Source organism: Astatotilapia calliptera, chromosome 22 (genome assembly GCF_900246225.1).
Source record: "Astatotilapia calliptera chromosome 22, fAstCal1.2, whole genome shotgun sequence".
In the NCBI taxonomy this organism is placed as follows: domain Eukaryota; kingdom Metazoa; phylum Chordata; class Actinopteri; order Cichliformes; family Cichlidae; genus Astatotilapia; species Astatotilapia calliptera.
The window spans coordinates 33,554,246-33,840,503 of NC_039322.1; the positions used below are offsets into that span (position 1 = coordinate 33,554,246).

The window sequence follows — 286,258 nt, forward strand, 5'->3', positions numbered from 1 at the left end:
CCTTTAAAAATTGTTCATCTCGCCTTGTTTGGTATCACTATTTTCAGCACAACCTCAAATATCTGAAATTGGAGTTATTGTTTCATTTTTACTATATTAGCACAGCTGATCTAAATTTAGACAAAAAAATTAAAATCCGAGTAGAAAAAAGTTATATTTTTGACTGTAAAACCCACAAACATGTTTAACGAATCATTTTCATAACTTGAAATGCAAATAAAAATTATACATTTCTAAAAATTATGCACAAGTTTTGCAAACAACAAAGTTATATGGTACTATTTACCTAAAAATGCAGCCAAGGCCTCAGACTTTTTTTATATAACCATTTAAATCTATTTACAGAACAATCAGGTGTGCTGCATCAAATAAGAAGGCACACAAATTATTTGTGCCAGTCCAAAAAAATAGTTTGTGTTCAGTATAAGACAGAGGAGAACAGCACCGGCTTAAACCCTGCAGGTCTGACAGCAGGAGGTGCATCAGTCCAGCGTTTACACTGGAATCTGCCTTCAGTGGCTTTTTTGGAGCAAGTGTGACATTCAGCAGTATGACTGACACACAATACAAAACAATAACTACACAACACACTAACTATAACCTCCAAACACACTAAATGTCACTAATGTCTCACATGTGAAAACTCGCTCGCTCTCTTTCTCTCGCTTGCCTGCTTTCTCTCGTCGGTGTTGCTCCTAAAACTTCTCCTTCTCCCTAAACAACCAAGTGACACATGTTGCCATATCATTTTTTAATTGGCTGACATGGTAAACTCTAACACCAATAGGGAAGGGAAGGGGTGTTTTTTCTTTCTCTTTTTTCACTCGCAAGCGGAGAGTGTTTGCTAGCGCTGTCCGTAGAAAACGCCGTTTTTACACCACTGTTTTGTTCAGAAAAAAGCGTTGCGTGTATTTTTTATCATAACTGTGGTTTTATGTGGCCCATCGACACAATTCAAAAACTGGTATATAGTTTGAAGTCCGCACTTTAACCCAAGTTGAAATGGAGACTCTGGGTCGCTGCATCTTGTAGCTGTGTCGTCTTAAATTGGTCATGTGATTTTGACACGCCCCAGAGGGTTAATTAAAGAGTGTTGACACAAAACAAATAAGTATTGCATAAGAAGTAATTCTTAGGGCACCTATGTTTGAGATACAGATTAGAAGGAGACAATAAGGGGAGAGGAAAAAGGTGGGAGACAAAGTGGGAACAAATTAGAGATAACAAGAGGAAGAAAGTAGAACTAAATACAAAGTACCAGAGACAAGAGACTATCAAAATAAAACAAAAAAATAACAGAAGAAAAATCAGAGCACTTCCTAGTCCAAACAAAACAGAAAAAAGTCTGGGGGTTGGCCTGGCAAAGAGGCAAGACAGGGAGGGTGAAGCGGTTTAGGAGGTCGGCCCAGCCACTGGGCTAGGTTCAGAGGCAGAGGCTGGTGACAGGGAGGAAGAGATGTTGGGGACCAGCCTGGAGGCCCACAACAGAACCAGAACTATCAGGAGGCTGACGGCAGCAGAGGTGACAGGATACCTCAGGTGGTTCAACTGTAGGCTGGTATCAGGGGGGTGTCATGTTCCTGGGTTTTTCACCCAATGTTTTGTGTTTCTTTGTTAGATTCTTTGAGTTATTCATGGTTCAGTTTCCTAGCCAAATCATTTGCATTTCTTATTCTTAGTTATTTTATTAGTCTTTGGCTTCTTGTTGCTGTGCCTCTCCCGTGTTCTACGTTTCACGTCTAATCACTGTCGTCTTTGTGTTCGTTCTGTGTTTCCTTTCTGTCTCACCTGTCACTTTTGTTTTCACGTCTGTCTCTTCCCGGTCCCAGTGTCAATTCTCTGTTTTGTGTCTCATGTTTCCTGTTTTATTTTGACAGTCCCTTGTCTCGTGTTCATTGTATTCGGTTTTGCTTCCTCCCTGTCTCATTAAATCTGATTGGGTCCTACCCCTGCCTGCCACACAGCACTATGTATGGGGATGATGGAGATGTGGCATGGCTGGGATTTGGCAATGACATCAAAGACCATCGGGTTGCTGCTTATCAGTTTGTTACCCGTTGAAGTTCAGGGTCTGGGTGTTGGGCAGGTATCTGGCATTCACTCAGCTAACATCACTCTGGGTTCTTGGCTAACTTAGCATTAGCAGGTGATTGCAAGAGTCGCTGTTGTGTTAACAGCATAATACAGTTGTTTCTGTACTGGATGCAGTTTGAACTTTATCATCTCGCCCTCATTCTTTTGTGGAATAACAATAAAAATAATATATTTATATTTATACCCACGCCCTAGACTGTGCCACTATTTTCCTCCTTGGATAGATGAACTGAAATCAGTTCACTTCAGCGCAAGTGGAACCAATAAGCAGGATCAATAGGCAAGCAGACTAATAATTCTAAGGATTTGAACTGGGAACCAGTAGTTCGATTCCCATACCTCGTCAAGGTATTCGCCATACACACACAACTATGGGCGCACTAAGGTTTGTCACATGGAGTGTGCATGCAGCTGGTCCATGAGCAAAAAGACGTTTAAAAGGGTTTAACCAACTTAAACGCTACCTACAGGCAACGACTGTTTTTATTAAGTTACAATGAGACTGCACAGGCCTGTCACACGGCTTGAAAAATGAACTTAAAACTGACCTGAGATTTCCTTAATGTTCGTATCTCAGCCTGTTATAATTCTAGACATAAGGGGAGGCGTAACACAGTAACAATTTCTAAGTTACATACTCAAATGTGAGTATGTTAGCATTGTTTCAGCATGATATCAATAATGTTATTTAATTTGATCAGTACAGTGCTGTATGGTGCCAATTCACAGTTTGACTAAGAATCGTTAATGGCTACAATATATATCTCAATTCGAGATAAAGCTATGTATTGTAAGTATATATTGTCCAAATGTTGATGGCCCCTCATTCTTCCACAGATTCTTTAGTACACTCTCTGAACACCTAGATGGCACACTTATTCTTGGGGGCGACTTCAACCTGGGGCTAAATGAAGACATGGATAGGCTCAATACAGCAGGAACTCAGCGCAATTGGCAGGCCACAAATATAATCAAACAGTATATGAGCGACTTTGGTCTTTGCGATGCATGGCGCTCCCTTCACCCCAACAGTAAGGAATATTCTTTCTTCTCACATGTCCATCACTCCTACTCTCGTCTGGATTATTTTCTGGTCAGCAGCTCACTGCTGAGTGACATTTCAGACACTGAGATTCACCCTATAGCGGTCAGCGATCATGCTCCTGTATCTTTAACACTAATGCACAAGAATAATACGACGCCAAGTAAAAACTGGAGATTTAATACATCACTGCTTAAAGATGAAGACTTTATTAAATATTTTAAAAAAAGAGTGGACTTCATATTTGGACTATAATGACACTCCCGGAACATCAGCTTCTGTTCTCTGGGAAGCAGGGAAAGCTGTGATGAGAGGTAAAATAATTTCTTTCTCATCACATAAAAAGAAAAAAGAAAACAAAAATGTTCAGGAATTAGAAAAAAACATCAAATCCTTAGAAAAAGCCTATGTGTCACACCAAGATCAGGAAACATTGACCAAAATACGCAAAACAAAACTAGAATTAAATGAAATTATTAAGAAAAAGACTCAATTCTTAGTCCAAAGACAAAATTTTGAACACACTAACAAATCCAGACAATTTCTAGCTAACCATTTAAAAATCAATAAAGAACAAACAACTATATGTGCTGTTAAAGATTTATCTGGGAATACAATACATGACCTTAAAAAAATAAACACAGTTTTTGGGGATTTCTATGAAACTTTATATACACCACAAATAAACCCATCTAAAAACTAAATTGATCAATTTCTCGACAACATAACTCTTCCAAAATTATTAGACACTCAAGCAATGGCACTGGATTCGCCACTGACGCAAGGATGAACTCCAGGGAGACCTGATAAGCGTGCCCAGGTCCAGAAGGCTTTCCAGCAGAATTTTACAAAGAATTCTGGACGATTCTAGCACCACTTTTTTACAAAACGTTGTTGGAAATCAAAGAAAAGGGCAGACTACCACCAAATGTGAACTCTGCAAGTATTAGTCTCTTACTGAAACCAGGCAAAGACCCTGTATATCTCTCAAGCTATCATCCAATATCCCTTATAAATGTAGACCTTAAAATAAGTTCTCTCAAAGAGACTGGAGAAAATAACCCCCCTCTTAATTCATCCTGACCAAACTGGTTTCATAAAAGGTAGGCACTCATCAACAAATATACGTAGATTACTTAATTTGATAGACTACTCATACAGTAAAAACTGTCATGCGGTGTAGTAGGACTCAGGCGCAGAGCAGAGTTCAGGGGAAAACAACGTTTATTTACACAATCACCAGGTGCAGATATATACAGTGAGGGGAACGAGGGTCCTAGGTCCGAAAGGGAAGTCCGGGATTGGAGTCACACACACGTTAGCTCTTCTTCTTTACAGTGGTTGAAACAGCAGGTTAGTCACGGGTCCGGGGAAAACTGTGCACAGGAGAAAATAAGGTTACACAGAGATCGCAGCAAGTTTAAAAAGCTTAAGGATTTGAGGCAGACGTTCACTGACGTGTCTAGCATAATCATCCAGCAGTGAGGCTGTCTGCGTCCCGGCCTTAAGAGTCCAAACAGGTAATCAGAGCCTGACGAGATGCAGGTGTGTGCCAAGGGCAGGAGCCTGCAGTGAGCTCCGCCCTGGCGGGGAGGAGAGAGGAGAATGTACACCAAACACATGTGGCCTTGTGGAGCTGGCCGGGCAGACACGGGGACCATGACAGTCCCTCCCCCGCTCAACGGGAGCCTCCCTGCGACCCACCAGGCTTACCTGGATGCCTGCGATGGAAATCCTGGAGCATGCCCTTGTCCAGGATAGCTGCCCGAGGCACCCAGGAGCGTTCCTCTAGCCCGTAGCCCTCCCAATCCACCAGGTACAGGAATCCCCTACCACGGCGTCGGGAGTCCATAATGCGGGAGGTGTCATACACCAGCTGGCCATCCACGAGCTGGGGGGGGGGGGGGGGGGGCAGGGGCCTGCAAGGAGGGCACAACGGGCTGGAGAGCACCGGCTTGATCTGCGACACATGAAACACACTGTGGATGAGCATGTTGCTAGGGAGTTTGAGGTGTACAGACACAGAGTTAATGATCGCTGCTATAGCAAAGGGACCGACAAACTGAAGCGACAACTTCTTGGATTCAGTCCGCAAAGGCACAAAGCGAGTGGACAGCCATACCTGTTGGCCACCGCATACTCCGGGGCAGGTGTTCTACGGCGATCCGCACGTATCTTATTCTGAGCTGCGGTGCGGAGCAGGTGGAGGTGTGGCTGTTGTGCGCGTATTCTATCCAGGGTAGTTGTTCGCTCCAGAGGGACTGGTTGTGGGAGACGACATAACGGAGGGCAGCCTCAAGCTCCTGGTTTGCTCGCTCGGTCTGACCATTGCTCTAAGGATGAAACCCGGAAGAGAGACTGACTTTGGCGCCCAGGGCGGAGCAGAATTCCCTCCAAACCCGGGAGGTGAACTGTGGACCCCTATCCGAAACCACATCGTCAGGGATCCCGTGGAGCTGGAAGACGTGAGTGGTGAGGAGTCGAGCTGTCTCCAAGGCAGAAGGCAGCTTCGGAAGGGCGACGAAGTGAGCCGTAGAGAACCTGTTTTTAAGCAGAGTGAAAGCATGCTGGGCGGCAACACCCCAATGAAACGGTACTTTGGGAGAGGTTAGTTTAGTGAGCGGAAGGACGAGTCCCGGATGAATCTCCTGTTGAAATTTGAGAAGCCCAGGAAGGGCTGCAGCTGCCAGCGGTTGGGGGGAACCGGCCATTCCACCACCGCTCTCACCTTCTCCGGGTCGGTCCATAGGTTCCCTTTCTCGATAATGTAAGCCAAGAACGCCACCGAGGTCACATGGAACTCACACTTCTCCTCTTTCCTGAACCCCATGAAGGCTTCACCAGACTCTTCAACCTCTCACTGGATCAGGCAGCCATCCCATCCTTTCTAAAATCAGCCACAATCATCCCAGTGCCGAAGAAGTCTCCCATCTCCAGCCTGAATGATTACCGCCCTGTGGCCCTCACACCAGTAACCATGAAATGCTTTGAGAGACTAGTCCTTCAGCACATCAAGGATTACCTCCCCCCAGAATTCGACCCCCACCAGTTTGCATACCGTGCAAACAGATCCACAGAAGACGCCATCGCCACAGCCCTCCACGCTGTACTGAGTCACCTAGAGCAGCGGCAAAGCTACGTCCGAATGCTCTTTGTGGACTTCAGCTCAGCCTTTAATACAATCATCCCGGACATCCTCATCACCAAACTGGTCACTCTTGGCCTCCCTCCTCTCACATGTGCCTGGATTAAGGATTTCCTCACAAACCGGCCCCAGACTGTAAGACTCGGCCCTCATCTCTCCTCCACTCGCACACTGAGCACCGACTCCCCACAGGGCTGTGTGCTGAGCCCCCTCCTGTATTCTCTCTACACCCACGACTGCAGCTCAACCCACAACAACACTCACCATCAAGTTTGCTGATGACACCACGGTAGTCGGACTCATCTCGAAGGGAGACGAGGCAGAGTACAGAGAGGAAGTCCTGAAGCTGGCAGCCTGGTGTTCAGAAAACAACCTGGCACTGAACACTAAGAAAACCAAAGAGCTCATTGTCGACTTCAGGAGACACAGCACTGACTTGGCCCCCTCTACATCAACGGGGAGTGTGTGGAGAGGGTCCACACTTTCCGGTTCCTTGGTGTCCTCATCTCTGCTGACATCTCCTGGACAGACAACATCTCAGCGGTCATCAAGAAGGCCCAACAGCGGCTGCACTTCCTGAGAGTCCTCAGGAAGTACAAGCTGAACTCCAACCTGCTGCTGACCTTCTACCGCTCGTCCATTGAGAGCCTGCTGACATACTGCATCACGGTATGGTACGGCAGCTGCACCAAAGCAGATAGAGTGAGGCTTCAGAGTGTGGTCAAGACAGCACAAAAGATCATTGGCTGCCCTCTCCCCTCCCTGATGGACATTTATTCCTCCCGCTGCCTCAGCAGAGCAGCAAACATTATCAAGGACAGCTCCCACCCTGGCTTCAACATGTTCAGCCTGCTTCCCTCAGGGAAGCGCTACAGGTGCATCAACACAAAAACCCACAGACTCAAAAACAGTTTCTTCCCCAAAGCGATAACCACCCTGAACTCACACATGCACCGATAACACAGCCCCCCCACTTCCCACTTCCTCTATGGACCACCACTGTGCAATACCAATTCTATGTGCAATAACTCAACTGTATATACATAACACTATTTATTACATATTACTTACGTCTTGTTGGCGTACGTGTTGATGGCCCGGATCTTGTTCTTACCATTCAGCTGACTCCTCAGGACTTGCCTGACCCTCTGCAGGTACTTGGTGGTTGCAGCTTTTCTAGCGGCCTCTTCATGGTTCCCATTTGCCTGCGGGATCCCCAGGTACTTGTAACTAGGGATGGGTATCGAAAACCGGTTCTTGTTGAGAACCGGTTCCCACTGTTTCAATTCCTTGGAATTGTTTGCCGTTTTTGCAAACGATTCCTTTATCGATTCCAGTCGCCCCGAATGACGTCACCACGTTGCGGAGCGTCATTTACCTGGCAGGAAACATGGCGGCTCAAACGCTAAAAAGTTTGGTTATACTTTACAAGAACGGAAGACAACAGGGCAACTTGCAATACTTGCAAAGTAGATATTTCATTTAAGGGAGGAAACACTACGAATATGCAAAAGCATTTGCTCACAAAACACGCGATGACCTTAAATGAATGTCGTGTTTTTAATTCCGCTCCAGACTCGTGAATCTCAGCCCAGCAACAGCGGTAACGTTTGCACATCCTCTCCCATTAATGCGGCAGGTAAATAATCAACTAACAGTGCATATTATGTTAGCGCGATCTGCCTTATTACAAAACCTGCCATTACTGTGCATTTAGTGACCATGATGAGACAGACAGAGTCTGGCTGGCGCTCGCTGGCAGCTCTCGCTGCAGTCTACCGGTAGCGTCTCCTTTCAAGCCAGGATAGACTAATGTTACCGAGCAGTGACTACGTTTTTGGTCAAAGGCTTGCACCCATTTGCCACAGCAGATGCCCCCGATTTTCGGTAAGTGAATGTGTTTAATTGTAGGCAGGGATATTACTGGATATTCTTGTGTAATTGCTACTGAATAATTTATGTTATACTTTGTTATTGCTACAGAAGAATATTTATTTTATTATTTTACATTTACAATTTTTTTCCCCCGGGGTCCCTGTGACACCCCATTGAAGAGCCGTAGGCTGGATTTCTTAAGATCTCACTGCTGGGTTTGTAAGGCCATGTTACTCCTAAATTTCTGTCTTGTTCAAAGAGAAGATATAAAACAAAGTTCTAAGCTAATCGACCTTAGTGTTCTCCTTTTTAAAAAAGAATCGAATCGTTAAACAGAATCGAAAATGGAATCGGAATCGTGAAAATCTTATCAATACCCATCCCTAGTCACGGAGCACATCATCAACCATGGCCTGGAAAACCGCAGGAGCGTTAGTCAGGCCAAAGGGCATCACCAGATATTCAAAGTGGCCCAAAGGGGTGTTAAAGGCAGTCTTCCATTCATCCCCCTCCCTAATTCGCACCAGGTGGTAGGCATTGCGCAAATCCAACTTGCTGAAAACAGTCATGCCTTGAAGCAGCTCAAAAGCAGATGAAAGCAGGGGCAGCGGATACTTGTTTTTAACCGTGATCTGATTCAAGCCCCAATAATCTATGCACGGACGCAGAGACTTATCCTTCTTATCCACGAAAAAAAACCCAGCAGGAACAGGCGAGGATGAGGGGCGAATCAACCCCGCCGCGAGCGACTCCGTAATGTAGCATCCCTTTCAGGCTGAGAGATGCTGTACAGCCGGCTGGAAGGTAACGGGGCCCCAGGGAGGAGATCTATTGCACAATCATACGGGCGGTGGGGGGGAAGCGCGCGTGCCCGATCCTTACAAAAAACCTCACGCAAATCACGATAAATCCGCGGGACCCCCAAGAGGTCCGGGGAGTCGAGTGACGCAGCAGTGGGTTGAGACGAGACGGGAGGGGCGGCGGCCCGAAGGCAATGCATGTGACAGTCAACCTCCATCCCATTACTTTTCCTCTTGTCCAGTCAATATGTGGGTTATGGAGCCAGGGATGGCCCAATACTAACAGCGCGCTTTGAACGCGAAAAACCAAATCTTCTCAGTGTGGTTGCAGTCAAACATACTCCTGAACTTTTCAAGGAAGACAGAAAAATAAATTTCAGGGTTAGACTGAAGCACCGCCTGTGCCCACATCAAGGCACGGTCCTGGAGCAGCTGGAAAATATACGCGATCTTAGACCCATCAGTAGAAAACACTTGAGGTTGTTGTTGAAACTGAAGGAAGCATTGAGTGAGAAATCCAGCACATTTACCAATTTCACCAGTAAAGGGTCTGGGAGTGGGAAGGAATCTGTCAAAATGAACAGGTGTGGGTGCGGAGGTAGACGCACTTACAGGAGGAGCTGATTCAGCTGGTCGGGCAGCGGCGGCAGATGGAGATGTAGGCAGAGGAGTTAACTGGGCCACAGCTTGTCTAAGACTTGTAAGGTCACCTCTGATATGGGCAAACATTTGCTCATGCTGCTCCAAGATTGCAGTCAGGGTGGCGAGAGTAGGAGTGGATGTCGCTGGGTCTGCTGAGTCCATCTTGGCTGGATGATTCTGTCATGTGGTGTAGTAGGACTCAGGCGCAGAGCAGAGTTCAGGGGAAAACAACGTTTATTTACACAATCACCAGGTGGAGATATATACAGTGAGGGGAAAGGGGGTCCTAGGTCCGAAAGGGAAGTCCGGGATTGGAGTCACACACACGTTAGCTCTTCTTCTTTACAGTGGTTGAAACAGCAGGTTAGTCACGGGTCCGGGGAAAACTGTGCACAGGAGAAAATAAGGTTACACAGAGATCGCAGCAAGTTTACAAAGCTTAAGGATTCGAGGCTCGCATAATCATCCAGCAGTGAGGCTGTCTGCGTCCCGGCCTTAAGAGTCCAAACAGGTAATCAGAGTCTGATGAGATGCAGGTGTGTGCCAAGGGCGGGAGCCTGCAGTGAGCTCCGCCCTGGTGGGGAGGAGAGAGGAGAATGTACACCAAACACATGTGGCCTTGTGGAGCTGGCCAGGCAGACACGGGGGCCATGACAAAAACATTGAAACCATAATATTGTCTCTTGATGCAGAAAAGGCATTTGAAAGAGTTAACTGGAAATTTCTATTTGCAACTTTACACAAATTTTGTTTTGGAAACTCTTTCGTAAGCTGGTTAAAAATATTATATAATTCCCCAACAGCTTGTGTTAGAACAAATGACCAGACATCCTCCAGCTTCTGTCTCCTGAGGGGCACCAGGCAGGGATGCCCACTCTCCCCTTCACTGTTTGCAGTTTTTATTGAAACACTAGCAGCAGCAATTAGACAGAATTCAGTAATTAAGGGCATAAAATGCAAGAACGTGGAACATAAAATCAGCCTTTATGCGGCTGATGTGTTACTTTTTCTCCAAAACTCACAAACCAATATCGTCTCAGATTATTCAATTAACTGCTCAAAATCTACAGTTCTTCCGATTAATTGCTCCTTCCATAATTCTTCATCTACCCGACTGCAATCTGGAAATATTGAATATTTAGGTATCAATATCTCTCCTAAGCTTGCAGAATTAACTAAATTAAACCACATCCCACAAGTCAGTAGAAGGCGATCTGGCTAGATGGAAATCTTTACCCATATCACTCATGGGAAAGGTTGCCGCTATAAAAATGATGGTCTTGCCAAAAATAAACTATTTATTTTCAATGATCCCAAGTAAGCCATCACAAGACTGGTTCAGATCTCTAGACTCATATATTTCTAAATTTCTTTGGAAAGACAAACCCCCGCGTATCAGCTTAAAAACACTACAAAGGACCAAGGACAACGGAGGACTAGATCTGCCTAACTTTAATCACTACTTTTTAGCCAACAGGCTTCAATTCATTTCTAGAATACACCCTCTTAGATGAACCCTGGATAGATGTAGAACGGGCACTATGTAATAGTCTAGAAATTTCAGACCTACCATTTATCAGCTCAAACATCAAACGACATGAATGCTTTAAAAGCATCAACAGCAGCTCTTCTCTGACAGCATGGTGGGAGTTTCTAAAAATGACAGAGTCTTCATTAATCCCATGCAAACGTACACCTATCTGGAACAATTCGGACATATTACAAAACAATAATATGATAAAATTTTCAGATTGGAGTGATAAAGGAATCAAATACTTAGAACATATACTAGAAGGAACAGAATTTATTTCGTTTGACAGACTAGTTACACAATATGGGATCAACAAGAAAAGATTTTTGGAATATCAACAAATTAAATCCATAGTAAAAAAGAAATTTAATCCCAGTGAAGCTGAATTACAAACACCACCAAGTGTGGTACATTTTTTTAATCTAAAACCCCCCAAATTATTGTCTAAAATATACAGAACACTTTCTAAAATAGATGAATCAATATCACTTCCTATTGCAAAATGGGAAGCAGATTTATCAATCAACATAGACCCAATCCTTTGGTCTCAGATATGCTTAAAAACCTTTCAATGGATCAGAAATCCCAGTTTGCAATTAATACAATACAAAATATTATATAGAGTGCACTATACTGGTCATAGGATGTTCAAGATGGGCTTTATGTCTTCCAACAACTGCTCACACTGTCAAGCAAATACACCGGACAATTACATTCACGCTCTTTGGTTCTGTCCACCAGTTCAGAAATTTTGGCGTGAGATATGTGAAGACTTATCGAAGTGTCTGAAATGTAACATTCCAGCCTCCCCTTTAGTATGCTTGCTGGGCAACTTGGATGAGGTCACTGCAGAAATAAACACAGCCCACGTTGTTTTTACGGCCCTATGCATTGCCAAGAAAATGGTCCTCATTAACTGGAAAAATAAAAATAATCTTAATTCTAACCAATATAAAAACCATCTAATGGATCACATTAGTCTCGATACAGCCTCTGCCATCACATTTGATCAAGCCCTCTGGGCTCCTTTGATCGGCTTCATCACCTAGTGGGGGTGGGGGGTCATGGTTTGGTCCTGCCTTCGCTATTGTGGTTGATATGGGGGTAGGGACGGCCTTAGGGCGTCTGGAGAGTCCCTAGGGACGTTTTCCCTGGAGGGCCTAACCCAGGGGTTGTGGCCATGACCTGGTTAGGGGCTCTGGTGGCTCGTATATGGTGTTTTCCTTGTGGCTGCGTACAGCGGAGATGGGGGAGGGTCTGTGCTGGCAGACGTTGGTTACTGGCCTGGTAGCCTGGCTGCCCCTGGGTGGGTCCGGGATGGACGTGGATGCTTGGGGATCTGGGGGTGCTCCGCCCTCGAGCTGGGGCTCTGGCTGGGCCTTCGGGGCTTGGGTCCTGGTTGTTGTGTCGCCAGTGTTGTGGGCGGGTGGGTGCATGGGGGCTCAGCCCCGGTGCGGGGGACCTCTGGTGCAACGGCCCAACTGGAGGGCTCTCTAACTGGTGGGGAGGCTGTTACATCTTTGCAGGAGGTCTCCTCTCTACAGGAGCTCATTCTTCAGGTGGGGGAGAGATATAGGAGAGGTGGAGAATGAACTCAACCTGGGTGTCTATTGTCTTGTGTAGTCTGGGAGATGATTGGATGATGGGGTGGGTGCAGTTTTCTCTGCGGTGGGGTGGGGCAGTGCTGCTGCTGTGGGCCCCGGTCCAGATGGGCCTGGGCCCCCTTGCCCTGGTGGGTTCCAGAGTGTGGGGGTCCCTACTTGGGTCAGCGGGGGAGCTGGCCCCAGGGAGGGGCCGCTTGCCCCTCCCCTTCTTCCCTCCCCATCCTCAGCTGCCTCCCTCTTCCGGCTCCACCACATCCACACACACGCAGGGCTTGGGGTGCAGGTGTGTCACTGTTATGGCCCCTGGCCTCAGGTGGCCCCGCCTTCCTCTATGGAAATCAAAGCGTTCCAGGACTCACAGGTGATTGGCTGGCCAGGGACCTATGCCCGCCCAACTTCATGCAGATCAGAGTGTGCCAGACCACTCACACCATTGGCTGCTGAAGGAGCCATGAATATGACGGACCAATGACGCGGCTGCCTGCATTTACCTGGGAGTATAAAAGGCTGAGGAGTCTTCATTTGTGGGGGACTTGTTGATGCAAACAGACTGTGTAGACTGCCTTTGCCTTTGTATTGCTGCCCTTTGCAACCTTTGTGTTGAGTAACTGCCTGAGAGATGTTTAGATGATTAGTGTTCTACTGGTGTTATTAGTGTTATTTGAATGAGTTATTTGTTATGTTCGTTTAAATCACCCCATTGCGTAGTGAGTTGTTTCACTAACGGTTTTCAGTTGTGTTAATAAACCTTATGTTTTTCTTTTTATTTAACCCTCCTGTCTCTGGGCTCATTTATGTTACATCCCCTGTCGCCTAGCAGAGCCGGGTCGTAACATAAGTGGGGGGGAAAAAAAGAAAAAAAGGGGGCATTTGTTTTAGAGTAGCCTTATCACTTTAGGTGCTATGTCGGCTGCGTTTTGTTTACAGCACTTTATAGATGCCCCATCTATTGAGCTTTTAAATAGCTGTCAATAAAATGATTTGCTGCAAATTGTGGATCACTTTCAGCTGCAAGTCTCAAAAACCCTCCGTAAGTGTGATTTGAAAGCTTTAGTGGTGGACAAGTTGGTGGGAGCTGGTGTGATTCAAGCGCCTGTTTTGCCTGTGGTCTCTGGTGTGCCAAGCCAAGCTGCTGTAGTTGAGGAGGGCCATAAGAATGGTTCTAGTGGGGATGGCGAGGGGGATGAGCGGGGAAAAATGCCGCGCACACTTCCTCGCTATGATCCACTCTCCTCTGGGAGTTCAGAAGGCAGAGAAGGAGCTCGGCTGAAGGTGCGGCTGGCACGCCTCCAATTGGAGGCTGAGGAGAAGGCCCAGAACAGGCGGGCTCAGCTAGAGCTTGAAATAAGAAGGCTGGAGATAGAGGCAGACAAAGCCGTTAGGCTGCGAAAGCTTGAGATGGAGCCTCAAGCCTCATCTGTCTCTGCTGAAAATTCCAGCTCCACCTCCTCGTCCGCTTCAACTTTTGATATCAGCAAGTGCATTTCTTTAGTGCCCACCATTAGAGAAATTGAGGTTGATACATACTTTGCAGCATTTGAGCGTATCGCTGGCGCATTGCAGTGGCCTATTGATATTTGGCCTCTTTTGTTGCAGTGCAAACTGTCCTGCAAAGCCCAAGAGGTGGTGGCTGCACTTTCTTTAAAGGACAGTTTAGATTACTCGTGTGTTAAAACAGCTGTTTTGCAGGCATATGAGTTAGTCCCCGGAGCCTATAGGCAGAGGTTTCGCCAGTAAAAGAAATTGCCGACCCAAACTTATGTGGTTTGCTAGAGAAAAGGTGTGTTGCTTCAAAAGTGAGTGACTATGATGCTCTGCGCGAGTTAGTTTTGATGGAGGATTTTAAGAAATGCATTCCTGAGCGTGTTGTGCAATATCTAAATGAACAGAAAGTGACTTCTCTCGCATCTGCTGCTGTTCTTGCTGATGAGTTCGTGCTCACTCATAAAGCCTCGTTTACTGGCAGTGAGAAGCCACGGGTTAGCGCTGTGCAACAGCCCCACACGGCTAAAGTGTCGGGGTCCAGGGAAAACCGTGAATGTTTTTACTGTCATAAAATTGGACATGTGATTGCTGACTGTTTAGCCTTAAAACGCAAACATCAAATGCTCAGCAACCCAAAGGGGTGGGTTTTGTGAAAGCTGAGGCCTGTAATGAGGTCCATAGTTGTGGTGGTAAGGTGCCGGGCCCCTGTTTCGAACCATTCATTTGTGATGGCTCAGTATCGCTAACCGACAATCCCTCTGATTTAAAACCTGTGCGTATTTTAAGGGACACTGGAGGTTCTCAGACAGTCATCCTCTCGAGTGTTTTACTGCTGAAAGTGAATGTGGTTTTAATTCTGTTCTACGGGGTATAGAGATGGGTTACGCTCCCAGACCAGTTCACAGAGTTTTTATCAAATCAAAACTTGTTACAGGATATTCCCCTGTTGCTGTTTGCCCGGCCTTGCCAATAGAGGGTGTGGCCATGTTGTTGGGCAATGACAACAAGGAGGGTTAGTGCTCCCTTGTCTGGAGGTTTTAGACAACCCCCTAAATAAGAAGACTTCTGAATTTTCCGTGCACCCAGGCTGTATCCACCCTGGGCTGTATCCACCCTGGGCTGTATCCACCCTGGGCGATTACTCGAGCACAAGCTCGTAAAGATACTGATGTTGCCCTCTCTAATTCGGTGTTGATGTCCTCATTTTCCGAGGAGAATGATGTACCAACTAAAAGAAACAATGTTCTGTCACTCCCAGACTCAGCGAAACCTGAGGAGCCTGATCCATTTCCAAAGGTCTCTTCGCTGCCCTTGACTAGAGACCAGCTGTCAGCAGCTCAATTAGCTGATGAAACACTGCAGAGCTGTTTCAAACGTACGGTAAGTGCTGAGCAAGTCAATAAAAAGCAACAAGCCTATTTTGTAGAACATGATGTTCTAATGCGTCAGTGGTCTCCACCTGGTGCAGAAGGTGCAGAATGGAGTAAAGTCAAGCAGATTGTCGTGTCCTCTGTGTACCGGCAGAAAATCCTGGCTCTTGCCCATGAAAGCCAGTGGTCAGGACACTTGGGAATCACAAAAACATACCAGCTACTATTAAAGCATTTTATTTGGCCTGGTATGAAGCGTTGCAACCGCAGTTGCCATGTATGTCAGATTGCAGGTAAACCTAATCAGGTCATACCCCCAGCTCCGTTGTGTCCCATTCCTGTAGTGGATCAGCCATTTGACCATGTCATAGTAGACTGTGTGGGTCCACTACCTAGAACAAAATCAGGAAAGCAATACCTTCTCACAATCATGTGTGCAGCTACCCGTTTCCCCGAGGCTGTCCCATTACATAAGGTTACAGCAAAATCAGTTGTTAAAGCGTTAACAACATTCTTTTCCGTGTTTGGTCTGCCAAAGGTCATACAGACTGACCAGGGCTCAAACTTTCAATCTAAGTTATTCAAACAAGTGGCTAGCACTCTAGGTGTCAAACATATCGTGTCCTCTGCTTATCATCCTGAATCGCAATCATCCTGCCATCGCATTAGAGCGGTGGCATCAGACCTTAAAGGCAATGCTACGCAAATACTGCCTAAAGTCTGAAAAGAGCTGGGATGAGGAGTTCCATTTATGTTATTTGCTGCCCGTGACGCTGTGCAGGAGTCACTTGGTTTTAGTCCTTCTGAGCTGGTATTTGGCCATAGGCCACGCAGACCCCTCAAAGCTCTGAAAGAGGAATTTTTGGCCCCACACGGGGCGTCCAAAGTAAATGTAAGCAGGTATGTAAAGCACTTCCGTGAGCGTTTGAACCAAGCCAACGCTCTGGCTAAACAGCACCTTGCTGTTTCACAGGGAAAGATGAAACGCCATTACGATAAGGCTTCTGTTAAAAGAACCTTTCAGGTGGGTGACCAGGTTCTTGTGCTCTTGCCTGTTCCGGGCTCAGCCTTGTCTGCTAGGTATAGCGGCCCCTTTAAAATTAAAAATGCAAAAGACAATAAATGTCCCTAAGGACCTCTGAGGGTTAAAGTCTGTGAAAAGAGAGGGGAGACTGATTATGTAATTTGCACTCCCAACCGCAGACGCAAAACATGCGTCTGCCACATAAACATGTTGAAATTATACCATCCTCAGTCGACACCAGAGCCTGATGGCATCTGTGCACCTGTTGCAGCCTCAAGTCACCTAGAGAAAAGAGGGGTGGACGAGGTTGATGGTTGATGAAGTTATCCCACCTGTTCTAGATCCCATCTGTCTAACTCAGAAATGCTGAAAGTTTGCTTGAGCATCTGTCTTCAGAGCAGCAAGAAGACATAACTCTCTTGATTAATAAATACACCTGTTTATTCGGGGATGTGCCAACTCGCATTACAGTGCTAGAGCATGATATTGATGTCCAGGGAGCTAAGCCTATTAAGCAGCATCCTTATCGAGCCAGCCCCCATAAATGCTTGCTCATGAGACAGGAGGTTGACTATTTGCTGCAACATGGCTTAGCGAAGCCCAGTCAAAGCCCCTGGAGCTCACCTTGTATAATGGAGTCTAAGCCAGATGGCTCGCCCCATTTTATTACAGACTTCCAGAAGGTGAAGGTGACTGTGGCTGACTCACATCCTCTCCCAAGAATTGAGGATTGTGTGGACAGTATTGGGACTGCTCAGTATGTCACTAAATTAGATCTTCTTAAAGGTTACTGGCAGGTCCCTTTAACTGAACGTGCCACTAACATCTCTGCCTTTGTAACACCTGATGACTGCATCCTCTGTGTTACAGAGGATGCAGTCTCCATCGCACTGCACTCTGTCCTCTCACACCTGGACAACAACAACACCTACGCCAGAATGCTGTTTATAGACTTCAGTTCAGCGTTCAATACAATCCACCCCTCACAACTCATCAGGAAACTGACAGACCTGGGCATCAGTTCCCTCATCTGCAAATGGTTACTGGACTTCCTGACCAACCGCCCCCAACATGTCCGGCTGGATAACCACTGCTCATCTACAATCACGATGAACACCGATGTACCACAAGGCTGTGTGATGAGCCCTTTCCTCTACTCCCTCTTCACCCACGACTGCAGACCTGCTGATGGTTCCAACACCATCATTAAGTTTGCAGATGACACCACGGTGATTGGCCTCATCAGTGACAACGATGAGGCCGCCTACAGGGAGGAGGTGGATCGTCTGGCTGAGTGGTGCGACAGAAACAACCTGCTGCTTAACACCAAGAAGACCAAGGAGCTCATCGTGGACTACAGGAGGAATGCTGACCCACATCCACCCATCCACATTAAGGGGACGGCTGTGGAGCGTGTGAGCAGCTTCAAGTTCCTGGAAGTCCACATCTCTGAGGATCTCACCTGGACGACCAACTGCTCCAAGCTGGTCAAGAAGGCTCACCAGCACCTCTTCTTCTTGAGGACTCTGAGGAAGAACCACCTGTCCTCAGACATCCTGGTGACTTCTATCGTTGCACCATCGAGAGCATCCTGACCAACTGTATAACAGTCTGGTACGGGAACTGCTCTGCCTCGGACCGGAAGGCGTTGCAGAGGGTCGTGAAAACTGCCCAGCGCATCGCCGGAGCACCACTTCCTGCCATAAAAGACATCTACAGGAAGCGGTGTCTGAAAAGGGCTGGGAAAATCATCAAAGACCCCAGTCACCCATCACATGGACTCTTCACCCTCCTGCCCTCTGGGAGGCGCCACAGGAGCCTCCGGACTAAGACCACCAGGTACCGGAACAGCTTCTTCCCCACAGCTGTCAGACTCCTGAACTCTGCCTCCTGACATCTGACCCACATTAAAATAATGGCCTGAACATATACACACCCACAATGGACAACTGTACCCTCAAACACACAATAATAACATGGACTGAACCACCACTCACAACCACTAGCACTTTATATAGCCTCTGTAGAAACTATCTACACCCTCACTTATCTTAACTGCACTACTGTATAGCTCTGTGTAAATAATCATTCTGTACATTCGATAATCTTTAATCCTACAACTGTTTACAACTTGCATAGTTCCCATTTCTGTATAGCTGTATATCTCAGATTCTGTAAAGTTATTTATTTCATATTCTGTATAGTTTTTCATATTTATATCCTGTTCATAGCCTGTACATAGCTTGTACTCACTACAGCCTGTACATACTTATAGTTATAGAATATTCACAACATACTTCATACCGTGTACATTATAACTGTCAGGGCTCTGTGTGCGGGCAGGCAGAGATGAGGATCCAAATGCAGGACTCGAACACAGAATTGAAACTCAAAAAACCTCAGCTTTATTGCTGGCAGAAAAACAAACATGGAGTGAGGATGGAACACTGAGACCAAGGACACACAGGCATAATTCTGAGGGTACGACGCGACACTGAGCATGGGAAAACACAGGGCTTATATACACAGGGTAGTAACGGGGGAATCGGCAACAGGAGGGAGACACAGCTGGGAGATATCAGGGCTAACGAGACGGGGGAGCTAAGCTGCACACACTAACATAAGACAAAGACTTTCACAATAAAACAGGAAACATGAATTACTAAACAAGCATGCAGACTTTACACTGAGAGACAGACAGAATGACACATGGAATCTGAACTAAACTAAACGTGAAATATAACTGAGAACAAATCCTTAAGCACGGATAAACAGAAACAAGAAACTAATAATAATCATCATCATCACTACGAGAAGAAAACAATCCATGAAGCAGAAATAAACCAAAACATAATAAACTCAAAATACTGGGTCCAACAGACCCAGAACCGTGACAATAACATACCATAATAGACCCATTTCTGTAATATACTCACATATCTATATTATTGCTAATATATATTGTAATATATCTATATCACTAAAGCACTTCTGGATGGATGCAAACTGCATTTCGTTGCCCTGTACCTGTGCATGTGCAATGACAATAAAGTTGAATTCTATTCTATTCTATTCTAATCTATTCTATTCTATGATTTTCTACAGTACACAGTCATGGCATTCGGCATGTGTAACTCTCCTGCCACCTTCCAGAGGCTGGTAAATAAAGTCCTACGTGGCCTGTCCAACTGCAGTGCCTACCTAGATGACCTAGCAATTTATACTGAAACATGGCAAGATCATTTGGAAACTCTACGTCAGGTATTTCACTGTTTGGCTCAAGCTACTCTAACTCTCAACTTCGCTAAGTGTGAGTTTGCCAAAGCTACAGTGACGTACTTGGGCAGGGAGGTGGGACGTGGACAGGTCCGACCCATTGATGCCAAAGTGGCAGTGATTAAAGAGTTCCCCCCACGCAAAGGTTTCTAGGGATGGTGGGCTACTACAGAAACTTTTGTAAAACTTTCTCTTCTGTGGTCAAGCCACTGACTGACCTACTCAGCCCAAAGGTTGAGTTTCTATGGTGAAGTGAGTGTCAAGATGCTTTGAGAGTGCGAAAGCCCTTCTCTCCCACACTCCCGTGTTAGCAGCACCTGATTTGACGCGACCATTCAAACTTGAGGTTGATGCCAGTGCTGTCAGGGCTGGGGCAATGCTGTTGCAAGAAGACTTGCGGGGTTTGGACCACCCTGTTTGTTACTTTTCCCGCAAGTTTAATAAAAATCAGTTAAACTACTCCACCATTGAAAAGGAGACCCTGGAGACCTTTGTTGTTGGCTCTTCAGCACTTTCACGTATACCTGGGGTCCAGCATGTTACCTCTTGTTGTGTACACTGACCACAACCCACTTGTGTTCCTTGGTAAACAAGACGGCGCGGCCACGTCCAGACGCCTTCCTGACCGCTCCGCTCCGACTATCTACTTTTCTTGTTTTTTACTTATTTTTTGCTCTGGTTTTCATCCCAAAATCCTCTAGTCTTATAGTTTACGACAGCGGATCACTTGTAAACATCGGTGCCAAGGTTGCACATCTAATCTTGGACACTTTTAAACCCGACCCTTCCTGGCCGCCAGAGATTCTACGCGGCGCGAAGAACAACAAAGGACGGGCCGCTCATCCGAGGCGCAGAACAAAGAAGCGCCGGGGGAAACGCGCTGGTATTAGGAACAGACTGAGACAGCAGGCGCATCGCGCACCACTGCCAAGTATCCTAGTGGCCAATGTACAATCCATGGAGAACAAGCTCGATGACCTAAGAGCAAGGGTCACCTTCCAACGTGACATGAGGGACTGCAACATTCTGTGCTTCACGGAGACATAGCTGACCCCCACCGTGCCGGACCAGGCCATAACTCCGTCGGATTCATTCTTTGTGCTCCGCGCGGACAGAACGGCAGAGTCGAACAAAACCAAAGGTGGAGGAGTGTGTTTCATGGTAAACAGAAAGTGGTGTGATGCCAGGAGCATTTCTACTCTCTCCAGCAGTTGCTCGCCACATCTGGAGTTCCTGAGCATTAAGTGCCGCCCTTTCTATCTGCCCCGTGAGTTCACCTCGGTCATCGCCACGGCGGTCTACATCCCACCCCAAGCGGACACAGGTATGGCTTTGTCCGAATTACATAATGTGCTGAGCTCGCTTCAAAACAAGGACCCGGGCGCAGCCCTCATTGTAGCAGGAGACTTTAACAAAGCGAACCTCAGACAAGTCATGCCAAACTTTTACCAGCATGTCTCGTGTCCAACGAGAGGGGATCGAATTTTGGATCACTGCTACACGCCATACAAGCAGGGCTACAAAGCTGTCTCACACCCGGCTTTTGGGAAGTCTGACCACAACGCCATCTTCCTCATTCCCCAGTATAAACAAAACATACGGAGGGAAGACGTGACCACGAAGGAAGTAAAACGGTGGACTGGCCAATCAGAAGCTACGCTACAGGACGCACTCAACGACGTCGACTGGGACATGTTCAGAGCATGCGCAGTCGACATCAACGAGTTTACGGAAGTAGCAGTATGCTTTGTCAATATGCTAGCGGAGGAGATTATCCCCACTGCGAGAGTCACCACATTCCCAAACCAGAAACCGTGGATGGACAGATCGATCCACACTGCAGTAAACGCCAGGACCGCCTCCTACAACGCGGGTCTCGCCACTGGCGATATGAGCGCCTACAAAGCGGCCTCATAGGGCGTGCGGCGCGCAGTGAGAGATGCCAAACGCCGGTACCGGGAACGTGTGGAGTCCCGATTCCACCAGGGCGACACACGGAGTATGTGGCACGGACTACGCACCATTACGGACTACAAAGCCAGGGACACTGCGCCGATCAACGCCGACTCTGCATTCACCAACGAGCTGAATCAGTTCTACGCCCGTTTTGAGGTTAGCCAGGCGGCTAATGCTATCTACCGCCTGACTACAGAGGACAGTGACGTCATCAGCGAGAGACAGGTGACCACCATCGCGGAGCATGACGTCCGAGCGGCATTGAGGAGAGTGAACACAAGGAAAGCGGCGGGGCCAGACGGCATCACCGGCCGTCTGCTGCGCTGCTGTGCTGACCAGCTAGCAGGTGTGTTCACTTCCTTCTTCAACGAGTCCCTGGCGAAGTCTGTGGTCCCCACATGCTTCAAAAGATCCACCATCATCCCTGTGCCCAAGAACAGAAAACCCTCATCCCTGAACGATTACCGGCCAGTTGCACTGACCTCGGTAGTAATGAAGGTGTTTGAGAGGCTGCTGAAGAACATCATCTCCTCCTCCATCCCAGACACCACAGATCCGCTGCAGTTCGCCTACAGATCCAACAGATCCACAGAGGATGCCATCGCCCACGTCCTACACACCACTCTCAGCCACGTGGACAAGAAACAGGGTAACTATGTGCGAATGCTGTTTGTTGATTACAGTTCAGCGTTTAACACAATAGTGCCCTGCAGGCTAGGCAACGCCTGTATCACCTACGACAACTGAGGAAGTTCAGGGTCTCTCCAAAGATCCTCAGGATTTTCTATACAGGCGCTGTGGAGAGCATCCTCACACAGAACATGACATCGTGGTTTGGGAATAGCTGTGTGAAGGACCAAAAAGCTCTCCAGAGAGTGATCCGTACAGCAGAACGCTGCTGCAGGATTGCTCTCCCCCCGCTTCAGGACACCTACACCAGGAGATGCCGGACTAGAGCAGCGCAGATACTGAAGGGCCCGTCCCATCCTGGCAACAAACTGTTCCAACTTCTGCAATCTGGTAGAAGGTTCCGCATCTTCCGGGCAAGGACAGAGAGACTCAAGAGGAGCTTCTATCCCCAGGCCATCCGGGCCCTAAACACACACACCCGCTCTCTCACATCATCTATAATTGACTGAGTCAGGACTCTTCCAGACACTAAACCAAGGCACAATGTACATTTCAAATTCCTTTAATTTTAAATATGTTTATATTGTCTATCCTGTAAAATAGTCAGATGTCTATTCATATTAATGTACAGAATTCACCTGCTTGCGGCTACTGCTGCACATTCACCCAATACATATACATATATATATATATATATATATATATATATATATATATATATATATATATATATATATATATATATATATATATATATATGTTGCACTACGGGCAATACCTACAACCACGATTACCGACACTAACAAGCTCATCTACAATACGGCAACAGTGATCAGTGAGATGCTTGGCTACAAGTTGAACAGCGACAAGGGGCAGTACCCTCCATGGAGAAGGAGGCTAGAGGGCAAGATCAAAGTAGCACGGAGGGAGGTTAGCCAACTAACGGAGTTGCAGAAAGGTGCGACAAATAAGGTGCCTAAGAAATACAGCAAGCTGTCCATACCTGAGGCCTTGGAAACTGCCAAGCAAAGACTCACAGCCTTGGCCAGCCGCTTGACAAGAAGACAAGAACTAACAGACTTAAAAACTCCTTTGTCCCACACGCCATCAGACTGTTTAACTCCTCTCTGGAGGGGAGAGGGAGGGGAAACAGGAGGACAAAGGAGGGAACAACTAAGCTGTAGTGCCTCTTCACCTCACTGTGCAATACCTTTTGTGCAATACTTTTGTAAATAGTCAACGGTGCAATAGACTCAATACTTGAAATGTGCAATTCACTTGTATTTTTATTTTTATTCCTATTTATTCTATTTATCCCCTTCGTATATTTTATTTATATTGTCTCTGTATTTATATATATGTGTGTGTGTATAACTCTGTAACTTCTGTCGGTGCTGTGCTTTTTTGGAAATCGAATTTCCCAGAGGAACCCACCCGAGGGATTAATAAAGTTCTATCTTATCTTATCTTATCTTATCTTGAGGAGGTACACCAGAGAGATAGAAGGCAGGAGAATAAACCAGCTGTTCTCCACAGAACCAGCAAAGGTGTACTCTCAGTGGCAAGGGAACAATAAGAGAACAGCACCACCAAGGCTGGAGACGGAGCAATACTGGAAGAGCATATGGGAGAAGGATGCAACCCATAACGGCAATGCTCAGTGGCTAGAGGATCTGAGGGCAGACCACAGCGACCTCCCTGAACAGGGTCCAGTAACCATCACAGTGGCAGATATCCAAGAAAGGGTCTCCAGTATGAAGAGTTGGACAGCACCAGGGCCCGACATGGTTCACGCCTACTGGCTGAAGAAGCTGACTGCACTCCACGAGCGTCTGGCAGCACAAATGAACCAGCTGCTAGTTAACGAGAGACACCCGGAATGGCTAACTGAAGGCCGGACGGTCCTGATCCCCAAGGACCCCAAGAAGGGACCGGTCCCCTCCAACTACCGACCAATAACCTGCCTCAGTACTACATGGAAGCTCCTGTCAGGCATCATATCGGCTAAGATGAACAGGCACATGGGTCAATACATGAGCGGGACACAGAAAGGAATTGGCAAGAATACCAGAGGCGCAAAACACCAGCTACTGGTAGACAGAACAATCAGCCGAGACTGCAAGACCAGACTGACCAACCTGTGTACTGCCTGGATTGATTACAAGAAGGCCTATGACTCAATGCCCCACAGCTGGATACTGGAATGCCTAGAATTGTACAAGATCAATGGGACCCTAAGAGCCTTCATCAGGAACTCAATGGGGATGTGGCGTACAACACTAGAGGCCAACTCCAAGCCCATAGCACAAGTCACCATCAAGTGCGGGATCTACCAAGGAGATGCTCTGTCCCCACTGCTGTTCTGCATAGGCCTGAACCCCCTCAGTGAGATCATTAACAAGACTGGCTACGGATACCGACTACGGAACGGAGCAGTTGTCAGCCACCTCCTGTACATGGATGACATCAAGCTGTATGCCAAGAGTGAACGAGACATCGATTCACTGATCCACACTACCAGGCTATACAGCAATGACATTGGAATGTCGTTCGGACTGGAGAAGTGTAGTCGGATGGTAACAAAGAGAGGGAAGGTAGTCAGAACTGAGGGGATTGAACTACCAGAAGGCAACATTGCAGACATAGAGGACAGTTACAAGTACTTGGGGATCCCACAGGCGAATGGGAACCATGAAGAGGCCGCTAGAAAAGCTGCAACCACCAAGTACCTGCAGAGGGTCAGGCAAGTCCTGAGGAGTCAGCTGAATGGTAAGAACAAGATCCGGGCCATCAACACGTACGCCCTGCCCGTGATCAGGTACCCTGCTGGGGTAATAGGCTGGCCAAAGGAGGAGATAGAAGCCACTGACATAAAGACAAGAAAGCTCCTTACCATGCATGGAGGGTTTCACCCCAAATCCAGCACCCTGAGGCTGTACGCTAAGCGGAAGGAAGGGGGCCGGGGACTGGTGAGTGTCAGCACCACAGTCCAGGATGAGACAATGAACATCCAAGAATACATTGGGAAGATGGCCCCAACTGACCGAGTGCTCAGTGAATACCTCAGGCAGCAGAAACCCAAGAAAGAGGAGGGAGACGAGGAACCATCATGGAAGGACAGGCCCCTGCACGGTATGTACCACCGGCAGATAGAGGAGGTGGCTGATATCCAGAAATCCTACCAGTGGCTGGACAAAGCTGGACTGAAAGACAGCACAGAAGCACTAATCATGGCAGCACAAGAACAAGCTCTGAGCACAAGATCCATAGAGGCTGGGGTCTATCACACCAGGCAAGACCCCAGGTGCAGGCTGTGTAAAGATGCCCCAGAGACAATCCAGCACATAACAGCAGGGTGCAAGATGCTAGCAGGCAAGGCATACATGGAACGCCATAACCAAGTGGCCGGCATAGTGTACAGGAACATCTGTGCCGAGTATAACCTGGAAGTCCCGAGGTCAAAATGGGAGATGCCCCCAAGGGTGGTGGAGAATGACCGAGCTAAGATCCTGTGGGACTTCCAGATACAGACGGACAAAATGGTGGTGGCTAACCAACCGGACATAGTGGTGGTAGACAAACAGAAGAAGACGGCCGTAGTGATCGATGTAGCGGTTCCGAATGACAGCAATATCAGGAAGAAGGAACACGAGAAGCTGGAGAAATACCAAGGGCTCAGAGAAGAGCTCGAGAGGATGTGGAGGGTGAAGGTAACGGTGGTCCCCGTGGTAATTGGAGCACTAGGTGCGGTGACTCCCAAGCTAGGCGAGTGGCTCCAGCAGATCCCGGGAACAACATCGGAGATCTCTGTCCAGAAGAGCGCAGTCCTGGGAACAGCTAAGATACTGCAGGACCCTCAAGCTCCCAGGCCTCTGGTAGACGACCCGAGCTCGAAGGATAAACCGCCCGCAGGGGCGTGCTGGGTGTTTTTTATATATATATATATATATATATATATATATATATATATGCATATATGCAGTCTCTCTCTCTCTCTCTCTCTCTCTCTCTCTATATATATATATATATATAGACTATATGCAGTCTATATAAATATCTATATAGACTGCATATAGATATATATATATAGACTGTAATACAAACCGTTCAGCACATGTCGAGGAGCGTGTCAGGCTACATTTCACTGTGTGTTATACTTGTATAACTATGCATGTGACAAATAAAGAACCTTGAACCTTGAACCTTGCTCGCATGTTTAATCATAACCAGCGGCTTGTGCGCTGGGCTCTGTTGTTGCAGCAATACAACTTAAGTATTTACCACAAAAAGTGGTCTGAAAATGTTATGTTCATTTTCCTAGTGAGTTGTTTCACTAACGGTTTTCAGTTTTGTTAATAAACCTTATGTTTTGCCCAGGTCTGGGTACGGCTTGCTCCTCTGGGGGCAGGGGTACCTGGACCTGGGATATAGAGTATGTTTGGGGAGTGTGATTGTCTATTTGTGTCTGTCTCCATGTCGGGTGAGTGCCGAGTATTTGGTTGTGTATATGGTAGGGGTGGGGGAAAAAATCGATACTGTGTAGTATCGTGATATTTTGTTTGCTAATAATGTATCGATACAGGGACAGCACAAATCGATATTTTGTTACAAAAAAAGTTTTTGTGGACTCTGACTTCAGAGCATGTTGATCCTTTTTCTGAGCAAGAATCCTGACATTCCTTCACTGTCCAAATGTGTTTAACAGCAATAAACATGACAGTTTACTTATTTTAATTTAAGACATGTTTTATTTTAATTAAGTTTAAAACTTTTTTATTTAATGTAAAATTATATTTTGTTTTAATTTACTTTCAAATTCTTCAGTTGCTGAAGGGGCTGCATAGTTTTCATATTGCATAGTTCAGAATAGCTATAATTGTACCAGATGGTTGCATTCAGTTAAGTTGGACTAGACTGTAATACAAACCGTTCAGTTTGTCAACAATAAAACTGACTGAAATGAGAGAAAGACTGAGTGTGAGACTTTGTTATTAGATAAAATTAATATTGATAAAGTTTACCTTTATGTACAGAATCTGAATATCGCAAAATATTTTTAAAAACTTGCAATAATGTCATATCGTGCATTAAGTATTGTGATAATATCGTATCGTGGGATGTATGGGGATTCCCACCTCTAGTATATGGGGGTGGGAATGCACGTTTGTGTCTGCGTGCACCTGTTCGTCTGTGTCTATATGTCAGCTTGGGTCTTAGACTCCACCTCTCTGGGTGCATCTCAGGCTCTCCGAGGTATGGAGGCCCATCTCACCACACTCCCTGCCGGTGGCTGATGCCCTCAGACGTTGGTGTGTTGGTGGTTCTTGGTGTCTGGGGCTGAGCGCTCATGTATGTACCGGCTCACTCCTGGTGGCCGATTGGCGGGGCCTGGTGCCTGTGGCCCAGCTGAGCCCCTTCCGGGAGCTGAGGTGCCCTCAGGCGTCTGCCCTCAGCCACGGAGCAGAGTGCTGGGTGACCTCTTGTTTGGGCTCTCAAGCTCTTCCCAGGAGGGTGGTACGGTTGCCCCCCTTGTGGTCCTCCTTGGGTCCTCGTATTCTGGATGTCTGGGGCCTGGATCTCCTCCATACCTGCTTCATGCCCTGGGGGACAGAGCTATGGCTCCCCACACTCCCTAGCAGATCGTTACATGGAGAAACCTTTGGAATACAAGCGTGCCGATCCACACAGGTGTGCACACAGGTGTACACACAGGTGTTCACAGACTAAAACTACACCTTTCTTGGCTGTTACCTCAAAGCACATTGTGCGCTGTCGATCTTGCGTGCTGCACAATATCGTTTAATATTTAGTATCTACTGTTATCTACTGCTAGCTAGTTTATTGTGATGGTGTTGTATTTATTATTTTGCTCTTTCTTGTTTGTTTTCTCTTCTGTTTTTTTTTATCTGCATACAGGTGATCAAGATGTTTTTGTTTGTTTTTCTTTTTTTTTTCTTCCCCCCTTTCTCACCGTCTCTTCTCTCCTCCTCTATTTTTCTTTCTCTCCCTCTCCTTCTTTTATTCTTTCTCCCTGTCCTATCCGCCAGTCATGTCTGTCCCGTCTGTAACAACCGAAAATCAAATCAAATAAATACATAATTATAAGAAAGGTCAATCAAATGGGCCAATATGGCAAGGCCATGATTCAGACAACAATTCTGATGGCTAAAGATCCAAACAGGACAGGCAAAAAAAAAAAAAAAGAAGGAAAGAAAACTAGGCAAACAACTGCGCCAGTGTAAAGCAGCAGAGCTCCACCTCTCATGAAGAAGATGAACAGCATCTCCATTCCCCAGTAGTGCGGTTCATACCCTGGGGTGAGCCAGGACATTTATTTGAGAGTCCTTTCTAAAACAGTGAGCCAACTGCTGCCACACATCCAAATCCATGCTTGCTGGATCCAATCTAGTTACATTCATTTGTCGTATGTCACTGTGTGGCACAATGTGAACCCAAATGCAGGACAGAAACTTCAAAACAAATTTGCTACGTGTGACTCTTCTGATCTTCTACAACTCGGACAATAAATACTCACCAGATAATGAGGGGAGAAAAAACAGCTAGGAGACATAGTGGGAACAAATCGGGGATAACAAGACAAGAAAAGTAAAAGCACAAGAGAAGACTGGTTAGATAAATTAAAAGCCAAGTGGTAAAAAGTGGTCTCTCCTCCTGCTTTCTATGATTGGCCATATCAACCTTATAAAAATGGTTGTGTAAAAATGTTTTAGATCTCTCTGAGAACGTGTGCATTTATCTACCAGTGTCTTTTCTTAAAAAATGTGCTTCTCTTATTCTTTCCTTTGTGTGGAGGAATAAACCTCGTATCTCCAAAGCTAAAGCCTGAATCCTCATTAGTTATGGATTATTCCCCTCCAGCGCTGCTGTTTTTGGACAACTGCCTTCCTATGCCGCCTTTGGTGATAACTTCATTCTTAGAAACTCTGATGATTTGGAACCATCTGCATTTCCCTTTTTTACTCTTCTATGACCAACAGCCATCGGCCAGCGCTGATGAATACAGTCTTCCTCGATTGAAAAAGAGGGGGATTGTGCTGTTTCAGTCAGAATCACCAAGACAAAACTCGACAAAACTGTTGGTACTGTCTCCCTCTTATGTGATAAATGTGGTGTCACAGAAGAGTCACTCTCACAACTGTTTTGGTGTGGTCCTAGACAATTTCTGGAGGGCCATTTTTGAAGTTTTCTAAACAGTTTGTTAGGGACATCCAACTAGACTGGAACCTGGCCATCACTTGCTGCTCTGAGAGGACTTGGCCACTTCCATCTCACCAAAGGAAACTCCTCAGGGAAGGCATGATAAAGAGAATAATCTTACTAGATAATCTTACTAGAATGGAAATCCTATCATCACCTCCCTGTTTCAAAAGGTTGCTCAATGAAATACTACTTCTCACTAGACTTGAGCAGATTCATTGCTGTAAAGGCAAGTCTCTCACCAGTTTTCAGGCCATCTGGAAACCATCCCTGGACTTTCCTGGACCAATTCTGGAATTGCTTCATGCTGCTGTATGCTTGATGTCCACTTATCACTATATTTGTAATCCTGTGACTTTGTATAACATCTCTCCACCCATTGTTTTTGTTTCATTGCGTTTTTTGTTTGTTTCTCTTTTGTATAAAATGTTCTTAAAAGTTCCATTTAAAAAAAGACCCAAAACCATGATACCCATAGTATGCCAGCAAAATAACTCCCACACAATTAAACCATCACCACCAGCCAGAAAACTTGACACAAGGCAGGATGGATCCATTCATTCAGGTTGTTTATGCCAAACTCTAATCCTACCATCCAAATATCACAGAAGAAATCAAGATTCATCAGACCAGGCAACGTTTTCAGTCGTCTATTGTCCAATTTTGTTGAACATTGCAAACTGTGGCTTTAGTTTCCTGTTCTTAGCTAACTGGACTTTATTAATTATATATTTGCATTAAAAATCCTTTGAATGTGTCTACAAAATGAAGTGCCTGGTGAGTATATATATAAAGCACACTGTCTGCTGCTGTGTGTTGCATGTAAGAAAGAACAACTTCAGACAATGTCGTAGCCTGATTCCCCCACCAGTTTCCAGAGATCATGCATGAAAAGGGAAGAGCAGTTCGATTACCAGCTAATAATCACTATTCTTCACAATGTTTAGGCTAAATACTGCACATTATAGACTGTATGGCTTCAGTCACAAAAAAAACATGCCCTAAAATGAGAAACCCCACTAATCCAGAGGTTAAAAGCAAACAACCACTGTTATTATTTAAGAGCTTTTGGCTTAGGTAGCAGGGAGTGACAAAGAATACAGGTGGATTATCAAAGCAGCAAGCCTACAACGCACATGATAGAGCATTAGGTAACAAAGAGGATTATTCAAATAAGAATCAAGTTATTAGCATTGCAAATTAGAACAGTATTTAAAGCACAGCAACATGCCCTTCAAATATCTCCTGCTGCAGAGAAGTCCCAGCTCTCCTCAGTGTTAAAAAAGTTATAAGGCAGGAAGAGTTAGCACTTCCATGTTAAACTTTACCGCCACACTGAATTATCATTGGATCCTCCATTTCTCATAGAAACTCCTCCACCTCCTCATAATCTCTTCATTGCTATAATGGAATTGTGTCGTGTGCCACAAATTTTTTAAACCACCACTGAATGTAATGTAATGTATTGTAATGGTTATCAGAATCATTTTAATCCACCAGCATGCATAAGCTCTTTAATCAAAATCACATTTTTAATGCAAAATGATTATTATTAACCACATGAATATTTTTGATTAAGATACCAAGTTACAGTTTGTTACTTGCATTCCTGAAAAGAAAAATTAGTTTTAGTAGTTAAACATTATACTTGATTATTTCTGACTTCTCAGAGAAGTCAATGTAAAGTTTAGTTATATAGCACAGGGTTGACCTAAGTGCTGAACATTAAAATTATATAGTTACAAGTAATATTACACTAAAAATCCAGAAGATTTTAACACAATACTCAACATTTAAATAAATTAAAATGAAATAAATAAAACCAATTAATAATATCAAAATGGACAATACAATGCAATCAACTAAGGCCCATAGCCTCAAACTTGAGAGTAGTGTAATTTTATACTTGATAACTTTGGGTTGCTGAATTTCACTGTGATTCCACATTTTCTGGGTGCCAGTTTCTTCTTATTTCTACAAATAATTATTAGAATGTAGATAAAAAATTTTAGAAAAAAGTAAAATATCATAGCATCCTATTCACAGTTTGGTATAATGTCTGAATTATTTATAATGCCTGAGAAATCATATATATATATATATACATACATATATATCTATAGATAGATAGATAGATATCAAACGACACAATTCCATTATAGAAATGAAGAGATTATGACAGTATTACCAAGACTACATGAAGTACCCTCAGAAGGTCTGCTAGATGATGTTAATGCAGCACTACGAACGATACCTACAAACACCATTACTGCACCTGCTCGCCTGACTACAGTGGGACTCAGAGCCTTTAGTTGTTCTGCCCCGAGACTTTGGATGCACTTCCTCTTGCTCTACAGACCACACACTGTCTCACCACTTTTAAATCACTACTCAAAACTCATCTGTTTAGAATTGCATACACCTGATCTGTCTTAGACCATTTTTACCTTGCTCAGTTTTTATATTTGCTTTTATACTTTTATGACTGTTTATGTCTAAATTTTATCTACCATGTTTGCTATATATACATTTTTCTTATGTTTTTTTATGGTATTGTTTACGTGTTACTGTAAGGTGACCTTGAGGGTCTGAAAGGCGCCTATAAATAAAATGCATCATCATTATTATTATTATTATTATTATTATTATTATTATTATTATTATTATTATTATTACTGAGACTAATAAGCTGATCAGCGGCGTGTCGAATAGTATAAATGGCTGGTACAATAGTACACTTCCCCATATGGACACCACCATTATTATGTATTATACAAATGAGGTGAACACCTCAACAGCTAAGAAACCAGTCAAAACAATGGAATGATGCAGAAAGTCGTCTTTTTTCTTGATTCCTGTTTCAACATCCCATCTGCATTCACAGTCATCAGTGACAGCTCCTTATCTAGCTAATGAAGCATAACAAACACACTGATGCAATTTTTACATAAGGTTCATAGTAGCAAATCAGTATGCCAGTTAAGTTCAGTCTTCCACTGAACAAGATATCTTTCATTCATTATTGATGTTGTGTGAGAGGCTCTTTCCCGGAAGGCACCCTAAGATTCCCATAGCCAGACACAGCATCAAAGGCTTCCATATAATCTTGTCTACTTTTTTTCTGACCTATCCACATCCCGACTCTCTACATTACATGGTTTGTAATTACTGCTTTCCCTTGCCATGCATGTTTAATTACGTCATAACTTACAACCTAACAGTGAGAGCGATATTTGTGATATCTTTATTAAGAATGATTTTTACAGTTAAAGGTAAATATTTTGCATAGAAACAGTCTTACTAGGACTAGGATTCTTTAGCTGGATGGCGATATACGATATATATCTCGATTTTTTTTTTTAAAGCCGTAAGGTAAGAACAAAAAGAGAGTTCTTAGTCAAAGCTGTGTCCCAGATGTCACACAGGCACTTTTATTAACATACAGCGCAGATGTACAAGAAAAAAATACTCAGAAATAAATTATCAGCATTCATTAAATGATACATTTCCATAAATAAAATAAAACAATGTTGTTTTTGTGCATAACAAAAACCTCACAATTGTGCAGTCAAAATGTAAACTAACAGATGCTGAGCGTAATAACAAGCAGCTGCTCTGTTCCCAACTTCTACTGCGTGACTGACAGCCTGGAGTTTGAAATCCTCCTTGTAACCATGTCTCTGAACAGGTGCCATTTGTGGCCCTTATACACACACAATACGGTAATATTACGTTGAAGCACAGTACGTATCACTCCGCGAGGCTCCCGACTACGGTAGCCGTAGGGCTGCTCAATTAATCGAATTTTAATCACGATTACGATCTGGGCTTTCAACGATCATTAAAAATGACTGAGCCGATTATTAGCCCCTCCCTCATTTATCCGCAACACCTTAAAGGCCGGTCCGTGAAAATATTGTCGGGCATAAACCGTCCGTGGCGCAAAAAAGGTTGGAGACCGCTGATTAAGAGGACCCGAGGGAAGCTCGGAAAGCTAAGCAGAAGTTATTTGGAGAGTGACTGCCGTTGGTTGAAAAGAGAGTTTAAAAAAAAAAAAACTTCAGTGGTGTTGCACACTATGTTATATTATTTTTTTAAAGTCATTGTTAACCCTTTAAAGCCGGTCAGAGCAGCACGCTCCGTTTTGCGTAACTATTGTTAAATCCCTGTAGAACCTGAACCGTGTAAGCTAGCGCAATAATTTGTTTTGCATATGAAACCGGAGGAGTTGTACTTACATCTGATGCCATCAGCTTGTCCTCGGTCACGGTTTCCTTCCACATATAGCTTTGCAAAAATTGCATAAAAAGCTCTTGCAGGAACAAAAACATAATACTCCAGAAACACGCTTTGCCGATCCGATCAGCTGTTCGTAACACTTCCCACAGTGAAATGATGCACCTGCTGTTTTCTTTGCAAATTTGCATCATAGGATTGTTTTTTGTTTTTCCTGCAGTATATAAAAATTGCTGTATCTCCAAAATAAAACTATGAAGACACTCAAAATAAATTTCCTGTGGTGGGAAACTATTTTTTGCAACTTTATTATATTTAAAGTTTTGAGGGATAAACCTCTTAAACTTCTCCAAGTAGAAATATATGTAAACAAAACAAAAGCGATTTTCAATTTTTTTTGTAGTTTATTGCACTTTTTTGCAATTTATGTAATTACTATGGACTTAATGCATACATATTATTAAAATATGGGCTATAACAGTTGTATTGATGTATAGCAACTTGAAATGCTCCCACAAATGGCACTACAGCATGTAAAAAAATAATATAAGCTCTGGTGGACTTGGTTCTATAGTAGGTCTTAAAGGGTTAAATAAATATCGTCAAATAATCGTGATTATCATTTTTGCCATAATCGAGCAGCCCTAGGTAGCCGTAATGCTCCAATCAAGGAGCATTATCAAGCGGTGCGGCTTCATAGTTTACCAAAGTCGTACTAAAATATTTTTTGACAGATTGCCACATAAAATCGGTTCGCGGTCAGTAAACACGACCAGAATTCATACATAAGGTGTTGATTTTTGAGAAAATGAAAGGATTTTAGGCCGTCAACGGGTTAGCGCAGTGAGTGCAGTCAGCTCGTTAATGAGTTGATGCCGTGCAGCCCGCATGGGGCGATCCGTGGTAACTTGTTAAGGGAGATTTGCTGTGTTAATGCAGTTATGCGTCATTTTAACAAGATTAACGCTGATAGCACTAAAATAATAATCTCCAAATGTTTTCTTTTTACCGAGCAGCTCCTCTTTGATAGCTGCCATGTCCGTTTTGTGCTGCCTGCAGGTGAAGCGATGGGGGAGTTGTGTTCAGTGAAGGAGAGGCAGAGTAACGCTGCGTAGAGACAAAAGTGGACGAAAGAGAGGCAAACTTGCAGCTTCACAAGTATTTATTATAACATAACATAGACTATATTGATATAAACTATATTGTCAGATCTTATATCTCATATAAAAATATATTGATATATTTAATCCTTTAAGACCTACCAGACTCACCTGTTCTCAGCTGCATTTGAATAAAGCACCAAATCCACACTTTAAGCTTAAATTTCAAAACTTACATTTAACTACTGATTTTATCTACTGTTCTGATTTTATCTGTTTTGATTTTATATACTGTTGTTTGTTTGTTTGTTAATTAGTTAGTTAGTTTATTTGCTTGTTTTAATCAATTTTAAATCATGCTTTTTATTTGTTCTTGTTTCTAATGTCTCTGTAAAGCACTTTGAATCACCTTGTTGTTGAATTGTGCTATACAAATAAACTTGCCTTGCCTTGCCTTGCCTTGCCTTACCATAGAACCAAGTCCGCCAGAGCTTACATTATATTTTTACATGCTGTAGCGCCATTTGTGGGAGCATTACAGGTTGCTATACATCAATACAACCATTATAGCCCAAATTTTAATATTATGTATGCATTAAGTCCAAAGAACAACATAAATCCAAAAGTGCACTAAACTACAAAAAAATAGTAAATCGTGCAAAAAGTTGCACAAAAAAGTTTTAAACCGCAGGAAATTTATTTTGAGTGTCATCGTAGTTTTATTTTTGAGATACACCAATTTTTATATCCTGCAGGAAAAACGAAAATAAATATCATAATGCAAACTTGCAAAAAAAAACAGCATGTGCTTCAAAATAAACTATTTCCAGCAGTGCCTTTTGGGTTCTAAGCATCCCAGAAACTATTCAGAAAAGCATAAAGCCAAATATGACTTTTAAAAACACCAGTATAGGCTTATAAGGCCTTGAAGGTAAAAACTACATTTTCCGCAAGAATGACATCACTTCCAGTTTTGGCCCGGTAATGGCGGACATACGATAGTTCGCGCTGACGTCTATTCCAACCTAGTTAAAAGCGTGTTTCTGGAATATTGTGTTTTTGTTGCTGTAAGTGCTTTTTATGCAATTTTTGCAAAGCTATATGTGGAAGGAAACCGTGACCTAGGACAAGCTGATGGCATCAGATGTAAGTACAACTCCTCCGGTTTCATATGCAAAAAAATTAATGCGCTACCTTACGTGGTTCCAGTTCTACAGAGATTTAAAAATAGTTACGCAAAACGGAGCGTGCCCGCTCTGACCGGTTTTAAAGGGTTAAAAACTCAATATGTCGCCCAGTCTTAAGTCTTACTATACTGCACATTATGCATCTTAAATAGTTACGTGGACTGATGCTGGTAAAGCAGCAACGCTGATCATTTTATTAAAGATGAAAGAATTTAGACAGTTTTTCATTCTCAGTGATGCCACAGTGTTTCTTTTGACTTTGGGACCTGAAGCTGATGGAGTTTTGGACCCAGATTACTCCGAGAGGCTCCTGACTACGGTAGCTGTAATGCTCCGACAATCCATCAAGTGGTGCGGCTTCGTAGCTTACCAAAGTCGCACTAAAATATTTTTTGACAGATTTTTGAGCGCTGTGTAGAACATAAAATCGGTTTGAGGTCAGTAAGCACAACCAGAATTCATACATAAGGCGCGCTGTTGATTTTTGAGAAAATTAAAGGATTTTAATGTGCCTTAGAGTGTGAAAAGTACGGTATATACAGTAAATGTAGCTTATGGACAAGTTCAGTAAGGAAAATCTGTAATCACTGCTGCTTTCTTGGGTGCTCAGCTGCTCGTCTGTTCGTTACACCATTACCACTTTCCCACCTTATTTCAGCCAGTCAGCGTCCACTCAGATTGGTTTACAAATGTTTCGTCTTTCTCCCCATCAGACTTTCCCTTAGAGCTCCATCCAAGCCTCATCGTCACCACCACCATCAAGACCCCAGGAGGTCCTGTCCTAAATCCTATCACTGCTGTGATTCTGTTCTGCTAACATGGTTATTGACGTTTAATGTGTTCATTTCTCTATCTCAATAAAACATGTTAGTCTCAAGTCTTCTTATTGAAATGAATCTATGATATATATATTTTTAAATATCTTTCTTTTAGGATTCTTTGTTGGTTTGGGGTTTTCTCTGTGTTTCTCTCATATTTTTTTCTCAAGTCTTCTTAGTTTTGTTATCTAGATTTTAGTTTCCTTACATTTCATCTCTTGCTTCTGTTATCATGGCTCCCCTGTGTTCCTCACACCTTCTAAGTCAGTCTTCTCTCTGTGATTGTTTGCCTTTCTGTCTTTGTGTGAAGTCGAGCCTTAGACCTCTAAATTTCATCATAGAATCACTTAAGATAAAAATAGCAGTTTCAGTGGTATTTTCTGACATTGTCTTTTACAGTAATGTTAATATTTCCCTATATTGTCTATTGAAGACCATATAGGTTAGAATGAAAAACGGTTCGACTGTGCGTTACTGCAGTTAAAAGGAGATAAAGAGTTAATTTCATGGTAAAACACATTTTACCTTTACCTGTGTCTGCTTTTCATCTGTACTCTGAATCACATTAAAAACATTTGCTAATGTAAACTAGATCACTATAGATTTTGAGCTTATTGTAGCTTTAAGACTGACTAGTCTGCTTCTATATCATTTGTTGCCAGCCAGGGAGTAGGGATGGGTACCGGTATCGGTTCTGACATAAACGGTAGTAACCACACCGAAAAGCAGCGCACATTTCGGGGCTTTATTTCGGTGCTTTTTTTTCCTGAGATGTCATACACTTTAGATTCTAGCCAATCATTTTAAGTTTCCGAGGATAGTAGGCGGGGCCAGGTACGTACGTTCTTTTAGAGCAGAGCTACAGATTAAAAATGCCCAAGGTGAAGCGGTCAAAGTCTGGCTGTACTTCACAGCAAAAGATGCAAACTCAGCAGCAACAAGTGCTTTAAGCTGATACTGTGATACTGTCAAAGGAGGTAACACCTCAAATCCGATGAAACACCTGGAGACGTATAGCATTTTGTTAAAGCCGAGAAATGCGCTGTATTTGATAGCTTGCTGCGAGACCTCACACTGTGCACATCTACTGTGGGTGTGGTGCCTGTTATCGAGTTAGCAACATCCCCCAAAATCCCGAAGAGGAGAGTCCTGGCCCCTAGCCCTGCCAGTGTAGCAGAAATGATGAGGATGATGATGCAGCAGCAGCCGTTCTTCTCTGCGTGAGTAGCTTCATGTTGTTCGTGTGTAATTTACGTTGAGTAGGCTAACCACGTTATTACATTAATGCATGTAAGGTGAACTAGCAAACATCATCATAGCTACATGCGGCTGTCTTCTTGTTTGATGGCAGATACTCCCTTCACCCTGGCCAAGAAGGCTAAAATGACCAAAGAAAAAGTGGAAAACAGTTAAACATGAGAGGTTTTTGGACAAAGTTCGTGTTTTTCCCATTGTTTAAGCACTGCTTCCAGCCAAGAGTGATACCATATATGCCCCATAGCTGCAGAAAAGGCTAACATTGTTATCTTTTTACAAAAACCAGCTGAACATGAGAGGTTTTTGGACAAAGTTTGTGTTCTCCATTCTTTAAGCACCGGCACCGTTTCAAAAGTACCGGTTTGGCACCGGTATCGGATAAAACCTAAACGATACCCATCCCTACCAGGGAGGTGATGGCTACTTTATTATTTTAATTTGTTAAGGATTTTAATTGTTTATTTTTTTTTTTAGAATAGCTCCAGATCCAGCTGAAAGTAATTTAAAAGGATACCTCACCTTACTCAACAGCACTGTGTCTGCTGTGGAAACCTTCTACAGTCACCCAGGATCTGATGTTTTCAACCAACATAGACACAATAACCAAAAAGGCCCAGCAGAGCATACACTTCCTGTGTCAGGGCAGGAAGTTCAGTGTTAGTGTTTCTTCACTAGGAGTCTGTCACAGCAGCGGAGCCACTGTACAGATTGGAAGTTGCTGTTCCACGATTCATGCCATGGACACGAGCCCTGTGCGGGATCTGGCAGAAAACGGCACAGAGTGCTGGGATTTGCACATCCTTGTTCACTGTTTGCCGCTGTAAAGTCCTGCGTTTGGGTCCTCTCATTACCTCAGACCTGACATAAACTGAGTAAAATTATATTCTTCTAAGCTAGCAAAGCTGCTTACTTCAAGCCTGACGTTGTCTTACAGGTGAAAGAATGATTCCAAATCACTGCCCCACAGCAAGGATAACAGCTTATTTAAACCTGATACTGATCAGGTGTCAGCAGAAACTGGTACTGGATCAGAGCAGAAAAAACTGAACTGGTTCACCTCCAGCAGAGTCCCTCAGTGTAAACATGCCGTAACACATCTGCCCATCTTAACCCAGACAATAGAAACAAGTACATTTCTACAAATGTCTCTTTAAAAAAAAACACACAAATGCAAATTTAGTAGGAAAAACTGTGTAAATGTTGAATAACAGGGAATTCTATACTGTAATAAATTATGACCAACAGGCAAACAAATACCATGACCGCATGTCATGGTTGCGTGTTTGGAGTTTATTTTTTGTACACCATAACATTTCAGTTTTAACTTGACATCATTGCCTTTAAACACCAAACCAATGTGAGCCTAAACAGAGGGAACCTTAACAAAGTAAAGGCATTCACAGCTTATCTCATACAAAGAGCTGAAAGAGGCTAAATCAAAAAAACTGATGCAACATTTATAGAGCTGTACTGAGGCTGCAGGGAACCAAAACAGCATGTTTGGTGCAGATATGAAACTTAATCCTGTGTACCCGGTGTCTGAGTAATTCTGTACTTAGATGTTTCTGTTTTGGTGAACTTTGTTAGGATATTCTGTTTTAAAAGTAAAGTTCTGCCATTTTCTTTAAAGTAGTTTTCTCCTGTTTTGTGGCTGGACAGGGAGTTTAGACATTGTACTTTTGTGTTTTTAGATAAGAATTGTTTTTATTTTTTAGCCAGGATGGGGAATTTTGGTTTTGGCCTTGGAGACCCTGAAGTCTACAGCTTCCTTTCTGTTTAAGTCAAGTGTGAAGCTCTGAACTTGTGAAAGTAAACCATTTAAATGCTGATCTGGCAACACGGTGGTTTGCGCTGTTTCCTCACAGCAAGATGGGCCTGAGTTTAATTCCACCACCTGGCTGGGGTCTTTCTGTGTGGAGTTTTCATGTTCTCCGCATGTCTCTGTGGGGTTTTTCCAGGTACTCCGGCTTCCCCCCGCAGTCCAAAGACATGCGGTGGGGATATGTTAATTAGTAACACTAAATTGGCCATAGGTGGCCATGGTTGTGACAGACTGGCAACCTGTCCAGAGTGTACCCTGCCTATTGCCCTAAGACAGCTTGGATAGGCTCCAGCCCCCCCCCCCCCCCCCCCCCCCCCCCCCCCTACCCTGGTGACCCTGACAGGGATAAGCTGGGTTTTATTCAGTAGTTTTAAGTAGTGGAATGCTACATTTCTGTGATACATTTATGAAATGTAGACTGTGCCTCCTAGACTTCCATACTAAGTGTTGTGTGTCACAATAGTGTGTCTGCCAGCTAAAGGCACAGCTGGAATATTTTCCAGCAAAAGAAAAGATTGTGAGATAACTTCATTCAGAGACTGAAGATAAGAAGAGAAGAAGAGCGGTTATATTTAAAAAGATAGGACTGCCATGTGAATATTTAAAGCTTCATTTAATGTCCTCATTTTTTCAATCACACACTGGATTTGTATATGATGTGAAGGCATGTTTTGCATTTATGAAACTTCCCATAAAAATGAGGTACACAAAGTTTCTGTTATTCAAATGTTGCATGACGTGGAAGCTTAGTGCAGGATGAACAAGTTAGCGTGACTTCCTTTGATGACTTTACAGTAAAGGTCTATGATGGACTAGAGATGGACCGATCCGATATTACGTATCGGTATCGGTCCGATACTGACCTAAATTACTGGATCGGATATCGGAGAAAAAAAAAATGTAATCGATCCATTAAATATCACGAAAGCACCTCACAAAACCTTGCAACACGCCGTAAATCACCTCAGAAACGTCGGCAGCAGTATGCATCACGTGCATTAGAGCGGCCTGTGGCATGCGGGAACCTGTCGGTGGTTCTGGATGCATTTGGAGCTTCCTAGCAACCTGGCATTTTCCACTCTCCGACAAGTATCCACCAGAGAAGTAAAGCAAGTGTGTAAGTCCATCTCTGAATGTTTGTAAAGCATTCCCACGTTAAGCTTAACGAGCGACTGCCTCTCGCTCTCCGGCTGCTACTTCAATCGTGAAACTGCTTAAATGATCAGCTGATCGGCTTTTCTGTAGCGAGTCCGTCTTTCTTGTTTGTTTTTGGCCCACTTTGCACCAGAAAGAGGAAACCAGCGGCTGAACAACAGCAGCATGTTTAAGCTTGATAAGCTGTTGTTAGAATTTATTTAATATTACTTTCTACTCGAGGATCTTTTTCTACGTAGCTGACGCTGGTAACTGTGCAGGGGCGGATCTAGCAAAGTTTAGCCAGGGGGGCCGATAGGGCATGAACAGGGAAAAGGGGGCACAAAGACATACTTTTCTTTCTTATTCTCATTTAAAATGTCTAGCTTTTAATAAATAATTATCTGACACCCAAAGTTTTAATTTGATGTAAAATGAATAGAAGTCAATTACTGTATATAGTGACTATTAAGTCTAATATATATACCCTAGTAAGCTATAGTACTTTTTCCTTTGGGAAAGTACCATCTGTGCAGTCTGCAATTTTGTTGAAGAAAGATGTTGAATCTATTTAATATTTCTGTGCATTTTTTTTCACACTGCATCAAATTAAGGTTGATTACGTCGATTAAGCATCATGAGGTGGCGCGTGAGGGGTGGTTCCCTATTTTTTATTTATTTATTTTTGTTGTTGCTGGGAGTTGGAACCCTATTAGTTAGGTTGCTTAATATTTACGCTAAGTACTCTTTAAAATACCAGAATAGGGAGAATGGTGTAGGTCTAAGTTTATTAGATTGATCAGTATTGCTGAACTATGAAATATTTTTTTTGTATACAGGTATAACAGAATAGCTTTAGTGTAGTTGTTGTTTTAAACTTGAGTATGAACTTGCAGACTTGCAAAATGCAGCAAGATATTTTAAAAAACAGTTTTGTTGATTAAAAAACACTATATCGGATTCATATCGGTATCGGCAGATATCCAAATTTATGATATCGGTATCGGTATCGGACATAAAAAAGTGGTATCGTGCCATCTCTATGATGGACTGGTACTCAGTGGCTGTGGTGTTCATGGTCAGTTTGGTTGCATCGAGTGTAACAGATTCATTTGAATTTAAGCAGCTTAGATTCAACCGTTATAGTAATTGTAATATCAGCCAAGATAGCTTAGCTGGGAAACATCTGTTTACATCTGGTTTAAGTCATTGTGTAAATCCACGAGGAGCAGTAAACCTCAGAGCAGCAGCACAGGTCAGGTGATCAAAGCCTGTACACAAAGAAAACCTGCTGGATCGCTGGATAGAAATTATTGCAAGCTGTGATTATGTTTCACACGCAGAGCTACTACAGCCAATTTCAGGGTTCCCCTACCTGCCAAGTCCCACTTGTATGTTAAATTAATATAGCAAAGAGAATGACTTTGTAATTTCTTACTTTTTTCCTTTTCTTTGAATAAAAAAGTCGAATCAGTAGTTTTATTTTTATCAGAGTATTACTTAACACAAGTATCGTTACTTGTAATTATTAAGAACAAAATTTTGCAACCTCTGAATTCTTCAGAGTTTAACTACTGAACTAACCAAGAACCTCTCATGTAATGAGGCTGAATGCTTTTCACTGAAGACTCCTGAGTTTAGAGTTACAACTGAACTAAGAAAGAGAAGCGAGGCGAAGCAGCAGCTACTTCTCTGACACTCGGCCAGCATTCTGTGGAGTGGAGCAAGTCACACTTCAGAATGTCACACAGCAGCCTAACAGGCCATCTCCTATCCCTGAGAGCATTTTGCCATCTGCTGACTGTTACTGGTAATCACATGACCAATCGCATTTTATATGCAGCTTTAACATCATTTCCTTAGGGATCATTAAAGTATTCAGATTCATATATAGTTCAGGCACACGGTGCGTAACGATATGACTCGTGTCATCCATGAAGAAAAAGTCACATTTGAAAAATCCATGATCCATGTGATGGAGCTATAGAAGGAGAAGTTCAACGAGGAATAGGAGATGCACATTAGAGTCAAATTAAAATGTATGGAATAATTAAAGATCTTTCATTTTGGCACAGGGCTCAACATAAAGGCGCTGAAGAAACATTGCTGATGGAATTAAGCACATTATTAATGCAGGCTTACTCCAGGCTATTGCGCCACTGATGTTATCCTTTGATATCTTCCAAAGTCATTAATATTGCATCATGTAGCTGAAGTCTTAATCACCAGCTTCACTGCTGTACTGTATAAAGGAGTATTTTTTTCTGGTGGTAATAAGTCGGAGGCACTATCAAACCAACCATCATTTACAGCTAAAATTGCCATTGACTTTGAAATTCCCACTGACAGCATGCCATTCTGTCATGGCTCCCCACCCCCTCGATGGCATTTCACAGAGGACAATGCTGCTGTGCGCATACAAGTGGGTTAATTAAAAGATTCATAAGTCAGTCTGAGAACATTGACATACTGGAGAGCGATTCCAGCATTAGAAAACATCAAAGGGTTTAAACTCCAGGCATGAAAAGCATGGGAAATGAGCTTTCACATTGAGAAGCGCCTCCAAACCCTGCAGGAAGAGAGGAGCCTCTCTTTGACTCTCAGGTAGCGAGAGCTTGCGACTATGTCCTCATACCACCACCTGCTCCCACGAGGAGGGGATGGGGGATGAGAGCAGAAACACTCAGTGTTAAGAAATGAAGTTATGATATTGTTGTGACTGTTTTCAAGACAAATGTATGAATAAATACATTTATCCAGGGCTTTCCTTTTCCTTTTTGTTGAAATCAGAATTAAATTCTTGGCTTGAAAGCACTCTGAATGAATGAAGGGGCATGCTGGGTGGGAGTGTTGCTGCACATCATATCACGAGGTGATGCAAACCTGCACTTCCCCTGATGGACCGTTTCACAGTCAGGAGTGGGCTGCAACAGGTAAATGCCATCATGGTCATCCCCATGAACATCAACATCATCATTACTGTACAAACCATCTCCTCTCCAGTGCACCACGTTCACCGCTGATGACCACCAGACCACCTCAAATATTACATTTTTTTTTTTTTAAATCTAAAACTAAAATTTCAGGGATGCCGCGACGCACAATGTGACCAAGTGTCCGGATCCATCACTTCCCGGCGGCGCCAAAACAAACCGGTCAGGTGCCCGGACACAAGAAATCACGGTCCCTCTGTGACCCACTTAACAGAATAATTAACAGCAGCGTATTGCTCACAACTTTTCAATAGCTCTTTGCACCAATCTTTAGAATTTCTCATGGAGAAACTTACCCCCGTCGCGCAGCTGCTCTCGGTATGTTTAGTACAAATGGGCATCCTATTTTTTTCTTTTCTTTTTCCCCCGCCCTCAGCCACGCCACCTTTGCCTGAGCGCAGCCGAGCAGGGAAGAGTGGAGGAGGTGAAGTCCTTCTGCCAAAGGCTGCTGCACCCGACCTGATGGCGCGCAGCTGCGCCGCGCTGCCGCAACATGGCAGTACCGGGTCTAACCCCGCGTGACGGAGTGACTGACACCGTTCACCACATGACGAGAGCCTTTAGGTGGTGCTTTAACCCAAACAGTTCATCTTTAACTTTCAGATCTGAAGGTCACGTTTATTTAGAAATTCTGAATTTAAGAAATCATTTTGTACGAAGGAAAGGCGGATGGTGTTAGTCTGGGCTGTCATGCTGGGTTGTAGAGTGGTTACCATAGATTCTTTATAGCACCTAGTATGTACCACTTGTTTGTATAAATGAGGACATGTAAAATTCCACACAGGCATTCAGCACTGACGTTGTTCTGTTACTGCTGTTCTGAGTCCTTCAGCTAAAATCACAAATAAATAAAAGGGAAACCTTTTCCCCTTCTTAATTTTCTCTCAAACCTTATGCGAGTGGAACTACGCTAGCTACAGGTGGGCAGATCGATCGATAGTATTGATACTGGTGTCAGTATCAGATTGATACTAACACAATTGGACTGATACTTTGGTTTTATCCTCAAAGTCCAGTGTGTTTCCCACTGTTCATCCATCTATCCATTCTCTTCTGCAATTCAGGGTCACATGTGGCCGGAGGAGTCGATCGGAGCTCAGGGCGAGAGGCGGGGTACAGCCTGGACTGGTCACCAGTCTCTGGCAGGGTTAGCAGACAGAGACGTTCACATTCAAACCTAAGGGCAATTTAGAATCACCAGTTAACCTCACCCACTGTATCCCACTGAACTGTGTTAAATACGTGTTATTATCTTCTTCTTTTTTTAATGAGAAAATATCCTCACAGAGCACATTTAAACAACAGAAGCTGACTCAAAGTATCTAAAGACAGGAACGTTTACATTCCAGGTCTCTACAAACACACAGTATGAATATATAAGAAGATGGTGTTAACTAATTATTTTTGGGTGGTTAAATTTACAACACTGTTGTGTTGGTGTTCAAGTAGTCAAGTCAAGTCAAGTATTTATTTATTGTCATTGTCAAAGAACAATGAAATTGCGTTTGGGGCTTCCGTACAACCCGTAAAAAAAATAAAATAAAATAAAATAAAATAAAAACACCCCTTAAAACCCAAGTGTAAATATTTAACCCAGTGTGACTTCAGTGCAATGAGACAATCCTTAGCAACAACATGAGAACAAGACAGGTAATGTTCATAGGACATTCAGACGAAGACCTGAGAAACATGACAAAATGCAACAATGCAACCCGTTCAATATTATTGTACTGTGAGATATGATGGTTGTCTATTTAAGAAAGGGGGGGGGGGGGGGGGGGAGAGAATAAAGATATGATGCACCAATGCAAACCAGTTCAGTGCTATTAAGAAGTTGGATATGGTTATTGTCCGTGAGAGGGGGGCAGAGAGTTCAGGAGCCTCACAGCCTGTGGATACAGGCTGTTGGCCAGTCTGGATGTTCTGGCCTGTATAGACCTGTACCTTCTCCCTGAGGGCAGCAGATGGAAAAGGTGGCGCGCAGGGTGATGTTGGTCCCGCAGGATAATGTGCACCCTCCTCAGACAGCGAGTGGGGAAGATATTACTGATCTCTGGCAGACTTGTTCCAATAATTCTGCCAGCTTCTTTCACCACCCGCTGGAGTGCTTGCTGATCGGCCTTGGTGCAGCTGGGGAACCACACTAGAAATCCATACGTCAGAACGCTGCTGATGGCACAGTTGTAGAAGTTCAACATCAGAGATCTGGGAATGTGTGCGCTCCGCAGTCTCCTCAGGTAGTAGAGGCGCTGTTGGGCCTTCCGTACAACTGAGGTGATATGGTTGCCCCAGGACAGGTCCTCGGTCACAGTTACCCCCAAGAATTTAAAACTGCTCACCCTCTCCACCGCCTCACTGCCAATGAAGAGAGGCAGATGGTTGTTATGACCCTTCCTCCGGAAATCTACAATGATCTCCTTGGTCTTTTTGGTGTTTAAGACCAAGTTATTGTCGTGGCACCATGACTCTTCACCATGACTCTTCATTAAAATATGTTCAGAATTTGGCCAGTTCACAATGATTCACAATGATTCAGCTCAAAAATCACAGTACACTGCTCTCCCCTAAATAAGCTCCCTTTACAGGTTACAAGTACCCATACTGGTGTCAATGTCAGCAATACTGCTCTTAATTTACTTGGTATTGGATCGATATCAAAGTTTGCAGTATCACACCGCACAAACACTAACTAGAGATTCTGCATATAGCAGGGGTGTCAAACGCATGGTCCACCTCTTTACCTCGTGTGTGTATTTGTACAGGTATATAATGACTTTAATATATTCCTTTTGGGTTTTTTCTTTTCTTTTCTTTCTTTCGTTCTTTTTTGTCTGCTTTGTTATGTTTTATGCTTTTCTTGATAATGAATAAAAACAGTTTAAATAAATGTCATACAAACCACAAGTAAAAAAAATAATAATAATAATAATAATTCATGTTAGTATAAGAAGTACCGTAGGGAATCATCTCATGTTACTGCATTCACTGTGATACGAAGGTCACTTAACACATGCTTGAAGACACCCTCCAGTTTGTTGGCTTTGTACCATCTCACAGTTGGTTTTCATGAATTATTATTCACCGAATAAAGAAGTAAGAAGTATAAAATAAAAAAAAACGCGTGGTCCACGATATCCGGCCCATTCGAAAATTTCACATGTCAGTTAATAATGGCCTGTGTGGGAACTGAATCTTCAGCCCTGCTGAGAATCCATGCAGGCAGGTGTGGCAGACCATGCAGCAGAGACTGGGATCAAACCATTATGTGAAAGAAAGGAGGGCAGATGTTCCAAAGACAACAAGTGTAGTGGTACAGCCCAGGAGAGCCCAAGCATGTCAGGAAAAGGTGAAGAAATGAGTCAAAATGTAAAATGAGCAGCATCTGGCTGCATTTCAGTTATTTGGGTGTCTGAGTCCATAAATGAGCCTCACAGGCCTGAATGTGCGCTTGAAGCCATTTATAATTCTTAGCTTGTTTGATCTGCTGCTCACCGCAAACAAGCACAAGCAGAAATTGTGGACTTTCAACTGAATTTTTGTAAGTTTACAGTTGTTCCTCCTGATAAAAAACCTCTCTTATGGCCGTTCATACTATAAAGATGAGCCAGTTGAACCCCAACGCCCCGGCACCAGGGGCGAGAGGAAGAACGTGGTTTGACAGGATGTACAGCCAGATCTGTTATTCAAGTATACCCATGTTTGGGCGTTGTCTCGTTGTTACCCCTCTGGTGAACCTGTTTTTATTAACGATTTATTATCAGTTTTATTAACACCAAAATAGCTAAAACTGTTTAACAACCCCCTTAACTACTTAACTTCGGGTTTAACTGACTTGTTATCCCAGACGTGGGGGATTCCAAACTTTGTGATTCATTTTGCAATTAATGGAGTTTTCAATTATTAACATAAGTTCAAGCAGAGTAGATTTGTTTGTTTTCACTCTTTTATTTTAAGTAAACATAAACCCAAAACTCGTGTAGAAACTCCAGAGAGCCCAGAGTCTACAGAGAAACTGGAAGATGATAACCTATGACAAAAACCTGATCTTAAAAGCTCTTCCTCTGTACTAACAAGCATTGTTAAGTGCCTGCAGAATGGGCTGCCTTGCACATCAATCTTTAGACTGGTGAGTCACAAACACTGTCTCATGCATCCTCCAGGTCTTCACTTGAAGAGCTGCCATGGTGCCATGGTCGTCCAGTCCTCCTGTGTGTGTGTGTGTGTGTGTGTGTGTGTGTGTGTGTGTGTGTGTGTGTGTGTGTGTGTGTGTGTGTGTGTGTGTGTGTGTGTGTGTGTGTGTGTGTGTGTGGGTGTGTCTACTTACAGATCTGAAACTCAGGGCTCACTGATGGACTTGTGGATTTTGTAAATAAATTCTGAATCGAGACCTGCTTGAGGACTTTTTTTATGGCTCAACTTTTACTTGCACTGTAAATAAAATCACTGAACTTGCACTCCTGAGTCTTGTGTTTGAGTCCCTCCAGACTGATCGGTCAGAGCAGCCAGCATCAGTTCACCTGCCTCTACACCCCTTTCTTATATGATGCTGAGTTAAAGCTGAGCACAATGTGTGTATAAGAAAACTGGAAAAGGTCTAAATGTAATGAGAGACATGAAAATGGAAATTCTTGACAAGCTGGCACAAGAGATATTTTCCTAAAAGGCTAAACTGACAGACATGAAATAGAAACAGTCTGCCTTTGAACTTGTCACTAAACATCCCTGCCTTAGGGAGCCTACAGGATATGATCACTGGACAACCAGCATAAATACAAACTGGGAAACTACCAATCAAAGCTGCTCCAAGCTGGCTATAATGAGGTCTGTGTAAAACAGAAAAAGGCTTAGGGATGAAGATGCAGATAAAGGAAAATTTCCAACCTGAAATAAATGATCGTGAAGTATTGAAAGGCCAACGATGCATCTTGATTGGTGCAATGAAAGAAAGAGGCAAAGGCATTTCATCAGATAAAAGATGGCTCTCACGTTCCCCCTCAGGAGGAAGGAGATTGTCGAGATGGAGAGAGCAGTCTCTGAAATCCAGGAGACATGTCCTGCTCTGTCCCCTGAAGAGCAGGCGAGACAGATTTTTGCATTTCATGCTCATCATTTCATTAATGTTGATTAAGTTGTTTATTATCATTGGAGAGAATATTCCAATTAGTCATTAAATATTTTTATGCTTTTTGTTTTACGGATTTGTATTCCTCCTGTGTCAGGACCTGCTGGGACATGTGTAACGTCTCTCCACTAGTACCAACTCGACTTGACTCTGCTCAGTTTCCTTCATTTTCCATGATAACTGAGTACCACCACGATAGGCGTGGTGTCATTATAGCAGCTAAAAGCCCCACGACACAAACATAACACAACAATGGAGGGCGTAGAGTCGATGGTACAGCTGCTGCTCCGTCTATGGTTTTTTGTCAGTCACAGGGACTTTGTTGTTGGTTTATGTGTAGTTATTTGACTATGTGGTGGTTTTGACTTTTGTGAAGGAGTCCCTCTCATGACTCATGACTATTTTCCTCCACTGCTGAAACGGTAATGTGCCAGACAGAGGGCCTGTGGTCAACACATGAAGGACCTCTTGGATAGTCTCGATTAAGACCAAATGACGTTGGTAAACGATCTGTGTCCACTACAAAGACCTCAGCAGGTCTGAGCTCATGTATAAACTCATATTTAGTTAATCGTGCTATAGTTAGCGTTAGTTCTGTTGTACTTTGAGCATAAAGCAACAATGTCATTCATCTGAAACTGTGTCTCTGACTATCTGATGATAGTCTGTCTTCTGTTCCCTGATTTAAACCAACTCTCTTTAAATACTAAAAGCTGGGGGTGGCTGTAGCTCAGGCGGTAGAGCAGGTCATCCACTGATTGGAAGGTTGGTGGTTCGATTCCTGGCTTCCTCTAGTCTACATGCCAAATATCCTCGGGCAAGATATTAACCCCAAATTGCTCTCCGATGCATCCATCGGAGTATGTATGTGAATGTTAGCTATGAAGCACTTAGAAAGATGTGCTTGTGCGAATGGGTGAATGCACAAGTTGTGTAAAGCGCTTTAAGTGCTCAGATGAGTAGAAAGAAGCGCTATATAAGAACCAGTCCATTTACCAGTTAAACAGTTTAGTGGCGGTTCGAGTATTTAACTGTTGTTAGACAATTAACTGAAAAAGAAAAACAATAGCAAAAAATGAATTCAGTCTTCTACTTGTCCAGGATTATTTGAGTAAAGATTACATTAATAATATACCGCAGTAATTAACATGGACACTCAGCTACAGTTACAGTAAGGTGCTTTAGCATAATAACAGAAGGAAAATAATCAAAGCATTAAGACGTCTGTGTAAACGTACATATTCAGAGATACGGTCGATCTCTTCAGGTACTGCAGATGCACAGGGCGCCTCACATATTGCACTGCTTGCCACTGCCTTCCTAATGTACCCCCCCCGCCCCACCATCCCACTGCCCATTCAGTGGCAAACGATGATGCTGTTATCAACATTAAGGGCTGAGAGTGCATTCCTCTTCCTAGGAACATTATCTGAGCCTCTACTGCAGACAGCCAGAGAAAGGAAAGACTGATTGCAGCAAAGAGGGAGAAAACTCCTCTTTTTGATGCCATATCAACTTGGCACTACTTATCACTCCCATTTGCTGCTGGGCCAGACTATTACCAGAGTGGCTTTATTCACATAGTTCCGACACTCAATTAGTCTCCCACACCCACTTGCTCTGTAGAGCTCAGCACCAGAGACCCACAACAACAGACACAGAGCAGGAAAATGCAGACGAGTTGGCCCACATCAACAGATCAAAGCTCACACCTCGCTCGTGTCTGAGGTAGCGATTGTTTGTGTGGTACATCAGATACACACTATTCATGTTTTTATTTCTGTCACAGTGTGAATACTGAACTGACACAGACCTGACTCCTCATTTATTTTGTACAGAGCAATGAGCAGCTGTATAACTGCTTCACCACACAGGTATCCAGTCATTCAGTGATAGGACATCCAGTCCTGAAACAACAGATTCAGATGTAGCCCAGAAACGTTAAAGCTGAGTTTTACAAACCAGGTAACATCCGTTTTTCTTTTTTACATGACTATATATGTATGTTTGATCGATTTCAGTGGGTTTGTTAGCACCCTTCTCCTTCCATACAGCTGGGTAAGGCTCCAACACCTCCACTGCCCAGAACTGGAGTGAATGAATGAATTATTAGGATTTTATTGAATTGTTGTGATCTTGTCGATTATCTATTAACCCTTTCACGCACCGTGGTCACTACAGTTACAGCTGTTCAAACGCTGTTTCCTTGTGTTTGTGTCAGTGTTGATGGTGTACTTGCACATTAACCACTACATTGGACACTGATGGTTCACTCCACACCCTGCCACCCGCTGCTCGTTTAATGTAACTATAGGTGTGTGAGGTGTTTCATTGTAATTATTGTTATTTAACCCTGTCATGCATGAATTATGACAACCTCAATCAGGATTTTTTTCTTAAGTACTTTATTCCTCTTTATTCATCTTTTAATGCCTAAAGATGAATAAAAATACTTAAGAAAAAAATCCTGACGTCATAATTCATGCATGAAAGGGTTCAGCTACACTGCTCAGAAATTAAAGTAACGCTTCATAAATACAAGGATCTCAGTGGGGAAAAATCATTATGGACATGTTTACTGGGTAATGTATGCCACAGTATTTGATGGAAAATGATCAACCTACAGAGGGCTGAATTCACAGACCAAAAATCAACATGTGGGCCAAAATGTCATCACAGCAACTCAAAATGGTCTCAGCAGTTTATGATGGTATGCAAAATCAAATTCTTCATCCTTTGGGAACTGCCCATATACTCCACACAAGGCCACACATTATTGTGCACCAGGAGGAACCAGCGTAGGTCTGTGCATCCCTCCTTGGAGATGCCTCACTGACCCATCACCAAACTGGTCATGCTAAATGATGTTACAGGCAGCATAACGTTATCCACGGGGTCTTCAGTCCCCTTCACGTCTGTGGCTTGTGCTCAGAGTGAACCTGCTGTCATCTGTGAAACACAGGGCCCCAGTGGAGGACCAAACAATTCTGGTCTTCTATGTCAAATGCAATCAGGTTCCACAGTACAGGCTCACTAGTAGATGTCGGGCCCTCCGGTCACCTTCATTGTTTGATCAGAGATATTCACACCAGTGGCCTGCTGGAGGTTATTTTGTAGAACACTGTTCCTCCTCACCCAGAGGAGCAGATACCAGTCCTGCTGATAGAGCTTCTGCTGGCCTGTCCAGCTCTCCTAGAGTATCTGCATATTTCCTGGAACCCTCTGTAGGGTCCAAGTACTGTCTCACAGTACCTGTGGTGACACTGACCCCATCCAAATACAAAAAACAAAAAGATGTCAGTGGCCTCCACCTGTGACACCATCTGTAAAACCCATTCCTGATTTGGGGGCTGTCTCACTGTGTCCCCTCTAGTGGGCCTGTTATTAATGTAATTTTCATGAATTGATTGTTCTTGTGTACATTATTTTAATGCCATCAACCCTTTGCTTTACAGGTCTCCCAAGTCTTGGCAGTTAGCAGACAAAAAAATAATCATTTCAGCTGACACGCACCAAAACCTTTTTGCATTTCTTGGGTGTTGTGGGGTCGGGGATGTCACCGAGAATGGCTCAGACCTCACAGAACTGCTTATATGGCTGTTAGTTACAGGATGTGTGTGAACTCTTCTTTTGTTGTTTCTCTGCATTTTGTAAAAATCGTTAGTAGATATACTTTAACCTTAACTCCGTGGGCCATGATTACAAAGGCTTCACATCAGTTAAAACAGAGGAAATCATGTGAAATCTGTGGTTATGATGGACTTTGTGCCTTGGTTTTATCAAACTCTGGCTGATGTAATTGGGTCCTCCTTTGGGTCTGGGTTGTGGTGGACAGGTGAGTCTCGATACAGCCTTTCACGACTCAGAGACTGGACCATGAATGCATCATCACAGAAACAGAAGAATTTATCACCATCAGATGAAAACACTGACAGTGGAGGCTCATCAAACCCCCAGCATACATGAGTTTCTCACTTCATCTCTAATTCAGAAACCACACGTGTATCCATCTCCTTCCTTCGCCCTTTCTGGATTTTCCCGACCTTTTCACTGTGTTGCAGCAGTTAAATGACATTGTTCCAGGCTTTTTGTCGAGAACAACACCCCTCATTTCAGATGGATGATGGTCCATATTCATCCTGTGGTGTATGATTTCTTATCTTTGTCGGCAGGCAGTGGTATAAACTCACCAGGCACCAGAGGACCATCTATTTGCACTACAGCTCAGGGGAAGAGGTCAGTGTGAGGGCATCCCAGGAAACAATAACACAGAGCAAATGATGACACAATACAATAGAGTCCTCTGAAAATGGCTGAATTGTCATCAGGGCTATCATATGTTGGGAAATATTGTGACAGAGATACGGAAAACAAGTACTCCCCCTAGTGTTGAGACACGGGTGGTCTTTACAAACCTCATGTTCCACCTTCAGCAGCATGATGATGCAGTGGACTAACACTGTTACCTCACAGGGTTCTGAGTGTCCAACCACCTTTCTGTGTGGAGTTTGCATTTTTATGCTGTTTCATTAAAACTAGATTCTTAAAGAGTCTGAAGAATCTATTTTAGGATAACCGCTGATTGTAAACTGGCCCTGTGTGGTGTTCTCTCTCTCTCCCCAGTACCCCTGTGTTAGACTCTTTCTGCTACATATCTATAATGGACAATTACAAATAGGGAACTAAATCATTTTGTTCACCACACACTAACAGAACAGCTTCACTGAACCATTGACTCTTCCTGGAACCAAGTCTCTGGAAGTCTACTACAAAATGTATTCCTTTGTTTGCTGTTGTGATGATGAAGCTGAGTGTTGTCTAATATGTCGGTGCAAAAGCTCACATATGCATATTTACACTACCAGTCTAAGGTTTGGACACAGCTTCTCATTTAATGGTTTTTGAGGTCGTCACCTGAAAAGGTTTCCAACAGTTTTGAAGGAGTTCAGAGATGCTGAGCTCTTGTTGGTCCTCCATCTCATCCCAAACCATCTCCACTGGGTTTAGGTCAGGTGACCGGAGGCCAGACCATCAGGTGCAGCACTCCATCTCTCCTTCTTGGTCACAGAGCCCTCACACAGCCTGGAGGTGTGTTCGGGGCCATTGTCCTGCTGAAGAATAAATGATGGGATGTGGCTGCAGGATGCTGTGGGAGCCATGCTGCTTCAGTCTGCCTTCCATTTTGAATAAATCCCCAACAGTGTCAGCAGCAAAGCCCCCCCACACCATCACACCTCCTGCTCCAGGCTTCACAGTGCATGTAGAGACCATCGTTCACCATCGCACAAAGACACAACAGGTGGAACCAAAGATCTCAGCTGTGGACTCATCAGACCAAAGCACAGATGGTCTAATTCCTCGTGTTTCTTGGCCCAAACAAATCTCTTCTTGTTGCTTTTCCTCAGTCGTGTTTCTCAGCAGCTATTTGACCATAAAGGCCTGATTCACACAGTCTCCTCTGAACATGTACAGATGTGTCTGCTACTGGAGCTGTGTGGCATCTATCTGGGCTCTGATCTGAGGCTGGTGACTCAGATGAATGTATCCTCAGCAGCAGACGGACTCTTGGTCTTCCTTTCCTGGGGCGTCCTCATGTCAGACAGTTTCATCGTAGTCTTGATGTTTTTGCGACTGCACTTGGGGCCAAAGCTTTAGCAGTGTTGCAGACTGACTGACCTTCAGTCCTTACAGTAATGATGGGCTGTTGTTTCTCTTTACTTAGCTGATTGGTTCTCGCCATAATATGAACTCTATCAGTTGTCATACAGAGCTGTGAGCTGTGCACCAACCTGACCGCTGCACAACACAACTGATGGTCCCAACCCCATTAAGAAGGCAAGAAACTCCACAACTGCACCCTGACAGGCTCACCTGTGAGATTTCAGGTGGCCACATCATGAAGCTCAATGACAGAAGGCCGAGGGTTTGCAGCGCTGTCAACAAGGCAAAGGGCGGCTACTGTCAGGAATCTAAACTATAAAACATATTTAGAGTTATTTGTCAATTTTCTCTTTGCTACATAATTCCAAATATTTGATGTCTTCAGTTTGTATCTATAACGTGGAATAAAAACAGAAGCACCGAACATTACAACCTCTGAGATGGGGACTTTGGTTTGGGTGAAAAAGAAATGGTTGGACACAAAACTGGATGCAAAACAAGAATAGCTTGAAAAAAAACCTAGAAAAAAATGTGGAGGACAATGGCCGTCAGCCCAAGATGAGAGACTTGTAGAAATTACTGGGCAATCATCCATAACTGGAATATAACCCAGACATGAGGGTTAAAGTGATGACATCCTGCTAGGACTTTTAATTTGTAGTTGGAACGTTTTATATACCCTTCCTGTCTGTTAGATCAATGTGAATTAACAGTAAGGGCTTAATTGCAAGTTTACTAGACCTGGAGAGGCGTGGCTGCAGTAAACGCATGCGGATGGTGAGTTTGGAGAGTCACCACTTTCAGATTTTATGTTCTTTAGGGTACCAGCTGCTCTAGCTCAGCTTATTAAGTAAAAGCCTGGTGGTAGTGCTGTTGTTGCTTTTGACCTGGCTCTTTGAGTCTGAGAGTTTGTTTTGCTGGAATTTCCTTATATTCTTTTTTTAAATTGCCATTACAATCATAAAATACGATGTGTTTCTTTGTTGTTTGCTGTTGTTAACTGAAATATAAAATTTTAGGTTTCTGCAAATAAATACAGACACACTATTTATTCTGACCATATAGATATGAGCTTAGAAATATGAGGTTTTATTCAAGTAATTTTGTGCCAAATAAAGAAACGTTTCACGACCCTTCTAATTCCACATTTTTCAGTATCTGAGTGGAGAACAGTTCCTGTGTATGAACACTTGATGGTAGCAGCTGACCATGGATTTCATGTTATACAGTTTCACACGGTATCACCAGATAAAACCGTTTACCATAAAGCTGCCACACAAGCAAATAACATATATGACTAACACTGTTTGAGCCAGTATTTTGAGTTGTTATGGTTTGGTTTATTTTTGAATGATGGATTGTTCTTTGTGTGGAGTTTGCATGTTCTCCCCGCGTTTGCGTGGGTTCTCTCCGGGTACTCCGGCTTCCTCCCACCGTCCAAAGACATGCAGCTTGTGGGGATAGGTTAATTGGATAATCCAAATTGCCACTAGGTGTGAATGTGCGAGTGAATGTGAGTGTGAATGGTTGTCTGTCCCTGTGTGTTGGCCCTGCGACAGACTGGCGACCTGTCCAGGGTGGACCCCGCCTCTCGCCCTATGACAGCTGGGATAGGCTCCAGCGCCCCCCGCGACCCTGAAAAGGATAAGTGGAAGTGAATGGATGGATGGATGGATGGATGGATTGTTCTTTATGTTTCTCTGGTGCTTTGTTGGGTTTTATGATGAATCTGTGTTTCAGTTATTTTGGTGTGTTTTTGCATTATGGATTGTTTTCTTATTCTCTTGTAGTGCTTGTGGTGGTGGTGATGATGATGATAATGATAGATTATTATCAGTTTCTTGTTTCTGTTTATCAGTGTTTAAGGATTTGTTGTTTCATGTATTGTTTCAGTTGCTTGTGTTATATTCTGTCTGTCTGCGTCTTTGTTTAGTGGGTTCTTGTTTCCTGTTTTATTGTGAAGGTCTGTGTCTCATGTGAATGTGTTTGGTTCGACTGTGCCCCTGTCTCCTTAGTCCAATTTCTCCCAGCTGTGTCTCCCTCCTGTTTCTCATTCCCCGATTACCTCCCTGTGTATATAAGCCGTGTGTTCGTGTGCTCCCTGTTGCGTTGTACCTTTGGATTATGCCTGTGTGTTTTTGTGTTCAGTACCATTGCTCAGTTTTTGTTTTGTTTTCTGCCAGCAAATAAAGCTGAGGTTTTTTGGAGTTACAATTCAGTGTTCGAGTCCTGCGTTTGGATCCTCCTCTCCGCCTGCCCGCACACAGAGCGCTGACAAACTCCTGTTTTATATGTGCTTATACCCTACAGTGAGGAAAGACACTGTCATAGACACTGAAGTAAGAGAGTGTGTGTGTGTGTGTGTGTGTGTGTGTGTGTGTGTGTGTGTGTGTGTGTGTGAGACAATAAACAGCAAGATTCATAGATATCTCAATAGGTCAGAAGTCCTGCTTGTGTCTTTAATAGATTTGTGGCCTTAATCAAACCCAGCAGATAATAAATGAGACCAATCAATAACCACGTGCTTTGAACGCCGTTCCAGAACATAGTTGGGACATGTGCCATGTTTCCAAGACCGTGCATAACAGGGCATTGTGTGTCCTCATGTCCACACTTGACATGTTTATTACCTGAGTCAAATACTTTGAAAGATGAAACCATGTCTTACTCTCTCTTTTCATTTTGTTAATATTGAAGATTTTAAAAATACCTTAATCAAATTACAGCATGGTCTTCATGCAGTCAAACATGAAGATTTTCTGTAAGTCGTACAGTTTGTAAGTTTTTTGACTTGGTAAATTTATTCATCTAAATGTGTTTAGAAATTAAATATGAGAGCAAACCTGAGTTTAACACAAGCATGATGTCTGTTACATTCACAAGAACGTCAGGACTGAAGTCAGCAGAAAACCATTCAGCCAACATTAGATTCTTCTTCCTTTAGACATGTGTGCTTGTATTTTTCTCATAATTTGCTGGGTCTGAAATGCACCAGGATGTCATTTTTCTGATACGCCGGCTACATAGGGGATGACAATGTTGTTGCGTCTGTCCTTCTTATCCTCCCTCGCTGGTGTCTGATCTTCTTTTCTGTGCATCTTTGCTGACTTCAAGAACGCCCATTTAGGATAACCACATGTTTTGAGTGCTTCCTTTACATGTGTGTGTTCCTTCTTTTTTCCTTCAGGCTTAGAGGGAACATGTTCTGCCCGGTGGTGTAGGGTCCTGATTACTCCAAGTTTGTGTTCCAGAGGGTGATGGGAGTCAAAGAGGAGGTACTGGTCCGTGTGTGTGGGCTTCCGGTAAACTTCGATGTTGAGGTTGCCGTTCTCTTCAATGTGCACAGCGCAGTCCAGGAAAGGCAAACAGTCGTCCTTTGTGTCTTCCTGGTGAACTTGATGTTTTTATCCACAGCGTTAATGTGCGCAGTGAAGGATTCCACTTCTTGTGTCTTGATTTTGACCCAGGTGTCGTCCACATATCTGTACCAGTGGCTGGGTACTCTTCCTTTGAAAGAACCAAGAGCCTTCCTTTCCCCTTCCTCCATGTAAAGGTTGCTACAATAGGTGACACGGGGAGTCCATGGCACAGCCATGTTTTTGTCTGTAGAAGCCCTTGTTGTATTTGAAGTATGTAGTGGTGAGGCAGAGGTCTAACAGTGTGCAGATCTGATCGGGTGTGAAGTTGGTCCTGTCCTCCAAGGAGCTGTCTTCTTGTAGTCGTTTTCTGACCGTCTCCACGGCCTCCGTGGTGGGTATGCAAGTGAAGAGAGAGACTACATCAAAGGACACCATGGTTTCATCTGGATCCAGGGGAAGTTTCTGGACCTTGTCGGTGAAGTCGGTGGAGTTCTTGATGTGGTGTTCCCCACGAGAGGAGCACGGATGGTAGCAAAGTGTTTTGCAATGTTGACTGGCTGAGTTTATGCTACTGACTATGGGTCTGAGTGGGACAGCTTCCTTGTGGATTTTAGGAAGTCCGTAAATGCAGGGTATGGCATCCCCTGGGTAAAGGCGGTGATATGTAAGGCGGTCAATGATCATATTGCCGTACATTTTGGGAGGAACACCCTTCAACTGGTGCGGGAGTATGAAAGGGAATCAAGGAAACTAGCGGATTATAGGAACCATCTCCGTTTCAACCTAAGATGCAGACAAAGCAGAGTTGTTCCTAAGAGCCTGCGCCTTGGATCCACTGTCAGGGGATACAGAGCAGACTTGATTCTACAGAGAGCACAAAATCACCTTTTAAGTGAAAGGCTAAGACAGGTCCATTTCACTATAGATGCCCTCCAGATCAAGATCAGCCAGACCCTGCAGGAACTGGAAATCCTTCTACCCTCTCCAATCTTAGAAGAGGTTTACAAGTTTGTGGACAAGGCTCAGCGGGCCCAACACTCTAAAGGAAAAGAAAGACAACGCAGGAAATTCCACACCGTGCTTTCAAAAACACACACACTCCTCATTCTGAACCAACACAACCCAGAGAAGAAAACACACCTGATGCCAGTCAGGAGAAATGGGTGAAGAACTTTTCAGACCGGAATCTCACTGAACCTGAAAAGAGAGTATTAGCCAAAGGACTCAATTTTGCCATTTCTCCACAACAGTTGCCCATAGTGGACCTCATCACAGCCACAGAATCTGCCATACGGATTAATAAATTATCACAGACAGAAGCAGAGCAAATCAGGATGAAAGTCTCAGCCACCCTCTCCAGTGCCAAAGTCCCTCCGTCCAACCTCACAATACAAGAAAAGAAGGCTGTCGCTTCCCTGAGCAAAGACCACAACATCACTGTTTTACCAGCTGATAAGGGAAGATGCACCGTGGTCCTAAACACTACAGATTACCATACAAAGATCACTACTCTCCTCAGTGACAACAATACCTACGAAGCCCTAAAGCAAGACCCCACAAGCAGCTACAAAAAGAAAGTTATAGCTTGCCTTCAAGACTTTGAAAAGGACAAAGTCAGTGACCGCCTTACATATCACCGCCTTTACCATTAGTAATTAGGACCCTACACCACCGGGCAGAACATGTTCCCTCTAAGCCTGAAGGAAAAAAGAAGGAACACACACATGTAAAGGAAGCACTCAAAACGTGCGGCTATCCTAAATGGGCGTTCTTAAAGTCAGCAAAGAGGCACAGAAAAGAAGACCAGACACCAGCGAGGGAGGATAAGAAGGACAGACGCAACAACATTGTCATCCCCTATGTAGCCGGTGTATCAGAAAAACTCAGGAGGGTTTTCTCCAAGCATGACATCCCGGTACATTTCAGACCCAGCAACACGCTCAGACACAAACTGGTTCACCCGAAAGACAAAACTCCAAAACACAGACTTAACAATGTGGTGTATGCTGTACAGTGCAGCGAGGAATGCCCAGACCTCTACATTTGAGAGACCAAACAGCCACTTCACAAGCGCACAACACAGAAGAGCCACCTCCACAGGACAAGACTCAGCAGTCCATCTGCATCTTAAGGTCAAAGGTCACTCTTTCGAGGATGCCAATGTTCACATTTTGGACAGAGAGGACAGATGGTTTGAAAGAGGAGTGAAAGAAGCATCTATGTCCACTGTGAGCGACCATCTTTGAATAGAGGCGGGGTTTACGACACCAACTCTCTGCCATCTATAATCCAGTTTTGAGTTCCTTCCCAGACGCCTTAACGCCCACTCACATCCTGGGCCATCTGACCTCAGGAATTCGCATGATAAGGTGGGGCCAGGTTTCACAATGAACACACCCGAAACTCTGGCTGATTGGGACCCACGCCCAGTTTCACACCTTGGCTCAGGCGATTAGAGGATCATCAGGGGGTCCTTTTGTCCCTCTGTGGGGGGTCACTCCCACTAGGTTTATATCTGGGACTCTCCACCATTTGACCTTAGAACTGAAGAAGCTTCTCGGATGAGAGGTGAAACGTCTTCAAGTAACTTAAAGAAGTCCAGACGCTTTTCTTTGCAAGCTCTTTTGACTACGATGACCTGGATGACTGAGAACCTTCACAGACTTTCTGGTTTGTCATTTAAGATTGTTGAGTTTAGACATTTAAAATACACAATTCCACTATTCCAGTGATTTAAAGAATATGAGCTTTTAATATTCATTCAAATGTTTTCTGCCTATAGAAAAACTGACTAATGACAAAAGAACCTTTTAGAATAGAATAGAATAGAATTCAACTTTATTGTCATTGCACATGCACAGGTACAGGGCAACGAAATGCAGTTTGCATCCATCCAGAAGTGCTTTAGTGATATAGATATATTACAATATATATTAGCAATAATATAGATATGTGAGTATATTACAGAAATGGGTCTATTATGGTATGTTATAATGTACACGGTATGAAGTATGTTGTGAATATTCTATAACTATAAGTATGTACAGGCTGTAGTGAGTACAAGCTATGAACAGGATATGAATATAAATATGAAAAACTATACAGAATATGAAATAAATAACTTTACAGAATCTGAGATATACAGCTATACAGAAATGGGAACTATGCAAGTTGTAAACAGTTGTAGGATTAAAAATTATCGAATGTACAGAATGATTATTTACACAGAGCTATACAGTAGTGCAGTTAAGATAAGTGAGGGTGTAGATAGTTTCTACAGAGGTATATAAAGTGCTAGTGGTTGTGAGTGGTGGTTCAGTCCATGATATTTTTGTGTTTGAGGGTACAGTTGTCCATTGTGGGTGTGTGTATGTTTTTATGTACATTTTAAAGAAAGTACATAAAATGAAAGAGGTTGTTCAACTGGTGGAAGTTTGCACCGGTGCTGCTGTTGTTGAGTAGAATTTGTTGTGGATATTTCTCTCTGATTTCATCTCTGATGGAGCAGGTGAAGATGGCCTGGCTTTCCATAGCTGTAACATTTTTGGAGGCTCTATCCAAAGTGGCCTTGGAGAGTATGCTCACACTCTGGGAGGCCATGTTCAAGAGAGGGCGAGGGGGAAGCTCCCAGAAGCCCTGCTGGGAACTACCTCTATCACCACTTCCTGTGCAGTTTGGAGGTTTGTGCTTCCTGCTGCTTCTCTTTAAGGATCTGGGTCTTACCTAAGCCCTGTAACCCGGTGGACCCCAGCATGTCGTCACAGTCGTGTTGTAAATGGGTGTGTTGAACAACACCTGTCAAAGAAATAAGAAGCTACTCATTGTTACTTGAGTCGATTCTGACTTTGTCAGCTTTTAAAATACACTCAACAAAAATATAAACGCAACACCTTTGTTACTGCTCCCATTCCCCATGGGATGGTTGTAGAGACCTAAAATTCATTTCAGATACACAATATAACCATCCCTCCCAAACAGTGGTCACAAATCAGTCCAAATGTGTGGTAGTGGGCACATCTGCCATATTGAGATAATCCATCCCACCTCACAGGTGTGCCACATCAGGATGCTGATCTGACATCATGACACAGGTGTACCTCAGACTGCCCACAACAAAAGGCCACCCTGGAATGTGCAGTTTTGTCTCACAGTTTTGTCTCACAGCAAAATGCCACAGATGAGGGAGCGTGCAATTGGCATGCTGACAGCAGGAATGTCAACCAGATCTGTCGCCCGTGCATTGAATGTTCATTTCTCAACCATAAGCCGTCTCCACAGGCGTTTCAGAGAATATGGCAGCACATCCAACCGGCCTCACAACCGCAGACCTCGTGTAACCACACCAGCCCAGGACCTCCACATCCAGCAGGTTCACCTCCAAGATCGTCTGAGACCAGCCACCCAGACAGCTGCTGGAACAATTGGTTTGCACAACCAAACAATTTCTGCACAAACTGTCAGAAACCGTCTCAGGGACGCTCAACTGCATGCCCGTCGTCCTCATCGGGGTCTTGACCTGACTCCAGCTCGTCGCCGTAACAGACTTGTGTGGGCAAATGCTCACATTCGATGGCGTCTGGCACGTTGGAGAGGTGTGCGCTTCACGGATGAATCATGGTTCACATTGTTCATGGCAGATGGCAGCTGAGAATGTCCCAGTTCTTGCATGGCCAGCATACTCACCGGACATGTCACCCATTGAGCATGTTCGGGATGTGCTTGACCGGCGTATACGACAGCGTGTACCAGTTCCCACGAATATCCAACAACCTCGCACAGCCATTGAAGTGGAGTGGACCAACATTCCACAGGCCACAATTGACAATCTGATAGACTCCATGCGACGATGTGTTGCACTGCATGAGGCAAATGGTGGTCACACCAGATACTGACCGGTTCTGGGTCCCCAGACCCCCAATAGCGCAAAAAAACTGCACATTCCAGGGTGGCCTTTTGTTGTGGGCAGTCTGAGGTACACCTGTGCACTACTCATGATGTCAGATCAGCATCCTGATGTGGCACACCTGTGAGGTGGGATGGATTATCTCAATATAGCAGATGTGCCCACTACCACACATTTGGACTGATTTGTGACCACTGTTTGGGAGGGATGGTTATATTGTGTATCTGGAATGAATTTTAGGTCTCTACGTCCATCCCATGGAGAATGGGAGCAGTAACAAAGGTGTTGCGTTTATATTTTTGTTGAGTGTACATCAAATTCTTTAAACTGTTCAAATGCAGTAAAAACAAAAACTGTCACATACCCTGATGCGTTTGTAGATTCCTCTACTGGCTTCCATTGAAATGTTGTTGTTGTATCACAGCTGGGAAAGAAAAGAGTCAAATACTCTCCATAGCGTAAGGTAAAATGTAGATATGAAAATACTCTGAACTCGATGGTTTCTCTTAAATTAAGAAGGTTTATACTAGAAATATTAAGACCGAAATGGCAACAATACATTTTAAATGGCCTAATGGCTAAAATACACTCACTGGCCACTGTTTCAGGTACACTTGCTCACGTACTCCTTAACACAAATATCTAATCAGGTGGTCACAAGTGCATTTAGGCAGACGTGGGAAGCATCAAATATTTTGTTACTGTACTTAAGTACAAAATTCGGGTATCTGTACCTTACTGAAGTTTTTTTTTCTGACTACTTTTTACTTTTACTGCCTAAGTTTGTGAACAAGTACCTTTACTTTGTACACTTTACATTTTCAAAACAGGCTCGTTACTTCTGCGCATCTATCTATCTCTCTCTAATGCTTTTTGCATTTGTTATTGAACCTTTAGCTCTTCTACTGCGCTCAACAGACGAATACACAGGGATCAGAAGGGGAAAAGCAGAACATAAAGTCTCGCTTTATGCAGATGATTTACTACTGTATATTTCTAATCCTGCAAAATCAGCCCCAGTCATCATGGAAATTTTGCAGAACTTTGGAGAAGTGTCAGGATACAAATTGAATTGATCTAAAAGTGTGTTCCCAGTCAACTCTAAAGCAATAGGTAACCCAAGTTGTTTCAATACTTTACCATTTCGGGTTTCTAATCAGTTCCAATGTCTTGGGATAAATATCACTCAGGATTATTATGGTTTATTCAAACATAATCTTTCTATTTTATATGATGAAACCAAAAATAACAGACAAATGGATTAATCTACCGATTCCACTAGCAGGGAGGATAAACATTGTTAGAATGAATATTCTTCCCAAATTCTGATTTTTATTTCAGTGTATCCCTATTGTGATTAATAAAGCCTTAAATTAGACGAGAAATATCCTGTTTCATATGGAACAGAAAGAATCCCAGAATCAAGAAAGGCTACCTGCAGAGACCGACAGGTCAGGGAGGGATGGGGTTACCATGCTTCCGTCTGTATTATTGGTCATGTAATGTTCGTTCCATGTCGTTTTGGTTGCGCACTAAGGGGGCCGACTGGACAACGATGGAGAATGAAAGCTGTTACCCTCCTCATTAGAGGCTATGATCTATTCAGCTCTCCCTATCCCCAAACATGACTTTAAAAATCCTGTAGTCTCTCATACAATTAAAATCTGGACACAGATAAGGAAACATTACGGGTGGAAGGAAGCCTCCATACTAACTCCACTCATGAATAACGCAACATTCACACCATCACTTTCAAACATCTCATTTCTCCAATGGAACCACACAGGGCTGCACTCAAAGGATTTATTCATCAACAAGGTTTTTCCCACATTCCGGCAACTGCAAGAAAAATTTGACTTGCACAGTAATGACTTTTTCAAATACTTACAGATCAGAAGCTTTGTAAGGAGGCTTTTTCTATCTTTTCCAGATCGGCCCCCAGACTCTGCCTTAGATAACTTATTCCAGTTTGATCCACTCAAGAAAGGACTCCGCAGCTGCTGAGTGAGCCCTCATCTGGGACTCTCCTCAGCTCTTTCTGGGACAGTGGCGCGGCTGCCCCTCTGTTGGTCTTCCTTGGTCTCTTGTGTTCTGGGGGCCTCTGGATGTCTGGAGTTTTGATCTCCTCCATACCTGCTTCATGCCCTGGAGGACGGGGCAGTGGCCCCCCACACCCTCTAGCAGATCATTACATGAAGGAACCTTTTAAAAACAAGCGCGTCCATGCTCACAGGTGTACACACGGGTGCTCACACCCACAAACTACACCCTTTTTGGCTCCTACCTCAAAGCACACTGTGTTCTGTTGATCTTATGTGCTGCACAATAATGTTTAATGTTTAGTATTTACTGTCATATTCCCATATATCATTGTGATGTTGTTTATTCTATTACTCTTGTTCTCTTCTGCTTGTTTTCTTTTTTCTTTCTCAGCAGGTGATCCAGGTGATTGATATATGCATTTTTTTCTTTTTTTTTCTTTTTTCTTTTTCCTGCTTGTTCCCCCGTCCCTCTTCTCAGCTGTTTCTCTTTCCCTCTTTCTTTCTCCCCTTCTTTCCCCCAGTCAAGTCTGTCCCGTATTCAGCAAGTGAAAATAAAATAAACAATAAAAGGTGAATCAAATGGACCATTACGGCAAGGCTGGGATGGTCAGTTTGGTAAAGTAAATCCGTTGGGCATCTTTCTTTGCCTTTAGACAACAATTCTGATGCAAAAGAGCCAAACGGGACAGGCAAAAAAAAAAAAAAAAAAAAAAGGACTAATAACAGAAGTTCACAATGCATTGTCACAACTGGATGGAACTACCACACTTGACTATCTGAGAGAGGCCTGGCAGTGTGACCTGGGTACGAGAATCACAGACAGTCAATGGACAAAAGCCCAGGAAAATGTAAACTCTTCCTCTGTTTGCATTCGTCATGGACTCTTACAGTTTAAAGTGCTACATAGACTCCATTTATCAAAGTTGAAACTGTCAAAAATGTTCCCCAATGTAAACTCGTCCTGCGAAAGATGTAAACAGCAACCTGCTTCACTGGCGCATGTGTTTTGGAATTGTCCCTGTATAGCAGCATACTGGAATAATGTCTTTCATATCTTGTCTAAAATTCTAAAAAACCACTTAAGCCAGACCCAATCTGTGCTTTATTTGGAGTGAAGCCGGTTGTTGTAAACCTGTCAGCCACCCAAAATAATGTGATACATTTTGTGACGCTGCTGGCACGCCGTTTAATTCTACTAAATTGGAAACAAAAGGTGCCTCCTACCACATCAGCCTTACAAGATGTATTGAGACATTTGCAGCTGGAAAGAATTAAACTCCTATTAAGGGGGAGGTTGGAGGAATTCCATTCAACCTGGCAACCTTTTATAGATCTCTTCAACACAGTGCAGATATAAATGATCACTGGATCACCCCAGGGTTGTTGCCTCTCTCCCCTTCTGTTCATTCTGTACACAAATGAGTGTGGCAGCAATTTCACGAACAGACACATCCTGAAGTTTGCTGACGACACAGTGATCGTCAGTCTTCTAGTGGGGGACGAGTCAGGCCATGGACAGGTTGTAGATGATTTTGTGAATTGGTGTGATGAGTCCTTCCTCTCACTTAATGTGTCAAAAACTAAAGACATGATTATTGATTTTAGGAAGTCCTCTTATAGCTCATCACTCACTATCATTAAAACTGCCGATATTGGAATCGTTGAGAGTTATAAATATCTAGGTGTGGTACTTGACCATAAACTGTGTTTTGAATCTCATGCTGATGCCACTACTAAAAAAGTTCAACAAAGACTGTTCTTTTTAAGGAAAATGAGATCTTTGAATGTCTCATTGAGATGTCCTTGTTTTATAGAAGTTTTATTGAATCTGTGATGTCTTTTTGTGTCGCTGCCTGGTTTGGTAACCTGACGGTGAAGAACAAGAATCGGTTGGGACTTCTGGTAAAAACTGCTAGCAAAATTTCAGGGTGCTGGCAAGATGGACTTTTGGCCATTTACAATAGAAATGTGCTTAGAAAGGCTCATTCTATTGTTAATTGTGTGAACCATCCACTTCACAGTGAGTTTGAGTTGTTGCCTTCCGGCTGCCGTTTTAGAGTACCTCCGAGGAGGAGGACTAAAAGACTCCAGGTCTCTTTTATCCCTACTTGTCTCCTTAATGGCAAATAATTGTCCTTGAACTTTCTATCATTATTATTGTTATTATTATTTTATAGTATTGTTCTGTTTATTTTTATCCTGCTGCTGAACTAATTTCCCCTTGTGGGACAATAAAGAAATTGAATTGAATTGAGCCTCATTGGTAGTTCGATAAATAACATCCTCTGTCCAACTTTTTTTCGTTGTTTTGTTTTGTTTTTTCTTTGCTTAATTTTTACTGTATCTATGTAATCATTTATATTTGAATCTTTGTCGCCTTTATGATAAAGAAAACTTGAAAACCAAATAAAGAGATTTGGAAGAAAAAAAAATTGGGTTTATTAGAACAGGATGGACGAACGACCACAGCACTCTCAGCACAGGGCTGACAGGACTTTTCCCCATATAATAAATATAAAGACAGATTACTATACCAAACTTACAGATAACAGTGCATTTACTGGATTAGTTCTGTTAACTCTTGCTTTTCAAAAAACAGTGAGGAACAAAGTATAATCGAAGTGCTTGCTCTGATGAAGGCGTTTAAACTGGAAACAGCAGCGTAGTGAATAAGGATCCGTGTCCACACATCTCCTGTATCCACTAATCCTCAGCAGTGACAATGCTTAGTTCAAAATCCTCAATGCAGCTTTTTCTGTGCTCAAGATGCTCTCAGCTGTTTAACTTCAGGTAGGGGAGAAAAGTTTGACATATTTCACAACCAATAAATGTTAGAGAAGCCTCTGAAAACAAGGTCACAGTTACTTCCCAAGCAAAAACCTCTGCTTGTGCTCACAGACACTAAATCGCAACAAATAATAGGACAAAAGTGACACAAGAGAGTAAGGGAGGAGCACGCATGAAGTGAGACATGTGTGCACATATGTACACACGTGTTCTTAGTACTGCTCTCTAAACACAAATGTGAATCTCAAAGGAGAATAAGAGAGAGCACAGATTTAAACCATGCAGAACGGAGGCTGTGACTCAAAGAAGAAGGCAGGAAGATGATTGGACTAGAGTAACGATGACAGTATTGAGATGGACAGCGTGGGAAAATGGTAGCGGTGTAATGAATAGACTAGCAGCCGAACACAGATCTCGAGAGACCAAAGCAATATCTGCCTGGAAGTCAAGAATGTGCTCCGATCGCCCCAATCAGTCCTGGAATGTGGAAGGCTAGAGCGCTGTTTATAAACCCTCAACAGAAATGCAGCTGTGCAAAGAACAGAGGTGTTCTGGGCACTAAATACAGGATGAACTGTGCCTTATACTAATTTGGCTAAGGGAAGCCACCAGTCCACTTTTTTATTATTGCTTCCAGTATCTCGAGTATCTCTCTATTTAGAAAGTTTTACAGTCTCTGAAATTGTTACATTATGTCTGCACTGTGCTCCCTGAACACTTCATTTGATGGGTTTTCTACTCAAACTGTGATGAACACAAATAACTAAATGCTGTAACACAAGTTACGCATGTAGCTGTGGCCTGTGGGACCACCAGCTGATGGACTCAGTACCGTACTTTAATGTCCAGCTTACTTAATGTTACCCTCTCATGGCTGCTGGTCTGACCACATCTATAAAAGCCAATATTAAGATCTTGTTGAGCCCTTGGTACAGTCATGCAGTGGTTAGCACTGCCAGCTCACAACTACACAGTGCTGGGTTCAAATCTGCCATCTGGCCGGGTCTGTGTTTTTAGCTGCTAAATGCGTCACGTCTGCTTCTTTATTATAAAAATAAGACTGACATTAAAATACCAGAGTCTTAAAAAATCTTGAGTCATGTGGTAAACTGTGGGGTGAACAAGGTGATGAGCATGGTCACCTCTTAATTCTGTCAAGTTTCTTAGAGCTCACCTTACAATGAAATGCCAGTTGGACAACGTGATACATGACCTCAGAAATCAGAATCAGAAAGGGTTTTATTGCCAAATGTTGAGCAGCTTTACAACATTAGGAAATTGCTGCGGTGCTTCAGTGCAAACATGCTGTCATATAACGCTTAAATAGACATAAAAATAAGAATTAAAAGTGCTAAGTAGATAGATATATACATGATATATACATGAGTGCAGGTGGTGATCAGTGCCAAACATAGAATGATGCAGTGACACAGTGTAGGGTCATGTGTTAGTGGTGGGAACAGTCATACGGTTATTGTTCATGTGTCCAACAGCAGAGGGGAAGAAACTGTTCTTATGGCGAGAGGTTCTGGTGCGAATGGACCGGAGCCTCCTGCCTGAGGGGAGCAGGTCAAACAGACTGTGTCCAGGGTGAGAAGGGTCAGCTGAGATCCGGGCTGCACGCCGCAGTGTCCTGGAGGTGTACAGGTCCTGCAGAGATGGGAGTCTGCAGCCAATCACCTTCTCAGCAGAGCGCACAACACACTGCAGTCTCTGTTTGTCCCTGATAGAGGCTCCAGCGTACCACACGGTGATGGAGGAGGTGAGGATGGACTCGATGATTGCAGTGTAGAATTGCATCATCGTCCGTGTTGGCAGGTTGAATTTCTTCAGCTGCCTCAGGAAGTACATCCTCTGCTGGGCTTTCTTGATGACAGAGGTGATGGGGGTGTCAGTCAGGATGATGGGGGGGAGTGGGGCTGTGTGCTTCCTGAAGTCCACAATAATCTCCACTGTCTTCTGGGCATTCAGCACCAGGTTGTTGTGGCTGCACCAGGACGCCAGGACCTGATACATGATGCAGCATTTTGTCAAGCATTCAAAAGATATCGCAGGAATAATCAGGTTGACCAAGCAAACTATCAGGATCTATTATACATTTATGGTTAATGTCAGTTGACCTGCATCATCATCTGTGAAACAACTGGGCAAGGTGTGTGTGTGTGTGTGTGTGTGTGTGTGTGTGTGTGTGTGTGTGTGTGTGTGTGTGTGTGTGTGTGTGTGTGTGTGTGTGTGTGTGTGTGTGTACTGGTCTAGAGGGATGTGTTGATGTTGACTGTAACAGCATTTGACAGCTCCCAGAACAAAATGCCCTAGTTGCCAAAAGGAATGGGCACTCAACTGCACACAGATCCTTTATAGGTGAAGAAGATCAGAGGGAAGATGGGTTCATGAGGTCAGCTGCTAACAGCATTAAAAGGCTTGTTAACTTAACAAACTAAGTTAACTTTACAAGGGTTAAGGGTTATGATTTCAGAAACCCTGAAAACTCTGTCCATATATAACAATAATAAATCTAAACTTAGAGTAAAATTTAAGTTAAGTTATAACAATGGCCAGACAACTGTCATCGAGTTTAGGACTAGAACTGAACTAGATAGAAATAAACCCAGAATTTGCATACTTTTACTCTCAAGAGACACAGCAGAACCCGCAAGAAATGTGGAAACAGAAGTCTTCCTAGAGCGGGCTTTTCTTAGTGGAGTTTTATCAGCCCAAGCAGCTCGATAGCTAAGGAGGCTTCGTGGTCATCACACCAGCAAATAGGTACTATATTGACAAATTAACCAGATTTTCTCAAGAGATCACAAAAGTCTCCACGCCAACATTATCATGTGTTTAAAGCTTTGGGTTTTCTCCTCCACAGTTGTTGTTGATGAGGCCATCTGCCTGAACTTTAAGTCTTGACCTGAATCCAAAATGGATATTTTTTTTAATGATTATTGCTTAATTGGACAGCTGAACTATGTGAGGTGGTGAAAAGATTGCAGTTTACCATTATATCCTAATTATATCACTATATAATAGTGAAGTCACCTATGCTGTTGGATGTGCACAAATACGGGCAACACTGTGTCATGGTGCTGGGTTTGGTGACCTAGTGTTCATGTTTGAGTTTTGTTAATATTCTTTGGCTTTGTGTCAGCCATGGTTTTGGTTCTCTTTACACGTTTGTGCTCATGTTATAGTTTTTAGTCTTTTTCTGTCTCTGTGCCGTCCCAGTGTTTCTTGTTTTTAGTGCCTCCGTGTTCCAGGGGCTCTCTCTGTCTCTTCAAATCAGTCACAGACATGAATGTATGGACTGGGAATCTAAAAACTGTTTCGCAAGAGACTTTGCTTTTATCTGAAGTCCCGCTTGAACTTTCTCCCTGTCCGTCTGTATCCCTGATCCCTGGGCAGCTCGGACGCAGCTCCTCCCCGCACCTGTACCAGTTCCTCAGGTAGGAACAGCTGGTGTTCAGTCATTTCCGGCTCCCCAGGTGAGGACAATTGTAAGCCAGTCCTCCTCAGTACCCGTGCCTGTTTCTCAGGTGAAAGCAGCTGGTGTCTGGTGGGTCCCTGCAACTGTGTCCAGGGTGAGGGCAGCTGTGACCCAGTCCTCTCCCACACCAATATTTCTTCCTTGGTTGGAGGTGGCTGGCACCCAGCGAGCTCCTGCGTCGGCTCCTAGGGGGAGGGCGGTCAGGACCCAGCTAGGCCAAAACCCTGGGATGTTTCTTTGTGGCGAGTGGTATTTCCTTACAGGTTCAAGTGACCACCGTCACTGAGTATGCTTGGGTGATGTGCATGGTCTTCAGCAATATACAACATAACATTGTGACAAGATAATCAAGATTATTCACTTCACCTGTGATTTTGACATTGTGACTAAATGTGGTACTTATGCTAATGACAGGTAGATGCAGTGCAGTCTATAGTCTACAACCTGACTTGAGTTTGCAACTACTCGAACCAAATGTATCAGCAAAATTAGAATGTAATGCAATTATCTATGGGCTGAATCCCTGCAAAATTAATTTTTTGGAAAGTACCAATTTCCAAGGCCACTCAATACTTGAATTTAAAAATGTCCATCTGCACCCCAGGGTAGACTCAGGAGCAATGTTCCCTCTAAGCTGCGCGTGTGCACAATTGCGCACTGCTGGTACGGTCTCTGCGCACAGAAAATCTGCGTTGCGCACACACAAAAAATCTAACTTGAATTGAAATTAAAATTAAAACTTTAACAATTATGGGATCAGAACGATGCCACCTTATCCCAAAGTCCAGCCAATGATGCGATTCACATTCGTATATACGCAGCTAATCAACGTGGCTGACAGGCTATGACAGCGTCCTTATGTGCCGGTGTTTTAGCAAAGCGGCTGATGTGGAGTGAAGCCACGTTAATGACAACGTGCACAACCATTGGAGATGTGAGCAGGACAGACGGAACAACTGACGGACAAAGTGTGGACTTTATACCAGTTTTTAAATTGTGTTGATCGGCCACGTAAAACCAGAGTTATGATAAAATATCTGCAATGTTTGTTTTTCTTCCTGAATACTGTCGTTGTTTATATTTACTGCAGGAAGAAACGGTAAAAACTGCGTTTTATAAGGAAAACGCTCGAAAGCCTGTGAGCAAAAACACCAAAACTCCCAGCCTTTCCTATTGGTGGAAAAATGTACCATGTGGACCAATCAAAGAATGATATGGCAACATGGCCTTTAGTTGTTTAGGACGGGGGAAGTTTTAGGAGTGACGGCGTGTTTGAGATGTGAGAGATTTGAGACGTTTAGCACAAATCTTGTGTAGTTAGTGTGTAGTCAGTGTGTAGTCAGTGTGTAGTCAGTGTGTAGTCAGTGTGTAGTTAGTGTGTAGTCAGTGTGTAGTTAGTGTGTAGTTAGTGTGTAGTTAGTGTGTAGTCAGTGTGTAGTTAGTGTGTAGTCAGTGTGTAGTCAGTGTATAGTCAGTGTGTAGTCAGTGTGTAGTCAGTGTGTAGTCAGTGTGTAGTCAGTGTGTAGTCAGTGTGTAGTCAGTGTGTAGTTAGTGTATAGTTAGTGTGTAGTTAGTGTATAGTTAGTGTGTAGTTAGTGTGTAGTCAGTGTATAGTTAGTGTGTAGTCAGTGTATAGTTAGTGTATAGTTAGTGTATAGTTAGTGTATAGTTAGTGTGTAGTTAGTGTGTAGTTAGTGTATAGTTAGTGTGTAGTTAGTGTGTAGTTAGTGTATAGTTAGTGTGTAGTTAGTGTGTAGTTAGTGTATAGTTAGTGTGTAGTTAGTGTATAGTTAGTGTGTAGTTAGTGTATAGTTAGTGTGTAGTTAGTGTGTAGTTAGTGTATAGTCAGTGTGTAGTTAGTGTGTAGTCAGTGTGTAGTCAGTGTATAGTTAGTGTGTAGTTAGTGTATAGTTAGTGTGTAGTTAGTGTGTAGTCAGTGTATAGTTAGTGTATAGTTAGTGTATAGTTAGTGTGTAGTTAGTGTGTAGTCAGTGTATAGTCAGTGTGTAGTTAGTGTGTAGTCAGTGTGTAGTCAGTGTATAGTTAGTGTGTAGTCAGTGTATAGTTAGTGTATAGTTAGTGTGTAGTCAGTGTGTAGTCAGTGTGTAGTCAGTGTGTAGTCAGTGTGTAGTTAGTGTGTAGTTAGTGTGTAGTCAGTGTGTAGTCAGTGTGTAGTTAGTGTGTAGTCAGTGTGTAGTCAGTGTGTAGTTAGTGTGTAGTCAGTGTGTAGTCAGTGTGTAGTCAGTGTGTAGTCAGTGTGTAGTTAGTGTAGTTAGTGTGTAGTCAGTGTGTAGTCAGTGTGTAGTTAGTGTGTAGTTAGTGTGTAGTCAGTGTGTAGTTAGTGTGTAGTCAGTGTGTAGTTAGTGTGTAGTCAGTGTGTAGTCAGTGTGTAGTCAGTGTGTAGTCAGTGTGTAGTCAGTGTGTAGTTAGTGTGTAGTCAGTGTGTAGTCAGTGTGTAGTCAGTGTGTAGTCAGTGTGTAGTTAGTGTGTAGTCAGTGTGTAGTCAGTGTGTAGTCAGTGTGTAGTCAGTGTGTAGTTAGTGTGTAGTTAGTGTGTAGTCAGTGTGTAGTTAGTGTGTAGTTAGTGTGTAGTCAGTGTGTAGTCAGTGTGTAGTTAGTGTGTAGTCAGTGTGTAGTCAGTGTGTAGTCAGTGTGTAGTTAGTGTGTAGTCAGTGTGTAGTCAGTGTGTAGTTAGTGTGTAGTCAGTGTGTAGTCAGTGTGTAGTCAGTGTGTAGTTAGTGTGTAGTCAGTGTGTAGTTAGTGTGTAGTTAGTGTGTAGTTAGTGTGTAGTCAGTGTGTAGTCAGTGTGTAGTCAGTGTGTAGTTAGTGTGTAGTTAGTGTGTAGTCAGTGTGTAGTCAGTGTGTAGTCAGTGTGTAGTCAGTGTGTAGTCAGTGTGTAGTTAGTGTGTAGTCAGTGTGTAGTCAGTGTGTAGTCAGTGTGTAGTTAGTGTGTAGTCAGTAGTGTTGTTGTGTGTCAGAACAATGAGGCGCCTGCTGAGTGTTACAGGTGTTACAGCAGTGACACATCTGCTGCTGTCAGGCCTGCAGGTATCAGGCTGTTGTTCTCCTTCATCTCATAGTGGACAGAAATTATTTTTGGAGCGGCACAAATAATTTGTGTGGCATCAGATTTGATGCAGAACAGCTGATTGTTCTGTGAATAGTTTGAAATGTTTATTAAAAAACACCTTGGCTGCATTTTTAGGTAAACAGCTGCAAAACACTTTGTTGTTTGCAAAACTCAGTAACTTTTTTGCAGAAGTAACTATATAATTAGTTAGAGTTACAGACTCTCTCCCAGACCACAGACTCAGAATACAGTCAGAGCTTTATTTAATAAAAAAAAAAGAAAGTTGTGTTTTCAAAATTGGAGTTGAAATTATTTTTCCTTCCAATAGTGTTAACATGCTGCACAGGACAGGAACAAGATTTTTAAATTTTCATTGTAAGTGGGCTAAAGCAGTTAATTAAAAGTAGTCTAACATAAATGCTGTAATTTGATTACTTTAATAAACATGTAACTTGGATGGATTGGATGCTGGCGTGACCACAGTGCTCACGTCTGCTGTTGCTCACAGTGGTCCAAGGGGACGCTCAGGGAGTTTGTGTGTTCGCTCAGGCACGTGAAACATTACAGGGGACATTGCTCCTGAGCTGCTGGAAGCATTATATTTACTGCTGGCAAATAGAAGAAGTGGCTGATCTGAGGAAGTCCTACCAGTGGCTGGACAAAGCTGAAAGACAACACAGAGGCACTAATCATAGCAGCACAAGAACAAGCTCAAAGAACAAGATCTATAGAGCCTGAGGTCTACCACACCAGGCAAAGATGCCCCCGAGACAATCCAGCACATAATGGCAAGACACAAGATGCTAGCAGGCAGGTTATAGAATGAACACCATAACCAAGTGGCCGGCATAATATACAGGGACATCTGTGCCGAGTATGGCCTGCAAGTCCAAGCGCAAAATGTCCCCCTAGGGTGGTGGAGAATGACCAAGCTAAGATCCTGTGGTACTTCCAGATACAGGCGGACAAACTGGTGATGGCTAACCAACATCATAGTGATAGAAATACCAAGTGACAGAAACTCTAGTGATTCATTTGACATTGATATTGGAATCCTTCCTAAGCATCGACTTTAATTGACATTTGTTACTTTTAAAGCAACTGTATTTCCCAGCTCTATCTCTCTACCAAACCTGACTCTACTCTTCCTCCACCCTCCCTCATCCTCTGTCTAGCTGAACTTAATTCTTGGTTCTCCTCCAACTTTCTTAAACTCAACAGCAATAAATCGGAACTTCTTCTGGTTGGCACTAAACGACTGCTATCCAGAATTAACAATTTCTCTCTCACCATCAATAACTCGCTGGTCCCTATCTCTCCCTCTGTGAAAAGCTTGGGTGTCATTCTCGATAGCACATTATCCTTTAACTCACATATCAATAATGTCACACGTGCAGCATATTTCCAACTCCGTAACATTAATCGCCTCCGCCCCTTCCTCACACCTCACGCCACTGCCATTCTCATCCATAATCTTGTTATCTCTAGAATTGACTACTGCAACTCATTATTATTTGGCCTCACACAAAAATCTATCAACAAGCTCCAACGTGTCCAGAACTCTGCTGCCCGTATTATTACTAGGACTTCTTCTACCCACCACATCTCCCCAATCCTGAAGCAACTTCACTGGCTCCCGGTCAAATTTCGCATCCATTTTAAAATAATTCTGTATACATTCAAGGCTATTCATTCTCTCTCTCCACCGTACCTCTCTGACTTATTACAGATGAAGGTCCCATCCCGCTGCCTCAGATCTTCATCTTCTCTTTCTCTCTCTGTTCCCTCTGCTCGTCTGATCACAATGGGAGGGAGGGCCTTTAGTTGCTCTGCCCCTCGACTTTGGAATTCCCTACCCCCGGACCTCAGAAATATTAGCTCATTCTCTCTTTTTAAGTCCACCCTTAAAACTCATCTGTTTAAAATTGCTTATTCTTAAATTTCTGTATGTTTTAACTTTTATCTTCTATTTTTATCATTGTGTATATTTCCAGTTTTTATCTGTTGTACAGTGTCCTTGGGTGCTTTGAAAGGCGCTATTTAAATAAAATGTATTATTATTATTATTATTATTATTAAAAAAGTTGTCTGATAGTTGTGCTAACATTGCTATCATGGCCTTCAATGCAGAGATTCAGCGTGTTGAGAACTCACATAAAATTGCATAAACAGGGCAGTCGTCAGCCTCCTAAAATGCTTGTGACGAAGTGGTAGGCTTGAACTTATCTACCACTTGTCCCTTAAACATATTGATAATTTATCCCATGTTATTTTACAGTTGGCCATAATGCTTTAGTTTAGGCACTGCTGGTGTAACTTTGCTCTACATACCATCCTGGGTTTGTTTGTGGCAGCACAGTTTACATCCATGCATATGCTCTTAGAGCTAATACTACTCAACCTTCAGGTGATTTAAATGTTCTTGTGTTGACAGGTAAATGTCTGGTAAATTATGTTAGCTTATGTTGCTTTGTTTATACTTACCTTTGGTTGTCCCTTTGTTCTGGTCATATACTCAAAACAGGTGTGTGGGAGGGGCTGACCCATCACTTCCTGTTTATATAGGGTCACCATATCATTGACCGCCTCACTGGGTGCAACCAAACGAAGGGTTTTTCCTTTTGTATAGTATTGTTTGTTTTTTAAGTAGCCTTTGAGTTTATGCAGTGTTGTACCTTTCAGACCATTTAGCTGTGTGAATGGGTTTGTCAATGGGGTGAATAATCTTATTCCTGTTTCTTTGTTTAGGTTGCATTGTTTGGGGTAACCTATTTCTTAATGGTAGAGACTAATGAGGTTCAGGTGTGTGTAAAACTGTATAAAACCAGTAAGATTTTGACAACTGGGGTTGTTGTAAGATGCCAGGAAATAAAGTACCAGTCTGCTGATGCCATCTACTTATCGCTTTCCTTACTTGCTCTAAAGTGCCTCGCAATGTTCAAAATATACTTCATTTTACTCAAATCATTCATGAAACTCCACATCAGAGTAAAAATAAATACAGACCATGAAGAATGAATCTCCAGGCAGATTGTCAGCTGAGCTGATCTTCTTAGCTTGGACCAGATATTCAAACTTTATATTTTGTACTTTGGAAGGTGGACAAATGTCCTGAATATGCCATTCACTTGTTAAAACCATCCTGTAGTCTTTAGGCTTTGTATTGTTTAAACTATTTTAAGTTTGTATGTTTAGATTATATTTGAACTCAAACAGAGTTGAAAATGTTTTATTAATCAGTGCATTTTTCTTCGTAGCCGAGCAACATTTGATGATGATTTCTCTACTGCATCCAGTTATCAAATGTAGCTTTGTCTTGTATAAAAATGTGAGTCAAGAGTCAAATGGCTTTATTGTGATTTCAACCACATACAGTGGTACAGTACACAGCGAGAAAAGACGGCGTAAATCAACACAGGACGACAGAAAGTGCACGTGTGCAACCCCAGAAAGAACAGAACGATGTAAGCACACAACAGTGCAACAGGAAAGTGCAATAATGACAGTGGGTTGTGCAAAAAGACTGAGCATTGTGCAAAAGGTACTTGAGGTAATGAAATGTATGAAGGTACGTGTGTGTGTGTGTGTTCCTGTCTAGCTATCTTTGTGAGGACTGAAATCTGCATTCTACTATACTTGTGAGAACCAGCAGTCGCTTGTGAGGACACACAACCCGGTCCTCACATTTTTGAAGGCATTTGAAGGCATTTGAAGGCATTTTTGAGGCTCAAAATGGGGTTTTAGTGTCAGGGTTACAATTAGGTTATGGTTAGGTTTAGGGTCAGGGGCTAGGGAAACCATTATGTCAATGAGGGTCCTCACTAAGATAGCTGAACGGGGTTGTGTGTGTGTGTGTGTGTGTGTGTCTCAGACCAGTGTCTGAGTGTTCAGGAGACTGATGGCCTGTTTCGTAGTCTGGCCCGAATGCTCTGGTACCTCTTGCCAGAAGGCAGCAGGCTGAAGCCTTAAATGGTTTAAGTCAAGTCAACTAATTGAGGTTAAGAGTCTGAAGAGAGTGTGAAAGTAAAAATGAAAAAAACCTGGTTTAATATAATTACAAGAACTACAAACTGGAGCTCTGGAGTGACGCTGACTCTTCTCGCTGTGCTGTAAGGCCATCTGACTATATGCTTGAAGTGATCTACAGGAATTAAGGACAAACACTACTTCACTAGAAGCAAAAGCCTTGTGAAAGCTGTGATAAGTGTCAAACCAAGTCTTTTATACAAACCACAGTTACACTGATCACTAACCAAAACCCACATGTCACTGACTCTTAGTCTTAAAATGGTTAACAGATCATTTACAGTTGTATGAATCGTCCCTGTCAAGTTGTGATCAGACAGAATTCTGTCCAAGGTTTGAATATTCAGTCCTGCAAAAAGTTCATTTAAAACTATTAAGAACGTGGTAGAAGCACCTGTGGTATAAATGTGAAACCCCTCAGTAATTTTCATTACTTGACATCAAAGTACCTGAGATGAACCTGGTAATAATTTCACATTTCTGCATTGTCTCGTTCTCAAATGTTCACATTCAGCAGATTTTCAGAAAACTTGACCTCTGATCTTTACCTTGAGGCTGCGCTAACTGAGATTCGAACTCATCCAAGGCTTTAGTAGATCCACCTGTGGTGTCGATTTCAAAATCCGATGTCACCTTGTTCTCCAGTCATTACACTCACAACTTGGAGGGTTGCCCACCCTGCACGGTGAGGAGGATCCCCGCCAAAAGGAAAGCAGTGAGGAAAAACCCAAGATGTTATATTTCTGGTAGACAGAGTAACTTTTGAAGTCACAAATTTATTACATCACAGTATATTGACATTCAAGTTCAGATGACCTAATTCTCTATGATACAGCCAGATTAACATCCTTCTTTTCATCAGTGGTTTACTTTAATAGTTTTCACTGTTGTTGCTGCAGTCTGTGAAAACAAGAGCATTGCTGTGGAAATCCAACCTTACTTAATGTTCTGCACACACGTGAAACAATGAATCGAGTAAATGATGGCTTATGTGAAACAAAGACACGATTAGAAAACAGTATTCAGGTTTCTGCATAAAGCATTTGTTACATACTTGTGTGCACATGCATAACTTGCATTCTAATGTAGCTATAGAAAGTGACGCAAAAATGACTAAAGTCCAATATATGTGCTGTATTTAGGCCAGTGTTGCGTATATATGCAGTAGTAGTGTGTTAGCCCACCTCACACGAGTGCAGAATAAAGCCGGAGCAGCGTTTCCTGCCCTGTCGGCATGTACCAGGCGGGCCTACTGTACCAGCAGCCAACCGCCATCGAAAAGGAGCGAGGAGAAAAAAACTTGGAGTTTGTAATAAGGGCGAGGCTTATTTCGCGCAGTTCCTGCTCTGCTCTCTAATTCCCCACAGCGTTCAGTCGGAGAGCTGCAATTGTGTCGTCTGTAATGTGTCTGAGCTGCTTCTTTTCAGCGTTTGTTTTCGCTTCCACGTTGAAGTTTTCAGCGTCCAGAGCAAACACTGACACAGTCGCTCACACCGTTAGCTCACCCTGCACTCAGTCCGCTCCGCGCGCATAGACCTCGCCTGATTTGCACTGGCGCGGGTCATTTCAGGTTAAACCCTGGCGCTGTGTCCCGTTCACTTTAACCGACGGAGATCAACGCTGGTTCCAGTTGAGGCGGAATGCACACCCACTGGGACTCCGAGTGATATTTGGACACGGGCTTCGTCTTGCATATGCGGTATGTTTGTTTTAGAGGGTGGGGTTGGGGGTATTTTTGACAGCAGTCTTGCTATTAACAGCAGCCTCTCCAGAAACTAGCTGTGCGCCACTGTGGTAGCTAAATCGCGGTGCGTCGCGCTTCCTAAGCTAATGTTCATATTAATTTTTAACATAGCCGCAAATGTGTTTATGTCCTATGAAGGGACGGCGTATAACGAACTTCATTCACAATTCGTGCAATTCAAGTGCCGTGCTAATCGTGGGATTGTTGGTTCGTGGACAAACGTGACTTGGACCTCAGCAGAAGTGTCGGGTTCTGTGTAGCAGTTCGGTGCGCAGTTCTTTTTGAAACAGCAACGTTTCATAACACATATTTAAACATAACAGCGATCTGACCCTGCTCTCCGCGTCCACGGCGGCGTGTGTTGTCGGAGTGAGGCAGCAGGAATAAAAGAAGAATTTCGCTAAAAGTTAAAGTTTTTTTCCGTTCCCGGCGTGTTTTACCGTCGCCGAATTGCACACTTGCTTGTAATAATGCAGAAACTTTCATCCGCGTTTTTTCATAGTTGGCTAATGTCAACAGAAAGCGAGAGGCCGTGCAGTTGTCAGATATTCGGCTCGAGGTTCTGTCAGGAAAACAGAACAGCGCGTACCCCGGAATGGCTTTGATAAAGACTTGAGGGAGTTGCTTTCGGGCCCAAGTTATCGTTTCCCTCATAGCTCAGAGTATCCCACGAGCAGTGAGCACGGCTCGGTTTACTTCTGTCACTTGACTTAAATACATGTATGTCACCTACATTTCCGCCTTAACCTTTGCTTTCGGTTTAACAACAGGAACTTTCACTCAAGTGTCCAGCTAACATCTGGCGTGTAAAACAAGCAGACCCTTCCACAGTGCATTAGCGACTTTAGTGTTTGGGATTACATAGAGTCGGCGGCGCTGGATGATTGGCTCTAGTGGACAGAGTCGATCCCAAGTGTTAAGCTATTTACAAACAAGCGTCACCTGTCCTACGTGCCTCGCCGTAGTGCGATATTCGTTTAACAAGCTGTAGTGATACTTTCACGCACTGTTGGGGGGGCTAACGCGTGCGAGGCTGAGCGAGACAGCTGATTGTGGGAATTTGTGTTCTTTTGTTTTTGTTTCGTTTTTGCCTTGATGCTGTGATGAGAGGCTTTATGTGTTGCACAGCACTTACTATATGACTGCAGCTGCTGTTCCAAGTGAACAGTAACAGCATTAATCCAAGTGAAAACGTTGCCCTCTGTGCCCAAAACATCGAAAGATCATTTCAATTATAGAATTCAGAATTAACAGACATTTTCAAGCACCGTACGTTTTATTTCAAAAAGGGAGAAATTAAAGGAAGCAGTGGTTTTGAATGAATGGTATTTAAGGTCATTCTGTCTTTGCAACTTTTTGCAAGAGCGTGTGAGGACAGTATTCACTTGTGACATCAGTATATCTAATCTGCACTGTTTGCAGCAGAACCAGCTGCAGCAAATAGATGTAATGTGTTGGTTGGCTGTTGTTAAGCATTTGTGTGCGTTGAAACCTGTTTGAATGTATTTAAGGTGGAGCCTTGACAGTCGTCAGTTTTGTCCCCTAATAAAGAAAAGCTGAGGCGCCGCAAAGTAGGTTTCTGACAAGTCCGTTAATAAAATTCTGAGAGATCAAAGGTATTGTGCAGATTTCATTTCTAAGAAGCTTCTATCAGCTGTTCCATTATTCACAAGGGGTCGTGGCAGCAAATAGCTCTGCATATTTGATTTGGCAGATCATTATACCCGATGCCCTTCCTGATGCGATGCCAGGGACCTTTTGCATGTTAGACAACTGTGTAAACCATTACACTATTTTGCTGCTGTGCTCAGTGACTGTGTACATTCCTGTTTGTAGAGTCTACATGTTTCTGGGTCACACTCGTGTTTATCAACCAGGGTAAGAATCCAGATGAATTCAGAAGGTGCAATTTCAGAGTTCCTAGTCTGAATAGGGTTTCTTACTTGGAAAGTCAGAGCAACACTACCAACAATCCGAGATGGTGGCAGTGAACATAAACAGTAATAAAACGGAAACTTTGAAACTGTCCTGCCACTTTTTCTATTTGTGACTCACTAAATAAGCACTGACCAGGCTCTATCATGAATGTACTTCAGCAGTACGAGTCTTGTGCTGTGATGCTTGACGGCTCTACCTTACTAAGAAGCTTTCTTTTGAATGCACAAACTCGGGACTGAAAACACTTCCAATTTCCGAGGTACCTGACCTCTTGTTTGTCCATTATTAACAATGAGCAATAACATTACAGACCAGCCAACGATGCCCCTGTGATGAGTTCACACAGCAAGACTGCGTGAACTCATCTGTGTATGCAGTTAATGGGCATGCTAATGCAAACAAGGCACATTTGAACCACAAATACTATTTGAATTTAATGGGAACGATTTGACTTTTTTACTACCGAAGACCTCAAACTGCTCCCCGATGACTGCGCGTAGCTGTGGCAGACTGGCTAGCTTTACCTGACAGTTTGCACTCGACCTCCTTTACTAATTATCACGTAAAGAAGTTCCACACAGGGCTTATTGAAGCTGTAGTCGCCTCTGGTTTTATCCTTTTACTCTTTTAATGTTTGCACAGTGCCAATAAATCGAATCAGTGTCACACTATCTCACAGTATATTTGCTTGAAGTTGGTAGTGCATTCTTTTATTTGTGTTTGCAAACAGCTTTGCTAGGTGCCACTTTCCATTGCCACCAGATCATCGTATCTCACCAGGCACCGGTAAGAATGAGAGGGAAATGGACGTTTTAGAGCAGCGGTCCCCAACCCCCGGGCCACGGCCCGGTACCGGTCTGTGAGTCGTTTGGTCCCGGGCTGTGAGAGTTGAGGCTCGGGTGTGAAATTTATGGTTTTCAGGGTTTTTATTGTTAACTCAGCTTCCCTGGGTCTTTCCCGTGTTGTAGTTGTGCGTCTTATTTTGAAAGAAATGTTTACACGTTACCATAGCGACCAGAGAGCATTAAGGAGCAGAGAGGAGGACGTTACGCTCAATGTTGTTGGTGCACTTCAGGAGGACGCTGCTAACAAAATTCAAATTCAAATTTTATTTGTCACGTACACAGTCATACACAGTACGATATGTAGTGAAATGCTTGGACAACTGCTCGTGACCTAAAGAGAACAAAAAAGGAAAAGGCTATGAATAAGATAGGAAATAAATATGAAAAATTAAAAAGGGTAAATTTAACTAGGAAGGAATAAAATATAAATTAAGGTTAAAAATGAAATAACTGTACAACACAAATTAGAATGAAGGGTAAATTTAACTGGGAAGAATAAGATAAAATATATAAATTAAAGTTGAAAATAAAATAACTGTACAACAAAATACACAATATAGAACTATATAAGAATGTATGAAGAAATATAATTAAATAAATATATACACAATAACAGCAGCTGTACAAGTATTAACCGGAATGAAGAATATAGTGACCAGTGTTGTGCAAAAAAAGTCCAGAATGTCCAGTGTGTGTGTAAGAACCATATGTGTGGGTCAGTACTGTGTGGTGGTGTGATTGAGAGACCGTATCGCCTGCGGGAAGAAGCTCCTCCTCAGTCTCTCTGTGTTGGTCTTCAGGGAGCGGAATCGCTTTCCTGACCTCAGCAGAGAGAACAGTCTGTTGTTGGGATGGCTGAGGTCCTTCACGATCTTCCTGGCCTTGGTCCAGCACCGCCTGCTGTAGATTGAGTGCAGGTCAGGGAGCTCGGAGCGGATGGTGCGCTCAGCTGACCGCACAACCCTCTGTAGAGCTCGTCTGTCCTGCATGGTGCTGTTCCCGAACCAGGTTAAGATGTTTCCCGCCAGGATGCTCTCTATGGTGCACGAGTAAAAGTTCCTGAGCACCTTGGAGGGCAGTTGGAAGTCTCTCAAGCGTCTGAGGTGGTAGAGACGCTGTCGGGCCTTTTTCACCACGGTGTTGATGTGACAGGACCATGACAGGTCCTGCGTGATGTGAACTCCGAGGTATTTGAAGCTGTCCACTCTCTCCACTGGGCACTCGTTGATGACGGGGGTCTGGTAGTTCCTCTCCTGCTTAGTGCTGAAGTCCACTATCAGCTCCTTTGTCTTACTGACGTTTAGAAGGAGGTTGTTCCTCTGGCACCAGTTCTCCAGATTCCTAATCTCCTTCAGGTAGGCCGTCTCGTTGTTATCAGAGATCAGGCCCACCACGACGGTGTCGTCAGCAAACTTGATGATGGTGGTGGAGCTGGTAGTGGCCACACAGTCATATGTGTACAAAGAGTACAGCAGGGGGCTCAGAACACACCCCTGGGGGGCTCCAGTGCTGAGAGTGGTGGAGGCTGAGACATGTCCGCCCATCCTTACTGCCTGTGGTCTGCCAGTTAGGAAGTTGGAGATCCACAGACACATAGATGAGCTGAGTCCCAGATGCTCCAGCTTGGTGGTGAGTGTGGAGGGAATTATGGTGTTAAATGCAGAGCTGTAGTCTATGAAGAGCATTTTAACATAATTCCCCCTTCTAGTGTCCAAGTGAGTGAGTGATGTGTGGAGGAGATGAGAGATGGCATCGTCTGTGGAACGATTTGGACGGTAAGCGAACTGTAGTGGGTCCAGTGTGTCTGGTAGTGAAGAAATGATGAAGTCTCTGACCAGGCGTTCAAAGCACTTCATCACTACTGAGGTGAGGGCTACAGGGCGATAGTCATTGAGAGAAGCAGGGTGGGGTTTCTTCGGGACAGGAACAATGATGGACTCTTTGAAGCATGTGGGGATCACCGACTGAGATAAAGAGATGTTGAATATCTCAGTGAACACAGGAGCTAGCTGGTATGCGCAGTCTCTTAGGATACGACCTGGGATGCCGTCTGGTCCTGCTGCTTTCCTGGTGTTCACTCTTTTGAAGGCTCTCCTTACTTCATGCTCGGAGATGACGAGCACGTTTCCGGTGCTGGCAGTATCTTCCTGTCTGCAGCCGTTAGCGCCGCTAACACTAGCATTGTTGGAGTCCTTAGCTGCAGCCTCGAAGCGAGCATAGAAAGTGTTCAGCTCGTCTGCCAGAGTCACGGCCGCGTTCGTCATACCGGTTGTTGGTGCTTTATAGTCCGTTATTGTCCTTAGTCCCCGCCACAGGCTCCTAGAGTCACTCTGTTGGAGTTGTGACTCTAGTTTCCTCCCATAGCGCTGCTTCGCCTCTTTCACCGCCCTCCGCACGTTATATGACGCGGCTTTGTACGGGTCCATGTCCTCCGTCGTGAGTCCCGTGTTGTAGGCAGCGGTGCGGGATCTCAGAGCGTTGCGGATGGTTTTATCCACCCACGGCTTCTGGTTGGGAAACGTTGTGATAGTCTTTGTCTCCACGGTATCATCCGCTAGTTTCCCGATGAATCCCACAACCGCTTCCGTAAACACGTTGACGTCATCGTCGGAGCTGTTTCTGAACATGCCCCAGTCTGCGTCATCGAGTGCGTCCTGTAACGCGGCCACCGATTGATCCGTCCAGCGCGCGACCTTCCTCTGAACCGGAACTTCCTGTTTCAGCCTTTGTTTGTATTTTGGCATGAGGAAGATGGCGGCGTGATCAGATTTGCCAAACGGGGGTGGGATTGTGCCTTGTAGCCGTCCTTGACCGTAGTGTAGCAGTGGTCCAGTGTCCTTTCACCCCTGGTGGGGCAGGTGATGTGTTGATAAAAGTTCGGCGCTGCGCGTTTGAGGTTGGCGCTATTAAAGTCCCCCGTCACAATAAGCGCAGCGTCCCGGTGTTGTGTCTGGTGCTGTGTGAGTGCCTCATGCAGCTCGCATAAGGCGGTGACCGTGTCCGTTGTGGTGGAATATAAACGGCACTTACAATGACCGATGTAAATTCCCGAGGTAGATAAAAAGGACGACACATGATGGACAGTAGTTCCAGATTTGGTGTGCAGGAGCGTGTGAGAGGAACAACGTTCGCACTGTTGCACCAGTTGTTGTTCACCATTAAACACACGCCGCCTCCCCTTGACTTCCCCGAGTCCCGTGTCCTGTCCATGCGGTGAACCGAGAAGAACTCGGCCCGCTGGATGGCGTGGTCCGGCACCGCTGGGTTCAGCCATGTCTCGGTGAAGCAGAGGAGATTGCAGTCCCGAATGTCTCTCTGGAACTTTATGCTGGCCCTGAGGTCGTCAAGCTTGTTCTCCAGTGACTGGACATTGGCGAGCAGGATGCTAGGCACAGGTGTGCGGTGTGCACGAGCTCTCAGCCTGTTCCTGACGCCGGCTCGCTTCCCTCTAGGCCGCCGCCGCTTCCCTTTGTTCTCCCTCGAGATCTCACTCGGCCAGCTCGGATCCGGAGTTAAAAACTTCGAATTGTGAGTACATTGTATACCAATAGAAACAAGAGTGTCACTGTCATACCTAATGTACCCAATGGTGGTGATTTTGCCGATTTAGAAACGCTGAAAACTAACTTAAAAAACAAAGACAAAGAAAAAGTGGTCGGAGCAGTCGTGACGGCAGCCGACCTCACCGGCGCCATCTTCCCAAAGTTACACAATTACACACTGAATTCACGTTTATTGTTATATTTACTAAATACCAGTTTGTGTCGTATCTTTTATTTTGTTGTATTTATCCGCCACACCTTAAACGCCGGTCTGTGAAAATATTGTCTGACATGAAACCGTCTGTGGAGCAACGAAGGTTAGGGGCCGCTGCTGTAGACAAAAAAGGACTGTTTGGTTAATTGAAACCCATTCTCATCCTAGTGTGCAGCTAAAACGCACACTTCTCTTGTTTCCTCTGCTGTGGCTTATGCTAGATTTATTGAGTGTGGTGTGTGCGAAGTCTTTGGATACTTTCAGTATCTTAGCTAACTCTTTTATTTCTTTTGTCTGGAAGCCTTATTATAATTTGTGTGCACATTCTTTTAATAACCATGCTGTGGTAGTCGTAATCATCATTTTTGCTCACAGAATGAGAAGTTTGGTTTGCCTGAACAAAGTCGTCTGGGTTGGAGTGAAATTCAGAGTCCATGGAAATGCACTAATTGTAAATTTGTTTGACTGATTTGAAGTGTATAAAGTGTATAAATTCCAGTTGTCTTTCTAAGAAATATACCTGACAGCATATACCAAGAAATTCTATTTTCTTTAATGCAAAATCTCATTTTCATTGTAAAATAAATTATTAAATGTATCCCAGATTGCTCTAATTGAAAGCATCTTCTCTCTTTGAAACAGCAGATAATAAAGTTCTGGCAGGAGGGTTACATTAGTAACTGAAAATGAGTCGCTGTCCAGGCAACTTCAGCATTTTACTTCACCAAACAAGTACTTTGGGTTATTTTGTGTCTTTGCTCACAATGAGGAAATCCCATGCTAAGGACATGTTAGCGTGTAGGCGTGTGTGTGTGTGTGTGTGTGTGTGTGTGTGTGTGGCTACTTGCTTGTGCCACTGTGCATGTGTTGTGCATGGATGAAACACACTGGCTTATAATTAGCCATATGGGAGGCTGAGCGCCGATCACCGGTCCAGGAACGGTGAAATCAGCTGATTCTGGTCCCTGGCCGTCTGATTGGTGCATCTCCAGAGTCTCCAGTGTCCCTGCATTAAACACTTAGGATGACCTTCACCAGGTTGCCCTTAGTCAGATGATGTAATGGAGGCCTTCACTGTCTCATTCAAAGTTTCAGTTGGCCCTTCAAATGAGAAGCATGCAGACCTTGTAACTACGCTGAGATACCCGCGGTGTGCACCTGCTCCTCTCCTGTTCTGAGTGCTGTTGTCTTTGCAAGTCAGAGTGTGTGTTTACATGCACGTGTATGCAGACTTGGTTGAAGCTGTGCAGTCCTCATTATGGTTCTTATGTGATAACCTTGTTTCATTCCAACGGATATGAATTGATCATTTTTTTAAAGAGAAAATGTGATTCTGTGGTAGCAGAAACGTTTGGATCAGCCTGTATTTATTGACAGCTGAAAAGATATTAAGTGCAATTGTTGGCCTGATATCTTAAGCCAAGAGTTTAAGATATTAGTTTGTTTTTGTGGTGAGCTAGGTGTTGGAAGATGTAATGGCAGAGAGAGCCGGATGTCAGGGCTTCATCACTGCCTAAAATCAATACTCCAGTCCCTGAAGTAGTCCAGGAATCAATCATAGAGTATTGTACTGAGAAGAACTGAACTGCACCTAGTCATGGCCTATTACAATAACTGACTTACAAGATCACTACAAAAGAGATCCTGTCAGAGCACAGTTACACTCATGTTTTAGATGAGTATGAACACAGTCTGGAAGCTCAAAGCTGACAGAAGGCAAAGTTAAAAACAATAATAGTGGTGCAGTGGTGCCTTCATCTACGCTGGATGGGGCTGAGTGATGTGGAAAATTATTCTCGAATCTTTTTTTCCCATATCAGTTGATATTGAGATAAAACAAATCACTGTTTCTGTTAAGTTTATCTTTCGATTTTCACTTGGGAGTAAAAACCTTTAATTGTTGTTAAGGGGACATTTTGACCTGTTGGCATTTTAAAAATGGTAAAACTGTTCAAATGAAACCCATCTTTTGCTAAAATGGGCTAAAGCTTTAAATTCATATTTTGTTTTTGGTGTGTGGGCTGAAAAAACAAACAAACAATTTGTACGTAGAACAGCTAACCACGTCATTTTGATCCAATACAAATAAATGTCAACCTGCTGCTACCACTGCGTTACTTACCAACATGATTATTTGCACACATTTTGATTTTAAGCTAGCTAGATGTGATTGATAAATATACTGGACGTCTTCAGCTAGCTGACTGAAGGCTCACCACAGGGTTTAATTTCCTCTTCAGGAAGTCGTGATTTAAACTCTCGTAGTACAATAAAATGAATGATTGTGTCATCATGAGGCCTAATGTGCCCTCTTCCATCCTAAAATAATTTATTGCAGTTACCTTCATTTGTCTTGCATTTTTCAATATTCAGTAATGTGCATGAGTTCATCCTGTCCGTCCCGTCCAGCACTGGGACATGTAAGGAGAGATTGGCTGGTTATTCGATCTAATAGACAAAGCTTTGTCTGGCTGTAATCAACTTCTCATGCATTTTGCAGGTGTTAGATTAGTGACACATCAACTGGGAGCTCAGGGATCCAAATGTCCACACTGAGGCGGGTTTGATGGCACTTCCCTTGGTCAGTGAGGGAGGATTACAGCTGATGAAATCCTGAATTTGTGCAACATGTCAAATGATCGATGGCTCTAATCGCTGCATTATGGCTTTCATAGTTGCATAGCCACACCATGTGTGCAGTGACAGGGAGAATCTGTCAGTCTCTGCTACATCAGTTTTCACTGTTGTTATTTGATCCTGTGATGTTTGGGTATCACAGGATTTTAGACAGGCTACTGGTAGCCACTTTTAAAATGAGCTAGCTGCCTGCTGTCTGTTTATTACTGAACACAGTGATGTTCACAGAGGCAGCTGTTGTTATGGAGCTTCCTGTTTGGCTCTGGTAAGAGCTCGACCGTAGTCCAACAGAACCTTGCTTAGGCCCAAGCAGCTGGACCGTGGTATGCTGTGAGGGGAAACATAAAGTGTCCGTCCCGCCTATCAGGTCTTGCACTCGTGCTACAATCAGCTGATTTCAGTTGGCGTGTCAGAGGGAAATTGCGATACAGGCTAAAGCATGGATTATTTTTATTGCACAAAAGGACACGATAAACGGTAAATGTCCTGCATCCAGGACAGAAACAACTGCACTGTGCTGCTAACACAACTTTGGTTCTCTGCAAGCATCTGCACAGACAGCATGCTAACGCTAAGCTAGCCAAGGACCCAGTGTGAAACCTGAGTGAATGCTGAACACGAGCAGCAGAGCCTGAACGTCAACAGGTAACAAACAGCCTCCTCTTCTACCTGTTCAGGTTCCTAAAGCAGAAGCACTGTGTCGATCACCTTTTTGTGCTGCTGTTCAGTTTCACGTTGTGCGATCAGCTTCGTATTCACTAAGATCTTAGAGACGTGTGTGTCCTCATTCGGGATTTGTGTTGGTGTGTGAGGGTGTAGCCTCTGGTTTATATTGTTAAATTATGAGTGTGTTTCACAGAGTAACATGAAAGTAACGTTACAAGTAGTGTAATGAATTACTTTTCCCTGGGAGTGATTACTGCATTACTTTTAAGTAAGTGTTGTGTGTAATATGTGTAATCGTGACAAATAGAAAGCAGCGTACCTCCACAAACACGCAGAGCATCAGATTCATGTGGATGAGTGGAATTTCCTCGTTGCTGCTTAGTGATGAGGGAGACTCTCAAAACGGAGCCAATGAGAATCAATAATTCATATAAATCAAATGATTGGAAAGCTTGAAAGTTCATTTTCACTCCAAAGTAAAGGTATAACTCATTTGATTTAAATATGATTTATTTTCTGTCAAAAGTGAAACAATGTACAGATAAATGTGCTGTGGAACATCACACCACAGAATTCTAAATATAAAAAATAGAAGTTGAATAAAATAAATAAATTCTGAGCAAAAACAAACAAAATGGAAAACTAAATTCTTTGGTCACTTCCAAATAAGTAATGTAGATATTAGCACATAATACTGCGGTCGGCAGGAAACCAGTCTATTTCTATCTGGTCGTTTAGTCTGACGTCACTAGCCGTGTCTGGGCCTAAACTCCGCTGCAGGTCCATATATCAAACGATCACTATGGCATTATTGAGAGTTGAAAAACTGTCTAAAGTCTTTCATCTTTAATAAAATGATCAGCGTTCTGCTCTACCAGGTGTAACAATTGAGTTTAACATCCAGGCATCCATGAAAACAGAATTTATGACATTTAACGGAGTTAGAAGTTAGCAGGGAGTTAGCTCGCTAGCTTCTATCTAAATACAATATAGCATGTCCTGACTGCGGGGTTTTGGAAACAAATTAAAACGTACAGCTCTGTTATCACTTCCAACATAAATGAAGACAGAAAACTAAACAGCAGTGACGTTTGTAGGGTTACTGAAGTTGGGCTAGCTGGTATATAATGATGTGCTACGTGACCGCTAGCGACACAGCTATGTTAGCATAATATAAACAAGCTAACTTTTTTCCCACTCGATAAAAGTTACCGTGAGTGTTCTCGGTGGTCAGGAACAAATGTAATCGCATGGCAGGATGCTGTAAAAGGACCAAACTTCAGCCAGGAGAACAACTGAGATAATCCATCCACAATACGAGGTTAGTCATTCATATACTGCTGCATGGGCTGGGCTGTAGTTACATCCTAAGGTTTTAAAAACTGAGCTTAAATAAATGATTAGCGGTAATAAAAGCCGAGGGAGGTCAACAGTGATCACTGACTGTTTTAGGAGCTTTTTGAGATCAAATAGAAGGAAATACATAACATTAAACATGTTAACAACACAAAAGCCACATTAAACGCAGACTACTTTAGACCCGGAAGTAGGATTCGTCACGTCATCAGTTAACGACCGGACAGAGGGAAAGTTATTTTGAAATGATTGCCATTTCATTGCCCTGTCCTACTAACTGGCCTTGAGGAGTCAGATGAGCTTGAGCATAGTAGAGATGATCCTGTGTGGTAAATCAGTCCTACCTAATCTCCCTGTGGTCCCACGTTGTTGCTGACACAGCCCTTAACCTGCTGTGTTGTGTTTTTTAAAAAAGGCTTTGGATCTCAGTTCCATCCACATGAATGCAGCTTTCCTACAGTTGTACTCGTCAGTGAGCTGATGCCTTAAATGTTCTTCAGGATAAACACGTTCACTAAGTTTTCGTGTGTCTGAGAGAAGCTGGTAAAATATGAACGCCTCAGTTCAGCAATGAACTTAGTGAGCAGCAGTAAGTGGCACAGTGACGTCTGAGCCCTTAGGTTTGTTGTCTCACTATTGGCTGCCCTTACTTATTGCCCTAAGTAGATGTGGGGTCTTGTTGAAGCTGAAGGCAAAACCTGCAACTGTACTCAAACATGCAGTGTTTTGTAGGTTGTAAACCCTTTAAACTAGTGGCAGCTCGTTAAAACACTTGAAAGTATGTGTCAGGATGCAAAGTGAAACAAACCTGATGAACTGTTTTATGTTTCTGTAGAGTTTCACACAGTTTCACTGGATGACTGAGTGAGTGCTTAATTGAGTGGCTGTACAAACCAGACAAAGCTCAGTAACAGCCTTTCTACAAGTTTGAACATTCTGCTCTTTTTATTGTACCTGATACTTCATATATCCCACAGACCACATCTGTCTGTGCTCTGATCAAAGCATTCATCCAGCTGATGGCTCAGATATGTTGTGTTTCATCACACTGGCTCTTTCTTTCAAATGCAACCTCTGCTGTTCTTGACCGTAGTTAAAGCTCAGCTTTACGCCTCAGGGACGTGCGATTGGGAAATCTTATCTTGAAAAGACAGCCGAAGTCTCGTCGCTGTGAACCCAACACGGGGTTCTATGAACGTGTTGTGGATTTCATTATTTCATGGCAGAACTGTTGTATTTTGCATTTTGCTATGGTCGGGATTGTTGTTCCTAACGTTTCCTCCCTGCTGCAACATCTTTGGCAGTTACTAAAAGTCTGACTAATGCAACAGTTTGTGTCCAAAATGCTATGATTATGTGTTCTTTTATGGAATTCAAATAGTGGTGTTGCCACTCTGCTCAGGAATGCTTGGACACAGCTGGAGCGTGCTGCAGCAGCTGTTTAGAAGATCAAATCTGTCAGTGTTTGCAGAGATGTAGAATAGAATAGAATTCAACTTTATTGTCATTGCACATGTCACAGGTACAAGGCAACGAAATGCAGTTTGCATCCATCCAGAAAGTGCGTTAGCAATAATATAGATATGTGAGTATATTACAGAAATGGGTCTATTATGGTATGTTATAATGTACACGGTATGAAGTATGTTGTGAATATTCTATAACTATAAGTATGTACAGGCTGTAGTGAGTACAAGCTATGTACAGGCTATAAATATGAAACTATACAGAAATATGAACTATGCAAGTTGTAAACAGTTGTAGGATTAAAAATTATCGTATGTACAGAATGATTATTTACACAGAGCTATACAGTAGTGCAGTTAAGAGGTATATAAAGTGCTGGTGGTTGTGAGTGGTGGTTCAGTCCATGTTATTATTGTGTGTTTGAGGGTACAGTTGTCCATTGTGTGTGTGTGTGTGTAGGTGGTTGTGTGTGTGTGTATGTTCAGTCCATGTGTTTAACGTGGGTCAGATGTCAGGAGTCTGACAGCTGTGGGGAAGAAGCTGTTCCGGTACCTGGTGGTCTTAGTCCGGAGGCTCCTGTAGCGCCTCCCAGAGGGCAGGAGGGTGAAGAGTCCATGTGAAGGGTGACTGGGGTCTTTGATGATTCTGCTTCCTGTAGATGTCCTTTATGGCAGGAACTCGTCATAAACACAAACCTTTGTGTTGCATTGGTCATTATCAGGGCATCAAGTAAACAAAATGTTTACCTTTGGAATATGGAATCTCACATAACATAGCAAAGGTTAAATGTAGTGTGTGAGTACGCAGCGTGACTTCAGGCACAGCTAGTGTCTGTTTGGATGCATGACATCAGTCCAGCAAACCTATCAGAGTGTTGCCACATCTGTAACGAGCTCTTTGTGTCACCTGCAGGTTTTCCAACAGTTAACTAAAGCTAACTCTTATGCTAAGCAATATTTAGCTGCTTTTCTTTCAGTACTTACTGCAAACCATGCTCAGCTGGATCCAAGCCTGAACTCTGATTGCTAAGTTAAAATGCTCCAACTAAACTTCTTTTCATAACAAGGATCACTGCAAAGGTCTGCTTGCTATAAAATGTCGAGGGGTAGAAATCCTGCCTGTGCTTTTATTGCCAATGGCGTGCAAAGCTGTCAGCTGATCAGCAAAGATCTCGTCTGTTCATTTGGGTGCTGCAGCTTCACTGGGACAAGTTCTGTTTTGTTTCTGTGATTTTCTTTTCTTGCTTGATAATTGCAAGAAACAGTACATTTAGTTTTTTTACACTCTTTTTATTACTACATAGGTCCATGTGTTATTTGAGCCTGACATATACTTCCCCTTCAGGGCTTCCCGTGGAAGCATTTCTACACTTTGGGGGGTAATTGGACAGTTTCTGTCTGCTGTGTTAACAAATAATGGGGGACTTCATTGAAATTAACCCAGAGGTTGTTGGTTTGAGTCCCTGTTCAGTTTAACATCAAAGGCTGAGTGATTTGATTAATGAACGGCTATTATTATTAGTAGTGGTAGTATAACACACACAAGGACTTTCTTATGTAAAATAGGGCTGCCACAAACGATTATTTTGATAGTCGACTAGTCACCGATTATTTTTGCGATTAGTCGACTAATCAGATCATCATCCATTGGACGTAAAACTACAGCTTATTGCACCAGCAGCATCTGCTCTTATATAACTATCATTAGCTTACAGCTTTAAGTGTTTAAGGTCTGTGCTAACTAAAAATAAAGACAAGATGGTAGTTTATTAAATTTTAATGAAATTTGCAGATTGTTTCGGTGAAGTTTAATAAACTCAGCCGATTTACTCAGGAACAAATAAAATACTGAAAAAAGCCAAACAATAACATTTTTAAGTTATCTAAGTGACTCATATATCATGTTTAACCTGAGTAGGGCGGTGGGTTTGAAAACGATCTGCCGGGAGTCCGGTGCTCTCATGGCCCCGGCTAGCTATCGAGCTAGTGGGTAACAGACGTCTCCGAAAACGTCGGAGCGCTTTTGAAAATATGTGGTGTCTTGATAAACTGAGCAGATATTTGAGGTTTATACAGCTACATTCTCGCCTGAAAATATGTTAAACGTTTATTTTGTGACCCAGAAAGAATAATAAGAGTAATATTCAAACTAAGTAGCTGCCGCCATTGTTGACAACTGCGCTGGGCCGCGCTATGAATTCTGGGACACAGCTTCTTCTTCTTCGGGGTTTAACGGCAGCTGGCATCCTTGTACATGCAGTGCTGCCATCTTCTGTTTCAGTCCGTTATTACACTCTTAAATCCTGCTACTTATTCCTGCGTCTTTTGTGATCTTACAAAGCTTCAAACGACACGTCGACTATTAAATCAGTCGTCGACGATTTTGATAGTCGACGTAATCGTGACTAGTCGACTAATCGTGGCAGCCCTAATGTAAAATAATAATATGATTGTGCACAAAGTCAGATTGGTGTTGTTAAATTTTTTTAAACGAGTTTTCAATGAATTCCCCGACAGCCACATTAGCCGTCTGTCGTCATTAACATAGCAGACTGCAGTTATGTAAAAGATGACAGATAGCAGATGGAATATTGAGCTGTGCCATGCTGAGGCTGTGCAGAGCAGCGAGGGGACCACAGCTGGACTGAGGAGAGTCCAGAGTGGGGAGGACCAACCTGAGCTAATAGAAATACAGAGCAGCCCGGTCAGTGTGCTTCAGGCCCGAGGAGCAGAGGGGGCAGGTGGAGCAGCGTGAGGCTGCAGGCACGTAATAATCTTCACCCAGCAACTACTACGCTTACACTGATTTGTTCAAATGTGCTTTTTATATTGTTGTAGCCAGCTTTAGGTCAGTTTTAGCACTCAGTCAGTTTAGTCGTTCACACACACACGTTAGCGTTATGCTAATGCTGTCCTTCTGCAATAATAAAATAATGAGTTGATGGAGCCGTCCAACAGATGCACATGTCCGTGTGCCTTCCTGCAAAGGAAATCTGTGAATCCTACGAGGGACGGCGAGAAAGCATGAACATAATGAGACTGCTGTAATTTTGTGGGATTTTCCCGCATTACAAGTGCTACATTTGCAGGATTTGATTACATAATATTGGCGATGTAAGTCTCGCCCTGTACACGGTCTCGTTGTCTATAGAAAGTATTTGGTTGGCACTACTATAATGTGTGAATCTGTCATAGTGACGAGGAGGAATAAGTCTTGACAAACTGTGCTGGGTGGTGTGATCTGTGCCTGGCTGTACACACTGTACTCTGCAGCTGTCAGAAACAACTGCTCACATACAGACAACTGTCCAACCTGTGAAGTCATGAAAACATGCGCCCTCGTGTTGTCTCGGCTATCAAGTGTAGCAAGTTGAATTTTAATGGTGAAATGTGTCCTTTACACGTTATTTTTCAAGAAAGACAATCAGAAAATGAAATGTCGTAGTTAGACGTTACACTGCCACAGCTGGCCTGTGCAGTGATGCCACACGCTATCAAACGATCACTGCTGCGAGTGAGAAGAACGTCAGTATCATTTGTGCTCCGTGCTTAGAAATAATGTGCATTTGGCTGAGTATGCTCATTAAAAAAAACAATGTTAAGAGGTCTGGTACTCCGTGTACACGTGGGATTATGCTTAGAGCTCACACCTTGGCATTGCAAATTATAAGCTGTGAAAAACGTGGTGTTAAAATTGGCTTTAAGTGGCCTTTGATGGGAAGTCACTATTAAAGGAGAAGCTATGGTTAACATTAGGGCAACAGCATTAACATTTGCTGCCTACTTTTCAGTATTATCAGTCGCACCTGTCAGTCATTGCTAGTTGATAAACCATGTTAATGTAACCGGTAACTAGGTTGTTTGTTCTAGAGTATTCTGTTGCTTTGAAAGTCCCAGACTGAGGCTGAGAAGTCCACCAACAACTAGACTGAAGGCTGGCAACACAGCACTGCCTGAGACAACCAGAAGTACTCCTTTGTTTGGGCACTAAGAGAATCTCAAAAAGTTACATTACTGTAGTTTTTGCACTACGTCAGACAGCTTGGATATCTGTGTAGAGAACATGCCTGATTAGTTTTGTCTTTTTGGTTCAACAAGCATTAAAGATGTACAGATTGTACTGTTGTCCTGATCCTATCCACTGCTCTATGTTTTACACAACCACAGCACTGTAGTGAGGCATAACAAAAGCAGTGCTGTCTGTTTGTCTCTGACTCCTCTTTGACACACAACGTCAGGTTTTGGCAACTCCCTGTAAACCTGCCTACAGGCTGCAATCACTTGTTCAGGGGTGTGTCTCAGAGGGGCCTCGTTCAAACTCATTGTGAGCTGTTGTAATAGAAGTGTAATTATTTCTTGGGCTGCAATGGTTCATTGAGTGACTTGATGCTTCATATGATGCATGAGTCTCACCATGTGAGTTGCATGCGTTTCACCCACATCTGCACCCAGACATGCTGGTGAAAAGTATCCAGGAGCAAAGCTTTGAATAAAGAGTGCGACGTTAAGCCCAAGCAGCTCCGCGTTTTCTCAACCGAATGTGTGATAGCACAGCAGCAGCTGTGAAGATGCTGTTGTAGTTTAACGTGGAGTCTTTTTAAAACCGCAAAAAGCAAAATGCCCAACCTTTACCAAGACGATGAGCTCGAGTGGTGTGAAGGGAAACTTTTTTTGTTCTCTTTTGCAACTATAATCAGCATTGAGGTCTTTACTGAGAACAGCTGCCAGGAGTCCTTAATCAAAGCGCCTGGTTAACAAGCTCCAGCGTGAAGGAAAGCTGCTCCCGTCTGCTGCCATTTGTTTTCAAATCATCCTGGAGACACAAAAGATTGCTTCTTTTAAAATAGGAACAGATTCCAAGAAGACAGACTAAAGGCTGGATATTAGGTATACCTCACTGCGCTATTTTTCAAGTTCAGAAAATATTTTCTTCAGAATAAAAATGATGTTTTTGGCACATAAACAGTGAAAGGATTTAATTCTGTAACTTTTATAAAGCATGTTTGTCTGAAACAGGTCTGTCCTCCTGTAAATGAGACATTGAGTCAGTATAAATAAAGGTTAAATGAAAAAAACTGTAGATAAAATGTATGAAAACTATGAAAACCAATGAACAGTTTATTTCGCTTTTGAATGTTTAGTATTGCTCATTAATAAGACAAACGTATTATCAGATTAGTCGGTGTCATAATTGATATAATGCTCAGTTACTAAAGTTATTAATAGCTACGGGCCTATTTTGAACTAAAAGAACAGCAGTAAGTATTGAGGAGCAGTGTCAGTGTGAGTAATACTGTATCAGTCCCTGTCTGTGAGTTTAACATTAGCCTCATCAGGACAGAATAACAGGCAGAAACCACCAAGCCTTTGGCAGCGTCCTATTTTTTATAGACACGCAGCTCAAACTTCAGGGCGTGACTGCTACTTCACCCTAGTTTGGATCATATTTCCTTTTTTGTGCATTTATATTACTCCTGGTAAACTGATGCTCAGTAATATACAAGATTGAGCATCCAGAGGAGTCCTTCCATCATTAGTGTCCAAACTTTGCAGGTCACAGGCTGACTGAGTTCTTGACCCAGTTAAGTTGCATTAAATACACAAAAGTAGAAACGTCGTTATTGCATTTAAAGATGTGCAGAACAAGTCAGATAGATCTGAGACGTTGGTGCTGTTGGTAGTCAGTCAGCAGGAACATCTGTAATCGCATTTTGAATCTGTAGAACTACATTGGTTTGTATTTTTAGCAGATATTTCAGTAATACTATACGTTTTAATACTTTAATCCTTAACACATCAGCTTACCCAAAGGCATTATATAAAGGGTTAAATTATTCATTTACCAACCTGGAAACGTGGAGTGATAATCAGCTGGACGATGATGGAGACTGTTCAACAAAATTAAAGGAGCTCTTTGAATAAGAACACATCACATGTCAGTGGTAATGCTGGATATTGGTACTGATGCAGCCGGGATCATTTTCTGTCGTGTGATGGAGTTATAAATTACTAACAAACAGGGCGAAATTCAAAGACGCGCTTTGTGTGGCCCCCACGTGCTTGCGTGTTGTGGGGTTGGGGCATGCTCCTGATGAGATGACAGACGTGTCCTGGGGGACGGCCTCCCACCTGTGCTTGGGGTGAACCTGCTGTTGTCTGTGGAAAGCAGCGGGAGCCAGTGGAGGACCTGCACATTCTCAATACCAGTGCTGGGCAGTGCTCACAGGGCCAATGAGGAGGATGTCGGGCCCTCGGGACACCCTCAAGAAGTTTGACTATTTGGCCATATTCACGCTGCCGTACTGGTGGTCGTTTTGTAGGGGTGTGGTTTCTGGAGCAAATACTGACCCCACTGGTGGGTTAAACAGCTTGTATGGCCCTGTGCAGCTCTCCTTGACTAACTGCCTGTCCCGTGGAAGCTCTTCCATGCTCTTGAGACTGTGCTGGGAGACGCAGCAAACCTTCTGACAATGGCACGGTCCTCAGCAGGACCAGGCCTCATGCTACCAGCAGTGACCCTAAAACTGAGCCGTCCAATCGTCAGTGTTCACAGCACAGACCGATAATTGGTCAGTCAGTGACACATGTCGGATTATAAGCTGGTCTCTTCCTTTCATACACAACACCCTCACAGCTACATGCTAACATGTCGTTCCTGTTAGAGCTCCTCACTGTAAGTGTGGACACAAACTCCCCCATAGTAAAGTGTAGGTGGACCAGCACACCAGTGTTCATAACAACAAACCTAACTGGGCACTAACCCTCGCCCAGCTGGAAGGACATTTCAAAAGTTAATAAGGGAAAGTCGCCGAAACAAGAGAGACGGCCACAAGCTGCAGCCTCAGTGAAAGCAATGTTATGAGCAAAGGATCAAAGCAGTAAAAATGAAAAAAGACCAAAGGGTTGAACTTATGCAAGTATCTGAACTTTGTTTTGTTAGATATCTGCATGTAAATCTCCCCTGCAGACATGATATAGTTCAGTTGTTTGACTGCAGTTTAGGGGAAACTGGAAGAATCTTGTTTTTTGGATATATGCTATTGGTTATACAAAAGAATGGTATCTGGGATTTTAGCATTGTTTTGTTGTATTTAATAGTGTATGGTGTTTGGGTTGGATAAACAAGGTAATCAAAGTGTATGAAAGCTTTAAAATAATGGGTTTAATGTCTGTTTCACATCAGAAATGTTGATTTCAGTTACAGGAACTTGAAATGTTGTCATAGACAAGAGTTAACGAATGAAGAAACTTTACAGAGAACACGCTTTCAAAGAAACTACTGAAAAAGAAATCTGCTGAAGAGATATGAAAACTGTCTTTTTCGACTTCTTTTGTTGTTCAGTCTTTTTAGTGTGGAACTGGAAACTAACAATATTTCACGACTCTGGGCTCGTTGTTATTGGCTGTTATTTTATCCATTAAAAGAGATGACGTCATGTGTTTGGGCCTATATAAGCTGGGTTTCTTCCAGGATGGCAGTCCTCCTCCCAGCAGGCTAGGCTCTTTCAGGCACCCAACGGCGGTTGTCCTTATTCTTTGGATTTGGTTGTGTTGTAGACCTTTGTAATTTCAGTCACTTGTTGGTTAAAGATTTGCACCTAGTTTTCTTTCACTCTCTTCTCCCCCTCAAGTTAGGGTTAGTAATAGTGCTAATAATGCTAAAGTTGTTGCTGTCTGGATCTTTATGTCCTAAAGAACACGAGCATAACACGAGTAACTGCTGTGGCTAATGTTAGCACCGGTCATATGTTGGTTTTGTTTCAGAAATAGTGATGTTTTAATAGTGTTTATAAAATGTCAAAACCTAGGTACGCCTGCTGTTAGTGTGCAGTGGTGCTGTGCAAAGTTGTGTGTCGGCTGGACGAGGCCAACACGACACTGTTGGTGTTGATACCGTTGCAAACAAGTATCTTGTATCTAGTTTTTGTACCAATTAGTATCCAAGTATGTTTTCTTTTTTCTGACGAGCGCTCTCTTGATCTGAGCCCTCAGAAACTCTTTCTAATGATATGAAAACAAATACATCGCTTCATTTACGAGCAGTGACTCCATGAACATCGGGTCAGCTGATGTTCCCATTTATCAAAAGAAAAGCGTATGTATATTTTATTATAAGACATGACAGGATGAAAGTGTTTTTAAATATCCTGCAAAATCCAAATTAAAACGACAGCCTGTATTACAGCCTGTGCTAACATCATCAACCAGTCTGTTAAGTGTTTAGTAGTAGAAGATTTAGTTTCTTCCAACATTGCACAGCCCAAATATTTGGGACATAATGTTATAAAATGTGAGTTGAAGCCCAGAAACATTAAGGAGTCTTCTTTTACAAAGAGCTGACGAGGCTGTGGCCCGGCAGCAGACAGGACAGCCTGCTGCTGTGTTGTTGGGTCAGTTACTAAATGCCAAACATGACTGAGCTTCCTGTAGGTGTTTTGTAACATTTCTATTTTCCACTAGTTTAGAGGAGTTTTATTAGAGAAGCGCTTTGCCATTAATGTGTAATAGTAGGAAATCATAGTAATCGTGGGTAACAGTGGAAAGTTGAGGCTTGTTGAGTTTGCCTCTGCATGACTCTCATTTTTGCCCAGAAGAGGTTTTTTCCACAGTTGAAACGAATTTTTGAGTCTCAGTAGATTTAGCCGAGTCCAAACTCCGGCTGGGTCATGTAAGGACACTCAGACTTAAAGCTCGTCCAGCTTTGTTTTGGCTCACTGCCTCAGCCACTCGTGCTCTGCCTTTCTGCTGTTGGCTGTTTGCGCTCAGCAGCAGGTTACTTCTAATATCTGTATGTTTGGCTGCATGTACAGTAGTGCCCTCAGTTCTGACCAGACTTCCTGCCAGTGTCATTCATAATAGAATAGTACAAAGTCAGAGTAAGTAAGTGTGTATATATAGTTCAATTCCACCATCAGGCCGGGTCTTTCTGCGTGGAGTTCTCCCCGTCTTTGCGTGGGTTCTCCCACCCTGAAAAAAGAAATAAATATATTTCTACATTGGTAGAGTCCCGTTATAAAGCCATGACAGGTCGCTAGGAAGTTTAGCTTCCTAGCGACCTGTATTGTTTACACACATTGTGATCTGAAGGCTGCGATTATCTGAGCCAGAGCTAGCTGGCTATGACAGATCGATGTATATGGGGGCCTGTCTGTAGGTAGAAGATAAATACATACTTCTGGGGTGAACGATTGGCAGATGGAAACTTGACAAAGCAGGCCAGAACGGGGGAATGTGTGACAGAACCCATGAAGGTCCGGGCAGGTTGTTGGCTGCAGAGCAGCAGGGGAAACAGCTGCACTGAACAGTGAGTCTAGAATGGGGCTAATTCTGGCCAAGAATAAAATATGGAGCAGTGTGTCTGAAATGGACCGGTGTGACGTGGAACACTGTGGACAGAGGATGAGAGAGAGGGACGCTGCAGGTCCAGTGACGAGGCGCATGTGAACGTCGTGGTAAACAGTGCTCTAGATAAACAATCATGACTTTATTCAATGTTTTTATTGAATTGTAACCAAATGTGAAGGCAATTTTAAAATGAAAGCAATGACTGGATAATAATAATAATAATAAATAAAGGCGATACATAGCAATACAAGTTAAAAACAGTAAAAATGTAAAAACTAAAAGCCACAGAATTAAGACCTGTAAGAACAAATGTGTCTTCAGCTTAGTTTTAAAAACCTCCACAGAGCAGCCTGCCTAACATCTTGAGGGAGGTTGTTCCACAGAAACGGGGCACGAAAAGAAAAGCATGTTCTCCAATAGTCTTTTTTCTGGCTTTAGGAACCTTTGGAAAGCCAGAGTCCTGAGATCAGAGAGCAGGGGATGGAAACTAAAGGTGTAAAAGGTTGGAGACGTATGAAGGTGCCGATCCGTTTAAAGCCTTGTAGGTGAGCAGCAGGACCTTAAAATCTGCTTGAACCTGACAGGGTAGCCAATGCAGAGATCTCAGAACAGGGTGATGTGCTCACATTTCCCGGTTCTTGTTAAAATGCGAGCAGCTGCATTTTGCACCACCTCTGAAACTTTTCTTTGGTAGGCCAGAAAGAAGAGCGTTACAATAATCAATACGTGAGGACACAAATGCATGGACAAGAACCTTCTGAACCTCAGTGTGGCCTATCCCAGCTATCACAGGGCGAGAGGCGGAGTCCACCCTGGACAGGTCGTCAGTCTGCCGCAGGGCCAACACATAGAGACAGTCATTCACACTCACATTCACACCTACGGGCAATTTAGAGTGACCAGTTAACCTAACCCCACTAACTGCATGTTGTTGAGTCAGATAGAAAACAGTAGGTGATGTGTAATAGCAACAGTATAGCTTCCTTCAACAGAAAAAGACCAGAGAAATTAAAAAAACCTTGAACAAACTATTTTTTCTGCCTTTTATTGGGTAGTTTTTCAGAAAAGAAAGGCGGGACATGTGGGAAAGAGAGCATTAGAATACCATGCAGCACCAGTCCAGCCCACTGGGCGTGGGACCTCTGCTGTTTGGGACACTTTCACCCATGTAGAATGCGCCCGAAACACTCACTCAGTCTTTTTAAATGAAATGTGGCTTTTTATTCAGTGTGGACTGTGCAGCCCTTTACTATCAGGCTGTGCCAGCAGCTGGCTGATTCTTTTGATATTTGACTGCAGATCACGAGACGCTGATCGGTGATCAGTCTGTCAGTCGGGCTGCAGACTGGATCTGTTTTACCTCAGAGTACTGAGGCAAAAGTCAAGCGTCACATTGGGAGCTAGTTTACCTTGTATTATAAAACAAATGATGCATTTTAAGTAAATCACACCTGATCGCTCTGTGATCGTGTCACAACCTTAACAGGAAACAGGAAGTAAAGTCCACAGGTTTAAAGGGGTGAGGGCTCACTTGGAGAAAAGTCATAATTGCCCCCAAAACGCCAAGTTTCCTGAGAAGTTAAGTGTAAAGTAAGCCGACTAAATAGTTTAAAAGGATTTCATTTAATTATGATCTTCAGAGAATTTTTATTGTTTGTATTGCATTTCCTCACCCCCTCCTCAGCTTATCACTGAGCCAGCCAAACAGAAGGAAGTACACATGACAGCGAGGCACAGAGGAAGTGTGTGGGCGTCTTCTCATTATAAAACTGGCTGAACAGGAAATAAAATATGAAGTTATGGCAAAATGTATTTTTGTAATTGATCAAAAAATGTATGAAAATTCCAAAGGACTAAGAGCCTGATGGTTTGATCAGCACTGCAAAGAAAGAGTACGTTTAGCATTTCACTTTCAGCATTTAGAAAATAAAGATGACACATTTGTTGACCAAACTGGTGCTGCTGACGATACTGGGAGAGAAAATTCTCAGTGTCAGTGTTCAGTAACTGGGGCTTTGAGAGACATAAGGCTAATTAGATTTACAGGCATCCAAGTAATCAGATGACTCAGCCAGATTTGGAGGAAATGGCTGAGAAGTAAACAAAAGGCTTTGGTGCTTCTGTCGCGGCTCTCCAACTGCTCTTAATGTTGGATTGAGAGCAAATCAGATTTGGCCTCACACCTTAACCTTTTTACTGCGATTAGTTCCAAGTGGTTTTATTTGAGCTAAACCTGCTTTGGTATTTCCTTTGATACAGGAAATGAATATGGAAGTTGAACATCTCAATAAAAAGTATAATCATTTGGAAAATAATAATAAAAATAACAGAAACATTTAGAACTTTATCAAAGATTTGGTTTTCCTGGGAATGTGCTAGGAAAGGCTGTAACCTATGCAAGGCGTCTAAATATCCAGGTACAAGCCCGTGTGTGTGTGTGTGTGTGTGTGTGTGTGTGTGTGTGTGTGTGTGTGTGTGTGTGTGTACTGTAGATGCCTTGATAAAACTGGGAGTAAATGGGATAAATAGATGTCATGTTCAGTTGCAAACCATGTAAATTAGACAACAGTGCACCGGATTGCTACGAAAGCACAGCCTGACTTTCCTTCTGAAACCACAAAGCTTTAAATATTCTATTATAACTGATCATTTTGAGTCACTCAACAGTTTGGATCATTTGCTTGACTAAATGTTGCTGCCCTTGCTAATCAGCCAGTCACTGGTGAACATGTCAGTCCGATGGTGGTTACCTGTGAGTTTGAAGATGTTGCAGTGCAGCAGTCACTACCTAGGCCTACCTGCCTGCAGACATGTGGCCTCTCTCTCTGTGGCAGTAGGATGAAAACAAGCAGGGAAAGTAAACAGAACAGTAGTTGGAGTGGTTGTAGGTCAGCTGTGTTAGAGTAAAGTGACACACTGACCAAAGGACAAACTTGTACCTAGTGCTTCTTGTTTAAGCTCCTTAAAGATGACTCTGTGCAATCATTCAGCCTAATCATTTAAATTAAGCAAATTAGCAGGCAAGTAGTGTCTGTCTATCTAGTGTCTCTGCAGATGTATGATACATATATATTTACTGAGGATGTCATATGAGGCTATGTCTTTTGTCCTTTTCTAACAGTTGAGTAGTGCATTCTCAGCTTACTTAGCCTCCAGGGTGGTTTTTAATTAGCATTTCAGCAAAATGGCTCAGAACTAATGTGTCCTTTATTCTGTTGGAAAGAAAAAGTTCTTTGACATTTCTTTAAGTGTAACCCCTGTAGATTTTCAAAACACTGATGTTGAGCACAGAGGTTACTGTGCAGCATACAAATGTAAGGTTTATTAAACTGCAACAGCTTCCAGAAAGCGCACACACACACACTGTCAAAGAAAACACTGAAGTGCTATTGGATACATTAAGTAAAAGATGTAGCCGTTGTAGGTTTCCTGCGAATGGAGCCTTAGCTTGACGCTCCACTTAGTCCCTCTTTCCATATCCAAAAAAAACCAACAGTCCTTGATAGTTTCTCAATATTTACTTCAAAGGTCCAAACAGGTGCACAGCAACAGAATTCCAAATTATGAAAACTTATGAAGCTCAATTCAAAAGAGAGATTGCGAGGACAAAAAACCAAGTGGCTCCACTCTCCTCTCACCTAACTTCCTGTTTTTGCTGCACTATCAAAATAAAAACATACATTTCAAATTAAACTGCATGTAGGCTCCTACAGCCATGTTTTAGAATTGTTGATGTTTGTGGTTTCAGTCTGTATGCACCCGCTTGTTTTTGTTGTTGTCAGCTTTCTGTAATTTGTTGTTCTTCCTAAAACATTGTCATGGACTGGCCTCCCCAGAGCCCAACGGTACTGAAGAGTTTGGGATAATGTTGACAGAATGGAATAAAAGGCAGCAAACTTCGAAAGAAGAGCTTTCTAATGTTCCTAAAAAGCCTGGAGAACATAAATAAATTACAATAAAGCTCGCCTCAGGTAGAAAGACGTCTATTACCTCCACCAGAGAGGCGTTTGGTAGCGTCTGTTTGTGCTTGCATGTTAGAATTCTGTCAGTAAACATGACGGCTCAAATTTTAAAATCAGTTCTCAGTAGGGACGTAGAGTGGGGTCATGTTAACTGTCCATTCAAACCTGGCTTACATCCACCACGGCCCTCAAGGTCAGCTTCATTATTTATTGGGCGAATACTGACAAAACGCCTTATAACTTAAAAACAAGTTTGGCATGTATGAGCTACGTATAGAAAGTAAAGCGTGAAGTAATCATTCTTGGCTCTGTGGCTCTTTCTTTGTAGTCGACCTTATCCACTGTGTTACGGGATTTAATGCAAACTAAAATGGACATAAAGGAAAACAGCAAATGCAATGTTGATTTGTGTATCAGGACCATGTAGCCTGTGGGACAGCTTCCTGTCCTTTATGAAGAACCCCAGTTTATGATATGAGAAAGGGAGTGAGCAGATATTTTACGCTAGTTAGAGGAAAATTGCAGGAATACTTATTAACATTGATGATGGCTCTTTTCCACTTGTATCCCTTAAGTTCTTCCAGTTAGCTAGTTTATTTACTGGTCTTCAGTAAATAAACTGAAATGACTGCCACTGAAACTTAATCAGTGCTGTTAAGCTTGAGACATCCTCAGTGAGTAGTATGCTGATAAAGCATGTGTCGTTAAGCTTCTGCTAAAGGCTGTTAAACGGTAATAAATACTCCAGGAGATTTCTGTGGTGGTATCTATTCTGAAGAAACGGGTTACCACGAAAATGTAACAGACAACTTTCACTTTCAACTGGGGACAGCTCTCTTAACCAAAGTGTGTGGGAAGGTACTGTCGCAGGAATTTAGCACTTTCAAATTATAGACTTCATTTACAAAAGACAAAGATGGCCAGCGGGACGCTGATTTTAGAATCTTTTCTAACAGCACGTCAGTATCCTGAGGAGTTTGATAATCGAGCCTGTTCAAGGTGAAACATTCAAGAAAGGGAAATTGTTTTTGGAAATGTGCTTACTTCAGCAGATTAAAACAAATAGTTATTTTTGTGGAGTGAGTGGAGGCAGGAGCAGCGCTGTGCTTTACCATCATATGGAGGGGACATGCATGTTGGACGTACAGTGGTGCAGTCTTCATGTTCATTTCAATTCACTCTTTCCTTCCAGTCAGGATCCATTTATTGTGATACACGAGTTCATCTAAACGTTTATATAATGTTAACTAAGCGACCACAACGATAACTGTGTTAACGAGACAGACAGGCTGTGTCGCAGCTTCCTTGGGGTGGCCTTTTGTTGTGGGCAGTCTGAGGTACACCTGTGCACTACTCATGATGTCAGATCAGCATCCTGATGTGGCACACCTGTGAGGTGGGATTCACTGTTGTTGCCGGCAGCATTTCATCATAGATGTGGTGTCTGTTCACCGCGTGCAGAGCAGCTGCACAAACCTCGCCTTTACCAGACAGCCAACGCCAGTACTGATATTTCAGAAGTTTGATTTCTGAAGATATTTGTCTCTTGTAACCCAAAATTATGTTTTTGATAATAATATTCTTCATGTGAAAATTTTCATGTCTCACTGCTTATGAAATGTTTCAGTTTTTGGCGCCTGTCAGTTTGGTTGGGCTTTGAAGAAGATATTGGTCCAAAGTCGGTCCAAAGATATCTTCATGTATACATAAATGTATTTAATAAGGGTGCCACGATACACAAAATTCACGGTTCGGTTCGATACTTTGGTGTCACAGTTCAATATTTCTTCGATACAAAAAATGTTCATGCTTTTTTAATTTGTCATTTATTAAAATTATAAATAAATAAATAAATAAATAAATAAATTAAAAAAAAAAAAAAATATATATATATATATATATATATATATATATATATATATATATATATATACTCAACAAAAATATAAACGCAACACCTTTGTTACTGCTCCCATTCCCCATGGGATGGACGTAGAGACCTAAAATTCATTCCAGATACACAATATAACCATCCCTCCCAAACAGTGGTCACAAATCAGTCCAAATGTGTGGTAGTGGGCACATCTGCTATATTGAGATAATCCATCCCACCTCACAGGTGTGCCACATCAGGATGCTGATCTGACATCATGAGTAGTGCACAGGTGTACCTCAGACTGCCCACAACAAAAGGCCACCCTGGAATATCGAATATCGTTGCACCCCTAATATATATATATATATATATATATATATATATATATACATATATATATATATATATATATATTAGGGGTGCAACGATATTCGTATCGATATTGAACCGTTCGATACAGAGCTTTCGGTTCGGTACGCATATGTATCGAACAATACAAAGTTTTTAATTTATTTTATCAATTTTCCTTCTGACGATGCTGTCTGTGTTGAGCGCTCAGTGAATCTGTGTTCGACTACTCCGCCTAGGCTGCACTGTCGAGCGCAGATCCACTGAGCGCTCCACACAGACAGCATAGTCAGAAGGAAGAGCGCAGGGCAAGCTAGCAAGACAGAAGTTAAGCTCTCCTTGCAACATGGCAAATTGACCCTCATTCAGATCTGGCGTTTGGAATTATTTTGGTTTTCATGTGACGTATGACCCTGAAGGTAAGCGAGTCATGGACTAAAGTAAAACAGTATGTTGGATGTGCCATGCAATGCTCAATTACATTGGTGTGAACTAGTGTGTTAGCGCAGTTAGCTCGTTAACGTGTTGGCCGTCTAGCCCCATGCACGGGGCGATCGGCGGTAGCTCGTTAACGGAGATTTGCCGTGTTGTGGCGCTAAGGTCATTTCAACGAGATTAACCTGAAAGCACTAGTGGGAACACAACGAATATGACTGCACATTTACGCCGACATCATCCTAGTGCAAAGACAAAAACAACAAGCATGTTACTAACTTTAGCCGAGTCATTTAGACAGCTGTTAGCACATGATTCTCCTTATGCTGCTGAGAATATAGCCCAGAAGAAGCGGATAGTATAGCTTTTATTTTGGAAAGAGACATTTCTCTGTAATAAACTCTCTTTTCCAAAGATGAGTGATTCCTCAATCAGATACAGGGCTTGCAATATCGCTAGCCCGACGTCCCGGAGCTAGCGATTTTTTCAGTCGGGCTACCAAAATCTATCTCTGCCCTGCCTGTCGGGCTATTGTAGGAAGGAAAAATATATGTCAATGCTTTTGCATTCTTTCAGAAATGTAGCTGGGTAATTATGTCATTGGGTGAGCCACTGTCAATATGTGACATATTGAAATCGCGTTTGAATTTGCGCTTGTTTTTTTTGCTTTCACTTTGCAATCGTGCGAACTGTGTATAGAGAGCGACAGCACTGATCTGTGAGTGATGATAATTTGTGCACCAATTCCTCTGACATCGTCTTATTAATCGTTAGCTTACTATGCAAACATGACAAGTGAAATCTCCCGCAGCTTAAACATGTGAGAGGTTGATCGCGCAGAGAATCGCTGAGCTTATGTGAGTCCGTGTGTAAAAGCATTTCAGTTGTGCTGAGCCAAATAAGACAGGTCAGGGTGAAGAAGTGACAGCCAAATAAAAGCTTACCACAAAACGGAGAAGTTATGACAAATCAGACTATAAGGCAAAAAGAAAGTGCAGCTTTATGGTTTCATGGACAAAAGAATTTCTGTGGCTGCAATATGACGAGCTAAATAACCAGGGCTGCACATAAGTGGTCCGCAGGTGCGCATTCGCTGTCAAAATAAAAAACATGCACAAGGGTTAGGGTTAAATTTAAAAACTGTACTTTTGAGTTAAAATATATATTTATAATTTTAATAAATGACAAATTAAAAATGCATGAACATTTTTTTTGTATCGAAAAAATATCGAACCGTGACACCAAAGTATCGAACCGAACCGAACCCGTGAATTTTGTGTATCGTTGCACCCCTAATATATATATATATATATATAGATATATATATATTATATATATATATATATATATATATATATATATACACACACACACACACACACACACACACACACACACACACACACACACACATACATATATATATATATATATATATATATATATATATATATATATATATATATACCACTCATCTTTGGAAAAGAGAGTTTATTACAGAGAAATGTCTCTTTCCAAAATAAAAGCTCTACTATACGCTTCTTCTGGGCTATATTCTCAGCAGCATATTAAACATATCAGGTCCCCATAAGGAGAATCCTGTGCTAACGCCTGTCTAAATGACTCGGGTAAAGTTAGTAGCATGCTTGTTGTTTTTGTCGGCTTCCACTTGTCTTTGCACTAGGATGACGTCGGAGTAAATGTGCAGTCATATTCGTTGTGTTCACACTAGTGCTGTCAGCGTAAATCTGAAATGACGTTAACACCAAATCTCCGTTAACGAGCTACCGCGGATCGCCCCGTGCATGGGGCTAGACGGCCAACACGTTAACGAGCTAACTGCGCTAACACACTTGTTCCCACCCATGTAATTGAGCATTGCGTGGCACATCCAACATACTGTTTTAACTTTAGTCCATGACTCGCTTACCTTCAGGGTCATCCGTCACATGAAGACCAAAATAGTTCCAAACGCCAAAATCTGAAATGAGGGTGGGGGAGGTTCCATTTGCATGTTGCACGAGCTTAGCTTCTGTCTTGCTAGCTTGCGCTGTGCTCAGTGGATCTGCGCTCGACAAGTGCAGCCTAGGCGGACTGTGGTGCTGACACTCACCAGTCCCCGGCCCCCTTCCTTCCGCTTAGCGTACAGCCTCAGGGTGCTGGACTTGGGGTGAAACCCTCCATGCATGGTCAGGAGCTTTCTTGTCTTTATGTCAGTGGCTTCTATCTCCTCCTTTGGCCAGCCTATTACCCCAGCAGGGTACCTGATCACGGGCAGGGCGTATGTGTTGATGGCCCGGATCTTGTTCTTACCATTCAGCTGACTCCTCAGGACTTGCCTGACCCTCTGCAGGTACTTGGTGGTTGCAGCCTTTCTAGCGGCCTCTTCATGGTTCCCATTTGCCTGCGGGATCCCCAGGTACTTGTAACTGTCCTCTATGTCTGCAATGTTGCCTTCTGGTAGTTCAATCCCTCAGTTCTGACTACCTTCCCTCTCTTTGTTACCATCCGACTACACTTCTCCAGTCCGAACGACATTCCAATGTCATTGCTGTATAGCCTGGTAGTGTGGATCAGTGAATCGATGTCTCGTTCACTCTTGGCATACAGCTTGATGTCATCCATGTACAGGAGGTGGCTGACAACTGCTCCGTTCCGTAGTCGGTATCCGTAGCCAGTCTTGTTAATGATCTCACTGAGGGGGTTCAGGCCTATGCAGAACAGCAGTGGGGACAGAGCATCTCCTTGGTAGATCCCGCACTTGATGGTAACTTGTGCTATGGGCTTGGAGTTGGCCTCTAGTGTTGTACGCCACATCCCCATTGAGTTCCTGATGAAAGCTCTTAGGGTCCCATTGATCTTGTACAATTCTAGACATTCCAGTATCCAGCTGTGGGGCATTGAGTCATAGGCCTTCTTGTAATCAATCCAGGCAGTGCACAGGTTGGTCAGTCTGGTCTTGCAGTCTCGGCTGATTGTTCTGTCTACCAGTAGCTGGTGTTTTGCACCTCTGGTATTCTTGCCAATTCCTTTCTGTGTCCCGCTCATGTATTGACCCATGTGCCTGTTCATCTTAGCCGATATGATGCCTGACAGGAGCTTCCATGTAGTACTGAGGCAGGTTATTGGTCGGTAGTTGGAGGGGACCGGTCCCTTCTTGGGGTCCTTGGGGATCAGGACCGTCCGACCTTCGGTTAGCCATTCCGGGTGTCTCTCGTTAACTAGCAGCTGGTTCATTTGTGCTGCCAGACGCTCGTGGAGTGCAGTCAGCTTCTTCAGCCAGTAGGCGTGAACCATGTCGGGCCCTGGTGCTGTCCAACTCTTCATACTGGAGACCCTTTCTTGGATATCTGCCACTGTGATGGTTACTGGACCCTGTTCAGGGAGGTCGCTGTGGTCTGCCCTCAGATCCACTAGCCACTGAGCATTGCCGTTATGGGTTGCATCCTTCTCCCATATGCTCTTCCAGTATTGCTCCGTCTCCAGCCTTGGTGGTGCTGTTCTCTTATTATTGTTCCCTTGCCACTGAGAGTACACCTTTGCTGGTTCTGTGGAGAACAGCTGGTTTATTCTCCTGCCTTCTATCTCTCTGGTGTACCTCCTCAAGCGGCTGGCCAAGGCTGTGAGTCTTTGCTTGGCAGTTTCCAAGGCCTCAGGTATGGACAGCTTGCTGTATTTCTTAGGCACCTTATTTGTCGCACCTTTCTGCAACTCTGTTAGTTGGCTAACCTCCCTCCGTGCTACTTTGATCTTGCCCTCTAGCCTCCTTCTCCATGGAGGGTACTGCCCCTTGTGGCTGTTCAACTTGTAGCCAAGCATCTCACTGATCACTGCTGCCGTATTGTAGATGAGCTTGTTAGTGTCGGTAATCGTGGTTGTAGGTATTCTTTGAGCAAAGCCAATCGTTTTTAGAAGGGCAGTTCGATATAACGATATATATCGTATGATGATATAAAAACGTCCATCGTTTCATTTTACGCTATCGTTTGTTTCATGGTGTCACAAAATAAACTGTTACGGCAATATTTTTTCATGTTTTGATGGTCACTGTAGTGGCTATATTAATTTCTTAAAGTTCTCTCTTTCTCTTATATTTAATATAACCACACTAGCACCTGTTTTTATGGGTTGTCGTTAGCAACAATGACGGTAAAACCATCGCATGTCCGCTTGTTTATTTTCCACATAAACCTTACACAATAAAGGTCAAGATCCTGTTGAGACTTTTCAAAATAAACTGAACCACGTGAAAGAGTATGCAGAGTATTTACGGATGAGAAGCAAAAAAGAGCCGCCAGGTGCTCCAAATAAACCTTAGACTCAAACGTCTTCTCCCCGCAGCACGCCGTGTAATAAATACTCACAAAGAAAATGGCGGCCGTTACAACTTATGTCTAAAAATGTATCGTTTCATGCATCGGTTACAACACTCCAGCTACACGATGCCCAGCTGGAAACACTTCACGCAAGTTCAGCTGCCCGAGATTCACAGAATTTACAGAAAATGTTACATTTTTGTGATTTATATCGTTATCGGACGATAGATGTCTTATATCGGGATATGAGATTTTGGTCATATCGCACGGCCCTAGTTCTTAGGAAAGAATAATTCGTCATGCAGCGAATGAGGTTATGCATCTGAAACAGGAGGGCTGACTGACACAAGAAACTGATTTGTTTGTTTTCTTTCTTCTTCTATGTGATTGGATAATGGGAACCATCCACTGACACCACCACAGGTAAGTTTTCTTCATTCCTTTCATGTTGAAGGAGAACAGAGTACCTCAGCTGGCAGGTGTTGTATTTGCTGTGCTGCAAGAAATATTCCATTCCCATTTGATTTTTGTGTATTGCTGTTCATTTGAGTTTGTCCTCGATGGTTGTTTGGCTTCCAGCTGGAATGTGACATTTGTGCAAAATGGTAAAAAGCAAAGTTTGAAGTCTGACATTTAGCATCTCTTCATATTCATGTTTAATTTGCTCGGAGTTGAGTTTTTTGCTTGCGTGGTATATGTTGATGCTCAAGTGTAAAGGATAAGTTGGAAAGGTTTTTTTTACTCTTCCGCTTCAGTTTCAGGTCACGGGAGTTGCTGGTCCGCTCTGTGCACTGAGATCATTTAACTGGTCACATTCAGCTCTGCTGATATTTAAATGGGTTGTTTTTGTAGAATCACTTGAACTGTTTTGTCAGCAGATTTGTCATGTAGTTTATCAGTTTCTGTAGTATTCCTGAGCAGATAACACAGGGCCCTGTGTGCCTTTTAAACACTATATGCACATCTGTGCTTACAGCACGAGCTCTGGTTGTATGGCCTAATGTGATCTTATTGTAATCAGGAGTGGATTTATGTTAGGTATGAGGAGCTTATGAACCCCCTGGCAGCCACCGTGGAGTCTGCGCTGTCTTTTCATGCTTCAGGGAACGTTGGAGAAAAAAAATGGTCTCAGGCTTAGATGGAGTTGAATTATTCATGGCGATAGAGTGAGAGGAGAAGTAAAAGCCTTCATTTTTGCTTTCTGCCCCTGGCTGTGCTGCTCTTTGGTGTGATTGGGTGAGTAGGGGTAAGAAGGCACATGATTATGCTTGTAGAGTATCAGTACCACATGGACTATCAGGGTAAGAGCGTTAAGAGGGTATTAAGACCCAGTAAACCCACTGGGTACCAGTCTGTAAGAGCTGTGAAGGATGTGGAGGATACTGATTTCTCCACAAGCAACAGTGGCTGGCTACTCCAGCTAATTACCAATGATTCACTACCATCAGGGAGGCTTGATGTCTTTGGCATTGGCACAGAATGGACCTGATGTAAAATTCCTGTTACCTGTTGATGTGCATAGCCAGGGAGGAATGACTGTTTCTGACCTGTATATATTTGTCTAGACTGGTCAGTTTATCCTAAACCAGAGATTTTCTATTGAACAGAATGAACTGTTTGTCACCCAAGTGTCACACAGGCCTTCTGGGCTTATTTTGTACTTTTGGCTATAAAATAAAAACTTTTTATTTGTTTTTGTTTCTAATGTCTCTGTAAAGCACTTTGAATCACCTTGTTGTTGAATTGTGCTATACAAATAAACTCGCCTTGCCTTGCCTTGCCTATAAATTTACAAAATAACTCAAATCTCTCTTTCTTGAATTTTCTCTCTAGCACATAAAGTTAAACATTTACCTGATGTGATGTGCAGTAAAATCGTCTTTCTGAATTGTGTTTCTAGCACAGGCTGTAATGGAGTTACTGTTAGAGTTAAAGAGAAGGCTTAGCCAAAGCAGTCAGATTAAAAGGACACCGTTTACCTTTTTAAATAAACAAGTAGGTGAATATCACACGCCCTTAAACAATGCCAGAGCACAACTGCAAATATGCTTTTGTGTGGGGAATTCAAAGCTGTGCAGCAGCCTTACAGTCTGTGGGTCATCTGCTCAAATCTGTGAGCAAAGGTTGCACCTCAACAAGTCTGCCCCATCTTTGTGAAAGATGTCCATCACAGTTTATATAATCACAGCCTCTGTCTGTACTGCACATGCTCAGTTCACCTGTTGAGGAGGCATAATAATAAATCAACGATAAATAAACTCACTTTCCCCCTTTGTATATCTCTACAATACTGTATAATAATGATCATAATTCTAGTAGTAGTTGTAGTTGTTGGTATTAACAAATGGTCAACAGTTGATGTGTTCATCCACCTCAGTGCTCAGTCCTGAAAGTTTCAGTGAAGTCTGTCATATTCTGTGAAGCGTATCCTTACTAATGAAAAGGTATGGGCTCAAAATGTGGTCATAAATATTTTGTACTTGTAAATCAGGATTTGTGTGTGCGTAAAAAAGATTTGTGTGTGGACTTAGCCAAAAAAACCCTGCAAGTTACAAGTACAAGTTTTGACCCTATTTTTCTTCCTTTCATCTGATTGGCCAGTGTCATGTCAATCACAAATGTAACTATCCAATCAGAGAACAGATGGGTTTGGCTGTCGGAGGGGTGCTTTTTTGGACTGCAGGTCCTTGAAGGGTGATACAGTTTGAAGCTGGAGGATCTCTATATAAATATCCGATAGCAGCTAGGTCCCCTAACTTTCAGCAGCTGTTGAAAGGATAAAGTTGTGCTATATCAGTGGTTAGAAATACCGTTATTATTTTAGGATTAGTTTAACACAAAGTCTGGGCTGACCCGGGACCATTGCTGTGAGTCACAGTGCGCAGCATAAAGGTCCTTTCACATCGGATGCAGGGGAAAGCGCATCAAATCCGACTTCTTTGACCCTCTGCGACCATCTATCCAATCATGGTGTGACGGTGTGAACGGCACAAATCCGATATCTTCAAATCCGATCTGGGTCACTTTGGTATGTGGTGCTGAATCCGATACATATCTGATGTTTTAGAAAGCGACTGCTGTTTGACGGTCACGTCGCATTAAATCCGTCTTTTACGTCACCGACACAAGACAGACGCCGACTATCAGCGCCCGACATGGTGAACGCTTCTATCCAGGGAAACTGCTGGGAAGACAGCGTTGGAGAAACGTGAACATTTTCTTTGTACTGTATAATCTGCAGATTCTGACAGAAATCTGCAGCTAGAAGCAGCGCTCCTCTGAAACAGCAGTAAGGATCATTATTAGGACAAATGTAAATAACAAAACTTTATAACTTAAAGCAAAACTGGGAAACGTGAAGTCTGAAGTCTTTACATTAAGGCCATCAGTCACACATCCTGTTGCTCTGGGTCTAAACAGAGCGTCGTGTGTGACGTCTTCTTTTGTGCACGCGGCCGCTCTGAGCGTTCACACTAGAGCGCGTTTGATCAAAAGATCAGAATTGAGCATCAAGACCTGCAGAGTGAACGTAGCCTCAGACTGTTTCTTGAGTTTTACAGTTATGAATATGTCTCTGTCTACAATGTGCCGTCTCTCAAGACAGTCAAAACCCTTTAACTGGAACTTGATCAGTCAGGCTAGAATCAAAAGTACTGATGTCATCAGGACATTTCCACACTGAGCCAACACCTCTCTGTTACAGAGCTGAGGACGCCTTTGTGCCCAATATCTAGAATAAATATCTACATTTAACCTACAATGACAAAACCAACTCAAAGTGCTCTGACTAAATCGAGTTTGTGCGATTGTCTCTACATTGTGACTGATGAGACTACAAACCATTATACACATTTAACAATTAAATGATCTGACAAACACATTTGTGTCATTTTCTGCTCATTTTATTTCCAAATTAAGAAGCAAATTCTGTGAGTAATTATGAAGATAATCACTCTGTCACTCTGTTTCTGAACAGCCTCCTCAAAGAGCTACAAAAAGAAGCGAGGGCCCTAACGACACAGTTTCTCGGCCTGTCTTTCTGGGAACCTGTGGATCCATTTTGTGCGTTGTCCTCACTGGCAGATTGTTGCGTTTTGTTCTCACTGGCTGGAGAAACGCTTTTGTTACTTTCTAAACGTCTCAGCGCGTGACCGGAGCCGCTCGATGCTTTTAGCTCTGCTTTTAATAGCTCCACAACGGCTGCTACAAAAGTCGCGTCACCCTTTTCCATCACAAACTGAAGCACGTATTTGGATCCAAATATGCGACACAGGTCTTTGTACATTATGATGTACAAGTTTTTTACAGTTTTTAGAGGAGTCAAGTCTCCCCCAATCTTCTCTCTTATATCAGTCACTATCTGCTGAAAATTCAGCTTTACAGCAGTTGTTTGTGTTTTCTCAGAAACGTGAGCGACTAAATTTGCAAGACACAATATGAGAAAGGTATCGGTCTCTGCGGGCGCAGGAAGCGCCCCAGACGAGCACTGCGGGGCGTCGCTACATTTTTCTTCACTCTCTGAACTCTCACGGTCAAGATTTTGGACATCAGTGATTTGAAATGCATCACTGTTGCCCTCGCTACCCACATCTCCCTCACCTACACAAGCTGGAGTCTGTGTGCTTTTAAAAGTCTCTGCAGACTCTGGTTTAAAGTCGTCATCTTCCTCAGAGTTTGGCGAGTCAACAATGCTGTAGCTGCGACTCTCACCATCTACAAAAGGGGGAGCTAAGGTCTTTGTAAAGTCCTTTAAAATGTTCGCTACACTGTGAACCATCCCAACAAAGTTTGTTGGGGATGTGGATCTATCTGATTGCAAGGACGTGGACCCTGTGATACGACTCAGGGCTGAGTTTACGTTCTTTGCAATCGACACTGAAAATAAAGTCAGTAGTTTGTCTGAGTCACAAGACCGCCGTTGCCCAAAACCCAAGACCCAACCGAAGCAGTAATGAAAGATGTTTCTGAGGCTGGCCTGAATATCATCCTCTGTCACCCTGCAGTCACTGCACCCATCAAGCAGAGGTTCAACCTTCATCCTGAAAAGGGAGAGAAGAGAAACGTAGTCATCTTCCCACACTATCACTGCTTTGTCCAAATCTACAGGCGTCATTAAAAGAAACCACATGGACGACTTCACACGTGATGTAAACGAAGCAATGCTGTGTCCTCTGAAAAACCCCTCCGTCACCAGGATTACCCGATGAACCATCTCATGTAAAACGTCTAAGAAGAAGAAAGACTGAATGAAACTGTTTGATAAAGCAAGCTTTAGATTTACCGGTCAGCGGAGCTTTCTTTGTCTCCACGATCATGGCGATGTGGGCAGCATGAAACCTGTCGGCGTATGACTTTATACACTACGGTGCTAATGTGCCCTATGAGTGCTCGGCACATCTCGGTCAGCAGATCGACGACATCCGAGGAGACGTCATCGGTGGCTAATGCCGTCCACTGTCTGAAAGAAAAACATTGAGAACGGTTGAGCGAAACAAACCTGTAACCAGTGAATATGTCTGTGTATGCCGGTAACTGTCTCGCTGACTTCGAGCTTGTGACTTACCTGAGCGATAAATCGTCTAAATAGTTTCTGAGGCATCGTTCAATGTCTCCAAATCTAAACAGAGGCACGCTGAGATGACTGCACCTCGGTTCAGCACGTTCATCTAATGGGATCTAGAAAGAACAGACAGATGTCAGGGAGCAGGCGTTACACATCCAAAATAACAAGAATTAGACCAGCAGCCAATGTAAGGTTTTTGTCACAGCTGCACAAACAGTATTGGTGCTCATTTTGGATGCTTCTGTAACAGTTAGTCCACCAGTACCACTAAGCTTCTCACATATAATCATTGCAATTATTGCATTTTCAAAATGTCTAAAATATTGATGAGAGGTGGTCTGATCAATTTTTCAGAGTCCTACCACGTTCATGTTTCCACAATCTCGTCCGTGAATTCACGTTTTGGCGACAGCTTTGAACAAATGATCACTTTTTCCAATCTTTCACTCTCCGTCCTCACACTAGATCTGGATAGTTGTGTACTTTTGACCATCAGGGACCTGACGTGACGTCGGTTCGAACGTTCAGCGCCTTTGGCCGTGGCGCATGCGCATGCTTCGCGTTGACTTCACGTGCGGCTTTTCTGTGTAGTTTTCATGGCATAGCTACTGAGACACGCCCACCTGGCAGTACTGCGGTCTTTTGCGCTCCAGGCATCGTTTGAACGTCTTCGAGTGGAAGTTTAGCTGAAATGAAGGACAGTGTCTTTGCTATAAGAAGCGTTTGTTTAGAGAAGGGCGCAGAGTATGGCGCCAACATGTGAACGCAGCTCTCCCAGCCCTGCTTTACAGCTCAGGCCACTAATTAGACAGTTAATGATGATTATGAATCACCTCGTGAGCTAATGCTATTGGAGGATTTTAAGCATCCTTACCCGAGAGATGAATAATGTTCGTAAATGAACACAAGGTGACGTTAATGTCGAGTTGCGCCGTGCGAGGCTTGAGTCTGGTCGTGAGACCCCCTCACGTCCACATGATGGTGAATACTGTTATTAAAGGATCACCTTGTTGCTGACTGCCTGGCACTGAAGCGTAAACAGCAAGCCTCATTACAACTGAAAGGGCCGGGATTGATTACGGCTGTAGAGCAGCGGTCCCCAACCTTCGCTGCTCCACTGGCCGGTTTAACGTCAGACAGTATTTTCACGGTGTGGCGGATAAATGCAACAAAATAACATGATACGACAAAAACGGTGGTATTTTGTAAATATAACAATAAACGCGAATTAACTGTGTAATGGTGTAACTTTATTAGCCAGTCAAGACTGAGAGTAACATCCTCCATAATGCGCTCTGGTCGCTATGGTAACGTGTAAACCTTTCTTTCAAAATAAGACACACAACTACAACACGGCAAAGACCCAGGGAAACCGAGTTAATTATTAGCCTCAACTCTCACGGCCCGGTACCGGTCTGTGAGTCGTTTGGTACCGGGCCGTGGCCCGGGGGTTAGGGACCGCTGCTGTAGAGAATAGATGAGTCCCTCCGTCTGATGGAAAACTATGACTGTCTGCGTCCTCCACATATAAAATAGATCATTATAAATATTTTTTATGAAGTCTTAGTAACAGAATTTCCTTTTAAGTGTTCAACTTTCTACAATAATGTCCATGAATCCTTTCTATATTTGTTCGTTTTTTCTAAAAAGCGACTAGCAACAAATCTGGCGACTTTTTCTGGTGTTATTGGAGACTTATTTATAATGACTTTTTGACATGAAAGCGCGCATCGCTCCTACTCTCAACAAGCAGCAGGTGCTGCCGTGGGCACCTCACCCGTGCCAAAGCGCTCACAGGCGGAGGATAGTCCTCACGCAGCTGCTATCAGGGTAGGAGATGTTCACATCTTTGCGTCCAAACTGCAAATGAGTGAAGCCGCTGCTCCCGCACTGACTGTAACGCAGTCAGTTCTTCTTTAATGTTATGTTGTTTTGTGGATCACAAGGTTTAAAACTACTTATAAACACACACAGAGAAAGTAACTCCACCAGAGTGCCTATTTCGGGTCACTTTTGCCGGTCCAAGCCCGGGTAAAGGTGCAGGGTTGGAATTGTGACATTAAAACAAAAATTGCCAATAGCGATTTTCCTTACTGGGGAGTTGGCAACACTGCATCGGAAGCAGCATGTGCTGCTAATGCTAACTGCTAGCTAAAGGCCAAGGATCCAGAATTTGTTGCGCTGGCTGCTGAGCTCTGTGGGGTTTTTCGGCAGCTCTACCTGTACTAGATTCACCTGCTCCTTGTCGTTTCTATCTCTGACTTTATGTCCTCTACAAGAGTTTCTGTTTTTTTATCTTCAAATGTTCAATAAAAACGTATCGCTAATTCAAAATGAAGAAGGCTTTGTAACTATCCCCACTAGTGAAGACTGTGCCATTTCCACAACACTGCCCCCTCTCCCGAGGTCCGCAGCGCTGTTGAAAAGGCTCTGGAGGTCCCTGTATTAAGCACGTAAACCTGTGACACAAAAAATCACCAAACTCGGACAACCACAGACTGTTTTCCTTCGTGGTGATGAAGGAAAACGCTGGGCAGGCATGTAAAAGGGCATTTATTCAGTGTTGCCAACTCCTCAGTAAGGAAAATCGCTATTGGTTGTCCTAAAAGTCGCTAGAAGTCGCTAAATGACGTCATCGCCTAATTTGCATAATTGGTAATGCTAATCTAATTGTAACCTATGTTGTTGGAGAGAGAAATAACATCGTGGAAGAGACATAAAGTGAGTAAAAATGTCCTAAATGCATTTAGAGTTTATTTAGAGCTACAAATTAAATTTCTTTTAGCAATTATTGTTTTTTTTAATGTCACAATTCCAACCCTGCTCCTTTACCCGGGCTTGGACCGGCAAGTGACCCGAAATAGGCGCTCTGGTGGAGTTACTTTGTGTGTGTGTGTGTTTATAAGTAGTTTTAAACCTTGTGATCCACAAAACAGCATAACAGTAAAAGAAGAACTAACTGCGTTACAGCACCCGCTGCTTGTTGAGAGTAAAAGAGATACGCGCTTTCACGTCTTTTTTAGCAAAAAAGTCGCTAAGGGGTCTGAAAACTCGCTAAATATAGTGACAAAGTCGCTATGTTGGCAACACTGCATTTATTCCCTTCAAAGACCTGCAGTTCAAAAAAGCGCCCCTCCGACAGCCAAACCCATCTGTTCTCTGATTGGATAGTTACATTTGTGATTGACATGACATTGACCAATCAGATGAAAGGAAGAAAAATAGGGTCAGAATTCGTACTTGTAACTTGCAGGGTTTTTTTGGCTAAGTCCACACACAAATCTTTTTACACATACAAATCCTGATTTACAAGTACAAAATATTTATGACCACATTTTGAGCCCATAAAAAGGCTCAGCAGTAAAAGTCAGTATTAGGTGTGCAACACTATAACAGCACTAAAGACCATATTTACCTGTGAACGTGGGGACTGCACTTTGATGTGGACCAAAAGAGCCACACCGAGACCCTTCGGAGGACGTGGTCTGTGGAGCGGTTGGTTTATAGTGTGATGGGATTTGAGTTGTCCACCAGGTATCTGGTGTATTTTAGCTCAATGCCATCCTGTAGCCAGGGATGCTTTGCATTCTGGGACACAGCACCCGCCTTTCTTTCTCTTGCCCCAGACAAATCTGACCAATACGAGGACTAAATGTGGTGTGTAGTGACACATTTTTCTGTTTTTGTCCCTGAGAAGAAAACCCTGGGATAAAGCTACAAGTTTACAAACTTATCAACTGACCAAATGTAACGAACTATAGGTGTGCAAAGACCTTTAGATGGCGTCGAGTGTTTCCATTGAGACACTGTGGACAGCGATACTTTAAACTGAAGAAGACAGCAAACCAAAACAAAGCAGCAGGATGTTGTTTTATTGGGTTTTTCACCCAGCTCTACAAAATGTAAACATGGATTTGTTCTTTGTTTTTCAGGCTTGGGGGATTTTGTATTTTCTTCCTATGTATGTAGATACATATATGTGTGTTTGTAATGGTGACAAATGTATTGGTAGCTGTGTCACGGGGCTGTGATACGTTTTAAATCTTATATATTGTAGAGCAGGTTGAATGACAGTGGAAGGAGCTGTATAAATATGCTTTCACAACATCTATTGAACACTGTGCAGCTTTATATTCAAACTCACGTTCTTCTTTCTTATCTTAGGTTCGTACACTTTTTCCATTCCAAGTGTAACTAACATGTAACATTAACCGTAGATGTGCAGCTAGAAAGGCGCGTTTGTCCGTCTTTTTGGCTCGTGGCTGATGTGCCTTCACCTTTAAGAGGTGCTGGAATGGGAGCTTTCAGCGCTGTTGCCTGTTATGTAAGACCTTGGCTGTGGCGCTCAGAGCTGCGTGGTCCCTGGGCTGTTCCACTGCCAACAAGCACAGGAGGTTTCATCACCCTGCTGTTTCAAAGGGCCCTCTGGACTCTGGATATTATTCAGCACTGCTCTGTAGTTTGCCTAGTTTGCCTCCTTTCCTCTCTCCTTTACACCAGCCATCTGTCATCCTCCCTAGTAGTCTCTCTCTTTTAAACCCTCTCCTCATTTGCTCTCCTCTTCTGCTGACTCATTGCACTCTCTGAAATTATAATGCACTGAAATAGCCGACTCCCTTTCTGTCTGTCTGTCCCTCTCTCTCTCACACACACACACACACACACACACACACACACACACACACACACACACACACAGTGTTATTGCACCATTTTGTTTTTATATCTGCTTGTCCTCTGTGGTTTGCACTTCACTGAGAGTGTGCCTGACAAGAACCTGTGAGCGTGGATTAGGCACTCAGATTTGGTTATAATGGTGGAAGCAAGTGAACTTCCGTTATAGTGGGAGCGAGGCATGACGGTTGGGAATCATTTTCCCTGGTGGTGGTCTGCAAAAACATAATGTTTGAATTTTAGTCGCCATCATGGCAGCAGAGCACAGGTTCAGTATTCAGAACCAAATGATGACGTCCGATATGAAAAGTTGTCTTTTGGAACAAATCGCCTTTAATGATCAAAGGCACCAGTTTAAATTCATTAAGGCTTTATCCACGTACCAGTTCAGCTGTCACAGTGTGGGGAAGAAACATTTAGCTTCCTTGTCCATTGTTGGCATGAAAGGTGGCTGCAGGGTTAGCATATTCGTCCACCTTTTTATCTCCATGCCGTTTATCCATCTGTTTTCTTCCACTTAACTGCAGCCAGGTCACAGGGACAGCAGCTTAAGCACAGTAGCCCAGAGCTCCCTCTCATCAGACACTTCCTCCAACTTATCCAGGTGGGAGGACTGAGGCTTTTCCAGGCCAGCTGAGGGTGACTGAAGTTCTCACCCTATCTCTAAGGGGAGAGGCCAGACACCCTTCCAAGCTGATTTCAACCTCTTTTGCCCACAATCTAATTATTTTGGTCACTAACCAAAGCTCGTGGAACAGGAACATAGATCATCGGGTATCAGGCCCTGACATACATTTTGTCCTTGACCCAGAATGAGCACTCCAGCCTTTTCCTGCCTCAGACTTGGACTAATTCTCATCTCTGCTGCTTTAAACTGTTCTGCAGACCACTTCAGTGTGGAGGTCATCACCTGATGAGGCCAACAGCATCCACAAAAGCAGAGATAAAATTCTGAGCCTACCAAACGGAAGCCTTCCTCCACTTACCCCTACAGTTCATAAAAATTATGACTAGACTCTGTGACAAAAGGGAAGGCCTGACGAAGTGCAACACCCACCGAGATCGAGTTGGCAGCAATGCTGACCGAGCTCTCACTGAATGGTGTGTATGAATGGGTAATATACCCCAAACTCTTGAAGCACCTGAGAAGGTATTCAATGTTTCTATAATTAAATATGCAGCCAAGGATGATTGTTTGTATATGTTCATTTAAACACAGATTAAACAGATTAAACACAGATCTTTGTCCCACACGCCATCAGACTGTTTAACTCCTCTCTGGAGGGGAGAGGGAGGGGAAACAGGAGGACAAAGGAGGGGGGAACAACTAAGCTGTAGTGCCTCTTCACCTCACTGTGCAATACCTTTAGTGCAATACTTTTGTAAATAGTCAACAGTGCAATAGACTCAATACTTGAAATGTGCAATTCACTTGTATTTTTATTTTTTATTCCTATTTATTCTATTTATCCCCTTCGTATATTTTATTTATATTGTCTCTGTATTTATATATATGTGTGTGTGTGTGTGTATATATATGTATATATATATATAATATTCTGTAACTCTGTAACTTCTGTCGGTGCTGTGCTTTTTTGGAAATCGAATTTCCCAGAGGAACCCACCCGAGGGATTAATAAAGTTCTATCTAATCTAATCTAATCTAATCTAATTAAGCAGAATTTTCAGAGTACTTGAACCTTCATCTCACCAAATGGGGTCCATGAACACTTTAGAGGGAATAAACTTTGTCGTATCTCAGGTGGGTTTGGGGATTTATCCCCTATAAACAGTTAGGAATTGTCCCAGGTTAGAGACGGATTTCTCAACAGTCCTGGGTGCTCTTGGTCATAATTTTCTTTCATGATACTCCAAATGTTTTCAATATGTGAACAATCTGGACCAGGGGTGGAAATTAGCAGCCACCACTGGCCAAATGCGGGTAAAATTTATAAAGTGGCGTGTAAATTTGAACAATGCACAAACCACCGTGGCTCCTGACCTGCTGGGGGCAGCAATGTGCCTGAGTTGCTGCTAGTCTGCTCTAAACGCAGTCATGTGATCCGAGCAGGTACTAAAATGTGACGTCAGTAGCGTCAGTCGATGAGTCGTGAGCGCGTCTCTTTCACGAAAATTTAAACCGCCAGTTTTGAAACTGGGCAGCGAGGGACATGGTTGCAAAAAACAATGCACGCAAAGCCACAGACTGAGCAGCAGGTATGTCGTCGCCTCGACGTCCATCTTTTTTGTAGCGTTTGTGTCGCTTACTAACTGCGTCACGGGACGCTTGGGTGCGTTGCTATGGCGACAACCACGCAGCTTCGATCCGAGCAGGTACTAACGGAAAAGGGGCTTTAAAAGGAAGCAGTAACTTTAGTAATGTGGCGTTGCATTTGTGGAGTTGAGCAGGCGGCAGAAACAAACACTCTTCTCAAGAGGTTTTACGTTAAACGGCAGTTTTAAAATGAAAAAATGGAAAAGAGGTGACAACCGTGAGATACACGACTTCCAGCAGCAAGACTGATAGCTTTACTGTAGGCACAAAATACTCTAAATTAGAGGTCATCAAAGACCGGGGATCATCTAAAGGCCACAAAGAGGTGAAATGCATCATTCAAGGAATTGCGGTCCTGGAGAAAACAGGCTGTGTTGTGTTGCATCAATTTTTAATTTCCACCCTTGGTCCGGGCTTCAGGCAGTCCATTCCAGCACCATGACTCGTCCACTATGAGGCCATGCTGTTGTAATAAATGTGGTTTAGCATTGTTTTGCTGACATAAGCAAGGTTTCCCTGAAAAAGATGTAATCTGATGGGAGCATATTTTGCTTTGAAACCTGTGTATACTTGTCATCATTGATGATGCACCTCATACCAGCCAACATGCAGGCTTTTGAAATGAGTGCCGATAACAAGCCTCCCGTTTAGCCTGCGGGACGCAGCGTCCATGTCTTACCCAAATTGGATTTTAGTTCCTTTGACCTTTGACCTTTGACCGAACAGAAGAAAAACATCTTTGCCTTTTCATTCCAGAATAATGCTTTTTTTCCTCTCTTTTTTTAGCGCAGGACCCAATCATGGGCATCCAGTATTGAATGTTGGCCTTGTCCACTGTGCACACAGATTCCTCTGGATTCTTGGGTTCTTGTGATATTGTTGTAGATCCCAAATATTTTCAGTTTCATTTGATGTATTTTAATCTGAAATTGTTCCAAGATTTTGGGAGTTTTTGCATATTGCTAAATCTCTGCTAATCTGCGTCTGAAGTAGTTTGCCTCTCTAAGATACACGTTCTGTACTCAGTCATTTTAATACCCTTACCCACATCTAAATGTTCTTGTAGATGTGTATTTTTAGAAATACTTCATTTTCCAGCCTTTGTAGCCCTGTCCAAACTTTTGAGACATGTTGCTGCGTCACATTGAAAATCAGCCAACATTTTACATGAAATACATTGTCTGTGCTTTCTGTGAGATTCATATATGGATTCAATATTTGCAAATTACTGCTTTGTGTATTGTATTGTGTATTGTGTATTTACATTTGCACAGCATTTCTGAGATACACTGTCTAAAACTCCAGGTAGTTGAGTGAAGATATGGAGAAACCTCTTTAGTTTCTTTGTAGTTTGCTGTCACCATGGTGAGCAACACAGAGTTTTTAAGGTCAAACTGATAAATAATTCCAATGTTCATTTGTGTTGCAGTGTTCATCGAGATGAGCCTTTGGGATGGGTTTTATAGCCTGCATTTAACTTTCTTCCCTCCATATTTTCCATTTCATTAAAGAAAGTTAATCAGTCAAGGTCTACTTGTTAGCCTAATTTCACCTTTTTGTGCAGATGCACTCTATACAGCTGAGCAAACTGACTGCTGACAAAGATTAGAGCGAAAATTGCTTATGTTTGCAACTCACTCCCTTTTAAGTGATCAAACTGTTGTTTTTCATGAAGGAAGATGAAAACAAATTGGCACCAGACCAGAATACAAATGTGAATTACTGTTGGCAGCCTGTTGGCAAGAAAAGATTGGCCACGGTCAAATTTCCTCAACTAACAAACGAGCTCACACACTACCAGCAAACCTAACTTATCTTAGCTGATGTTGATGGTGTGAGTGTGAGCAGTTTCCCTGGCTGGGAGTCCGGGGGATGCAGTAATGTGACCCAGCACTAATGTAGAATGAGATAATGGGGATATTTATCAGGGAAGACAGCAGTGAAGACCTTACACTTGGCTTTAGATATTCAAAATGTGCTCATTACTCTGCTCTACCACCCTGTCTTATGTAGCAACTTACAGTTTTATTGTTCCTTCAGGGGCCGTGAATGTAGCCCAACACAAAGGCCTCTTCTAGACTTGCAGCTGTGCATGAGGCTTCAGCTGGACTCACTGCCCTAGTTTGGCCACACACACACACACACACACACACACACACACACACACACACACACACACACACACACACACACACACAGAATTGAAAGAGTGACACAAAGCTTTCAGGTTAAACAAGTAATGTGAAAACACTGAATATCCACACTGACTAAAAAAGACCCCGTTTGTCCTACTTGTTGCAGTTGGTGTTATTACTTTTATGATGTGCTCCAGATTTCCAAAACTGGGTGTTGTGGTTAAAACCAGCATTTTTGTCGGGGCTCCAAGATGCCTTGAGTGAGTTACATCTTGCCAGAGTGGTTGTAGTCACTTCCAAGAGGATATGGGTTGGAAAAAGGAATTGATTTTAAGAATAATATGACTTTCGCTTGGATGGTCAAAACTTGTTTCAAAACCCAAAGAAAATTCATGCACAACCTCTGTCAGGAACATATTTGAGGGGAGTTCTCTTTGGTGGTTTCCATCGTTTGGTAATTTAAGCATCCTAATTTTACGAGGATATGTGATTTCAAAAGGATAAAACTGACGTGAATCTCTATGACGTGAAATTATTAAGATGGTTACAAACTATTCTTTGGAAAGACGTTGAGTTGTTCCTCCCACTCTGCATTGGAATTACTTGGTGCTCTAAATAGAGGACATTATCTCAGGTTCTTATTCATGAGAAAAGAAGGCAGTTGGAATTTGACAGATTTAATGGTTCCTACGCTCACCTGACTCCAACAATCCTGTGTAGCAACAGAATCAGACGGCTGATGCAAGCAGGTGACCTCCAAAGCATTTCGGTGAGGAGCTCGGTTATTTGGGAGGGACTCAGGGAAGCGCTGCTGCTCTTCTCTACATCAGAAGCCTGCTGAGGCAGCTTGTGTGTTCGACTAGGATGGGCCTCCTAGGTCAGGTGTTTTGGGCATGTCTGTGTGATGGTTTATGGTGATATGCTAGCTCTCTCTGATGGTTTGCACTGAATTTCATTTTGCTTATTTTTCAGAACTTTTAATGGCTGTAGTTTCACTTTGGGTTTAAGGTTTCAGTGCAGTAGTAGTATTACTGCCATCTTCTGGAGGATGGGATGCATTGTTCACTCTCAAGTGCCGGCACAGAAGGCGAAATGGATTTAGACCTGAAAGAAGCTCAAACTAATTTGATTGTTTAAAGCATTTCATGTTGAGAGACGACATCCAATGTATGCCACAGCAGAAGAGGTTGTTTATAACAGTAAATGGTATATGGCTGACACATATTATATGTACTTGCTATGGCTCTGCAAACTTCAAACCTGCTTAACATCCAGAAGAACTCTCACTGTGCAGTTCAGCTGCTGCTACAAAAAGCAGTGAAGCTCAATGCTACGAGTAGGGTTAGAACTAATGTGCTTTTTATACAATCTAAAGGTGACATTTTTAACATTTTCTCCAGTGTTTGCTGGCCCTCATTTTCGTAAAATTGCATGAATTGAATGAAACAGTCACACGAATGGCCTGCTCAACGTCCTTTAATACGACTCTGGTAGCGATCATTCTGTTCCTTCTGGCACAAAAGAGAAGATACCAGTCCTACTGATGAGTTAAGGACTTTGCAGAGCCCTCTCCAGCTCCACTGGACAGGTGTCTGTCTTCTGGAATCTCCTCTTGCAGAGTGATTACAGACAGAGCAGGTCTGGCTGTGCACAGCAATGGCGATGATAGCTGACCTGAGCATCGCGTCCAGACTGTGGAGGATTTGTTCGAGCACAGAGTGAAACAAACAAATATCTTTCATAGTTGTGATGTTGGAGATGATCTACAGAGAATGAAGGCCTGACATGGGATTAGGGCTGGGCGATATGACCCAAAATTCATATCTCGATATTTTTTAGCTGGATGGCGATATAAGATATATATCTCGATATTTTTTTAAAGCCATAAAGTAAGAACAAAAAGAGAGTTCTTAGTCAAAGCTGTGTCCCAGATGTCACACAGGCACTTTTATTAACATACAGCAGATGTACATAAAATTTACTCAAAAATAAATTATGAGCATTTGCTCCGACCATCAAGCGGTGCAGCTCCGTAGCTTACCAAAGTCGTACTAAAACATTTTTTGACAGATTGCTGAGCGCCGTCCATCCATCCATCCATTCGCTACCGCTTATCCTTTTCAGGGTCGCGGGGGGTGCTGGAGCCAATCCCAGCTGTCATAGGGCGAGAGGCGGGGTACACCCTGGACAGGTCGCCAGTCTGTCGCAGGGCCAACACACAGGGACAGACAACCATTCACACTCACATTCACACCTAGTGACAATTTGGATTATCCAATTAACCTATCCCCACAAACTGCTGAGCGCCGTGTTCCACAAAAAATCGGTTCGCGGCCATCAAGCACAACCAGAATTCATACATAAGGCGCGCTGTCAACTTTTGAGAGAATGAAAGGATTTTAGTCCGTGCAGCACCTCTGGGCTGCATGGCGTTAGCGTGGTTAGCTCGTTAGCGTGGTTAGCTAGCTAACACGTTGACGCCGTCCAGTAACTCGTTAACGGAGATTTGCCGTGTCCATCTTGTCGTTGCCTGCAGGTGAAGCGATGGGGGAGGAGGGGGAGCTGTGTTCAGTGAAGGAGAGGCGAGGCCGAGTAACGTTGTGTAAAGACGAAAGTGGACGAAAGAGAGGCAAACTTGCGGCTCCACAAGTATAATTGTAACCTAACATAGACTATATCGATATAAACGATATTGTCACATCTTATATCTCGTATAAAAATATATCGATATTTTTTAAAAACTCGATATATTGCCCAGCTCTACATGGGATTAAATGTATTTTAGAGATTCTTTGTTTTTGACTTTCTGTGCTGGATGGGTCCAGAGTGGACAATGAGCATGGATTCAGACTTGTTTCCCACCTGTTCACAGGGGCTTATTTTTTCATGACACAATTTGTATTCCTTATTTAAAATAGCTCATCTGTATCTGTTCACGGAAATATTTAACGTCTATACAAGGCTCGACATTTCTTATAAAATATTTGCCTAATTACAGAAAACTGTACATTCATTAAGACTTGAGAAGCTGTCCTGTAATCAAACCATTCCTGGTGACCCTGAATCCTCCCTTAGCTATGGTGCAATAGGCCTACGCTGCTGCGGGTTTCCCATCATGCACTGGCTGTTTCTTCTTCTCTGACGTCTTATCATTCACTGTTTGTGTTTATACACTACTTTGCATTTGATCATTAGTTATTATTAATCTCTGTCTCTCTTCCACAGCATGTTTCTTGTCCTCTCTTCTTCCCCTCACCTCCAACCAATCACAGCAGATGGCCCCGCCCCTCCCTGAGCCTGGTTCTGCTGGAGGTTTCTTCCTGTTAAAAGGGAGTTTTTCCTTCCCACTGTCGCCAAAGTGCTTGCTTGTAGGGTCTGTTCCTTACAATATAAAGTTGCTTGACACAATGCTTTTATTTGGGGCTGTATAAATACAGTTAAATTGAGTTGAAGCCAGGTTTTGTTTTGTTTTGTTTTTTAATGCTGAAATTTGACATTTTAATAATTTTACGAGTGAGAAAAAATATCTTAGGTGTTTATTTGTTTGTTTTCTTAGTTTAAAAAAATTGTTTTGGTCCATTGATGTAAAAACAAAAGCAGAATTTGATGTGGATACAGTCCTTGGAGCAGGAGAGGGAAAATAGCAAAGCGCCTGCCAAACTATGTGCAGGAAGGGAGAAAAGGAGGTGATCGAGAGGCTCAGAGAATGAAGGAAGTACTGGATTAAAAAAACAAGGCTGAGAAACATATTGTGAAGCTATTTTCCAAATGCTGGGATCGCAGATCACAATCAAAGCACACACATGTTGTATCAGCCTTCAGGCTGGTGGCAGAAGCAGCTTTTTGCCTTCTAATAACACATTAGAGCCCATTGATTTCAATGTTTGTTTTTCTATTTTGGTCTTAATTGGAGGCTGGCTCTGCCCTGGCACCATCTCCACCCCCTCTTTCTGTGTGGTTTCTCAGGTCAGAACTGATTTCTTCTCAGTCTCTGCAGTCCATACGCTGCCTTAATTAGCCACAGATCCAGCAATATGACTCAATATGTCTTTGTTACATTCTCCAGAATGGATGTCCAGGGGATACGGGAAGTAACAACGAGTGTCGAGGACACGAGGAGGCTGAATCGGAGCAAAATCAAAACCCACTGTTTTAGGAAACAAACACACCTTCAGCCTGTTTGTGTTTTCAAAAGCAAAGAGAAACGCTTCAAAAAGCTTCTAAAGAAGGATGTAGTTAGTGTAACACGCTCTTCACCACAGAGCAGCCATAAACCTGCAGCATACTGTAAGGACTGAAGTGCTCCACTCTCTCTGACCTTAAGTGCTCCCAGGCCTCAGTGCTGAGAGGAGTCAGCTGCATTGAAGGGTGGTACCTCAGCCTGGAGGAGAGCACAGACCACACCCACACAGGAAACAGTCGGTCTGTTATGGCTTCTGATCAAACGGGATTGGTGAGGTCAATGACTGTAAGAGGAACGCAAAGGTTCTTCTAATCACAATAGTTGTGACGTTGTTGTTTGGAGATATAGATGTTAAGGAAGTTCATTCAGCTTTCAGTAAAGAGGATCGATTTGAAAAACCATGTAATGCCTGTGCTGTCCAAGGAATGACCATCAGCTGTTGTCCAGGTAGCTCCCTCAGGTGATCTGGAGCAGGTTTCCTAGTTATTCCCATTTAAATCCACTTTAATGTGGTCACTTAAAATGTCTTATTCCAGAGTCACCACTTTAGAGGGTGGAGCAGAGCAGGTAATCTACACCCTGGCAGGTTGGGGGTTCAGTCAGTGTGGGAAATATGCTTGGATACGATACTAACTCCAAGTTCCTCCGATACATCTGTCAGTGTGTGAATGTTAGAAAGCACTTAGAAAAAGGATGAATGGGTGAATGCAGTTGTATAAATCACTTTGATTGTTCCAGTAGAGTTAAAAAAACACCGTGAAAGAGTCGATTGGTGGATTATAAGGTCGGGTAGCGTTCCTGACACGACTGTTACAGGATCTGCTTCACGCCTGAGCCGGGGATGATTTACACTTTAGACAAATGTGTTATCAGCTCCACTTATGGATCCACACAGATGATGATGATGATGATGATGATGACTATTTCACTTCATTTATACTTCTTTTAGTGGCTTCAAGTTCAGTTCAGTTCATTTTTATTTCAAACACGTGCCTTCACAATCATTACAAACTATTATTCCATTATTTGTTTGAAAATGAGTAGGTAGAAGTATTTACTTATTTGTCCCTGCCCCCTTAAGTTTTACCTCTCATTCATTTAATTGTTTTTTTTGTCTTAAATTAAACAAACAACATATGCAACAAAAATAAAGCAAAACAAAACAAAACATACATCAATCAAAAACAAGAAATTAGCAAGCCCCTCCACAGTATAGTTTCTTTCATATGATAAATACAGAATGTGTATATTTGCAGATACACAAGTTATGGAAAAACAAACAAACCAAAACCAAAAAAAACAAAAAGGAACCGCAACACCATTACCAGCAACATTACCGTCCTGGGTTAACCCCGTTTTCTTCATTCTTATACTTATTTAAAATTAGGTTTTTATATTTTACTTTAAACTGTTTTATGTTTTGACTGTCTTTTATTTCTTCTGTTAGACTGTTCCATAATTTAACTCCTGCAATTGAGATTGACATAGTTTTTAAAGTTGTTCTAGCACTTTGTATTTTTAAATTCCATTTCCCTCTTAAATTATACCCACCTTCTCTTTCTATGAACAATTTACAGATTTCTTTTGGAAGCAATTTATTTTTTTACTTTATATATTATTTACGCTGTTTTAAGCTTCACCAAGTCTTGGAATTTAATAGCTTGCATTTTGACAAAGAGTGCATTTGTATGGTCCCTGTACCCTACATTATTTATTAATCTAATGGCCCTTTTCTGTATTATAGTTATTGTTTGTGTGTTACTTTTGTATGTGTTTCCCCAGACCTCTACACAGTAGCTCATATATGGCAGTAGTAAAGCACAGTATAAAATGTGCAGTGCTTTCTGATCCAACATATGCTTTGCTTTTCCCAGGACGGCAATGCCCCGTGCCAATTTCCCCCGAACATAAGTAATGTGTGGCTTCCAACAGAGCTTGTGGTCAATGATCACCCCAAGAAATTTTATTTCATTTACTCTTTCTAAATATACATTGTCAACACATATTTCTACTTTGATGTTTGTCTTTTGGTTTCCAAACAACATAAATTTTGTTTTATCTAGATTCAATGATAATTTATTTATATCAAACCACTTCTTTAATATCGTTAATTCCTGTGTGATCATCCCCAAAACCTGTGGCAAGTTAAAAATGTAACTGTTTAACTTTTGCTTGTAATGTCCATTTCAGTATATTTACATTTTGTTCAGAATTAATGAAAGAAAGGTATCTTTTCTGTTGTTATATATTTTAGGATAATAAAAGTATGGAGGCTTTTATTAAGATAAGATTATTATTATTAGTCTCACGGGTGGGAAATGTTCAGGTCACGGCAGAAAGTACAATTTTAAAAGCAGTAAAAGTTAAGAAAAGACATAATAGAATAACGTACTATACAACAAGAATAAAATACTATATACAATAGAATAAAGAACTACTATCCTATTGTTTTGAACTAGAGCTGGGCGATATGAGATTTTTTCATATCACGATATGTTTTTTTCATTTCAGGCGATAACGATATCTATCACGATATAAGCCAAATAACTATATTTGTAAGATTTAAATGTGCCGTTGCTCACAAGTAAAATGTGAAATAATCAGCAGCTTGTTTTTATTTAAATATTTATTTCCCATAATAAGTTCAACAGGGTAGATGTACTTAAGGAACATGAGACTTTTTCAGATAAATAAAGGCAAATATTGCAAACTACACAAAAGGCAGCCGCTAAAGCGTTTAAGTTTCAAAATAGAACAAACGAAACAGACTAAACTGTCAATTCCACTTAGAAACAAAATATTAATTCTAAAAATAAATCTTAGTTTGTTTTACAGAAGAACAGACAAAACTGACTAACTTTTGTCAACTGAGAACTAAAAGGAAATTCTCAATCTCTCCTTGTTGTATAGCTGAGCTTTTCAAACAGTTTTAACAGTTACTTTAGTCTGACAAAAGCCGAATGACGAATCAGCGCTTCCAGTCAGAGACTGAGGCTACGTCCACACGTACACGGGTATTTTTGAAAACGGAGATTTTCCGTTTTCGTTTTAAAAAATAATCTCGTCCACACATAAAGGCAGAAATGAAGGAAAACGCTGCTATGAACATGCCAAAGCAGCAGGTGGCGCTAGATTCCTAACCGTGCAGAAATGTTGGCCAATCAGAAGTCTAGAAGCCTCGGTGGGAAAAAGTAAACAAAGCTGGGGCATAGAAGCAGAACCGAGTCGTATGTGTGGAGGGACAGTAACTGTGTGTATATGTAAGCATTTAAACACTGCAGAGAGTAGAATTAACAGTATTGTAGAAATTCATTTCACCGAAACAATAACGTGGCGCACAGTGTGACGCATGCACCAGTTTATTGTATTTCCAGACTTGCTTTCGGCACATTTACAGTGCACGCTACTCTGTTTTTTGTCAGACTTGAAATAGCCGAAATACCTTCACACTACGGAACTTCTTTGGCTCTTCCGTTCGACAATCTCTCCGGCATTGGAACCATCATCTGTTTTCTCTTCGGTCACGCTCGGTTGATTTTTCTAGTCGGCACACTCATTTCCTCCATTACCCGCTGGCTGCTTCCCAAACAAACACACGTGCGGCTTGGCACTTGTGCTGTACGTAACAAGTCACGTGACGTGACGCTGCGGCTGTGATTGGTTCGGCTCTGCGCTACTTAATTTGGATTGGCTGTTCTTTCTTTTTTTTATTAAGAGGACAAGAGCGGCGAGGTCTATCGCGATAGCTTAATTTCTCTATCGAGTAAAAGTTATATCGCGATACATATCGTTATCGTTCTATCGCCCAGCTCTATTTTGAACATGTCATTATTTAATTTTGTGTTTAATAAATCATCAGATTCATTTCAGTTATCTCTGTTAACACAGATTAGAAGAACCGAGTTTTCTTTCTTTATCTAAAAGAAGCAAATGAGGAGAAATTTCTCAGTAATTCTCGTCTTCTTTCAGCTGGTGCCTTTAGGGCTGCCACAGCAGATCGTACGCTTCCAGCTCAGCCCTCTGCATTTCCTCTTTCACTACATCCATGAATTTTCCTCCCAGCAGCTCCATATGAAGCTTTCCGTATCCTTTCTCCTGTCTTAGTGTCACATACAACTCTCTGCATGCTGCACATTCACATGTTCAGATCAGTCAGCCTGATCTCTAACTTTGTCTCCAAGCAGTCTGTCTGATATCCTCGTTTCTAATCCTGTCCATCCCGCTCACTCCAAATGAAAATCTTCTGTCAAACTGGCCTCCTGCCTGTTTATCAGTGCCAGCGTCTCCAAACCATACATCACAGCAGGTCTCACTATCCTGTCTGTCACAAGCCACCCCTGACACTCATGTCCACCCACTCCACCCTGCCGACAGTCTCTTCTTCCATTTCAGATGCTTTAGATCAGGGGTGGGCAATCTCAGTCCACGAGGGCCATGCAGGTTTTATATCTCACCTTGGGTCACCACACCTGAATCGCATGATTCGTCGTTACCAGGCCTCTGGAGAACTTCAGGACATGTTGAGGAGGTAATTTAGCCATTTAAATCAGCTGTGTTGGTTCGAGGACACATCTAAAACCTGCAGGGACACCGGCCCTCGTGGACTGAGATTGCCCAGCCCTGCTTTCGATGGTTGACACCATGTATCTGCTTTCACTGCCTCTGCTCTGTACATGTTCACCTTTCCACTGGTCTCCTTCTTACTCGCACACATATTATATCTGACTTCCACTGAGTTTCCAGTGTGTACCTCCACCTCTTCATGCTGTTCCCACTACAGATCTCACCCCATCTTGAGCAGGTCTCCAGTCTGTCACATGGCTAAGAGGGAAACACAGACAACCACTGGCACATTAGATTTCCCAGTTACCCCAACCCCACTAACTGTATGTCTTTGGACTGTGGGAGGAAGCTGGAGTACCCTGGGAGAGTCTTGGGGACATGCATGCAGACTCCACACAGAATTTGAACGCAGGACCTTCTTGTTGTAAGGCAGCATTGCTTACCACAGCACCAGCATACTTCACCAAATTTTTACATTATCAGAAAAAATCCCAGATGCAGAATCTGTTTTCAGTCTGTCCAAACAAAATCGTATGAGAAGCATGATCCAAGTATGAAAACACGCTGGGCTCTTTGTTGACGGTGACTGGGAAGGACACAATAATAAAAGAGTACATCAGAGGAGACAAAGTCAAGGTTGGACTGGTTTGGACATGCAGAGGAGGGAAAGTGGATCTGCTGAAGACGGAAATGGCAGCAGGAGTAAAATAGTAAGCCCAAAGCACAGGTTCATGCATGTGATGAAGGACGACAAGCAGAGGGTTGGTGTGACAGAATGGGAGAAGGTTGGCAGGTGATCTGCTCATCCCCTAAAGCGGAAGAAGACTGAAAGATTCATGTGAAGAAACCCTCACTCGGGATCTTTAGCACTGTTTTTTATTTGTCTGTTTCTGCTCAGATTAATGATCGTCTTCAAATTGTGCTTTGGTCTGAGACTGTACATCCATCTCAGTGAACAAATCACCTGCACACTTCACCAAAGAGAGATCGGAGTCATTTCATGGATCATCCACATCATTGGTGGCATCTAAAGAATACGTGGGGCCTTTTTAAAGGCTCACACAGCAGGCATGAGCTCGCTTACTTAGACTAAATCGATTAATCAGACTGGGATTGTCGCTGTAGTGAGTTGATCTAAAAGGCTGTTTTCTCTTAACTCAAACTCAACTGAGTATAATATTTATATCATGGAGGAATCACTAGATTATCTGCTGGCCAGGAGCAAATGGGGCTGATGCTGCTTCAGTAATGTCGCGGTCTGGGCTGTGGGGAGGCCGGTCCGTGACTGATGGGGATCTACTGTGCTTTTACTGCACCCACACTCTGTTTTGGCTCATTGCCCTGCTGTAAAATGAAGCTGTTGCCAGCACTGACAGTCCCTCTCTGTATCTATAATTCCATCAACAAAAAGCACTTAACGAAAAGACAGGAAGCCGAGCTGGTGGTGGCAGAGATGAAGAGGCTCAGGTCTTCACTGGGAGGAGCTTTCTAAGTAAAGCTGAATATGATGGTGTTTAATGTTAGGTTTAAGTGTAGATTCAGGCATGTTGTATGAAGCACGTTGAGTACTGGGTTAGATAGAAAGGTGCTTTATAAGAACAAGAACATTTACCTCTCTGTTTCTGTCTCTTGAAGAATGACTGTCACATGTTTTGTGTCATATTATCTCATAGTTTCTCATATATGCTAAGTTATACTTTGCACAGGTTTGCATTATGACCTGACTCAGCGTAATGCATCGTAACAAAAATGATTTTTCTCTTTTTGTTTTAAATACATGCAAACGCCAGCTGTCAATTTTACTCTTACTGGGAAAATATCTACACGCTGGAGTAGCTGCTGCACTTACATTAACAACTATCGTTTTCATTTCAACATTGTGCTTCATGAGCTATGGCTATATTGAAAATTACATAAAACATATTTAAGACAACATCTGTTTTCTTTTTTAATTCGAGGTCCCAGCTTCCATTGGGTGAGAGGCAGCGTATACCTGAGGAAGGTTACCCGTCTGTTGCAGGGCTAACACACCTGTGGCTACTTTGGAGTCATCATTCTTATCCCTCGACTGTAGGATTTGAACCCAGGACCGTTTTGCTGTAAGGCAGTGGGACCAACCACCACAGCACAAAATACATGATTTTAACCCTTGTCAACTGACAACTTTGAATTTAGCACAAACCAGCTTCTGTACAGCGATACAGCTCATTATAAAACAATTAAAACTAAACAGTTTTCATACCCAACAACGTGTTGTAATCTAAAACTAAAGCTAACTTAGTCAATGCCGTACGATAGAATGAAGCAGAGACTCCTGTAAGGCTTGTATCCTCATGTCAATAACTACAAAACAGCTCCAGGTTTAAAATTAACGTACCGGTACAGATTTCTAAGAACTAGGCTGAAGTACAAAGGTGTAGTATCTACAGTGGGATAAAGTTGATGACTCGTACCAAGAAGCTATGGGTTGTTAAAGGTAGTTGACAAACAGAGGGGGTGATTAGTAAGGCTTTGTGCCAGTAAAGACCATTGAAGTGTTTGCTTTGAGACAAATCGAGGTCAGAAGCACTTACACTTGTCTTAGTGGATCCAAGCACACGATCGGCTGCCAGGAGAGGAAGCAGCAACACATTTATTGGCATTTAGTCACTTTGGCGAAGGAGCAGCTGTTATAGCCCAGTGCATGCAGGACAAGACAACAACAAAACAGCTTGTTTTAACTTCATTTGGATATTTTCTTCTTTCTCCTCCTTCGTTATACCACATTCGTTAAGTACATCTATGACTCGGGCATGGAGGTTATCAATGTGAGGACAGTTTTCTGTCGGTCAAAAGTACAGATTTCATGTTGACTGGCATTAAAGTTGAACTTGACCTATATACAATATTTGTACAGCATTAGAACAGTAGGGCAAAGTTGAATAAAATGCTCGTTTGTATACAGGTCTGTGTAGTGAACTGGTTTGTGTCCTGTCTGTCCTGACCTTGGGGCAAGACTGATTAGTGGCAGCTGTCCATTCCTTCATGTCTCCCTGACAAAGTCTTTCTTGTAACTGTAATGATTGTCTGAAGACAAGAGCACAGAGATCTGATGTAGTCGTGAAGGAACAGCATTAACTGTACAGCTGTTTTTCTGAGCCTGAAAGCAACATGCAGATCTTCCAGGGTTTAAAGCCGAATGTTTAACATCCAGAATCAGAGCTATTAGTTCATCCTGACATCATCGCTTTCACATACTTGTATGTCATGAGACTGGATACTGAATGTTTTGTCTGGGTGTGTGTGGGAGCTGTTGTGCCCCAAATGCATGTAAAGTTGTGGAGAGTTATAGCTAAATGTGTGAGTACACATGTGCTTCCTAAAATCTGTCAGGGCTCCTAGAAAAAGCAGGGGTTGTGTTTGTGTGATATCCAGGTTTCTGCCCCAGAGACATGGAAACTACCCAATCAGGAGGAGCTTTGGAGAAAATCGTAGGCTGACCATTACTGACCTACTTGCAGTCAGGCAGGCTTTGGCACTGTTTGAACACAAGTCAAACCAACACTTTGTGAATGAGTCGCAGAGGTTCTTTACTTTAGTTTGAGCTCGGCCTTCTCCCCATGAACCTTTTTTTAAACAGACTTGTTTTACTCTTTTTCTCTGTTTTTACGAGTGTCTGTTGGATTTGTGGTGCCTGAAATGTTACACCAAACATCCACCGCCATGAAAAAACTGCTTGTTTATCCAGCTCTTTGGTACGGGAAGGTTGCCACCCATCTTACTTATTAGCTTACCGTTTTTCTATTCTGTCCTGTCTTTGCAGCCCAGTGTGTTCTCCAGGGAACCTGGCAACACCACAACACAAGTGTGGGCTCTCCTATAGGTGTCTCAGTTTAGTGTTTCGATCACTTCCTACTCTTTGCATGTGTGATAAAGAGCAGAATGCTTGTTCTAGATGAATGGGGAAGGGGTGGGCAACATTTTTCTTTGCGGCTGGTTGAAGCAAAAGGTCTCACATTAAAGAAAACCCCAAAACAAATAGAAGTTGCAGAGCATAATGGTCAGCAGAGATTTCTACAGTGCAAAATCATACATGGCCTTTGGTTCATTGCTGATTGGCCATAGGTGTCATGTCTTTGTGTTAGCGCTGCAGTAGATTGGCCACCTTTCCGGGGTCTGTCTTGCCATTTGCCCGGTGATGCCTTGGGTAGGCGCCGTCCTTCTTGCTACTCTGATAAATGTTTAGTTTTCCTTGTATGATCGCAGGCCCGGCTTAGACATGTTCCACAGAGCATTTCTGGCCCTTGGGCCCTATTTTTCTTACCCATGTGTTTTATAATGTAGGTCAAAGTGCAGCATGTTCTGTGAACAGACTTTGAGCTGATATTACTGGGTCAACTTTGCTCTTACATGAAACAATTACAGAATGAAAGGAGCTAAAATACTAAAAAAAGGTCAGCAGTTCGAGTCCAAAGGTCCTTTCTTCAAATCAGTTTTTTTCTGCACACAAATAACAGCAGAAGTTTTTGTTTGTTTGTTTGTTTGAGGACTTTATTGTTGTTTATCAGCAGAAATAATGTTTTTTTAATGTAAATTGTGCTTGTGTTCATATAATGAAAAAAACATGCTCTCCTCGTGTTTTTGTGTTGGGTAGATTCCCAGACTTCACGCTGGCTGTAAGCTAACTGTGACTGTGAGCAATGGTGTCACATGCTTGCACAGTTATTTATGCTTTAGCTTTTGGTCCTGTGGTTGCTTTGCACTGATAATTCTGCATAAACTGCCAACAGGATGTCATTTTATGAACAAACACAGACTGTTCATGTCCGTGATGGTCCACCATATAACCCAGTATGTGTTTCCCATCAGCAACAATTTACCGAGTTAGAGCAGAGCGAGTATGTTCTGTTACTGGGAAGAAATGTTTGTTCCACATGAACCCGGCAGCTCAGACGCAGCGTTTCCCCTGGATAGACCTGTAATCTGTGTAGAAGAAGACTGAACATTACTTCCCACCACATCGGACTAATCCAGTGTTTGGGATGATTGTGCAACTCAAACATTATTCTAACATGTTGCAGATGTTCCTGAGTAACTTTCGTCTCTGAACTGTACCTGGAATCTGGTACCGGTAGGCAGCAGTATCCTTTTCCATATTTCCATGGATCTGAAATAATGAATCCAATTTTCTTTCTTCCACAGTAGGTCCACATTTCTCAACTGAAGCGTTTTGTTTCCGTTTCAGAAACCACGCCAGCCTTCGTCTCACAGTTCTGTGACGTTGATATCATTGTTGGCAGTATGTATGTACATGTTACAGTATTAAATGATACTTTGAGTGGGACTGTTATCGGTCATGGTTACATACTGAGGGTTTGGACAAACCTCTCATATAATGTGTTTCTTTCTGAGCAAACAATGCCTCACTACAAGTTTCATCTTCTTCTTCTTAAATATTGCAGACAGGCTGTCAAATACACTGCACTCTGTATTTTGTGTTTGATTGTCTTGCCATGGTCAGCTTTGCATTTTGCATCACAAATGTTGCAGACAGCGTTGTCTGTGTCGACTTTTGTAACCACGCTCGGTACGGCTTTTGTTCTCCAGCCGGTGTGTTTGTTGCGCTCTAACACACGGTCACATGGTCTCATTTTTATTCCTTTTCTAAGCTCGATGTGCTCTGCTACTGAAAAGTGACACTGATGAGGGCTGGGCGATATATCGAGTTTTTGAAAAATATCGATATATTTTCATACGAGATATAAGATGTGACAATATCGTTTATATCGATATAGTCTATGTTACGTTATAATTATACTTATGGAGCCGCAGGTTTGCCTCTCTTTCGTCCACTTATGTCTCTACGCAACGTCACTCAGCCTCGCCTCTCCTTCACTGAACACAACTCCCCCATAGCTTCACCTGCAGGCAATGACAAGATGAAAGCGGAAAATCTCCGTTAGCGAGTTACCTTGGATCGCCCCGTGCGTGGGGCTGGACGGTGTCAACGTGTTAGCGAGCTAACCACGCTAACGAGCTAACCGCGCTAACGACATGCAGCCCGGAGGAGCTGCACGGCCTAAAATCCTTTCCTTTTCTCAAAAATCGACAGTGCGCCTTATGTATGAATTCTGGTTGTGCTTACTGACGCGAACCGATTTTATGTGGTACACAGCGCTCAGCAATCTGTCAAAAAATGTTTTAATATGACTTTGCTAAGCTACGGAGCTGCACCACTTGATGGATTGTCGGAGGATTACGGCTACAGAGGAGGAGCCTCGCGGAGTGATACGTACTGTGTGTGTATAAGGACCACAAACGGTACCTGTTCAGAGACGTGGTGCAGCTGTGAAATCTGTCTCTTTGTTATTACGCTCAGCGTCTATTAGTTTACATTTTGACTGCACAATTGTGAGCTTTTTGTTATGCACAAAAACAACATTGTTTTCTTTTATTTATGGACCATGATTATTTAATAAATGCTGATAATTTATTTTTGAGTAATTTCTTCATGTACATCTATGCTGTATGTAAATAAAAGTGCCCGTGTGACATCTGGGACACAGTGTGACTAAGAACTCTCTTTTTGTTCTTAACTTAAAACTTAAAACTTTAAAAAAATATTGAGATATATATCTTATATCGCCATCCAGCTAAAAAATATCGAGATATGAATTTTGGGTCATATCGCCCAGCCCTAACACTGATTCATTTAGAGTACATCAGTACTGTGTAGTATTTATGTAATTTGGTTGTTACAGTCAAACCTATGAGGCTGGTTACCCATCGTACTGCTTGAACACACATACTGTGACAGACATTATCACAATGATGCACCTGACAAAAACAGGAGGAACACACATTACAGCTGATTTGTAATGCTGATGAGAAATATGTTGTGTACAAACTGAAGACATGCAAAAGACCTGCCAGATTTTCTTTCAACAGCTGCATCAAATGATCCAACAGATGGTTTAATGGTAGATAATGGCACAAATACCAGTAACCTGACTGACTCACATCTTAGTATCAGTCTTGTGTGATTCACTAAAATGCTCTCTATCCCAAATTTTGAATTTGGGTGTTATTTCAGTGTGCTATCTTAAACAAAACAAGAAACACAGAGTACATGCTGACAGTACTACTTGGTGCTACAACAGGGCTTTGCATTCGTGAAAACTGTGGATCTTCTATATACAACCCAATGGATCGTTGACACGTTGTGCAGCTGTGCGTCGTGTCCAGCTGCTCTGTATATCCAGTCTCATTTTTTCTCTCAAAAAGGAAGGAAGACTGTGTGGTGATGGTGAGGACATCCTGAGCTATGTGACCGATCTCGTCTTTATAGTAACAATGTAAAAACATAGCTGTGGAGATTAGCTCTGTGTGTTTAAATCCTGCGTTCTGTTTAAATCGATGTAGTTAAAGCTAATCCTGGCTGTCAGTGATAAACTAGTTCTTTACTTTGTGTTGAAGTACTTTTTTTTTAAGCTAACAAGTACTTGAGTTAGGCGCTGCTTCAAGTGCAACAACTTCATGGCGCAGAGCCTTATTCAGTTTATTTAGACATGTTATTAAATGTGCAGTTAGAAGTCAAATAAATACATAGAAACTGATACACCGGACATATTATACTGCTTATTTTTATACTCATTTTATTTTTTTACATCAAAAAAGAAAATTGTAACTTTTGTATTTTATTATCATTTTTTTATTTTAATTTAAGCTCCAAGTCTCACAGGCCTACAGACAGGCAGGAAACAGCAGAACAAACGCTGTATTCTCCAACCAGTTGGTGGTGTTTGCTGGACTTTGCTGGGAGTCGCTGTGAATAAACAGTTTGCTAAAGCCTCACTCACACAGGCCTAGAGACTGGTCAGTGACCCACTGGAAACCAGTGGCTGCAACCAAACATAAAAGGTGCACCTTTTACTTTGAAGGCGAACTTTCTCGTGTTTGCGGCGGACACACTAGCACAAATTGTAAATGGCGACTTCCACGCAAACAGCAGGCGCCTGCAGCAGGGGCTGTCGGGAGATTGCTGACCGTTCTCTAGGCCGGTGTGTCTGAGGCATGATCAGCTGAAGAAGCATTAAATGAAAAGCTCCCATGATTAGCTGAGTGAAAACAGGTTCAAATAATTGGTTCAGTGGGTAAACGATATGTCATTTCCCACTTGAGGGTTATGATCAAGCCAAAAAACATCAAAACGCAAATTTGGATCCATTTGTCCCAACCAGACTGAACTGTATTCTTAGCTGTTTATGGTAATGATACGAAGGTAACGTTGTTAACACTGTCACTGCACTGAGCAGCAGACATGCATCCTTTGAATCAACAGAAAAATAATTCACACTTCTGTGTCAGTGTGCGCACAACTCCTCCATCTCACGTAGCAACATCCAGCATATGCTGCTGTGTCAGAGCTGCGACCGTCACTGTGGAGCTGGACTGCTAAAGGCCAGCAGCAGGACCGAGAAGAGCGAGCTGGCACACAAGGTCAATGTTAACAACACTGCCGGGTAAAACAGTGTAAACAAGGTTCGACGGAGCGCTTCAGACTGTGTAAAAGAGGCTAAACGTTTAAAAGACACGATCAGCAGCTGTAGGACAATCAGTTCATCAGATCCTGTTTTTTACACCACGGTACCTGCGTGTCTTTGGCATCTTATGACGTTATTACATGTAATAAGATCAAACTGTATGCAGAAATCGATGTAAACAGATAAAACTAATCAAATTCAGTGCAAAGTAAAATCTGGCATTTAATTATTCATTTTTTGGTCTTTCATTAATTGATCCATTCTTATTATTTTATACATGTATTCCCGTGTGGATAGTAGTTCTGTCTGGTCTAAAGAGACCTGCTCTGTGTTTGGGGTGAATCGTTTGACACTGGGTACTTTAACCTAGTGGGGCCGATCATGGCCCAAGAGTTCGCCTCGTAATCAGAAGGTTGCCGGTTCGAGCCCCGGCTCGGACAGTCTCGGTCGTTGTGTCCTTGGGCGAGACACTTCACCCGTTGCCTACTGGTGGTGGTCAGAGGGCCCGGTGGCGCCAGTGTCCAGCAGCCTCGCCTCTGTCAGTGGGCAGCTGTGGCTACAATGTAGCTGCCATCACCAGTGTGTGAATGTGTGTGTGAATGTGTGTGTGACTGGTTGTGTAAAGCGCTATACAAATACAGGCCATTTACCATTTAACTGTCTTTAGGTGCCAGATAAAAAAAAAGACACAAAATGGAGAAAAACAGGTGTGGACACGAGGCTGAAGGAGATACACATCAAACTGTGGCTTATACGTCTCAGTGGAGCTCCTCTGTGTGTGAAGACATAAGTTTCATTAGGATTGGCCCGCCCTTTAAGTGGTATGGTAGAAATAATCTAGGTAATTGTTCATATTTAGGGAGTAGCAGAAGCAGTAGTTCATTCCAAATGATATATTTGTGCTTAGTTTATCCCCTGTCCTTCACTAATCCAGTATCTTGCCCCCCCTCTCATCTCGTCTCCCATCCTTCCTCTGCAGCTTTCTCTCGCTCTTTTCTTCCTTTCTCCCTCCATTGTGAGCAGCTTACTGCAGTATCCTTAAAGTCCCTTGCCTATGTCCTTAGTTATCCTCTCGTACCCAGCCTGCACTGGAGTGATGTGGAGCTCTGTCAGCTCAAGATGGGTGTGCACTTTGATGTTGGAAGAGAGGATTGTGTGGTGGGTAGATGCTACGATGTTGCTTTATATATTCCTTTCAATAGTTTCCCTTAGCGGCAACTGCTGTCATCAATTTGAAAAGGACTCTTTTCTTCCCTCCTTTTTCCCCCATTCTGGCCCCTCAGACAGTGTCCACGAGGCTGAAAAAATGGGGCAAAAAAACACGCTATTGCTGCAAACAGTCTGCATGCAGGGGAATTGTCCTGACGCGACCCGCGCTCGCTCACAGAGGCAAAGGCAGCAGCGAGCTCGAAGGGAGGCGTCTGTGTGTGAGTGCATGTGTGTAACGTGGGGCTTTCAGCAGGCAAACAGATGCATGACATGCTTGCCTGCATATATTTTTAGCATGTCCATGTCTTAGTGTGTGCACTCCATCCACACACTGTCTCCTCTGGAGCTCTAAATATTACGCGGAGCTGATAGTACTGACTGATACTGGCCTCTTCTTGATATTATAATTATGTCACTATGTGCAAATATGAAACCTATTTTTCGAGAGCATAATGCAGAAACTGGTCACACCATAGTTCTTACATCACAGTGACTCCAACTCCAGGTTTACAGTGTTCTCAGTACTTAATGTAGGACCAATCACATGTTGGTAGACATCGGTGTAAGAAGGCTGCGGGCTCTCGGTGAGTCGGTCCAATCCCATTCAGATATGTTATCGAACTGGGATTCTGAAAGTTTGAGGGCTGGGGTGATGAGCTGCTCTCTATGTTGTGTTTGTTCCTGGAGTGTCTGGACTTTTAGCACATTGCTGCGCTCTTATGAGCTGCCACAATATTAGGAACCTGGTTTTAGTGCCGTCAGTGTTGGTGCATGTTCACTTGCTGGTTTGTTCAGGGTTTGATAGAGTTAACTCTGAGCAGCCTAGCTCACTGTGGTTCTCGCTGTTTGATTGGGTCTCTCATTGGCCCATGGCACTCTCACCGTCCATTCAGTTATCTGAACCGTTGAGCTTACGTTCTTCTGTTTTGACACCTTGAAGGAGTTTTTTAAAGAGTTCCTATAAGGTTTATGTGTCTTCATTCTTAATCAGATTACTGCGTCTCTGTGGTTCCCATTCTTCATCCGTTACCACAGTTTAAATATGTAGAGCTAGTTCAGTCGCCTTCAACTCCTTTTGTTATTGTTTGTTAGTTTTTCTTGTTGTAAAAAGTCTTTTCGGGGCTTTTATTTAGCTGTTGAATATAACGATGAGTTTTGCTTCTAGAGTTTGTACTGAGCGCATCTTTTTTTCCTTTATCTTTAAAATATTTCAAAGGTCATTTAATTCAGCGGTCCCCAACCCCCGGCCCACGGCCCGGTACCGGTCTGTGAGTCGTTTGGTACCGGGCCGTGAGAGTTGAGGCTCGGGTGTGAAATTGATGGTTTTCAGGGTTTTTATCATTAACTCGGTTCCCTGGGTCTTTCCCGTGTTGTAGTTGTGCGTCTTATTTTGAAAGAAATGTGTTACCATAGCGACCAGAGAGCATTGAGGGGCAGAGAGGAGGACGTTACTCTCAATGTTGTTGGTGCACTTCAGGAAGACGCTGCTAATAAAGTTACACAATTACACACTGAATTTGCGTTTAGTGTTATATTTACAAAATACCACAGTTTTTGTTGTATCTGTTATTTTGTCGTATTTATCCGCCACACCTTAAACTCCGGTCCGTGAAAATACTGCCTGATAATACTGACCTGTCTGTGGAGCGACAAAGGTTGGGGACCGCTGAACAGAGTTGGTTCAGAAAAGTTGTGTAGGCGCCCTGTTTGTCCAGTATGTCTCTGGTCTGTAAACTGGTTTCTTCCAAAATGTGGTAATGTTGCATAACATGACATTCAGAAACACTGCAGTGTAGATCCCTGGGTCTTGTGTAAAGCACAGTAGGTCAGAGCGCACAGTACCGGAGTCTGCGAGCTAATAGTGAAGGAACTGAGCACTCAGTACTCATCAGGCTGTAAGCATAAAGTTTCGACTTGGGATCAACCCTACCGCCTAGTGGTGTTGGCCGGAGGAGCCGATGGCGCGATATGGCAGCCTGGCTTCTGTCAGTCTGCTCCAGGGCAGCTGTGGCTACGACTGTACCTGCCTTCACCAGTGTGTGAATGTGAGAGTGAATGAATAGTGGTATTGTAAAGCGCTTTGGGTGCCTAGAAAAGCGCTATAATATAAATGCAATCTATATGAATGCAGGATCAACAGATGTGCCCATCCAGATGTTTAACCATTTACAACCATTACAGCTCAGCACATCAAAGCCCTCGTTGACTTTTCTCTCCAGGCCCAGAGAGAAGGTCATTCTTATCTCACTTTTCTTCTCTGTAAACCTTTCACACATGTAACTCATGAAGATGACTAACAGCAAAAGGCGAAAGTGGATGTTGAAATGTGCGTCACATTTTCAAATATAACTCCGATCACTATGGAAACTGAGTGTATCGTCTAGGGTTCCCCCCCTCAGCCACACTCACACACCTTCTTGTCATGTCTTTGCTTTTCGCGTTTCTTCTCCAAGACACACAAACACACACTTCTGACTAACAACAGATGGCCCTCGGTCCAAAAACACTTGTTTGTTGAACATATTTTGGAAGCAGAATTCTCTGGGCCCATATGTACACAGACGTTATAACTGTAGCTGCGTTCAAGTTTCACAAAGTAGAGCAATTTCATACACACAATATATAAAGTAGATTTTATTTTTACTACACCACAAAGACTGTTGACATTAACCAGTCCAATAGGACTACAGGTCACATGAGGCACAGCTGAAGTCCAAACACGCTGTAGGCTCCACCAGGCTGAGGTCATGAACACTACGTTTGTATTAAAGCTGAACAAATCCAGTAGGGAGCCAAAGTCTGAAGCACGATTTGGAGCCTAGTGAAGTAGCTTTGGATTGAACTGCAGTTCTACATTCTTACAGATGTACACAGGACAGTAACTCCAACTGCAGACCTGACCTTCTCCACAGCAGGTTATCTTTGAGATGAACATAGAAAATGAACACCTACCTACCAATCAGTATTAAGAACAGTTGTGTGTTGATTCTTGGACAAGCCCAGGTGTAGAAGTTTTAGAGACAGTCTAATGTTGATGTCTTTCGGTCCTCCTCAGCACCCAGCTGGGTGGCCAGCACGGCGAAGCCCTCGATGCACCGCCAGGAGCCATCTTTAAATGGGTTTCTCCTTCTCGACAGCTCAAGAGACATCCTGGCGTCAGTGTCCTTACAAATGTGGCGCTAAAGACTGAATGACCAGAGTATTCCTGTGGCCAACTACTGGCAATGGATCAATGTAAAATTAGTAAAATTTGAATTATAATGACACCACCTGTTTCAATCAGTGACCACTAAGATTAATAGTAGCATCACTGTGTGACTGTGCCAGAACAATGTCAGACTCTGAAGATCCTCTGCCCAGTTTGACCAGTGACGACACGTGTAGCCGCAGGTCTACAGCTATCTGTCGGGTGGTGTCTAGAAAACAATGTGAGCTTCATAGATAACTGGCAAACTTTCCCCAGTATGGCTGTGAGAAAGAAGCTGTGTCTGCTTATTTCAGCTGACGTAACCAAATATCAGCAAAAGCACTATTTACACATTTACAAAGAATAACAGTTTCAACAGCAGCGCAGAGCAAAACAATAAAGTGTGCATGATTGAACCTGCTGGTTTTTGTCCTATAGTTGCAATAAGACTGTTTCAATGGATCAGTGGCCGTGTGTCAGAATCCAGCCAAAGACGCAGCCATGGCTGTAATTCATTTTACACTTAGCTTTGTTCACCGTAACTATTGTTCGTCTGCCTGTACTCAGAGTTTCTGATTTATTCCAGCCAGGCTGACAGAGGCCTACATTTCACTAGCTCCAACAGGTATATATTAGATCTATATTCACAGCCTTCCCACAGACATATCCATAATTGTAACAGCTGTCATACTACTAACAGTACTGCTAATAATGCCAATAATCAGACTGCTTCCCTTGTGGTCAGGTGACTCTGAACGATCAATTCATTATATGTTTCGTCCGTCTTCCCGTGATGCACTGAACGCACCACGACTACATTAAACGATGTCCTCTCTCCCACACTGTGTGTTGTCCCCTCCCTGTGCTCTCCTAATTAACCAACTAATGAGCAATCGTCAAGCAACAGGTTTCCAGGACCAACTTCATTCCTGCTTTTAATGTTTGCTGCAAGCAAGTTTTAAAAATTTGTTCCACAAGCCTTAATTTAGAAGTATGATCCTAAAGCAGGACTAAGACTTTTACTTGCTGAGTGTATATAAAAGTGGAAAGTACGCTAAGGCTGCAGCTAGGACTGGGCAATATGGCCCAAAATTCATATCTCAATATTCTTTAGCTGTATGGCGATCTACGATATATATCTCGATATTTTTTTAAGCCATAAAGCAAGAACAAACAGAGAGTTCTTAGTCAAAGCTGTGTCCCAGATGTCACACAGGCACTTTTATTAACATACAGCGCAGATGTGCATGAAAAAAAATAAATTATCAGCATTTATTAAATAATAATGCTGCATAAATAAAATAAAACTATGTTGTTTTTGTGCATAACAAAGAGCTCACAACTGTGCAGTCAAAATGTAAACTAAAAGACGCTAACTGTTAGCGCGGTTAGCGCAGTCAGCTCGCTGTCCATCCCCACGCACGGGGCGATCCGCGGTAACAGAGATTTGCCGTGTTAATGCAGTTATGCCGTTAACGTCATTTTAACCAGATTAACGCTACCAGCATTAAAATAATAATCTCCAAATGTTTTCTTTTTACCGAGCAGCTCCTCTTTGACAGCTGCCGTGTCCGTCTTGTGCTGCCTGCAGGTGAAGCGATGGGCGAGGCAGAGTAATGCTGCGCAGAGACAAAAGTGGACGAAAGAGAGGCAAACTTGCAACTCCACAAGTATAAATATAACGTAACACAGACTATATCGATATAAACGATGTTGTCAGATCTTATATCTCGTATAAAAATATATCAATATATTTAAAAACTCGATATATCGCCCAGTCCTAGATGCAGTACATCCCATGACTCTGTTTTTGTTTTGCTTTCCTCTCAGACTGTTTATGAATACAAGTGCATACACAGACACTGTACAGCCTTCATAAGTAAAGCCAGTATACACTGTAGAAATAACACCTGCCTAAAACAGCGTGTGCTGTCATCTTGGGTAAAAAAAGTTGTCCTTATAACTTGCTGTAATAAATTGTTGTCACCTGTGATTGCAGCAAACAGTGAGCTAACACAACAGAGCTGCAGCTGACTCTGAGCTGCAGTTTCAGCTGCACCTGAATGAATGCATGTGCATGAAATCTGTAGACACTACATACTAATCAGGGCTGTGCACTGTTGTTTTGAATAGACGGCAGTATTAAAACAATTACTGTCTGTCAGATGAAAGTGTGGCAGCAACGTTTCCCAGTGCAGATGTGAAAAACACACATACACACTCCTGTTTGCAGACACAACATCAGCTGTAAGTCTGATTACGAGTGATTAGTGTTTCATTGGAGAGGGATGATCACCACTGCCCTGCACTGAATGTGTTCCTCTCACTCATCAGACCAGCTTCTCTCCTGTAGGCGTCTTTCATCTTTCCCCGTGATCTCAGCATGAAGTTAACAAATGATTTGTTTCTGCTTCCCTGCACATGTTGTGTTGTCATCACTATGATATTCATGGCCATTGTTGACTTCAAGGCTGCACACAGAGAAAAAAGACAAATGGATCCATTGCAAGGCAGCCAGTCCAAAAAGGAAATCCAAATTATAGAAGGGAAGAGCTTTCCCACCTTGTGTCTGCTTCAGCGTGAGGTTTGGATTTCAACTGTACCTACGCTTTAGTTAAATATTTCATTCCAATGTTCAAAACCTTACTGGGACCCTACTGGGATTTCATAGCTAGACTGTGATTATCATCTTAGTTTGTCATTACTCTCCCAAATCTCAGTGTGTGTTTCCTTGTGTTTTCGTAGGTGTTTCTCTGGGGGAGCTCAGCAGCTCCTCAGCACGGCCCCGAGTCAGACTTGACTTATTTTGGTAAGACCTTCATGTTGCTTCATTTTGCACAGTCAGAGTCCTGCAGCTTGCAGAATGCCAATACACAGCATCTCACACACACACACACACACACACACACACACACACACACACACACACACACACACACACACACACACACACACACACACACACACACACAATTAAACTCAAATCTTTGTTTATATCTTAGCCTAAGTCATCATGTGCCACAGCAGGCTCTGTTTATTCTGTTTGTTGCCTGTGTGTGTGTGTGTGTGTGTGTGTGTGTGTGTGTGTGTGTGTGTGTGTGTGTGTGTGTGTGTGTGTGTGTGTGTGTGTGTACGTGTGTGTGTGTGTGTGTGTGTGTGTACGTGTGTGTGTGTGTGTGTGTGTGTGTGTGTGTGTGTGTGTGTGTGTGTACGTGTGTGTGTGTGTGTGTGTGTACGTGTGTGTGTGTGTGTGTGTGTGTGTGTGTACGTGTGTGTGTGTGTGTGTGTGTGTGTGTTTGTGAGTGTGTGTGTGTGTGTACGTGTGTGTGCGTGTGTGTGTGTACGTGTGTGTGTGTGTGTGTGTGTGTGTGTACGTGTGTGTGTGTGTGTGTGTGTGTGTGTGTGTTTGTGAGTGTGTGTGTGTGTGTACGTGTGTGTGTGTGTGTGTGTGTGTGTGGTGTGTGTGTGTGTGTGTGTGTGTGTGGTGTGTGTGTGTGTGTGTGTGTGTGTGTGTGTGTGTACGTGTGTGTGTGTGTGTGTGTGTGTGTGTGTGTGTGTGTGTGTGTGTGTGTGTGTGTGTGTGTGTACGTGTACGTGTGTGTGTGTGTGTGTGTACGTGGTAAATAAAATTGGACATACATCAGCTGAAGAACTCGATGTCAAACATATTGTCATGTTTACCTGCTTCTGCTTCTTCTAACGTTTGTCCTCCACTAACAGTCCAATCCGATCGTATGTAACGATAAATGAACTAACTGTGGTTCCACCATGACAAAAGCAAACATAGTTCTAGTCCTAATAATAATAATAGTCCTATGGATAGCTGCATTCTTCATGAAGACATGAAATATAGACAGGTATGCTTGTGTCAGCACTGCAGTTCATTCAACAAAATAAAGGCTTGACAAAAGCTGTGGCGGTATCACTGCACAAAACATGACTATTGCAGGTGCTATAATGGGCCCAGAACATCGGTCAGCGCATAGACCGTTTAGAAGAAGCATCAAAAAACGTTCTTGTAAAGTCTCCTTACAAAGTCTTTGGTGTTATGAGATCAGATGTGATGAGCACGAGGTAGATCCTCTGTCACAAATCATCAGCCCTGGATGATCCTCTCTCCTGACCATCATTTAGAAAAGTTTTATTCTACATACCAGATGTTGACATGTGTTGGGTCATTGTCGTGCTGGACGACCCGTCCGTTCCCCGTCTCCAGTGTTACAGCGCGTGGCCCCGTCCGCTGGCCCCTCGGTGCGGTGAGGTTGTCCTGTATCCTTGGCAGAAAAGCAGCTCCAAAGCATATTTCCAGCCTTGTGCTTGGCTATGAGGATTGTGTTCTTTGGGTCATACTTGGCATTTTCTGTCCTCCAAGCGGATCCGCTTGAGTCGGTGGCAGAGAGCTTGATTTTGGTTTCATCTGACCGTAGCGCTTTCTACCAAGCCACCTCTGAATCATTTAGACAAGCTGCCAAATACCAGTGGTGCATTGTGCACATTCACAATCCTGTCCCTGGTGTCCTTTGACAGCTCTCTGGTCTGTGATAGGTGGAGAGGTTGGAATGGAAGAAATTCATTATGTGGACACAGAATGAGTTGAGATCAAGAGTGTCTGTCACTGACTGACTGTAACAAGTCGATGGGAGCAAGAATTCTGGCCAGGAGATCAAATACTGGCTGTCTGCTTTGTGTTGATGGTCTGTCTCTCTCTAAATTACCATTAAAAACTACAGACTGGTTTTGTTTTTTTAATGAGCAAATTTTAAAGTTCACCAGGGGATCAAGTAATTATTTCCCTTTATGTCACGAACAGCGACTGAGCACATGGATTCATCACATTTGGTGAGGTGAAGGCGCAGAGCTTTGTTCTCCTGTCTGCAGGACAATAAGGCTTTTTTGCAACCACAGATGTCCCTGATGGACATTTAAAAGAGTTTAGGGCACATTTGCTTCAGTGTCTCTTTTCAGACTCTGAAATTGTATCAATATTTTATACTTGGTTGTTGTGAAAGGACATATTTTAACTGAAACCATACTATAAAGTGGAACAAATCTGTCAACCTGAAGGTAATTTTGATTCAAAATCAAAATCACAGACACGTGTCTACAAATAGCAGGCTGCAGCTAACTCGTTTGGGTGGAAGTCCGGTGGTTTATGCTACTGTGCTACCAAGCCTGCTAATTAGACAAGCCTGTGTAAGCTTTTATTCACCATAGCAGGGTGCTAGGCTGCAGTGCTACATTGCACATTAAAGAATGATGCTAAGGTTAGGAGGAGACTGCCATCAAACATATGAAAACATATAAAAACGAGCGATTCCTGATTGTTCTCTTTTATTCTTACTGTAGCTCAGGAGACAGAGCAGCTCAGCTTCTTATCGAAAGGTTCGTGCTCCAGTCCAAGTGTCCCGTTACTCTGTGCCGCGTTGATCAGAGTGTGAATGTTAGGAAGAACTGGGGGGGAAAGGTTCTTGTATAAGTTGGGTGTGAATGGATGAATGAGGCATGTTGTATGAAGGGCTTTGAGTAGAAAAGCACTGTGTAAGAACCATTTACCATATCACTGATTCATAAATGCAAATTATTAGCTGTAAGTTGAATTAATGAAGTTATGGTTACAGTGCATTTTGGATTTAATGACTGAAACATTTCATAGGATAAGTAATATGCTGATATTATTTGCAGTGATGAAATGGAATAAGAGTGAAATCATAGTCACCCAGTTTCTTTTTATTAAATCAATAAAAGGTTTTAATCAAGAAGCAGGTTGTGATACTAAGCTCTGGCTGTACTTCACGGTAATTATGTCAGATAACATTTCATGTAAATCAGAAGGGACCTGAAAGTTACGTTCCTCACTAAAGTAGGGCTGGGTATCCTCACTGATTTCAAGAATTGATCCGATTTGATTTGATTTGATTCGGGGAAATTTTGCCTCAGACAGTCAGAAATATTATAATTCTGATCACTTATCAGTACATATCTATATTTTTATATCTATAAAAAGAAAGCTGACACTTGCGAGACTTTTATCAGAGGTGTGAGCGTCACAGCAGAGGCCTCTGTGCTGAAGTAGCTGAGGATAAAACAGAACAACATGAAGGCAGTTTTCCTGGCCTGGGTTACAGAGTTACAGAGGTTTAGAGACACAGCATTTTGCAATTCTGCATAATTTTAAAAAGTTTAAATTTGTTCAGTATTGAACAGCAGAAATGAGGCTTTCTTTTCGGAAGTAAGTAAAAAAAAAGAAAGAAAAAAAACAGTCTGCATTCCAAGTTTCCTTGGGTCAGATGCTACTGCCCAAATACAAGTTCAGTAAATATCTCCCTGCACTAGCTGCCTGTGACTAATCTAACATCCTCTAATTAAAAGAAACATAGATTTCAGTCAGCAGTTGTTTGGACAGTTATCTAAAGCCACCAGCTACAGTCACAGACTTCTGCAACCATATAATTGAAGCTGTGGCCATTCCAGCATGATGTACAGTATATTGCAAGCAGGAAATACAACAGTAAGTACAGTACGTACAGTAAGTATAGAACACAGTTTTCTAAGTAAATATTTTTGTATTATATATTTGTAAAGGTGCTATTGATGTGAAATGTTGGTAACAACCCATCCAAAGAAATCAAATCCATAAATTAACTTATAATAATAAGAAATGAAACAGGGGGAAAGTATTGAACACGTGAAGAAAGGGAGGTGCAAACAGGCAGGACAGTCATGACACCAGCAGAAATCTGTCAGAAATGAGAAAGTAAGGCTGGTTCAGTCCCAACTGCTGGTCATTACCAACACGTCACACAAGAAACATCTCATGATGGCCAACAGGAAGACAGATGCAATTATTTTAAAGAAAACGATGAGCTGTGCACTCAACTAACATGGCCTGTACATGCGCTCACTCATGCAGGATCCATCGCACTTAGACAAGCCTGTGAGATACGGGGAGGATATAGTCTGGTCAAAACCGAACGCTTTGGATGCTGTAATGCACACCGTGGTTGGAGGCCAAAAGGCTCTCATCCCCAAAACACCGTACCAACAGTGACGTTTGGAGGTGTGAACATCATAGTGTGAGGCTGTTCTTCAGCGTGCGACACTGGCACGTGTCATAATCAATGTCCCCTCTAATGTTTCACGTGTCTGAGCGAACACACAAACTCCCTGAGCGTCCCCTTGGACCACTGTGAGCAACAGCAGACGTGAGCACTGTGGTCACGCCAGCATCCGATCCATCCAAGTTACATGTTTATTAAAGTAATCAAATTACAGCATTTATGTTAGACTACCCTTAATTAACTGCTTCAGCCCACTTACAATGAAAATTATAAAAATCGTGTTCCTGTCCTGTGCAGCATGTTAACACTATTGGAAGGAAAAATAACTTCAACTCCAATTTTGAAAACACAACTTTCTTTCTTTTTTTTATTAAATAAAGCTCTGACTGTATTCTGAGTCTGTGGTCTGGGAGAGAGTCTGTAACTCTGTCTGCAAAATACAGTAAATAATGACCAATGTTGGGTAATTAATTATATAGTTACTACTTCAAAAAAGTAACTGAGTTATGCAAACAACAAAGTGTTTTGCAGCTGTTTACCTAAAAATGCAGCCAAGGTGTTTTTTAATAAACATTTCAAACTATTTACAGAACAATCAGCTGTTCTGCATCAAATCTGATGCCACACAAATTATTTGTGCAGCTCCAAAAAATAATTTGTGTCCACTATGAGATGAAGGAGAACAACAGCCTGATACCTGCAGGCCTGACAACAGCAGATGTGTCACTGCTGTAACACCTGTAACACTCAGCAGGCGCCTCATTGTTCTGACTACACTACACACTAACTACACCCTAACTACACACTAACTACACCCTAACTACACACTAACACACCCAAACTACACACTAACTACAACCTAACACACCCAAACTACACACTAACTACACCCTAACTACAAACTAACTACACCCTAACTACACACTAACTACACACTGACTACACACTAACTACACACTGGACTACACCACTGACTACACACTGACTACACACTGACTACACACTGACTACACACTGACTACACACTAACTACACACTGACTACACACTGACTACACACTGACTACACACTGACTACACACTAACTACACACTGACTACACACTAACTACACACTGACTACACACTAACTACACACTGACTACACACTGACTACACACTGACTACACACTGACTACACACTGACTACACACTAACTACACACTGACTACACACTGACTACACACTGACTACACACTAACTACACACTGACTACACACTAACTACACACTGACTACACACTGACTACACACTAACTACACACTGACTACACACTGACTACACACTAACTACACACTGACTACACACTGACTACACACTGACTACACACTGACTACACACTGACTACACACTAACTACACACTGACTACACACTAACTACACACTGACTACACCTACTACACACTAACTACACACTACTACACACTACTACACACTGACTACACACTGACTACACACTGACTACACACTGACTACACACTAACTACACACTAACTACACACTAACTACACACTAACTACACACTAACTACACACTGACTACACACTAACTACACACTGACTACACACTAACTACACACTGACTACACACTGACTACACACTAACTACACACTAACTACACACTAACTACACACTGACTACACACTAACTACACACTAACTACACACTGACTACACACTAACTACACACTGACTACACACTAACTACACACTGACTACACACTAACTACACACTAACTACACACTGACTACACACTAACTACACACTGACTACACACTAACTACACACTGACTACACACTGACTACACACTAACTACACACTAACTACACACTGACTACACACTAACTACACACTGACTACACACTGACTACACACTGACTACACACTGACTACACACTAACTACACACTGACTACACACTACTACACACTGACTACACACTGACTACACACTAACTACACACTGACTACACACTAACTACACACTGACTACACACTAACTACACACTGACTACACCACTGACTACACACTAACTACACACTAACTACACACTAACTACACACTAACTACACACTAACTACACACTGACTACACACTGACTACACACTAACTACACACTGACTACACACTAACTACACACTAACTACACACTAACTACACACTGACTACACACTGACTACACACTGACTACACACTAACTACACACTAACTACACACTGACTACACACTAACTACACACTAACTACACACTGACTACACACTAACTACACACTGACTACACACTAACTACACACTAACTACACACTAACTACACACTGACTACACACTGACTACACACTGACTACACACTAACTACACACTGACTACACACTGACTACACACTGACTACACACTCACTACACACTGACTACACACTGACTACACACTGACTACACACTGACTACACACTAACTACACACTGACTACACACTAACTACACACTAACTACACACTAACTACACACTGACTACACACTAACTACACACTAACTACACACTGACTACACACTGACTACACACTGACTACACACTGACTACACACTAACTACACACTAACTACACACTGACTACACACTAACTACACACTAACTACACACTGACTACACACTGACTACACACTGACTACACACTGACTACACACTGACTACACACTAACTATACACTAACTACACACTAACTACACACTGACTACACACTAACTACACACTGACTACACACTAACTACACACTGACTACACACTAACTACACACTGACTACACACTGACTACACACTAACTACACACTGACTACACACTAACTACACACTGACTACACACTGACTACACACTGACTACACACTGACTACACACTGACTACACACTAACTACACACTGACTACACACTGACTACACACTAACTACACACTGACTACACACTGACTACACACTGACTACACACTAACTACACACTAACTACACACTAACTATACACTAACTATACACTAACTACACACTAACTACACACTGACTACACACTAACTATACACTAACTACACACTAACTACACACTGACTACACACTAACTACACACTAACTACACACTGACTACACAAGATTTGTGCTAAACGTCTCAAATCTCTCACATCTCAAACACGCCGTCACTCCTAAAACTTCCCCCGTCCTAAACAACTAAAGGCCATGTTGCCATATCATTCTTTGATTGGTCCACATGGTACATTTTTCCACCAATAGGAAAGGCTGGGAGTTTTGGTGTTTTTGCTCACAGGCTTTCGAGCGTTTTCCTTATAAAACGCAGTTTTTACCGTTTCTTCCTGCAGTAAATATAAACAACGACAGTATTCAGGAAGAAAACCAAACATTGCAGATATTTTATCATAACTCTGGTTTTACGTGGCCGATCAACACAATTTAAAAACTGGTATAAAGTCCACACTTTGTCCTGTCAGTTGTTCCGTCTGTCCTGCTCACATCTCCAATGGTTGTACACGTTGTCATTAACGTGGCTTCACTCCACATCAGCCGCTTTGCTAAAACACCGGCACATAAGGACGCTGTCATAGCCTGTCAGCCACGTTGATTAGCTGCGTATATACGAATGTGAATCGCATCATTGGCTGGACTTTGGGATAAGGTGGCATCGTTCTGATCCCATACGGGAGCAGCCAGTCACTGACTCACACTGCAAACAGAATTGTGTTAGGATGCCTGGGTCGTTGACCCAGGGTTTTGAGTTTATTGTATTATTTATCATTTCTATTCTTTGGTTTCTTCGTTAGAGTTCTGTCTTATGGTTTATGTCTCTGTGTAATCCTTAGTTGCTATATCCTCGTGTCCAGTCAGTGTCTGTCTGCCCTGGTCCCATGTCTTTGTTCCCTTTGTTGTAGTGCCTGCATGTGAGTCTGTGTCTTTGTTCCAGTCTGTGTTATGTTTCCTGTTTTATTTTGAAGGTCCATGTCTGATGTTAATGTATCTGGTTTTGCTTCCTTTGTCTCGTCAGGCCTGATTTGCCCCAGCTGTGTTTCCCTCCTGTTACCCATTCCCTGATTGCTCCCTCTGTGTATTTAAGCCCTGTGTTTCAGTTTGTCCGTGTTGGGATCTACCCTTATCTTGCTGTGTGTTCTGTCAGTCTTCTGGTGTAAGTTTATTTTGATATATCCAGTTATGCTGCATTTGAGTTTAGCATTAAAGCTGTTTTGAGTTCAAGTTTTGCCTCCGAGTGTCGGCACCTTGGGTCCTATTCCTGCCTGCACACAGCTGTTCATAAAAAATTGTTAAAGTTTTAATTTCAATTCAGGTTAAAAAAAATTTGTGTGCGCAACGCAGATTTTCTGTACACAGAGACCAGCAGTGCGCAATTACGCACGTGCGCAGCTTAGAGGGAACATTGGTCATTATGTATATTATGGTAAAATGGTAAATGGCCTGCATTTGTATAGCGCTTCACACATTCAGTCATTCACACATTCACACACTGGTGATGGCAGCTACATCGTAGCCACAGCCACCCTGGGGCGCACTGACAGAGGCGAGGCTGCCGGACACTGGCGCCACCGGGCCCTCTGACCACCACCAGTAGGCAACGGATGAAGTGTCTTGCCCAAGGATATTTGGCATGAAGCCAGGAGGCAACCTGGGATCAAACCACCGATCTTATGATTAGTGGCTGACCTGCTCTGCCACCTGAGCTACCCATTATTATTGTATATTAATAATAAAAATGAAGGGATGATTAATGGAAGAATGTACTGAGACAATCTTGATAAAAATCTGCTGCCAGGATGATGAAGCTGAAACAATGATGGGCATTTCAGTGATCCCAAACACATCCAAGGGAACGCTCAGCTGGTTTTACAGAAAGAAAATAAAGCATGGCCCAGCCAATCAACTCCAACTGAAACTCTGTGGAAGGACTGAAGCTTGGGGTTTATAGGACTGTTTATGTGGCCGAATGGGCCGAAATCACACCTGAGCAATGCATGTGCATCGTGTTACCAGCATCTGGTGAGAGTTTCAGGTCAGAGGCACCTTTAGAAATGCATTTACTTAGAAACTTAAAGACGTGTATAGTACCTGTTTTACCTGCTGTACACATGACTGTGTGGCGGGCGTGGTTGTGGTCAATCCAAGGTGCAGGCACCTGCCGTGCCCCAGCCGCTCCCACCTGAGGAGTGGGTATGGTCGCTGAGGCAGGCTGCACCTTGGCTGGTCGCACCCTGGGGGCCTGCACGGGGGCCTGAACAGTCCGGACCTCCTCCACACCCACGCCACCGGGGGACGCTGGTGGGGTGGTGTCGGCCAGGACTGGATCCGAGCTGCCAGATTCTTAATTACCTCCATATGGTGCTCGGTCTGGTCCTGCAGCGTGACACCGCTGCCTGCTCCTGTTGCTGCCTGTCCTGGGTTTCGGCACCACTTAAGTGAATGCACAGCAGACCTGACCACATGTCCATGCTTTCCAGCATCTTTTATTCGCCACACGATTTACGCACACGGTTGCTGTACACACACAGTGGCCGCAGCTCTCCCACTGCCAGCCGTACTCGCATCAACAATAAACCCCACACTCAGGACCAAGTACCATTTATGCAGGTCGGCTTGATGAACCGATGCAGCTCCAGTGCGTCAGCTCCCAATGCAGCCGTGCCACAACCACGCCTGCCAACGTCTGTCTATTAAAAATGAAGCCTAACAGATGGGTTGTGTCTCTCTGAGGAGATTAGTAAGTGAAAATAAAAAGGTTTCACTTAAATAGGAATATTTATTGATGATGACTTTAGGCACCAAATATCATTCATGGGTCTGCAGGTGACTGGCAGCTCCAGCTGTCATCCATGATGTGTGTTCTTGCTGCTGAGCATGACTTATTGGTCCCATTGCTCCCAGTAGATTATTCGGACCTACTCAACTCACGGTGCACGCAGTATAACAAACCACAGTGGGCAGCCTCTGTGTACAGAGAATTTAATGTAATATGATAAGTGCACTGGAGACTTGATCATTCAGCTGATTCTTCTGTCAGCTTGAATTCTTTAATGAAAGCACCATCTGCTCTCCCTTGTGTGATGCAGGTTGCCATGATGATGAGCGTGTATCACGTCGCATTGTGTGTTGCAGCTTTGTAAATCAAGTATTAGAGCTCCAGGCGTAGTGGCCGTCCGATGAAGATGGACTCTTATCTAAATGCCAGTTCAAATAACATGCATATTGGTCAATATGACGGTTATTGTTGACTGTTCCTTGTAAGTGCTGATTCATGATGCATGATGTAAACTGAAGACTGGGCAGGGCTGACATTTGGCTTTAGATAAGGCTTTTTCAAAACAACCACAGTTATCATTTTTATTATCATTTATTTGTCTGTTTTGTGCATTAGTTTAAATTGTCAAGCGACACAAATTCAGTGCAGAGATGAATTGTTGAACTATGGTTGAACTGTGAAAGCTACACGGTTGTTTTACTATCAAAATGAGTAAAAACTGACAATCCTGCCTCCGAAGCAGTTAGCAGCAAACTATACTTGAACCTCAGGTGACCAAGCTCTTATATACAACAAGTATAACTGGTCGTTTATGCTCCCATTATTATTTTATGCAGGAATACTGTTTTATCACCCCTATACTTTATCTGTGACAGATATTCTAACATTTAAAAATTCTGTTAACATTGTTTCACCGATTACGTTCATAATTTTTGTGGACAGATTGTCTCGGGGCAGCCTGAGGCTGAAGGTGTTGTGTTTTGTGGCCATATGATCTCATGTCTGATGTATGCAGGTGATGTGTGTAGCGGCCAGAATGAGAATTAGCACGTTTGAGATCATCGTCCTCAGACAGAAAAATTCCCCGTGCCATCTCCGTGTTGGTGTCCGAGGCAGAAGAGTTCAAGTATCTGGAGGACGCTCACAAGTATGAAAAGGATAAATGGGAAATGACGGCGAGATTGGACACTGTAATGGTCTGGTGTGGTGAAGAGAGAGCTGTGTGTGAAAGTGTTCTCACTCTCACATAAGGCCACAAGTAGCAAGTGAGGCCACATGGGCTGTGACAACAAACAACGAGGTCTTCATTGTTGGACCGTTTTTTAAATCCTTTATTTCCAGGCTTATTTCAAATATTTTATGCGTGAACCCTTAAAATGAGAAAAGTTAAAATGAGATGCCCTATAACAGAATAATTAGAAGGTAATTTAAAAAACAGAAGTTGCTATAAAATCAAAGAAATATATTTCTCACAACTTCAGTCACCCTGACTATGCCAGTGGGCCAATTCATGGAAAAAAGAGAGAAATTCTTGTTTGTGTTGTTGCTCGAAAATGTCAAAACGTGATTCCGTGGATGCACCACCCACAGACATCTTATTTGGGTGTTGGTGGGTCTTTGAAGAGGCTCCACCTGGAGTCTCCATAGTTCTCCTGGGAGACTTTAACAATTTGACAGAGACCTGGAGATCCATGATGGAAGGAAGAGTCTTGAGTTCTGTGCTAGGCATGGGTTGGCCATAACAAACACCATGCTCAAGCACAAGATGTGCATAGTGTACATGGCAATGATCGACTTTGCTGTTGTATCATCTGATAAGAGCAGACCTGTTATTTGATCACTGCCTAGTGAGTTAAATCAAAGGGCAGGGCGGCTGCTAGACGAAGCTGAAGCTGAAGAAAGCAGCGACAGTATTAAAGGGCCAAAAGGACGTCAGCAGAGGAGGTCACAGAAGAGGACTTTTGGGAGCCCTGTTCTGGCAAGCTCTCCGTGGACTCAGGAAGGGAAACCAGGGCTTGGCTCAAGCTGTGCTCAGCCAGAGGGAAGAACTGGTGACCCAGATTTGGGATATTGTTTAGCAGTGGAAAAAGGACTTTGATGATCCGAGGCAAAACTTCCAGTATAGAGAAGGCAGAGCCTGAAAACTCATGGGAAGCCACATCTATCACACTGACAGAGGTCGCTGCCTTAGTTAAGAAGCTCCCTGGTAGCAGCGCTGGTCGAGATTCACTTTGAGAGTCACTGTTTCACTGTAATGGAGAGAGTCAAAATATCAATCTAAATTGCAGACAAAGCACATTACAGTTGCATGTTATTCAATGAAATGAAATAAAATTCAGTGATGTCCTATAACCCAACAACTACAATCAATCAATTACAAATACTCCGTGTTCATAAAGCACACCTGTCCACAGACTTCATTTCTTCCATTCCAACCTCCCCACCTCCATGGCCAGACCAGAAAGTCAATGAAAAACATTGTAGACCACAAGAAGCAAGAAGCTTGGTGAAAAAGTGACAACTGTGACAACAGAGATGCAAGAAAAAAAGACTTTAAATTGCTTTTGGTTTGACTCCATACAAAATCTTGCCTCATGGGGTGAGGATGATGAGAAAGGTCAGGGATCAGCCCGAAACCGCTTGGGTGGAGCCTGATCAGTGATCCCAATGATGGCAGTTGGGACTACAACCAAAAACTGATAACACACTACGCCTTAATGAATTGAAATCTTGCAGCATCCACCAGGTCATGTGCCTAAGAAAGCTCAGGTATAGGCCCAACTTAAACTTTCCAGTGAATATTCAAATGACTCAGAGAAGCCATGACGGAGTGGCCGAGCCAGTCTCCAGACCTCAGGTCTGTAGGTGCAGAGAGCTGAAGCTTCAAGTGTCCAAGCGACAGCCAAGAAACCTGAAAGATTTCATTCCTATAAAGAGGAGTGGGCCAGATTCTCGCTGAGATGTTCGCAAACCTAGAGACCAACTACAAGAAACGTCTTACCACTGTGCTTGTCAACACGGTTTCTCCAAAAGTAGTAATGATACTCAAATTATGACTTTGGTATCATTATTTTTTTGTGGATTTTTGGTTGATATACAGTTTGAACTTACGTTAAAAGTTAGAGACTGTTCATTTCTTGGTAAGTGAGCAAACTTTTAAGTTATAGGGTGAGGAGCTCAGACATCCAGAGGGATCTTAGAGTATAGCTGCTGCTCCTGTGTGTTAATAGGTGGGTTTGGTAAGGATGCTTCCTGAGTACTTCCCTTGGGAGACTTTCCAGGTAAGTGGAAGATAACAGATGGATGGACAGTTGCAAGTAGAAACATGTAGCGGTGGTCATAAATTACTGCACTTGGACACTTGATGATTGATTGATTTTTGTGCTGGTAGTCAACTCAGACACAGAAAAGGAGCTACTGACCAAACCAAAACGAGACCCGGGCTACTGAACTTGCCAAAAGAATAATTAGCTGGACTACAGTACAAGGAAATGAATTAAGGTGTGACCAAACTACACTTTGATAGTGACCGTGCTTATGACAGTAATGGCATGTTTACATTTCAGCACTTGTAAAAGTTGGCATGAATGTTAATGTAAGCAAACCTGGAAATGCATTGTATGATTTTGTGCTGCTCTGTTAGCTAAACACCACTGCAACGGCTTTAAGTGTGTGCAGCAAACCTTTGATCCAGACTTTCATGCAGCTTCAGTTTCTGTCAGCTGGGTCTGGTTTGAAGGACGCATGTGGTGACGGTACATTACAGATAGAAAACTTGTTTAAAAGTGGAGCACGGTGATGCACGAGCATGCTTTTCATTTATTTTGTGTCTCTTGCGTATCCGTTACCCTCTGCCTAAAGGTTTTACAAGGTAATTACACTGGAAGAAAATAAGGAAAACTAACTAATAACAGACAATGAAGATAATGAAGGGAAATTAAAATGCTCAGCAGTTAAAATCTGCAATTCTCCAGTTCAATGCTGAGAGAACAAGGTTACAAGTTCAGACAGCTGAACTTTTATATAAAAGTATAAAGGAAATAAAAATGGACAATGAAATGCCTCATTTAGTACTCGTCAGTAACTATCAGTTAATCTGGTCCTTGGATGATAGCAGCGAGGAAGTGTACAGCATGTGCCCTATTACAGGCCTATTTCCTGTTTCCTGCCTTACCTCAGGATTCTGAACACATACATGTAAGTCACATCTCGTTCTTTATAGCCACTCTGTTTTCCCTCTGTTGTTGCCTCAGATGTGTCTGTGGCCTGGCTGTAAGTGACAGGTGGTCGAGCAGGTCACCTACTAACTGGAAGGTTGGTGGTTCAATCCCAGTCTGCTCCAGTCTGCATGCCAAATATGACCATGTTGCTCTCCGATGCATCCATCGGAGTGTGAATGTTAGATAGGAAGCAGCATAGAAAAAAACGTCAATGTGCAAGTTGTGTAAAACGCTTTGAGTGCTCAGAGTAAGAACCAGCATTTCAGAGTGATGGTACCTGATGTAGTGTTGGTTTGTTAGTGTGTCTATCTGGACATTTTGGAGAAGAAATTATTTTTAACACCAACAGTAATAAGGTTGAATAAGATAAACACCATCAGTAGTCACACAGTGTGAGGCTTTTTGGTGTCCACTTCCATGTTACACCCAAACTGAAAGTAATTCATGGAAATCTATCGAATCCTTAATTCAGACTTCAGATTGTGGAAAAGCAGCAGTACTTACCTTCACCAAAGGTTCTCCATAAACAAGGACTGATGCTGAAACCATACCACAGCACAGGAGTTACGATTTTATCACGTTTTTAAGGCTCTAATCAATTCGTAAGGGTCTGATTGTTATAGCTGATAAATATACACATATTCACAAAGGCTTATTTAGGATTGTAAACAAGACCCGTCGTCTTCAGAAAACGACTCTGTCGTCATCCGCAGGAGGAAAAACGCAGCCTCAAAGCAGTGCAAACCCTTGAATAAACCTAGCTTCCAAGCAAACAGAGTTCAGTGAGCTTGCAGTTGTAAGATGTGACATCTGTAAAGGACAGCATGCACTGACTACGGTTTCACTTTGTGACCGGAGATCACATGATTGTGATTTGACTGCAGCTGCGGCTCAAATCTGATTACAACAGACAGAAGCTGCTTTCATCTGAAACTCGATGACTTTGGTGACCATTTGAGTTTCATTCATCTTTGTGTTCGACTGTATTGGCCTAACTGTGGGTGATTCTGTCTTGGTCTGGATTTTCCCAAACCTGGTCTCCATCAGCCCAGTCAAGCTGAAGCACAACACATGCGATCTTTAAATCCACCATACGTATTGAAGCCATTTGTATAGCATGTCGTGTCCCTACCCGAGCGTTTTTACTTTTCTGACTTCAGTTATCTGATGAAAGTACAGCTATGAGAGAATTTCACATTTATTTATGGTGTTTGTGTAGCACTCTGTACACAACCTGGTGCACAACCTGACACTCAGAGAAACAAAAGGCTACAGTTTAAATTGATGATCGTCACAACTTGGTGCATTTTCATCAAGCAAAAGACAAAAGGTTGATTCTTTCAGGACCTCAGTTTAGTTGTTCCAGGAAACTCAAGAGTAAAAATCAGTACCTGCACATGTACTTCAAGCAGAGAAATATGAGAAATACCATCGCTCCATCCCGGTAGCAGTGCTTCTGTCTTTTCAAAAGCAGGTAGAAAAAGTGTCTAGTAGGCTGTTCTGCTCTCAGCTAATGCAGCTAATGCTGCCTGCAGTTGAAGTCGGGACAGTAATGTGCAGAAATTGTAATTATAGAAAGTCATAAAGAGCACTGAGCTGTATCAACTCTGTATCCTTTTCACCATCTGTGGACCTCCTGTCTGATGGCATCAGGTTGTCTCAAACGCCTCCTCTGAAGAGTGCCGAACATGTGACTGTCGAATGAAGACTATGCATTTCCTCGTGCAGCATCGTGTTTTTAAAAAATGTGTGATGTTACTTACACAGCAACATCACACCATAACCCTCCACCATTAATGCTCATTCTGATGGAGACCGCTGCTTAACACAACCTATTAGTTTCAAGCACATAATGAATTGAAGTGCAGATTGTATACAGGGCCTGACCAAAAGATGTTACCACCACACGTAACCTCAGATTCCAGGCACCTACCACCCAGGGAACAAACACTCAGGTATTCCTGTTTGCATCCAGACCTTTGAGATGGTCCTCAGGAATACCCACACGCGTGTTCAGTGAGTGTTAATCTGACCTCTGCTTGACTTCAGTTTTTATTCATTTCTTTTTAGTTATAATGTGTTGAAGCCTGCATCCTGACCTGTTCATGATAATATTTGCATCCTCCAATCATTTTATTAACCTTGAAGATATTTCATGCTGACACTTTTTTATCGGCTGTGCAAGTGTCAGGTGTAGCACAGTGACAGTACGTGAGGTTTGATCGGCGTGCAGTGAGAGGATACGTGCTTATGTGAGCAGAGAGCGGCCCTCCATGTTCTTATCAGTCCAATCTCAATCAGGTGGAGTCCTCTTGTTGTGGCTTCAGCTACAGGAAAGTGTGATGCATATGTGGCCTCCTGAGGACAGCTGCTCAAGGACATTCAGCTTCCTGCTTTCTCGTCTTACTGTAGCAAGTTACAGTTTCAGCTGCACCCTGGTCAGGTACAGTAACAGCCAGATAGCGTGCTGCACTGTGCACTGTGGATGTGCTGCTGTGGCTTTGATTCATTTATTTATTATTCATTTTTCAATAAACCGCTGCACTGACAGTTGTTTATCAGACTCAGCATCAGATGTATCGCCCAGTGAAAAGACAAGAGACATTATCTGAATTTTAAAAGCCAAATAGTGAAGTTAACATTCTGTGTGGGTCGTCCTTGTTGGTCTCGTTGGCTGTTAAGCCTCTCACCACAACCCTGTGAGTCATTCTAGCATTAAAAGCTCAAAGGATGAATCATCCTGTCAGTGTAAAACATTTAATCCCTGAGATATTTTAATATAGCAGTACATCTAAGTTTCTTTACATGATAACGATGTAAAAGTTAGCTCATCCCCCAGTTTTGTTAATTAACTGTGAGACCACAAGAATAAAAACATACATTTTATAGTAGATGATGGAAAAACAAAAGCTTGTCTCTCGTCTCAGTGTTTGTCTTTCTCTTCTGTGGTGTCGTGTGGACGGCAAAGTCAGGCAGAGTCTTTATCGTCACAGAAAGCTGTGAAACGTGCAGGATGGATTGGAGTCTTGGCCAAACCAATTCTGGGCCCCGGGCCTTATGTTGGACACCATGATTGTGATGATGTCACATGATCTTTGTTGGCACATGAAGTTGTTGCATGAGTGCAGTTGTTTTAAGTGCTGCATGCATTATAAACACCTATTTTACACAAAGGAGCATCAGTGCAAATAAGAACTGCTACTAAGAGTAACCTTTAGCTGACAAACAGTGAAACAAGGACGTTGCAGCAGAGTTGAACGCCTGGTGTGTGCAGTGTGTTGTTTGTGTGTTGGATGCACACTAACAAAACCTCAGAGGGAAAGAAATGATACCTGGACCCTGAGACGTAACATGAGCATGTAACCACTAGATGTCATCCTGCACAGAGGACGAGAACTGAGAGCTGGCAGCCTGTGCAGTTTCATTTAATCTAACATTGGGTGATCACTCCTGTACACTTTATGTTTTTAAAATGACGAGCTGTGAGGAAAAGACGCTGTTCAGAGATGTGTGTGAAGCTGCTCTGTTAGATAAAGAATGACTGAGCGTTTGTTTCTGTGTTTGGGTAGGTAGGAACCCAGAGGTCTGATGAGGCTCTGAGGATGACGTCTTTGCCTTGAAGCCCCACCAGTATGTCAGGTAAGGCTCACACTGCCAGCTTCACTCCAAATATGATGGAACCTAAAGAAAAGTCTTATTATTCTCTATTTTTGAGTTGGTGTGAAAGTTGATGTGAAAACTAAAAAAACAGCAAATACTCTGTTTTACTGGTTAATTCTGATCGGGGAAACAACACTGAGCAAAGTACAAGCGCACAGGTTAGCACTGTTGTAACGCGAGTAATCCAACGCCGAGTGCTTTCAGAACACTGTGTTAGACAACAGAAGTAAAGAAACATATGTGACTTGCTACACAGTAACCAGCAGAATGACTTTGTGTCACCACTTCTCACTGAGCCGGTTTGACATCAGGACCTCTGCTTCACAGTTTATTTGTCAGCTGCTCGGCAACGAGGTCAGAAATGAAGTGTGAGGTTTGCTGTGGCACCCAACAGTTTCTGCACATAATCTGACAGCAGTCAGTCATTCAGCCTGGTGTTAAACAACTGAGATAATAAACCATTAACTCCTCAACAGTTCTTTAAAAATCAGTTTTTACTGCAGTTCAGGATCAAATTAGTAGTGTGCAACTCCATTAAGCTAATATTTGCTTTAACATGTACAGTATGACAGAGTTGAGTCCGATGTGCAGATCCAGGACAGACTGCATGATGGTGCTACAAGCTGTGGAAGCAGAGAGGAAGCAAAAGGGAGTCGAGACCTAATAATAAGTTTAAGTGTTTGAATTATGACCATCCTTTTACAAGAAGGGATTTGGAAAGTACAACAAATGAATTTGCACCAATAGGAACTTGATTCGTATCATAGCTGCAGTTAAAACTGCTGCTGCGTTACCATGAAACTCAACTTTTCTAAAACCTATTTTTAAACTGCATTTTCATATTACGATAGCAAAGAAACAGAAACAAGCACATAACAAATGCTAGTGAAGAAGAAATCACCAGATATCAGTATTGGTCTTAGAAATAATCCACTTTTTCCATTTCCTGACCTGTTATTAAATGATTGCTCAGCCAGTTTTTCCCTCGACTGTAGCTGTCGGCTTTAAAAACATGGTCAGGTCTCAATAATCAGCTTGTAAAGATAACCTAACATTTTAACCTGGTAGCTGTAACTGACAGAAGATGCTCACACTCGTAGCAGGGAGGCCCCTTCGAGCAGCAGGACTGATGCAGTGTTTGTTGGCAGAGATCAGTGACCAGTGCAAAACCCCGACCACTGCATGTCACACTCTACACTTTGGTTGGACAGTGATAGTCTGCCCTCACCACCAGAGGTCCACGTTGTCTTAGAGTGATAACAATGTTTTAATCAAGGTGATCAGTGTTAAACTGTGAAAAGGTCTCAGCTTGAGCCTGATGGCAAAATCAGCTCTTTTCCACACACACACATATTAACCATTCATTTCTATAACATGGTTCATCCCTGTTCACACACACAGCAGCACCACTTCATTCGGCCAAATCGAAGCATCAAAAAGGCAAAGAAATGTGAAGATGGCAGGACGCTGCACGCAGCCATGCTGCCCTATATTAAACAGCCAAGACAGGATGTAGCTCTGCATTTATTTACTTAACTAGCAAATTGGGCATCAGTGAGGTCAGCGGGGCTGGAATTGGATTTAACCAGCCTGGGCGACCTCAGTGACCTGGCCATCCCTACATAGCCGACAGACTTACACTCACATGTTATCACACTGACAAAATGAACTTAAGCTTTCATTCACCATGTAAGCTCCAAGGGGACAACGACTGCTTTGGTATCTGAGATGCTGTTTTAGTTTTTACATGAACCTGCTGCTCTGTTGGAACAACTTCTGAAAGCTTTTAAGTTCATGTACGAAGCAGAGCAGCATTAGCTTCTCTCTCTCTCAGCTGTTTTATGACAACGTCGCTTGTGTTTTTTAAAGTGCCTCTCCCATCTATTTTAGAGCCAGCAGAAAAATGCTCCCCCCGCTGGAAAGATGAGGCCATTCAAAATGGTAATATTTCTCCTCCCTCTCTACACTGCTGTTTCCTTCTTCTGTCAGCATGGCGCAGCTTTGGATTTGTTAAGGAAAAACTTCGAAAGGGCTTCAAAAACTGGAATTATTTGATTTAAGAACATTTTTGTGTAGATTCAGTTCAAAATAAATCATATCCCAGTCGTTTCAGTTTCACCGATGTTGGGAAGCTGCAGACATCACGTTACAACACGTAGAGTAACTGAACTCAGACGTTTAAACATCAGCTCATTTAGAGTTTGCTTTCAAAAAGTGGGACATTCACTTATTGTAATAATAATAACAATAATAATAAAGAGGAAAGAGGTTCAAAATGTATAAGTAAGTAAAGCTTTATTTGCACCTTTAACCCTTTAGAGCCGGTCGGAGCGGACACGCTCCATTTTGTGTAACTATTTTTAAATCCTGGTAGCTCTGCAGCCACGTAAGCTAGCGCAATAATTTGTTTTGCATATGAAACCGGAGGAGTTGTACTTACATCTGATGCCATCAGCTTGTCCTTGGTCACGGTTTCCTTCCACATATAGCTTTGCAAAAACAGCATAAAAATCACTTGCAGCAACAAAAACATAATATTCCAGAAACACGCTTTGCCGATCCATCAGCTGTTCGTAACACTTCATACTTGGAATAGACGTCAGCGCGAACTTTCGCACGTCCGCCATTACCTGCCCGAAACCGGAAGTGACGTCATTTTCGTGGAAATGTAGTTTTTTACCATCAGGGCCTCATGAGCCTATGCTGGTCTTTTTAAAAGTTATGTTTGACTTTATGACTTTCTGTGTCGTTTCTGGGATGCTGAGGACTCATATTGCACTGCTGGAAATAGTTTATTTTGATGCATATGCTGCTTTTTTGCAAATTTGCACTATAATATTTATTTTCGTTTTTCCTGCAGTATATAAAAATTGGTGTATTTCAAAAATAGAACTATGAAGACACTCAAAATAAATTTCCTGTGGTGGGAAACTATTTTGTGAAACTTTTTTGTATTTACAGTTTTGAGGGATGAGCCTCTTAAATTTCTCTAACTAGAAATATGTGTTAAAAAAACAAAAACAATTTTCAATTTTTTTGTAGTTTATTGCACTTTTTTGCAATTTATGTAATTACTATGCACTTAATGCATACATATTATTAAAATCTGGGCTATAACAGTTGTATTGATGTATAGCAACTTGAAATGCTCCCAAAAATGGCACTACAGCATGTAAAAATATGATATAAGCTCTGGCGGACTTGGTTCTGTGGTAGGTCTTAAAGGGTTAACCAGAACCCTGAAAACAAAGGTCAGTCGAACACAAGTCTAAAAAGCTGACTCTCAGCTGTGTGGGAGAGCCCACAGAGGGAGAGATTCTGGGGTCACTGTTACTCCTTCATTTTCAGCGTAATGCACAGCCCTGATCACATGACCCAGGGACCTGCTGAGCACATACTCAGATGTGTGCAGGTTCTTTTCCATGCAGAGCTCTAAAAGTGATATGTGAGGACGAAGAAGCCTCGCCGCAGCATGCTGGAGACATTTGGCTTAGACTAGTGAACAGTGAATTACAGTGTTGAAATATATGCACCAATAACAGTTTACAGTTCAGAGTGTGACACTGTGGGATTAACTTGGCAATATTTCTTAAGTGGTTTAAAAACAAGAGTGAAGCAGAGATTTGACACGAGCATCAATGTAAAAGTGTGAAGTTACCCGGAGACAGAGGGTTTAGCAGACGTATGCAAGGGGACCAAAGGTTTCTATTACCTTAGACACAAATCTGTCAGGAGCACAAACTTCTGTCGGAGAAAGCTGTCAGCCATCCAAGCTTTAATAGAGTCTAAGCAGCTATGCAGGATCTGTAGCTTGGAATCATCTTGGGGCTTAAGGAGTGATAAGAAATGTCCTTAAAAGGTGACAGGGTTGCATAAGTGCACATAGCAAACCTATAAAGATCCCATAATTATTATTATATTCAGAAGGAGCTTTCCTTCCTGAGACAGTGCTGACCACATTCTGCACATATACCAACACCGTGGTTCCACAGCACTGCAGCCCTGTCACCCACTGAAAGCTGAAGAAGTCGACCCCGAACTGCTGCACAGATGAAATGCTGTGTCAGCAACTATGAGAACACATCTGGCTCTTAAAGTGTCTCCTTACAGAATGCTGTTCAATAAGTGATAAGGTGTGTGTGTGTGTGTGTGTGTGTGTGTGTGTGTGTGTGTGTGTGTGTGTGTGTGTGTGTGTGTGTGTGTGTGTGTGTGTGTGTGTTCATTGTTCACATATCAGGAAGTAATCCAAATCATCAGGTCATTAGCAGCTCCTAAAATCAAAAACCTCAGATGATAACAACACATGACCTATTATAATCACATGACCTATTATAATCACATGACCTATTATAATCACATGACCTATTATAATCACATGACCTATTATAATCACATGACCTATTATAATCACATGACCTATTATTATTATTATTTCTTTAATAGAAATGAAGGAAACCAGCAAAAGCCATGTGTGAAAAATAAAGTCTGCAGGAATCATTTTCTGTATGAAAGCATTTCAGTCAGGTTCAGACGTTGCCACGGCAACACATTGATTTTCCTTTCATAAGTAATTGTGTTATAGATTTGATGGTGAGTTCACTGCAATCATTCTTACCCACACTAAACGCCTGTTGCATTTATGGGACGTGGATACCAGCCTGGTTTGGTGCACCGTGCGCCTGTGACCAGATCACTTCATTACACTCTGATACTGATACAACCTTACAAGTGAAAGAGGTCTTTGTTCTTTTTAAAATTACACTTTAAACATGTTTGTAATAAAGCTACAGGTAAGTGGGTGTTGTTTTGTATAAGAGTGCACTACGTTGTTGAAATATTCATTGAATATATTCAAACTGTTGCAGTTTAACACGCCTACATGGAACTTCTTTCCTTTTTTCATCCCCTCAGATCACCATCGTCTGCTCGCAGACCACCACAAGTCTTAAAAAAATTAAAAATGTAAAAAATGTACAAAAAAAGAAGAATATAATATATCCATCCATTCGCTTCCGCTTATCCTTTTCCGGGTCGCGGGGGGGGGGGGGGGGGGGGGGCGCTGGAGCCTATCCCAGCTGTCATAGGGAGAGAGGCGGGGTCCACCCTGGACAGGTCGCCAGTCTGTCGCAGGGCCAACACACAAGGACAGCATATATATATATATATATATATATATATATATAATATATATATATGTAGTATATACATTGGGTGAATGTGCAGTAGTAGCAGCAAGCAGGTGAATTCTGTACATTAATATGAATAGACATCTGACTATTTTACAGGATAGACAATATAAACATATTTAAACATTAAATATCAAAAAAAGCACCTCACTAAACTACACGGCGTAACTCTGCTCATAACCGTAGCACGTCGCAGCAGTGTGGTCACGTGATAGAGCGGCTGTGTGTTTGTAGCCTCGCTACCAAACCGGCATTTCATCTCTGAGGAAGTGATCCCAGAGAGAAGTAAAGCAAGTGTGTAAGTTCATCTCTGAATGTTTGTAAAGCATTCCTGTGTTAAGCTTAACAACCGATATATGGAGCGACTGCCTCTCTCCCTCTCTCTCCTGCTGCTACTTCAATCATGAAACTGATCAATGATCAGCTGATCGTCTCTCTTCTTTGTTTTTGGCCCACTTTGCACCAGAAAGAGGAAACCAGCGGCTGAACAACAGCAGCACGTTTAAGCTTGACTGTTGTTTATTTAATATTACTTTCTACTCCAGGATCTTTATCTACGTAGCTGACGCTGGTAACTGTGCAGGGGCGGATCTAGCAAAGTTTAGCCAGGGGGGCCGATAGGGCATGAACAGGGAAAGGGGGCACAAAGACATACTTTTCTTTCTTATTCTCATTTACAATGTGGAGCTTTTAATAAATAATTATCTGAATCTTACACCCAAAGTTTTATTCTTGAAAAATAATTGATTTCTGTGCATTTTTTTTTTACATGTGCATTAAATTAAAGTTGATTAAGCATCATGAGGTGGAGGGCGGGGGGTGGTTCCCTATTTTATCTTTTTTGCTGGGAGTTTGCAGCCCTGTTAGTTAGGTTGTTTAATATTTCTGGTAAGTACTCTTTAAAATACCAGAGTAGGGAGGATGTAGCAGGTTTAAGTTTATTAGATTGATCAGTTTTGCTGAACTATGAAATATTTTGGGTGCAGTGTGTTTTTTACATACAGGTATAACAGAATAGCTTTAGTGTTGTTGTTTAGTTAAACTCGAGTATAAACTTCTACAAAATCCTTTCAAATTCACAGATCTGACTAAAGGTAGATGTTTCTTTCTGTAGGTACTGTGGACACAACAGAAAACAGCAGCCATGCTTTGGCTCACTCAATTAATCAAAAAAAATCTATATACATATATATTAGGAGTGCAACGATATTCGTATTGATATTGAACCGTTCGATACAGTGCTTTCGGTTCGGTACGCATATGTATGGAACAATACAACATTTGTAATTTATTTTATCAACTTTCCTTCTGACGATGCTGTCTGTGTTGAGCGCTCAGTGAATCTGCGTTCGACTACTCCGCCTAGGCTGCACTGTCGAGCGCAGATCCACTGAGCCCAGCGCAAGTTAGCAAGACAGAACAACATTATGCACTCCACACTGTATATAAATGCCACTTGTTTTGCACATATTCAACTCTGTATATTTTATATATTTTATTATTATTATTATTATTTTATTTTATTTTTTTACTATTTAATTTGTAAAAATGTGTATACACACACACACACACGTAGGAAAATATTTAGTATACACATCCAGAAATGCATACACTATTATATATTGTACATATATTTATTAGTTTCAGGTTGGCCATTCTTGTATTTTGCTCGTTTGTGTTGTTGTGTTTGACAACTCTGTTGCTTGTGGGGCTCGCACACAAGAATTTTCACTCGCATGTGCTGTGCCAGTGTGCCTGCACATGTGATGTGACAATAAAAGTGATTTGATTTGATTTGATTTGAGAAGCTAAGCTCGTTGCAACATGGCAAATTGAACCTCCCCCACCCTCATTCAGATCTGGCGTTTGGAACTATTTTGGTTTTCATGTGACGGATGACCCTGAAGGTCATCTTAGCGTCAAACAGGAAGTTTTCATGATTCTTTTGGACCAAAAGGCAGAACTGATGGCGGATGGAACGAATGTTTAATTGGAAATTAGTTTGAGCGTACAGTTAAAGGACAGTTACTTTTCAGTTTCCTTTCAGAGCATTTTTCAACTAAACAGAGGAGCGGAAAGTGTAGAGCATCTGTCTGTGTGCTTCATGTGTTAAAGGACAACTCTTTAGATGGTGTTGAAGTCTGTTTAATAAGAAAAATCCCTTTTGCAGATTTAACTTTGATTGTATTCTTTCTGAATGAATAATATGAATCATCACGTTTCCATTTTTCCAAACGTAAACAAAAACAAATGACACCCCCCCCCCCCCCCCCCCCTCATGCATTTGTATCATGTCCTGAATGTGGAGCGTTTTAAGTTTACCTGAAATGTTTTTGTCATCTTTGTTTTCATTTTCCAGTTGTGTATTATGCAAAATCGCATTCAGTAATATTTGGCTCTTAAACTCTCTTCCCATGATGCTTTGCACACTGCCTCTCAGCAGTCGCTCCTCTCTAGACTTCTTAATAAAATCGGTGCTGGAAGCGGACACGCCTGTAAGAACAGCATTTTTTGTCTCGCCTGGAAAACCTTTTTTGGACTTTGCTGGTGATCTGCACTCGATCCCTCATAACAGGATCAGGTTGTAGAATATAAACACAACCCTACAAGTTTGTCTAAATTCTGCGATTCGTGTTCATAAACAAGGTGATATTTCTTTAACAATATGATGATTCATTCAGCAAATGTTTGCAGTTCTGGGCGTGTTGGGCGTCTAATCCTTGTGGAGTTGTGTAGAGAAGGCAATGACAGTATTTATAATGAGAAAAAAGGAAGAGCAGGATTCAAAACAAGTTCACCCACCTTATCCTAAAGTGCAGGATAATCCTCTCCAACTTTAACCTTTACTGAGGGTAGCCTTCTGTTGTTCCCCTCAGCTTACCCTGAACTTTAAGGGAAAGGTTAGCCAACTAATGTGGCCTCCTCAGGTAACAAAGAGTAGCCAGGGACAACTGGCACTGGAGATCATGTTAACTGAGGGCCCCTGGATAAAAGAGATTCCTCACACCCAAAAATTGTTAATGACCAGCTTTGAACCCCCGAGTCCTCAAACGATCAAGGGAGGGAATGTACAAAAGCCCGCCGCGGGGCCAGTGTGGTAAAGAGCCACTGCGAGCGAAGTTTGTCTCGTAGGTGCACGGCACGGAAAGTTGGGGCGTTTTTTGGTCAAAGGCCTCGCTGGTTACTTCAGCTGTTGGCAGGAATACCTCGAGTCATCCATTAGAGACCATGCTGGATCGTATTTGTACATTTGTATTTTTTACATAGGGGAGGAAAAAAGAGACAGCTGGCATTTATGTGACCACCCCGGGTAAGTAGGAAAATTCATAGAGGCTCGTAATTTACTGTAGATTTTCCTTTTTTAGTACTTGTTGTTTTCCAGATACTAAAAGTGATACACCGGGCATCTGAGTATATTGCATTTTACCATATTAACATTCTCTATTTTAATATTTTAATTTTAATAAAGACATAAGTGCTTTCAGATCTGCTACACTTGCTAGATTGTCTTCTCAAAGCTCAGTGACAAAAGTATATATTTAAAGAAATATATATATAAATATCTTAATAAATGATATTTATGTGAGTCATATGCAAATATTAAGGTTATTTTCTATTTATGCTGTTTTAATACTGCATTTAAACAGCTTTTCAGCATCTAATAAAGCTTCACTTTATGTGACTAAGACGAAGAAGACAAAGAATTGGAGATTAAAAAATGTGACAAATGAACTAAATTCGTCACTAAAAGTCCAAAACGTGGCATAGAAAAAAGCGTAGACAGTCACACCATCCACTCAGACAACAGATTGTTTCATTATTGACAGGCGTTAAACTCTGTCTGACAAATGCTTAACAGTTGTTAAGAAACTACAAACAAGATTAGTTCAGGACCAGGACATCACCTCATCAAAAAGTTAAACTGGTATCAAGCCCTCTTTGCAAGAAGATTTGCCTCATAGGACCAGCCTCTTACCAGCTGTTGCATGTTGATCACATCTACTGGTCACACACTCACACTTATTACATTAATGGAGTTGCTAATCCCACGATAAGCCTTTTTAACTGTTCTCCCAGGCAGATCAATCAAACGCTGAACACTGAAACGTATTTTTAACGGAACAAGTCAAAATGTTCAATCTTATTACACAGTCACTACTCTTTGTTTAAGTAGATAAAGCAGCTTTATAACTCACCTCCACGACAGGTATTTTTAGCTATATACTATTATTACTTATCACTTGTCTTTAAAGCCTTATTGTTGTTGTTTTTATTACTGATCTTCAGCTGATCTCAGGAGTTTTCCAACTTGCATTTTAATAAGAAATCTTTGAGTCTTACAAGTACAGCAAAGCATGTTTGACAGCAGCCTGTATTTAACGGTAACTGTTCTATCTGTTGTTCCTGTCTTTAATGAAGAACCAATTAACAATTAGAGAGCTTTCCATAAATAAACAACAATCAAGGTCAAGGTTGTCTGTTAAAAACATTCAGTCACAGAGAGGCAGACATCCAGAAGACTTTTACAGAGAAAGAGGAAAATGGTAATGAGGAAAGTTTATTAATAACACAGTAGATCGTTTTCTTTTAGCACAGCAACAAAGCTTTCTCGTATTTCCCCATGAACTCTTTACTCATGCTGGTCTTACACTAGCCAGCTTCTGTCTATAAACACACACATGTAGATGCTACAGTATATGAGGATTATTGTATGTAATGAGTTCCCTTTTTTGTACAAACTTTGTGAGTCCTGCACAAGGCATAGAAAAGTGGTTCTCTACTCCCACCACCACGTTTCAGATTAAAATGTAATAACTTTGGACATCTGTTAGTTTACCACCGTACCACCCTGAGCTTGTCTGGTTTCAGGAGCTAAGCGGGGTCGGGCCTGGTTAGTACTTGGATGGGAGACGTCTGTTACACATATTTATGTCTTGTGTGTCAGATGTATATTATTATTTCTTACCTATTTGATTAAATATAAAATTAAGTGTGAAATTTGGTACACGGTGTGGTAGTTCTTCAAGAAGGGGGATCGGAGAAAGTCTACCAGCTTTAGGGGATCGTGCTTCTCAGCCTCCCTGGGACTATGTCAGGGTACCGGAGACGAGTATCCACCTGGTACTCAAACCTCAGATTCTGGAGAAGCAGTTTTTGTCTCGGTCACAGAAACTGAGACCAGCTCTTCATCCTGTCAAGGATATTTAAGCGTGGGTGGGAGCAATGTTCCCTCTAATGTTTCACGTGTCTGAGCGAACACACAAACTCCCTGAGCGTCCCCTTGGACCACTGTGAGCAACAGCAGACGTGAGCACTGTGGTCACGCCAGCATCCAATCCATCCAAGTTACATGTTTATTAAAGTAATCAAATTACAGCATTTATGTTAGACTACTTTTAATTAACTGCTTTAGCCCACTTACAATGAAAATTATAAAAATCTTGTTCCTGTCCTGTGCAGCATGTTAACACTATTGGAAGGAAAAATAACTTCAACTCCAATTTTGAAAACACAACTTTCTTTATTTATTATAAAGCTATGACTGTATTATGAGTCTGTGGTCTGGGAGAGAGTCTGTAACTCTGTCTGCAAAATACAGTAAATAATGACCAATGTTGGGTAATTAATTATAAAGTTACTTCTGCAAAAAAGTTACTGAGGCGTTTTTTAAACAAACATTTCAAACTATTCACAGAACAATCAGCTGTTCTGCATCAAATCTGATGCCACACAAATTATTTGTGCAGCTCCAAAAAATAATTTCTGTCCACTATGAGATGAAGGAGAACAACAGCCTGATACCTGCAGGCCTGACAACAGCAGATGTGTCACTGCTGTAACACCTGTAACACTCAGCAGGCGCCTCATTGTTCTGACACACAACAACACTACTGACTACACTACACACTGACTACACTCTGACTACACACTGACTACACTCTGACTACACACTGACTACACACTGACTACACACTAACTACACACTGACTACACACTGACTACACACTGACTACACACTAACTACACACTAACTACACACTGACTACACACTGACTACACACTGACTACACACTAACTACACTCTAACTACACACTGACTACACACTAACTACACACTAACTACACTCTCACTACACACTAACTACACACTGACTACACACTGACTACACACTGACTACACACTAACTACACACTAACTACACACTGACTACACACTGACTACACACTGACTACACACTAACTACACACTAACTACACACTGACTACACACTGACTACACACTGACTACACACTGACTACACACTAACTACACACTGACTACACACTGACTACACACTGACTACACACTAACTACACACTAACTACACACTGACTACACACTGACTACACACTAACTACACACTAACTACACTCTCACTACACACTAACTACACACTGACTACACACTAACTACACACTGACTACACACTGACTACACACTGACTACACACTAACTACACACTAACTACACACTGACTACACACTGACTACACACTGACTACACACTAACTACACTCTAACTACACACTGACTACACACTAACTACACACTAACTACACTCTCACTACACACTAACTACACACTGACTACACACTGACTACACACTGACTACACACTAACTACACACTGACTACACACTGACTACACACTGACTACACACTAACTACACACTGACTACACTCTAACTACACACTCACTACACACTAACTACACACTGACTACACACTGACTACACACTAACTACACACTAACTACACACTAACTACACACTGACTACACACTGACTACACACTAACTACACACTAACTACACACTAACTACACACTGACTACACACTGACTACACACTGACTACACACTAACTACACACTAACTACACACTGACTACACACTAACTACACACTAACTACACACTAACTACACACTAACTACACACTAACTACACACTAACTACACACTAACTACACACTGACTACACACTAACTACACACTAACTACACACTAACTACACACTGACTACACACTAACTACACACTAACTACACACTGACTACACACTGACTACACACTAACTACACACTAACTACACACTGACTACACACTGACTACACACTAACTACACACTAACTACACACTAACTACACACTAACTACACACTAACTACACACTGACTACACACTAACTACACACTAACTACACACTGACTACACACTGACTACACACTAACTACACACTGACTACACACTAACTACACACTAACTACACACTAACTACACACTAACTACACACTGACTACACACTAACTACACACTGACTACACACTGACTACACACTAACTACACACTGACTACACACTGACTACACACTAACTACACACTGACTACACACTGACTACACACTAACTACACACTAACTACACACTGACTACACACTGACTACACACTAACTACACACTGACTACACACTAAATACACACTAACTACACACTAACTACACACTGACTACACACTGACTACACACTAACTACACACTAACTACACACTGACTACACACTAACTACACACTAACTACACACTAACTACACACTGACTACACACTAACTACACACTAACTACACACTAACTACACACTGACTACACACTGACTACACACTAACTACACACTGACTACACACTGACTACACACTAACTACACACTGACTACACACTAACTACACACTAACTACACACTAACTACACACTGACTACACACTAACTACACACTAACTACACACTAACTACACACTAACTACACAAGATTTGTGCTAAACGTCTCAAATCTCTCACATCTCAAACACGCCGTCACTCCTAAAACTTCCCCCGTCCTAAACAACTAAAGGCCATGTTGCCATATCATTCTTTGATTGGTCCACATGGTACATTTTTCCACCAATAGGAAAGGCTGGGAGTTTTGGTGTTTTTGCTCACAGGCTTTCGAGCGTTTTTCTTATAAAACGCTGTTTTCACCGTTTCTTCCTGCAGTAAATATAAACAACGACAGTATTCAGGAAGAAAATCAAACATTGCAGATATTTTATCATAACTCTGGTTTTACGTGGCCGATCAACACAATTTAAAAACTGGTATAAAGTCCACACTTTTCCTGTCAGTTGTTCCGTCTGTCCTGCTCACATCTCCAATGGTTGTACACGTTGTCATTAACGTGGCTTCACTCCACATCAGCCGCTTTGCTAAAACACTGGCACATAAGGACGCTGTCATAGCCTGTCAGCCACGTTGATTAGCTGCGTATATACGAATGTGAATCGCATCATTGGCTGGACTTTGGGATAAGGTGGCATCGTTCTGATCCCACACGGGAGCAGCCAGTCACTGACTCACACTGCAAACAGAATTGTTAAAGTTTTAATTTTAATTTCAATTCAGGTTAGTTTTTTTTTTTTTTTTTTTGTGCGCAACGCAGATTTGCACAACATTGGATGGGAGTAGTAGTAGTACTAGTACCATTAAACCACATCCCTTAAGTTATTGTGCAGGGCGGGTGCTTTGGGAGTATGGGATATCATGCTCGTTGTTGCAAGCTATTTGTCCCTGCAACACCAGAGCTGGTCTGCATTGGTCTGACTGTTTCTTGGTGGGTGTTGGACTCTCCCAGGGCTGCTCGTTGACACCAATGCTCTGCATCATTTTTATGAACAGAATTGTAAGCACAGTCATGGGGCACATAGTGTCTGGTTCAGTTTTAGCTCTGGCAGATGACGTGGTTTTGTTGTTTAATGGAGTAATGACTGCCAGCTTGTACTGGAGTGGTTTGTGGCTGGATTGAGCTGTGCTCACCCACAGAGACAGGGTGTAGAGTCCAGATATTTGGGGTAGAGCCCGTGCTCTTCTGTGTCGACAGGAGGCAGTTGGGATGGGATGATGACCAGGGGCACCTCCTCTGTGGGGCGGTCCAGTAATGTCCCACCAGGCGGAGACCTCGGGGTAGACCCAGGATACGCTGGAGAGATGACATCTTTTGGTTGACTTGGATGGATATGCAACATACCAAAACAGACCTTTAAACAGATTGTAATAGGTGATTGTGGCACTGTTACTATTTTCAGGTGGTCTACTTTTTTTGGTCAGTCTTAACTAGAGACATTGGTGATGCTAAATTAAAAGAAAAAAGAGTTTTTATTTTAAAAGCTCGTCCATGGCATCATGCAGAGTTTCAATGATTTGACATGAAATGATAATTTACTGTAATTCATAAATGGACTATAATATTTGGTCATCTGCCTCGAGATGCATATTAATGTCAGTGACTTCCATTCTTAATTCATATTTTCTAATGATGCTGACCCGCTGTTTGCCACTTTAACACCTGTGTGTGAAAAAATATTGTTTACCGTGCAAATTTGAAATACATTTAAATCTCAAGGCTGTCATTATTATTGACGAGGACGCCTCATTAGTATGACTGAGCATAACCTCTCTGGGATTAATAAGTGCCTTTACAGAAACGGACCACACAATGTTTCATTGTTTAAATCTATATATATAGATATATATAAATATATAGAGATATATAAAACACTTTTAGACTCAACTAATTTTGCAAACAATTAGTTGAGTCTAAAAGTGACAAGAAAAACAAATAAATTGGAATTTTTGGTTTACAAATTTCCACACTAAATGTTTTTCAGCAATTTAAAATTCTTTGCGCAACAAGAGACAATAAATCTTAGTGCTATTTTGTACATTTACATGCATTCGCACAGTTTTTCATGGCGCAATCCCTGAATTTGATTTAGCTGCTGACCTAAACCAAAATGTTATTTTGGTTTTTGTGCAGGTATTCATTATTCTAAGTAAATCCCAAATAATTGCACTAATATGTGCCCTATCTTTCCATAAGCTGCACAGCAGGATCTAAATACACATTAGAGTCTTATTGGTGAAAAATCAGGGCCATGTGTTAAAACCCTTCTTAGAACCTTCTTAGTGTTGTAGTACTCACCAAGTGGCTTCAAGCCTAAGGGACCTAAGGGAACTTGTTAGTCGGTTCTGTTAAAATACCCAGAGGATAAGCAATGGTCAAAATGTAAAGGCCAAGGTTATGAGGTTAGGAAAGGATCGCGGTTAAGATAATTCTTGTATCATATGCGACCCCTCCTCAGGCAGGTTTTTTAACCATTTGTGTTTTCGTGGACCAGCTTTTCTTTAGATTTGTGTGTGTGAGATGTTTCTTACAGTAGGTGCATCATGTAATGTCTTAATCTGTGACATCGCCACTGTCTGTGGTACATCACGGATTTGTGAAGTGTAAGATTAGAGCCCTATGTCGTCATAAATCTCTGCTTCCCAATTCGGCCGGGTGGTGGCGGGTGGGGCAGTTGCAAGGTGTTGTTTGTGGTCTGTGGATTTGTTGGATAAAGCGTTTGCTCCTAAGTACGGTCAACTCCATCAAGTCCTTTCAGATCAGGAGTTATTTTCTTCATTTCGTGGCTTGATGCCAGCTCAGGTTTTTCTTTTTTGAGAGCAGATAGTTCTCCGGGTAGACCCAGAAGTTTTTATGGTGCTCTGCTGAAGGTCTTCATCATGAACTATTGCATTCCGGACATGTACGAGATGCCTCACACCGGCGTCGGAAGCTATTCGGTGCAGGGAGGTGGGGAATATTGCATGTACTCGGACGAAGGGTCCGGGTATGGCAACTGTGAGCCTCAGCCCCTTCATCATCCACCCTGCATGGAGCAGGCTTGGTCCCCCAGCCAGCACTACTCGTGCTCCTACGCCGCGGGTCCTTCTGTTTTTAAGAGTGAGTTTTGCAGCATGGAGGTCCCTCTCAGTCACTTCCACCAGCCTGAGTACTTCCCCGAGATCAAACCTGAATTTTCACACCTGCGGTGGATGCAGAGTGCGCACAGAAAAGGTACGACATGCAGGCTGTGATTATTTAGCTCTTTAACAAAGTACCTGAGGGGCTGGAACTGCAGCTCGGACGTGTTCAGGTTGTATAACTTGTTGAAGTTGCGAGTAACTTAAACAGTCTCCACTGTCTGTAATTAACTGGGTTTGTGTGTATGCAAGCATGTGTGTGTGTGTGTGTGTGTGTGTGTGTGTGTGTGTGTGTTTGAGTTTAGTTGTGTGTGTGTGTTTGAGTTTAGCTGTGTGTGTCTGTGTGTGTGTGTGTGTGTGTGTGCACATGTGTGTGTGTGTGTATTTGAGTTTAGTTGTGTGTGTGTGTTTGAGTTTAGCTGTGTGTGTCTGTGTGTGTGTGTGTGTGTGTGTGTGTGCACATGTGTGTGTGTGTGCACATGTGTGTGTGTATTTGAGTTTAGTTGTGTGTGTGTGTGTGTGTGTGTGTGTGTGTGTGTGTGTGTGTGTGTGTGTGTGTGTGTGTGTCTATAATATAACAGACTTGTAATACACTTGCTCAAACTGATGATTGGTCCTTCTTGATCATCGATCAATGATGTCTGGGATTTTCGAATTAAGTCCGATAAGCATAAATCCAAGACATAAGGCATCGTGCGCTGGTCTGTGATCAGGGCTTGTAGCTGTGTTTGATTGAGGTAGACGGGGTTCCTTATTGATTGCTGTTGAGGCAACAGAAGGCTGACAAAAGATATTGATCGGTTTTTTAACCTGCTGTCCTGGTGACAGAATTCACTCAACCCAATCTCAAATACAAGATAGACTCCACAATATTAGAGTCTACAAAGATTTTTCCATGAAGTGTGTTAGAAGCATCAGAGTTTACCTGCCACTCCACACTCTGCTGTTAGCAAGTGTGACCACCTACAGAAAAGAACAGGTTTTGGCAGTTTGCTCATCTAGAGCATTCAGGTAACTACTAAAACAATTCCACAGGTTCCCAAGAGCCAAGGTCTCAACAAATTCACCCCATCGTCAAACTACGCAATATTCAGAAAATGCCAAAAATCCAAGACCAACATCTCAGACTCTACAGGCTTCAGTTAGCATGTTCATAGCAGTAGAATTAGAAAGAAACTGAACAACTATCGCTTGTTTGTAAGCGTTGCCAGAAGAAAGCCTCTAAAATAACATGACAGCATGGCTTAGACTTAGGAACAAACCTCAACACCACAAGAACTTTGCAAAGCAGCGATGTCAGGAGATAAAGCACCTTGTTTGGAGAAAACCAAACACAGCAGGGCAGTACAAATGCTGCATAGCAACTGTCGAGGACAGCAGTGGAGCAGTGATGATTTGGACTCGTTTAGCAGCCACAGATCCTGAATACGTTATAGTCTCTGAGCTGACCATGAACGTCTCTGTATACAAAAGTATTCCAGACTCAAGCTAAAGCTAAGGCCTTGGGGGGAGTGGTGCCTGATCAAAATCTAGACCTCAACTCAGTGTCAGAGCTGTGCATGAAAACTTCCCTGCAAATCTCAACAAAGTGAAGAAATATTATAAAGAAGATGGGCCAGCGACAGACGTGCCCACTGCTGAGTCATGGGGGGTGTAGTTTTTAACAGGACTACAACGAGTCATGTTACATCATTCTGTAGTGTGTATTTTATGCAAATGCACACATTCATTCATATATGTGTGTGTGTGAGTGTGTATACAATTATCTTTTTACTACTGTGCAAAGAATAGTACATTGCCCCAATTTTAATTAATATCTAATAAAAAATGAATGTGTTTGGACAAACATTGTGAATGGCAGTCGTCAAATTTACTTGACATTCGTTTGCCTTATTTTTAAAATGAAAACAAATCCAGTTGTCTCCTTCTTTTCTCTCTAGGGTACATACCAAGTTACCTGGACAAGGATGAGCTATGCGTAGTGTGTGGGGACAAAGCTACAGGCTACCACTATCGCTGTATTACCTGTGAAGGTTGCAAGGTAAACCATGTGACCACATGGCCTCAGCCTTCGCCGTCTCCCTGTTCTGATCACGTCGCCTTCTGTTTTCTAGGGATTCTTCAGGCGGACAATCCAGAAGAATCTCAATCCAACTTACGCCTGTAAGTACGAGGGCAAATGTGTTATTGACAAAGTGACCAGGAACCAGTGCCAGGAATGTCGCTTCAAGAAGTGCATTGCAGTGGGAATGGCAACAGACTGTAAGTGGCCTCAGTAACAGGATATTTGACTCTTGTCTTTATAGCTTTTATGTCACTTTTGCATTTCTGCTGTTCTTCAATTGGAAAAAAAGAATTCTGACATTTATTTACAAAAACAATGCCATTTATAAAGAAAGTGCAGAATTAGTAACAAAATCAACAAAGAAAAGTTGGATTTAAAGAAAGTTCATCAGGGTTTGTCATCACCTGAAATATATTTACTCCAAATAAAAGCAGTGATGATTTTTCACCACATGGAAAAACAAATAATGGTCTCCATATTCACGTTTTGTTTGATTGTGCCTTTCACATTTTTCATACAATGGAAAGTTTGTTTTCATGTGTGGGTCATTTGACTCTTAAAGCCTCCTGCTACATTGTATCTGCATCATTTTCTGAACGTCCAAAACATAAAACGGTTCAAAACACAAGAACAATCATGAAGCATGAACAAGTGTCACCTCAGCGGGATGTCATGTTCTGTGTTGGAACAACTCTGCACCTCAGCGAGTCATCATTTTATGCCCCCCTACCCTCCCCCCTCCTCTCCCTCTTTCCTTTTCCTTCCCGTCCACTCTCTTGGCCTCCCTTGGCCCCCTGCTGACCCCCTTTATTTGCCCCAGTGGTGTTGGATGACAGCAAGCGGCTTGCCAAGCGGAAGCTAATCGAGGAGAACCGGGAGCGCCGTCGGAGGGAGGAACTGCAGAAGACGGCGTGGGACCGACTGGAGCCCACCCAAGAGGAGTGGGACCTCATCCGTATGGTGACCGAAGCCCATATGGCCACAAACGCCCAGGGCAACCACTGGAAGCAGAAGCGGAAATTCCTGGTGAGACATCGTCCTCCTCCTCCTTCCCTCCTCACCAAAGCCTTGATTGTATCGATTACTGTGCCCTGTTCAAACCACCAACCCCCCTGACCCCCACCTACCTCCCCCTCCCGCCCATCTCAGCCCGCTTCCAACCCGTCCCAGCCCCCTTCCGCTTCATGTCCCCGTCTCCTCCTCTTCCACCACCATTGTTCCACTGTTCCCTATGTTAATATGTCCATGTGTTTTTTTGTATCTCCTTGTAGAGTGGGGAGAATTAGCTGGACGATGGAGAAAAGTGTTTCCTCAACGCAGCAGCACTAATTTATATTGGAACATCTTACTCTTGTCTTATGTTTTGCCGAGCAGCAACTTTTAATTGCTAATACTAATGACTTGCTTTTTTTCGTGCTGTTTAATTTTCCTCTCTTTCTGTTTGTAGCTTTTGATTTCACACCTCACTCTGTTTTTGACTAATTTTGCTTTTTCTGTTAAGTTTGATTACTCTGTCCGGACTGAGAGTCTGTCAGCTGTTTGTTGGCGTTATACTGAGTTTCTATGGCACGATTAAAGGGAACGCTCATTAATCGCAGAATTATTTGATCGGCGGGGTTTGGCAAAAAAAGAAGGCTTATTTTTCAGGATACTGGGGAAACGGGGGGGAAAGACTTTCCCTGCAGCAACATGAACACAGCCTAATCTGTCTGCAAACTTTCATGGCCGCATCTGTTGTTTTTCATGCAATTTGTTTCAAAAAGTGTTGAAAACGTGACCAAAGATTTGATTGAGGTCTCATACAAAGATCCGATGAAGAGCGTTCCCGAGGACCCGTTTGATCCGTGGTCCCGAGTCTTGCTGTGGAAACTCGTGTCCTATTTCTGTCTTTACCTGTTTTCTGTCTGCGCACTCTTTCATCTGTCTTCAGTTTTAACTTGTTTTATTTTAGTTGGCTTGACACGGGTTCTTCATTGAAACTTCACGATTCCTGTTGATTATCCAACAGGTCGAGGAAGCAATGCTTCTTAATGAAATAACATGTAATTTATTCTATACTTCTGACCAGAGTGCAGCGGGGGTGAAGGAAGCTAAGGTAAGACACACAGATACACGGTTCAGTTGAGCCTAACGACGGGTTTTCAGCCATTTACATGTAAAACGATGGATAAATAACAAATGATGCGATGAAACCAGCTGATGTCCACTCCTCGTTCTTTCAGCCTGAGGATATTGGTCAAGCGTCCACGGATAATGCACCTGAAGGAAGTAAAGTGGACATAGAAGCCTTCAGTCAGTTTACAAAAATTATCACCCCTGCCATAACCCGAGTGGTGGACTTTGCCAAAAAACTGCCTATGTTCTGTGAGGTAGGTTTGTTTGAGTGGAAAGGGTGACTGTGAATGTGTCACTGAGTGGTTAAAGCTGTATATTCAGATTGAATATGAATCTTTCACAGTCTTTGACATAATGGAAGTTCCACCTGTCCCTAAATAAGCCATTCTTCTCTTTAACCCAGCTGCCTTGTGAAGACCAGATCATCCTGTTGAAAGGCTGTTGCATGGAGATCATGTCGCTGCGGGCTGCTGTTCGCTACGATCCAGAGAGCGAGACCCTCACACTCAACGGCGAGATGGCAGTGACACGAGGTCAGCTCAAGAACGGAGGCTTGGGCGTCGTCTCAGACGCCATCTTTGACCTTGGCGTGTCGCTGTCCTCCTTTAACTTGGATGACTCTGAGGTGGCTCTTCTGCAAGCTGTTATCCTGCTTTCATCCGGTAATCGCCTAGAGTGCACACTTATCCGAGTACATAAGAGGTTATTAAAGGGTTTTCTTTCTCGCTCTTCTAGGTCTCGCTCTGTTTTAGCACAGCGGCGTTACTGCGTTCTTATTACACCGTTGGTAACGTCGGCTTACAGGGAACAGATTTTTAGGAAGTACAGCAGCGTGAATCTGCAGCTGCACAGCTTGTGTGAATACTTGGTTTTGACATGAAATCTATATCAAACCACAGTTTAATCAATTAATCACCGTAATCATTGTGAGGAGCTTTGGCCTGTTAGCTTGTTTCTGGCTCCACTGGCATTTCTCTGTAATACTCTCATTGAAGATCAATACTCGTGTGCTTTATGGTGCAGACCCATCTGTCCTGACACTTTACAGTATCCACTGACGGTTAGATAACACTGCTATTGGGGCAACGAATCGCTTTGGGATAGAAAGTTAATTATTTGTGTTTATTGATCATCTTTAAATTTTAAATTTTTTTTGTTTCGTACTATTTGTACCAAAAAAGAAAAATAATTGTGAGTACTGCAATAAATAATAACTGACACTGTAGTGTATCCACAGCTGCGCCTGTGTTTAACTCATTTTCAGTCAGAAATGACATAAGAGTCATTCAAGGCATGAACACAATGTATTTGTACTGGATCTTTATTTTGGACATGTTTAAATAGTATAAGAACAACAAGAGAGAAAAAACAGACAAACAAACAAAACAATAATAATTATAAATAACTTACATGTTCAGAAACGAGCAGCATGAGCTCATTTAATCCAACCTCCTGTTCATGCCGTCTCCATCACAAGTTCTTCATTATAATTTCTTACATGTAACACGTATAACGATATATATGTTTACAGATATATCTACTTATATAAACCACACACCTGATCAGAGCCCTACCTCCACCACATTTGTTCCAAATCATCCCAAATAATACAGGAATTGACAAATACAGCAACCAGGTGATTCTCCATAAAAAGCTTTTGACTGAAACTGTGCGCGGTGTGCAGCGTGTCCTTAAAAACAACGAGGACAAAAGAAGAAGAACAGTATTTGACAGTTGTGTTAAGGCTGCTTCCTCATGCACAGGGCTTCATCACAGAAGAAGAAGCCATGCCTAAGTGAGGGAAACAGGAGGAATAGGCTCAGATATGCCAAATACACAATAACTGGGTGGAAGGAGGTGAGGGAGCATCCACACAGCAGCCAGTGGTGCTGGAGATCCAGTTAAGTCAGATTTGGATCCAACTGGGATGATCTTCATATTCCAGTATGACAGTGATCCCAAACACATAATCAAATCAGTCATAGATAGACCCTTGTGAGTTGTAATTAAGCTATTGTAAGCCATCCTTCCTATTAGCAAAGGAAGACCAAAGGTTATCAGGGTTCTCTCAGCACTGTTCCTCAGGGACAAACGCTTTACAGCTCTGCAGGACGCTGCATAACAACACTGTTGGTGTGCTTGTGTCTTCAGATCGTCCAGGCCTAACTAGTGTGGAGCGAATCGAGCGTTGCCAAGAGGAGTTCCTGTTGGCCTTTGAACATTATATCAACTACCGCAAACACAAAGTGGCACATTTCTGGCCCAAGCTGCTAATGAAGGTGACAGACCTGCGGATGATCGGCACCTGCCACGCCAGCCGATTCCTCCACATGAAAGTGGAGTGTCCCACCGAGCTGTTCCCTCCTCTGTTTCTGGAGGTCTTCGAGGACTGACCAGTGGATTTCTGTGTGTGTGTGCGTGCGTGTGTGTGCGCCTGGGCACCCTGGTGGTCTCGGGGTGGAACCAGCAGAAAGCCCGTCACAACGAACCTTCTAACAGCACTACTGAGTGTCACTTCATTCCACCTTAGAGTAGCTCTCTGGTCTATTTTTGGATGAAACCATTCCTGACAGTGCGGGTACATGTGAATAGCTTTTTGACTTTTCTGGTTTGTTCTGTTATTGTTGTCATGGATATAACATCTCACCTCAGATTTGACTCTAGGTTTTTTGTTTTCATTATTGCATCATGGTAATCTTATCAACACTTGTTTGTTCGTTAGAAGCCAAGCACATGTTGTATATTCCTTCCTTTATGTTGAAATACTCGGCTGCTCGCCTCATCCACGACACGAGACGCCGTCAGCAAACCCGCTCCACTTTACCGCATTAATATATCAACCTTCGTCCATCTGGTGAGTGTCCAGTCTGTCCGGTGCCTCGCCATCCTACTGTGACCGTTAAAAACGCGTACTCTAACGGACGGCAGCTCGCAGGTGTCTGCAAGTCTCTCGGCAGCCGCACATTACGAGGTTAAGTTGCAACGCTGCATTCCAGAGCTGTCGGAAAAACAAACGTCAGCTCGAGACACGCTCCGAGCGAGAAACCTGAGCAGGATTTTGCAATATTAAAGGGGACCTGTGTGTCTTTTCTCAGTTGATGTTGCAATGCTGATTGTTCCTATTAAACATGACCAAAGTTTCAAATCATTTACTAAATATATGTAAAAACAATCCCAGCACTTGGACTGCTATTAAATCGAGGTTTCCAAAGGTTTTTCTCGCACCTTCTGTGACACTCGTTTGCTGCAGGCGGTAGAGCTCGTCCTGAGCCAGGCTTCCCGAAGCCGTCCTATTGGAAGAAAGTGGCTCGTTAGGTAAGGCGAACCTTAACGAGGCAGCGCTAAACAGGATGCTTTTAGTCAAAGGATAAACCGATAGTCTGCATGACGCACAAATCTAAGGACACTAGTCTGTTGGAGTGTCTCTACTAGAGTAATGAGTCCCCTCAAACTTCACACGGTGGCAGTGCACACTGCAAACACAACTTCTCTCTGGCCCTTCACACACACACACACACACACACGCTGGGCTTTCAGCTAACAGTAAGTCTACTTACTCAACCCTTAAAATGATATGTGGCATTTTGCAGGATATTGCATAAATACTGTTGCACTACAGCAGCATATATGGGCCAGCGAAATAGTCAAAGGTCAGCTCTCTGTTTATGAGCAGGAAGCATCTTTGTGTCTGGCTGAAAGCAAAGAGTGTTTATGAAATCAGAGTGTGGACACTAATAAACTGAGAGAGTGTCTCTCGCTTGTTGTTAATTGCCTTTGGACTTATTGTCAGACAGCATGATATGACCGGTGCTTTGATACTTTATAGACTAATGATTAATTAGCACAACCTCAAAGCATTTCATATGCAACTCTGACAGATTAACTGAAAATGCAGAGGTTCTGTGCGTTCAAACCTGTACAGTGCAAAAAATCTTGCTCGAGTTTCTGTTTGTCTTTATTTCGACAAGAAACAAAACAACGAAACAACAAAACCAAAACTGCGATGTAGACGTGAGCGACAGTGAATGGAATGCAGAAGCAGCATTAAAATGAGCCGCTCGTCGTGCCGGAGACTCGTCACACGGTGGCACTGAGGCCAGGATCGTCTGTGTGTCACAGTACTGCATGTTGTGCCAAAACCAGGTGAACAATGCCCTCACTGCATCCTCCCTCCACTTCCTTAGTTGAGTATAAATTGGCTCCCTGTCGGTCCACACACAGGCTGTCCTATTTGCTGTGTTTCAGTCTGCGGTTGGAACTTCAACTATAAGACCAGCATTAGATTTCAGTGTTTCATCTCAGCCATGTTGCCTCAAAGTCAAATAATTAGTCAGCATTTTTTCTGTTTGTTTAGTGTCTCCGTGAGTGGACGTGGGCTTTCTATTAAAACAGTGAAGTCATGGTGCTATGGTGAGTTGGGGCTATGGCTGATTGAAGCGTATTGTTATTTACATGTCTGAATAAGAGCAGGATGGCATGCATATAGTACAGTAACACACATGCACATATACAGAATGTACAGTACATCTGTGCAGCTGTTGTGCAGCAACTGATCAGCCACAACAATAAGACTGGCACAGATGCTGGGTCCCACTCGGGTACTGGCAGTGGTTTTTGGAGTGGGCCTCTGTCTGCCTCGGTTGGAGGGTTGGTAAATGGGAGAGTTTACCAGCAGAGAAGACCAGTGTTCACCTGTAACTGGTTTTAGTGATGTGGCTGATTGGTGTATCGCTCACACAGATAACACATGGGTCCGACTCCACGACTGTGACCGACCTGTGGCATTCGGAGGCCAAGTAAACTGTATGCTTCGCCATCACCAAGGTACACTGACGAGGCTGGTGAGATTGTGAAAAGTAGAGCTCTTTGTTCTTTAGCCTCTGGTTTTGTTTTTTTTCTTGAAAAAGCCTCGGTATGGTATTGCCGTTTGCAATCTGACAGACCTCGGCTCTTTATATTTCGCTTTTTCGAGCTTCACACTACTCCTCAAAGCAGCTTGTATTTTATTTTGTTTCTTCTCATTTCTGTGAAGTGATGCCTTTTTATCAAAGCAATAGAATTGCTGCAGTGTTTGAATGACCCGGACCTCACACATATACACCTCGCAAACTGTACAGATTCAGATAAATGCACAGACAATCAGAGGGAGAGGCACCCGAGCTCAGGCTGGTCCCCGTCGACATGAAGGGCCGGGCCGGGCCCCGCTGAGACGGAGCCATTCAGAAACGTAACAGTTGGCCACGTTTACATGCACCCCTGCGTCTGCAGCCAACGAAAGACTTTGTTATGTGAAGAAGCCTTCGACGAAAGCTGTCAGAACGCGCATCCAACATCAACGAGCTAGACTCATTAACGTAACATCACCTGTGTTTCTAATGAAATAAATGTCTTCATGTCTCAGTAGCAGGGGCTGGCTGCACAAACACATCAGAAGTTGGCTGACTATCTAATGTTCAACCCAACAGTCCCAGGATCTCAGCTCAGGACTTCAATGTCCCTTTGGTGTGCTTCTGTTGGTTAGAACATGTAGATTGAACAAAGTCATGTAAAAAGCATCATTTTTATGCGGTAAACATGGTTTGTTGTTGCACGTTCCCGGTTCTTAGGCTCTCTTTCACGTCTTTTTTTAACTAAAGACTTTTAGTCTAGTCTCAGGAATTTGGCAGTGTAACTTTTCAGACATTCAGCTAAAGTAGCAGCAACTATTGTTTGCAGCCCGAAAAACAAAAAGCTGTGTTTGCTCTTGATTTGGCCTGCCAGTCCTCCACCAGGATAGTTGTTGGGCTGTAATTAGCCGCTACCTCATGAGCGGGGAATTTTGGCCTGGGAATCAAAACTGGAACTTTGTTACTGCTGTCAAATGTAATAACAGTTCCCGAGTTTGTGCAGATGATTCTGTTTTCCTGTGCAGGTAAAGAGACACTAAGAAAGCTGCACAGATTTTAACCACTGAAAGTCCAAAATTGGGTGATTAACAGCTTTATGTGTAATGTGTTTTTGTAGCGTGCAGTAGATTGAACAAAGGTTTCTTTAACAGGCTGATGATATTTCTGTGAAACCACACCCCCTCTCTGAAGCTGCCCGACAGCGCAGTCATTCTCTTTGTGGCTTCATGTTCAGGATGCTCATCATAAGCATAAAATGAGCCACTGTGTGATCAGGACAGTGACAGCCGTCAGTTTCTTTCACATCAGCCCGTGTTCCTCCTTACTTTCTAGTTTGTTGCATTTTTCAATTTGCTGACTTCAGCTACAACGAGGGGATTACTGAGACCACCTCCCTCATGCTAAACATACAGTTTGAATATTGCCCGATGGTTTATAGGTCAGTGTGGAGTAGCTTAACACAAAGAAGAAGAAGAGATGAAAGTCAGAGCGTTGCAGGCTTACTCGTTGGAGGCAAAACATAAAGGCAAGGGTGGCTCAAAACTTTTGCACAGTACTGTATCTAAAGCCTAGCCCTGTGATTGGATGGATGGAGCCAGCCTGTCTGTGCAGCCAGCCCCGTTGTCAGAGAATGAACTTGAAGGTAGAGACGTCTCACAGTTATCATAAAAGTCACATAGATACTGTAAAACTAATGCAGGTCACAGTTAAAGAACTGCTGAAAAACACAATAATCAATAATCATGAAGAAGAACCAGTGTGAAACAGTGACCTGGATAAAAACAATGAGGAGGGCATTATTTGGTTTCTGTAAAAAAATATATAAATAACCTGTCAGTAATACTTTCACTCATAAATGTAATAAAGTCGAGCAGTTCATAACAATAAACCTGTCAGTTTTATGGTTGAGGCAAATGATGGCCTTGATGTAGTAATATATCATCAAACCTGTAAAGTTATTTCAGTCTGTGGGCGCTCTAATATGAATCCTGAAAGTTTAGCTTAAAAAGCTGGAGAGCAGCCGGGCTCTTTGACAGCTCCTACCCACGTTCCTCTGGGTTCTCCCGATGACTTTGTTGGCATGTTGATCAGTTATCTGAGCGTTTTACTGAAAAAAGCACTGAAGAGGAAGTGAAACCAAAACAAGGAGTTAAAACTTGCAAAGATCTGCAACAGTCAAATAGTTCACAGCAGGATGATGAATGCAGCTTTAATCCAAAATAATCGACATGTTTTTTTACACTTTGATACATAGTTTCACTTTTCTTTTTTTCCTTTTTTGCGGGACGGCTATAAATTGGGTATCTTGTATCCTGGCTGTGTTCACTGAGCACATACGCAGAGCTGTGGTGCACGTAAACGTCGTCATTGCTCACCGCTGGTTAGGAACATGTTCATTTTACCTGAGGAGGTGAATGTTGGCCGTGATATCTCCCGTGAGTTGTTGCTCGTAAGGTTTCTCAGTTACAACCAATAGCAAGAGTTGCGCCATAGAGAAGCTATTTTACAGTACAAAGGAAAAGGATGTATATTTTCAGACTGCAGATTTTTTTTACGGATGTTAGCATAATATGAACATATTGTTTTTGCATAGTGTTAAAAAGATACAGTGTTGCTCTCAAATGTATTTCCACATCTGATGGAGACGTATTTAAAAAAACAAATGATAAAAACAGTTAAATTAGCTGGATTCATGTCCAAAAGAAACCACACATGAGCACGTTTAGGGACAGCGTGGTCAGAAGGAGGCGGTCATCCACAGTCGGCACAGATTTCTCTTCTCTCCTTGTGTGTTTGAGTGTCTTCTTGTTTAAGTCATCTGTTTAATGCAAACCGGGAATTCGACCAGGAGGTGCAGAGAGATGTGAAAGTGAATCTGTGGCAGAAAAAAAGGAAGAACAAAGAATATTGTGTTCCTCAAACGGCTGTTGGACATTTTCAGCTTGGAGGACTGATGATTTTGATTTTGCCTGATGGGGGATGATTGCAGAATTTGTGATTTGGGTCTTAAGAATAAAGATGGTTTTGAGAGAATTTGATTTGGTGTCTTCACTTATTCAGACTTTGTAGGTGCTCTGTATGGCTGTTTGAATGGTTCACTGTGCACCCATTTTATGAAACACAGGTTAATGTGCAGTGCTGTGCAAAAGACTTGAGCCCACCTCGTTCTTTGTATTTTGCTTTAATTTTGCTCCGTGAATCGCTACCTTATCGTGGTGGAGGGGTTTGTGTGTCCCAGGGATCCCAGGGGCTATGTTGTCTGGGGGCTTTTGCCCCCTGGTAGGGTCTCCCATGGCAAATTGGTCCTGTGAGCGATTCAGAAGACCCTTATGAAGAGAACATCAAGGGAACAGTTTACTCTGCCCGGGATAGGGTTACCGGGGCCCCGCCCTGGAGCCAGGCCCGGGGAGGGTGCCCGAGGGTGAGCGTCTGGTGGCCGGGCACAGCCTGAAGAGGAGACATGGGCCCATTCTCCCGCAGGCCCACCACCCACAGGAGGCGCCATAGGGGTCAGGCGCATTGTGTGCCGGGTGGCGGCCAGGAGCGGAGGCCCTGGCGGACTGATCCCCGGCTACCAAGACTGGCAATAGGGACATGGAATGTCACCTCTCTGGTGGGCAAGGAGCCTGAGTTAGAGCGTGAGGTTGAGAGGTACCGGCTAGATATAGTCAGGCTCACCTCTACGCATGGCTTGGGCTCTGGAACCAGTCTCCTGGAGCGGGGCTGGACTCTGTCTCAGTCTGGAGTTGCCCCTGGTGAGAGGCGGCGGGCTGGGGTGGGTATTCTAATATCCCCTCGGCTTGCTGCCGGTACGTTGGGGTTTTTCCCGGTGGATAAGAGGGTTTTTTCCCTGCGCCTTAGGGTCGGGGAACGGGTCCTGACTGTCATCTGCGCTTATGCGCCGAGTGGCAGTTCAGAGTACCCAGCCTTCTTAGAGTCCCTGTGGGGGGTGCTGGAAGGTGCTCCACCTGGAGACTCTGTTGTCCTGCTGGGAGACTTCAATGCTCACGTGGGTAACGACAGCGAGACCTGGAGGGGCGTGATTGGGAGGAACGGCCTCCCTGATCTGAACCCAAGCGGTGTTTTGTTATTGGACTTCTGTGCAAATCACAGTTTGACCATAGCGAACACCTTGTTCGAACATAAGAGTGTCCAGAAGTGTACGTGGCACCAGGACGCTCTAGGCCGCAGGTCGATGATCGATTTTGTAATCGTATCACCAGACCTGTCACCATATGTTCTGGACACTCGGGTAAAGAGAGGGGCTGAGCTGTCAACTGATCACCACCTGGTGGTGAGTTGGATCAGGTGGCGGGGGGAGGACGCTGGACAGACCCGGTGCACCTAAACGCGTAGTGAGGGTGTGCTGGGAACATCTAGCAGAGGCCCCAGTCCGCGAGATCTTCAACGCACACCTCCGGCAGAGCTTCAACAGCATTTCGAGGGAGACTGGGGACATTGAGTCCGAATGGACCATGTTCAGCGTCTCCATTGCCGAAGCTGCTGCATTGAGCTGCGGCCGTAAGGTGGTTGGTGCCTGCCGTGGTGGTAATCCCCGAACCAAATAGTGGACACCAGAGGTGAAGGGAGCCACCAGGCTGAAGAAGGAGTCCTATCGGGCTTGGTTAGCCTGTGGGACTCCGGAGGCAGCTGACAGGTATCGACAGGCCAAGCGGAATGCGGCTCGGGCAGTGGCTGAAGCAAAAACTCGGGTGTGGGAGGAGTTCGGTGAGGCCATGGAAAAAGACTTTTGGACTGCCTTGAAGAGATTCTGGCAAACTGTCAGGCGTCTCAGGAGGGGAAAGCGGTGCTCTACCTGCACTGTGTATAGTGCTGGCGGAGCGCTGCTGACATCGACTGCGAAAATTGTCAGGTGGTGGAAGGAATACTTCGAGGACCTCCTTAATCCCACTGACACGTCTTCCGAGGAGGAAGCAGAGTCTGGGGATGAGGGGAATGACCCGCCAATTTCCGGGGGCGACGTCACTGAGGCAGTTAAACAACTCCTTGGCAGAGCCCCTGGTGTTGATGAGGTCTGCCCCGAGTTCCTGAAGGCTCTGGACGTTGTAGGGCTGTCCTGGTTGACACGCCTCTGCAATGTTGCGTGGAGATCAGGGGCAGTACCCGTGGACTGGCAGACCGGGATGGTGGTCCCCATCTTTAAGAAGGGAGACTGGAGGGTGTGTTCCAACTACAGGGGGATCACACTCCTCAGCCTCCCTGGGAAAGTCTATGCCAGGGTGCTGGAGAGGAGAGTTCGTCCGCTAGTCGAACCTCAGATACAGGAGGAACAATGCGGTTTTCGTCCTGGACGCGGAACACTGGACCAGCTCTTTATCCTCTCGAGGATACTTGAGGGTGCATGGGAGTTTGCCCAACCAGTCTACATGTGTTTTGTGGACTTGGAGAAGGCATTCGACCGTGTCCCTCGGGGTGTCCTGTGGGAGGTGTTGCGGGAGTATGGGGTGTCTGGCCCATTGCTACGGGCCATTCGATCCCTATACAACCGTTGCAAGAGCTTGGTTCGCATTGCCAGCAATAAATCGGACTCGTTCCCGGTGGGTGATGGGCTCCGCCAGGGCTGCCCTTTGTCACTGATTCTGTTCATAATTTTTATGGACAGGATTTCTAGGTGCAGCCAAGTGGCGGAGGGCTTTCGCTTTGGTGGCCTCAGAATCTCATCTCTGCTTTTCGCAGATGATGTGGTTCTGTTGGCTTCATCGGGTGGGGGCCTCCAGCTCACACTGGAACGGTTCGCAGCCGAGTGTGAAGCAGCGGGAATGAGGATCAGCACTTCCAAATCTGAGGCCATGGTTCTCAGCCGGAAAAGGGTGGAGTGCCCACTCCGAGTCGGGGATGAGTTCCTGCCCCAAGTGGAGGAGTTCAAGTATCAAGTCTTGTTAGCGAGTGATGGGAGAAGGGAGCCGGAGATCGACAGACGGATTGGGGCTGCGGCTGCAGTGATGTGGACGCTGCACCGGTCCGTCGTGGTGAAGAGGGAGCTGAGTGTAAAAGGGAAGCTCTCAATTTACCGGTCGATCTACGTCCCTACCCTCACCTATGGCCACGAGCTGTGGGTAGTGACCAAAAGAACGAGATCGCGGATACAAGCTGCAGAAATGAGCTTCCTCCGAAGGGTGGCTGGCCTCTCCCTTAGAGATAGGGTGAGAAGTTCGGCCATCCGGGAGGGGCTCAAAGTAGAGCCGCTGCTGCTCCACATCGAAAGGAGCCAGCTGAGGTGGTTCGGGCATCTGACAAGGGTGCCCCCTGGGCGCCTCCTGGGTGAGGTGTTCCAGGCATGTCCCACCGGGAGGAGGCCCCGGGGCAGACCCAGGACACGCTGGAGAGATTATATCTCTCAGCTGGCCTGGGAACGCCTTGGTATTCCCCCGGATAAGCTGGAGGAGGTGGCTGGGGAGAGGGAGGTCTGAGCTTCTCTGCTTAGGCTGCTGCCCCCGTGACCCGGCCTCGGATAAAGCGGATGAAGATGGATGGATGTAAAAAGTGGTCTTAAGTAATATTTCCCTGAGCTTTCTGATGATCTTTCAAAGTTTTTTTTGGCTCCTAATTTTCATTCCAGTTCTTGTGCCTGATGATTTAAAGACGTTTTCTTTGTTGTTGTTAGTTAAACCATTAAACACTGACCTATCAATCATTAAAGCATAAAACAGGAATTTAATGTAAGAGAGGAACCAGTGTTGTCTACACACGAGGGACAACGTTAAAATGATATTGTTTATTCCCATTTCTTTAGGTGAATCTCCATAAAAATTAATTAATTAAAGTGAAGTCCATGAGAATTGGGGTGATCACGGTCCTGCTGCTGTTGAACTATAAGGTATGGTCTCGTTTGGAGGGGGGCCATCAAGAGGTCATTCTTAGCGAAGGGAAACGGGGAGAATAGGTTGAGGTTTGCCTTACACTATAACTAATCAGATAAGAGAGATAAGATAGAACTTTATTAATCCCTCGGGTGGGTTCCTCTGGGAAATTCGACTTCCAAAAAGCACAGCAACGACCGAAGTTACAGTTACAGAATTGTTATATATATATATATATACACACACACACACACACACACACACACACATATAAATACAGAGACAAATATAAATAAAATATACGAAGGGGATAAATAGAATAAATAGGAATAAAAATAAAAATACAAGTGAATTGCACATTTCAAGTATTGAGTCTATTGCACTGTTGACTATTTACAAAGGTATTGTACAGTGAGGTGAAGAGGCACTACAGCTTAGTTGTTCCCCCCTCCTTTGTCCTCCTGTCTCCCCTCCCTCTCCCCTCCAGAGAGGAGTTAAACAGTCTGATGGCGTGTGGGACAAAGGAGTTTTTAAGTCTGTTAGTTCTTGTCTTGGGGAGAAGCAACCTGTCACTGAACAGACTCTTCTGGTTGTTAATGGCCGTGTGCAGAGGATGCCCAGCATTGTTCATAATGTCCAGCAGTTTCTTTAGTGTCCTTTTCTCTACCACTGTCACCAGAGTGTCCAGCTTCATGCCGACCACAGAGCTAGCCCTCCTGATCAGTTTCTCCAGCCTGCATGAGTCCTTCTTTGCTGTGCTGCTCCCCCAGCACACCACAGCATAGAAAAGTACTCCAGCAACCACCGACTGGTAAAACATCCTCAGGAGCTTCCTGCAGATGTTAAAAGACCTCAGCCTCCTGAGGAAGTACAGTCGGCTTTGGGCTTTTTTATACAGGTGCTCTGTGTTGCATGACCAGTCCAGTTTATTGTCCACCCACAGCCCGAGGTACTTGTACTTGTTGACCACCTCCACCTCCTCCCCCTCTATCTGAACCGGCAGTGGACCTTCTCTGGACCTCCCGAAGTCCACAACCAGTTCCTTAGTCTTTGAGGTGTTGAGTTGCAGGTGGTTTGTGTGACTCCATGCGACAAAGTTCCTCACCAGACTTCTCAAATCAAATCAAATCAAATCACTTTTATTGTCACATCACATGTGCAGGCACACTGGCACAGCACATGCAAGTGAAATTCTTGTGTGCGAGCCCCACAAGCAACAGAGATGTGCAAACACAACAACACAAACGAGCAAAATACAAGAATGGCCAACCTGAAACTAATAAATATATGTACAATATATAATAGTGTATGCATTTCTGGATGTGTATACTAAATATTTTCCTACGTGTGTGTGTGTGTGTGTGTGTGTGTGTGTGTGTGTATACACATTTTTACAAATTAAATAGTAAAAAAATAAAATAAAATAATAATAATAATAATAATAAAATATATAAAATATACAGAGTTGAATATGTGCAAAACAAGTGGCATTTATATACAGTGTGGAGTGCATAATGTTGAAGTTCGTTACTTCTGTACTCCTCTTCCTGATCATCCCAGATACACCCCATGATGGCCGTGTCATCTGCAAACTTCTGAATCAGTCAAATTTGAAATGTTTGTTTTGAATTGTCATCGATATGTGTGAGCGAGGACAAGGGAAGGTGAAGGTCTACAGTCGTGTATAAAATATGGTGGAGCCTCTTTCATAGTTTGACCCAGTTATAAACAGAAAAGCCAGATTTTGATCCAGCATGTGAAACCATCTGGAAATCACCTTATTGGCAATGATGATGATTCCAATGCAATAAAAGAATAGCTGGAAACACAAAGACAGTGGAGCACTCTGAGGGAGCCAGCGTCCCTGAAGAAGTGTGGATCACAGAGAGAGAGCAAAATGTAGCCAACCTACAAAGAAGCACTTTGGAGTGATACTCAAGAGATGCGGAGCGTTGTCCTGAAGGCTGCTTAAAGACAGCTGCCTGAGAGAGTTCAGGTTGTGCTGAAGAATAAAGGTGCTCATTGCAAATGCTGACTAACAACAGAGGTCGATCATCTTGTTAATAATTTTACCTCCTCACTACGTACGACTCTGGATACTGTAGCTCCGGTGAAAACTAAGGTCTCAGATCAGAAGTACCTGACTCTGTGGTATAATTCTCAAACACGTAGCCTAAAGCAGATGACTCGTAAGCTGGAGAGGAAATGGCGTGTCACAAATTTAGAGGATCATCATTTTGCTGCTTTATAAGAAAGCCCTCCGCAAAGCCAGAACATCTTACTATTCATCACTGATTGAAGAAAATAAGAACAACCCCAGGTTTCTCTTCAGCTCTGTAGCCAGGCTGACAAACAGTCAGAGCTCTGTTGAGCCAACCATCCCTTTAACGTTAACTAGTAATGACTTCATGAACTTCTTCACAAATAAAATTTTTATCATTAGAGAAAAAATTACCAGTAATCATCCCACAGATGTAATATTATCTACAGCTACTCTTAGTACCATTGATGTTAAGTTAGACTCTTTTTCTCTAATTGATCTTTCTGAGTTAACTTCAATAATTACTTCCTCCAAACCATCAACGTGTCTTTTAGACCCCATTCCTACAAAACTGCTCAAAGAAGTCCTGCCATTAATTAATTCTTCGATCTTAAATATGATCAACCTATCTCTAATAATTGGCTATGTACCACAGGCCTTCAAGCTGGCTGTAGTTAAACCTTTACTCAAAAAGCATCTCTAGACCCAGCAGTCTGAGCTAATTATAGGCCAATCTCCAACCTTCCTTTCATATCAAACATTCTTGAAAGAGTAGTTGTCACACAGCTAACAGATCATCTGCAGAGGTTTATTTGAAGAGTTTCAGTCAGGTTTCAGAGCTCATCACAGCACAGAAACAGCTTTAGTGAAGGTTACAAATGATCTTCTTATGGCCTCTGACAGTGGACTCATCTCTGTGCTTGTCCTGCTAGACCTCACTGCAGCGTTCGATACTGTCGACCATAATATCCTATTAGAGCGATTAGAACATGCTGTAGGCATTACAGGTACTGTGCTGCAGTGGTTTGTATCATATCTATCTAATAAATGGTAAATGGTAAATGGCCTGTATTTATATAGCGCTTTTCTAGTCCCTAAGGACCCCAAAGCACTTTACATATCTAGTCATCCACCCATTCACGCACACATTCACACACTGGTGATGGTAAGCTACATTGTAGCCACAGCCACCCTGAGGCGCACTGACAGAGACTCCAGTTTGTGCATGTAAATGGAGAGTCCTCTTCACACACTGAGGTTAATTATGGAGTTCCACAGGGTTCAGTGCTAGGACCAATTCTGTTTACATTATACATGCTTCCCTTAGGCAGTATCATTAGAAGACATAGCATACATTTACACTGCTATGCAGATGACACCCAGCTCTATCTGTCCATGAAGCCAGATAACACACACCAATTAATTAAACTGCAGGAATGTCTTAAAGACATAAAGACCTGGATGGCCACTAACTTTCTGCTTCTTAATTCAGATAAAACTGAGGTTATTGTACTCGGCCCTGAAAAGCCTAGAAATATGGTATCTAACCAGATTCTTACTCTGGATGGCATTACCTTGGCCTCCAGTAACGCTGTGAGGAACCTTGGAGTCATGTTTGACCAGGACATGTCCTTCAACGCACATATTAAACACATATGTAAGACTGCTTTCTTCCATTTGTGCAACATCTCTAAAGTTAGAAATATCCTGTCTCAGAGTGACGCTGAAAAACTAGTTCATGCATTTATTACTTCCAGGCTGGACGACTGTAATTCATTATTATCAGGAAGTCCTAAAAACTCCCTGAAAAGCCTTCAGCTGATCCAAAATGCTGCAGCAAGAGTCCTGACAGGGACTAGAAAGAGAGAGCAGATTTCTCCTGTTTTGGCTTCCTGTTAAATCCAGAATTCAAAATCCTGCTCCTCACATACAAGGTCTTAAATAATCAGGCCCCATCTTATCTTAATGACCTTGTAGTACCATATCACCCTATTAGAGCGCTCCGCTCTCGCTCTGCAGGCCTACTTGTTGTTCCTAGAGTATTTAAAAGTAGAATGGGAGGCAGAGCCTTCAGTTTTCAGGCCCCTCTTCTGTGGAACCAGCTTCCAGTTTGGATTCAGGAGACAGACACTATCTCTACTTTCAAGATCAGGCTTCAAACTTTCCTTTTTGCTAAAGCATATAGTTAGGGCTGGACCAGGTGACCCTGAATCCTCCCGTAGTTATGCTGCAATAGACGTAGGCTGCTGGGGGATTCCCATGATGCACTAGGTGTTTCTACCTCACTCACTATGTATTAACAGACCTCTCTGCATTGAATCATATCTGTTATTAACCTCTGTCTCTCTTCCACAGCATATCTTTATCCTGTCTTCCTTCTCTCACCCCAACCAATCACAGCAGATGGCCCCGCCCCTCCCTGAGCCTGGTTCTGCCGGAGGTTTCTTCCTGTTAAAAGGGAGTTTTTCCTTCCTACTGTCGCTAAAGTGCTTGCTCACAGGGGGTCATATGATTCTTGGGCTTTTCTCTCTGTATGTATTATTGTAGGGTCTACCTTACAATATAAAGCACCTTGAAGCGACTGTTGTTGTGATTTGGTGCTGCATAAATAAAATTGGATTGACTATCATTGATGTGTCTGCACATTTCAATACATTTATGAACTAATTTCCTGTTTTCCTTGCAAAATAGAAAATATAAAGACACGGCACTACATTAATAGAGTCTAGCTCTTGTCCTGTGAAGTCATAAGTGAACACACGATAGAGGATGTTTGAACAGACAGGTTCCAGATTGTGCTCTGTTTACAAGGACAGCAATCAAACTGAAGTGGACACGTGGGTGGAGCCGATGGTTCTCACTGATTATCGCAGACAGAGGTCTAAGTTTAAAACTTTAAGTGTTACCACCATCACTCGGTGGTAACACTGGAGCTCTGTGTGATTTGGTCGAGTGAATGTTAGTGTCTGTTTACTCGGTGCCACTCCCGGAAGCCAGGGACGCAGACTGAGCTGCACTGTTGCCATCTGCTGATGGATGATAAGCACGACTTGGTTCAGACGTCGCCTTTCTAAACCTCGTTTTACTGAATCCCTCTGGTGTCACAAGAACGTATTAAAGAAAGGCCATAGTCAAACCTTCATTTCATTCAGTGCTGCATTTTTAAGAGAGAATTACATAGATGTGTGTGCGTTTATATGTCAACCCTGCTGTGAAGGTCCTATTTTATTCACTCCTTGAGGCATTGAATAAAACCGTCTGAAATTTCTACTCTTGTCTGAACCTTTCACATGATTAATTAGCTATTGGTGATCCATAACGATCACACGTTTTACTTTCATTTCTACTTTACTGTTCTTGAAGAGCACAGGAGAGGATAATAGGTGTGATTTTGCATCTGTATTCCATCAATGTGATTAAAATGCATTTAAGGCGTTTATTTCAACTGTTTAGGAATTACAGGCATTTTTATACATAACCTCCCATTTTCACAGGCTCAGAAGGACAGCTGACTGACAAGCAGTCTGACAGGAAATGTCTGGATTCTTCCCTCATGTCGTTAGAAATAAATCACATGACACACCTGTGGTTGATCCACTGTTTAAAGGAAGAAACACACAGGCCAGCTCAGACGGTCAGAGCAGTTCATACAATCATGAAGCTGAAACTGCACTTTAAATGAGTTGCAGTTACTACAGGAAGTATCATTATCCAAGTATTTCTGCTTAGCGCTGTTGCCTCGCAGCAAGGTGGTTGGTTCAGCGTCGCAGGCCGGGGTCTGTGTGGAGTTTGCATGTTCTCCCTCCTGTGTCTGTGTGGGTACTCTGCCTTCCTCCCACAGACGTGCAGTTAGTGGGGTGAGGTTAACTGGTGATCGTGAGTGCGGTCTCTCTGTCCCTGCAACTAACTAGCGATCTGTCCAGGGTGTGCCCCCGCCTCTCACTCTGGGACAGGTTCCAGCCCCCCAACGACCCTGATAAGGATAAGTAGAAGAGAATATTCACGTGTATGCGAGACGATTAAAATTCAAACTGAGTTCTGTGTCGCCGGCTTCAGAGATCACTCAGTTTTACTCAAACTGCACTAAAGCTGCACGTGGTCTCAGATAAAAGTGCGCATTTTTTTTTAATCACACGGAGAAACAGTAACAAGCAGAAAGTTTGATTATCTGAGTCATGCTCAGGAACAGCTCCTCGTAGGCCTCCCCCGTCCTCCTCATGATGCATTTTGAAAATGAAGACGCAGGTCAGAGGTCAGAGGATGGAGACGAGGCAAAGGCTTCTTAACTGCCGAAGAGAACATTTTCCTACAAATAGGTAAGATGCAGTCGTCATGATTATCGGGAACGACACGTTTTAAATAACCACAGCTTGTACACACCATTTAGAAAATTTATTCATTCATATTATTTATATACACACACATACAGTTATGTTTATATGATAATATATTTCTATAGAAATCTATGCATACTGCATCCTTTCAGAACATGTCACTGCAATAATAGAAGTCGTGGAGAATAAAAGGCTGAGTGTTTCACCAGCAGCTCTGCTCATGTCTTTACATTACAAACACTTTTACAATCAGACTTATGTGAAATCGTCATACATGGACCTGCATCAGCTACAGAACAGAGTCTCTGTAAAAACGTAGAGACGTGTAACGAAGCGTGCAGAAGCTGCTGGTGACTACGAGGTGACATTTCTGTCCAGACTCTCGGAGATGTCACGAGAAAGAAGACAAAGTCCACAATTTCATTTCATGGCTTCAGTCTTCATTTATACTGATCTCAGTAAAGAGCGACTCTGACACGTTCGATTTGTCACAATGCCCAAATAATTTAGAACACAAAACAAACAAATCATGGCACGAACACACGTGGATGAAATCAAGCGTCTGCTTCCCAAATCTGTCCAAAGACGCCACGTTCAGGTTTCCCTGCTGCTCCAACTGAAAGCAGCTTTCCTGCACAGACTCCTCAGTTTCAGCTGCTTTTAAAGAGAACTTTACCTCCAGCGCGTTTTTCGTCCCGCGAGAGCAGCACCAGTTCAATTTAACGTGCACCACCGCAGGGAAACGTTTAGACTCAGACCCAGAAGCAGTCACATATTGCACTATGAATGCAAAAATACCATCGACACTATACAGGAAAGTGCATCTAATCTTTGTACAGCTGCTACACACAAACACGAGAGACATGTACACCAGTCAGAGTGTCTGTGCGTCTGCATTACCGTCACACAGGCCGTCACGCCCTACAGTACAACTTCCACTTGACTTTTTAGACAAAGAGCTAAACCCAAAGGCCCGTGCAGGTGTGGTCGGGTGGAGCTGGTGCTCCAGGCGGCCTTTAGGGCTGCTTTTGTCTCGGGTGCAATGTTTTCAGGTGAAGTGGGGGCGGACGGCGTCAAGTACTTTAGGAAAGTTCAGGAATGGACCTTGAAGGCGAGCAGCTGCTCAGAGTGCATGTTGTTGATGGAACGCAGGTCGGGCAGCTTGAGCAGCAGTTTGGTGAAGATGGAGGCCTCGTTGGGGTGGTTCTTGGTGATGAGGCTCCGCAGGGCGCGGATAAGCGTCTCCTGCAGGGCCTCCACGGAGTTCACGTTCTCAATGCCAGATCGATCTGGGAGAGGAAGAGGTAGCAGGGAGGAGAGGCCTCAGTTAGCGATACGTTGACAAACAAGAAAAACGGCCGTGTGACCCGCGTGGTTAGTCGCAGTCTCGTGTCAGGTTAACGTGTTTGTGATAATGACATGATGGACTGTCACTCTACAGCATATGATTGACCAAAGTCAGTGTTCAGCGTGTCCGTGATGCTCTAGGAATAAATGCAATTTTGCACAAACTGAAACCGTTTGCCTCACGTGTGCTCAGGTCACAGCAGAGGAATATTTTAAAGCCTGACTCAGTTTAAATGTGTTTACACTGAAACAGCTGAGCTCAGTCCTGCTGTGAGTGTTCATCAGATAAACAGCAGGTGGCGCCAACTCGCCAATCTGTACCATTACAGTGCAGTCAAAGCTCAGGCAGGAAAAACAAAGTTAATGAGCCAATTTTTCTACCTGTTCTCATCATTTTGGATACAAACACTGACGGTGGTTTATGCGTCGCTATCAGTGGATGGATCGTCTGATAACCCACCTGCAGAGACCAGAACCACAGCAGTAAACAGGCTCATCTCCTCCTCACTGAGACCCAGGTTCATGAGCTTCTCACTAAAGTCAAACATGGAGTTGAGCAGGTCCCCGGCCCCCAGGGCCCTCAGACTGTCCACGCTGTACCTCTTCCCTCCGAGAAAGGTGACAGTGCGGTCCTTCACGTCAAACAGCGAGGCAAACCGAACCACCAACACCTGCAGGCCACAGAGTGCCCCAGATTACTACAGACAGACTAAACAAGACTGCAATACGTAAGAAAATTCAATGAATTACCTCAAAGGTGCCAGCCTTCAAAAGGCTGACCTGGTCATGCTGGGAAAGCTCTCTGAAGCCTGGGATCTTCTTGGCAAACTCGACCACCTCCCTGACCGCCGGGGTGAAGCTGTGGGAGAATTCCTCCCACACCTCGTGGCCGGACTTCTGAGGGTCCACGTGAGGCGAAGTGTTCATCGGACAAACCTGCGGATCAGAGCGGGCCTTCAGTTTGGACACGAGTGCATCCACACCTCTGAAACCTCCTTTTCACTAACTAATCACAGACACGATGGCTTCATGCTGCTGTTGGGACAAACGGAGTGATTTTCATTGCGCTCTAAAACAGAAGCTTTGTTTTGGTGAGACTTCTAGAGTTTGTTTTTGCCCTAAAAGCAGCTGTTCTATTCACATCTATTCATGCATACAGAGGCAGGAGCATCTATCCAAACAACAAACAGACACTTTCATTTAAAAGGCTTTTTATTTTACAAAGTCCGCTTTTACACCTTGACATTGATTTTTAATGGCTTGCCTAAACTGTTACCATCCACTGCCCTCTGTTCAGCTTACCAGATGCATCCTGTTGCCTCCTCTCCACAGGGCGATGCTGCACGAGCCATTGGTGGAGCCTTCTGTGGACGGTGCCCTGAAAGCTCCATGTGTATATGCTGGAAAGTGGCTGGTGGCAGCCGTCCTGGACAGCCCGAAGGGGCACTGGTTGACCTCCTGACCCTGGGGGTCAAGGCTCAAGGTGGAGTGCCGGGCCACCGTGACCGGGCTCTTGCGGTGGTCCCAGGTGCCCTGCCGCTCCTGCGTCTGGTTGTCGGTGGGGGTTTTGGCGAGGCCACAGCCGAGGGTGTTCGCGGGCTGCGAGGCCTGGGATGGCAGGCTGCTCTGCTCCTGGTTGTACATGAAGGTTTCCTGGTGGGCCCTGGTCACCGAGCCGATCACCTCCTCCTCGCTGCTGTCCGACGCGCTGGGCGAGGCCGAGCTGGGGCTGGTGTCCATCGACGCGGCGGGTTCTGGGTCTAAGCTGGAGTCTGATTGGCTGGAGTGAGGTGAGGAGGAAGGAGAGCAGGAGGCGGCGGGGACGGCATCGTCTGAGGTAGGCTCGGTGGCGCCGGCTGGCAGCGGTTTAACAATGGGCAGGCTCTGGCTGCTGTACAGCTGGCTTTGCAGCTGGCTGTTGTTCATCATGTTGTTCATGGCGCTCTGCATCTCCAGCAGCATGCGCTGTTTCTCTCGCTTCGGGATCCGGCCGAAGCGTACAGCTGAAGAGCGAGAAGAGAATCTCCTTGATTTTTGCCCAAGTCTCAGACATTCGTTAAACAGGAATTTAAAAGGAGGACATCTTACTCTTCTCCAACCGTTAGCTTCACACCTCATGATTACTGCCTTCAAAACAAATCCAGTCATACTGAGAATTACTGCCCCTTAACCATGTCATCATTAAACTCCAACGTCCTTCCACAGTCAGTGATGCTGGACTATTTCCATCTGTCACTACTAACTGAGCCAAAAGGACTAATGAACGGCATCTTTTTAAAACAAAAATAACAGAAAAGGCTCAATTAAAAGTTTGAGCTTCGTGATTTCTTTGTTAAAAGCGTTTCTTAATGTTGTATTTTGAACACTTTGGTTTTCATGTAGCGCTCTCCTGCAGAATGCCTCATTTTCCATTCACACGCATTCACACAGGTACGTTGTTTCTCTGCTAACACTCACACGAGCAGAACTCTGCCTGAGGAAACTTTGGCAAGCAGACGGGGGACTCTAACCACCAACCGTCTGACTAGAAAATGACACTTATTCGCTTTTATAGCTTTGAAATTGACCGTAACCTGTTTTACGTGTTAGAAAATGGCGTGCTGAGCGTTACTCTGTGAAACCAGCCTCGCTAATCTCTTCACCGAACACAGCGCGAGTCAGTGAACGAGAGCGGGTACTCACAGTCTCTGGACATGCCCACCAGCAGGCATTTCTTGAAGCGGCACTGCTGGCAGCGGTTCCTGTTGATCCTCATGATGGGGCAGCTCTCGTTCTTCAGGCACTTCTTGTACTGGATGTTCTGCTGGATGCTCCTCCTGAAGAAGCCCTGAGTATGTTCACAGACACAGGCAGCTTACTTTTGTCCTCTTTCTTAGATAAATGAACAGTTTCTACAGTGTGACTTATAACTGTCTGAATTATGTGCGTGTTCGCCCTCTAAGGAGCGCTGTGGTATGTAGCACACTGTTCTCCAGCTAACTGGGCCACACAGCACCATGAAGCATGATGGGTAACAGATATAAATAAAGGCAGAGTGAACTAGTTTCAGTCTGAGCTGTGCAGATGGCTAAAGTGACCCGCTTCAACCAAAGACGCCGCAACGCTCGTGTCTGTGTCGCACAGAGACTCATCCTGTGCTGCCTGCGAGTTCACACTGCGTCGTATCAAAGAGGCAGCCTCACCTTGCAGCCCTCACAGGCATGGACGCCATAGTGAAATCCAGAGGCCACGTCCCCGCACACTTTACAGAGCAGCACCAGGCCGTTGATTTCTGAGAAATACAAAAACAAATTCTTACAGTTTATCTGGAAAAAAAAAAAAACTGGGAACCCACCGATTATTCCCAACGAGGTCACCAAGTCATTACGCCAGTGCTCCTCCTGAACAGTAGGTGCCGCCACTCACAAAAAACCCCAAACCCTCTGCATCAGTCCTGGTACAGGAGTAGAAGAAGAGGAAACTAAACCACTCTCAAATAACCTGCTGTGCTATATTATGTGCAGGGCTCGCACAATCGCTAGCCCGACGTCCCGGAGCTAGCGATATCTCTGGTCGGGCGACCAAAATCTATCTCAGCCCCGCCCGTCGGGTTATCATATAGCCTGACGGGCGGGGCTGAGATAGCTAGCTAGCTCCGTGGGGCTAGCGATTCTGCGAGCCCTGATGTGGTACAGTTCACATCCCTGCCCGTCACTACAGCCTCAACATCACACTGCTGTTTCTGATAAACTGCTCTGTGAAGGTTTATGTTGAGAATTTATTTATAGACACAAACACGTCACATGTAAAAGTCATTAGCCGTCTACAGGAAGCTCGTGCTGGCTCTGTCTTGGGTTTCTCCTAAACAGCCTCTGGTTTCATTTCAACCGTCTTCAGAGAGAGAACATTAGTTGTGAGATGTTCTTGGTGCAGTGACGGTAGGGCTGAACGATATATCACATTTGCGATATATCGCGACATGATCAAGTGCAATTTTCTAACCGCAAAGGCTGCGATTATACTCTGGACATGTCCAAATTCATGGGCTGCATCCTCCTGAGGCCGCATTTGTAGACCGATTACGTCACAGCGACGCGCCGAAGGCTGTCCAAATTACTACCATATCCCAGAATTCATAGCGCGGCCCAGCCAAACTCCAGTTTCCAACAATGGCGGCCGCTACTAAGTTTTAAAATTACTCATACTAATCTTTCTGGGTCACAAAATAAACTTTTAACATATTTTCAGGCGAGAAAGTAGTTGTGTAAACATCAAATATCTGCTCGGTTTATCAAGATATCCCATATTTGCAAAAGTGCTTCGACGTTTTCAGAGGCGTCTGCTACCCACCAGCTCGACAGCTAGCCGGGACCTCGAGGGTTACTGATGCGGCCGAGAACGGCACAACTCCCGGCACATCATTTTCAGATCACCGCGGAGTTTCGCTGCTCTGGTTAAACGTAATATATAAGTCACTTAGACAACCTAAAAATGTTATTGTTGGGCTTTTTTCAGTGTTTTGTTTGTTCGTGAGTAAATCGGTTTGGCTGAGATTAAAGTTATTAGATTAGATAAAATAAAACTTTATTAATCCCCCGGGTGGGTTCCTCCTTGGTTTTCACACAGCTGACTAAACGTCAAACAGAAAACTTATTAAACAGAAGTATGAGACAGTGGAGAATTTACGCCAGTGTCTGGTTATATTTTAGATAGCAAGAAGCAGACGGCCGAGTTTATTAAACTCCACCGAGACAGCGGTGACGCTAATCAGAACTAGACCGTCCAATTTCACGCCTTTAAACTTTAAAGGCGTGTTTGTGTGTGTGTTTATACAATTGCTATTATGTTTGCACTTTATGTGTAATGTTACTGACTGCAGAGATCAGTAAGATGTGTGTATTTTTTATTTATTAGTTTTATTTATTTAATATTATTTTTTAATTGAATGACTGTCTAGTAGTTCACAGATGTCGAAAAACTGAGTGTGGTAAAGCCACTGATTTTTTTGTTATGTATATTTCTGCAATCTGCACATTGTACTGACTTTCATTTTAATGTTTACACCAGGGTTCCTTGTCAGCACTTTATGCTCAGATGTTTGTAAGCTAAAAATAAACTATTGTGTATGTTCAAATATACTGTTGTGATTGAAGAAGTTAAATAAAAATGTCAGTCATCAATTCATGCATCACCTCATGTCATCATAACAGAGGTCTGTCTTCCAGGAAAGAACAGTTTAAAATTAATGTAATATAGTATTGGCCATACTATATGATGTATTGCTTGTCTTTGTTTAATAATACAGAAGACAAAGACCTTAAAAAATAATCGCATATCGCATCGCAATCGCAATATTGGGGCAAAAAATCGCAATTAGATTATTTTCCATAATCGTTCAGCCCTAAGTGACGGCGGCTGAAACAAGCTACCTGGAAGTTAAAATGTCAACATTTGTTTTGGGCAGATTCCAATAATGTCCTTGAGATGTTTAAGTCATGTAATGCTCTCACTGGCCTGACATGCTGCACTGATTCCTAGACTTAACACAGGCAGCATCTGAAGACACATATGAGAGTGTCCAACTTACTTGTGATGCCAGTCTTTGCTGTGGACGACGAGCGTCCACCTTTCTGAGTCCGTGGCAATTTTAGGCCTCCTACGGCCATCGTGGGGTCGAGCGGCTGCCTCAGCTGTCCGTGGCTAGGCGGGGACCCGCGGGGCGGGGAGGACGACTGGTAGCTGCCATTGGAGGAGTCGCTGTGACACGACTCTGGGCTGGAGGCAGAGCTGGACGAGCTGATGTAGGCTATTACGCCTCCTGGCGAGCGATCAGCAGAGAGGGGAGGAAACGGACTGTGAGAACAGGGACTGTAACAATGAAGCAAAGCCTACTGTGTGAGCTTGCACTGAAAACTTCTCATGTATTTTATGAGGAAAATAGACAGTATCAAAGATGAATGTAGCTCCTGAAACGTGACCTGTATTGGTCTAATGGTCTGCAACCAGCCCTCGTGTCCCTGTGACCTCTGTAAACGCTTTCCTCACTTTACTTTCAGGTCATATGAATCCATTCAGTCAATTATGGTCTTTATTAGAGTCAATAAGGACGCTCACCCAGGAGCTGCTCAGTGGCTAACCACTCCTCCAATCACAACCATCAGAGGATGAGTGTGTGGTTCAGGACCCACCCCGTGCTCCTCATATGCAGTCTCAGAACAGCAAGACGGCAACGGAGAGAAACGCTCAGCTGAGGGCCTGACAGACACCTCAGTAATGGGTGACCTCACTGTAATAAAATGAGTCCATCTCGTGCCTGATAACACATTTCTGATTTGATTTTAATGTGCACTTTATCAAACTTTACTGATTGTTTCTGCATTAGGACAAAAAGGAAACTCACTTCATCGTCACACTCTACTGCAATCACAAGAAGCTACCAGATGTGCGTGTCTTCTTTTGCTCGTTGTCAGTTACACCGTTTATTTCATCGGTATAACCTGAGCCCTGTTTGAACGCTGTAATGTCGCCATGGTTTCTGTAGGTGGCGCTTTTCTCCCTGACTTACCCCCCCAGCTACAGACACCTTCCCTGTGTGAAAACCAACCAGCTTAAAGTAAAGAGGGCAGACGAGAATACGACAAACATTTCTTGGGCCAGTAAACGCCGCAGAGACGGGCTGCTGCACCAGGGAGCTCCACCCTCAGCACAGGCTGACCTGATTTCTTCCTCTCCCATTCTTTATGATTAGGTAACAGCGATTACATAATGTCAGCCTGGCAGGGGTGTGTATGTAGTTCAGTCATTCACAGTCGTAAAAACAGATCGAATACATGCCTTCATTTATACACTTTTCATTTTAAAAGAAATATATAAAGATTGTCCCCCATTAATACACAGCAAAGGAAAAGTATGAGGTGAAAAAGTGCCAGTGATGACTCAGAGCTCACGCAGCCTCTTTGAATGCTTCAAAAATGAGGTTTAGTTCATGGGATTATCAGGTTACTGTGTATCCAGCATCATGAGTGAAACAGGAAAATATGAGTCAAACCTGTAACTAACTCAGTGACCGTCTCCAGCTCTAATGTTTATCTAACTCTGCGTAATTAGATCATTTTATACGAGCTGGAAACAACCGAGGCTGCGTTTACGGCCCTCGGGAAATATCTTAGTTCGAGTGCTGTCAGCGGACAGACGATGAGCTCGAGAGTTGAGCAAACGAAGACAACTGTGGACTTCCGGTTTTTTATTATTATTTTTTTATTCAATGTTGTTTTTATTAAATCAATGGTAACATAGAAACTGAATACAGCGGGTCATATCGTGACGTTTATTATTAATCATGTTACTAACGTACGTTTCTTACACAAAAAGCCTTCCCCGTCCCATGAGCAAAGCACCACAGCTGCTGGTGTTGGGGTTTAAACGCACCCCACCTGGAGCACGCATGCGCTTTCCCCGGGAAAACTAGGTCAGCTCGCGTTGCCATGAGAGGCCTCACGTGTATCACGGCGAGACTGCACACATCGAGCTGGGAGAAATTATGCAACGCCTACGTCACTGCACCGCGCGGCCAATGAGCTGAGACGCACGGGGAGCGTAAACACAAGTGCACATGGCTAGGCTGGCGGGTCCATGTGAGCCGAGATGACTGCAGTGCCACGGAAGCCAAACACTGGTGTAACAACAACCGCCCACGGTGGCCCTAACCCACTTTAACAGTAACAAGTGGGTTCGACAGAAAGTCCACAATAAACAAGAAATACAGTCAGAATGTGACCGGTCGTGTTACTTTTCCGGTTCGACTGAAGCCAAAGGCAGGAGGTAAGTACAGTACGCCCCCCGTCGCCGGGTGCAGATGCTGTCAGGCGTACTTACCAGCTTTGGTGGACTCCATGTCCTGTGAGTCTGGGGGTTTCCTCCTCTGCTACCTCGGTGCCAAAGCCGTTTTCTCAGTTTTAGTGTTCAGCAACTGAAAAGTCGCTGATTGGTCCCAGTAAGAGAAACTAACCGTCTTTAAGTTTGAACCAAAGACATAAGCCTAGTTCAGACCCTACACGCTACGGTCGGCTTTACAAGCAGCCCGGTGGAGATGTACTTTCCCCCTAAAACAACCAGAAAATCGGCCGAGGCGACGATCAAATGTGCAGCGTTCACTCGTTCCTGGAGCTCCAGTCCAGGCGTGTGCTCGACGGCTTTCTGCTCTGTTTCGAGTAGCGATCAGTGTGAAACCATGTGACCCAGTTCACTGACTCCTCCCTCCCCTCCCTGCAGCTTTGCACTTGTGTCAATGTAACCCACTGACATACTTTCACCAGTGAAACGGAGCAAAGATACTCGGCAATGTCAGAAAAGACGAGCGGGTTGCGACACAGCATCTCCTCCTGATAGCGTTTATCATATGCTGAAACATTTCATTGAAGTCCAAAAGTTTCAGGACACCTTATATTTATCTATGTGACAGTGCACTGATGTTCCTGCTAAAGCTTCCACTATGCCCCACTGCAAGTCTGAAAGCTGCAGAAAAGACCACTTTGATTAGATTGAACACAGTCGTGCAGGGACACCAGCATTACTATTACTATTTAAAATGTTTGACATATAGTTCAGCTGCAACATAATATCTTTTTTCTTTCCAAAGTCAACTTCTGCACTTTTGTCGATTTTGTAATAAGTTTGAATCTAGAGAAATGGACATTTTTTTAAAATCTCTTTTGTAAATGGACGGTTCGTTTGAGCAAAGCTTTTTCTGCTCCGGTCCACTCACGCTACAAAGAGTTTGGCTACGTTCACACTGCAGGTCTTAATGCTCAATTCCGATTTTTTGATCAAATCCGATTTTTTTGTCTCCTCGTTCACACTACAAATAAAATGCGACAGCAAACGCGCTCTAGTGTGAACGCTCAAAGCGGCCCGCATGCGCAAAAGAAGATGTCACACACAACGCGCTCTGTTTAGACCAAGAACAAACAGTATTGTTTGACTGATGGCCGTTAATATAAAGACTTCGGACTTTACGTTTCCCAATTTTTGCTTTAAGTTATTTTGTTATTTACATTATTATGTAAATAACCTAATAATGATCCTTATTGCTGTTTAAGAGAGGAGCGGTGCTTCAAAGGATAGCTGCAGATTTCTGTCAGAATCTGCAGATTATACAGTACAAATGAAATGTTTACGTTGTCTTCCCAACAGTTTCACTGACATCTACACTGGATGGCTAGGAAGCGTTCGCGATGTCTTCTCGGGCGCTTCTCGGGCGCTGATATTGGCTTCAGTCTTGTGTCGGTGACGTAAAAGGCGGATTTAATGCGACTTGACCGTTCAAACAGCAGTCGCTTTCTAAAACATCGGATATGTATCGGATTCAGTACCACATACGAAAGTGACCCAGATCGGATTTGAAAATATCGGATTTGCGCCGTTCACACTGTCATAGCATGATCGGATATGGGTCGCATAGGGTCAAAAAAATCGGATTTGATGCGCTTTCGCCTGCAGTGTGAACGTAGCCTTAGATACTGTTCGTATAAAAGATGTAATATCTTCTGGGTCTGAAAAGTGAAAACACAGGTACTTTAAAGCAGTGGTGAAACACTACAAAGGCTGATTTACACCATGGAGCCCTGCTCTAAAAGCTGACGTAGATGCAACAGTTTCTGGGAGCTGCGTTTAAGAAATAAGAGCTGAAAGTTAACGTTTTTTAGATCATGTTTAGCACCATTTTGCCAGAACGTAGCATCACAGGGTCAGTAGGTTTGTTACGGCTCTTAGACTTACATTAGTTTACGTTAGCAAACTAGTGACAGAACCAATAACTCACTCGAAAACAAGGGGACTAAAACTAAAAACTAGTCTAAGACAGGGGTGGGCAAATCCAGGCCCCGAGGGCCGGTGTCCCGCAGGTTTTAGATCTCACCTTGGGTCAACACACCTGAATCACATGATTAGTTCGTTACCAGGCCTCTGGAGAACTCTGGGACATGTTGAGGAGCTAATTTAGCCATTTAAATCAGCTGTGTTGGTTCAAGACACATCTAAAACCTGCAGGGACACCGGCCCTCGAGGCCTGGAGTTGCCCACCCCTGGTCTAAGAGGACCATATTTGTGCTGCCTCTGGCTGCAGCAATGAGTTTTATGTTAAGAAACCAGGACATACTGTCCCGACATTCACCTGTTAGGTATAATGTTCATGTTGATGAAACACAACTTTATAAATGAGAACAGTAATAACAGGAAAGTTTAGTCTGTACAGGGTTTTGAAAAATCCCCATTTTGACACTCAAGCATTAAGTGCTCAGAATGAAGTCATGTTTAAGAATTACTGTACGCCCTGGCTGATATCCAGGCATGGCTCTAACTGTAAATCAGCCCATCTAACAGTTGAGGAACACCCACTCGTGTTCTGCGATTGGATAACAATCTGGTTTGAGTGGGCACCTCTGTTGGTGATCTTTATCAGGTTGAGAATGATACAGAACCGTCACTAAAGCATTTAGATTTGGTACAAATGATGGGCGTGATGACCATCTTTACCTTCCCCGGCTGGCCAACCAACAAAGATTAGTCTGTAGTCTGGGAGGACGAAGCTTGTAAGGAGCTGAAGGATAAAGCAACCACTCTGTTTGTGATTATGTAACAAACTAGAAGGCTACTGGAACAATGTTGTGTGGACAACTCTTCATATTGTAAGATAAAAACTTAATGGGATCATATTAGGAAACTGGTCCCATTAGCTTCAAAAGGCAAATCTCAGAACGTCTTTCACTAAACTAAGTCTTCAGCAAAACAGCAACCTAACAAAGAAATGTCAAAGAGAAAAAAGTAGAAACTTTGACTTTAAGAGTCATGATCTTTATCCAGTAAAATGGAGAACATGTGAGGAAACCCACCAACATCTTACGGCTGAAGTTCGTCCGAATGAGCTCAAGCCATCGAGGACTGAACAACAGCTACAAGAACTGTTTAGTTATTACTTCACAAAGTTGCCCCACAGGATACTGAAAACAAAGGGGTTTTTTCTCATAGAGATGTTAATTTTATACTTAATTAAATGAGTAGCTAGCCCATTGGCATGGTAGTTAGCACTGTTAACTCACAGCAAGAAGGCTCCCATCCAAGGACCTTCTTGCTGTAGCTCAGGAGGTAAAGCTAACTGGTTTGATCCCTGTGTGCCGATAGTGTTAGGGCAGCTGTCCCTTTAAGAGTTCTGATACCTGGTGACATCACAGGAAGCAGGAAGTAGTAAGGTTTAGTGAAGTTTGCACATGGCCAAGGAGACTGCCATGAATCCACATGCATCTGCCTTCAATCCTTCGTCTTTTGGAGCATCGTCTGTATGTATATTGTTTATTTGATGCTTATCTGTAGTTCTGTGGTTGTATTTTGTGACATGAGGGAAGTTTAATGTGTAACTTTGATACGTTGTTGAAACCACATGTTTAGAGCACGGCTAATGCTTATTCTTGCAGCTAAAGTGCTACGCTACGTTGATTTAGATTATTGTAGACTTGTAGGTACAGTGTATATGTAAGATTTAAAGAATATACTGTAATTGTAATTGTGTTATGTTTGTTTCAGTTTCACACTTTCTACATCATTAAACCTGTGGACAAAGAGTAATGGTCTTCAGAGTCTTGATGGAAGAAAAGTGTTGAACCTTGCTGCCAGTTCCTCTTCTGTGCAGTGTGAAGAGGGAAAGACAGTACAGTGAAAAGACGTTGAGTTACAGACAAGGTAACACAGTGCATGTGACAACAACTACTGCTATCACGCTACATAGCCTCTACTTGCCTACACTATGGATTCAAAGCCATCATCAGTGAAGACACGGTCTTATGCTTCTATGTCAACCACACGTTCTCATGGATCGGCTACCAGCACTGCAGCTGCAAGAGCTAGGGCTAATGCTGAAGCAGCAAAGGCACGTTTAGCGTTTGCAGAGCAAGAAATGAAGTTAAAAATGGAAAAGGCTCGTCTGGAAGCTTCTATAGAAATGCTGACCACAGAAAAGGAAACTGCTGCAGCTGTAGCAAAGGCAGAAGCTTTAGAAGCAGCGGTTGGCGTTAGTGAAGGAAAACACAGTTGTAAACTTCCTCTCATTGCAACATCAGTCGACTCTGTTGAGCGTACAAAAGAGTATGTGGAGAAACAAGCCGAAGTATCAAGAGACATCCAGATGGCATCACAGGAGGATTTACCCTTGCAGGATGAGACACAGCAGCCGCTTCCTGAGGAACCTTTGCATAATACGGTGTGCATGCCCCGTCTCAATTCGCTGAGTGATGGTCCCCCCAACGCTGCTATTACTGTCTTTGATACTCCACTGCCTCCTCCATGTAAACAAAATAGCCTTAATCCCTTTGTCACATCAGATGTGAATCGCAACTCAGCTCAACAGACAGAGCACCACTACTACGGAGCACTCAAAGAAAATGATTATGAAGATTTTCTAAGGCCTTCATGCAGTGTAACTGCACATCAGCCACCCTGGAAGACCAACAGCGCCATGGAAGCTCTTCCCCATCACCCATATGGTAACTCTCAGCGGCCTAGTTACTCCACTGATCCACATGTGACAGACTTTGTCAGATTTCTAGCACGACGTGAGATCGTTACAAGTGGTCTACTACAATTTAACGATAGACCGGAAAACTACAGGGCCTGGCGACGTTCATTCCAGAATGCGGTGAGAGACTTGAATCTAACAAGTGATGAAGAAATGGATCTTCTTGTCAAATGGCTGGGAAGTGAATCAGCTGAGCATGCAAAGCGTATTAGGTCCGTCCACATAAATCAACCAGCTAAAGGGCTGAGCATGATCTGGAACCGACTAGATGCTTCTTACGGTTCATCTGAAGCTATTGAGAAAGCTTTGTTCCAAAAACTGGATAGTTTCCCCAAAATTGGCAATAAAGACTACTCCAAGCTCCGGGACCTCAGTGATTTACTGATGGAACTAGATGCCGCCAAGGCCGAGGGAGATCTGCCTGGTCTTTTGTATCTTGATACCCCCAGAGGTGTAAATGCAATAGCCCAAAAATTACCATATGGTATACAAGAAAAATGGCTTTCTCATGGATCCAGTTACAAACAATCACATTGTGTAACATTCCCCCCATTCTCAGTGTTCGTTTCTTTCATCTACCAGCAAGCACAGATGAGGAATGATCCAAGTTTCAACTTTGTTTCTCAAACCGAGATGGTTAAAATGGAAAAACCTCCTTGGAAAAACAGTAGACAAAGGGAGATTTTAGTCAACAAAACAGAAGTGTCACCTGCTGCTCGCTCAGACAACAGAAACAAAAACAACGTGGAGGATCCAGATAGGAGATGTCCTATACATAAGAAACCTCACACATTACAAAAGTGTCGTGCCTTTCGAGAGAAACACTTCGAAGAAAGAATGAACTTTCTCAGGGAGAATGGCATCTGTTTTACGTGTTGCAACTCCTCAACGCACACCGCGAGTGAATGCCAAAGTATCATTAAGTGTACTGAATGCAACAGTGATAGACACTCATCTGCTCTACATCCAGGTCAGGCACCGTGGATAAAGAACATAAGCATTCCTTTGGAGCATGGCGGGGAGCCAGAACCCACACAAACTTCAGAAGTTACTGCTCAGTGTACCGAGATCTGTGGAGAGGACCGCACTGTTAAGAACTGCTCCAAGATCTGCCTGGCCAGAGTCTATCCTAAAGGAGAACGTGAAAAGGCCATTAAGGCCTATGTTATTATAGATGAGCAGAGTAATAGATCTTTGGCTCACTCAGATTTCTTTGAGAAGTTTGACTTGCAATGCCCTACTGCATCTTACACACTGAAGACATGCTCTGGTGTGACTGAGAACATGGGGAGGATAGCTTCAGGCTTCTGTATAGAGTCAATGGATTGTAAAACAGTTCAGCTACTACCAGGCCTGTTGGAGTGTAGTGAGATACCAGACAACAGAGCAGAGATTCCATCACCAAGTGCTGCTCTCCTCCATGATCATCTAAAACCAGTTGCTCACCTTATTCCAGAGTTTGAACCTGATGTTCCCATTATGCTCTTACTTGGACGTGACGTCATTAGACTTCATAAGGTTCACAAATACATCAATGGCCCGCCTGATGCCCCCTATGCTCAGAAACTTGAGTTGGGATGGGTGATTGTGGGCAATGTCTGTTTGGGACGTGTTCACAAGCCACGCAGTGTGAACACGTACTTCACCAATGCTCTTGAACAGTCTCGTCCTACTATTTTTGAACCATGTCCGAGTGTTCTCCAGGTTAAAGAGAGATATGGTCCCGAACATTCAAAGTGTGCCTATGATGTAGAAGATGGTGGGCTAGGCTGCACAGTGTTCCAGCTTACTCGAGAGGATAATAAACCAGCACCATCGTTTGAAGATCTTGCCTTTATGGCAATAATGAAACGAGAGCTCAAGAAGGATGCCAGTAACAGCTGGGTAGCTCCTTTGCCATTTAGGCAGCCAAGACAACACCTCCCTGATAACAGACAGCAAGCTCTTAACCGCTTCAGCTCCCTCAAACGCAACTTAGCAAGGAAACCTGAGATGTCCCAACATTTCTTCTCATTCATGGGGAAAATATTCGAAAATGGTCATGCTGAAGTTGCTCCTCCTCTCACTCCAAACCAGGAACGATGGTATTTACCCATTTTTGGAGTGTACCACCCAAAGAAGCCTGGCAACATCCGTGTTGTTTTTGACTCAAGTGCACAGCATGAGGGAGTGTCTCTGAATGATGTTCTCTTGAAAGGACCTGACCTCAACAACCTACTTCTGGGAGTTCTGATGAGGTTTCGCAAGGATGCCATTGCAGTAACTGCAGACATCAAGCAGATGTTTCATTCCTTTCTTGTGAGAGAAGAAGATCGTAACTTCCTACGGTTCTTCTGGTTCAGAGACAACAGTCCTACACAGGATGTCATTGAGTACCGCATGACCGTACATGTGTTCGGTAATAGTCCTAGTCCAGCGGTTGCCATTTACTGCCTCAGGCAGTCCACGATGGATGGAGGACCACATCATGACCCCGAGGTGAAACAGTTTGTTTGCCATGACTTTTATGTCGATGATGCACTTAAATCTTTTTCAAGTGTAAAAAGTGCTGTCTGTCTGTTGAAGAAAACTCAGGATGTTCTGGCAAACTCCAACCTGAGGCTCCACAAAATCGCCTCTAACAGCAAAGAGGTCATGGAGGCTTTCCCACCTGAAGATCGCGCAAATGACTTGAAGGATTTGGATCTGAGCTCAGATATTCTACCTGTACAGCGCAGCTTGGGACTAAATTGGAACTTGGAGTGCGACATGTTTGTTTTTAAAGTCAACAAAGAAGAGAAGCCTTTCACACGCCGAGGCATCCTATCAGTGGTAAATAGCGTGTATGACCCCTTGGGATTTGTGGCTCCCGTGACCATTCAAGGGAAGCACATTCTAAGAGAGCTCACACAACAAAGATGTGACTGGGATTCTCAGCTCCCTGAAGGGATGCAGGAACAATGGAAGTCTTGGCGGGATTCACTAAAAGACCTAAGTTGCGTGATGATCCCAAGAGTCTATACCAAAGCCTTTCTTTCAACAACAAAGACGAGAGAACTGTTTGTCTTTTCTGATGCGTCAACAATGGCTATTGCAGCAGTTGCCTATCTCAGGGTGGTGGACGAAGCAGGGAATACTCATACTGGCTTTGTTATGGGTAAGGCGAAGCTGGCACCCAGACCTGAACACACAATCCCCAGACTTGAGCTTTGTGCAGCTGTACTTGCCGTGGAGTTAGCAGATTTCATATCATCAGAGCTTGACATGCGCATCGATGCTATCACCTTCTACACTGATAGCAAAGTAGTGCTCGGATACATAAATAACGAGACAAGACGCTTTTATGTGTATGTCAGCAATCGTATTGTCCGCATCAGAAGGTCCTCTCATCCTAAGCAGTGGAAGTACGTGTCTACAGGGGAAAATCCAACAGACTGTGCGACAAGGTCTGTACCGGCTGCCTTTCTCTCAGATACCTCTTGGCTCACTGGACCTCCTTTTCTGACTGAGCCTATGCAAGATTCTCTAGAACCAGAATCCTTTGAGCTTGTGGATGCAAACATGGACGCTGAGATCAGCCCGCAAATCTCTACTTTGCAAACACAGGCTTCTCGCACACTACTTGGGTCCCACCGTTTCTCCAAATTTTCTTCCTGGCAAGCTTTGAAACGTGCCATTGCTAATCTCCTTCACATTGTGAACAGCTTTCACACACGTAAGGTCAAAGGGACCATGCAATGCAAGGGGTGGCATTTCTGTCAGAAAGCAGGTACACCTGATCAACTCAGTTTATCAGAGCACGTCATTATTCAAACTGTGCAGGAAGAGGCATATGCTGAAGAGTTGGCCTGTCTCAAAAACAATAAGGTGATCCCTCAAGGGAGTCCTCTTAGGACCCTGGATCCCTTCATTGACGCACACAACGTCCTCAGAGTTGGTGGTCGGATAAGACATGGAGAGGTTCCTCATGAAGAAAAGAACCCTAAGATCATTCCTTGTAAGTACCATATTGCAACATTGCTGGTCAGACATTTCCATGAACAAACCCTGCACCAGGGACGCCACTTCACAGAGGGTGCCATCCGTGCAGCAGGCTACTGGATAATAGGTATGAAGCGATTGGTGAGCACTGTCATCCACCATTGTGTCACATGTCGAAAGCTTCGCGGCCTCCCTGAACAACAAAAGATGGCTGACCTGCCATGAGATCGCCTCTCTATGGAACCTCCATTTACCTACGTTGGACTGGACGTGTTTGGCCCATGGAGTGTTGTTGCACGGCGTACAAGAGGTGGTCTCGCCCATAGTAAGAGATGGGCAGTTATATTCACTTGTATGGCCGTTAGAGCAGTCCACATAGAGGTCATAGAATCTCTGGACACCTCATGCTTCATCAATGCCCTCAGGAGGTTTCTAGCTATTCGAGGTCCTGTGAAACAAATACGTTCGGACAGAGGCACAAACTTCGTGGGTGCGTCAACTGAACTAAAGATTCCATCCAATATTGATTCCACGTCTGTTGAGAAGTACCTAGCTGGAAAAGGTTGTGCATGGGTCTTTAATCCTCCACATGCGTCTCACATGGGTGGCGCATGGGAGAGGATGATAGGAATAGCCAAAAGAATCCTCGATTCAATGTTCCTGCATCTTGAGACATCAAACTTGACGCATGAGGTCCTTACTACGCTGATGGCAGAAGTGGTGGCAATTATCAATGCCAGGCCTCTCATACCAGTATCTACTGATCCAAGTGACCCAGTTCTACTAACCCCAGCCACTCTCTTAACTCAGAAGATGGGCACTCCATCAGCTCCACCTGAAGACTCCAATGTCAAAGATATGTGTAAACAACAATGGCGTCAGGTGCAGCATCTGGCCCAGACTTTCTGGAGCAAATGGAGACGACAGTATCTTTCTTCACTGCAGCCAAGAAGAAAGTGGCAGGACAGTCACCCCAATCTGGAGCCTGGGAGCATTGTACTTCTAAGAGATCAGCAGCTCTAGAGAAATGAATGGCCTCTTGGAGTAATCACCCAAGTCTTCCCTAGCCAGGACAATAAGGTCCGCACAGCGGAGGTGAAGGTATCCAGGCAAGATGGGACAAAAGTATTTTTGAGACCTGTGTCGGAGCTCATTCTTCTGTTACATCCAGACAAAGACTGAACTGTTACTCTAGATTAGATTAGATTAGATTAGATTAGATTAGATTAGATAGAACTTTATTAATCCCTCGGGTGGGTTCCTCTGGGAAATTCGATTTCCAAAAAAGCACAGCACCGACAGAAGTTACAGAGTTACGGAATATTTTTATATATATATATATATATATATATATATATATATATATATATATATATACATACATACATACATACATACACACACACACACACACACACACACACACACACACACACACACACACACACACACACACACACATATATATAAATACAGAGACAATATAAATAAAATATACGAAGGGGATAAATAGAATAAATAGGAATAAAAAATAAAAATACAAGTGAATGAATTGCACATTTCAAGTATTGAGTCTATTGCACTGTTGACTATTTACAAAAGTATTGCACAAAAGGTATTGCACAGTGAGGTGAAGAGGCACTACAGCTTAGTTGTTCCCCCCTCCTTTGTCCTCCTGTTTCCCCTCCCTCTCCCCTCCAGAGAGGAGTTAAACAGTCTGATGGCGTGTGGGACAAAGGAGTTTTTAAGTCTGTTAGTTCTTGTCTTGGGGAGAAGCAACCTGTCACTGAACAGACTCCTCTGGTTGTTTATGGCCATGTGCAGAGGATGCCTGGCATTGTCCATAATGTCCATCAGTTTCTTTAGTGTCCTTTTCTCTGCCACTGTCACCAGGGTGTCCAGCTTCATGCCGACCACAGAGCTAGCCTTCCTGATCAGTTTTTCCAGCCTGGATGAGTCCTTCTTTGCTGTGCTGCTCCCCCAGCACACCACAGCATAGAAAAGTACTCCAGCAACCACCGACTGGTAAAACATCCTCAGGAGCTTCCTGCAGATGTTAAAAGACCTCAGCCTCCTGAGGAAGTACAGTCGGCTTTGGGCTTTTTTGTACAGGTGCTCTGTGTTGCATGACCAGTCCAGTTTATTGTCCACCCACAGCCCGAGGTACTTGTACTTGTTGACCACCTCCACCTCTATATCTATATACATATATAACCATGTATAACCGTTCTGTATTGTGTGTTAGTTGTGGCATTCTAACATGCCAGGCGGGGAGTGTGCCGATAGTGTTAGGGCAGCTGTCCCTTTTAAGAGTTCTGATACCTGGTGACATCACAGGAAGCAGGAAGTAGTAAGGTTTAGTGAAGTTTGCACATGGCCAAGGAGACTGCCATGAATCCACATGCATCTGCCTTCAATCCTTCGTCTTTTGGAGCATCGTCTGTATGTATATTGTTTATTTGATGCTTATCTGTAGTTCTGTGGTTGTATTTTGTGACATGAGGGAAGTTTAATGTGTAACTTTGATACGTTGTTGAAACCACATGTTTAGAGCACGGCTAATGCTTATTCTTGCAGCTAAAGTGCTACGCTACGTTGATTTAGATTATTGTAGACTTGTAGGTACAGTGTATATGTAAGATTTAAAGAATATACTGTAATTGTAATTGTGTTATGTTTGTTTCAGTTTCACACTTTCTACATCATTAAACCTGTGGACAAAGAGTAATGGTCTTCAGAGTCTTGATGGAAGAAAAGTGTTGAACCTTGCTGCCGGTTCCTCTTCTGTGCAGTGTGAAGAGGGAAAGACAGTACACCCTGGCTGCACCAGTCTGTATGCCAAACATCACTGAATGTGTGAATGTTAGCTAGAAAGCACTTACACAGAGAAGGCTTATAAAAAGTGCTTGTATAAAGGGTGAAGGAGGCAAGTCGTGTATAGTGCTTCGAGTGGTCAGACTAAAAGCGCTGTGTAAGAACCATCTACGTCTATCTGGCCGAGGCCTTTACATGTGGAGTTCACTCCGGCTTCCTCCCACGGTCAAACATCCAGGTAGTGAGGACAGGTTAACTGGTGAGTCGAAATGTGAGTGTGAATGGTTGTCTGTCTGTGTGACAGACTGTCAACCTGTCCAGGGTGGGATAGGCTCCACCCCCCACCTGCAACCTAAATTGGATAAGCGGAAAAACGTGGATGGAATAAATGACTAAATGCGTCGTTGTATAACTGGGTTGTGCGTTAGGGTACATGAAAGTTGTCTTATAATTGATCCTCCTCTCCTCACCTCAGCTGGTCACATGGCTGCCCCCCTTTCTTCTCTGCATCCATCCTTCTTATCTGAGTTCAGATTATAGCAGCAGCGCTCTCACTGGTCTGTATGTAGGTTTTTCACACGTTGCTTGAATGAAACAGTGTAAAATGTCATGTGTTGTAGTTCATCTATAGGACCATGTAAATTCAGTAAGTGACCATGTAATTTGTTTAGAGAACGTATGACAGAAGCTTTTGGTTTTATCAGCTGTGGGTTGGTGGAGGTTTACCAAGAGCTAGTGTGACACTCGCACAAATCTCTGATGTTACACAGCAGTGTACTAGTGTATCTGCTGCATCCTTCAGTAAAAATAAATGAACCAAGCCGTCACATGCATATGAAAACAGATGTCAACTGTATCCAACTCTGAACCGCTTCTACTGCTTACAGCATATGAAGCACGTAGCTGGTAGATTTACTGGAACATTCAGAAACTGAAGAGTCACAGCTTTGTCAGACTCACTTAGCATAGAGTCAAAACGAGAGTTAAAACATACTAAATATGTGTGATGGTGATTTCTGTCCCTCTGATCACAACTCTGTTCTGTTTTTGGTTAAAGATGTTCACACAAACATCGGAGTAGTTTCTGTGGTTCCCCTGTGAGCCTGCAGCTCACTGCGTGGTCTACAGTGCATCGTTGTTGCGGTTTGTGAACGCCTTCATCTTGTTTTCAGAAGCACGGGGCACGCCTTAAAGCTGAGCAATATACCTACGAGAGAAAAGAGTCTCATTAAGAATGAACACTGTGGATTTTTGACAACCGGCAGCTGTTTTGGAAAAACAGATTCTTCACAATGTTTCTTGTAAACAGAATTAAGTTTCCTCTTCACCTGACTGCCACAGAGGCCGGACTCATACCTGTATGCTGTAGCAAAGACACGTGTCAGTCACTCAGGAATACAACACAGTGTAGAAATGTATGATTTCAGATCTTTTAATGATATCCTGGTGCTGGGCTGTGTGGTTCTTCTCCACCATCATGGTGATGATCGGCTCCTCGTGGTTTCACGTGCTTCACCCTCACCTGTCTTGTCGGCTCATCCGCAGTATCTCGTCTGGAAGCTCGTTCAAGATTTCTCTGAAATGACCACATTTCACTTCACCTGCTTCTCTCTGGCACCACCGCTCTGCCAAAGCTTCTGCTAGCCCGTCCTTACCTATTTACTCTCCACTTAGCTGCACTTTATTGAACATTACTGTCAGCTGCCAACTCCCTCCGTGCCTGGCCGACTTCCCCATAACCCCGCCCCTTTACACCTGCCCACTCCACAATAAAGTTGGTCTAACTGCTAGCACCGCTCCAAGCCTGCTCCATGGCCCCAGCCCGAACTCAACCATGACAGACGCAGGGCCTCACATCTGACTCAGGACACTTTGTTATACAGATCATCACCTCTCTGCCACCGTGTGAGACAGTTGGGGTAGTATTGTTTGTGAAGAGTAACAGCTGTGACACCTTTAGTTTTTATGTTATTTGGTAGATTTCCTGTGATGTCTACTCCTGGAGGGCTTTGGCACCATGTGAACACCTGTGGATGCTTTTGTATTCGTCTTTTTTTCTTGCTGAAATTCTGCATTCTGCTCCTGCTCCATCAATCTTGTGAAAAGGAAATGAGTTTTGTGAATCTGTATTTATAAAAAAATGAATGTTTTCCTTCTCACTGTCACCAAAGCACCTGCTCAGAGGGGCCATGTGATTGTTGGGGTTTCTCTGGATTATTGCAGAGTCTTTACCATATGAAGTGCCTGCGTGACTGTTGTTGTGATTTGGCACAATATAAATCAAATGTAATTGAATTCAAACTCTGATGATGTTTTAGGTTATGGCTGCACGGTGTACACATGAAAGACCTCGCCTCAGAGGGTCACAAGCTAAGATCAGCCCAGTCTCACCCCCACAAAATACAAGCACTGCATAAGGAAGAGCATCCTGTGTAAAACTTATACCAAATCTAATAGATCCACCCACTGTGGGGACTTCTTGGGAAATAAGATAAGATAGAACTTTATTAATCCCTCGGGTGGGTTCCTCTGGGAAATTCGGTAAGGGGAACAAGGATGAAAGTAAATTCACACTAGATTCAGTCAAACACAAAAACTCTAAAACAGTGACAGATAATAATAACTATAAGAAGAATATGTTTACGTCTCGATGCTCAGTCATCTATTTAAATAAATCTCCAAAGGTTGATTCTGTTCATCTGGAAGTTTTCAGTAGGAGAAACGTTTCATCATCAGGTGACGTCTCCAGTCTCAGCTGACTGCAGGCTTCCAACCTTTAAACAGGACATTTGCACAATGACTGAAACCAGCAGCACTGAAGGAACAATGGGCTGTGAGGTCAGTTCCTTCATCTCATGACCATCGACGAAACGTTTCTCCCACTGAAAACCTCCAGATGAACAGAATCAAACTTTGGGGAATAGTATTTTTGCCTCCACCAAAGAGAGTGGGGGGGTTTGATCTTGCTTGTGTGCACGTTTGTCATTCTTTTCGCCTGTGAACACCACAGTTCACGAAGTTTTGAAGCACAAGTGTAGAGTGGAATCATCCATCTTAATAACTCACCCTTGGAAAATTGAGAACAGCCTCAGAACTTAGCAATTATGAAGGCACATTTAAAGTATCATGTCACATTTGACCTTTGACCTGTACTTCTGAAGGTCATAATCATCATAATAATCATGCCATGTAAAGCTCTGCTTCTAGCTGCCATTGTTTGTGTTGACAACATATCAGCATAAAGGAACGATCTGACCACTACTGTGAGCCCACAGGTCAAACTGTCACCTTTAAAACTCTACTGCTGTTGTTTATATTAGTAATATTAATGAAATGATACCTGTATGTGGGGACTCATGTCACATTTGACTCTGATCTCACTTTTACATCTGACTTCCAAAATGTATTATTTTCAGTGCACTGCAAAGTCCTTACAGGACATGAAAACTACAAAGAACAGCAAATGTACAAAATATAATAAAAGTATTAAAAGTAAATACGGCCTGGAGGGTGGAGCTGCCTGGGTGGAGGTTTTGTTTATCGTGCAACACCTCTGCAAATACACACACTGCATCGTTTTAAGCTAGCATGACATGAAAATGCTTGACTACACGCACACACACACACACACACGCACTGCACCGTCTCAATCTCTAATTTCTTTCTTTCTTTTGTGGTTGTTTGTTTGATTTGCTCTGTCGTGCAGGACGGGTCAGGGGTTAGCACTACTATGCAGACTAGTTTACAAGCAGACAATAGAGAGGCAGTAACGTGAGAGCTGTCTGCTGTTCTCAGGTTTCTCTTTCACTATGTAGGTCAGGAAAACAATGTTTTAGCTAAGGTGTTGTCATCATGACCTAGAAGGTTTGTTCACCTAGTAGTCAGCATACCAGTACTTTAATGGGGACGAAGTGGCCTTGCATTTACGTCATAAGCCTTTTTCACCAGTTAACCATGGAAAGTCTCAGAGAATCAGGTTATGGTCCAACAATGTCCCTGGTCAGCAGTAGCACAGAAAGTCCATATTTGTTCTGGGTACTCGCTTTGATTTAAGCGAGGGTCCTGCATGATAGAGCTAGCAGGAGACTGGGAACAGGCTGGCCGCTCGATTAATGTGTAGCTAAAGGAGTTACTGGTTATACTGGTGATCGTCTGACATTGCTGCAATTGTAATAAGTAGCAGTAGAAAGTAAGAACATGACACATTTGGATTTATGAAGCAAATGTGTTCAAACACCCTGATGCTGAAATATCGGAGTCCTTAAAATAGTCATTGTTTACTCTGATGACAGCTTTGACATGAACATGGTTGTATCCACCAAAACTGTACAAAACTGTCAAAATGTTACTTATTATTATTACTTATTATTGACAATCTTGACAAGACACAAATGAACAACTACAGGCCGATCTCAAATCTCCCAGTTTTAAGTAAGATAATTGAAAAAGCAGTTTCTCAACAGCTCAGTTACTTCTTAAAACAGAATAATTGCTACGATGCCTTCCAGTCAGGTTTTAGACAGAACCACAGCACTGAAACCGCTCTGACCAAAGTGTTTAATGACATATGTCTGAATACAGACAGTGGAAAAATGTCAGTCCTAGTTTTACTGGATCTCAGTGCAGCATTTGATACAGTCGACCACAACATATTACTCAAACGACTGGAGAACTGGGCAGGTCTTTCAGGAACTGTACTAAACTGGTTCAAAACATACTTAGAAAACAGGAAATACTTTGTATCAATAGGTAACTTCACAACTTGCCTTGCCTATTAGAGATGTCTTCAAACGTTTGACTCACATGGACTGTTACATAGTTACTTGGTTTCTATCTGGTTTTTACATCAGTTCTCAAAGTTTAAACTAGATTCATCACTCTTTCTTTCACCAAGAGAATCCAGTGTTTTGTTTGCCAAATTTGACTTGCAGGTAGAAAACCTTCGACGTGTTTGATGTGAGGTTGTTTTTCAGGAGACGGGGTCGGTCCCTTAGTTCCAGTGAAAGGCACTGTTAATGTTTCAGTATACAGAGACATTTTGGACAATTTAACGCTCCCAGCTTTGTGGGAACGGTTTGGGGATGGCTCCTTCCTGTTCAATGACTGCAGTGCACAAAGCAATGTGGGTCAATGACTTTGGTGTGGAAGAAGTGGAGTCCTGACATCAACCTAAGAGAACACCACTGGGAATAATTAGAGCAGAGCCTGTGAGCCAGGCCTCCTCCTAAACCTCGCAAAGGGTGGGTGGACGTCGCATTAACCCTCAATTCAATTCAATTTTATTTATATAGCGCCAAATCACAACAAAAGTCACCTCAAGGTGCTTGAGGGATGAAGAATGGGATGTCACTCAAGTTCATATGCATGTCAGACCACACGAGCAAACACAAATACACCTTCAGAAACATATTAGAACATTGGTGACATGTTCAATATTTTACCTGCTGTAAATTGTGGACGTTTAACTGTATTTTCACAAGTTTCCTATTGATAAAGACCTGTGGTCATTTACAGTACACCAGTAAATATATCCATATCTTTCCTTATATATTCATATTATATTAGAGGCATTATTGTGTCTAATCATTTTTTAATCATAAAATTCAAACTAATTTCACCTTTTCACCAACAGATGGAGTCTTTCCTCTACTTTGTGCTAGTGTCAGCTATGCAAGAATGATTGGAACTTATTATTGGATCTCCCACTGAAACTTTAAAATAGATGTTTTTAGGAGCAGCACACGGGAGACATGACGGCTGCTGCTTACTGCTGTAGCGCAATATCGTTTTTTGGGTTTTGCTGAATTGCATTTTATGTGTATTTATACTTTTATATTCACTATTTTAATCTGTGGAATGAATGAATGAATTTAAGTATGCTAGTCTGCTGAAATCCAGTTCCTCTGTACAATGCCTGAGTACAGCAACAATAAAGGAATCTTTATCTTATCTTATCTATACTAGAGATGGCACGATACCACTTTTTTATATCCGATACCGAAACCGATATCATAAATTTGGATATCTGCCGATACCGATATGAATCCGATATAGTGTTTTTTAATCAACAAAACTGTTTTTTAAATATCTTGCTGCATTTTGTATAAGTTCATACTCAAGTTTAAAACAACAACTACACTAAAGCTATTCTGTTATACCTGTATGCAAAAAAAAATATTTCATAGTTCAGCAATACTGATCAATCTAATAAACTTAAACCTACACCATCCTCCCTATTCTGGTATTTTAAAGAGTACTTAGCGTAAATATTAAGCAACCTAACTAATAGGGTTCCAACTCCCAGCAACAACAAAAATAAATAAATAAAAAATAGGGAACCACCCCTCACGCTCCACCTCATGATGCTTAATCGACGTAATCAACCTTAATTTGATGCAGTGTGAAAAAAAAATGCACAGAAATCAATTATTTTTCAAGAAATATTAAATAGATTCAACATCTTTCTTCAACAAAATTGCAGACTGCACAGATGGTACCTTCCCAAAGGAAAAAGTACTATAGCTTACTAGGGTATATATATTAGACTTAATAGTCACTATATACAGTAATGGACTTCTATTTATTTTGCATCAAATTAAAACTTTGGGTGTCAGATAATTATTTATTAAAAGCTAGACATTTTAAATGAGAATAAGAAAGAAAAGTATGTCTTTGTGCCCCCTTTTCCCTGTTAATGCCCTATCGGCCCCCCTGGCTAAACTTTGCTAGATCCGCCCCTGCACAGTTACCAGCGTCAGCTACGTAGAAAAAGATCCTCGAGTAGAAAGTAATAATAAATAAATTCTAACAACAGCTGATCAAGCTTAAACGTGCTGCTGTTGTTCAGCCGCTGGTTTCCTCTTTCTGGTGCAAAGTGAGCCAAAAACAAACAAGAGACACGGACTCGCGACAGAAAAGCCGATCAGCTGATCGTTAAGCAGTTTCATGATTGAAGTAGCAGCCGGAGAGCCAGAGGCAGTCGCTCGTTAAGCTTAACGCAGGAATGCTTTACAAACATTCAGAGATGGACTTACACACTTGCTTTACTTCGGGGATAACTTTGTCGGAGATGAAATGCCGGGTTGCTAGCGAAGCTCCACATGCTATCCAGACCACCGACAGGTCCCGCATGCCACAGCTGCTCTATCACGTGATGCATACTGCTCCGACGTGCTAACGTTCTGAGGTGAGTTACGGCGTGTTGCAAGTTTTGTGAGGTGCTTTCGTGATATTTAATGGATCGGATTACATTTTTTATTTTTCTCCGATATCCGATCCAGTAATTTAGGTCAGTATCGGACCGATACCGATACGTAATATCGGATCGGTCCAGCTCTAATCTATACTGTAGCTATCTTGTTTGACCTGGATACATTTTCATCCAGAACCTTTGCTTTTATGGAGGTTTATGGCTGCACACAGGCTTATTGCCTGCCACAGATTGTAGTAAGCTGTATATTAGTTATGTATCAGTCCACTCCTGATAGCACAAATGAAACTTTTATTTTTCTGGTATTTGCATGAATGAGATAATTTATTAAGGTTTTTTTCTTAAATGACTGATACATTTAATACAAACACTGGCCCAGTTACAGGTAACATCTATCTTAAACTGTGTCCTGAAAAGGTCTCTTGCATGTCAGACTGAATCACTAAACGGAACAGGACCGAGGTTTTAACTTCTTAGATGACATTTAGGATTTGGCCTTGAGCTCTTGCAGAATTCCCTCCTCTTGTGCGTTTCATACATCATATATCATCACATGCTATATATTATATTTCCAAAGCAGAATGTATCCTGAGGGAGAACCTTAGTGTTTTTAACAAATGTAAACATGTGACTGATATCAGGTGGGATTCCCTGCACAGCTGCTGGGACTGTAGGATGCGGTTAAAAGCAGCTGGGATTTGTTGCGTGGAAGTAGAGGTGGGAGTGCGTTGATCTTAGAATGGTTGGTCAGTGCTGCTCAGGTCATCTATAAGACGTATGGTGAGATACGTCTTATAGATGCAGTAGCACAATCTGAATACTTTTTTCAAGTAACAAGTAAGGGATTACTATTGCAGAAAAAGTAGTTACATTACAGTTACATTCCCGTAAGCACGCTGCGGTACAGCGTTACTAAACTGTGATTTTGTTTGTGAGAGTGTCTCGTGACAATGACGTACGAGCGTGTGACGTCCGTGGCAGCAACAGACGTGGATAACATGGAGTGATGGAGAGAGTACGACCGTGCAGCGTTGCGGAAGTAATCAGATTACTGTGAGTTTGAATCTGTTAAAAGTGACACAAACATCAGCGTCTGCTGTTCACTCTGTGTGGGAAGGAAACTTCTTTCTGCAGCGAAAAAATGAAACTTCAAATCTGAGCGAGCAGCGAGCGCGCCGCCACGGCAACGTGACATTCACCGAGAAACCCCCGGACCCCCCACTGACATGACCGCTGTGGGCAAACCTCCACCCGCCCCACTCCTGATAAACAGGTGGCAATAGATTTAAGAGCTGCTGAGTCTTTGATTCTATTTATTTTCTGCTGTGTTTTACTCGCATCTATTTGAAAGAGTGTAAACACAAAACATGATTTTATCTGCTGGAACATGCAGACGATAGGTTTCCATGTTAATGTCTGTTAATGGCAAGATGGCGCCGATTTTTTAGCTGGGATTATGCCCAACTATGATAGAGTTCTTATTGTTGGAGATTTTAATATACATGTATGCTGTCCTGATAAGCCACTGGTAAAGGACTTTTTAAGCCTTATTGACTCTTTTAGCCTGGTACAGTCCGTACGTGGCCCTACACATGAGCACGGACACACATTGGACCTTGTTCTGTCATATGGTGTGCCTGTCACTGACTTGGAGATTTGTGACTGTGCACTCTCAGATCATATGCCTGTGTTATTCAACGTTGGTTTGACATATACCGCAGTTAGATCTGGCGCTGCTACTCGGTGCTGTCGGGTTATTAACCCCGCCACTGCTGTGCAGTTTTCTGCTGCTTTTAATCAGCTCGGCGGCCCTTCTGACTTTGTCTCCTCTGATACAGAAGACCTACATTCCTGGTTTTATTCTTACTGTCAAAAAATCATGGACTCTGTGGCTCCTTTAAAAACCAGGCAGCTTAAGGCTAAACCTGAGCCTTGGTTTAATGAGAGCAGTCGTGCTGTTAAGAGGGAATGTCGTCGAGCAGAACGGAGGTGGAAAAAGGATAAACTGCATGTATCATTTCAAATTCTCAAAGACTGCTGGCATCGCTAACAGAACACTGTTAAAGAGGCAAAAAGGGAATATTTTGCAAATATTATTTCTTCCAACTGTCATAACCCACGTGTGTTATTTAGGACCATTGACACTGTTCTTAATACTCCTTTGAATGTCTGTTTGGAAGTTTCTCCTGAGATTTGCAATGGTTTTCTGAACTTTTTCATTGTAAAGGTTGTCACCATCAGGGCTCTTATCACAGCTCCTGACTCTGACCCCTCTGTCTCTGTCCCTTGCGCTGCTGTTTTCACTCAGTTTGAGCTTGTGACGCTCTCCACTTTAGAGGATGTGGTTCGCCATATTAAGCCCACAGGTTCCCCACGGGATCCTGTCCCTCCACAATTCTTTAAAGAAATTTTTCCTAGTATACAACAGTATGTCCTTGACATTATTAATAGCAGTCTGCCTTCTGGTGTGGTTCCTGCAAATTTCAAACATGCAGTAGTACAGCCACTGCTTAAGAAACCTGGCCTTGATCACACAGTTTTAGCGAACTATAGGCCTATTTCCAAGCTGCCTTTAGTCTCCAAGGTTTTAGAGAAAATTGTTTTTAGTCAACTGAAAGATTTTCTAGATGAAAATGGCATCTTTGAGGTTTTTCAATCAGGTTTTAAAACCCTTCACAGCACAGAATCTGCATTATTAAGGGTTTTTAATAACATCCTTCTGGCATGTGATTCTGGTAACCATGTTGTTCTTGTCTTGCTCGACCGAACTGCTGCCTTTGATACCGTAGACCACAATATTCTAACTTCTCGATTACATGATGTAGTGGGTATTGGTGGCACTGCACTCAATTGGTTTAGGTCTTATTTATCAGATAGAACTTTCTCTGTCAGCCTTCTCGGTTACGAATAGTCTTCTGCTCCTCTGTCATGCGGCGTCCCACAGGGCTCAATTTTAGGGCCACTGCTCTTTTCATTGTGTCTACTGCCTCTGGGTTCTATCCTTAGAAGACATGGGATCTCATTTCATTGTTATGCCGATGACTGCCAAATTTATTTGCCACTAAAACACAAGGATGGCATCTCCATAAAACCTCTCTTAACATGTCTAGATGACATTAAAGCTTGGTTGGCTCTAAACTTTTTAAATTTTAATGAAAAGAAAACAGAAGTGTTGGTGTTTGGACCCAGTGGTCCCTGTGAGTCCTCCTCTGTTGTTTTAGGATCCCTGGAAGTCTATTTTAAATCTGTTGTTACTGACCTTGGTTTTAAGATGGACAGTGATTTTAAATTGGACAACCAAATTAGAGCACTGGTGAAGTCCAGTTTTTATCATTTAAGGCGACTGGCAAGACTAAAATCTTTTCTTTCGAGGCAGCACCTTGAAACAGTGATCCATGCTTTTATTTCTTCCCGCCTGGACGACTGTAACTCACTTTATGTGGGGGTCAGTCAGTCGATGCTCTCACGTCTGCAGCTGGTTCAAAATGCGGCTGCACGACTCCTAGCAGGAACTCGAAAAAGAGAGCATATAACCCCCGTGCTGGCCTCTCTGCACTGGCTGCCTGTGTCTTTTAGAGTTCATTTTAAAATTCTTATGTTTGTTTTTAAATGCCTTCACAGTCTTGCCCCGCCTTACCTCTCTGAGCTTCTTCATCCCCACATACCCTGTCGGTCTCTCAGGTCAGCTGACCAGCTGCTCCTGGAGGTACCGAGATCCAGGAGGAAGCTCAGAGGGGGCGGGGCCTTCTCTATTGTGGCTCCAAAATTATGGAATAATTTGCCCATGCATGTTAGAGAGGCCCCTTCACTGTCCACTTTTAAATCACGTCTTAAAACCCACTTTTATTCCTTGGCTTTTAACCTCAGTGAGACTCAGTTTCTCTTTTAATTGAAGTAGTTATTTAATTAATGATTTCACTCTTCTTTTATTTGTGTTTTATTTATATCTCATGTAATTTTATTTTACAGTTCCAATGTACAGCACTTTGTGTCAGCTGTGGTTGTTTCAAAGTGTTTTTTAAGTAAATATGATGATGATGATGATGATGATGCATAAAGTTAAAAATATGAAAACTAATAAAACAAGTTTAAAAAATACTTTTTCATTGGATTCAGTTTCATATGATGGATTATGCAGAAACAGTCGAACACGGCTGAAAGCTAACACTGTTGCTTTATTACATAGTCAGGTTGTAACTCATGTTTTTGAAAAACAACTAAGTAACTAATTACTTAATCAGTAATGTAACAGGATTACTTTTTGGAGATGTAATCAGTAATTAGTAACTAATTACTTGCCCAACACTGATGGTGAGGGGTCCAAACTCTAGCAACCACAGGTAGGCCTGCAGTCTGACAGCAAAGTGCTCCAGAAGCACAAAATGATACTGTGTAGTCTTTACGATCAGTCAAGCTCTCGTTGAAGAAAGATCTTAAATCTGATTCTGGATTTAACGGGGAACCAGTGAAGTCTGTGGTCTCTGTTTGCTAGTCCCTGTCAGACTCTACCTGCAGCGCTCTGGATCAACCACAAGCTTCTTAAGGAAAACCGAACTTCTTTTCCTGTTGGGTCGTTTCATGATCAATCTCAGAGTCAGGATGTTTGACGCCTCAAACTTCATGAGCACAGAATGACTAAAAATATAACTGCAACAAATAATCATTTGCTTCCTGTTTCTATATATATTTCTTTTTTTCTTTGACCAACTTTGAGCATCAGTGTCACAGTTTTTATCATAGTTTCATATAAATAGACAGTTTTACATTCACTCAGTTTTGGCTCTCTGATTAATCCAGGGGTGTCCAACCCCAGGCCTCGAGGGCTGGTGTCCTGCAGGTTTTAGACGTGTCAGCTGATTTAAACGGCTAAATGACTTCCTCAACATGTCTTGCAGTTCGCCAGAGGCCTGGTAATGAACTCATCACCCAGGGTGAGATCTAAACCTGCGGGACACCAGCCCTCGAGTTCCCCACCCTCTGGATTAAACAAATCCTATGGCTCTTACCCAGCAGGCATACAGAGCTCAGACAGAGCTGATGTGGGTCAAAATCATCCAGGTGTGTTCCCTGCTAACCCTGCAGGTCGAGTCCTGTTGCACTGGTTATTTCACAATTTAGACTTTAAAATCACACAAAAAATAACCAAACCACTTGAACTATACTGAGCTGGTGCTGATGTTGTTCTTATGCTTAGCCTAAAGCTGCACCTCTTCCCGTGTTCTCAGTTGATGATAGTCACCCAACAGGAAAGCAGCCGGGCATCCAGAGGAAGTGTGGTGGAAATCCAAATCGTTCTGAACCAACCGTCTACCACGGCACAAACGAGCAGATGAAAAGCACAGAATGAATTCACAGGTTGGACTTCAGTCCTCCTTCTAGTGTCCCTGCTGGAACCTGGAACTGTGAACGAACTTCTACGGCCCACCTGCTCACTTCACTTCAATTTGTCCTCAGCACATCTTCACATGAGCATGAATCCCGTCACATACACAGGAATACTTTTACTTCTTAAAACTCTGTTTGGATCAGTCACCATTTATTTGTTTTCTAAGTCATCCAGTGTGTCACTGTCACTCTTTCTGCACCACACAGGTCAGACTGTGCAGGCTCTCGGTGAGGCCTGTTCTATTAGCATCACGGTTATTCTAACACCCGATCCTTTGTACTGGTTAATGTAAACATACTTTTTATTTATTGTATTTTATTCAACATGAGCAAAACTGACCCAGTGTCTTCAACCCCAGGTAACGTGACAATACACCCACCTACTACAGAACTTAATGAACCTTGGGTGGGGAAATATGGAGCATGAAATCAATATGGGGGGAGACGCTGATTGAAGCATCCCTCGTTGCCAGACTGAGTATTTCAAAATCTGCTGTTCTATGGAGCAAAGCATGTGCCAGGTACCACTCCTCACATACTTATGAGAAACCGAAGCAACAGATTTGCTAAATGTTTCGTGGGATGGCAGGTTCAGAGTTTGGTGTAAACAACGCTCAAGCACAGAGGCAGCTCGCCTCCTCCCAGCGTGTGATGGCTGTTTGGGCTTCTTAGTACCAACTAAGAATCACTTCGATTACAGCACTAAGTACAAGGAAACTACAGTGCTTCTAAAAGCCTGCAATAATAATTAATGTGCAATAATAACAGTGTGCAATACACTTATTTTTTTATTACCAAGTTAATATACTGTGTTGTGTGGTTTGTGTTGCGTTGTGATGTCTCATATCGTGTCGTGTTTTTTTAAAATGATAATCTCTTTAGTTTTTAACTTACATTTTCAAAGACGTTGAGCTGCAGCTCATCTGAATTATTTTTCTCCAGAGTGCCACAGGTACAGAAAGCTCCCAGTTATTTTAAAATAACCTTGTTCCTAATCCAGTAAAGTGTAAATGTCTTCACTTGCACAGGTCTGGCATGAGGACTTGTCGTGATAACCCTTTGAAAGAGCATCAGTAAAGAGCGTGCTCACGTTCTACAAACACAATGAAACGACACAGATCACCCCCATAAAAAGAGCTGTTTATTTTTGTAAATGTACAGGCATGGCTGGCACGCTCTAACGGTAGCGGTGCAGCTGCAGGGTGTTGCGCCTCTTCCAGGCTGCATGGCGGGAGCCTCCAATGGTCAGGTGGAACTTGTGGCCCTTACCCAGGCCGCGGCTCTTCTTACCCGCCGATGTCAGGCCACGCATCTCTCTGTGCTTGTGCACCGCTCTTGTGAGCCACTGGGTGTCTGGGTTGCGTCTGATGGCCTTGTGGAAGGTATCGACCAGGATCACCTCGAAAAACTTGTAGGTGGAGTCCTCGCCCACCCAGTAAGAGTTGAGCACTCGCAGGGCACCGCAGTGACGGCCAGCACGCTCCTACAAAATAAAAGTCATGTTTAGTCTTAGCAGGGTAATCACATTCTAAAGCATTCAATATCTGCTAGCTCCTGTTGGCAACAAGCTTTGAATCCAATATTCAAAACCCACAGACAATGTCAGACCTGCCCGAGCCACTCGTCACACCGCTAACCTTTGTGTGCTCACGTCAGGAAAACAAAAGCAAGCAGCCTTCACCACTGAGAAAGACGTCTGCACGAGTGCAGGCCTCAAACCTCACCAACGCCACAGCTTCATTTGGGAAAAATAACTTCCAACCACTGCAACTTCCCATTTCACAGCCAGACATGTTCACTGGATGTTTCCCCTTCAGAAAATTCCACACCAACATCCTGTGAAGTTAGTTTCAGTCAGAGAGCTAGGTGTAGCATCACAGGTAAACGTGATAACGTTATGAAAGCTGCTGCACAAGAGAGCGTGCAGTATTCTTGCTTCTTCCAAAAACAGATGCACGTTTTTTAAAGTGGTGATTAAAGATTGTGGATAAGCCCATGTTTGTCAAGTCAATCCCACTGTGCCCACTCATCCCACCAGCTGCATGAACATGACCAGTGCAGTTAGTGTTCCATTAACACTCTGCAGAGAACCTGTCCAATCTGTAAGCGGACAATTTTGCAATAAGGAAAATTGTACACACATTTACATCAAGACAGAGAGCACATACTAAAGTAATGCAGCGTCTAACATTGCACAGCACATTTATACAGGACTGCTGAGGGGTGCAGGATATTGGCCAAGAATATATTATAACAAACAAACAGGAATCCAAACACTTTTCATTTCACAGATCACATCATTCTGTAGGTTTCAACACAAGATACGACCACTGATGAAAACTATTTGCTGGGGTGTGAGTGGCAACTACACCTTTAACATTGTTAATCCACCATCACACTAAGCTACTGTGGGCAGTAAAGTAAGGCATCCTTTCATATTACTAACACGATATTCACATTAATGTAATAAAATGAGTAACAGGCTTAATGATGCTCAATGTCACATTCAGTACTGAACTATCTGACGCTTGGTGTAGCTTCATGAAACCAAGGTTGGATCAGCAGGTATGAACGTACCTCAGCGATGGACTGCAGGCTGCGGGCGAACTTGATTTGGTTGACACCATGATGCACTGGTTTGCCATAGGTAGCACCTTTGGGGACGGGGCGTTTACGACCTCCACGGCGCACACGAATACGGTAGATCACGTAGCCTGTTTCGATCGAACAAAAATATGCAATTACCCGAACGGGTACAGATGATGACAGGTGACAGACGTGGAGGCGAACAACCACAGGCACAGCACTCACCTTGCTTGGCCTTGTAGCCCAGCCTGCGAGCCTTGTCTGGCCTGGTGGGTCTGGGAGCACGGTGGAGGTTGGACAGCTGACGGTACTGCCAGCAGCGGACGCGGAGCAAGAAGCGCATCACGTCGGACTGCTTCTTACGCCATAGCTCCTGCATATACTTATATGCCCCCATGTTGACTTATCTGAGAAGAAAAAGAAACTTTGGTCAAGTCATTTTTGTCAGCTTGTTAATTAAAAGCTCATTAGGCGCTACCTTCCTTTACAGTGCAACCAACAGTTCAGCAGAGCAACACTGTTTACGGCAGCTACGCTGAAGAGCCCAACAGGTACGGTCTAACAAGTCTTTAAATCACTGAACTGTTGGCAAGTTACAAGATTAGTTCGGCACATTTTAAATAGAAATTCATGTATTACTACATTTCAAACGGCACGTGGCTGGACGTGACCTGGACTGGATACCTTCAGAATATGAAGGCTACGCAAACACGTCCATGCTTCAGGTTTCCCCAAAAACATTCAGACACATGAAGAGAATGAAATAGCGACACAGCAGATGTAGCCACTCCACGCTTAGCATAAGCTGTATACAAGGCTAGCATAGCCGACAGCAGCACACCGCAGTTGGCCGGCTCTTTGTCGCATAAATACCCACAGAAATAACTCCACAGAAATGCACGCGTACGTGGGACAGTGATCCAAACGCTAGAACTCTACATTTATATAACTAAATCACAGTGGAAACGACACGTTAGCGGTCCCTGGCTACCAGACAGAGAGCATCTGAACGCCACTAAAGCACAGGATTCTAATCAAAGCCTTTAACCTTTTTCCACGAAATAGTCACAGAGTACAGATTGATAACAAAGCACTAAGCTACAGCCCGAGTCACAGATACAGATGAACGGGTATACATGATGATTTTAACGGATTACTATTTGGTCACAAGCACAGAAAAACTCGCTTACATGATGGCGTACTAGCCGGAAAGAGAGAGGGCAAGTACCCAGCATGCCTTAAGGAAAACGGCAGTAGCGTACTTCCGCTTTTCGCAGTGCTCCTGGGAAATGTGGTCTTCTTTTCTCTTCGACTTTTCGCGTTTGTCACTTATGTGGTAATTTTCAGAATCAAACACGCGCTCATTGTCCAGTTTCCAGTGATTTCATTCCTACAAATATAAAGCAAAAATATTTGTAAACATAAAGACAAATTCGGAGCCATAATTTACTGCGTCGAACTGCATATTAATTAGGAGTCAATTACAAAGTCAACATTAATAACATGCGCTAAACTTTTTTTAAATGTAATTTTAACTTGTCTTTAATCAGCTTTCATATTTTCTACAGATAAAATGAATAAATAAATAAATAAATAATAACGTACACGCGAGCAAAGTTGGTGATCTTCGAGGGCTCTGACGTATGGTGAACTGCGCATGCGCTCTGACAGAACCTGTCGCTCTATAATCTCACAGCAGAATGGATCCTCCGGTCGTGGTTCTACGCTTGCAGACCTGACGGAAGCCTCGTATCTTCCTCACTAAAGTTAGCGACTTTTCTCAAACATACAAAGAATTTAAAAATATGTGTTCGTATTTCGGCTAGCTGGCTAAACAATAGCTAGCTTTAGCCAGCTAGGTACAAGCTAAGGGTGAACATGTCTGTTGATGTTTTGAGGGGCTGTCGGTCGTTTTGATGTTACTGTGGTTCTAACGCGTTTCTGTACACACCGTGACCTTCTGTCTTGATGTCACAGACTCGACATGGGAAAAGGCTGTAAAGTTGTGGTGTGCGGCCAGGCGGCTGTGGGAAAAACTGCTATTCTGGAACAGCTGCTGTACGGAAACCACAGTGTAGGTGAGGACTGGACGTACAGGGGCGTGATGTTACTTGTTTCTGTGACGAAGCTTTGAACACTCTTTATTTGGCATAGCATACGTACATTCTTCCAGGACATGAATTGTTTGGTATATTTATATTACATGGTGTTGATACATCATGCTGTATGAGAGCATTCCAATGCTTCATTGCCAAGATCCTCATTTGCTGTTTCAGTAACTCTTTTTATTTTTCGTCTGTACCTTTCAGGGTCAGAGTCTAACGAGACACAGGAGGACGTGTATGTGGCCTCTGTGGAAACCGACCGAGGTGTCAAGGAACAGCTCAGGCTCTATGACACCAAGGGACTGAATGATGGACAAGACCTCCCTAAGCACTACTACTCAGTGGCAGATGGCTTTGTGCTTGTTTACAGTGTTGACAGCTTGGAGTCTTTCAAGAGGGTGGACGTTCTGAAGAAAGAAATAGATAAGTCCAGAGATAAAAAAGAGGTGAGGCTGGGTTGAAGTCTGCTCGGGCAAACGTTGCACAGATTGCTGGCATATCATCCCAGAACTTCACAAGTTCTTTTTCTGTGAGCAGATGTCTAGTTTTTGCCTGGTTAAATAATATAATTACATTTAGAGTATTTCTTAACAGCTCTAGTTTCCGCCTCTTAGCTGTACAGCTTTACAGTGAGTGTAGTACTAAACAGTGTAAACTGGACCTTATGGAGAATAGAAAGAGATAAGACATGTTTGGACGTGTCTTTAAAACTTGCTAGAAATCATCTGAATGGTTTTATATAGACAAATCTATACATTTATGAGTATAAAACATGTTTGCTCTTAAAAGTGAATACTTGTATCATTTTAAAGATATGCATATAATAAGGTCACTGTTCCAAAAAACATGACCAGCAGCACCAAGAGAACCTCAGCGTACACGAATAACAACCCACAGACAGAGCAGACCTAAACAGGAAGATAAAGGTGGAGAAAGGAGTCGACGTGTAACACTTAGGGAAGCTACTTTATGTTGCTACAATATCACGGGTGGAGAGGGCAGCTCCACCAGTTTGAGTTCAGGGCCTGTTAGCCTTTTTGACACATTTAACATTACGGCATTTTATTCTCCATAGTTCAGTTTGTTATCTGCTCTGACCGAATTTTGTTTAGACACAGAGGAAGCTGCAAACCTGAACTCTGATAGCATTAGCATTTGAGTTTTAAACTGACTTATGTTTCAGCTTCGCTGTAGTCATCCTCACCGCTCATCACATTCTGACAGCCTGATCTCTGATCACTAAATTAGTGGATCACGCGTTGTTGAAACAAAGGCCTCAGTGAGGCGTCTATGGACCTCCACAGTGCCATGAGCAGTTCCACTGTGGGTGTTTTCGCTGCTACTGCTGACTGTTAAGCTTTCTGTGACTTTGCAGTGTCATCAGGTTTGTTCTGCACACTGTCAACCAAACCTAAAAGCAGTCGGTCAGCCAGATGTTCAAACTGGGATGGAATGCACCAAAACCTTAGTTAGCCGTGGTCATGTGACAAGGATGTTTCGAAACACCTGCGCTGTGTGAGGTCGACGCAGCATTAAAACAAATGCATTTTAAGCACAGACTCATACACTGATGGATGCATCGGGTGCAATTTGGGTATCTCGCCCAGAAACGATTTGACATGTGTGGGAAAAGCTCCAGTGAGCGTCCACAGTCGCAGCTGGGGGGGAACACCACGGGTGTGAGCTTTTATATCGACTGTTTGAAACGCAGTAAGAAGCGAACATGAAGCCTCCTGACTGCGAGTAGACACAGTATTGATATATAGAGATAAAAACATGTTTCGTAGTTTGATAGCCTCAGTATATTTCTTTAATGTTGGATTAAAAAAACCCTTGAATGTGTAGAATATTCTCGGACAGGCGGATATTTGGGAAAAACAAAAACTTTACAGAGACGTTGGACTCTAAAATTCCACACTTGCATGTATTCGTGTTTTCTCCTGTGTAAATGTAGATCACTTAAAAGTGACGTGGCTTTGTTTTGGGTGCAGGTGATGGTCATAGTGCTGGGGAACAAAACAGACCTGCGGGAGCGTCGTCAGGTAGAGCACGAGGCAGCACAGCAGTGGGCACGAGGCGAGAAGGTGAAGCTGTGGGAGGTGAGCGTCACTGAACGCACCTCGCTCATCGAACCGTTCACCCAGCTCACCAGCCGCCTCACGCAGCCTCAGAGCAAGTCGGCCTTCCCTCTGCCTGGACGTAAGAGCAAGGGGTCCCCATCCAATGACATCTGACACACTCCTTCCTGCGTTCACTCCCAGCAGCACGCTGTGGACGGGATTTCGGTTTAGCAGTGGGACTCGTTTAACCGTTTGGGATTTTTGCTTGATGACATAATTGATGGCCTGCTTCGAGTACAGCCCTGGAGGAAGGATGTGGTCACACAGGCACTCCTCTGATACAGGAATGTACAGTTTTTCTTTTTTAACTTTTTAAGGGTAACGGCACGCTGGAAATATTCAGTAGGTTATACATCCTTCCAGCGCTGCTGCGGTCACTCATCTCTGTACAAGCTCAGAAGAATTTTATGTATTTTTATTTAAATAGTCGTTTCTTCTGACTGCAGTTTGTCGTGCTTATCATGACCATACGTCTGCCAAGTTTTGGATTGTGCCTGCTGTTGATGAAACTACAGATGGATGCCGCCTCTGTGACATCACCACTTCATCAAGTCTCATGATGAAGCCGTAGATGTGTCTTTGCTGTCAGGATTTTGAAACTAAGGTGGTGACAGCGAGAGGTGGAGCTCACTGTAACACCACACCTCATTGGCTAACATGATTGGCAAGTAGTTAGCTAATGAGCTAGAATAATCAGATTTTTAAACAGGTTATGTGTCCACTATGAAGTGAAACTAAGTAATCCAGGTGTTTATGGTCACAGACGGCTCTTTTCCAGGAATGAGTGTCACACTTGTTCGTCCTTTGTTAGGCACCTTTGTATGCTTGAATGATTCACAGATCAGTGTTAAACAGCAGATCTGAAGAAAACTTTGAAAGAACTTCAGGAAATGAAATGTTCTGTTGGATGGATGGATCCTTTATCGTCTGTACCTGTTGACGTGGACAGTGACTTTAACTGAACCAAATATTAGAGAGGTGTCAGGGCCCAAACCTGGTAGAGAAGCAGGCGTTGAAAAGCTGCGTGCGCACAGGTGATCACACGGGGAGGTTCAAACCATCTTAACAATGGAGAACCAAAGATTTGGGAGGGTTTGACCCCCAGCGTTACACATTAAGCAGACGTGTTGTTATTAGATTACTAATATGAGTTCTCCCTTCAAAAACAGGAGGCCAGTACAAACCTGTCGTTTCCCATTCAGTGTGAACGCCGCATCCTTCCTGTCCTGATACGACTGCGGCGGTCAAGTATGGCCTGGTAGCAATAATAGTCATGGTACTGCCTTTACTCGTGATGTTTCATGTTTCCTGTACACGCAGGAGTGCAGTCGGTTTAATCCGACAGGGATGTGTTTGCCTTTCTAACTGTAGACGTTGTTGAGAGGAAATATTTTTAACTAATTTATTTTTGTCACTTTATTGAGCCTCATTCCTTTACTTGTGAAAATGGTGATGAATGATGATCTGACGTGTCCTGAAAGTGTTTTAACAGTAATAACATTTAATGTGCTGCTAGTAGAACAGAGGTGAAATATCTTGGCTAATGTACTCTGCTCTGTAACAGTCTGAGGATGCACTGAATAAAATGTAGCCCCTTCATGTTATCAGCTCCTGAAATGATGGGAAACAAGTGGGTCGCTTTGGTTGCTCATGTTTAATCCTTAAAGGGAGAAACAGTGCTGCTCTTCATCGGTACAGAACACAAACCACAACCAACATCCACCTAAACACGTCTACATGTGGAAACAACTTTCTCTAAGTCTGAGCGTGGCAGCAAACGCCAGAGCGGCCCTCGGGTCCCAGCGCAGTTATCCCAGTGTTTGAGTGACTGCTCGCTGTGACAAAGTAAGAAAACCTTCAGACGGTCACTTCAATATGTGAATGAGCTTAAGCAGAAATGGGTGCTGGTAAACGTTAGCTTCTCTTTATTCTCAGCAGCACACAAATACTGAGAAGTGCAGCCTGTAAACTACGGCTGCAGCTCGCAACACTAACTGGAAGTTTAATACAAGTGGAAATTTACACTGACACCACTGACTGGGAATCATGCTGACACATTTCATCTAGTAGTTAAGTATTAATGCCCATCGTCAAGCACGGGCAAACTATTCAAAGAGGAGACACTAAATGTGCTACTGGCAGATCTGATTATAGTCAGGCCAAAGGATAACTTAATACAATAAACAACATAATGTCAGGATTGAAGACTTCAGTTCCAAGATTAAAAAAACAAATCCTCCTCCCAGGTCGTCCAATCAGCAGCAGCTCGGGCCACTATGTGGCGTAGCGTTTGGTCCACTGTTTGGCTATCCTGTCGTGTTCAGGTCTGTTTGTTGTGTACTGTGTGGCGATGCTTCCAACCAGAGGGTCAGCTGTCAACAAAACAACAACACGTTACTTTATTTACACACCTCCAGCTGGGCTGAAAAACTACAGCAAAGTACACAGAGCTGTGTGTGGGTGACAGTCCTGTTTGGGATGAAACCGGTCATCACAAACACACACAGGCTGAATGTCGTGTGTGTTTTTTTTGTTGTTACGTAGAAGAAAAAACCCCTCTGGCCCAGGACACTCCACAGTGCTCACCGTGGACACGCACTGGTCTGAAATACAGCCTTACTGAGCGCTCACAGCTGGTCACATTTATTCTACCATTGAAGCTACACGTCGTGGCTGATGTAGAAGCCCAACGTCTTATCTGCTTGTGGGTCAAACCAGTACTTCCCACTGCACCACCACGCCACAGGAGTTTAACCTGATCAGTTACATTGTACCACAGCTTCCTTTGAAGTCCTACATGGATAAAGCATGAAAACAACATGACAAAAGGTCTTTATTCATTTTAAAGCTGGATCACAAAAATGGTCCTATTTTCAGTTTTTATGTGGCAGCTGTTGAACACACCGTGGAGTATCAGGACCCAAACACTGAAATTCATGGAACTGCACATTATGTTAAGTACAAGAGAAGCTTTCCTGATGCGACTGAGAGAAACAGCATTGCTGTCGAGCTTTTCAGACGTGCTGATTCATTTGACTACGGTAAAGCTGCAGCAAGCCGCACATGCATCTAAACTGATGACTCTGCTGCCAACGTTAGCGCTCTGCTGCATGTCAGAGTAGAAGCTACAACTGCAGTGAAGACCCTGGCTTCGTCGATATCTGGACAGGATCTGATCCACGCTTCGATATCTCGGTTTTGTAAGTCTAACAGAGTTTGTATGCACGTGAAGCTCTCACCTGGGTTGCAGTCAGTGAGCAGGGAGCAGATGGACAGTAGGACCTTGGAGATGGTGAGGGCGGGACTCCAGTTGTCCTTCAGGATGTCCAGACAGATCACGCCCTGACTGTTGATGTTGCAGTGGTAGATCCTCGTACGGAACGTCACCTGATCACACAGGTAGAAACTCCATAAAAATACAGCTCGTTACAATCAAGTGTCACTCAAGAGTCAACATTACAGAAGAGCAGCAGCTCGTGGGTTTAAAGGCCAGCACTACATGCCCCCCCTCCCCACACACTCTTTGAAAAGAGTCACACATGAGGCTAAACTGTTTCCACATGAGGTCTGAAACTTAGTTAAGCTGCTAAAATTCATGTAGCTACTCTCCACAGGACAGAGGCGCCCTCTAGTGAACAATCTGAAATAAAACATTCGTTCATGTCTTTTGAATAGCAAGCATTCAGTTTCACCTTGGGTGGTTTGAAGGGGTAGTCTGGTGTGAAGGCGATATCCAGGAAGAACACTCCCCCCTCGTACACGGAGCCTGGAGGGCCCAGGATGGTGGACCTCCACTCATAGATGTTGTCTCCTTTAGGGCCGGCGCTGGAGAACACAAACAAGTACTTAGTGGTTCTTCAATGATACACAAGCTCAGCACTGAGGTTTTATTTCAGTCTTCACTCTGGGGATGAAATGAAACGGTTACTTTGAAACTAAAACAGTATCACTGCACAGTTTACCACAGTGTGTTACTCAGACACCCCACACCTTCATAAATGTTTGTTCATCTTCGCATCAGTTTTCTTATACACCAAATGTGACACACACACAACAACATCATCTTCCTGGCACTTGAAAGACAAGAAGTTCTACAAACACTACTCTAACAGTGAAGTCAGAGCACGCCCACACTGCAGTCTCTCCACTCATCAGGAACAAACCTCTGACACTAGTGCTGTGTGTTTAAAGGCTTATGACTTCTAGAAGGTGTGAAGGTGTGTATTAAATGGTCGGGGGGGGGGGGGGGGGCATGTCTGGGCTCGTCTCTGCCTGCACGAGGCAACGTAAATGCACAGCACTGTGGTAGTAATGATATCTCCACATCGTAAAAAAGTACACTGGTGCTTTTGCAGAGGATGTAAGATGACAGCCGTCATGCACGGGTCCTGGAAAACACCTGAAACATCAGTATAAGCATCAGTATATCCAACCATCACACAGTGTCGTTCCTCGTTACACACCAACAGGCTGGAACAAACACTCGGCATCAACTGTGTAACTTTCAAAATGACAGCTCCAACTGGGCTGACACGCAGGAAGTGTTGTTTCATCTAAAAGCCCTGTTTTTAATCCCCACATCACTGCTCGTTACAACCATATGAGTCACTGTCAGTAGACTGGGACATGGACTTCACATGGCTGTGCAGACAACACAAGGACTGAGCAGTAGATGGGATCCAACAGCAGCTAGTTAGACACGTTAACGCTGGCGGTGTTTTCACATCACTGGATGCCTGACAGAGTAACACCAGATACACCTCACAGTTTGCCTTTTCATTCATTAGGACGTTCGACGCAAACGTGGAGAAAAACACGATTTGTTTCATGGAAAACTTCACGCAAAACACAAACGAATGTTTAAATGAACCAATATTGACACACAGTCATTTTCAATTCTATTTTATTTATATAGCGCCAAATCACAACAAAAGTCGCCTCGAGGCGCTTTATTTTAAAATCATGTGACGCACACATCAGGTTTCAGGGACACAAACAGCACCTCGTCACCGCGTCTGTGTTCTTGGTGGCGACAGGAGAAAGAAATGTCAGGCAGTGCTGTAGTGCTGACAGACACAGGACAATGAAGGGCCGGACATTTATGTGCCGCTCCTCCTTCCAAACTAAAACAAAGCTATTAAAGAAAGAACAGGTAAAGCAATGAGTCAAATATTCTTAGAGCTAAATCAGCTCTGAGCAGCATTTTTGCCTTCTTGCATGATTCTGCAGGCTGATGTTTGCTTCATTCTTAAATGAAAAGACATTTTTGTCTGACTTGCAACGAGGGAATCAGACGTCATCTGAAGCGTTGCAGCTATAATCACACAGACTGATTATAAGGCAGAAAATATACAGGAGACAGGTGAGACAGCGAGTGCAGGTAAAAAGAGAAGTCTGCTTTAACATGACAGCTCACGCCACCAATCAGCAGATGACCTGCTCTACCTCCTGAGCTACAGCCACCCCCATAATCACTCAGATCACCGCTGCCTCTTTTCCACGAGCACCTGCTGTGGCGTCATTTGTATGCAATACAACACAGCACAGGTAACGCAGTATTTGCTGTTGGACTGTCCCTTGTTGTCATACCTCATCGTTGGTTTGGCATCAGGGCCCACTGCCTCAATATTTCAGCATGACTGCTGTGAAGGCAGAGCAGAGCAACGCATTTATCAAGCAACACAAACTGAAACCCATCGGTGAAAGCTGCAGTATTAACTGATGGCTAACGTCTGATACATGCTGGTTATGAATAAATGTCGGGAGGAGTTATTGTATGTCACTGAATAATCATGTCTCTGACTCAGCCAGCTGACACCCGTGCTGTCCAATCAAAGGTTGCACAAATGATTGTCTTTGTTCCTGTATGTCTAACCTCTCCAGGGCATCGCCTCATGCTGCCAGTAGTGACCCTGACCAAATATGAAACTAGTGAAAAAACATTCAAAAGCTGAGGAGTGGAAGCATGTCAGTGGGCTCCACCTGTACAAGCATTCCTGTCTCATTGTTGCAGCTGTTGTCATTTCCATTAACACTGAAACTGACTGACAGCGTCCTCTGCTACTTAACTGACCAGATCAATATCCTAGTTTAACTGACACGAGGCATCAGTCAAGATCCAGATTGTGCCAACAACAGATATTCTATTACTTCCTATTAGGGCTGGGCGATATAAGGACGATCTATTTTTAGGCTTTATATATATCGAGATATCTTAGAAATATGATATCTAACCAGATTCTTACTCTGGATGGCATTACCTTGGCCTCCAGTAACACTGTGAGGAACCTTGAAGTCATTTTTGACCAGGACATGTCCTTCAATGCACATATTAAACAAATATGTAAGACTGCTTTCTTCCATTTGTACAACATCTCTAAAATTAGAAATATCCTGTCTCAGAGTGACACTGAAAAACTAGTTCATGCATTTATTACTTCCAGGCTGGACGACTGTAATTCATTATTATCAGGAAGTCCTAAAAACTCCCTGAAAAGCCTTCAGCTGATCCAAAATGCTGCAGCAAGAGTCCTGACAGGGACTAGAAAGAGAGAGCAGATTTCTCCTGTTTTGGCTTCCTGTTAAATCCAGAATTAAAATCCTGCTCCTCACATACAAGGTCTTAAATAATCAGGCCCCATCTTATCTTAATGACCTTGTAGTACCATATCACCCTATTAGAGCACTTCGCTCTCGCTCTGCAGGCCTACTTGTTGTTCCTAGAGTATTTAAAAGTAGAATGGGAGGCAGAGCCTTCAGTTTTCAGGCCCCTCTTCTGTGGAACCAGCTTCCAGTTTGGATTCAGGAGACAGACACTATCTCTACTTTCAAGATTAGGCTTCAAACTTTCCTTTTTGCTAAAGCATATAGTTAGGGCTGGACCAGGTGACCCTGAATCCTCCCTTAGTTATGCTGCAATAGGCTGCTGGAGGATTCCCATGATGCATTGGGTGTTTCTACCTCACTATGTGTTAACAGACCTCTCTGCATTGAATCATACCTGTCATTAATCTCTGTCTCTCTTCCACAGCATATCTTTATCCTGTCTTCCTTCTCTCACAGCAGATGGCCCCGCCCCTCCCTGAGCACTTGTTATAATATCTTGAGCCCCAATACCTGCAGTCCTGGGGGCAGAGGGGGTGAGCTGCAGTTTGAGCCTCCATCAAGTCAAGTTTTTGATGTAAATATCAACATGTGTGGTAACCACAGAAACCTCAGAATCTCAGCTAAAAGCTCGTATAAACCATTTCTACAACCACCAAACAGTTAAAGAGCAGTCATGTTTTGCAACACGTATGTAAACACAAACAACAAAGCCATGAACTCTTGACTTCATGCAGCCAAACAAACGGCACGTTGTCTTAAAGCTGAGCTCGCACAGATTCCAAAGCTGCAGGTTTCGTCACGCTCCGACCAAACTTCACTGAACCAGCAGCAAAAGAAGAGCACAAATATACTTCACATATGATAAGCAATAACATGGACTCAGCGATAGTCGTAGTTCATATCACAGCTGGTTTATTCAGAGGTTTCTTTGGTGTGTGGGGAGACGTTCACATGTTTAAAACTGTCTTCATTTTGCAGTCGATGACTTTTCAGCTGGTGGAATAATTTCGTGGTGCTGCTCCCTTTTGCAGCAATACTTTCACAGCATATTTTGCAGATTGTCGCATTTTGTTCGACATCAAAATCCAGACTGAGAAACGCGTGCTCAGCGCAGGGTAGAACACTTTCTGGTTGGGAGGGGGGTTAATTGATGCATTCAGAGCGTTGGGAGAAGAAAAAGCCTCGCAGTGAATGACGTGCAGGAAGCTTAATATTGCCATGGTAACCTATACTCGATGGTTAGGAGGAAGCCATAGTAACCATCGTGATACGGCGAGTATATTCGATACATTGCACAGCCTTTCTTAAATGTACCGGTGAGGCTGCAGCTCCTCTTTGTGAACATAAAGCCCACTCAGTGCTTCGTGTGGGCAATAATACTGCATCACTGTTGTCATTCCTTTCAATATGGGAGCCCTCCCCTGGTGACCTCTGCAACATGCAAGAACATTTCAGCTGTTGCGTCTTTTTCTTTGACCTTTAACACTGAGCAGAGGACAACATGCTGGAAACATCCACAGCACACCAATGACCTCCTGATCTATAAAAACTAAAGTGTCTCCACACTGTGTGAAATCAAATTAATAAATCAGGCAGTAGTAGCTGTTCAGGCTGAATGTAACTGATCCCAGACACAGGTTCATCAATTTATCTCCTCTTAACTGTTGGAAGGAAGGAAGGAAGGAAGGAAGGAAGGAAGGAAGGAAGGACGGACAGATGTGTGACTGAACTGACAACTTGTTTTTAAATCACCTATGGGATGAACGTATGGAGTGGCACAGGGGTTTTCCCTGACTGCAAAATAACAGGATCACAAACTACAGGGTTCATACGCCTTTTTCAGGGTCAAATTCAAGCACTTTGTAAGCACTTTCAAGGTCCATTTTCAAGCTTTTCCAGAAAGCTTTTTATGTATAAACTCAAAATGCACATTTCACTTAAAAATAAGATGTGAAAATGTGAACTACTCTTGATTTGTTCTCTATATTTCACCTTTAAAAACGGTTTATCTTGCCAATCTGTTACTTTCTCATTTTGACAAACTGTATCGGCACAATTTATCTACATTCAGACAAAATTTAAAACATGAGTAGAAAAAAGTGATATTTCTGACTGTAAAAACCACAAACATGTTTAAAGAATCAAATAGAAATTGTACATTTTGTACATTTTTAAAAATATGCACAAGTTTTGCAAACAACAAAGCTTTATGGTACTGTTTACTTGTTTTCCATGTGGAGGCAGCGTTTACACTGCAATCTGCCTTTGGTGGCTTTTTTACAGCAACTGTGACGTTCACTTGTAGAACTGACACACAAAACAAAACAACGACCACACTACACACTAACTACACAAGACGACACACTAACTTGACTCCAAACACAAATCTATCATGTTTCAAAACTCGCTCTCCCTTTCTTTCACTCGCTGTCTCTCGCCCGTGTCACTCCTAAAGATCCCCCTCTTCCTAAACAACCACATGCCACATGTTGCGTCCGTCGACCCCAGAGGGTTCATCAGAAAGCCTGAAGTTGGCTAGTTGTGTAACGGGCTAATGTTTAAAGCTTTCACGTGAGTAACTCATATTACTGCTACTGCTAAGTAATGTTAGCTAAGTTCACAGCATATTCCATAAATGTCCAGGCCATAACTAACTGTATAACAGCGCTGCCGCATTGCATCACACTCAGTGCACTTCAATCATTTCTCCAGCAGGTTTGACAGCAAAATAATCATCATAATGTTAAAAATGAGCATGTGTAACGTACACGTACTGGGAAATTATTTACTAGGACTCACCTATCATGTGACTGCAGAGCGCAAACTCCGCCATTGTTGTTTTCCATCAAACACTCATTAAAACAGCAGCTGCAGGTATGTTAGCGCACTCATCCCCACAGTTAGGGGAGGGGCGGGGTCACATATTGAAACAGAGCCACAGAGGTGCAAGGCAGCCCAGGCAGAGACATTTTGCTTTTACATTTTACTCATTTTATTTCTTTATCTATTAAAAAATAAAACTATTCAGTGAGACAGTTATTTGTGGAGAATGAAATGCAGTTACACTTTCAAGCACTTTTAAGCACCACATCTGAAATTCAAGCATTTTCAAGGATTTCAAGCACCCGTACGAACCCTGAAACTAAGACACATCAGTGTGTGTGTCTTACAAAGTAAATGCAACGCACAGTCTCTTATTATGGCCACGTTCCCATATGACAAACATCCGGCGGATGGTTCAAAGGTTCCAGAACAAAACCGACTCAGCACCTCGATTTGTTTTGTTGGAAAAAATGCAACAGTGGCTGTGTTAGCGAGCGCGTCCACACGCAGCATTTCTGCAACCTCAAGTGTCTGTTTGTGTAAACAAATGAAGCCGAACACTGATCACAGCTGAGAGCATCCTGGGTACAGACTGCTTTCACTGCACTAACAGCACTGCATGTCGTTTCTCTCTCAATAACAACTGAAGAAAGGGCAGGATTATGATATCAACACTGTCAACACTGGGACAGGAAAAGCTGGACGGGGTAATTCATGACCTGATGATCCGACTTTGAAGCAAAAAGTGTGGAGGGACGATGCTTCATGTGGCAGGATGAAGCCCTAATGCAGTTCATTCATCCAGACAAATACTGAGCAAGGCTGATGGTCTCCCTGTAATTACTTACATTTGGGTAATGAATAGCATTACATGAACCTCCAATAAACCCTGAAGTGATTCAGTATCAGTGTGTATCCTGTATCAGGCTGTGGTCCTCTGGCATCGTTACCCTGCACACAGCCTTCTTGTCACACTCAAAGCCCACGCTGACGCCTGCTCCCTTTTCCCAATATTCCTGCCTCAGCACAGAGTCCACATTAATCAACGCTCATGTTTGAATGAGCCTCTTATTCTGCTCCAACTCAAACCTTTGCTCTCTCAGAAACACTGTAATAAGCTGCCTGACTGACACAGTCCAATGACTGCAGAGAGGAGGCTCAATGCACAACCCGTTCTCACTCCCAAAGCGTAACATTTTACGCTAGGTGACAAATCGTCACCATATTACGTTTTCGGCTACCCACCACGTTCCTAAATGACGACCTCGGAAAACAGAGGAAATATGAGAACCCTCTGGACTGAATCTACACATGTTCGCTCTTTTTCTTCAAATCGCTTAGAAACACGCTATTTAACATAATTAAAGACCTGGTTAAGGTCAGGAATAAGGTTATGGTCAGGGCTAGGGATAAGGTTAGGTTTAGGGCTGGAATACAGGGCTGGAACGTCTATTGCACTGGATTCCAGCCATAACCCGCCGCGTACCCTAAGAACGCCGAAGGTCTCCTTTCGCGTTCCTCAGGAACGCCGCGGGACGTGACAAAACGTCGACATGTTACGCCTCGGGAGTGAGAACGCTCTGCAATGCAACAGCTCCACGCTCCTTACAGGACCTCCAATTGAATCTAACGGATCAGCCTGTAAATGTTCTCTCAGTGCTTTATGAATCTCATGTTGTAGCGCTGACACTGCCTCACTGAAAACGATCCAGAGTGATACATCATCCATCCAGAAACAAAAACTCTATTTTAGGCTCAAATAAAATGGAAATCAATAACCGAGGAAAACGTCCAGACACGTACATCGAACCCACACAGGCTCCAAAAGGCTTTCACGGGCTATAAATCAAAAAAGAACCCCACGTGCCTGTTTACTGTAGGTGTACTCATTAACTGTCCCATCCATTTCCTTCCATCAACAAGGGGAGGATGGAGCTCCGTATTCATCCACCATCCCTCCCTGCACACGTCCAAACCACGTCACCTCTAACAGGGTCTCTGAAATGCTCCACCTGAGCCGTCCCTCTTAAGCACTTCAGTCTAATCTTGTTCAGTCTGTAGATCTTAGCATCTTCAGCTCTGCCACTTCCAGCTTCGCCATCTCCACCGTGTAAACTTTCTCTTTCGCAGCTTTTTAAACCCACCTTCACTTCCTCTACTCGCTCGCAGCTTGGCTGTTCTAACCGTCTCCCTCTCACGTGCCTCCGCCTGTACGGCTCTCTGCTCATTACAGACCACAAGCATCACAGCCTTCTGAGAGTCCTGCCTGACCTCATTGTCAGCCTGTCCTTCACCCCTGCAAACAATGACGTGCTCAGGGTCAATCCCTCATTTAATCCCACCTCCATCTTAAACCCATCTGTCACTCGCAGCACTCAGACCTTCTCCACGTGGAAAACAAAAGGTATCTGAACAAAAGCTGCCAAATGCTCAGATGTGTTTATATGGCTTCTAAACTGGTTAATATTTAATGCTCAGATTATCCGTCACACATACATGTTGGTCCAAAGAAGCTATCAGTTGCTGACAGGTTAGAGGAAGTGAAAGTCTCCATGTGCAGCAGCTCAGCACTGCTTTATGAGGCTGTCAAAGGTGAAGGACGTGTAAAGACTGGGGAGCTTCTTTATAGCTGTAGAGAAACTGTTGCAGACACGTGGAGCGAGGTGGCCACTGCTATTAAACAGAGGGCTCGTGTGCATGTGGCTCACATTAGGAACTGCCTGTTTCTGTAGCTGTGATTAGGAGAACCAACAAGACACAGCAAATGTTAAAATAAATCATTACCAAACCTCTGCAGCACAGATTACCCTACTGTACACAGCTTGAAACATTCCTCAGCTTCCCTGTGCACTGACTGTGGAACGTCAGCAATCTGGCAACATCCCAAGAGGAGATATGATGTTTGCAAGCACAAGACAAGAGAATTGGGAAGCAAGCACTAAATCAAAGAGGCAGCATGGAGAAAAACAGCAATGAAACAGTGAATGAAAGCAGCACAGAGCAGGAGGCAGTGCGCCTGTGACGGCTGTAGTAAAGGAAAAGGGGGCGTGTGCAGCACTCCCAGTGGTCAGTGTCTTATTGTTAACAGAGGAGTGCTGACGATGAGGGAAACTAGTCACAAGACTTCTCTCCAATGTCCATTTGAAGAGTGGAAACGGGGTGCCGACGAATTCTGACAGAAATGAGACGACAAAGTGACTCAACAGCATGTGAGCAACATCTGCAGTGCACAGCTGGCTCATACTCTGATGTAGGGCTGTGCGATGTGACCAAAATCTCATGTCCCGATATAAGACATCTACCGTCCTGATAACGATATAAATCACACAAATGTAACAATTCTGTGAATCTCAGGCAGCTCGACTTGTGTGACGTGTTTCCAGCTGGGCGTCGTGTAGCTGGAGTTTTAACGACGCATGAAACGACACATTTTTAGACATAAGTTGTAACGGCGCCGTTTTCTTTGTGAGTATTTATTACACGGCGTGCTGCGGGGAGAAGTTCTAACGTTTGAGTCTAAGCTTTATTTTTTAGCACCTGGCGGCTCTTTTTTTACTTCTCATCCGTAAATTATCTGCATCTTTCATGTGATTCAGTTTATTTTGAAAAGTCTCAACAGGATCTTGAGCTTTATTGTGAAAGGTTTATGTGGAACATAAACAAGCGGACACGCGATTGTTTTACCGTCGTTGTTGCTAACGACAACGCATAAAAACAGGCGCTTGTCCGTCCGTAGTGTGGTTATATTAAATATTAGAGAGAGAACTAATTAATATAGCCACTACAGTGACATCAAAACATGAAAATATATTGCTGTAAACAGTTTATTTTGCGACACCACGAAACAAACGACAGCGTAAAATGAAACAATGGATGTTTTTATATCGTCATGTGATATACATGGTTACATGGAACAGCCCTACTCTGATGAGCAGATTCCAAATGAAGCAGGAAGAACCCAAACCTACTGATCATGATGTGCACGAACAGAGTTTATTTAAACTGTGAAACTGAACAGAATCATTCAGTCTGAGAGGACACGCACGCACACACACACACGCGCGCACGCGCACACACACACACACACACACACACACACACACACACACACACACACACACACACACACACACACACACACACATCTTAATTTTGCTCACTCGGTGTGTCAGTCGCTGAGGTCACTAAATAGTTTTGTCTGAAAAAACAAAAGTTTCTAAATCATTTCCATCTTCTAAACAAATAAAGAGAGAACAGCAGCAGCTCAGTCAAAACAAAGACGGCATTGTGGCAGATTAGAAGCTAATCTGAGGAGCACGGTGAGAATGTTAAACACCCCTCAGATTTTCTTCTTCGTGTTTTGTTCTCTTTGACGTGCTTGGCCCTTTATTTCTATACAGAACGAAATAAATAACTTGAGCACTGAACCTGCAGTAAATCGAAGGATGAACAGCCAAGAAGCCTGTGGAGGAGCCTGGGAACATTACTGATCACTGCCTAGCCGGACTCAGCCACCTCTGACCTCCAGGTCAAGCTCGCTGGGATTCAACCTCGCCCCAGAGTTTTAGTAGATGCACCTGTGGTATCAATTTTAAACACCTGAGCTGAAAGCATTCACAAACTTGGTTGTCCAGGTTGTTCACCTGGACGCGCAGCAGAGTCCCCATCCCATAAAAAGCTTATCACATCCTCAACTCACCGGCTGAAGCGCAAAGGAGATACTGGTGCAGGCTGAACAAAGACTGGTTAAGTGCCAGTGTGGGCTAACCAGTTTGATGAGCTCTCTGGATATTAAAGGAACAGTGGAAACATAGTTTAAGGGTCAGCGGGTAAAGAGGTCTTGTTATGCACACGTTCAGCGTGTTGGATGTGAGCTGTTCCACATTTGCTGTTAGAAGCTTTTGTATTTGTCATGTCTTCTGTCTCTGAACTGCAGGTTTACACCAACTTCAACTACAGCTGAGGGATAAAAACAGCTTAGCAATAAAGACGGGTGTTCGAAAAAGTATTTCTACAAGAGATGCTGGAAGAAGAGTGAGAATAAGGAAGAGGAATACAACACAGCTTTACTGATGTTGCAGATAATAGGGGAGTAAAAGGATTTCACTCCTACAACAGCTCCAACTACAGGTCATGATCAGTCGCATAACCAAGAAAGCAGAACAATGAGTCACTGCACTGAAATGATAATGTGTAATAACTTGGTTTGTATGAAAAACAAACAAACAAGGGGTACAAGGATCACACACACACACGCACACACACACGCGCACACACACACACACGCGCGCACACACACGCGCGCACACACACGCGCGCACACACACGCGCGCACACACACGCGCGCACACACGCACGCGCACACACACACACACACACCTCCTACTTTGCAGCCAATAACCTGCTGGGAGAAGCCGGGAGCATCGAGTCAGCCAGAGCCTCGTACCTTCCAACCCCTGGCTCGGCTCGGAGTACTTACTGTGTCAACAAAAACAAAAGCCTGTACCGGCTTCACTTCAGCGGCACAGAAGAATCCATCCCATGATGATATGCCTAACAAACAGACTTAAGGAAGCTCTGCAAAGCCAGGTGTGTGCTGACTGAAACTCCTCGGCAGCATACAGGATGTTAAATAAAAGCAGGAGACTTCCAGTAGCTGCGCCACATGCAGCACATGCTCATCATTCACTTTTGCAGCCAAACCTGCCAGACCTGTCTGACATTTGGCAAACAAGCTGTTCCACCAGCAGGACACCCGAATCCCCACCAGGAGCCTGTTCCTCCAAACCTCTAGGTTCCACAGATGTACACCGAGCAGATGTAGATAAAGACCTCCACCTGGACAGCTTTTCCCTCCAGTCAGCTAGAAAACAGTCTGCTTTCAGTGTAGCTGGTTATTTTATTTTCCTTTTAAATGCCTCAGCGTTTCCAGTGATATTCTGACATAATCATGAGGTTAGAAGTTGGTTTTTCTTGTTCAACGACCACAAATAAGACAGTTGAGAAAGAGGATCTAATTAGGAAGTGCTCATCAATCATTTGTTAGCCCACAAACAGGTCTTATTTTTATTCCACTCTCGCACACAGACGTCGACATGAACATGACTAAAGAATTCTGTGCAGTGAAAAACTAACTTGTGACAGATCATAAAGTCTTTATTCGAGAAGATAAAACACGAGAAACACGTCAGAGAGCCAGGTGTTACAAACGACTCACCTGCAGTTTGGTGGAGGGTCCAAGGTGATGTCAGCCAATTCCTTCTGAATTCTGCAAAATCAGATCGGAGTCAGTAAAACGCGTTACTGTAAGTCCACAAAGAGGAATGACGATAACCAGAAACGAAGCTACTCTGCAAAGATCACCACAAACCCACGCCTGCAACAGTCACGTCAAACTTTCCACGCTGCCAGCTTATCTTGTGTGACATCACAGGCGCCGCTCTTCTACTCCACCCAGCATCACTGCACTCACCTCTTAGCACTGGTGGACAGATGTTTGGAGGTTTTGCTCATGCTGGCTTTACTGTCCTTTTTCTTTGGGGGGTTCGCCTCCTGCTGTTGCTGCTGATGGGTCGAAGAGGAAGAAGAGGAAGAGCTTGTGCTGGCACGGGAATCTTCATCCGACATACCGAGCCTGGGAAATGAACATTCATTTAAAATGATATTTCATAATAAAACGAAATTATTCGAGCTGCTGCAGGACTCTGACGTATTAAATCCACCTACTACAGCTGACACGGTCCACTAACACGTCCACGGCTGCCACTGAGTTCAAGCTCTAACTGCACTGAAATGTTCGTAGGATACACGCGTTAACTGTAACGGGTTGGCGTTTTCTATCTATGGACTGTAAAGCTCTAGTGTGCAGCCATGGCTGCCTCCATCACATTACGGCTCAGGCCTGGAGCGACACTGGCCGAGTAAACTGGTTGGACTAGTTTAAATCCTCCGTGTGAGGAACCTCTGCGGCCTGAGCTAATGTTGCCTGTTATTTTTAGCTCGTTGGGCAGCGACAAAGGAAACATCTGATGGAGCAGTTGGGCCCGGCTCTGGTCAACACCAGGGACCAAAACACCACCTCACACCGACCCGTGAGTGGAAAAGCAGAAACGCATCGGCGGGGCGATGTCGCAGTCGAACCCCGATGCTACACCGCAACAATGTTCAGCTGCGGGGAACTTTCGGATAAAGGAGTCAGGAAGCTCCTTCGGGCTGTCGAGCTGCTTCTCAGGCCTCACATTACGACGTCAGAAAGAAACAAACAGAACCCGCCGTTCGCTCAAAGCTTTTCCTCGCATTTTAAAGCTACATCCGTCGACACTGACCCAGCCACAGGATGCACACAGTCCTAAACTCTCCTCTGACGATTAAAGGGCGCATTTGTCAGACTAACGCCCTCCGCAACATACACGCGACACACAGTGTTACAATATTATGAGCCGTTACACAAATATCTCCTGTTAGATACCTTTCTTTGTGTGTGTGTGTGCAAAGCCTACGCGCGTGTCCCTCCGCCGCCTGACTACACTCGCCGCCGTCAGGTTCACGCGCTACAGTACGGAAACGGGAACTTCCCGCCGACGTCTACAAAATAAAAGCACATTAAACTCATGGGAATAATTGGTCACACACAATGACTGTAGAAAACACACGAAAAGGCATCAGCACAAGAACAAGATAGTGCATATTTATCCTTAAAAGTATAATATCTTATATGACCCTTTCAAAAATGATATTAAAATGAAGACGATAAAGATACAAAAGTTGTTGTATTGTTAATTATTATAATTTTATTCACACACTTTACAACATACAGTACTGTATAGGTCCATTCTAGTGGGACCCCTTAAAGACAAAAACCTTTTTCTGCAGCAAAAGTGCGAAATTCTACAACTACCACTAATAATAATAATAATTTTAAAAAAAATAATAATAATAATGGTAATAGTAGTGTAGTAGGTATAGTAGTAGTGGTAGTACTATTTTAATTTTGCAACTCCAAAATGTTGCTTAAACTACACATTGACATTATATTTTTAATTTTTACAAATACACAGGGTTCATCTTTTTGCTTGGCCTAAAATGATTGGTACGTGTATTTCAACCCATCATGGGGTGTCAACAGCTGGATTTGCCAATTGAGATGTGGTGCTTTTATTTTGTAGGTTCTGACAGTGTACTTCCTGGTACTATTGCGAACAATAACAAAAAACAACTTGGCGTTCGCAATGGATCTAAGCGCGCCTGTGACAGGAAGTGTTCGTCCCGCAGCTGCCACTAGTCGGCGGAGTTTCCATTTTGGCTTTCTGCCAGAAATCTTCTGCGTTATTCGGTGTTTTCACGCATGCGTTGGTTTGGATTATGCGCCCAAAGTATTTGGCATAAAACTATTTTGTGGCGTTTACAAAAAGATCCTGTTTTAGGTTTAAATAGACCGATTCAACACTGGAGAAGCAAGGCTCAGATGGTTTGGACATGTGCAGTGGAGGATGATGGACACACCGGACAAAGGATGCTGTTATGCTTCTGTCATGCAGTCATAACAGAAGCTGTCTAACATTCATCTGGAAAGAAAGCCATTACCTGTCCATGAACCAGTTTATCACTGCTGCCCTGCACGCGTCTCCACTGTCATGCAGCATATTTACTGTTATTATCCACACGTGGATGTTCCACATTTGGATTAGTTATGTACTAACGGAAATGATGTAAGAACCCAAGCACACCTTACTACTGTGCCTTCAGGTAGTAAAGCATATAGTTAGGGCTGGACCAGGTGACCCTGAATCCTCCCTTAGTTATGCTGCAATAGACGTAGGCTGCCGGGGATTCCCATGATGCATTGAGTTTTTCCTTTCCAGTCACCTTTCTCACTCACTATGTGTTAACAGACCTCTCTGCATTGAATCATATCTGTTATTAACCTCTGTCTCTCTTCCACAGCATGTCTTTATCCTGTCTTCCTTCTCTCACCCCAACCAATCACAGCAGATGGCCCCGCCCCTCCCTGAGCCTGGTTCTGCCGGAGGTTTCTTCCTGTTAAAAGGGAGTTTTTCCTTCCCACTGTTGCCAAAGTGCTTGCTCATAGGGGGTCATATGATTGTTGGGCTTTTCTCTGTATCTATGAAGCGCCTTGAGGCGACTTCAGTTGTGATTTGGCGCTATATAAATAAAACTGAATTGAATTGAATTAATAAAACCTGTCTACTGTTAATGTTCAGCCTGAGAACGGCTGCACTGAGTTCATTTAAAGGACAGTTCATAGCTCCTGTCAGCTGACAACAAAACTTTGGGCTTCACCAAAATTGAGAAGACTGGAAAAATGTTGCCTGGAATGATCAGTATGCAGATGGTAACACATCAGACCCACTACTAGGTGCACTCGTACTGTGTGAAAAGCATTTTTAAGATTAATTTGAAGATATTTCTACTCAACATATTTAAGCCAACAACAGCGTAAATGAACCGTACTGCATCGTTTTCTCCACCTGTAGCATCATTCTAAACTATCGCAAGACTTTCTCTTTTTAAATCCTGAAATGATCATCCTGAGCACTTAAGTAAACAAAAACATCCTGCTGAAGGTCTTCAGGGATCTGTAGAGTTGCACGTTCAGACTGTAATTAGTTTGTGGTGACTTGAGTAAATGATCTTCTTCTGGCTGCTCCTTTCAGCGGTCTTCAACCCATCTGTCACTCCTGCCACGCACCTCATCCCCTCTCGCCCTCCTCGTACATCCTGTCCACACAGACTGCTCTGCCACTCCGGACTTCCTCACACAGCTCCACAGTTCTTCTCTTGGATCCCTGACATCTGTAGTGTTTCTCTGGATGAAGCCTGACTGCTGCTCACGGATCGTCACCTCTCGTCTTGACCCCCCTTCATTAATTCTCTCCCACAGCTTCATGGTTATGGTTTGCTAGCTGCACATCACCCTTGTTCTTGAAAATAAGCACCGGTACAGTTCTTTTCTTTTCTGCAGGCCTCCTCTCACTCCCCGAAACTGTGGGTAGAAAACTCCACTCTGTCTGTCGTAGACATCCCCGTACCTGCACAGGTGTGTCACCTGAACCAACCACATTTTCACTGTCGATGCTCTTCAGAGCCGCCCTCACTTCCTCCTTACTAATCCTCTGCACATCCCGATTCACTAAATGTCCTCCATCCGTGCTCCACTTCTCATTTTCCACCTTCATCGGTCCTCGGAGTGCTCCTTCCATCTTCTCCACACACGTTTCACTTGTTAGCACACTTCCGTCTCTATCCAGCCTCACCTGCTGCACGTCCTGCCCCAGCTTGCTCTGTATGGAACGCCAGGACTGCCATAATGAATTAATTAAATACACCATTAAATAATTAATTAAATGTGGCAATAATTAATTAAAATTGGAATTAATTAATTCAATAAATAGTTATGACACATGTAATTAATTAATTATTGACAAATTCAATTAATTAAGATAAGATAAGATAAGATAGAACTTTATTAATCCCTCGGGTGGGTTCCTCTGGGAAATTCGATTTCCAAAAAAGCACAGCATATATATATATATATATATATATATATATATATACACACATACACACACATATATAAATACAGAGACAAATATAAATAAAATATACGAAGGGGATAAATAGAATAAATAGCAATAAAAATAAAAATACAAGTGAATTGCACATTTCAAGTATTGAGTCTATTGCACTGTTGACTATTTACAAAAGTATTGCACAAGGTATTGTACAGTGAGGTGAAGAGGCACTACAGCTTAGTTGTTCCCCCCTCCTTTGTCCTCCTGTTTCCCCTCCCTCTCCCCTCCAGAGAGGAGTTAAACAGTCTGATGGCGTGTGGGACAAAGGAGTTTTTAAGTCTGTTAGTTCTTGTCTTGGGGAGAAGCAACCTGTCACTGAACAGACTCTTCTGGTTGTTTATGGCCGTGTGCAGAGGATGCCCAGCATTGTTCATAATGTCCATCAGTTTCTTTAATGTCCTTTTCTCTGCCACTGTCACCAGAGTGTCCAGCTTCATGCCGACCACAGAGCTAGCCTTCCTGATCAGTTTCTCCAGCCTGGATGAGTCCTTCTTTGCTGTGCTGCTCCCCCAGCACACCACAGCATAGAAAAGTACTCCAGCAACCACCGACTGGTAAAACATCCTCAGGAGCTTCCTGCAGATGTTAAAAGACCTCAGCCTCCTGAGGAAGTACAGTCGGCTTTGGGCTTTTTTATACAGGTGCTCTGTGTTGCATGACCAGTCCAGTTTATTGTCCACCCACAGCCCGAGGTACTTGTACTTGTTGACCACCTCCACCTCCTCCCCCTCTATCTGAACCGGCAGTGGACCTTCTCTGGACCTCCCGAAGTCCACAACCAGTTCCTTAGTCTTTGAGGTGTTGAGTTGCAGGTGGTTTGTGTGACTCCATGCAACAAAGTTCCTCACCAGACTTCTGTACTCCTCTTCCTGATCATCCCAGATACACCCCATGATGGCCGTGTCGTCTGCAAACTTCTGAATGTGGCATAATTCAGAGTTGTAGCAGAAGTCAGAGGTGTACAGGGTGAAGAGAAGAGGGGACAGCACAGTTCCCTGTGGTGCTCCTGTGCTGCTGACCACTGTGTCAGACGTGATGTCCTTCAGCCTGACGTACTGTGGTCTGTCGGTGAGGTAGTCGGAGATCCAAGCCACCAGGCAGGGGTCCACCTCCATCCTGTTCAGTTTTTCCTGAAGCATACAGGGCCGGATGGTATTAAAGGCACTGGAAAAGTCAAGAAACAGGATCCTGACCGTGCCTTTTCCCTCATCCAGGTGTGAGTGGGCTCTGTGTAGGAGGTACAGGATGGCATCCTCCACTCCGACACCCACCTTGTATGCAAACTGTAGTGGGTCCTGGGCATGTTGTACCTGTGGTCGGAGGAGGTTGAGGAAGAGCCGCTCTAGAGTCTTCATAAAATGTGACGTCAGTGCCACCGGTCGGAAGTCATTCAGCTCATTGGGCCGGTTCTTTTTGGGGACCGGGACGATGCAGGATGTCTTCCATAGGGCGGGCACTCTTCCCAGTCGCAGACTGAGGTTGAAGACTCGTTGTAGCGGCTCCCCAAGTTCAGCAGCACACGCCTTTAGCATCCTAGGACACACCTTGTCTGGGCCTGCTGCCTTTCTGGGGCGAAGCTTCCTCAGTTGCCTCCTGACCTGATCCACTGTGACACTGGGAGATGTTTGGGGGGAGGGGAGGGGGGGAGATGTCTTGCTGCTGAGAGAGGGATTGGAGGAGGGGGGTGTCATGGTGTCAGGAAGGGGGGGAAGCGAGGGAGGCAGGAGAGTGGGGAGAGGACTCTGTAGTGAAGGTGGGGGTGGGGGGGTTGTGGGCTGGTCAAACCTGTTGAAGAAGTTGTTGAGTTCGTTTGCCTTCTCCACAGTCCCCCCCACTGTGCTTTTCTTGGTGTTGTGGCCTGTGATGGTTTTCACACCATTCCAGACCTCCCTCATATTGTTCCTCTCCAACTTCTGCTCCACCTTCCTCCTGTAGGTGTCCTTTGCTTCCCTCAGGCAGCGTTTCACCTCCCGCTGTGCTGCTTTCATCTCCTCCTTCACTTTGCTCCTGAAAGCCTTCTTCTTCATGTTGAGGACAGCTTTGACTTCCTGTGTTACCCACGGTTTGTTATTAGGATAACACCGTACCGTCTTAGCAGGGGCGACCGTGTCCACACAAAAGTTGAGGTAGTCTGTAAGACAGTGTGTCGCCCCCTCTATGTCCTCACCATGTGGGCTCAGGAGCACATCCCAGTCTGTGGTGTCATAACAGTCCCTCAGAGCATCCTCCTTTTCTGGGGTCCTAATTATTTATGTATTTCACATTTTAATTAATTATTGACACATTTAATTAATTCTTTAATGATATATTTATTTATTTCATTTTGGCAGTCCTGGCGTTCCATAGCTCTGTCTGCCTATAAACGTGTTTGTGAATATTCAGAATGAAAGCGCTAAGACGAGAGCCAACATCAGGTCCCCTCCACCAAAACTGTGCCATGTAGAGTTTGTGTTGTTCAGCATGGTGATAATCTGCTTATTGCCTCCAACATGTTACACATCCATGTAATCTTATTTGGAGTCGAGGCTCTTATTTATTCAAAGAACAACGTTGGCCTTTCACTTCTATTGATCACCTACGTTTCACTGCGTGTGTGTGTGTGTGTGTGTGTGTGTGTGTGTGTGTGTGTGCACACCTCTCCTTCACAACATTACATCTGCGGTGCGTGAATAATGGGAGGAGGTGGCAAAAAGATCAGCTTGCTGCTTTTTAAAAATACATCCATATTATTATTATTACATACTTATAAAAAGAAACAATGTGCATTTGACTGCATAAAGTAACCATCACACTATTTTTCTTATTTATTTTATTTTGTTTTTACTTTTTCTAATATTTCTCTCACTCAGCTTTTCCTTTAGTCCACTGTGCTGCTGTAACAAGTGAATTTCCCACAGAAACCAAAAGCAGGGCCTCGCGCACAAAGCAAAGCTGGATGTAGCTCTGTCATCAACAAGTGTTTGTGTCTGTAGTTTACTGCGACGGCTGCGCCTGTAATTCACTGTAATCCAACCCACTGTTCACCCAGTAGATTTATTCAGGTTCCTCCAAACACACTCATTTGAACTGTACTTGGCCTATAAAAAGGCATCGTGGGAACTGTTGCAGATACAAATCACAAAATGCTGGAATCACAAATTGAATCACAGTAAGTCAGACCTCATTTTTAAGGTGTCCACAGGTAAATATCTTCACTGCACATGAAAGGTTCTTCTTTGAAGATGCTGTCCAAGTCCTCATGCTGGAGACCCGTTCTTGGATGTCTGTCACTGTGACGGTTTGCTGGAGCCTGCTCAGGGAGGCTGCTGTGGTCTCCTCTCAGCTCTGTTAGCCAATAAGCTTTGCTGTTATGTGTTGCATCCTTCTCCCATATGCTCCGTCTCCAGCCTCAGTGGGCTATTCTCTGTTGTTCCCCTGACACTGAGAGCACAACTTGGATGGTTTACTTGTGCACACGTGCTGTTGTTGAATATCTTGATCTGATCTGCACATAAATATCTTGTTGTGTTCTCTGTAAGTTATTATCTTTGTCTGAGACATTTCATAGCTGTGGAGACAGATGAGGGATGTTTGATAGTTAAAGGATGGATTTGGACTAGAAGGTTTTATTGCCTGGCAGCTGTGAAACCAAAGGAGAACACTCCATCACTTTGAGCCATGCTCTGTAGCGTCTATGCAAACCATGGAAACACAAAAGCATTCCACTGTCACACTCAGACCTCTAGCTGTGCAAGCCCCATTCAGCTTTTCATGTCCTTGTTTAAATCCAGGTAGAGTACTTTCATGATAACACCTGGCCCATAACGTCTACCCCTAAGACCTCAGCATTAATCACAACATCACCTGCGTGCACAGCAGTCACTCTTGAGTATGTGAGTTCATCAGGGCTGTTAGTAGTATGAATGCAAAGGTGTCCCACTCAGACCCATTGTCAGCAGCATAAGCCACTTACAATATTTCAAAACACCTTGCTGCCATCCTGCACCACTTGTGGGGAACACCCCACATCACATCAAGAACTCCACCGACTTCCAGGTCCAGAAACTTCCCCTGGATCCAGATGAAACCATGGTGTCCTTTGATGTAGTCTCTCTCTTCACTTGCATACCCACCACGGAGGCCGTGGAGACTGTCAGAAAACGACTACAAGAAGACAGCTCCTTGGAGGACAGGACCAACTTCACCACGATCAGATCTGCACACTGTTAGACCTCTGCCTCACCACTACATACTTCAAATACAACGAAGGCTTCTACAGACAAAAACATGGCTGTGCCATGGGCTCCCCCGTGTCACCTATTGTAGCAACCTTTACATGGAGGAAGTGGAAAGGAAGGCTCTTGGTTCTTTCAAAGGAAGAGTACCCAGCCACTGGTACAGATATGTAGACGACACCTGGGTCAAAATCAAGACACAAGAAGTGGAATCCTTCACTGCGCACATTAACGCTGTGGATAAAAACATCAAGTTCACCAGGGAAGACACAAAGGACGACTGTTTGCCTTTCCTGGACTGCGCTGTGCACATTGAAGAGAACGGCAAACTCCCACTAGGTTTAAATCTCTCTCCACTATTTGACCTTAGAACTGAAGAAGCTTCTCGGATGAGAGGTGAAACGTCCTCAAGCAACTCAAAGTCCGGACGCTTTTCTTTCCAAGCTCCTTAGAGTACATAGAGATGATTTGATGATTTGACAGCAGCATGAACCTCAAAGGTGGTTAAATAGTGTTTAAAACAAAATGCTTTTCAGGATTTGTGCTCACAGCTGCAGACTGAGAAAATATGATTTTAGAACGAATCAAGCTAGAACCTACTGTCAGCATAGAGGCTCTCTGAGAGGACTTTAAAGTCTTTATCAACACAAGGACACAAGGAAGGAAGAATAAAATAAGTAAAATAGTGCCGTCACAAACAAGTCAACACTGCAAATAATAAAAGTGGAAAAGTACAACTAAAGATTTGTTTTGCTTTTAGTTCTGAATTATGACAAATACATGACAAGTCCACTGTTTTCATCTCGAGTCAGCTGAGTGTCAGAGGAGGACTGCAGAGGGAGCGCAGACGTCACTGACCTGACGTGTGGTGGTCGGAGCATCTTCCAAACACGTCACTGGGAACAAGAAAAGAAAGCTCGCCCTGGACTACAGTCTGAAAGTAAATGTGTCAGCATGCAGGATTACTTTATTGTTAACCGCGTCTGCACAAACTTAGATGAGGACGTTCCCCTTTAAGTATTTAGCTGTGCTTTTTGCTCTGGAGTTAATTTGTTGGTGATGAACGGCTGCAGTCACAGTTTGATTCAAACGGCTCGCAGACAGAACATCAGTGACCAGCAGCACTGCGGGACGCAGGTCTTTGCCATAAAGGCTGAACGTGCACTCAGTCACGACGCTTTGTGTTGTCGAAATTTTTGTCTAACAGCACAAAGAGGAAGTAAGACACACGGTTACATAAGTGCACAGCTGTGACCGACTCGGGAACAAACGAGTCTGTACTGCGTGAGCGAGTAGAACGGATCCACGTTACTAGAAAGTGACTGAAAACACTGCATCAGATGCCACAATCATGTCTGACCCAGAGGGGAATTACCTCTCACCTTCTAATCATTCAGTCTCTGCGGTGAGCCTCTGACAGCTCGTTTCTGACAGGAAGTGGTCACAGCGACGAGCACGCGCTGACATCACGCAGTGCTGAATTAAAACAACAGACTGAGAGAAGCTGTGTCACATGACAGCCAGTGTTTTATTGAGTATTCGATGAGTATGTATGTTCTCACAAGGCATTAAGTGTACAGCAAACTAAGCACTATTGTCATATATGATGATGGGCTCACTCCATGCCACAGTTCTGCCTGAACAGAAATATCGGGACTACGTGTCCACTACATGAACACATGTCCTGATGCCATGCACTAATATTGACCATGAGCTGGAAAACACAAACAAAATGAAATGCACTCACTCAGTATGAACATTTTTACATCACATGAAACGGGAGGAATTCATCACACGCGCTTTTAGATAAAGAGAATGACACGGGCGGCAACAATGTTATAAACAATGCCACAACAATAAGAACAACAACATCAACAGAACAATAACAGTATTAAAGCTTTTCATGACCATATCAACATTCAGTGTATTGGAAAATACAATCCCAATAGACTCTTTGTATAAAAAAGAAGCTTTTCAAGTCAGCATGGAACAAATAACAGTTTGTATCTCGGGGGTTGGGGGGTGGATGACAGGGGCGGGTGTGCTTCCATAGATTCCAGAAGAGAGGAGGTGTGTGTGTGTGTGTGTTGGGGGAGGCGCTGGGGTCCTGGAGCTGCTCTATGTAGCGTAGCGCTTGGTCCACTGTTTGGCTATCCTGTCGTGCTCAGCTCTGTTAGTCAGGTACTGTGTGGCGATGCTTCCAACCAGAGGGTCAGCTGGAATACAAGAACAAACGGCAGACATGTTTAACCACGTGTTGGCTGTCACATGTTGAAAAGTATGGCAGGTAAATGAATTCTCTGAAACTCATAATATAAAAGACTGCACAGCCAGGCTTTAGGCACACTCAGCAGGACAGCTGTGCAAAAGCAAAACTATCTGTGACAGTGATGAGCGGGCGGTCAGCTGCCTCGGTATCCTGTATGTATTCAGTGTGGGGGAAGGGCTCTGACCAGGTCTCAGCCTGGAATCACAACACTTCCTCCTGTCACATTGTTAGCGTGCTGCATGCAAAAACGTTTGATGCGCTGTGTGTCAGGACATCCTGAATAGGTCCAACAGATCTGTCTTTGGACGGTCAGGTAAGTCAAAATAAACTGGAACCTTCTAACAGGAATACAGAGGGTTGAATCGCCAGATATCAGCACTGCTCTTAAAAAGCCTGCATCAGTCAGCTGCTTGACTGTAAACGTCAGACTCTGAGTGGAAGCGAGATATTGCTGGGCACAGATGGGTCGTCTGTGAGAGTGGTGTACAGGACATGTTTACACAAACAGACATAAGGTGCTGTCTAACATCTGATTACCTGGCCTGTGGAACCACAGCCTCATCAAAGACCTCGGCTCATTGGAAGGCACAGAAATGTTGTTACAAGCACTGGTAACTCAAACACGTGGAGCTCAGTCTTTCCTGTAGTCTGATGTCAAGCTTGCATACTAATAATACTAATGGATAGGATTTATATAGCGCTTTACAATACCACTATTCATTCACTCTCACATTCACACACTGGTGGAGGCAGCTACAGTTGTAGCCACAGCTGCCAGGCTGCCATATCGCGCCATCGGCCCCTCTGGCCAGCACCAGTAGGCGGCAGGGTAAAGTGTCTTGCCCAAGGACACAACGACCAGGACAGAGAGCCCGGGGATCAAACCGGCGACCTTCCGGTTACAGATGCGCTTCCCAACCCCCTGAGCCACGGTCGCCCCTGATGTCAAGCTTGCATCACGTGATCTGATGCAACAGCAGAGTAAATCAGCTGTGATCATGGCGGCCTCCAGCTGTAGTCCTGTGCCTACCTGTCTTTTGATAAACGGCACATCCATGACTGTTGACTGTGTTGCTGGTTCCTGTCTCAGCAAAGTGACAGAGCAGAGAACTCATTCAGCCTTCACAAGCTCTCTGCTCATATTCACAACGTCTCTGGACACCAAACCAGGAGCCGCGTTGCACACAGTGACGGAGGGTTTAACAGGTTTAGTGCCAGACTTACCGACGTGTTAGTTACTAATCGCTGGTATTTACAAAGACAGTGGAGCAACAAGACTGTGCATCTGAGATTTTTGCATTTCTCAAAATAGGAGGAAAAGATTCAAATGAACCAAGCAAACTGAGCCACAGTTCACTGCTCATTGTACTGATAATTAAAGCCAAAAAAGCAACCCAGCTGACATGGCCGTAGTTACTGCTGCATGGAGGAAAAGAGTGGGACATTTGTGTGGTTATGTGGCAAACACGAGAATATGTCGGGTCTGTCCATAATGCCTTTGTTTCCCAGAATAGCAGACATTTTCAAGAACTGTGGGGGGAGTCCAGAGATGGGCTCGTAGCTCAGTCCACAGTATCTTCCTTATGCTCCAAATAATCCAGATCTGTTGATGATGACCATGCTTACATCTGATATCCATGGAACGTGACACTGGATCAAAACCAACCCTACAATCAGAGCAGTGCTACAGTCGTGCCCCCGTCAGCACCCATAATGAAGATGATTGATGTGCATTTGGAAGGAACTGCAGACGCCCCGCAAAGGTCGAAGCATGACAGTATGTAAGAGAAGAGAAGAATGGAGACCCTGACTCTGGACCCCACACTGATGATCATCCAGCACAGGGAATTTTAAAAGCAGCCATTTTTATTTGAATGTTTCGAATGCTTGAAGATGGTTTTCTTCTGATCTCTGCAAACACATTAAAATTAGACTTTCAGGACCATGGACAGTGATCTCATGTCTATCACACACACACACACACACACACACACACACACACACACAGACAGACAGACAGACAGACAGACAGACAGACACACAGACAGACAGACAGACAGACAGACAGACACACACACACACACACACACACACAGACAGACAGACAGACAGACAGACAGACAGACAGACAGACAGACAGACAGACAGACACACACACACACACACACACACAGACAGACAGACAGACAGACAGACAGACAGACAGACAGACAGACAGACAGACAGACAGACACACACACACACCAAGCCTGAAGCAGAAAAACCTTCTTGATTGTCAGCTGATCTCACTCACAGGCTGGAGTTCTGTAAAATAAGCAGCTTGAGCTGGTTTACATGTGGACACGAGCTGATACAGCTTTGAGCTGCCACGTGGCTTCACTCCAAGTTATCCGATATAAAATCTCTAACGTACAGATCTCTCTCTCTCTCTCTCTCTCAGTTTATGAGGGCTAAACCTGAGATTCAGAGTTTAAACACTTGATCGAGTACTGAGGGTGTTGTGAGTGGGTCGATTCTGATGAGGCAAGAGGCAGAAAGAGGAAGAGGGAGTGCGTGGGTAACAGGGAGGAGTCTTTCCCCTTTTCTGCCAGAGACGTGATCTCGATTAAACCTCTTCTGCATCACACTTAAAAGGAACCGTCTAAATTCATGTGAGCACGCTGAGGAGGAGGGGAGGAAAAGCTTCTCTCATCTTCATCTCCACTGCTGCGTTTCTCACAGAGCAGTCCCTGCAGAGAGGACCGAGCTATCACCACAGTTCCTTCCACTCTCTGATCTGTAACCATTTCATTTCCTGCTGTTCACGTCTAAAACCATCAGTCATCCTTAGGGATGGGTACCGGTACCCATCCCCCCTACTGCTTATGTCAGACATAAACGGTAGTAACCAGACCGAAAAGCAGCGCACATTTTGGTGCTTTATTTTTCTTGAGATGTCATACACTTTCTAGCCAATCATTTTACCTTTGCGAGTAGTAGTAGGCGGGCCCAGGTACATACGTTCTTTTAGAGCAGAGCTACAGATTAAAAATGCCCAAGGTGAAGCGGTCAAAAGTCTGGCTGGACTTCACAGCAAAAGATGCAAACTCAGCAGCAACAAGTGCTTTAAGCTGATACTGTGATACTGTCAAAGGAGGTAACACCAAGAATCCGATGAAACACCTGGAGACGTATAGCGTTTTTTTAAAAGCCCAGAAATGCGCCGTATTTGATAGCTTGCTGCGAGACCTCACACCGAGCACATCTACTGTGGGTGTGGTGCCTGTTATCGAGTTAGCAACATCCCCCAAAAACCCGAAGAGGAGAGTCCTGGCCCCTAGCCCTGCCAGTGTAGCAGAAATGATGAGGATGATGATGCAGCAGCAGCCGTTCTTCTCTGCGTGAGTAGCTTCATGTTGTTCGTGTGTAATTTACGTTGAGTAGGCTAACCACGTTATTACATTAATGCATGTAAGGTGAACTAGCAAACATCATCATAGCTACATGCGGCTGTCTTCTTGTTTGATGGCAGATACTCCCTTCACCCTGGCCAAAAAGGCTAAAATGACCAAAGAAAAAGAGGGAAACAGTTAAACATGAGAGGTTTTTGGACAAAGTTTGTGTTCTCCATTCTTTAAGCACCGGTTCGAGCACAGTTTAAGCACCGGCACCGTTTCAAAAGTACCGGTTTGGTACCGGTATCGGATAAAACCTAAATGATACCCATCCCTAGTCATCCTCTGGCCCTGACCTACCTTTCATGGTCCAGCACATTTCTGAGTTAACTCACTTTAACTCTCAAAGTGCTGATAATGTAGAGATAAAAAAATGATTTTAAAAACTGAGAATCTTTATTCTGTTCATTACCAACACACACCACCTGCAGGTCCCTGTTGTCTTTACAGTAATCGGGGTCAGACTGGCACAAATGCTTCCAGGATTGAGTTTTTCCAGACAGTCTTGGTTAAATGTTGAACGGATTAAAGGGGGTTTGGAATCCCAGGCTCACACTTTAATACAGGAGCAGCTGAAAGGAGCTTCTTGTTAGCCAGGTATACCTGTGACAGCTCAAAATGACCCACAGACAGTCTCAGAAACATGAAGGCAGAGCAGAGCACACCTGAAACAAACAAAAAACACCGTGGACCTCTGTACCTGTGATGGAGCCAGAGCACAACATTTATATAAAAGAGACACTTTTGTGATGGACAGTGTTACACACACACACACAATCATTGTTTTCATCACTACACTGCCTGTCTGTTCTCTTGGGATGCTGCTGCTGCTGCTGCTGCTGCGCTGCAAACACAACTTCAGCCTCACAGTAAAGTACATGATTTAAGCAGCTCAGTCAGCCTGTCACAGCTACATGACAGCATCTCTGTGTGCGTGTGTGAAGCTCTCACCTGGGTTGCAGTCAGTGAGCAGGGAGCAGATGGACAGTAGGACCTTGGAGATGGTGAGGGCGGGACTCCAGTTGTCCTTCAGGATGTCCAGACAGATCACGCCCTGACTGTTGATGTTGCAGTGGTAGATCCTCGTACGGAACGTCACCTGATTGGTTAAGAAACAGTTTCATTTGATGCTGCATCCTGTTGATCCTGACCTCTGAGCCAATGACACGTTTTAAAAAAGGCTTATTTTAGGTTTCGTTTAACTATCAACAACATGTAAGGTGATCAAACAAACAAGTGTTTTTTATATTTTGGGACTGTGGTGGACTCGAGTCCACCACAAAAAGTCTAGGAGAGGACGGCCGCTCTATTTCTGTTCCCTTCACAATAACTAAGAACAAACAGGCCCAATAAACCAGGCCTATGATAAGAGACTTGCAGTGTTTTCCTGCAGCTCCGTCTGTTAGCACATGCCTCCTGACATTTAGGACGTGACAGGTTCAATCAATGAAACACTTGTCAGTTAGATTAAACGAGCAGCACAGGCTGACAGCGCTCTTCATATCCTGCCTGTGTGCCTGCATCAACACTGAAGACATTCCATAGCTCAGCACAAAGAGCCCTGCATCATTAAGCAGTGACCTTTGACCTCTGTGTGTCTTTAGAAACGAGGCTGATGAGCTGTAGCTTGCCCCCGTTCATGTCACCCTTCCTCCGTTCAGAGAGACAAACCCTCCTCCTATTATGAAGATCAACAGATTGATTTATCTGTCACTGTTTCACGTCAGCAGTGCTGCAGCGCCACACTGGAAACATCTGAGAGGACTTCACTGATACACTATAAATATACATTGTGTTATCTTGCACAGCATGAGTGTTAAAAAACTTGAAATGTTATCATTACACATGCTCTGGCTAAGCAGTGTGAGTGCTGTCAGGCATTTGAGTGTGAGCGAGCTATGTGAGGGCTGACTCTTGTCATCTGCGGTGCTGTTTCCAAACCAGGAAGAGATGCGGAAGCTGAGATTATTTTCAGCGGCACTTCTGTAAAATCTGCTCATAGCTGGGACGGGAGGTCCACCTCCATCAGCCAGGTGACGGAGAGGTGGGTTAGCTCGTCTGTCTGAACTCCCGAGAACTTGTGCCGTGAATCCTTTCTGTCAGAGAGCTGCAGGTATAGTCCGTCGGTTATAGTGTCAGCTGCTCCTTTCCTGTAAGCGCACTCGTTGTGGTCGGCTGTAAGACCAACACCTGTGCGTGACGTGACTGGTGATGTCACATGTCAGTAATGTGAGCAGAAGGGGCGCGGTGTGTTCTAGCAACGTTATTTGTCCCGAGTGCACGTGTCAGGCAGCCCAGCAGGGAACATGTCACGCTGGACGCTGAAGTCGATGAGCAGCACTCTGGCTGAAGCCTTCTGGTTTCTCTGCGTGAGTCAGAGACACAGGGTGGAAACCTCGGCTGAATGGTTTGTTCTGTACGGCAGCGGGCCCAGCTTGGTTGGGAAGCGTGAGCTGATGTGAAGCCTCTCAAAGCATTTCATGATACAGCAGCTGGCACTCTGCTTTGGCTGAGGGTCCATGAAGATATCTGTCAGCTGTTCTTCACAGTGTGTTGGCACGCAGCCTGGGATGAGATCTGGACCCATGTTGCAGAAACCTCCTCATGCTGTCTGCAGTCACAGCCAATAGCTGGCAGGCTGGAGGCAGTGATAGTTGTTTGCAACCTCAAACATGTCCACTGTTCAGTGCCTGAAGTCTTTGCCATAAATGGGGCGATCGTGGCTCAAGAGTTGGGAGTTCGTCTTGTAATCGGAAGGTTGCCGGTTCGAGCCCTGGCTTGGACAGTCTCGGTCGTTGTGTCCTTGGGCAAGACACTTCACCCGTTGCCTACTGGTGGTGGTCAGAGGGCCCGGTGGCGCCAGTGTCCGGCAGCCTCGCCTCTGTCAGTGCGCCCCAGGGTGGCTGTGGCTACAATGTAGCTTGCCATCACCAGTGTGTGAATGTGTGTGTGAATGGGTGGATGACTGGATATGTAAAGCGCTTTGGGGTCCTTAGGGACTAGTAAGGCGCTATATAAATACAGGCCATTTACAGGCCATAAATGCCTCATGTCCTTGGTGCATTCATTGGACAACTGTTTTTAGCTTGTTCTTCAGTGTCACCAGCTCTGAATGCAGCGTCACAAATCCTCAGCAAGAAGCCGACCTCCCGTTAGCCGAGGTTTATTTCTGGAACGCAGCCTGACAGATTTAGCAAATCGGTGCATTTGTTTATAAATCCCATCACGAATATTCCTCTAGGTCTGTCGTCTCTTTGAAACGCTCCACTGTGCGCACTCAAAGCAGCCCTGTACACACTGAAGCCTCCTGTGGCTGCACGCTGATGCAGTCCTTGGTGGCTCTCATCTTCCTCCGAGCCTGAAAGCTGGGTAAGGGAGGAGAGGGAGCTGCAGTGTATGTGTTTTTTCTGTTTGAATGTACATTAGCCCGTGTACGAGTCCCTCTTGTTGTGCATGTAACAAATGGAAGTGAGGTAAAAAAAAGACCTGGGGCTATAGCTCAGGTGGTGTTTGATCCCTGGCTCCTCCAGTCTGCACGCATAATATCCTTGGACACTAACCCTGAGCTGCTCTCCAAGGATCGATCGCATGTATAGGAAAAAGTTCTCGTATGCGCCGAGTTGTATAAAATGCTTTGAGTGCTCAGGTAGAGTAGATAAGCACTATATAAGAACCAGTCCATTTACCATTTAGCCAACAGGCCCGAGGAACCTGCCAGTCAGCCGAGGTCAGCCCTTAACCTGCCTTGATGCCTTCTTGCTTCCCTTGTTTACGTCTCCTTCACTCATTCATGCTCGCACATTTTTCTGTGTGAGCTACATTCTGATGGATGTGGTCAGAGAGCAGCTTGGGGTTCGTATCTTGCCCAGCGATATTATGCATGCAGACTGGAAATGAAATCCCAGAAAATGAGATTTATATCACGCAGAGGAAGATTAAGTGTATAGAGAAGTTTAGTTCAAAGCCACGAGTTACTGCAGGGCACAGTGCTGGGGGAATCTCACCTCAGCCGTCACTCAACCAGTTCTGAGCTCGGACCAACGGACAAATACTGATGCAGCATCCCTGCAATGCTCAGCCTCTAAAGTATCAGTGTCAGCTCAACCTAACATTAGTGAGTGATCCAGGGCAGTGAGCAGCTGTCACATGGCTCGCTGTACGTTGGATGGCAAAGATCACGACCACGATGGAAAAACAAGGCGGCAGGAGGCCAAGAGTTAGGATGGGCTCTGTGTGAGGACCCACACAGCTGACACTGAACAGGAGATCATATATCGAGGCCTGGTCACATGATTCCCAATAACTTTGAGCTGCTGTAAATTTCAAAACCACAAAAACAAAAAGTGATACACACTGGACAGATGGAGCATCAACATCTGATTACACTCCTGGTAGGCGAGGTTCGGGATGGTCTGAATGATTCCCAGGCTGCTCTTAACTTCACCACTGCAGTCACACTCGTGACTTTCTATTTCACATAATCATACGAGACATACAGAAATATGAGAGATAGTTTACATAAAGTCTATCCATGTATCACAATGGTGGGAACGCCACCAATCATTTCTACCATGTGACGCCGTGCCGTCCTTGCACAGTGCACACACAGCTCACCTGCGCTGTGCAACACTACAGATACTTTCTCCAGTGCTGCTCCTCATGACTAAGATACTGATACTGCAAATGCAGCAGCCTACTTTATTGTAAACGACAGTAAGCCAAGAAGAGCAGCTGAAAATATCAGATTTAAGCAGCTGATTAAAGTCACTGACGCTTCCTCCCTGTTCTGTCTGCATGAGCACAGGGCTGCAAGCGGCTCAGTGTTGAGGATGCAGAGTTTTACATACTGGAACAAGTCAGAGATATAGACCCAACAACAAGGAAATTAAAGAGCAAGAATTCAGAACTTGTAACAAAGTAAACAGACTTTGTTACTTATGGTTGTCTGTAATGGCCTCGTAACACAAAGCAGATGAAAGAAAATAAAACAAACAAGCTCAACACATTTTTCACAGATTTGTGAAATTCCACTAAAAATATGACTCTGAGCGTTTCTGTGAGTTTGATACATGTGAGTTTGATACATGTGAGTTTGATACATGTGAGTACACCTTTAGCAAAGGTTTGCTAAAAACATGCTGTGAATATTTAGTTGAATCACAACATTTGGTCAAGAACACCCTCAGTGCAAAACATCATATATGCATATTTGCTAACACACAGTTTTGGACCGCTCCTGTCAGTGGCACATGTGCACAGACACTAAACGACCCGCTGTAAAGCATTAAACATGGCACAGATAGTTTCCTGCCTTATCGTTTAAGCACATAAATAGCAGTTAGATATTACTTAATGAGTATTCCTAGACTCTACTGGAGGGTGGCCGAATGCAGCTGAATGCCAGGGCATGCAGGACAGGACAAGGCGATCAGAAGCACCTCATTGCTTTGATACAAACTGGCAGTTTGATTTGAACATGCAAATGCTGCAAAAAGTTTAGATCTCTGTTCCAGGGTTTTGCCTGTTTCTGAGGGCTCAGTCTCCTCCTCAGCCTGCATGAACGCACAACGTCCTACAGCAGTTTTACAGCAGAAGGACACACACGGTGGGGGAAAGCAGCACATCTTGTGGCCGTCTCAGAGGCTGCACAAACCGTAAAGCCGGGTTTCCACCACAAAAGTTGGTGATAAAGACCGAGCCCTGCTGCAGAGTTTAAGGGAACCCGACCTGCAGAGAATATCATTTCACAGCTGTGTGGCTGCTTCAAACGTTAGATCCACTCCTGATGGTGTGAGGAAGGACACAGAACCAGAGTGAGAAGTGGGTTTGAGATTAGAGATCAGATTTCAAACGTGTGGACTAGGGCTGCCACGATTTGTCGACTAGTCACGATTACGTCGACTATCAAAATCGTCGACGACTGATTTAATAGTCGACGCGTCGTTTGAAGCTTTGTAAGATCACAAAAGACGCAGGAATAAGTAGCAGGATTTAAGAGTGTAATAACGGACTGAAACAGAAGATGGCAGCACTGCATGTACAAGGATGCCAGCTGCCGTTAAACCCTGAAGAAGAAGCAGCTGTGTCCCAGAATTCATAGCGCAGCCCAGCTCAGTTTCCAACAATGGCGGCAGCTAGTTAGTTTTAATGTTACTCTTATTATTCTTTCTGGGTCACAAAATAAACGTTTAACATATTTTCAGGCGGGAATGTAGCTGTGTAAACCTCAAATATCTGCTCAGTTTATCAGGACACCACATATTTTCAAAAGCGCTCCGACGTTTTCGGAGACGTCTGTTACCCACTGAATGTCAGATGCTGCTGGTGCAATAAGCTGTACCTGTACGTCCAATGGATGATGCTCTGATTAGTCGACTATCAAAATAATCGTTTGTGGCAGCCCTAGTGTGGGTGCTTGGTTACAAAAACAACACTATGTCCCTGATGCTTAAGCCACTGTGACACGGCGCACCCATGACCAGCTACACTTTCACCAACGTGTCACTGAACTGTTGGTCAGTGCTCGTTGAGAACATCCCAGTGGATGCTGCGTCTGTTCACTGGGAAAAAACCCCAAACTTGGAACCAGTTCAGCTTTTGTTGTGAGAGAAAAATCACTTTGAGCACTGATGGTGTGAGCACAGTGTTAGGCAGAGGGTCAAATAGAGGAGAGGAAGATTTCAACAGCAGCCCTGTTGGCTCATGACAGAGGGAGCTACACTTGGAGCTCTGCTACAGACAAACCTGTGCAGGAACAATAAGGACTAGACTTCCTGCACCATGGTCCGTCTATTCTTTCCAGCATGGTTTCAGTTTGCTTCAGCTCACAGCTGTTGGTTTATGCACAGCTCTCTTTAGGTCCTGTTGTGAAACCTTGATTCTGCTGTAGGGTTTCTTGGCACCATTGTCCTGCTGCTGTGTGACGCATTTTAGGTCAAGCCTTTGTATTTAGACGTCTGACTTCATACAGTGACTTCAGAGTGCCCAACACCCAAACAACCCCACATCGCCACCACGTTCCCCACCATGTTTGACAGTGAGGCTAATATGCCACGTCTGCTTTGTGGCACTGTGAGTTGGAGCATCTCAGCTGTGGTCTTGTGGTCCACAAGGCAACTCTTTTCTTTCTTTCTTTATAAATAGAAGAGAAGCTTTGCCCTAACAATCCTTTCGAAACAGCCAGTTACGTCTGAGCGCTGCATGGTTTGAGGGTAAGTTTCCTGGGACGCCCACTCCTGTGGCATTAACACACTCCTACATGCTGCAGACGACAAACTGCCAAAGAGGTGGTCACACTCACTAATGATCTAATCCAGTGTGTTTGATTAGCAGCACCAAGCTGCTGCTGACTGAATACTTCTGGCATCGGTGAACACGCTAACCACACCTGCACACTCGGATATGTGACTCCTGGTATGTTGCAGTTTTCCTGAAAGCTGCACAGCACGAACTCTGAAGTTTACAACGTTGTTCTTGATGT

The 286,258-nt window shown here is 43.5% G+C and overlaps 8 protein-coding genes and 1 long non-coding RNA gene across 17 annotated transcripts in view; 3 read left to right on the forward strand and 6 right to left on the reverse strand.

Annotated features, from left to right (window-relative positions):
• Positions 1 to 78,512: 78,512 nt before the first annotated feature.
• Positions 78,513 to 79,938, reverse strand: LOC113014235 (uncharacterized). Its single transcript, XR_003270945.1, has 3 exons — positions 79,874 to 79,938; positions 79,238 to 79,367; positions 78,513 to 78,804 (listed from the first exon to the last, which is right to left on the reverse strand). It is a non-coding gene; the product is annotated as an uncharacterized LOC113014235 (long non-coding RNA).
• A 115-nt stretch (positions 79,939 to 80,053) lies between these two features.
• thrb (thyroid hormone receptor beta) lies at positions 80,054 to 198,611 on the forward strand. Of its 4 annotated transcripts, none has more exons than XM_026155628.1 (11): positions 80,054 to 80,388; positions 152,436 to 152,499; positions 170,371 to 170,440; positions 172,352 to 172,402; positions 188,448 to 188,548; positions 188,622 to 188,769; positions 189,393 to 189,598; positions 190,581 to 190,667; positions 190,795 to 190,941; positions 191,091 to 191,349; positions 192,839 to 198,611. In XM_026155628.1, the coding sequence occupies exons 3-11, from the start codon at positions 170,434 to 170,436 to the stop codon at positions 193,078 to 193,080; spliced, it is 1,248 nt and encodes a 415-aa protein (XP_026011413.1). In that variant the 5' UTR covers positions 80,054 to 80,388; positions 152,436 to 152,499; positions 170,371 to 170,433; the 3' UTR covers positions 193,081 to 198,611. The 4 variants fall into 4 exon arrangements, with proteins under 4 accessions (XP_026011413.1, XP_026011414.1, XP_026011411.1 ...); XM_026155629.1 differs by having other exon boundaries at positions 190,641 to 190,667; XM_026155626.1 differs by lacking the exons at positions 80,054 to 80,388; positions 152,436 to 152,499; positions 170,371 to 170,440; positions 172,352 to 172,402 and adding an exon at positions 185,455 to 186,601.
• LOC113014234 (uncharacterized) lies at positions 116,868 to 120,233 on the reverse strand. 2 transcript variants are annotated; one of them, XM_026155631.1, is made up of 5 exons: positions 119,817 to 120,233; positions 119,305 to 119,628; positions 118,943 to 119,055; positions 118,661 to 118,837; positions 116,868 to 118,418 (listed from the first exon to the last, which is right to left on the reverse strand). In XM_026155631.1, the coding sequence occupies exons 2-5, from the start codon at positions 119,311 to 119,313 to the stop codon at positions 117,329 to 117,331; spliced, it is 1,389 nt and encodes a 462-aa protein (XP_026011416.1). In that variant the 5' UTR covers positions 119,314 to 119,628; positions 119,817 to 120,233; the 3' UTR covers positions 116,868 to 117,328. The 2 variants fall into 2 exon arrangements, with proteins under 2 accessions (XP_026011416.1, XP_026011415.1); XM_026155630.1 differs by having other exon boundaries at positions 119,305 to 120,233.
• A 10,228-nt stretch (positions 198,612 to 208,839) lies between the features above and the next one.
• Positions 208,840 to 218,361, reverse strand: nr1d2b (nuclear receptor subfamily 1, group D, member 2b). The gene is made up of 8 exons (XM_026155625.1): positions 217,971 to 218,361; positions 215,683 to 215,913; positions 213,299 to 213,387; positions 212,799 to 212,943; positions 211,419 to 212,119; positions 210,867 to 211,052; positions 210,577 to 210,787; positions 208,840 to 210,058 (listed from the first exon to the last, which is right to left on the reverse strand). The coding sequence occupies exons 1-8, from the start codon at positions 217,987 to 217,989 to the stop codon at positions 209,862 to 209,864; spliced, it is 1,779 nt and encodes a 592-aa protein (XP_026011410.1). The 5' UTR covers positions 217,990 to 218,361; the 3' UTR covers positions 208,840 to 209,861.
• Positions 215,920 to 226,848, forward strand: LOC113014231 (uncharacterized). 2 transcript variants are annotated; one of them, XM_026155624.1, is made up of 2 exons: positions 215,920 to 217,916; positions 221,673 to 226,848. In XM_026155624.1, exon 2 carries the CDS (start codon positions 221,893 to 221,895, stop codon positions 226,843 to 226,845), a length of 4,953 nt encoding a protein of 1,650 aa, XP_026011409.1. In that variant the 5' UTR covers positions 215,920 to 217,916; positions 221,673 to 221,892; the 3' UTR covers positions 226,846 to 226,848. The 2 variants fall into 2 exon arrangements, with proteins under 2 accessions (XP_026011409.1, XP_026011408.1); XM_026155623.1 differs by lacking the exon at positions 215,920 to 217,916 and adding an exon at positions 221,263 to 221,428.
• Positions 226,849 to 243,148: 16,300 nt separating this feature from the next.
• On the reverse strand, positions 243,149 to 245,864 carry rpl15 (ribosomal protein L15). The gene is made up of 4 exons (XM_026155578.1): positions 245,806 to 245,864; positions 244,841 to 245,022; positions 244,607 to 244,743; positions 243,149 to 243,512 (listed from the first exon to the last, which is right to left on the reverse strand). Exons 2-4 carry the CDS (start codon positions 245,010 to 245,012, stop codon positions 243,207 to 243,209), a joined length of 615 nt encoding a protein of 204 aa, XP_026011363.1. The 5' UTR covers positions 245,013 to 245,022; positions 245,806 to 245,864; the 3' UTR covers positions 243,149 to 243,206.
• Positions 245,865 to 246,239: 375 nt separating this feature from the next.
• nkiras1 (NFKB inhibitor interacting Ras-like 1) lies at positions 246,240 to 250,439 on the forward strand. Its single transcript, XM_026155584.1, has 4 exons — positions 246,240 to 246,381; positions 246,593 to 246,693; positions 246,925 to 247,166; positions 248,712 to 250,439. Exons 2-4 carry the CDS (start codon positions 246,600 to 246,602, stop codon positions 248,952 to 248,954), a joined length of 579 nt encoding a protein of 192 aa, XP_026011369.1. The 5' UTR covers positions 246,240 to 246,381; positions 246,593 to 246,599; the 3' UTR covers positions 248,955 to 250,439.
• A 36-nt stretch (positions 250,440 to 250,475) lies between these two features.
• Positions 250,476 to 265,842, reverse strand: ube2e1 (ubiquitin-conjugating enzyme E2E 1). Of its 4 annotated transcripts, none has more exons than XM_026155583.1 (6): positions 265,738 to 265,842; positions 264,742 to 264,903; positions 264,487 to 264,537; positions 252,533 to 252,665; positions 252,080 to 252,227; positions 250,476 to 251,212 (listed from the first exon to the last, which is right to left on the reverse strand). In XM_026155583.1, exons 2-6 carry the CDS (start codon positions 264,894 to 264,896, stop codon positions 251,115 to 251,117), a joined length of 585 nt encoding a protein of 194 aa, XP_026011368.1. In that variant the 5' UTR covers positions 264,897 to 264,903; positions 265,738 to 265,842; the 3' UTR covers positions 250,476 to 251,114. The 4 variants fall into 4 exon arrangements, with proteins under 4 accessions (XP_026011368.1, XP_026011366.1, XP_026011365.1 ...); XM_026155581.1 differs by lacking the exon at positions 265,738 to 265,842 and adding an exon at positions 265,595 to 265,726; XM_026155580.1 differs by lacking the exon at positions 265,738 to 265,842 and adding an exon at positions 264,996 to 265,588.
• Positions 265,843 to 274,580: 8,738 nt separating this feature from the next.
• LOC113014189 (ubiquitin-conjugating enzyme E2 E2-like) overlaps positions 274,581 to 286,258 on the reverse strand; it is a 74,046-nt gene continuing 62,368 nt past the window's right edge. Inside the window, exons 5-6 of the mRNA XM_026155555.1 lie at positions 279,730 to 279,877; positions 274,581 to 275,291 (exon numbers count right to left, since the gene is read on the reverse strand). Coding sequence (XP_026011340.1) covers positions 275,194 to 275,291; positions 279,730 to 279,877 — 246 coding nt within the window. The 3' untranslated portion in view covers positions 274,581 to 275,193. The remainder of the gene's footprint in view (positions 275,292 to 279,729; positions 279,878 to 286,258) is intronic.

Bases quoted from the DNA above. Each gene is read 5' to 3' on its own strand.
- LOC113014234 (XM_026155631.1), bottom strand. The intron at 118,838-118,942 runs GTAAGTCACAAG...TTTTTCTTTCAG, and splicing joins TTAGACGATTTATCGCTCAG to ACAGTGGACGGCATTAGCCA. The intron at 118,419-118,660 runs GTAAATCTAAAG...CTCCCTTTTCAG, and splicing joins AAAGAAAGCTCCGCTGACCG to GATGAAGGTTGAACCTCTGC.
- thrb (XM_026155626.1), top strand. From the start codon at position 186,268: ATGAACTATTGCATTCCGGACATGTACGAGATGCCTCACACCGGCGTC. The intron at 188,549-188,621 runs GTAAACCATGTG...TCTGTTTTCTAG, and splicing joins TTACCTGTGAAGGTTGCAAG to GGATTCTTCAGGCGGACAAT. The intron at 190,668-190,794 runs GTAAGACACACA...TCGTTCTTTCAG, and splicing joins CGGGGGTGAAGGAAGCTAAG to CCTGAGGATATTGGTCAAGC.
- nr1d2b (XM_026155625.1), bottom strand. The intron at 212,944-213,298 runs GTGAGGCTGCCT...GAACATACTCAG, and splicing joins ATGCCTGTGAGGGCTGCAAG to GGCTTCTTCAGGAGGAGCAT. The intron at 211,053-211,418 runs GTAAGCTGAACA...TCTGATCCGCAG, and splicing joins GAGGCAACAGGATGCATCTG to GTTTGTCCGATGAACACTTC.
- LOC113014231 (XM_026155624.1), top strand. From the start codon at position 221,893: ATGGATTCAAAGCCATCATCAGTGAAGACACGGTCTTATGCTTCTATG.
- rpl15 (XM_026155578.1), bottom strand. From the start codon at position 245,012: ATGGGGGCATATAAGTATATGCAGGAGCTATGGCGTAAGAAGCAGTCC. The intron at 244,744-244,840 runs GTGAGTGCTGTG...CGATCGAAACAG, and splicing joins GGGCTACAAGGCCAAGCAAG to GCTACGTGATCTACCGTATT. The intron at 243,513-244,606 runs GTACGTTCATAC...TTTATTTTGTAG, and splicing joins GCCTGCAGTCCATCGCTGAG to GAGCGTGCTGGCCGTCACTG.
- nkiras1 (XM_026155584.1), top strand. From the start codon at position 246,600: ATGGGAAAAGGCTGTAAAGTTGTGGTGTGCGGCCAGGCGGCTGTGGGA. The intron at 246,694-246,924 runs GTGAGGACTGGA...TGTACCTTTCAG, and splicing joins GTACGGAAACCACAGTGTAG to GGTCAGAGTCTAACGAGACA. The intron at 247,167-248,711 runs GTGAGGCTGGGT...TTTTGGGTGCAG, and splicing joins AGTCCAGAGATAAAAAAGAG to GTGATGGTCATAGTGCTGGG.
- ube2e1 (XM_026155583.1), bottom strand. From the start codon at position 264,896: ATGTCGGATGAAGATTCCCGTGCCAGCACAAGCTCTTCCTCTTCTTCC. The intron at 252,666-264,486 runs GTGAGTCGTTTG...TGTGTTCTCCAG, and splicing joins GACCCTCCACCAAACTGCAG to CGCCGGCCCTAAAGGAGACA. The intron at 252,228-252,532 runs GTGAAACTGAAT...CTGTGTGATCAG, and splicing joins ACCCCTTCAAACCACCCAAG to GTGACGTTCCGTACGAGGAT.